This window comes from Echeneis naucrates, chromosome 6 (genome assembly GCF_900963305.1).
Source record: "Echeneis naucrates chromosome 6, fEcheNa1.1, whole genome shotgun sequence".
NCBI classification, from domain to species: domain Eukaryota; kingdom Metazoa; phylum Chordata; class Actinopteri; order Carangiformes; family Echeneidae; genus Echeneis; species Echeneis naucrates.
In genome coordinates, this window is record NC_042516.1 from 22254776 (window position 1) to 22543133 (window position 288358).

The 288358-nt window shown below is 42.9% G+C and overlaps 10 protein-coding genes across 25 annotated transcripts; 2 read left to right on the forward strand and 8 right to left on the reverse strand.

Moving 5' to 3' along the window:
- Nucleotides 1–17364: 17364 nt before the first annotated feature.
- etv1 (ETS variant transcription factor 1) lies at nt 17365–35407 on the reverse strand. 8 transcript variants are annotated; one of them, XM_029504614.1, is made up of 13 exons: nt 35355–35407; nt 34981–35198; nt 34569–34659; nt 34180–34227; nt 29706–29759; nt 24180–24309; nt 23831–24019; nt 22775–23022; nt 20652–20720; nt 20497–20565; nt 20227–20396; nt 18940–19041; nt 17365–17660 (listed from the first exon to the last, which is right to left on the reverse strand). In XM_029504614.1, exons 2-13 carry the CDS (start codon nt 35023–35025, stop codon nt 17439–17441), a joined length of 1437 nt encoding a protein of 478 aa, XP_029360474.1. In that variant the 5' UTR covers nt 35026–35198; nt 35355–35407; the 3' UTR covers nt 17365–17438. The 8 variants fall into 8 exon arrangements, with proteins under 8 accessions (XP_029360474.1, XP_029360473.1, XP_029360480.1 ...); XM_029504613.1 differs by having other exon boundaries at nt 20652–20723; XM_029504620.1 differs by having other exon boundaries at nt 24180–24312.
- Nucleotides 35408–38801: 3394 nt separating this feature from the next.
- dgkb (diacylglycerol kinase, beta) lies at nt 38802–89665 on the reverse strand. 6 transcript variants are annotated; one of them, XM_029504252.1, is made up of 24 exons: nt 89596–89665; nt 83107–83183; nt 82494–82514; nt 81741–81888; nt 79144–79281; nt 76850–76899; nt 75742–75816; nt 75056–75175; nt 73914–74031; nt 73315–73403; nt 72866–72982; nt 72477–72575; nt 72021–72122; nt 69456–69529; nt 68752–68826; nt 66698–66783; nt 65991–66080; nt 65106–65266; nt 59447–59511; nt 48751–48841; nt 47333–47528; nt 42534–42654; nt 42352–42412; nt 38802–38937 (listed from the first exon to the last, which is right to left on the reverse strand). In XM_029504252.1, exons 1-24 carry the CDS (start codon nt 89663–89665, stop codon nt 38830–38832), a joined length of 2352 nt encoding a protein of 783 aa, XP_029360112.1. In that variant the 3' UTR covers nt 38802–38829. The 6 variants fall into 6 exon arrangements, with proteins under 6 accessions (XP_029360112.1, XP_029360110.1, XP_029360108.1 ...); XM_029504250.1 differs by having other exon boundaries at nt 72450–72575; XM_029504248.1 differs by having other exon boundaries at nt 72441–72575.
- Nucleotides 89666–100419: 10754 nt separating this feature from the next.
- Nucleotides 100420–142592, reverse strand: agmo (alkylglycerol monooxygenase). Its single transcript, XM_029505085.1, has 13 exons — nt 142473–142592; nt 138081–138211; nt 137106–137257; nt 126823–126926; nt 126100–126195; nt 123906–123972; nt 123535–123600; nt 121742–121821; nt 121286–121420; nt 119686–119802; nt 116852–116934; nt 115366–115471; nt 100420–100791 (listed from the first exon to the last, which is right to left on the reverse strand). Exons 1-13 carry the CDS (start codon nt 142590–142592, stop codon nt 100711–100713), a joined length of 1338 nt encoding a protein of 445 aa, XP_029360945.1. The 3' UTR covers nt 100420–100710.
- A 2125-nt stretch (nt 142593–144717) lies between these two features.
- On the reverse strand, nt 144718–153244 carry meox2a (mesenchyme homeobox 2a). The gene is made up of 3 exons (XM_029504447.1): nt 152244–153244; nt 147864–148036; nt 144718–145234 (listed from the first exon to the last, which is right to left on the reverse strand). The coding sequence occupies exons 1-3, from the start codon at nt 152794–152796 to the stop codon at nt 145016–145018; spliced, it is 945 nt and encodes a 314-aa protein (XP_029360307.1). The 5' UTR covers nt 152797–153244; the 3' UTR covers nt 144718–145015.
- Nucleotides 153245–182006: 28762 nt separating this feature from the next.
- crppa (CDP-L-ribitol pyrophosphorylase A) lies at nt 182007–223237 on the reverse strand. Of its 2 annotated transcripts, XM_029504487.1 has the most exons (10): nt 222865–223237; nt 220824–221103; nt 218396–218545; nt 212771–212875; nt 211847–211892; nt 210395–210492; nt 205258–205335; nt 205070–205162; nt 200654–200785; nt 182007–183071 (listed from the first exon to the last, which is right to left on the reverse strand). In XM_029504487.1, exons 1-10 carry the CDS (start codon nt 223092–223094, stop codon nt 182967–182969), a joined length of 1317 nt encoding a protein of 438 aa, XP_029360347.1. In that variant the 5' UTR covers nt 223095–223237; the 3' UTR covers nt 182007–182966. The 2 variants fall into 2 exon arrangements, with proteins under 2 accessions (XP_029360347.1, XP_029360348.1); XM_029504488.1 differs by lacking the exon at nt 200654–200785.
- An 849-nt stretch (nt 223238–224086) lies between these two features.
- On the reverse strand, nt 224087–226764 carry sostdc1a (sclerostin domain containing 1a). The gene is made up of 2 exons (XM_029504941.1): nt 226502–226764; nt 224087–225123 (listed from the first exon to the last, which is right to left on the reverse strand). Exons 1-2 carry the CDS (start codon nt 226704–226706, stop codon nt 224678–224680), a joined length of 651 nt encoding a protein of 216 aa, XP_029360801.1. The 5' UTR covers nt 226707–226764; the 3' UTR covers nt 224087–224677.
- A 5879-nt stretch (nt 226765–232643) lies between these two features.
- ankmy2a (ankyrin repeat and MYND domain containing 2a) lies at nt 232644–238550 on the reverse strand. 2 transcript variants are annotated; one of them, XM_029504929.1, is made up of 10 exons: nt 238370–238550; nt 237837–237901; nt 236761–236899; nt 236570–236668; nt 236154–236314; nt 235421–235635; nt 234830–234965; nt 234507–234635; nt 234079–234202; nt 232644–233626 (listed from the first exon to the last, which is right to left on the reverse strand). In XM_029504929.1, exons 1-10 carry the CDS (start codon nt 238434–238436, stop codon nt 233505–233507), a joined length of 1257 nt encoding a protein of 418 aa, XP_029360789.1. In that variant the 5' UTR covers nt 238437–238550; the 3' UTR covers nt 232644–233504. The 2 variants fall into 2 exon arrangements, with proteins under 2 accessions (XP_029360789.1, XP_029360788.1); XM_029504928.1 differs by having other exon boundaries at nt 234073–234202.
- Nucleotides 238551–239964: 1414 nt separating this feature from the next.
- pkdc (protein kinase-like domain containing) lies at nt 239965–241727 on the forward strand. Of its 2 annotated transcripts, none has more exons than XM_029505199.1 (3): nt 239965–240096; nt 240262–240690; nt 240984–241727. In XM_029505199.1, the coding sequence occupies exons 2-3, from the start codon at nt 240296–240298 to the stop codon at nt 241657–241659; spliced, it is 1071 nt and encodes a 356-aa protein (XP_029361059.1). In that variant the 5' UTR covers nt 239965–240096; nt 240262–240295; the 3' UTR covers nt 241660–241727. The 2 variants fall into 2 exon arrangements, with proteins under 2 accessions (XP_029361059.1, XP_029361060.1); XM_029505200.1 differs by having other exon boundaries at nt 239982–240096; nt 240306–240690.
- Nucleotides 241728–242380: 653 nt separating this feature from the next.
- Nucleotides 242381–249185, forward strand: herpud2 (HERPUD family member 2). The gene is made up of 9 exons (XM_029504367.1): nt 242381–242457; nt 243135–243539; nt 245726–245803; nt 246455–246568; nt 246923–247086; nt 247564–247689; nt 247790–248125; nt 248265–248373; nt 248901–249185. Exons 2-9 carry the CDS (start codon nt 243393–243395, stop codon nt 249087–249089), a joined length of 1263 nt encoding a protein of 420 aa, XP_029360227.1. The 5' UTR covers nt 242381–242457; nt 243135–243392; the 3' UTR covers nt 249090–249185.
- A 9660-nt stretch (nt 249186–258845) lies between these two features.
- tbx20 (T-box transcription factor 20) lies at nt 258846–267849 on the reverse strand. Its single transcript, XM_029504996.1, has 8 exons — nt 267720–267849; nt 266688–266925; nt 265809–265973; nt 264911–265019; nt 262229–262387; nt 261161–261237; nt 259431–259543; nt 258846–259174 (listed from the first exon to the last, which is right to left on the reverse strand). Exons 1-8 carry the CDS (start codon nt 267847–267849, stop codon nt 258846–258848), a joined length of 1320 nt encoding a protein of 439 aa, XP_029360856.1.
- Between the last annotated feature and the right edge of the window lie 20509 nt (nt 267850–288358).

The window sequence follows — 288358 nt, forward strand, 5'->3', positions numbered from 1 at the left end:
AAAGGCTGTGACTCAGCTGTTTGCATGCAACACGGGAGAATAATGGATGTGAAGGCACACCAAACACGCCCTTTAAAAATGCATGAGCGCCCCCCAAAAACCTCTCTCTCCCTTTGCAGAATAGAGCTATCACTGGTGCCTGTTATCTCCCTGAACCCCCAGGTAGAAAATGGTAATGATACCACTTAACATCGCTGCACATATGGAGGGAAAATGGAAATGCCAACAGCACCTCAACTATAAAGCAAATCAAATTGAAATATTAATCCGCTGATTAATATAACATTATGAGAGCCCATTCTCTTTGTTGTTAAACAACAAAGGGTTGCAAAATAAGCAACTGCCTAAGAGGTAAGGGGTTTAAAAGAGTCCCACAGAGGTGCTAAAGCCCCTTTCAAACATCATTACTCTGCATAATGTATTCCCTTCCACAGTGCTGAGATTTGATATTGATGTTTACTCATTTATTTTTTAATTAACGTTGGTTGTTAATGAATTCTTTGATGAGAGGCATTTTGTAAATCATTATCCTTGGAAGAGGAAAAAAGGGACGCATCGCTGTTGCCCCTTATACTCGTGACAGAAGGAAAAAATGCTCGGTGTAAGGGGAAAAAGTTGCAGATGAGAAGCGGGGTCATTGTTTAAAGTTTGTTTTTTGATGCGTTGATTTTTTTTTTGTTTTTTTTTACCCCTCCTCCCTCCCCGCCCTCGCCTCCCATGTTGCTGTTTTTCTGATTGCATCTTGCATCTTCGGGGATGAGCCGACAGGGACTCTCACAGGAGCTCCGAGTGCGAGGAGAGTCGGTGTGGATACTTAGCTAATTACAGGAATATATCTGAAGGCTCCGTTGGTGAGGGGGGGGGGGGGGGGGGCGGTGCAGCTTCATCCACGGAGCCCTTGGTGGAACTCTGTCCTTCCCCTCTTTAATATTGATTGCTGGGGATCTCTTGGAGGACACAGAGTCGGCCTTCGGGGGACCGCCAAAGTTTGTTGGATCAACAGTTTACTCTTTCTCACAAATGTTTGAAAGATGAGCTGCATTTGATCTGTCCAACCGTGTGCTTCACATCCAGTTCGTCTCCTTCCACCGATCGTCTTGTTATTTTGTCCACACAAAAATAAAGTTGGAATCATGACCAGAAAATCTGATCTTCTAAGTCTGATACAGGCAGGTTCCATTTTTGTCTGCGAACAATTACAATTCCTTTGACTCGGGCCAATGTACACGAAGGCACTAAATGTGTATTAATCCGCTGCTGAAAATAGTCCAGAATAAATTCCTGTTTCCACGTTAACCGGTGAGAGATGAGAAAAAGACCTGCTGATGTAATTTTCTTTTCATATTTCTGTGTTGAGGATGAATCTGATATAAGATGGACATGTAAAAATATAAAACATTTCTAATGTGGTGGGTTTTTTTTATTTTCTTTCAAACACCCAAAAAATGTTTGCAGCAGATCAGACACAGGGAACACACACGTTCAGCTCTTCAGCTGCTAAATGCTAACGTGTTGCTAATTCTGATGGTCCACCACTTTCATGTTGTTTTGTCATTGGATACGTTATGAAACTCCCATTTATTATTACGATAGTTGCTTCAATGGGGAACGCTCTCGTCTTGTTTGTCAGACCTCCAGGATAAAGGGAATATAAACAAGACTGTTTGTTTACTAAGAAATTCCACAGGGCACCTTTCAAGCCCAGAGAGGAAAGAGGTCAGCTGGGAAATGCGTCAGTAAATAATGATTTTCCAATATTGACAAGAAGATGAGTATTGTTTGGGGAACGGCGGTGTGTGATACTGTAGGCTAGTCTCAGTGTGAGGTTTGGACCAGTTGGCCGCAGATGAGTCTCGAGCCCCCAACCCATCTGGAGCCATCTTGGAGATGAAGAGAAAATCTGGAGCTTGTCCATCTCTTGGCAGGGCCGGTTTTTTCTCTACACTTACAAGGCTGTTTGTCTCTAATCCTACCAAAGAATTAATCGCTTAATTGGATCAATTAGACGTCCCAATAGATCCCAAAGACGTTGCGGTAGATGCGTCAAAAAATTTGGATGTAATTCTGAGTCAACTTCTGAAAGTACGGTGTGGTTGTTGGGTCCAGGTTGTCGAGAGCCGAGAGCTGTTTGTGTCTATTGGGACAATTTAAAGTTGTGTTTCGACTCTTACTCAATACCTCTTTGCTCATGTCACAGTCTCATTTCAATCACGCAGGCACTTTTTTTCCTGAGTTTGCGTCACTTGCCGGCATTATGCAGTGCTTGTTTTTAGAGACAGAAGAACTATTTTCATGACTTATGGCGTTTGCTGTATCTCAAAGATCGCACTGCTGTTTTTCTCCCTTCAAGCCAGTTTTAAATGGAGCCAAACTGCACAGCTTTAAAGGCACATTTATCAAAAAGCGAGCGCAAGTGCACTGCAGATGCTGCCACTTTTTCTTAAAAAAAAAAAAGAAAAAGAAAAGAGTAAAAAAAAAAAAAAAAAGAGGTGAAAAAAGATTGCAAGTAGAATTATGGCTTTTCATCAGCCGATAAATTTCACTTGTGATTAATTGCAACACTCACTTTTGGGATCACTTCTACACAAAAGAGCATTTCTGCTTTGTAAAATTCATATAAAAGAAATGCAAATCAATGGTGTTCTTGGCACCAAACATATGCTGCCACAATGCCAACAAGCCTGCCCCTGACAACCCCAGCTGGGGGCTTGTAAGACTTGCTCTTGGCAAAAGACGTTTTTTCCACCCGCTTTGCAAATGATCACCAATTAATACGAACAGCATCCAATTCTAATTTTGCACCTGGTAAGATTGTGAGTATCTTGTAAAGCTCTTCGAAGCTATGGATCCAAATTACTGGATGTTTTTTTTTTTTTTTTCTTTTTCTCCTCCCCTTTTTAGGATCACGGCAGAAATAAAAACAAGATGGCAAAAGTCCACAACCCCTCGAGACCCACATCAGTGAGAACTAAATGAAAACGGCTTTTGGGCTCAAAAGGTGTCGTGCTTCAGGTGACGAAAAGGGGATTTATCTGAGGGGGGCGGTTTCAGAAGCCACAAAATAAAAACACAAAGTGTGTTCATTCTCATGCGACAACAGAAAAATGCTTCCATTCTTATGAAAATAAAAGATTTTATTTTATTATTATTTTGTTTTCTTGGAACTGCACAAGTTGTCCAAAAAAAAAAAAAAAAAACATTTAAAGAAAGAGAAATAAAACTGTCTTTTTGCTTTCGAACTTCCAGAGGTGGAAAGAGAGAGAAATTAGGGTTGTGTTTATCACTCGGGAAACACAGCAGCATCCATCCATTTGATGAATTCTACATATTTCCCAAAGAAAATAAAACTATAACAATTCAAAGGCGTTTCATGCCAGTAATTGCTCATCAGACTTCTTAGCATCTCTCTCTGTCTCTCCCTCCATCTCTCAGTCTGAAATTGATACTCGCCATACGACTTATGATGGATAGGAAGCTTTAATGAGCTCTTACAAGCAATTAAGTAATCAGGGAACCCTGCCGCTCAGTGCTGGAGCTAGCAAGAGCAGTGACAAACGGAGGCCCATCAGCGCTGTAATCAGCACAGGACACAGTCACCGCTGCTCGCCACTCCCTAACCGAGGGCAGCGACGGGCCGAGCAGCAGGCGTCCATTTCAGGATATTGTTGTCTGCAAATATCAGTGAAGTTTGTTCTGATTAGCGTTTTTTTTTTTTTTTTTTTTCCCTTCCCTGGAAAACTCCAGCGAACAGCTTTGACGTGAAAGAAAAACAGAAAGGAGAAGTTCTGGTTCACTCAGGGAACAGATTGTGGCCACATGCTGGTCACGCTGCTCACTTCTCAGGTCTTCCTGCTAAACAGAGCTGCAGCAGAGCCTCACTGCCGTTAGCTGGAGGAGCAGTGATCGGCCTCAGGTGATCCTCGTCAGGCCGATTAACACACCTGAGACAAGCAGAGACAAGACACAAAGTGGGGAAAAAAAGACAAGGATACAGTGGACATTAAATATAATCACACATACAATAAATGACAATTTAACACAAATTTGTCACCAGGGGTTCCTGGAACTTGAGACGTTACAGGAGTGAACTTAAGTCTCTTGGTTATCAGGGTTCGGGCCCTAACCCTGTGAAGGAGGTGTCTGGACAGGAAACAGCACCTTCCACTGTTAAACACGGGAACACAGGAGATACATTTCCAATTAAGACGTATTTTATTCTATCATTTATTATATCATTGAGATGGAATTGCAAAACGTAAAAAAACTAAAAACACCACTGAAGATTACCACTCAGACTGATTTAGATAATATTTTGGTTGCTGTGCAACAGATAAATGAGATTGTTCAGATTTTGCAGAATCTGGTTTTTGGGTGACTGGAGGACACACGTTAGATTTAAAGGACCTATTTGGAAGTTTTGGTCATGTAGCCAATGTTAGCATTGACAGCCGATTACTTGCCAATCCAGTCCAGAAGAAATGTTAGAAGTTCAAGACAGAGGCCTGGAGGATCTCCAACAGTTCAGTTAGCATGCTAAAAAGCTAGCCACAGCACGGTGGCAATGTCTCTTTATTTTTCGATGTGAAGTAGCTCGAGGGACGTCGTACGACAAAAAGTTAAAAGAAAGCATAAATCAAATGATCCGTAACAGCAGTGAAAATTAAATTTCGCTAACTAGCAGCGTTTGTCGCTGCAAAAGGTTTTGCTAACTTTTTCCAGGTGTGTCTCATTGTCGCCAATCTGAGTGGAAGCAGACGGATGAATGAAGGAAGAACTGAATTGAAAATGGACAGTTTCAGCTTCTTTTGCGTTAAACAATCTGTTTTGTGACACGAAAAAAAGAAAGCTGACCGTGCAGGGGTTTGGCGTTCTCAGCTCCCGGCTCACCCGACGGCGTCTCAGCCGGCGAGCTCCATGTTGTCACCCGCCCAGAGCGCGTAGGCCGCCCGTCCCCCCCGGGGGTGACACGACACCTCTCCCACTCTCTTCGACTCCTCTGAATAATTCTGCCCCCCCTCCCCACCCAACCGTACGTTTTGCATCTCGTTGCCGTTTTCGGGAGGCCTGAGACGATGCGTTTCACATTGAAAATCAAATATGTTGCTTATTAATAGGCGACTTTGGCGAATGCTACCTGGAGAAATGCCGCGGGGGCGGGGGGGCTCGGAGAGAGGGATGCCTACAGAGGGGTGGTGTACTTTCTCTCTTTTCTGTGCAAAGGGGGTAAAAAAAACAGCTGAGGGTGCAGATTTTTCATTGCTAAACTGGCACAGTTGATGTCGTTGCTTGCACACACACACACACACACACACTATGGAAATGAGAGAGCCAGGGTGTGTTAGCCAGTCATACATGAAAAGCTCAGAGCTCTATGTGTTTACCGGGGAGGTTCAGAACAAGAGAAAATTAAAGACTGACAGACAACATGGCCCACGATTTCCTTGGTTTCAGGTCAGTTAAAAAAAAAAAAACAAAACAACAGATAAATACCAACACACATGTAACGCCAGTCACAACAACGGCCGATGTTTGGGTGGGAGCTCAGCCATTATCTTCATCAGCAACCATCTGCTTGGTTATAACCCTCCTCGTTCGGACTGAAAACGGCAGCTTTTAAAAAACACAACACGTGCCTCTCTAAACGGAGAGAGCGAGCTTCGCCTCGCCTCGCCTCGCCACGCCACGCCGCTAACTTGGCGTCATTTCCTCAGATTCCGTACAGATTGCACCAGCTAATTATGATCTAATAACTGGCAGACTGTCTGGTTCAATATTATTACAGGAAGAGTAGGTTAAATGAATAGCTCATCATCTGCCCCCTGTATCAGTCATGTTGTTTTAATGATCATAATTCCACCATTAAATCTTAATAATATGTCAAGATCATAAGGGAGACATGTCAATTTGGTGCTTCAATGAAAATTAAGCCAAGGATCGCTGAAGTTTTTTTTTTTTTCCTTCTCTCTTCTTTTCTTTTCCTGGGACGGCTTGATTTTGTTAGCTGCGTCCACACACACACACACACACACACACACACACACACACACAGCAGAACAGACACAGAGCTGTTTCTGAGTCAATCTGATATTCAAGAAATTAATTTCTAATCCCTGATTGATGCGTTGACGTTGAACAGGAAAGGAGCCGAGGTAAATGTTTTCTAGCTTTGCTATTCCAGAGAGGCAAACAAGGTCATTTGTGTTCCGTCGTGACGTTTTGTTTATGTTTCACGTTCTGAAAGCTTATTGGAAAATTTCATGTTGACATAACTCATGTTGTCTCATCTCAGGATCCTTTTGTGATCAAATCTCAGCCAACCTGAAAATTGAGTTTATGTTCAGGATTTTTCATGCACAGTAGCATAAAAGTTGAAAGCAGACAAAGTCTCACCTCAAAGTTCATTTTGGTGGTTCTCACAGAGGAGGCCAATTAAATTACATAATTAGATTGTATTTTTGGAGATTGATTGGGTTTGTAATCAGCTTTTTGATTTGTATGCCTGGCGACAGTATTTTAGCTGATAAGTGGTGCTAATTTGTGAAAGTTATCTCTAAGTATCCTAATTTTATTTGCCGTCGATCTTTTTTTTCCTTTAATAATTCAACAAACTATAAAAAAACAAAACAAAAAAAAAAACAGGGTGATGCAAATTTTTGGGTCAGTGTAAAATCTGACGCTGGACTCTCTGATCTGTGTGTCCTGTTGTCTTTGAAGCAAAATCTGCAATAAATGCAATAAGCTTTCAACGGAAATTCAAAAAAGATACTTCAGGTTTTTAAAAAGGGAAACATCTGAAGAAAATGTCCCGTTATGTCCAGACTAGGTTTGATGCAGCAGCATTGTTTCTTGGAAGACTCTAAATTAGAGTGCATTAAACTTTGAAAGACGTCCAAGGATCCAGAGGACAGGCACTTTTTTGAGTCTCCAAAAAGCAAAAAATAAATGAATAAATAAAAAAATCACAGCTTTGAGGTATAAACCCGTATTCTAATCACTCTTCCCTGAAGGTTTTTTATTTGGGAGGTAGAGACAGTGACTGCACACAGCTCCCAGCTAAGAATAGCTGCAAGGAGAAGGCAGCAAAGTGAGGAAAGTGAGGCAACACGAAAGAGAGAAGAGAGGGGAGATAAAAAAAAAAAGAGAATAAGAAAAAGGAGGAAGTGGGCGACAGAGAAAAAAATAACTCGGGAGGGAGTGTGAATGAGACAATGGCTCTGTCAGGGAGTCAAACGAAGTAAACATCATCAGCGCGATCCGCCGGTGACTCCAGACTAAACACGACACGGGAACGATCAATATAAATCAATCTGGCGTCTGAGAGGGGGCAGTGTATGTGTGTGGACGGGGGTGGGTGGCGTCCGAGTGGTGACGGGGCGTACCCTGCCCCGAGGTCACCGGCGTGGTGGAAATATACATATATGTCTGTGTGAATGCGTCTATTGAAGGAGAGGATGCTGCAGAGTTCACAGGGGGCCAGTGTGGGAAGAGGACAGGGACAGACACAGTCTATTGTGCGGCTAACGGCCGTGCTCAGGGTTTGTAATCTGTATACTGAACGTGAGCTGATGGGGGAGAGGAAGCTCACACAGGAAGTCCACTCATTGTCAGCGATGTCAGCCCGTTCTCAGTGTCCCTCAGTTCGTTGTCCCCAAGAATTATGTCCACATCGGACGACTGAGCACCTTCGCGGGTTGTGTCTGCTGTCTACGTTCAGCAGCAGCAGCAGCAGCACACGAAGGCAGATGTAACGCCGTACATCGAACCGGAGTTGCTCTTTTCCCAAAATCCAAAATCCAAAAACTAAACTAATTTTCCATTTGCAATTCAAACTTGGGAAGAGCGTCGCCTGCTGGCGCAGCTCTGCTTCCTGGTGGCCGGTTAGCATGCTAACTTTAACGCAGCAGCAGGAGTGGTTGGAATACAAGCAGAAGGAGGTCCAACTCCTGAAGACAGGAATGAAGTTTACAGAACTTGCATTTAAATTGGTTCTGTAGCAAAAGCGACATCTACAGATTCCTCCCTGGAATAGGGGAGTGTTGTGTTACTTCTGCTTTGTGCCTTGAAGTAGCTGGGCAGAATTCAAACACAACATCTGTTCCCCATGTTTGAATTTTCTGCTTTGTTTGCAGTCACATTTTTCTTTTATTTAAATATCTATCTCTGTTTCTATCCGACCGTCAGCTACCAAGCAACCCACCGTTGAAGTGGACACCTAAAATAGAGCGCTGGTAAAGATAACACTGTTGTTTCACAGACTCTAATGCCGGTTGATCAATAGTAATTACCAACCTGTGGCCCTGACGAGTGGAGCCCTTTAGGCCCCTGGGGGTTTCACTACAGACAGCTCACAACTCAGTCCCAGGTAACTCCATAGGACAGACCTTTTAATTGCTTTGTTCACTGTGAGTAATTGAGGATTGGAGCATGTTTGCCACGAGGAGTGTGACTTCACTTGGCCTCCGTCTAATTAATCCCGTCACACAAGCCTTCTGCCTTTAATTTTCACTTTGCGCGCGACACGGTGAGGTGTGAATACAACTGGAAATATAGGTTGGTAACTGTATACGGCGTGCTGAGCCAGATGCACTACAAATGCAGCCATATGGATAGTCAGAGAAGTGTTTGTGTGTGTGTGTGTGTGTGTGTGTGTGTTTCCTCCCCCCTCAGTATGGTGAAACATATTGCCAGACCTTCGTTGCATCTTTTTAGCACAGCAACTGTCCCGCTGCTGTGATCTGATCTCATTCCTCGCTAGGCCCCAAACCAGATACATGGAACTGTATCAATATGGTTTCATTAGCATTCTGATTAATCAGCTGGTTAATTAGACAAATTTCCTATAGGCTGATTATGCTTCCCGGGCCTCGTGGTGTGAAGACATATAGAGTTCATCAGTTATTTAATTATTCTGACTGTCTGACGAGGCGAGGTAGCATTTTTCTTCGAACACAAAGGCAGTCCTGGTGCTCGAGATAAAACATGAAAATACATCAAAATAACATTTTAAAAGAAAGGAAGGGATGCTGGAACCGAACAACAACGATCCAGCGGTGATGGTGATCAGTGTTGTTGCTGCTGTTGTTGAATGAGAAAAATTAAATGATCCTTTTGCTCAAATTAAAAAAATCGATCAAGCAGCAGGAGGAGGGGGGTCTGTTACTGTCCACCCTTCAGGTTTTATTTGAATGAATGGCTTCCAGTGTGTGTTACTCTGAGGGAAGTTGTGTACACGATGTCAGGGTGGGCTGTTGGGTGCACAAAGTGCCTGATAGCAACAACAGACGACTGTTTGCATCCCGTCTCCCGGCAACACACGGCGTTGGACTGATTAATCCACGACCTTTCACCAACCCCGACCGCGGGGGTTTTAGCTGTATCACAAAATGCTCAGAGGAAACACTACAAGCCTGTTGTCTTTTGACAGCAAAGCTTTCAAGACTTTCTGCAGCAGTGAGGATGCAGTCGACACGGGTAAATACTTTCAGTCTCTATGGATCATGGGAAGAAATCCTATTTGCGTCGTATTATGTGAATCGAGAAACACAAGCTCAAAATCAAGCATATTTTTTTTTACTGCTAAGTGTATTATTCAGGTCCCTAACCTGTAAGATCACCTGTGACCCCCCCCGCCACGCCCCCCTCACATGTGCTGTTGGCCTCTGTTTGTCCTGTGACCCGGCCTTACAGCAGAGAGGGCACCGCCGCCGCCGCCGCCACCATCATCAGGGTGCGGTGGGTGCCGGCTCTGGCACCGCCAGGCTTGGGTGGTCGTGCAACAGTATCTGCAGGCTGCCATCCTTCTGTTCGCAGAGCATCTGAAGAAACCAAACTGCACTGTTGCTCACACTCCCCGATCCCGTTGTTGTCATTGGACGGCAGCCACCAGTAGTGAGCCAACTGAGTTAACAGACACTTCCGCTCGGCACATAAGGAACCATCTGTTTTAAAAGCTAGAAAGAAATAAATAAAGAGCCCTCTCTCCCTCTTTTGTGTTTCCTCTCTCCCCCACTTTCTCTTCTTGCTGCTTTCCTGCACCTCAGTTTTCACCATTTCCAAACTGCAGCTCTCTTCAGAAATTGCTGCTGTGACAGCATTGACTCTTTGCTGCCCCGTCCTGGCCTTTCAAATGGAGCCAGAATGAGAAAATGTTTTCATTCCCTTCTTTTTCCTGGTAAATCACTAAATCATCTACTTTTGCTCATGATGCTTCATCGGAGGTGGCATCGCTGCAGAATCATTTGTAATTCACTGGACATCAGCAAGGTCGGAGTCACATTGAAGCCTGATGTTGGTAACATCTTGAAAATCACGGTTGTGTGCCCGTCCTGGCTGCTCCGAGCTCCTCAGACGTGCCAGCTTGTAGCTAAATAAATATTGGCCGAGGGGCATTTGAAAAAACATATTGTCCTGGCTCAGCACTTGGTCCCCCTGCCCTCTGTTGCCAAAACAAGACGACGGGGGTCCGGAGCAGAATCTCTTCTCACATGAGCGGTTTCAGTAATGGTCAGCTCGCTGCTGTGGGCCCCGCTCCTGCAGCCTTTGTGTCTGTGCATACAGGTCCTCCAGAGCGTCGTATTTACTCGGCTCTTGGCGGCGCCGCTTTGCGGAGGGGATCCTGGACACGTGCCACTCACGCTACCACACTACGCCTTTGTTTCTAATGTGGCTTATGAGAAGAAGGGCGTGCTTGTCCCCGTGTGTTTTGCAGGTTTTGTGATACCCAGAGATATCTTTGTCACTCCTATTTATGACATGCGTATTGAGATAGCGCCTTAAATATAACTGTTTACCAGCCAGGGTTTGCTTTTCTGGCAGTTCAAGCGTCTGAACGGCTTCTGTGTGTCGTCAATTGTTTGCACCTTTTGCACAATTTAAGGTCCAGATGGAGTCCAGCTTTTCAGAATGACCTCATTCAATATCAGGCAGTGGAACAGTTGTCAAACTGTATCTGTGGTTGTGTTTACCATCTTCGATTGACCCCTGAAATCCCCTCGAATCTCTTCTGCGAATTCACAGATCCTCAATAAGAAAGAGCCCCATTTACTTTCTGAATACTCACGTGCGCACATTTCATTTTCACCGCCTATCCCCAGCCTCCCCTCACATTAGTCATCACGGCTCGACTTGTGCGGGAGAAACAGAATAACTTTAAGAAAAATATTACTAAAACATAACTGCCTGCATTCAGTTTAATTGGCGAATACCCCATGAATTCTTCTCTCCAAGAAATTAAGGTGTATCGTAACAAGTGCATTATTTAGTAGATTTGACATGGCTGCCACATATTCACAGAGAAAGAATTAATACGCCTGTGGAAACGAAAGCAAGGAGAAGAACTCTACAGAAAATAATTAATCAGAGCCTATTTCTAGTCCTCCTCTTAAGCCTATTTAAAGGGCATTAGGTATTATGAATGTGAGGTGGTCTAAATTTACCCGTGTAATATCTATCTTCATCTGACTACATTAGTATACTTTTCCAGACTCTGCAGGCTCCTCGCTTGCTATTTAAGTCACATTGCATGACTCTGAGATCCAGATTCATCTGCCCTTCTTCTCTAATTCTTTCCTTTATTTGTGCTCGTCTGTGTTTCGCTCACAGATATTTTTTTTTTCTTCACGCCGAGATTAATCTCTCCAGAAGGTTTGCCTCATCTGCCATCAGATTTACACACCTGAAAGATAAACCTGATGCAAGTATTTGCTTAACGGGTGAAAGGCGCGACCGCGAGTGACTTCGAGAAATTAATTATGTATATACTGAAGAGGACTCATTTGGGAATTAAGGAGGATAAGTAGCAGTCCGTTTTGTGCCAGTTAGGGGCCTCTGCGAGCTACATTAGGGACAGAACCCAGCGAGGGGGGCGGGGGGGTGGGACGGAGAGGTGGAAGCGGGGGCAGGGAAGGGGGGAGAAAAGGGAGGTTGGGCCCTTTGCCGCCCAAGGTCTCTGGGCCCCAGTGACAGATGGTTAGCCACCTCGCTGGGTGGTTGCGGCTACAAGGTCTGTCGTGAGGCTGATCCGCAGCGTTGACAGCGCTGCGGAGATCAAACGACATTGTGGAAGGTGAAGAGACGGGTGGCGTGCCAGAGGCAGCACCGGAGACACGGGGTTAAGGCGCCACCAATTTGGGAGTTTGGGGATGGAAGTTGCCAATACTGATATTTATAGACCAAACTGGCTCATGGCTGTTATTGTGTCTTAATAATAAAACAATAATTTAATAAAGGAGACAAAAAAAAACAAAACAAAACACCTCTTCAAAAGAACAGAGAGCATCATGGGAAACTGAAATTCCCCAAACTGTTGTTGGAGTGAATATTTATTAACGTAAAAAGTTTATATCCTTTATTTCCTCATCAATGATGTTTCTGCTGATTAATTTGTGATTTGACATCAGTGATGTAAATGCTCATCAATCTGCGATAAAGTTACAAGATCTGGTTGCCATAAAGCGTTTTTAATGTGTTGCGTTGATCTGAATGTGTGAAAAGACAAATTTAGAAGCATATAATAATGAATCTTTAGCTTTATTGAGGAAGGAAATGTGTAGAAGCTAACGATATCACGGCCTAATGAACATAAAAATCGAGAAAAAGAAATCTAAATCTTTAGTGGCTCGGAGTAAATGTGATCTGTAAAACGTGGCGTGGATTGATTTGGGCTCAGGACGTGTATGGAGAACCGAGCTCAGCTCTCTGACGGTGGGCTGAGAGTTAGCAGGTAGTTCGCACCGTGTGATGGTGTGAGAGTCAGTCTGCCATGAGGTTTTGTTAAATCCCCTTTCACTAATGAAGGAAGGGAGTTCAAAATACCTCCACATTAAGGATCCATGTTGCTTTACTGACGCAGTTGTATCTATTTTAGCTCATGAAGTTCTTTAATGGACCTTCTGAGGAGTTGTGTCGATGTTTTATAAAATTCTGTTCAACAGGATTACATCTCCGTTGACGTTTGGACAAGCCGGAGACGAAAGTGTTTTTTACGAGCGTCTGTGAAACTGAAGACTTGATAAATCCCTTTTCAAAACGAGCTCGGCATCAATTCCCCGCCACCGCTGCCCCGTGGGTAACGGAGACCGGGACCCATTAGGCGATTAGCCCATCTTACGTTGCCGGTGATCGGATTAGACGATTCCCACAGTCTAGTCTGAAGCTACTCCCGACCCGCAGCTCCAAAGAGCATCTCAATATCCAATTTCACAGCTTCCTAAACCTGGATCACAGAGGCTATTTATTACTGTCACAGGCTTTTGTGTTGGGGGGGGCGGGTAATCTTTTGTGTTTCATCTGCTCCGGAGAAGGAATATAATCAACAAGAGAGTTAAAAGTGTAATGAGTGGGGAACCAGTGGCGTCGCCTGAAACCGCCTAAAAAAAAACAAAAACCAAAACGGAGCAGGTCTGTTCAATTAGACCACGACGACGCCGCAGTCAGCAGCTTCTCTGAGACCTTTGATCCGCTCTCGGGAGGGACTGCCAGAAAACAATTATGACCCCGGTCGGGCCCTACAGCAAGCGCATGGCAGAGAAATGAAAAACAAAAATGAAAACAGGGGTTTGGAGAATCAGAACTTGGGAGGAAAATGGGGATGTTTCAGGACCTTTTTGATTACAGCTCAGAATTGTGTTCAGGAGTACAATAAAATACAGTTCACTAAGTGATTTTGGACAGATGTAGGCTTAGTGCTGGTTGGCTGGCCAAAATAGAGCCTCCTGGATAATAAAAGCATTTATAAGGCCGTCTTAGACCGGACCAGCAGCTGTAATGGGGCCCTCCATTATAGAGGCTTTATAATTTCCCTGCTTTTTCCTCCTTAGAGCCTCTGTTGTTCCTCTGAATTACCCCTGAATGATTTATGCTCACTGGTCTGGCCACTGATAGACCCTGGCAACATAGATAGAAACACACTTAGAGCTTTTCGGTGTGTAAACACACTGTATTAAAAGCCAACTTGTTTCAAACAGCCAAACACATTTGCCACGGCCGGGGCCCGCTCGGTGTCATTTCGCTCATCAAACACCGCCGTGTCACAGCCAATCAGGGGACTCCACGGGCAACGCAAGCCATTTAACCTGAGCAAACACAGAGTGTCACGAAGCCTGAGGATGACTTAAGAGCCTGAGCAAACACTGGCGAGAGCCATCGGGCACGAATCAAGGCGGCCCGGCCTGAGAACAAGTCACTCTTGTAATGGGTTTGTGATGACTCAAGATCGCACGGCCATCTGTTTCATTGCAGTGGGGGAGGACCACAATTCACAGTTCAGATACACAGAATATTAGCCGGCAGTGCAGCAGAGGAGGGGAGGATTTGGCCGGCGGCACAGGATGTAAAGCATATGTCCATAAATGGTAAATATGTTGATGGCTGAGGCCCGATTCCCTGAACTGGGGCCAGATAACAGGATTTGCATGGTGATTTTTCAGCCTCGGTGACACGAGGCCCCCGAAAGGTGTAAGACAAGTAATCCTGCGAGTGACCTTAAGAGTGTTTGTGGTGCACATGTGTGAAGACACTGCAGGGCTGCAGCCGCAGCAGCTGCAGCAGCAGCAGCAGCGCTGACATGAAGAGCTCACCGCGTATTTAAAACGCCAGCGAGCGTTTGCATGGGATTTCAATGATGTGAGTTTGAATGGACCGCAGTCATTTGTGTCCGATCTGTAACCGTGAAGTTCATTTGAACTGCAAAAGTCAAAACCACAGTCAGCAACTGGTTCTGCTCCCATCGGACATCAGCGAGACAAACACAACCTTTAGCTCCGACACACACAGGAATTAAAGTAGGAAAGCTTGTTACGCAGATAAACACTGTGATTTAATCTCATCTGGAAAAGGTTGGAACATTTTTGGAAGTTTTCATGTCATTCTGTCTACAATTCCTTTAATGTCATTCAGGTCCGACTGCTGAAATCGAAAACATATAAACTATATTTCTGTCCCGAAAGGTAAAAAAAAACACACCAACCCTATCCACAATGTTTAAGATCAAACTCGTCAAATTTCCCCAAAACACAGCTGACCTCAGCAAAGTTTCGTCAGAAAGCAGCACCGGAATCTGAGATTTTAAAAATTATAATGCAATTGTTCTTTTGGCAAACTACACAAACATAGCAGAGCTTTGAATGCAGAATGTTGCAGGCAGAGTAATACTGTGAACAAACAGGTGATTACTCCAGATTGTCATTTTAAAAAGGGGGAAAACCCAAATGAGAAGTGCCATCCATCACATTAAAAGCCTCACTGCTGCTGCTGGCTTCGTACACGTCGGATTAGAGGTTGTTAAATATCCTCAGGGAAGCAATCAGGTGTTTAAAGTTAACACCAATTCCCCGCTCTACAGACAATCAATAAAAAAATCCAGGAGTGGGGACTGTAATGGGGCTGGCTTGTAACCTGTGCTGACAAATTAAGGCAAGTAGTGTTTTTTCATTACTTACACATCCGTTTTCATTTTTCCCATCAGTGGAACCAATTAAACAATGCTTCCTTAAATTAGTCATTGATTTTTTTTTTTTTTTTGTTTGTTTTTTTGAAGCAATAGTGACAATTTACAGAAGGAAATAATAACTTTAAGGGAGTGTTAGCATGTTTGTTTGTTTTTTTCCATTAACTGCCAGTCTTGTGAGAGAACCAGAAACAAAAAGGACAGAAACAATTCACCTACATGAAAAAGTGGTGTCTTAAATTAGCCATTGATTTTTCCTCAGGTGTCACTTTAGTTAAATGCTTTGGTGTTGGGAGTTTTCTCTCCAACCTGGAAATTGACAAGACTCCATAATCTATTAGTCTTTACACACACATTTGCTTTTTTTTTTCCATTTATGACCTAAAACAATTTTTTGTGATAAATGTTGTGATTTTTTTTTTTTTTATAGGATCGTAGATTCTGTCACATGGAAGCAAAAGATAACATTTCCTGAAGAGGTTTAATGACACAAAAGTTTTATGTGGAGATTAATAACGTAAAACATCATCTGTTATCAGTTTTATTAAAGTTCCTGTTCCTGTTGTTCCGACCCGAACAGACCGGAGTCTTATTTTAATCCTCAGACTGAACAAAAACCAATTAAAGTAAAAAAATGAAAGAAAATGGTCAGAGATGACACACTGTTGGTTTTTTTTTAGACTAGAAAATACACTTACACTTTAGCTGATTATACAATGGAACTGTTTTTTTTTAAATCACATTATAAAACTCTAGATATTTCTAGATATAGCTTTTTTAATTATTTTTATACAGAAAAAAAAACAAAAACAAATCAATAGCACTGCAACACTTAAGCAAAAATATAAACCTCATGTGTAACTGTAACTAAAAGAAAAAGAAAAAGAAAAATTTGGGGTTTTTTCACGTTTGATTTTTTAAAATCTTTTTATTAACGTCTGAACCAACGAAATCACTTGTTGCTTTTTATTTGGCGATGCAAACGTCATCCTGAATGTGTTGATTGCTGTTTCCATTTTGACTGTACATACACTTTCAGCAGTTATTCATTTTAAAAACCCAACACCTGAATGACAAAATGAGCTTTTGATGCATTTTGGAATACAAAGGAAACTGTCGTTTACAGTTGATGAGTTATTTTACAGCGGCGGTGCGGCTGCACTGATTCTCTCCACACGCAGGCCGTTCACGTGTGATGCAATCAAAAAGAAGAAAAAGAAAAAGATACTCTCGAACACACAGTTCAGTACAATTTGATCCACATCCCGTCCCTCGTGTGCCTGCGTCTCGTCGCTAACCCGCGAGGTTTCCGGTCGTGGAGTTTACAGCAAAAAACACCTACATGAGCTCTACAGCTGGACTGGAGGAGGGGCAGAGATGATTGACAGACAGAGGCGCCATGTTGGAACTGGTGCCGAGGCAGTTCTCAGTGACGGGAGCTAAATGTCTCTTATCATCACATTACTTTTTTCAAGTCTATGATCATGTTAACTTCACCGTAAAAGTATCGTTACAATACGTCGCCAGTATTCGATTTTAAATGAGCGTAAAAGTACAGGATGGCAAACTGAAGGACGACAGCGATCGTCCTTCCGTTCGCTGAGGAGCACGCCGTTTCTTCTGCAGGAAGTCAGAGTCTCAGGTGGCCCCAAATCAGCCGCTGAGTCCCATCTCAGCAGAGAGCCACGTGCTCGAAATCATGATAATATTTATTTATATATATAAAAAAAAGAGACAGACAGAATGATTCCCACATTAATGTACAAACATAAGACAGTAAAAAGCCGACCACATCGCTGCAGGTCAACACCGCGGCCTCCCTGTCCGTAAAGTGCACTCTCCATCCTGCTGTGCAGCTTGGACGTCAGAAAGAACAAGAGCTAACCTAAAAAAAAAAAATGTGAGGGGTGGGGGTGTGTTCTGTCTTATTCCTGGAGCGGCGGTGGACAGTCTCAGGGGTGGGTGGGGTGGTCTGGGATTGGGGGGGCAGCTGTTAATAAACGTAGCCCTCGCTGTATGGGTGCGGCTGGCAGTAGGGCCCCTCCTGTACGTAGGCCATGTTTTCGTCAAAGTGCGACAGCGGCACCGTGTCCTCCTCGTTGATCTGCCGCTCCACGTCCGTCTTCAGCACCGGCCGCTGATTGTCGGGGAACGCCATGGAGAACAAGGCCTCGGGGTCGCACACGAACTTGTACACGTATCTCTCGCCGGCCACCTGGATGAAACACACACACACACACACACAGTATTTAAGATCATTACGATGAACTTCTCTCCCAAAATCAACCAAACCCCTCCACCTTTTATCAGTTTATTCATTATTTTCCATCTTCAAGCTCTAATTTCAACAAAATCCACCTCAAGTCCAGCTTAAGTCAAACAGGTCTGACTGACTTTCAAAAAAGTTAAGATGGAGGACAGAGAAAATCAGAAAATCATTTGCTATGATGCATCTTTATATTTTTGTCTTCAGTTCAGACATATGCAGGTTAACATCAAGAACACAGGATGAAATAAAATATTCTAATATATATTAATATAATATATAAATCCTATAAATCCTAATATATAAATCCGTTTGGTATTAGATGCCAAAATTCAGCGTCAGACCAACACTTTTTTTTTAAGTTCAACATCAAAATCAATATGCAAATGCTTCATGTTGAATGAAAAATATTGGCATTCTTGTTCTGTTAACCATCAGTGAAACATTTGGTTTTAATAAAGTCTGAAGTCTGTGACATTACGTGGAAGGATTGATAGATAGCTCCGCCCACTCCGGTTCAGACGACCTGAGCCGCAGAACAAACGGCGTCTAATGTGTCCAAAAAGTGGAAATTTATATCGAGATTTGTCGATTTAAACGGCTTTCCTGATGTAGATTCTGATTCATCTCACACTGTTTTACTGTTTACAGTTGCACTGCTCTCATTTTCCCAGCCTGCCAGTCACATTCAGAGCACTTTCAGTGTGTCTGAAAGGTGCTGTACTAATAAAGTTTCACAGAGAATCTGAGAAGAAGTTCCTTCCAGCTCCCAGCTGGAAGGAACTAACAATGATGGTGGTGACACATGGAAGTGAAACTTCAACTTATTTCCTCTTGGAGTTGAAGAGTTGAGTTAATTTTGCGTCCACCAACTTCAGAAATCAACCAAGAAAGAGATGTTTTGATCCTTCCCACCAAAAAACAAAAACAAAAAAAGCCCCTGAATAAATACACTTTTTACGTGATGAAGGTTTCAGCTCCTTATATAAGCTACCTCGGGAGGCGGTGGAGGTGAACACAGGTGGTGTCAATCAGTTATCAGTAAGCCTCCATTTCACCAAATCTTTGAATCATCAGTGTTGCAGACTGAAAATAAAGTTTAAAATAAAGTGCCTTCCACGTAAAATGCCTTGAGATCTTGATTTTGTTCAGTCCAAATGAAATGTAATCAAATCGAACTGTGTTGTGTTTATTTTCTTTGTAGGTATAAATTTCTCCGCCTTTTTACCTTTTGCATGATTCCCTTCTCATAGTAGTAGCGCAACGACCGGCTGAGCTTGTCGTAATTCATCGCCGGTCGATTCTTCTGTATCCCCCACCGACGTGCCACCTATGCAACAACACAAGAGACAAGAGTCCGTCAACACAAAGAGAAAGCGCACAACAGCACCTCAAACACAGATGCGAAGGCCGGACTCCGAGTCTCCTCGACGAGAGCGACGCGGCAGCTGAAACGCTAAACAAACTTATAAATCCATATTTTCCTAATAAGCGTAATTAGAGTGCGTCCAGCTTGAGCGGACCTGAGCAGGGATGTGTTCATTAGGAGCTTGTCACACACCCAGCAGAGGAGGCAGCAGATGTTACAGCACCTGTCTACCAGACCACCCACCACAGCCCCACGGCGCTCGCTCCAGCTTCTCCTCTCCACTTCCATTTTTTTATTTATTTTCCTCTCTCTCTCCTTTCCCTCCATCTGAAATCGGCTAAAAAAAAAAACAAAAACAAAAACAAGCAACAACAACCAAAAAAAAAAAAAAAAAAAAAAAAAGAACTACAACTGGCGAAGAGGCAGGAGCCTCTGCGCCCTAACACCGGTCACCTGATGGCATGAATGGGCCCCCCTGTTCGCTGCAGCTGGCCCCGTCTCCAGACACCGTTGGGGCCCCGTGTGGACTGCTGCCAGGTACCCCCTCTTTCCTTCTCCTCCTTTCTGCAGCCCCCCCCCCCCCCGCTGCCAGCATCCTCAACCATCCTCCGACAGCGAGAAACAGCGTGTGTGTGTGTGTGTGTGTGTGCGGCTCACACAGACTCGGCCTCTGTTTCCCTTTCAAAAGGCCCAACCGTCGACACGAGTTATATTTTTAGGAATCTGTCCTGTGAAATATTTAGCAGGGTCAGCCGGCTGGATGTGGCCGAGGACACGACAAATAAAGAGAAACTCTTCCACATGAAGAGCAGAGGACATTATTCGGACCTTTGGAACTCATCTCACCTGTTTTTTTACCTCTTTACTGTCATTAAGTGACATTTAAAAACCAAACTGAAGATTAGATCAGTCTTCTTTTAGTCTGTTGATTATTTCTACATTGATTTGTGTTTTCGTTGACGCCTTTTTGTGACGTCTCTGAGCGCAAAGTCAAGACAGCCACGACATTTGAGCTGCAAGTTTTCGTTACAACGAGTCATCCCTGATCAGTTAATCAGTCAATGAACTCATCATTTATGTGCAGTGACATTCTGTGGCAAGACATCCATGTGAGAAACAACCAAAAAAATCTGGTTATGCGCTCACCTCCTCGGGCTCGATGAGTTTGAACTCCATGCCGCGGCCGGTCCAGGCGATGAAGTGGGAGTTGGACGGGTCGTCGAGCAGAGCCACCAGGAACTGCCAGAGCTGCAGGGAGCCTCTGCGCTGGTACGACGGGCCCTCGCGGTAAAGGCCCGACTCCTGCTTAATGTCACCTGGAGGACACGAGGTGCATATCACTGCGTGGCGTTCAAACGTAACCGCACACGGTGGTCGTGGTTTATTTCGGGGGTCGAACTTTAGACCCAGACTCACCTTCGACCTTTTCGGGCACCACGCAGGTGTCGTCGTAGAAATGTCTCGCCACTTTGTCAAACATACAACCTGCAAAATGAAAAGGAAGAAAGCGTTGGAGGTAAAGACGCCCCACAATGCACCAGCACAACAGTCACTCGTGTCGTCGTTTGTACCTTCAGTCCTGTTAGTGTGAGCCAGATAGCCGTCTTGCCGTAAGTAGACAGAATGGCAGCTAGGCACTTCTGCTGAAAGCCAGGCAAGAAAGGGAGAGTGAGTGTTAAAGGGCCCGAAGGCAGCATTAAGAACACCATCTCAGTTATCTGAGAGCAGTCAAAGCCTGTTCACTCAATGCACCACTGGCTCTGATTAAAGAATATGCCCTCCGGCGTCTCCACCGCAACGGCCCCCAGCCACCGGCGAGCTTCGCTGCAGCAGAGCGTTAACACATCCTGCGAGCGGGATTTACTAACGCAGCGCTTGTGAGAAAACACAAGCTGACGTGATGTAAGTTTTTCCTCTTCGTCGTGCGACGTGACGCTTTTGCACGCCGTCCCGGATCAAAACTGAAACGCACCTGCAGGTGTTGGTTTTATTCTGTGAATATTGTGCAACTGCAGCAGGTTAGCTAAACACAGATGCATGTTTTTGATGGTGTTTTGTTCAGTCGGCTTCTCACCACCAAGACGTCTCGTCTGCACAAACAAGCACGTAAAAGTTCAAGCGAGCTGTTCTTCGGCGCGGGACTTGGCTGGGAAACGAGGGGGGGGTTATGTGTTCCTGTTTCCAGGCAACCACCGATCAAATCTGATTAAAACGCCCACACTCAGCCCCGATCGGGTTTCGAATGTTTTAATGTTTTCTCGAAAACTTTTCACCCATTTTAAAATAAAATGTGCAAATCTCTTGGTTTCATTTTCTAACTCCTTCCACATATTTCAGATTTATTTCCTTCTTTCACATCTCGGAGATCAAACTTTGTCCTGGATTTTTTCTGCCGTTTAAAACAACGGTCATCGTTTTTAAACCAACTCCATCCAAATTTAACGACAGATTTTGGGATTAAATAATTGAACTACACGCATCTGACAGCATAATTCTATAAACTGACTTTTAGTTTTGCACAGAGGCCTGTTCATGTTTTACAACGCTGTTCAGATTCAATTGTCCATTTTACTGCATTTGTCAGAACCTCCCACAAACACAGACATCCTTGACGTGGCTCGCGATCAGAAAGCAAACGGGTTACAAAGTGAATGTTCAATAAACAGACTGAGGCCCTTCATTTAGGCCCATAAACATTTCTCTGAACTTCATCAAAGTAATGGGCTTGTAGAGGAAATTGCTGCTAATGAAATTACCAGCTCCCCTCCCATCCTTTCCAACAGGCCTGCTCCAGTCAACATGCTCCACTGTGACTGCTAATAAATTCACCCCCCCCCGCTCCATCCTGGATACACAGTGCTGCACAGCAGTGGACACAACACTGCTTCATCCAACATTCACCTCCGCTCTCCTTCCTTCAAGTCTTTTACCATTTACAGCATGAACTCCTGTTTCATCTGGTTAAAATGAACATATAACATACAGAGGAGTGCTGAACCAACTTAGCTCACGGACGAAAATTCAACTTTGGCAATTTTGAATCGGAGATTCATTTATGAAGCCAATATTCAAACGTGACACAGAGCTACAGAGGTGATGGGAGCACATCAACAGCAGAGTAAATCTGTTTCCTGGCTGCTCCGTGACAAAAACTGCAGAGCAGCGACGCAACAAAGAGAGGAGGGAGCCCAGAGAGGCTCATCACCGTGGGAAGAGGTTACTTTTCTCCCTGACTGGTCACACAGACTCTCCTCCAGCAGCCGGCCTCTCCTGGGTCCTCTCTGTCCGCCTTGTGAATGAACCCAGAAGCCCGGCGTATGTTCATTCATGTCCTGATGTAGCCTCGGGCTCCACAGAGGCCCCGGGCTGATGATTAGGTCCCTTTGCTCTCCCACTAAAGGGAGCGGACAAGTGTGGGAAGGCGGATTTTGGATTGTGACCAGGCACATCCCCGCCCTCCTCCCCCTTTTCTATTAGAGCACCACAGGAAATGGCGACTGGTGCAGACACCCGGCAAAACCAGATCCCCTGGCCTAATAATGGGCAAACTCAATAAACGCCACCTCCTCCTCCCATGTCTTCTCTCATTCCTGAAATGATAATGCTCTGGCAGCAAAAAAAAAGGACTCTTCATTTTCCAGAGTAGCTCTACATAACACACAAACACACACCAGTATTTTTTAAAGCGTCTCACCTGAGTCGTAGGTGAAGTCCCTGGGCTCCTGCTTGATCATAATGCTGGCGGGGTAGGCGTGGGGCAGCGGCGCCCCCATCATGGCCGGGTGTTCGAAGAGGGGGTCCGGGTACTCCTGCTTGAAGCCTTGAGGAGGGAAGGGGATGTTGGGCTCCGACATCTGCCTGTGGTAGATGGGCCGGCTGTCCCGAGCCATCGTCGGCGGGGAGGGGAACGAGTGGCACGGCTCCGAGAGCTGACGTCGAAATCTGAGAGGGGGGCGATCAGAGCGGTGGTTTCATTTTGATCAGACGCACAAAAGAGTCACAGAAGTCACGTTTAGTTTGTAAATTCAAACAGACGACAAGGTGTCCTTTAAGTTGAACCTCCTGAAAGTCACATTATTTACTATTTGACCAACGTAAGATTGAATTGAGAACCTAAAATATATCAGATTAAATTCAGACAGCCCATTTTTATTTAGAATTTTTTGTTTTTTACAAAACATAATATGAGTCTGTTTTCTCATTTCTCTAAGCTGCACTTGGTACACAAAACTCAACAAACAACAATAAATGGAGGCTGCATCGCTCTCAACGCATATTGTGGACGTAAATCTCAAAGATTTATACTATTGATACGACCCAAATGTGCAAAGCTGGTCTGACAACAGAAATAATCTAACTGGTTGGCTTCAGTGGGCATGGCCATAATGCTAAGATGCTAAATTAGGTAGCTAGCCTGCTGACCCTTCAAAACTGCCAATCTAACAGGCCAGGGAAGCAGAAAAAGCTTTTCCTTGTGAACTTTATCTGAAGCGACCGAAAAAAAAAACAATTACAATAATTCAGCAAATGCAACTGAAGCGAAAGTGAAAGCAGCAAAGGTTCATGAATTGTACATCACTGCGTTCAGCGGTTTGTTTGCGCCTTGACGCTGCGGCTCCAGCAGGCCCCGCCCACTGTGCCTTCCGCTGTAACTAAGGCTCTGATGTGCGTGCGCTGCCGTGACCTTATTGTGATGTGCGGTAAAGTGTAAATGTGAATGCAAATGGAAACGGCTGCGGTGCGGCCGTACCTGTGGTCCATGGAGTAGGCGTTGTCAGGGAGCGGCTGCGACGGCGGTATGTGAGCGTAGGTCCTGTCCGGTTTGGGCGTCGGGGCCGCCGTGGGCGAGGCATGGTGGAGGGGGGACACGGGGGTGCTACAGGGGGGCGTCACTGGGCTGGAGGGCTTCATTCCTGCAGGCTGCTTCTGCTCATAGGCACTGTGGTGAAACGACCAGAGTCAGAGTCCTTTCAAAGTTATTTCAACATCAACGAGTCGTCATTAAATCATGTAAAAAAAAAAAAAAGACAGAACCATAATTTGTTTTTCTGGATTTGTGGGCATTGTGGGTGTTTTAACAGAGCGTGGAGTCGGCCCACCTGACGCTGTACGAGCACTTCTCTCCATACTGGAGCTTGAAGGGCCGCTCTTGGCTGCAGTTGGAGCTCAGCTCTGAACACGGGCTGTGCAGCTCTCTCTTGATCTTCAGCTGCAGTCCGTGGAACGCCACTGCTCCGGGAGAGACGGAGACAAACCAAAGACGATGAGCCGCCACGGCATTTGATGAGGCATTTGATTTTTTTTTGCTTAAAATATAGTGAGTGAATAATCATTTGAAATGAAGTTGGACAGCAAAACAGGTGAAATTCACACTAATTCAGTCATTTGCTGCAGATCGAGCCATCGTCATCACGTCGGCACCTCCGAATTCATTTGTTCAGAAGAGGCCAGGATAAATGCATTTATGTTAAAAGACTTCCTCTCCTAAACATCCGTCCACCGACAGGATTTCAGGCCATCACTTATGTAAAACAACTCACTTCCCGTCTCATTTGTCCGTCCCTTTTTTCCCCTGACAGGAACTTGTGTTTGTGAAATATGACAAAACATAAAACTGGGTGTGTGGCGAGCTCCTATAAATACTTTATCTGCTTTCAGCTGGCTGTCAATACGTTCCAGACGACAAGAACAGGGATCATTGATCTGAAGGGGGAGGGGGACGGATGGGTGAAGGAAGGTGGGGGGGGTCTGCCCCGTCTACCTATGGCCCCACAGTGAGCCCGCTGCATCTGAGAGGCTGTTAAGTGCCTGATCGGTCCTGATTAACATCCCATCATCTCGAGTCATGATCAACGCTAATCCAATTGGCTGAGCTTCTGCCGAAAAACCCAGGCAGTCAGAATGAAGTCAGGCTCGGGCTGCCTCGCCGTTCGCCAGCGGCGGCGAGGCCATCGAACATGCTGAAGGGCATGATTTCTGTCGGCTGCTCCGGGCTGAGACAATTAGGCTGATTGTTGAGTTCAAACAGAGAAATTATAGATGGAAAAAAAAAAAGGAAATCCATCAACCGCCTGGTTCAACCAGTACAAACACTCGGCTATTTGATGAGCACAGAAACCCAAATCTGCGGTCTGGGAGTTTGTCTTTTCATTCCACACACAGTCAGGAAGGTCTCTGGGACTACCAGGAGCTGAGAGACGACGATGTTTTGGGGATTTTTTTCTCACGGCTGACTGACAGCTGCCGAACGAGCGGGGGTCGATCTGCCAACACCCCATCTGATGCACAGTCGGGGCCCCTGGGGGACAGGCCACGCGGCCACGGCACGACAACGCTCAGGGGTTGTTCGCAGCCCTCGCTGGGGGCCTGACCTTTCTGGGTCATCGATCGTAGGTCAAAGAGACACTTCCTGAGGGGAGACCTTTGACGACGTTGACATGGAAGAGTCTCGTTAAAAGCTTACGGAGCGAAAACAACACACAACCACCGTTACTGTAATTACCTACAACAATACAAAAACTTTAAAATTTGTTTTTTCTGAGTTTAGGAAGACCCCCCCCCCCCCCCAACCACCCCGCCCCTCTTGGTATTCTTCCTTACAGCTCAACCCATCTTACATTTCTGAGTCAACGTCAGCGTGACATAGGAAAATGTACGTCTGTAAAAAAAAAATAAATCTTTTGTTCGATGTTCAGCTCCAGGTGTCACATCAGCTATGAGCGGGAGCTTCACGTGTGCCGCAGCTCAGGGCCTTAAATTAGAAATGGAAATGTCACAATAGATTTCGTCAGTGGGGTGCCAAGGTACACAAATCGATAGCAAGGGCATAGCCTCCGACTAAAACAGACTTCCTTTTTAGTCCAGAATGTCATGCCCATCACTGCTTGATTGCTCTCATTATCTACATATTGATTAACTGAGATGGTGGGTGTTTAAAAGAAGCAGCAGTTAGAACAATTACTGGCTCCATTTTGAATGCAAATGTTTTGTTTAACTTTATTTATTTTTTTTTTTTTTTGCCGTCTGTGCCATCAACTCAAATATTCTGTAATTTTCTTTGGTTTTCAGGACAAATTTAATGGAAATCATTAATTTAAAGGTCATAAACATCGTGGCCACGTTTTGGGTTTCAGCTTTTTTTTTTTTTTGCAAAATCCATCTCAGAAAATTTCTGACTATTATTATCATCATTACTATTATTATTTCTGATTATTGTGTTGTTTCTTTACCAAAACATGATTCTTACAAATTTCATTCAGCTGCCAGTCCTTTTTGGTCATTTATCAAAGACGTTGTGTACTCTCATGTACAAATGGTGTGCTTTTGGCAGAACCAGAGCCAGACCACATTTGGCAGGTACTTCTCCCGTCCATTCATAAAAAAACGCAGGTCTTTTGGCAACAGCGAAAAACCTTCCATTCCATTTTCACCTACTGTAGGTGCTCGCCTTTGCTGTTAAATGATGGAGGCTCCGATCTGCCGGTAACGTGTGGCCTCATTTTACACCTCCGCTACTCCTTCGTTTCCTGCTAAGTTATGCTAATGGTAAGCATCTGTGTTGGAGTTGGAGACAAAGGAAATTCTATTTCTCCTCCTTCAGCCCGAGGACACTTTAGCTCCGAGGCCGCTCACATGCTGCTTCCATGTTGTGCGGATGGAGGGTGTAAAGTCGACATTGAAGGGGAAACTGCTGCAGCTTCTCGAGAGGCGATAAACCCACGAAGGCCACGAAAATAATAAATAAATAACGCTAACAAGAAAAGACAGCAGAAACAACGTGGATCTGCAACACTCTCTTTCCTCTGATTTATTTCTTTTATTCGGAGAGCAGCCAATGAGGAAAAATACCAAAATGAATAGAAGAGAGAAATAGAAATACTGTTGCTTTCCTATAACTTCAAGGAAATGTGAAACTGCCAGGCTGAAAATTCAACTTTGGATGTAAAAAGAAGCTGATTCAAAATACTAATGTTTTGTTTTTTGTGTTAATATGATTCACACTGTTAATTTACTTAACTTATGCTAGCACACATAGCTAACTGTCTAAGCTGTCACATATGCTAGCAGTGCTAATTACTTTTTGGCTAATGCCAAAGACATTTTCAGCACTTTAAGTGTAAAACAAGTTTCCTGCATGTTTGGTTCGAATGAAATTTGATGCAGACCAAATTATTAATGTAGGATTTGGTCTGCTTGACCAAATGGCTCGAGTCAAACTGCTCTGAAGTAAAAGCAAAAGTAAAAAAAAAAAAAAGACGAACACCAATCAGTTCACCGGTTTATCAGAAAGATACTGCTTTAAAAGACAATACAGCTGCCAGCGTATTGATTTGAGAAAGTACAGTAAACCTTCAAAACGTGGCCATAAAAATAAAACGTACATTATGTTTTGAGGCTGCGTAGCGGCCAAAAACAGCAGCTATTAGCAAACATGACTCAGAGAGAAAATGATGCGTTTGTGTGGGACTATTTTCAGCCGTGGCTTTGGGACGGACTCAAAATAAACGACATTGATCCCTGGACACCGTTGTTTTTAACAAACAGTGCACTATTTTTAGTGCACTAATGAGCATTTATGGCGTACGTGGGACTGACTGATAATGAACTACGCTCATAAAGGAACATGTCATCCGCTGCAGAGGCGTGACTCATTTTTAGGCTTTCAATAGTTTTTTTGGACGACGGTGCACGAGGAAAAGTCGACAAGTACGAATGCGAGGGACGATGCTATTTGCCTCTGCTTTTGGATCTGATGCAGAGTATTCAAAGTCAAAGCTGCTTTTGTTTTCTGGCCTGTCATTGCTGCTTCGTCCTCTCTTCTCTTCAGGTACAACATCTAGCTACACGTCCCTCCGCCTCCATCTCTGGGCTCGGTGAAACCCATATGGGAGAGCTGCCGGCTGGGATGCCTGCTCGTGCGCCCAACCACGGTGCCCTCACCCTCCCGCCATCTGTTAGTGCCTCTCCAGTCTGCTGCAGGTTTGCCAACAGGACAATTCAGATGGTCAGCAGTCTCCTGCCACCGTGGCCACCCACCCCGGCTACCTCTGAAGGACAACGGGACAGTCTCGGTGACCTCTGGTTCTCTACTGTACACCGCCACGCTCTTCCATCCTGGATTTTAGGAATTCACAGGCTAGCATAATCAAGTCAGAAGAATGGAAAAACATTAAAGATTTGAATATATTTCCACAAGGATGAATACGGTCTATTTAAAATTCACCTTACTGAGTCAACGTGGATTATTTTAAGTAAAAAAAAAAAACGAATGACAATAAAAATGCTAAAAAAAAGTTTGTTTCATGGCTTAAAAAAAATTACGTTTTCCAGTTTTTAAGAGGTGTAGGAGAACTGAAGGCAAAAAAAAAAAAAAGGAAGCAACATGCACCCCTTGGTTTTTAATCTAGACGACCACCAGGAACCTGATTGAGGATCTTAGGATGTAATCTATCTCACATGGGGCTAAAAGGTCTGTGATCCAGCTCGCTGCCAGATCTTTCCCTGCTCAATCTCACCCAAACGTAATCTGTGACCGCTAAAAGATCCCCACCAAATCTGAAACTCTCTGATCTGAGAGTCCTCACGTCTTCATTTTGCTCAGCTCTGTCCCCGGCTTTGAGGACACGGAGAAGACGCAGGGCGTGGACGCTCGCTTTTGTGTCTTTTCTCACAGTTTCATGGGCATTTTGGCTCATCCGAAAGACATGTGCTCACTCCGGGTCCCACTGAGCTCCACTCTCTCCATTTCTGTCCCCAACTTGGCACTTCTTCCCCCAGAAGTGGACCGTGCCAAGTCACCAGTCACCGTGTGCAACCAGCGTGCACAACCAGGTGAAGTCCGGCTAACTACCTCAGCCCTATTTCTGCCAGTAAGCCCAGCTCAGGTCCAAATTTTAGCAAACTCTTACTGATTATTCTTAGAAGCAGAATTCGTTCCACTGCAGGAAAAAAAAAAAAATGCTGTAAAATCTCCAGTGAAGGTTGGGCAGCGTGTGACAAGGCCAACAAACCTCCAACTGAACAGGATAAATGTAGTAATAACTAATATTACACTGCCTGATTTAGAAAATCTAACCGCACTGTCTGGTTTTCATAAAAGAGCACTAAGAGGAAAAGCTTCTCTCTTTTTTTTAAGATTTTATAAAAAAAAAAGAAAAAAGAAAAAATTCAAAACAGCCTTCAATTGACAGCAGTTTTGTCTACTTGGAGTTAAAAATATCGCCCCAACTCCTTAAAAAACATCAGCCACAATATTTTGATGTTCCTTTATGCAAATAAGTCACAGTGCAATAATATCTGGATGGTGGAAAGAGAGCAAAAGAGGGAAGGGAGAGACAGATAGAGAGACACAGAGAAAGAAAGAGAGAGAGAGGTAGCCCCCCCACCTCCACCCATGCACCTGTCTGCAGACCTGCAAAACTGCTGCAGCTCTCCAGAGAGCTCTTGGGTAAGCAAAGGTGAGGCGAAAGAGAGAGACGTGGAAAAACACACACAAGCTGCCACGTGCACTCTCCCCGAGCACAAACACACCAGTCGAGATAAGTGGGGGAGAAAAAAAAAAGAAAAAAAAGAACACACACATACAAACACAAACAGAAAGAAAAGCGACGTGGTCTCTTACTCACAGTTTTCAGTCTGGAAGTCTGGGACGAACTGCTCGTCATTGTCGGGAACTTGAGCTAAAAACACAAGCGGAGGAAAAGAAAGAGTGATTGTTTGTGATGTTGATGGACAACGCAGCATTGATCAGAACTCCCCACAGTACAACGCTGCTCCTCCACCCTCCTCCTGAGACATCAGACCGGCCTATCCCGGCACGGCGTTAAAGAAATACAGCTGTGAAAAATATGTTTTACAGGAAAACCACAGCGCCGATTGGCGGCTTTCACCAGTGGGGTTTTTAAAGCGCTCAACAACCGAAGGAAAGAAGGAAAATCTCAGTTATTTGGTGTTCTTCTGAAAACAAAACATCTCAGTTGGCCTTAAAGTCCATTTAGTTGCTGCTCTGGAGCTTTCAACCTTCCCCAGCCCAGGTGAACAACATCTAATCCGTGTTGGCCTGAAATTCGACTGAAATTAAATAAAATCTCGACATTGTTTTTATCTGGCTGTCTGTATTGACACACACACAGAAAAGGTGAATATTTTTATGATTTGTATTTGCAGAATTAGACTTTCACGAGTTCAATGTTGATCAGAACTGTACAAAAATTACCTCGCAATAATTTGACCAGTGCGGTTTCAACGATTTAGCAAAAAAAAAAAAAAAAAAAAAGGAGTGGGTTTTCCAACAAAAGGCAGCCTGCGAGGGAGCTTCAGGTGACCTCCTAATTCCACTTCCTGAGGTCGCCTTGTCCATTGACTGCTCTGCAGCCGCGGCTCTCGCTCCTTGCCAGCAGCCAAACACCCATTGTTAACGGTATCTAATTGGCTTCTTCCCTACTGGTGGATCCACCTGTACCTACCGAGCCAGGTCTGTTCCAAACCTTCCAACGCTTCACCTGTGCCTCGAACGCCCCTGCACCCGGGCTAATGCTAAAATAATGAAGCCCGCCTCTGCTCCGGCTCCAATTAGACACATAAATATTTATAATCATATTTATAATATTTATAATCAGGCGTATCGACACTCATCCGTGTCCCTCAGGTTTGACTCTTGCTGGCGAAAGTCAAGCAAGCGAGGCTTAAAATGTGTCATTAGCACGTCTATTTATACCGCACAATGAAGTGGATCCTCATTATCACAGGTTCAGCATCATGTCCCCACATGTCTCGAGATCAAGAAAAAATAAAAAATAAAAAATATCACAGATTTTCCATTTTTTGCCACTCCTGATATGATCAGGGATGTGGGGTTGTTTTGTTTTTTTAATTTTACTTTTTAATTTTTTTTTTTTTGCCAGAGGTGTGAATTGAGGAGAGCAAACAATCAACAGATCAAGAGGACAAATTGCTCCATATTTTGAAGTGGGCGAAGGGAGAGCAGCAAAGATGAAGGAGAAATTATTTCACTCCAGATTTGTGCTGCAGTTAAAAGCCATCAAGCCTCCATTGTAAATACAATTAGCATTTTAGCCCGGCTGAATTACTGCTGATCTGGAGAACAACTAGGGCGAGTTGGAGGCTTTCTTAAAGGGACATGGCAGGAAAAGTTCCATCATTTGATCTAAAGGAGGAAATCACATTCAGACATTGAAGCTCAATCCTTTTTGTTGTGATCAGGCCTGTTTAAAAAAAAAAAAAAAACACGACGGGCGATTCTGCCAAAGCAACACAATTAAAAATAGAGATCATGCCTCATGATTGGAACACAAACAAAGTCAGTGGAACTTCTGAAAATCGAACTTGGAAGGGGACAAAGAGAAAGGCGACCCCCCCCCCCAAAAAAAAAAAAAAAAAAAAAGCAGAAGGCAGCAGTGTCTGTGTCCAAAACGAAGTACAGGATGTGTGAGTCACCGGCCTCAGTCTGTGAATGAGCCAGCGAATCCCTGCAACAAACTCCTGGGGAGGACGGCAGAGCTGGAACTCTGCCGCCATTCACAAAACAAAAAAAAAAAAAAAAAAAAAAAGAGAGCGAGAGAGAGAGAGAGAGAGAGGAGCAGAAGGAAGGCTGTAAAGTCGAGGCCTGAGACAATCCGGCTGCAGCTCTGAGTGCAGTTTTAAACTAATTTAACAGCAGAACTTCACTCAGACGTCAACTAAAGCAATCACAGGAAGAAATCTTTTTTTTTTTTTCTCTTTCTTGGACATTGAAGTCACTTAAAAAAAAAAAAAGTGGAGGAGCAGGGCAGCTGTGGTTTTTCTCATTTTGAGGGGGGTCAAATAGACTCATGTCAGCTCATCAGAGTTGGAAATTCAGTCCGTCTCTCATAATTCCTCCCTCTTGTTCCAATTACCTGAACTAATAAATCTCAGAAATGGGAAGGTATTCCTTTTCATCTTAATGGACAGGAAGTCATTCATTAAATTTACGATCTCGACGCGCACATCATCACATTGATCCATGACAGGCAGAACTGTAATCCTTAACAGTAATACTTCTTATCAGCCGGCTTCGCCTTCGTCTCCTCTCACTTTGGATACTGAAATATTAAAATCGTGTCTTATTCCTTTACACGCCCTGCGGTGTGTGTGTGTGTGTGTGTGTGTCACCTCATAATCTAACTGCTGCTTGCGGTCGGCTCAAACTCTCCAATATCTGTTTTAAAGCAGACTTTTCATTTTTAAAAAGCTTTGGACGGCTCTCTGAGCATTTTCCATCGCATGAAAGAAAAGATGGAGCCTGGAAATGATGAAGAGTCATTTCCACCTGTGTGAACGGAGCGGGCTCAGATTTTTTCTCAACGTTTTTCCAGGGTAAGTATTATAACTCACTGTTTTTTTTCCCCTTTCTTCCTTACAGTACTATCAGTTAAATTACGCACTTGAGAGCTCTACTTAACGATAAGAATTATGTTTTTACAACCAGAGCACGGACTCTTATGTCGAAGTAGACGTTTCACATTTAATGCTTCAATTCTACCACTGGAAAATGTAATAAAAAACAAATTTGCAAATCATTATTAGCTTGTTTTCCCAGAATGAAATACAATATTCATAAAAAGATCATGATTTCTGATTTATCACGATCGATGTCAGCCTGTTGTAATAATTTCTAAGTTCCTCCAAAGTTCCATTAAAGAACTAAAAAACAACATATTTAACATAATTTTCAAAAGCATGACATTTTTCCATTTAACATACTAATATATTTTTTTAAATTAAGTCAAACTTTAAGTCTTAGATTTTTTTTCATTTCTGATAACACTGTATGTGTTTAACAGTGAACAGAAATCTAATATTTTCTACAAACTTCATTTTTACAGTTCTTTTGCACATATGCAAAAAAATTGTTTTTTTTTTGTTTTTGTTTTTTTACCTTCAGATTTAAATGCATGCAACAAAAATGACCCTTTAACAAACTCACTTACTGCCACTTACAGACGCTAAAAATAACCAGATAACTGCTCTGAAAAACTCAAAAACACATTTCAACTCCAAACCTACTCACATAGAAACAGGATTCAGAATAAGCTGAAGCTGAGAAAGAGTCAAATTACAAAAGTCAAGACACGAGAACAAGTCAAGCATGAAGCATGCACATTGAAACCAAGGTCAAGTCAAAAAATAAAATTAAATTAAATTAAATAAAAAGAGGAAGTAGAAGAAAGAGGAAAATGAAAGAGATAAGCAATATTCACCACGAACCAAAACTTCGGTGCTGCAGACACGGTGGAAAGAGGACACTCGCACTTAAATCCTGAAGCATCACGTCTCAGTTAGACCACCATGAGCAAGTCTTGCCATTAGTGGGGGGAAAAAATAAAAATAAAAAACTACCAAAAAAAAAAAAAAAAAAAATCTGTCGTCACTTTGAGAGGCCAACTCTGCTTTTTAGAAAGTCTGCGGTGGAAAAAAATATCAAATAATCCATTCTCTCTTTCTTTTTCTTTTCTGTCTTTCTTTTTCCTATTTTGAAGGGGTGGTGGTGGCGGTGGTAGCAGTGGTGGTGGTGGGGGGTCGTGGGGGGGACGCCGCCAAGAAAAGAAATTGAAGAAGACAAGGTGATGGTACAGCTGGAGAAGGTAAGAGAGGTGTGTTGAGAGGAGGAAGAGGAAGAGAGAGAGAGGGCGAGTGGATGAGAGAGTGAGGCAGAAAGACAGAGAGAGAGAGGAGGTGGAGAGGTGGAGGTGGTGGAGGCGGCTGGCGTGCAGTGCGTTAGCTCCTGCCAAAAGCAGAGGAGACAGTGAGCGTCGGAGAGCCTTCTCCTGGTAATTTGTGATGACACTCTCTGGGTAGAGCCTCCTCTGTCTCCCTCAAGACGGCTCGCTCACAGTCTCTAATGTATGCATGACACACAAGGTGCCTCTTCCACACGGGCTTTTAATTGGACTGCGACGCTAGGCATGTAACTCCAGGCAGCTCTGTACCCCCCAACACACACACACACACCCTCCTCTCTCTCTCTCTCTCTTACCTCACAACCTATCCATTTATACCCATCCATGTTCTCTCTCTCTCTCTTTTTTTTTTTTTTATCCACAATTTTAAAACACTCACCTTCCACCAGCCAAGTCTCCTGCAGCTGACTGAGGTCCTGGAAGAGCTCTGAAAGCAGAGAACAAGGCTTGAAGGCAGTTTTTAAACCCAACCATTTCCCCCCCCAAAAAAAAAAAAAAAAAAAAAAAAAGCACAAGAGCCCTGGAGGAGCATCAGAAACGAGCTGCTTCATTACTGCAGGGCTCGGTATGCTCGTCGGCGCCTTCGGAGCCACCTGAGCGGCTAATAACAAGTCAATGTGTGTCTCTGACCGCTGACCGAGGCTCTTGAGGATCATCACAGGCCGATGTGTTGTAATTGAGATTGTGTAGTTGGCGGCGCAGGTGGCAACAGCCCAATTGAATTTTGCTAAATGTCCAGGAGCCGTGAAATGAACTCCTCTGACTTACCTTCGCTGTCCTGAGCCAGGTTGGACTTAATGAATTTTCTCTTTCTGTCATTTGCTGGCCTCTCGCAGCTCGCAGTCTTCTCCTGCAGCTTCTGCACAACAAAAACAGACACACAAGTCAATTGTTTTCTTCCCCCTCCTCACTGGAGCACTGACCTCCTGGCACATGCAAACAGACTTGAGCTTCAGGTGCAGAACCAGAACTACTGTGCCAGGTGGTGGGCACCTGTTTAGCTGCTCATCTCTGATAATTACACCAAACTTAAATGAAAAAGAGTGCCGGCACAGAGGAGATGGGGAAATGAATTCAGGAGAAAAGATGAAGGGTTAAAGGAAGACGAGGAGGAGAGAGAGAGAGAGAGAGAAGTGCTGGTGTGATTTGGTTGGAACTTTTTCAGTCGGTACTCACTCACTTTGGAGTTACAGAGAGGAACCTGCTGGTCAGGAAATCCATCCATTGTGTCCGGCTGCGGCTCTAATCGGTCTTCAGTCCGGTCACAGACAGCTGGCCCTTCTGGACCTCAGTAAAGGAGAGGAGCTGACTTTCACACAGTCGGGTTCAGCTCAGGAGTCTCTTTCTGCAGCCTCACACCGAAATTACCGGCGATGTTTTTGGAGCAAAGTTCCGAATCTGCGAAAAAACATTCCCCCCCCCCAAAAAAAAGGGAGTCGCGCGTAAAGGGAAAGGTTGGAGCGCACGGAGAAACGCTGTCCTGCTCATTTTCTGTCTCTGTCAGTTTTCCCAGCAGGAGAAGACAAAGTGGTGTTAAAGAAGCTGAGCTCTTACCTCTCGGCCCGGCTGCTCGGTGCCTCGGAGCGGCTGCTGCCTGCGCTCGTCCCCGCTCGCTCGGCTGCCTTCTGGCGGCTCGGCGTCGCCTCCCGGGGCCTCCCATGGAAACGAGCCGCGCTCCGCTTCCTATTGGCTGTCAATGTCTTTCACCGGATCAGATTGCTGGCAGTCAATCACGGGAAGAAAAAGCCCCCCCCCCCCCTCCTCTCCCTCCTCCTCCGTGCTTCACCCCTTTTTGGATGAAGTTTGGTGCGCATTTAGCTGCCGCTCCAAATCAGTTCAATCAATTAAAGTTTAAACTGAAAACTTACATGCTAACTGCACCTGCAACAACCCCCCAACACACACAGACACACACACAAAGAGCTGTCGTTACCCTCTCCCAGTCAAGTGTGTGTCCATGGAGACTGTTTTTGAGGAGGCGCTCCTGTAAGGGGAGACATTGTGGACCTGCAGAAGGCAGTGACCTGGAAGTAAAGCTCAGGTCACCAGGCAGAACTGAACACACACACACACACACACACACACACAAACCCTGTCAACAAGAGTCTGAGGAGCTGAAGCTGGCAGAGTTGGAAAGGTTTGCAGCTTCGTGCACTGAAATAATGCAGCTTAGCACATAAAGGCACCGAAGTTCTGTTACATTTTCAGCAGCTCCTCCAAAGATAAAACAAATGTTTGGGTCCCAACCCAACAACAAGTGTTAGCTCTACCATTTAAAGTCTAATTTAATCTACAGGAAGGAATCTTGATTTTGTTTCGAAACTTGCATTTTGCAAAATTGTGTTTCTACAAAAAACACAATTTCCCTGCTCTGGTAAAAGATACAGGCCCGAGAGAGCTTCGCCGCTGCATTAGGCACCTGAGTGAAAGACGGACATATCGGGAGTCAGTAGTGGTCACGCTGATGCCATCTTGGATCCAGGCAGGGGTCCATTACCAGGCAGCTGAAGTGGATGTGAAGTGAAGTCCTGTGTCAGTCCTGCTGAACCACCAGCAAGGACGGAGAGACGCAGGTCAAGTGCAGGCGTCCACCCATCTGACAGCGCAGACACACAAAACCAAAAGCCACTCCAGGCAAAAAAAAAAGGGTGGAAAGAAAATCCTGAAGGTGTTGAAACTGAACCTGAACATGCTGTGCAGCACACAGTTCAATGTAGTTTGAGGTCACTGTGAATTCTTCTTCTTATTATTATTCTGTATTAAAACACACACTCTCAGTCATAAATGGAGGTAGCATGCTAAACATGCTAGCTAGTCCCAGTGCAGCAAGTGACTGTGGCATCAAGTCAGCCCTGAAGATGCAGATCTCCTCGGCAGATCCCAAAAATGATTTTAAGCACTTCTCTTATAAGTCTTGTAAAAGCAAAACCAGCAGCACCTTTAAAGGTGAGATTAACACCATTAAAATGCTCAAATCAGGGAAGCTGACTCTTTCATCTAAAACAGGGCGTCAGGACTGCGGTGATTTTATGATGTCACAAATGTGCAGCCAACCCCATCCAAGCTGTTTGTGTTTTTCTTGTTCTCACTTTATTAACGGACATTAAATATCTGGTAAGCGTTCAGCTTCATGTGCTCACAGAAAAATGCTCTAAAGGGTAAATGAGATATGTAAAAAAATCTGGAGATTGAACTTGAAATGCTGTCACAAAAAATTGGGAAAACATTATTTTGTACCTTCACAAAGGGAATAAAATATTCGCACAATCTCATGAGTTTATTTCCTTCAATGGAAAGTGAAGAGAAGGTCGATTCACAAAGGACACACAAACGCGTTATCAAACAACAAAAGCTTTTTTTTAATTACCATTTCACTTTTCCCAGTCAACATTGGCAAGCATAATTTGTTTTAGGCGGAACGACATGGTGTGAGTTCTATTTTGAAGCAGTGAGCAGAAAAATAAATAATAGTGTGTACAAAAATACAACCTCACTGTACAAACGCTGCACCGTACGAAGCAAAGAGACGGCGGGCTCATCAGAAGCCGGGCTCCGCTGACGTTTATGGCACTTTGAGAGACGGCAACAGTCGAGCCAGAAATCATTCTCAGGAAACATGCAGGTGTGTGATTCTGTTAAAAACAACACATTAATCAGCTGTGTGGTGTTGGCGTTCGTCTTTGGTTAGACTAAATGACATAAATAACAATAATAATTCAAAGGTAGAAATGTACTGAATCACACCATTTTCCATCCGGGACACTTTCACTTTAAGTTGTACGACTAAACTGAAAAGATCATTGGATGGGAGTGATTTTCAGTATTGATGCTTTAAATCAACTTTGTGCCATATATTAAATGTCGATAGTTGTTTTGTGTGACTTTGTGTGAAATTGGTGAAATGCAGTTTGTATGTGCAGTGGACCACAAACACTGAAGTGTCGACATCAGAGGTCAGGCTGCTTCTTGTCAATAAACAGTGGACCGTTTTTTTTTTTTTCTCTTTGTTGCTTTTTCACTGTTCTTAACATTAAAAGTACCTGAGTACCTGTTCACAAAAAATACAGGCTCTCATTAAAAATGCAGCCATCTCATAGATCAAGCTTGATATGGTTAAAACGAGCAGAACTGTAAATGCAGATTCATAATAAAAAGAAAATATAAAACAAAGTCTATCAATTTCCACAAGTGTCAAAACAGACCTTGGTCACTCATGCAACAGAGAGTGTGCACACAATCGGTCAAAACTGTCTGGAAATCCTTCGTGCGACGTAAAACAAAGAGTGTCATGCTTTTTTTTTTTTTCCCTATGAGCGGTCGATAATAATAATTCCCAGTCTTTCCACCGACGGAGCAGCTACAAGGCAAGATCAGAACGTGACAAAGATGACTTGCAGGACACGTTAAAAGAAAGCAGAGCAGCTCTTCTTGAAGCAAACCACGAGTGAAGCCGAATAAACGCTTCACTTCTTGCTAAACACGCTTTGCACAAGATTCAATGGCAGAATTCCAGATATGTCAGTTCCAACGGCAGCATCTTCTTTCACTGTCCATCATGCATCAGGGGTATGCAAATGCAAATGCAAAAAAAAAAAAAAACCTTATAAAACATCAATATCAGCAAAAAAAACTGGAATAAATAAATACATCATGTCACAAAAACACATTCATGTGTGGAGCGACTCCACATGGCACAGATCACAACAGGAGAAATAAAAAACATCTTTTTTTTTTTTTTTAAAGACTTCCAGAAATAGCTTCAGTGTTTTTGGAGATAAACTACGCTACGCACAGTCCACCCAAAGCGTCAGCCATAAACATGCCTCGTTCTGGATTTAACAAGGATTCCTGCTGAGGTCTCGATGCTGAAGGCGACAAATACTGAACCTACAGCTTGCTACTGAACGCTGGGCGGCTATCAAACAGGCATCAGAGACCTCCTTCGCCCGCCAACCGAGCGACGGCTGACGCTTGACCGCCGTTCTGCAAGTGCTTGTGAGGACTGGAAAAGGTCTGGAGGCGTCACCCATCAGTCTTTGCTCTCGGTGCGTGTTCGTCTGATGACCGAAGAGAAGAAGCTTCGGCCCTGCGGCGGCCCCATCAGCATGGGCGCCTGGTTCTTGTGGACGATCTCGATCTGGTGTGGGTGAGAAAGAAGAGGTGGAGGTTTAGTTTGGCAACGTGGAAGGAAAATCTTAACTTTGTCTGCGTCTGTTAGCTTCCTGTTTCAGAAATCTGAGCATCCGCCGAATCGATGATGCTTTCTGTTGATCACCTCCATCCTGAGAGCAACAATTGTTAGCTGAGCGGATCTTATTTCAACATTAAAAAGAAATATATATCATATTAATTTCTCAAAGTCAGTTTGGTTCTGATTTTTTTGAGCACTCATGCTACCTTATAAACAGATTTTTCTTTTCACGGATGCAAACGAGAGACATTTCTTGAGCTAAATAATGAAACCTGTAACTTTTTGACAATGCTAACATGCTAACTAATTTTTGTAACGTGAAAATGAAACCAGTCAGTATGCTCATACTCTGTTAGATATGGCGGCTAAGATCACGTTAAAGTGGGAAGGTTTGTGGGATCCGTCAGTCAGTACGTTTACATGCACCGTAAAGTCGAGCTATCGTTATAGCTCGATCGGACTTCTGTTGTTGTCCCAGCACACACACGGACGTGAAGTTGATTTATTTGATGAAATCATGTCACCTCCGCTACGATAGGTGGCGATATGCACTCTTTCGTCTTGTTGGTAACAGGCCACTAACGACTGATCTGCGACATCACAGACCACAACAGAGGTGGAAAGAAAAAAAAAAAAAAGACCGGTGAGCTACCAAGTTAGCCTTCTGTATCCAAAAATGAACTTTTGCTGCAGATTCTGTCATGTTTGACGCATTAGCAGTTAGCGGGTTAGGGGCTAAGGCTTCTTTTATCTGACCTCCAATGTTTACATTTTTAGATCACCTCCTCCAGCTCCAGTCCGACTGGCCGTATGGCTGCAGCAGTAGATCGCATTCAATCGCGTTATCTGGGTGTGTTAGTCCAAATATTTTACATTCGATTTCAGTCAAGCTAACATGTTTACGTGTACTTAACAGTCCAGTTTTAGTCGGAATAACGCAATATTTTTTTTTTTTTTAGGTGTCATGTAAACATAGTAAGTGTAGTATTAAAAAAAAGTTTCCTCAAGAAGAACAAACGGTTCCACCTTATTTGGCTTCTTCCAAAAAGGACCCTTCTATATAAAACATCAACAGGATTATTCATCGTGTGTCTAGATCTACAGCAAGGCAACATTTGTGCTCAACCCTAACCCTAACCCTAACCCTAATTCTGGATTAATTAACCCTGACCTTAATCCTAATTCTGGAAAAGATAATCCTAACCCTAATTCTGGATTAATTAACCCTGACCTTAATCCTAATTCTGGAAAAGCTAATCCTAACCCTAACCCTAATTCTGGAAGGGCTAACCCTAATTCTGGAAAAACTAACCCTAATTCTAACCCTGACCCTAACCCTAATTCTGGATTAATTAACCCTGACCTTAATCCTAATTCTGGAAAAGCTAACCCTAACCCTAATTCTGGAAAAGGTAATCCTAACCCTAACCCTAATTCTGGATTAATTAACCCTGACCTTAATCCTAATTCTGGAAAAGCTAACCCTAACCCTAACCCTAATTCTGGAAAAGGTAATCCTAACCCTAACCCTAATTCTGGATTAATTAACCCTGACCCTAACCCTAATTCTGGAAGGGCTAACCCTAACCCTAACCCTAATTCTGGAAAAGGTAATCCTAACCCTAACCCTAATTCTGGATTAATTAACCCTGACCCTAACCCTAATTCTGGAAGGGCTAACCCTAACCCTAATCCTAATTCTGGAAAAACTAACCCTGACCCTAACCCTAATTCTGGAAAAGCTAACCCTAACCCCCCCCAACCTATTACTGTTATTATTACTGATACCTAAAACTAACCCGATAAAACCCATGCGCTAAAAGCGCTAACCCTAACACAAGTTCCCAGCTCCAGTTTGATCTAGCCACCGCTCTCTCTTTAAAATCCGCCTGGGTTCTTGTCAGATGTGCTCTGTTGGCGTATGATTGTATATCTGAGGATCCCCCCGTGAGGTTCATGGCTCTGATAGTATTCTGTTTCCCAACAATGATGCCGTTTCTTTTGAAGGTTGTAGATCAATGGAACAACATGTATCAGCTATCAAGCGCTGTCATATTAAGCACACAATTCATTATAATGTTAACACCGAAAGTCTAAAAGCAGCAATGGGGAGAACAAAAAGCTACCATCTGCATTAAAGGGACCACCGTTGCTTCAAAGGCAAGCTGCCTTTTATTGAACTTGCACTCTGACTCTTTAGCAATTACCAGCTTTTCTGAGCCTTTTTCCATCATTAAATCTGATTGAACTTAATGTTCCTGATGTACTTTACAAGAGCATGATAACCTTTTGGGGAAAGACAGTGATCACGAAAGGAAGAAGAATATCTGAGATTTGGAGGATAGCTGAGCGCAATAAATGCAACACGAGACATTCATGTGTATCAAGATCGAATTAATCACGTGTGTATCGTGCGCAGCAAAAATCATTATTTCAGAAAAAGCGTGAGTTGCGTGGAAATACAGCAGCATTTCAGGGGGTGGCGGTTGTTCCAGACCTGGATATCAAAGACAGTGATACCTGTCATATGCCACTTAAAAATGCAAATGGTTTGATGGTGTTAAATATGTCATGCATGCAGAGGAACCGAGGCGCATTTGCATACTTGTTGTTAATAATTAGTCAGTTAACATCCCATTTCATCTGTCATGTTTTTTAGAAGCATTTAACAGGTCAACTGATTCAAATTCAGCCCCGACATACAGTATGAAAAACACGGCGTGGAAACCACTGCAGCACATTTATGTATTGTCAGATCCAAACTTTTTTCTGCCAGCAGATACAAGAGCACTTGCGGGCTCCTCATTTTGTCATGCACTGGGTTTTTCTAGCTTCGCCAGGACGATCCATATGTAAATCTCAGCAGCTCTTCATCTGCAATGGTGTCGTAATTAAAGCTAAACACAACAGTAATCAACATAAACTGAGGAGTTTCATTTTGGAAAAAAAAAAAGAAAAAGATGAACTTGGATCGCATCAAACACTCGTTGAGACCCACGTCAGAGATGGAGCCGGTGAGCAAATTAGGAGAAGTAAGACTTGCATCATTAAGTATTAGTTATCATAAATTACAGCAAAAAAGAAAACCACAGAAAAACAACCACGTCTGGAAGGAATGCAAAGAATGAACGCAGAATTTTTACAGTCTAATGCTCTTTTTACTTCACTGTAATCCTGAATATCAGCCTTTAGCTACATTATGTGATGCAGGCGCAGAAGATGAGTGGAGTATGATGCATCGATCTCACTGAGATGTTCTCTGTGTTTATGTTCATTTGTACTGCAGTGGTATGTACAGTAAGTTGTGCGATTATGTGTGGCTGTGTGCGATACAAAAGGAGGAGACACTTGACGACTCACAGTGCAGGGAGTCTGCATCCAAGGCTCGCCATCAATCTGCATCGGGAGGGATTTACTGGTTCTGCAGGTAACACATCAGGCATCATCCCGTTAAAGTGTCGCTCAATGAAATGAAACATTGGCATCAAAACAAACTCCAACTGAAGCTCAAACTCTTTTAGTCACACAGAAGTAACACCGACCTGATGGTCACGGAGGAGCACTGGGCCAGACGCCTTCCAGCGCTCTTCAGGCCGGTGTAGATCTGACCCATCTCCATGGCTCCTTCCAGTCCCACAACCTCCAGCAGCTGATCAGACAGGTCTGAAACACCAAAGAACAAAAGGCATCAGTAAACAGGCCCAGGTGGAAATTTAAAAAACAAGTCAGCGAGGAGATCATTACAGGAGGAGACGTTAAATTAATGTCATTTCTTATTCAAAAAGTTTCCAGTGTCTTAAAAAAAGCACAGAACTTTAGCAAGAAAGTGAGGAAGGAAAGAAAAAGTGTGAAGAAAAGTGAAGAGGAATAAAATAACGTGACGTGATGTTCCTCACTTCTGACTCTGAAGCATTTAACATTCACTGTTAAAAAAAAGGAAAAACAAAAAGCAACAAGAAAAACAAAGCAGCAATTAATTAGATTGTGCCGGCAATGCAAAGCAATCTTGTGGTATTATAATTATTAATTTCTCTTCTGTTTTGCAGTTATGAACATTGATTTTGCCCCTGCTGGAAGCCCAGTGTCACGCAGGGCCCATCTGTTTCAGCGGCCCGCTCTGCCTCCGACTCTCCATCGACTCGTCCCTCCACAAATTAAGAAGCTGCTGCCTCGCTGTCGGGGGGAACGCAGACACTAATTGAAACTAAGACCCATTTTTAGGTTCTGGGTACGTGTGAGAGAGTTAGCTTGCTGTCACCGGTGCCGCTCTGCCTCCGTTTGGTTTCCTGAAGGAGTGTCGTAGGTAAGGCTGCCGCGGCCGCGAGGTGTTGTTGTGGCTGCCTGAGCTGCGGTGTCCAGCTGTCACCATGGTGATGGACATGCGTCCATCCCTATCTCGTTGCTTTCCAGGGTCGGGGTGGAGGAGTCTGTGTACACACACAGCGGACCTCTTGACACCGGGCTTTAAATCTACCCCCCCACCCCCACCAACCCCTTCAACCCTTCATGACTTCTCACATTAACGCAAACAGCTCCCACGGACCCGCGCTGACACGTATGATGCACAGCGTCACCACGGCGACAGGGCCTCCTTGTTGCCCGGGGCTACAGAGACACAGTATACTCTCGGGTGCTGAGTGTGGGAAAGACCAAATACAACAAGGTCAGGGAGAGTCTGCAGAGAGATTCACATTTCTACGCCAAACCAAACCGAGATTACAGAATATTAGAAGAGTTTAAGGGGAAAAGGAAATAAAGAAGTGGTTTGAGGGGACTGTCGAGACAAAGATTGTGTTGTGCTTCTGCTTTCACAAAGTCACTTGCCATAAAATTAAATTACAGTTATTGTTGGAGAGTCCGTAAGCACCTTTGGATGAGAAGATCGATGACACAATCATATCTGTCTTAGCTTCACACAACCGGCCTGCCTTTAATCTGTACAAACAAACCTAGTTTTAGACATTTTCTTGTTATATTTATATTCTCTCTGAGGTTATGTACTGTCTTGATAAAGACATTTTTGGGTTGGAAAGTTATTTAATAAATAAAATAAACTTAATGAATTAGCACTTGCTCTGAGTCATATTTTTCCCTTTTGACGGAAAGTGTGAGCGTCACATTTCATCCGGTATGATTTACCGCTTTTCTTTTTTTTCTTTCAGAAATTTCTTTCTAAATGACCTGCTATTATTCCTCATATTACAGGTGAAAATGAAATACCTTGAACAAGAATCAGAATAGACTCTGCCAAATACAGAGGCAAAGCTGAGGTGTTTACTGTCCAAAGATGAACTGGGGGAAGGACTGTTTATGTCACAAGGAAGTTGAGTTCTGAACAGACGAAGTAAGCAGCCGGTGGCCAAATATAAACCCAAACGGGCTTTTACTTAACCAACATCAGCCTCATGTTCCTCACTTGGTGGCAGAAGCGATAAACACGCAACATGATCTTGGCTTTATTCTCAGCCACGCCTTCCCCTCTGAGCGCAGGATTGGGAGCGGCGTCCGTGTCGCTGTCAGACACCGACCTGTCGAAGGCCTGGCCATGACACATGTGGAGCGACAGGAAGAAAGAGTGAGGGAATAAAGGAGGAGCGGCGAGGCGGCCGAGCGGCAGATCAGCTCAAAGTAAAACTGGGAGGACGGCGTGGAGGCCGATCCTCCAATGAAAGCTTCATGGGGCTTGTCATGGGGCATCAGTCCCCTTCATCAACCCCCCCCCCACCACACCCCCACTCCACCCAACACCTCCCCACCCCCCGCCCCTGTAAAAACCTCAGTCCCATTCTAAATAATTCACTCCGCAGCCATTCCCTTCCACCTGAGGGGCTTGTCTCCTGGTGTCACCAGCGGGACATTTTAACAGCTCCCGAAAGGTCAGAGTTTTTTTCACATCCCAGCCACCCTCCACCCACCCACACACACACACACACACACACACACACACACACAGAATAATCCCTGCCAACAGTTTGATCCAGGAGTCGTGCTCGGCGGTGCCCCCTCTGGACTAATGCACTCCCGTGTTTACCTCTAAATACGCCGTTCTCTTGATCTGACAACTTAGGCCGCTCACCTCGAGGGCACCTTCAGCAAGGACATGCACACACACACACACACAAATAAACACAGACAGAGCACACACTCCCCACTCACACTAAGTGCCTTCCCAGCTTCAGACTGTGACCTTTTTTTTTCCAACCAAAAACACCAAACTGATTGATTTTTATTCAGGGATTAATGGAGCGTTTGTCGTAACAATATTGGGCTTTAAATTGATCAACTGGACCCCCCCGCCCCCGGTCTGCCCTCCTCGATAGTCACATCATCACATCAGGGAAGTTCTAACCACCTATACATGCGTCTGACTTCAGTTTTCTTTTGTTTGGGTTGGTTATTTTACAGATGAAGCGTTTTTCCTACTTTCTTCCCCTCCTTTACTGTCCCTGCTGTGATTTACAATAGTTCCTTCTGTTCCCTGAGCGTTCCCAAAAATCACTAAACATGCGTTCTCTTTTTGATAGTACAGTAAACGCTGCTACAGATTTTAAAAGGCACACCAGTTCCTGAAATTCAAAGGAAACAAACAAACAAACAAACAAACAAACAAACAAAAAAAAAAAACAAACCTGAATGACATCAGGAACAAAGAAAAGAATGAATAGAATAATAAAACGGGCAGCTTCACAGAGCTCTGTTTTTATACCAGCTGTGTCCTGAGCAGGAAAGGCTCATCAGGGATCGCTGGCAGCCACGTCTGGAGATCTTCACTGACTCATCATGTTTCAAACCCGACACTGAAAGCTACAGCCACTTGATCCTCCAGCACAAACAGCCAGTCACTGCAGGAAACCTAAAAACGTACTGCGCAACACCTGAACGGGCCCGAGAGAGTTTATGGGAAATAATAAACCGTAACCAGTCACAGCAAAGGAGGAAAAAAAAAATGGTAATCATCGTTGAATTAGGGTGAGTCATGTCTCATCTTAACCTCAAAGTGAGAAAAACATTATTCAAATATTCAAAATGTTCACTTTTTAAGAACTGGACATCCGTGTTTCAGCTCAAAAACAAATAATGGAAGAAAGTCTTCCACGATCATTCAGATCATGTGAAAGCAGTCAGGTGACCTTTGACCTTTAAACGTTAGAGTTGGAGTCATTTCATGCTCTCAGTGCTCGATGCCGCCTGTTAATGGAGCCTTTCTTTCTGCTGTTGCTGTATAGCTGCTTTCTACGCGTTTTGAAATTTACAGGTTACGCTTTGGCTTCTGACCGGCATCACTTCTTCTGCGCAGCCGAGACGCCACGGTGACGGAATCGGTATCAGAAAGTGACGAGACTGAGCTAATGGCGGTGGACAGAAAGTTAAAAGTGACCATCTATCCAATCCGATAGACAGATTGTCTTGGTTTCCGATCAACTGACATTTCAATTTCCAGAAGTTGTGTTGCTAGCGTGGCTACAGAAAACATAGGAGGTCTGAAAAATATCGAAGATGAGAAGAAGAAAAAAGTGTGGACGTCTCCAACTTTCTTTTCAGAGTAGCTCCTTTAAGTGTTTCAACGGTTACCGCCGAGCAGCTGACTCATTCTGCTTCATTCATTCATTTTCTCCCATTGACGGGCTTCCATTTGACGTAAATGGATTCGGGGGGGATACCCAACACCCCCCTCAGTCCGCTCCTATTAACTGAGCCTGTCCACCGGCGCCTACACAGACCATTAATACACAAGTGACAGTGCCAAACAGTGACATGATTGCACCTCTTCTTTGCAAACAAAACCTGCTGGCTGTGATTCATCTTGTCATCAGTGAAATATTCATGCACTCGGGAAAAGTTTGGCCAAAAGTTTAGTCTTGGTTCCATCAGATAGGAGCACGGACGCAGACAGTCCGTCTGATTTAATTTACAGAGTTGTTGCTCCGGAGCACAAATCAACACCCGTCAACGGTATTCGCAGGGCGGCACAGGTCCTGTTGGTGACTCGCCAATTACTTCAACTTTTCTGACGGCAAGTTTGGGAGGATACAAAAATGGGAACATGAAGCACCATGTTCTTGTCATCATATCGATCCATTTTAGACTCAGGTGAGTCATCAGGATTCATCTGAGCAAAGTTTCTTCCTTTTCAGCCTCACAGCTGTTGAGATATTTCAGCGGTCGTTGCTGTTTGATGAAACAACACTGTATCCATCCAGCTGACATTTCCATCGCACGATGTTGAGCACGAGACTCTCTTTGAGACCAAACGGTTTGTGTTTTTGCTGCAGAGATTCAAAATCCGCAGGATCGATGGCACCGACCACAACAATCTGAATCACAGTAATGTCGCTGTTACCTTGGACTGCAAACGTGAGCTCTTTGGGGTCGAGCACCGGCGTCCTCTTGTCTTGGCCTTTTTTGCCACCTTTTCTGTTTCCCCTCCTCTTCTTGCTCTCGCCCCAGAGGTTAGAACCGCCGTGCATGCTGGGAATGTTGAGAATGGCGATGCCTTCCAGGGAGATGGTGGTGAGGTCCAGAGTGACTCCATCACACTTTAAGAAAGGAGGAAATTAAGATTTAAAATTTGGACAACAAAATAGTTTCTATTGCAATTTCACCCACTGCAGTTTTTCTCTTACTCATTTACTGATTATCTGTGAAGTAATTCAGGTAGAAATATTTTTATCAGGTGAGTGAAACTTCAATTATTAGAGAACCCATCATGTCTTTCACTTAGATTTCCTGAATAGTGATATGATTAATAATAACAATAATAATAATTAATGCACCCGACCGTTGAAAATGATTGTACTGAATAGACCACCTGAAAATTTGCACTGAAAACTTGAAAAGAACATCAGCTTGTCTGGTTAGAAACACTAATTCAAATTGTACCTGGTCCAAATGATCCACCTGAGCTTTGAACCAATCAGAAGCCTCTAAAACCTTTTAGGAACTGCAGCTGAGCTACAGTGATGGCGGCCTCCTGTTTCAGTCCAGAGTCCCTCTTCCTTTGTCAGTCTGGATTTGTGTCTGGACCTGTCTTTCTGTCTAAGCCGGGATCCGTCCCTCCATCTGAGCCCGAGCCGGAAGACGTCTCTCCAGCTTAGCCTTGGCCTCAGATTGTCTTTCCGGGTGGAAGGTGTGACCCTCAGCCTAAACATTTCCTTTTGTCTGAGCCTCGCTGTGTGAGCTTGTGTTGCTGTAACAGTCTCAGCCCGTCTGTGTCAACCTGAGTCTGCTTTTAAACCGCCGTTATTGCCAATTTGATCCAATTATGCTGATACGAGTCCACCAGAGCGGTCAGGCCAGTAATAACAGAGGTCCATACCTGCTCTACTCCATTAGGTACTCATCCGACACGAATTAATAAAGACCTCTGAGAAGGGAGGCGAAGATGAAATTGTATGGACACCATCTTCATTATCACTTAATATCACACACAGCAGGGTCATGTCGGGCTAATTACCTGTGTGTTGAACTGAGGTCCAGTGGGAGGCGGGTGGTCAGATGCACAGATAGCCTTCAGATCTCAACACTTTATCCAGATGGATTTGAAAATAGAACAAATTTGGCCTATTTATGGACTGACGGCTGACCAGAATATTTGTAAGAGGCACCATTGATCAAACATTCAATCCGAAATTCTAAATTCAAATTCAAAAATCCAAAATTAATAAGCTGTAATAGAGTTGATTTAAGGATAATGCTGCACAAAGGCTGCGACTTTCCGTCTTTCCTCTCAACAAACTGAAAACACATAGTTTGATTTACCTCCACCTCCAGAAAGTCGTGGAGCTTCTTACATGTGGCCGAAAAGGTCTCCGAAGTGCCGAACTCAAAGTACCACAGCTTATTCTTTGTTCTGAAAGAGACAAGACAACAGGAACTGCAGTGGGACTGAGAAAAGAGTGTTTTCCCCAACATCAAACTCTGCAGCTCGCACAGCCGCACCGTCTCGTCTTCTTTTTACGACAGAGAGAGAGAGAGACACGACAAAACGTTCTGCAAAGGTCTATTTGTGTCCGATAAGAGACCTTCTAAACTACTCAGGAGATTCAGCCTAGAATATTTACCGCTGACCGAAACCCCAGAGTCATTCATCTCCAAAGAACGCATAATGTGCATCATTAATCAAATATGGGAGCAGATGATGACTCTAAAGTAAGTTAAGGAGGTACCTGAGGGAGTACGCGGGGTGACTATGGGGTACCTGTGCCCAGCATCAAGGCCCTGTGGGGGGGTGTAAAAGGGTAATCTACCTGCCCCTGCAATTAACAGAGGACTAGGGTGCTGCTCTCTGGGCTTCCTACTGCTCACATTCCCATTATTAAGGCTGATGATCAATGACCTCGCAGGAATGAGTCACCATCTGTCCTCAGGCTGCTTACACTCTCAAGGCTACGAGAATAAAATGTCATTTTTGTTCTATATTGGAACATTGATTATTTAATGTACTGCTTTCTGTTGTACTTATTTATTTTTTATTTGTGAAGCTCGATATAACACAGCGGCATCGGGTAGGCTCTGCGGCTGGGCTAATCACGCAAATACACGTCTTAAAGAGGAACGCAGACCTTCAAAATTGAAATGAAATCAGGTGAAATTGAAGAGGGAATATCACATTTCGTTCAGCATGAGGTTGTTATTTATTTTCCAGGGAGCGAGAAAAATGCAGCAGAGTTGCTTCAAACGTGAGAGGAAGTCGAATGGGAGCAATTTAAATTCGGTCAACTGGCCGGCTGCGGCGGGTCAGGGTGGAAACACACTTCCTGTTTTAACACCTTTTGTTTTTGAGCTAATTTGACAGCTCCTTCTCTCTTTTTAATCAAACCCCAGTTTGATTCATCAGGAGTTAGAACTTCCCTTCCTCCTTGCAGCCAAGATATGAGGCAGCCGAAGAAAATCTGCGTCTCAGTGTATCAGCTCTTTTAAACAGGCAGCAGATATTTTATATTTCGCTTCATCATCCTGCACCGACATGGAAATCAGCTTTACAGTCGAACAGTCACGGCCTTTTCCAACTCATGGCCAACATAAAGATAATCACCACAAGACAGGAAGTTTGTCTACCTTCACATCACTCACAAATATAGACTGTCTATAGAAATGAACAGGGGGCGATGCCACTGGTTCCAAAAAGAAATCAAATACTGTTGAATACTATTGGAAAATGGTCCTTCTTATTTGTGGGCAATTCCATATATTATGTTCTCAGTCTGTAGTCTTCTTGGATATAATTTGATGTAAATTTTTTTTAAATGATGGCCACATTTAGATAAAAAGCGGGGAATGGATTAGTGGGTGTGGCTGCTGTTTGTCTGACAGACTGCGCCGCACGTGGCGACCTGCCAGAGAAAGTACAGAGCAGGTCAGATCTGGCCCTCAGTCCTCTCCAGTTTCAAAAAACCAAGATGGCGACAGCCCATTTACCAACTTCAAAGTGGCAGCTCACAAATCAACGGGTGACATCATGGTGGGGTGACACAATACGTTGTGTATGATGTGATGCCAACATGAAACACACAGTCACATACCAACACCTCAACATCTAAGCAGGCTTTAAAAATTGCTTATGCTGACTATTAAATTATATCCCGTGTCACAGTGTGATTTATTTCTCAGGGGCCGTGTTCATTGCACATTGTACAGCAACACTGCAGCTACAGACCTCTGCAAGAAGTCAGGACTAAGTTTTTCCACTTGGTCCTGGTCTGAGGTGAATTACTCAATGGAACATGTTTCCTCTCGACTCTCTGTGGCAAACGTCCAAACCTCCTCTCAGTGAAAACAGACTGCAGTAAACTTCCCTGAAGGTGGGAAAGAAGTTATGTTTACTTGGAAATTATTAAGTGATGATAAACTGTATGTTCATTTCAAAGGGAAAAAAAAAAAAAAAAGGTTACTCGGGTTAATTCTACACAGATGTGCGGATCCCAGATGGCTTTGGGAGGAAAAAAAAAGAAAACAAGCAACAACACACAATTCATCTCAAAGCTTGAAGCGTAGAAAAAAAAAAAAAACCTCGAACAGTGCTGACATGCAGAACTGAAAACGGTAAAAAATGGCCTTCCCTTAGCTGGAATCAAAGCACTACAAGAAGGACGTATTAGTATAAGCAGAGTAACAATCACTGAATTATTGATTTCCTCATTAGGACTTTTGTCAGGACCATTTAGCCACTTTATGAATGAGCTTTCATTAGGGTACTTGCAAGGTAGCTCAAATCGCAGTTGATTTATTATGTGCAACATGGTCAATAGCAGAGGGAGGTGGGAAGGAGGGCAGGAGGGCGACAGGGCCACGCTGAGAGGCTTTTCCACAGCTACACACACCCACAGCTCCCGAGGATCAGCAGTCCGGAGGGAAAACCCAGGAGAGCGCACAAACTTAGACCTGGGCAATTTTGCAAACAAACAAATGATGGTGGCTACTTTGAAAGGCACATTCAAAACTGGTGGTTGGTGACGGACGGAGAGGACGGAGGCACATACAGGGAAGGTTTTAGATCCTTTCACTCTTTGTTGTTGCTTTGTTAAAGCCGGTTTCGGTGCGTTCAACAGCCTTTGATGTCTGAGGCTGTGTTTAGACTGAACACAGGGACTTTTAGAGGAAACAAAGCGCCATACAAAGTCAAAGTGAAGACATGAGTGGATGTGAAAAGTTTTCATTTTGACTGAGGTGAAGGTCTGTGTTCACTAAACATAATTCCTCTTAATGGCTGCACGACTTCACTTTGTGAATGGGCAGAGAAAATGTCAGTGGCCGGATAAGAAGTTTACAGCAAACCCAGGCGGTGTAGCCAAATTTCTACAGGTCCTACCAGACGGAGCTGTTGTGATGTGAAGACTACCACCTGAGAAATAATAATAGTGGGGTTGTGTGGACCGTGAAGGTGGAAGGTTCACTAGGCCCCTGTAGACCACTTCTCACCTGCTGAGGACGAGCTGCTATGAGCGCAACAAACCAGAATCCCCAGCAGAACCCGCCGGTGGCCCAGGTGCATTTTGGGTAAAATCAAAAAGAGAATATCTCCAGTGCTGTCGTCTGAATTTCTGACCTGTGCCTCTCTGCGTGGAGTTCTCTCCGGCTTCCCCCCAAAGTCCAAAGACGTGGACATTATGTTGAGTCTAAATTGCCCATCGCCTGTGGCTACTCATCAATGTCAGCTGCCGATTAGGTCCAGCCCCCCACCCCGCCGTCCTAACGGATAAATGGTGCAGATAATGAATGGGTAGATGTCCAACAAAATCAAATTTTATTCATGCTGTGCCAAATCATAACAAAATTACCTCAACGTACTCAACACATGGAGCAGGCATGGACCAAATTGTTGCGTTAAAGGAACGCAACCATTCCCGTTTGCTACATCCTCGTCAGGTTAACCCTAACCCTTGTCAGTCAGGAGAAATCTTATCCTCCAGATACTCATCAAGTTTTACAGCATGACTGGAGGAGCGTCTTAAATATGTATACCGTCCTGAGAATGATGCACCTTTAAGAGCAGATACAGGAAGAGACAACATCTGACCGTCCTGTCGATTCCCACCACTTAACCTAACAAGCACATCCCGGCAACAAATCACCTTTGTCCCCCTTCATTAGGTAATTAGGAGCATCTCGTTGGCTGGATTGGATTGTCGTTTGTTATCTGCCAACTGACTAAACGCTGGGCTCATCCGGACGGACGGACGGGCCGCGAGCAACGTCTTCAACAGAGTCAAGCTCATCCCAGGATTAATAGGGAGTCCATTTGGGTAAGATGATACTTTCAAGGTAGATTAGGAGGGCCTTACTTTATGGTAAGTGCAATAAAAGTGAACATAAAGTGTCCATTTCCTGAAACTGTCGGCTGGCTCCTGAATCCTTTCAAGGCATGCTCAAAGTTCAGTCATTTTATTTCCTGTTGGAACGATTTGTGTTTTCTGAGAAAAAAAAAACCTACACACACACACACACACACACACACACACACACACACACACACACACCAGGGTCATGGACACAGCAGCTTGTTAAGGAGGCACAAGCGCTCAGCTGTGATTTTAGCTGCAGTGTATCAATGCAAAGCGAACTGCAATAATAACTTTAGCGGTGAGCCTGTGAGATCAGCTGTCAGTAGTCACAGCTGGCGGGCCAAAAGAAAACAGCGGCTCAGGTTTCCAGAGTTGCTGAGGTGTTGTTTTATTTGCACAAACAAATAACGATACAAAACTGAATGAAGAGGACAAATACAAATTGTGTGGCCAAAAGAAGGGAAACCAAAAAAAAAAAAAAAACCCCAGAAAGCTCTAGAAAAACAACACAAGCTGAGAGACAAGTAAGGAAGGAAGACAGATGTAGCTCGAACGGTAAACTCATGTTCATCAGGCCGTCGCTGCCTCCGTCACCATATTAAAGGATGTCGGAGGCGATAAGCTTCAGCGTAACGCCGCTGTCCCGAGGCCACAGCACCTTTCGATGCACTTTCCACTGGCCACACTGAACGGGAGGCACAGCGGCCATTGATTTTTGTCCCCCTCCCCCTCTGACACTTAATCTAACCCACAATGATCTACGACCTTATTTTCACACTAATTTCTTCTTGATCAGAGGTGATAAATATCGCATTGACATAACCAACTCTTTGTGCATTGCATCAATGCACTGTTTTGTTTAACATGACACCGCCTGGAGCGCTCCGACTCCGACTGGCAGCTTGAGAAATGACCCGAGTTGCGTCGCCTTGCCTTCAGAGACGCAGCGAGCAGTATGAAAAATGTATTTCTTTCTGTCTCACTGCAGTGAGTCTAATCTGTTTCTTTCTGAAGTACTGATGCCCCTATAGAATATCCTCCATCTCTGGGAACAAACTGCTGCAGTGACAGAAGTCAAAGAATAAATTTGACTCCTTTAACACATTTTAACTTGATAAACTAAGTTGATTTAAATGTCCACGTTTGTTTTCAGGAAGTAGCGTTCGATGAAGGACCGGTCCATGGCGGACCAGGACCGGGACCGGGACCCGGATCATTCTGTGATCTCTGCAAAGTCACTGCAAATAAAATATTGCACTTTTGAAACAGTGCTTGTGCGGCGACTTCTTGTCTCCAGAGGTTTGTGAGTAACTTAATAAATCAGTCAAAGAAAAGGATTCCTTTCATCAGATTGACTCTCATAAAACGTAATTTTTCACAAAGTAAAACAACAGAAACATACACAAGGTCTGTTCCTTTGTCTCTCAATAAACAACATGTTTTTAAAACATCTTCTTTTATGCAGCTCCACCTACAGCCTGGAGGAGCAGAACACCAACGAACACCCGGCCCCTTTTTAAACCTTAATCGTGAATCTCCAAACTTTTTAAGTTTAACTCGACTGGTTTGCACGATTTTATCCAAAAAGGGATGTGACTGTCCAGCAGGAAACTTTTAGAAAAGACCATTTTTACTTTTAAGTCCAAAGAGACAAAGTAAAGAAGTGCATCAAAAGCTTCTGTGATTAATATCGAGGATCTAACTATTCACACGTGACCATCTAAATGTGACGGGAACTCGTCAGTGGTGTGTGGTCGCTGAATATTCTGTTGGAAGATTTGACATAAAGGACGTGACGTGTTTTAACCCTTTAACGCAGAAGATTCCCGCTGTCCATCTGGACTCTTTGCTTATTTTAACCACAAAAGGCCAGCAAGCGTCCTGTTAGTGAGTTCTTCTTCCCATTTTTCATTCGCCGACTTGGGACTCAGCCAGTCGCCTCTCTTCATTACCTCCTGATATTTGTCAGCCTGGGTCATCACGGTGACCTCAAGTGGCCGTCTCTTTATGGCGGAACAACAGAGGAATTCAGCTGACCCGGTGAAAAAAAACCAAGCAAAACACATAACTCGCCGAAAAGTTTAACCAAGCGTTTGCTCTTGTAACCATGACAACAGATTTCCTCCAACCATGATGACAGACATGCAACCAGAATCTTTACCTAACCCTAACCAGGCGGTTTCCCCCGATGGCCTTTTCTGCTCGATCCACCTCCGCTGTGATTAACATAACATTTGTTATGGTTTTCAAAATAAGAAAAATGAAAACTGGGGCTGGAGACACACCAACACTGATATCCTCAGAGTTCAGTGTAAAACAGGTGAAGACGTTTCACTGTGCAAAGTGGAGTTATTTGTTTGTCAGCTTGTGGCTGTGCTAATGCTAACTCTGACTGTCTGAATCAGCTTTGATCAGACCTGAGACATTCATTCTTCGCAGGTTCCTAATGTGGTCATAAAATGTCTTGAATTATCACACACACACGACAATTTGTCTCTAAAGGGAGTCCTGATCATAACGTTTTTATATCAGTGGCATTGATCCCCATTTTAAAGTTTATTATCACTGTGAAATAATTCATTAAATCTTTTTTTAATGTATATATATAAATATCGTCATCAGAACGCGCTTCTTGTGTTCACTTTAGATTGTGTGTGTGTGTGTTAATAGGGACAGGGCCACAGGTGAGATCCCTCTAAATTACACACAAGTGGTCATTAATTATAGATGACACTTTGGTGATATAAACGATTTCATCCTCAAATGAGGGCTGAGAGCGGCCGCTACAGAGGTCCTCCCTGTTTGTGTGTGTGTGTGTGTGTAATTTAGAGCACCATCACCTGTGGCCCCATTCCCAGCGCAGCAGGAAACGCACACACACATTCGCCAGCGCACACATTAGCATGTGTGTGTTGATGGGAGCGTGTGTTGGTGAATCCGGCGGCCCCATCCAGCACTTCGCGGCGCTTTGATGAACACACTCATTATGCTAAAGAGAGCGCCATGCCCGGGCTTCCCTGTGCCTCCAGGAAAGGTTAACTCAGGATGGTTACACAGCACAGCCGGAGCCTGTGGGCGCACGGGGGGCAAGGCGGCTCTGGAGGAGCGCTCTGACGGTGTTAGATGTCGCAGGACCAAAAATAGATCCGGGTATGCAGAGCAAATATCACGGGAGCATCAAGGTGCTGTGATTGATGCTGCAGAATAAACAAACATGGCAGGTGAAGCCACGGCGGCGTTCACGCCACAGCTGAAAGGCCCCAAATCAGACCGTTACCATGATGTCTAACTTCCACAGACATCAATAATCTGCATTGAATCCAGTTTGGATATTAAATGAAATCTATTAAGTTTTTGAGAGGTGGAATAAAAAGTTCAAATTTGCTGAGTTGGTTTTGTTTTAGTAACAACAGCTACAACTTCCTCTTCCTCTGCCAAGTTAATTCTAAAATGTACAATATCAGTTGTGATTTAGTGACAAATTATCGGCCGCAGGCTGCAGGCCTGTCACCGTGTCTGAGGCAGCTCCAGCCCGTCCCGGCGAAGGAGCAGCTGAAAAGGTTTAGGGTCAAACATCAGCTAAACCAACTCAGAGCCAACGTCCTTCACGAAGGCTTTCACATTATTACACATTATACACTTTGACATGCAGAAATATCAGCAATTATCCTGAGTTTGTTTACCTCCTCAGCTTTTTATTCTTATTTTGCTGGAGCCAGAAATATAAAGAGGATTGCGTCATATCTGCGGATTTTTCATGCAACAGCCACATTTTGTCCACAACGCGATAAATTGGACAACAGAGATAAGCAGAAGTTGAAACTTGTTAACATTTTAATTTCATGTGTATTTTGTTGATTAAGAAAGCAGAAATTCAAAGTAGCGCTGTCAGCAGGACAGGAGACAAAAAAACTGCTTTTATGCCTCACAGTTATATACGAAAGGTAACTGGACCAACAAATGGGAAAGAAAGTGAAATGGCAATAAGACTTCATTAATTATGTCTTCTATTGTTCATTACTAAGAACTGCTGTCACTGTATTTATAGATAGAATATCTCAGAATGTCTTTGAGGGTTTAGGCTGCAGACTCGTGTCAAAGATTTAACAAGATTAAAAAGAGAGCAATGAAAATATAAAGATTTTAAAAGAATGAAGCAGCACTAAATTCTTACTTTTGCAAACCCACTCTCTTTCTATTCCGCTGCTTCTTTCCTCGTTTTTTATCTTTGAATCAGAGATTAGCGTGTAATTACATGAGAGATCAGCAAAAAAAAAAAAAAAAAAAGAGGGGGGATAAAGGGAGTAGTATATTTTAACAAGGCGGTCGAGGAGGAGTGGCGATGGGGGAGGAGGTGGCGCAGCCCTCGTCACGGGCCGACTGATTGTCTGCTTTTAATCCTCGACCTCATTATCACCTCCAGGTCCGGCAGTGGCAGTAAATGAATCTATCTGCCGAGTGTCAAATCTTCACACCTTCACCCTGGTAATCACCCCAAGGTGCAAATACAGAAGATGGATAGAACGAGGGAGTGGAGGGGAAGCAAACCAAGAGAGAGAGAGAGAGAGAGAGAGAGAGCGAGAGAGTGTACGGGCCTGGATTTCACCAACAATATCCCCTCATCTCATAATGAAGAAAAGCCTCATGGTGTTGTTTGGACGGTAATTAACGCTGATTATTCAGTTATTTTAAGGTCAAACTCAGACAAAATGTACAGATTCTAAAGAGGCGTTACTGCCAGCAGACTAAAATCCAACAATTCAATATCTGACATTTCATCCACGTTCATTTATTTTGACCTTGGAACTTTTAAAACGGCAGAACGAGGTTTGAAAATATATTGGTGGACGAGTACAATAAAAGTTATAGCATACAAGTAGTAGTTAAAAGATCTGATTTAAGTTTAATATTATACTGATCAGACAATCAGTTGTGTCTGTAAAGAAAAGAAATTGTAGCTACTTGAGCCTTAAAAAACCAAAATAGTATATGACATTTTTTATCACGTTGTGGTGTATACACACACACACACACACACACACACACACACATAGATGACAGGTAAGCTAGTAATTAGTTGTTTCACCTTTGGAAGAGGTCGTATGGTAACTAATGAGGGCTGTTAATTAAATGGTGCGGTGTAATATGATGTGAAGTTTGAAAGGTGATTCATGGATAACGTCATGATTGGACAGATCGACATAAGAGCATGTTAATGAAAGCTTCTGTCAAATTCATTAATATTTACTCCGTAGTCACAGAAAATAAGTAAAAATTACAGCAGAGCGTTTTCTTGTTTTGTTGTACTTAATACCTGATGTGTAGTTCTCTGTTCACAGCCCTCGTTACCGCGACTTGACTTTTGTGATGTTTCTAGAAACCCATCAAAAACACTCCAGCTGCTCCAGATCCTCGTCTTTCATACATATTGCAGACTTGTTAGGAGTGAAATAAAATATTTCCTCCAGACGAGTCGCACTTTGCTTCCCTTGTCACTGAAATTTCGAAGAAAAGAGCTTCCGGCTGCAGGAAAATGACTCTGTGTTAAGCTGCAATATACTTCCAATGGACACAAGCCCTTTGGACAAATCTAACAAAATCTATGCTACCTTGAAAAACTATAATCATGCATTATTGAATTGGCAAGGATAGTGTGTAATAGAGAGATCCTAAACCCATTCCCCCTCCTGAATTATTAATTGAATTCAAATAACAGACAGAATAATTTTCTTAAAATATCTCAATCATTTTTCACAAAGGCTTAAAAAGGGGTAAAACAACAGAGATGCCCGTCAGCGTGTCCTGCATGTGTCGGAGAAAGCGGCTACATGTGAGTCGAGCCAACTACGTGGAAAGATGGAAATTTACACGAGGGAGACGCGCCGCCATTGTGGAGGAGGTCGAGGGCCGAGAACGACCCCAACGCTCTCTCTTTGTTGAAACGGGGAGTTCGGACATGATGACGTTACAGTCGTTCCGACGTGGCGGCAACAGCAACCGCGACACAAAAGGCTGCTTCTGTTCATTTAAAATCGCCGTCGCCTCCACCGTGCAACATGGTGGAGCAGTGAGCAGCAGGAGGATGGCGGACTAAGAACGCTGTAAAATATGATAATGAGTACAAATGGGATTATTAGGAGGCCGCATGTCATCAGTCTGACTGATCCACGACGTCAAACTAGCCAAGCAAATTCAATTAGGCCTGCAATTACTCCCTGGCGCTAGTGGAGACGTATTGGAGATGTTAAATATTGATGGAAACATAGATGCCACATTTGTTCTTCTCCAAAGGTGAACGCATCTCCTCGAGGTAATCACCAACGAAAGCCCGGCCATTTGTCACGCTGCGCTCCGGCCAAACGTTTTTAAACACGCCTCTATTTTCCCTGCCGTCCTCTCAATTTACATAGATTAATGTCTCAAAGCGTTAAACAAATAAAGTGGAGATTTTAACCACAAAGAACTCACACTGCTGACGTTTGAGCGGAAATTAAAATCGGTTTGGAAAGTTTGTCCCGCACACGCTTGTTCACTTCATCTTAAAGCAGCTCCACGTGGTCTACGTCTGCAGACCTGGTCTTCGACATGTAAAACAGAAACACCGCTTTGTCTCCACACCAAATCACTGCTCATCTTTTACTTTAACCAGGAAAAAAAAGCAAAAAGACACAAACCTGCTGTTAAACTTCTCCGGATGTTTCTCCCTCATGATGTGGAAGCGATGTGCGATGGAGGCGTCCTGAAAGAGAAAAATCAAACAACTTTTTTTAGGATCTCATCTCTTCTTCTCAAACTTAAAGCCAGATATCTGGACCAAGGTGCTTGGTTCAGATGTCTGTTCGTCCTGCAGCCAGCATGCATCCTTTTCCACAAACGTAAGGAAGTCATGGCTGTGTGATTTAAAACATATATAACAGGAACAATCCACCATTCCATTCTGCATATGACATGTATGAAATGAAGCAGTGTGCCCTGGGGGGGGGGACACCAGCGGGGCTGAACCCGGCGTGGAGCGATATCGACAGAAACTCTGATGAACAGCATGCCGTCTCCACGCCGGCTAATTAATTAAACACACATCATGAGTAATCACAGCTCCCAACTAACCTACAGGATGCCGCCGACACCCCCGTCAACCAAGTTGTTTTCTCTCTCTCTCTCTTTCATTCCCGACCTTTCTCTCACCCTTTCTGATCACCACCACACCCTGACCCCCCCCCGCTCTCTGTGACCTGGGGCAAAAAGAGAAGCCACGTCGGTGCTCTTGGTGTGAAGGCGATACAGTTGATGTTAGATATGTGAGTGTGGTGCGACTGATGGAGACGCTTCAAGTATATTAACACCATCTCAGCTTGGAAAGACTGTTATCGAGGACTCAAGCGAGAACTTATAGAATCAGAAGTATTTATAGTGAACTCCACACGATACAGTTTGCTAACAGGCGGAGAAATTCCTCTCAAATGAGACGGAGGATTATTCACGATGATTGAGTGTAAATTGGGCCTGGAGGTGGTCCGGCTCTGGGCTGCGGTTCGTCTTAATTCAGATTTGTCATAATTTGCGGTTTGTGGGTTAAGAGAAAATAAATAAATGTGAGGTTTTCTGTTTTTCCCCTGATGGAGGTGTTACAGCAGCTCTGCCCTGCGTTCAGATCATGTGTCGCTGTACCTGTTTGTGCTGTTAACATCATGATTGTGATCATTTATTTTTTTCCCAGATGCCGCTCTGCAGTTTAACACAGCTGCTCAGTTTCTGCAGTGTGAAAAAAATCTGAATTTGTGGAAAATTCGTGGTTGGGCAGATTTAATTGCAGTTTACTGAAGAGCGACCCGACACCAGGCTCATTTCAACCCTCCTTCATCCATCAGTTTCTGAAGCCTCCCGTTTGTAGACCAGAAGAAACCAGATCTGAGCCGAGCTGAGCTGGAGCTGACCTGCTCCTGATTGTGTAACCACGCCCCCTAATCCATCCTCTGCTTTACTCAGTTCATTTAACCCTTCATCCATCTTCTACTGATTATCCTGCTAGAGCCAATCCCAGCTCACGTTGGGCGAGGGGCGGGGTCACCCTGGACAGGTCACCAGTCCATCACAGAGACAGGCAGAGACCGACAACCACTCGGACCTTCGGACAATTTAGAGTCACCAATGTGGGAAGAAACCTACGCAGATACAGAAAGGCCCCGGGACGGGAACCAAACCTGTGACCTTCTTATTGTGGGCCAACAGCGCTAAACTCTCAGCCTGACAAACAGCAAAGTTGTGCGTCCCCAGAAGGAGTCAGAAAAAAAGTTGGTGTAAACTTTTCGTTCTTGTTCGTCTCCTCCCATCTGTTTTGACCCGCTCCATTTTTGAGTGGCGCTATTGAAACGGCACCTACGGGGGAAGACCCCCTGCTAGTGCTCTGGACAGAAATTTTAGGAGAAGCTGGAAGAGAAAAAAGAAAGAAAAAATCAATGGAGCTTCACTTGATGTCTCATCAAGACGCTGTAAGCAGAAGACCAAAAGAATCCTTTAAGATCCCCGCAGACTCGCCTCTCGCTTCCAACACGAGCCAGAAAGGTGAGATGATGGATATATCTAAGAGACTGTAACTTGATTTTCTTACAAAAAGGACAAGAGCTGCAAGCAAGAGAGCAAAAGCAAGGAAAGTTGTCTCCCCTTTGGTTTGGGGTCTATTATCTGAGCTCTGAACAAGTGCAGCTGTGGCTTTGCAACAGTAAACAGAAATTTCAAGGAACTTAAAGTGAATGCAGCATTTTGTTCTCCTACATTGATGCAGCGTTTTTTTGTAAAAAAACGTGATGAAAGCTTTCATTTATAAGAAAAATGAATAGCCTAAAACTGCTGTATAGCTGAAATCAATAAAAGAAATATATAATATATTCATGTATGATTGTTCAGCAAGAGGAGTGAGGGGATGGCTCTCTATCCTGATTAATGGTACAGTCTGTCAATCATACAGTAGCCACGCCCTCTAATCCATCGCCTGCTTCCTGGTCTGTTTTCCTCTAAATGACTTCATCATTTAAAAAAATGTATATGTTGATTTGAAGGCCTTAAACTAAAGACCGAGACCATAAACATTTACCGAGGTGAAAAGTGCGGTCATTTTCCTATAGACTTCAATACAATCTGACTTTAAGAGACTTTAGCACTGGCTTCACTTTACAGCCCCTTTATAGAATAATAATAATAATAATGATGATTGAAAACACAGCAGGAAATTAAATCAAAAAACGAAATAAACAAAACTTCATGTAAAAAAATTATTTTGTGATCAGCTCCGTGTTGGGAAACACAGAAGATGAGATTTAACGGCTCGCTGTGACATCACTGATGGGTGTGGCTACAGTTGTAAGCATCAGGCTGATTTTTAACCTGATCAGCTCATCCTCAGAAAGACGTTTTAGGATTTCCTGATTTTATCTATACGTGCAATCAAAACTTTTTTGTAGGGCTATTTTTTTTGGTTGTTTTTTTTTTTTTCCTCAGAGACACCCAGTTCTCCTCAATAAATAAAATAAACAAACTGACGATGAAGTCTTGTTGACAACATCTTAACTGAACTTGAGATTTTAGAGGTTGCCGTTCAAATAGAGCTCAAGAGAGTTCACTGTCATTAAATAAAGTCTGTAAAGTACAATGCTAGGCGTGTTAGGTTCAATGTTCATCCTTAACCTCGGAAACATCAAACCATCTATATGCAGTCGCTGTGTTGGATCTTTCAACAGAATGACATGTTCTTCAGCTGCAGAAGCTCAAACTTCCGTAGAATATTCCTCTTTGTGAAGTTTCCGAGGTTAAAATTTAATACAAAAAAAAAAAAGAAAAGAAAATATCAGTTTCAAAGTGAACACAGTCCTCAAATTCCTCAGGAAATATTTAAAGTCTTATCTTTATACATTTACTGCATGTCCTAGCTCTTTTTTTTTTTTTTTTTTGATTGTGTTTTAAAACCCGACTAATTCCGGACGGCGCAGTGACACCATCGCCACGTGACGAACAGATCTGCGTCTCGGAGGCCCGACCTCCTTGCGGCGGTGGGACGTCTTCAGCTCTCTCTCTCTCTCTCTCTCTCTCTCTCTCCCCCTAGCTGCCCTCAAATAATTACCAATGTAAAAATCTGGCACCCAAATTAATACAGGACATGTGTAATGTCCTCTCATAGCTCAAAGTTTAGTCCAATTATGAGTGGGCCCCAGCGGTTTGATGTGCCTTTCACGACGGGGGAGAGTAATGGCTTTGACAGGAGCGCCAGGGTCATTAGGGCGACTGACTTGCATTATGGTAGTGGAGCGTGCTCAGTGATTAGTTCTGTCTCTCACCCCTGGCCCTGATTGAGATCATTACACTTCACGTCACTTCCACATCCTCCCAAAGGGATGGCACCATTAATTCTCAGTCCAAATGGGCCGTGGCAGATGATGCTTAGGTTAGAAGAATTTACTTTTTTTTCCTTTGTGGGAAGAATTACCTGAGCTGTGGGATTAAAAATTTGTTAGAAAATGAAGTTCAGCTGAGTTGTGAGAAATAAATAGATGTTTGAAAATAACTTTTATCTTTAAAAGACTTGAGGTGGCGGCTGCTACTGCTGATCTTTTGATTTTGACGGCGTCATTACAGAAACAATCTTCTCTCCATCTGCATAATCTCTGAGGTAATTATTAGGTTGACTTGTCGTGTAATCTTTATTGTATTTTTTTTTTTTTATTCAACGGAAAGCAAAAAAAAAAAAAAAAAAAAAAAAATTGATGTGAATAAAAATATTATATCACACTCAAATCCATAGAGAGCTCAAAGTCGTCTTAATCCCCCCACGAACAACTTCATTTGTCATCATCACGCCTGCTGGTTACTAATCCCACTAACAGCACAAACAAAGGGGTTCAGTATGACTTCATGAAGCAGTCGGGCCAAAGATGTCTGCTTGTTTTCTTTATTCAACTTTACAGAAACGGGTCCCATTAAAGCGCCAAACATCACCGTTACCTCTGACGGAAACGTACGCCGAGCAACGCTTGAGCTGTAACATTTATTTTTGTCACACACCAGACTGGATTTTAAGCATCTTTGCATGCCCTCCTGATCTGCTTGACTCATTTATGAAACAAACATTGTGCTGTTTTGAATACAACTATAAACTTATCAGGAAAATGTTCACTGAAAAAAGGAGGAGCATTTTCCCATAGACTTCAATACAATCCGACATGTTTTCAGGTATCGAACCAGGAACCTCCAGCTCGAGGATGTTGTGTGTGTCTGGTGTCCGTCCATCCATCATCTGTGTGATAGTCTGTGCTGGAAACGTGACACATCTTAATTATTCTCACTCGCAGTTTTGTCTCAAAAGTTTTTAACTCGGGCGCAGAGTTCAACGAAAGGATTAGATAAATGTGTCTTTTTTATGACATTTACACTGAGAGATCGGACGGATTGCGGCTATTGTTACCCGTGACAATGTTAACAAGAGCTTTCCTCTAATGTCCTCTAACATCATCATCAGGGGCCCGCCGGGCTGGAGGTGTTATTCAACTAACATTTGGAAGGCCATGCATCACTTGCGTCGCCGCCGCAGTCTCACAACAAGCGAGTGGCTCCCTCCTCTGCCACCTGCAAATGTCAATTACCGTATTTCCCCCTGACATTTATCAGTAATGTCTAACATGAGCTACGTAAAATCAGTGTCATTATGGCGGAGATGGACGTGGGGCTCTGTGGGGGGGCGCGTAACACCATGCAGATACAAAACGAGGCTTGTTTATGCATCCGCTCATCTCGGCGTCCACTGCGGCGGCTTCCGGCTTCGTTCTGTGTGTGTTTGTGTTTGAGTTGCGTCGACAGCTCACGCACTTCGGCTCTTGGTGGTTAACATAAAGTATCAAGTATAGTTTTCATTTTATTAGTTTGTTGTTGAACTTCTTTGTGATCTTTATGTCAGAGGGGTTTTTTTTTTTTTTTCTTTCATCATATTGTACTCACTCATTAGTGACAACAGTTACTTGTTATTGTCACACATTATGAAAAAACATTCAGAAAACAATGTTGGGTGCAGGAACCAAACAGTTAGTTTTCACTTTTGTCACTAAAAAATTGAGACTCACACCGAGCTGTTTTTGTGCTCAGAGGTGTTTCGCTTTTGTTAGCCAACATACGACTGGCTGTCAGCTGCTGGTGTGGAGCTGCAGCAGGCAGCCAGCGGATATTTTACCAAACACAGAGAGACAAACAAACACTTTCTACGAGGCTTCCTTTGCACGTGTTGTGTTGTGTTTTGCTTCTGACTCTCTCTCTCTGCCTGTTAACCCGTCGCCCGCCTGACATCCCACTCACCACCCCAATGGAGAAGTAGTTGTTGATGATGCTGTACGGCACCGGGTCCCCTCGCTCGTCCTTGTCGGTGGCCGTGACGTCGATCTTCCAGCGATCCAGCATCACCTCCGAGCTGTTCTCCACGTCCCGCAGGATCTTCAGGATGCTCTCGCCCTCGTAGCCTCGAGAGGAAGAAACGCCAAAAGAGTTCATCACAGTTAAGAGACTTCCAGCTGACGTAATAATTACTGGGTCAGTATTGGATATTGAAAATATATAAGATGATTTTCTTTTCATATTTTATGTTAGTTTTGTTTTCATTCTTTAAGATTTGGATTCTTTCCAAATGCTCAAAAAAAAAAAGATGCATTAATCTTTAATGTTCCTGTTTTGAAAAAAAATGTGCTCATCTGTATGTTAAATATATTTACAGACTTTGGATGAAAATAAAAATAAACCTGCCTATCAAACTATGTGGATGACCCCAAACCCTAAAACCTCATTTTCTGAGCAACAATAAAATGATTAGTTGATAAATCCTTCGGTTCACAATGGACAAAATTAACATCCAGCACTGCTGGTCATTTTTTGCTTTTTCTATCAATTGCAACTGAAAATATTTGAGTTTTTCTTGTTTGTAAAAAAAAAGAAAGAAAGAAAGAAAGAAAAGAAGACCTCACTTTTCACGATTTTCCATTACTTTAAATACAATAATCAGATAATGCAGAAAACAATCACCATCATGGTTATTTAGTTACTTCCTGAGCTTTGTCTCCTTAAAACAATTTAAGAGATTCATGATAACATTATAGCATTATGAATGTTGTATCTATATATAACTCACAGTGTAATAAGGTAAATTGAGGCCATGCATTTCACTGTTATGTGTCTATTTTCTGTCGGTACCTCCTCCCCATCGCAGACATCTTGCCAGATCGTTGCCCGTGCCAAGAGGAAGTATGCACACGGGGGGGTTCCTGTCCAGGTTGGCCTTATCTGGAGCAGCAGGACGAATGTGAAACACGGCCAAAGCAAACAAAACAAACAAACAAACAAACAAACAAACAAACAAACAAAAAAAAGACGGAAGCGTTAAACCCATTTTTCAGCTGCGCTCGTATGACGACAAGTCAACAGGAACGACCAGTTGTACAGTCTATTTCAAGAGACACATTTTGCCCAACGGTTATTACCTCTCTTTGTTTTGATTGATAAAAAATTGAGGCAATTTTTGAGAACCCAAACAAGTAACACGTCCTCAAGCCCAAATAGAGGATGCCAGGTGATTTCCCCCCCCTCCAATGATGACTAATATGTTGTTTTCCAGCACACGTAATCATCCCATTTTACCACCCCTGAATACGCAGGCTCGGACGTAATGAAAGTGATTATATACAAACCATACAGTACGCTTTACCTTTTCAGACTCAACAACAAGAGTGCAGCTGCTTGAAAACTAATAAACACAAACGCAATCTTTACCAAAAAAAAAAAAAAAATGAAGTGTTTAAGTTGGAGTGAAGACAGTATGAGTACATGATCCATGGCTCCTGCCCCGAGCCCCCATAATGGAACAACACCAAATATTCTGAAATGTACAAAGTTTTGTGTACCGATGAAGTCCAGGATCCAGCCCACGGTGCCGTCCCCGCCGCAGGCCAGCACTCTGAAATCAGGGACGTCCCTGAAGAAGTTCAACCTGCAACACAAACACATGCAGAAATGTTCAAATGCGTCGCGCTGATAAAAGAACACGCTGCTTCACTGCAAAGCCCCCTTTAATCCCACAAAGTAACACATGTGGCATCGACAATTATTCATTCACGGAGCTAGCTTGCCTGGTGGAGGGTTAATTGGATCATGACAGGCAATGTTCAGTCCAACTTCTTCCGTTCCTTCAGAATAACAAAGCCCTAACTGAATGAGCCAGCCTCCGAGCCTCGTATGGCGGGTAAATGATTCGCTCAATTACTCTCCAACTGGGAGTACAAACCACATTAGACGCAAAACAGACAGCCGCAAACATGAAAGGCAACTTTGGGGATATTTAAATACCAAGAAACAAACACTTAATTTGCTGTAATCGCATTAGCCGGGCAGCTAATTGAGAGCAGTGCGTGCGGCTGCCTCGGCCTGCAGCGGCCGGCGGTGACCGTTCACCTCGGTAATGTGTGCTGCAGTGTGTACACTTCACCAAATATTAACAAGGTTACAGCAGGAGAGGTCATCTGGAATGTTCTCAGCTCTCAGGAGAAGCTCTGGGGGGGTTCGGCTCCAGGGTTAGGGTTAGGGGGGAGGCAGGCGATGCTCCGGGCCGCATGCGAATGAGGCGGACATGAGGTCAAGCTCCCAAAAAACTGCGTCGGCACAATCTGCATCGAGGTGGCAGCTCCTCATCCAGACAGCCCAAACCTTCTGGAAGTTTGTTGTTGTTTTGTTTTATTTTTGTATCCTGCGTGTGCTGCTCTGTATTCATTTTTTATAAAGGCCGAAAGATTGTGTTTTCACATCTAATCAGAGCCAAACAACGTGACAGCACGGCGGCGAGGCATTGCTGTGTATGTAAAGTGAAGGAACCCGATGCATGTAAACGATCCGTTCATTCTCTTAATCACGCAGCATGAACCGGAGCAAACCTGACGCCGCCCACACCTACAGTGCAGCGCCGCGGCGAGCTGCTCGTCTGTATGCGTGATCACATGTGCCATGGCGGGAGTTTCACCTCTCAGCACATGGAGCCGCCGCTGCTCGTCCGAGGCCGCAGCCTGAGACCGCCGTCTCCAGGATGTGTTAGATGTGAACTCACTCACTCATTTGTGTCTGAGGCTTTAATGCTGCAGGCCTCTCATGCATGTGATGCTGCTTATTAAAGACAGAAAACAGCAGTATGTCTGCAAAAAAGAAACCCGAACTGGGACTTTGCTTTCTTTTACTTTCTTGAATCAAAGAAAATTGATTTGAAATACAACTTGGGAATAAAATTAACTGGATCCAATCCATTTTTGGTGATAATTTTTCATCTTTGACACATAAAAATTTGATATATTTTTTATTTTTTATTTTTTAACTGTGGTAAAAAAAGTACATCAAAGAAAATGTGGCCGTTAACATCAGATTAATTTTCAGGAAAACCTAAATCTGCCAATTAAAGCTCTTCGAACTCCTGAGAGGCTAAATAGTTTTATTCCAGAATGTACTTTTCTCTGCTGATGTTATTTGTCACTAAGCAGCATGTAATTTGATATCCTGCATATATGTTTGTATTTAATTAAACAGCAAAAGTATTTCACTGCCTGTATTTATCAGACTTTAAACAATTACACTTAAAAATGCTTGAAAACGAGACAATTATCAAGCAATTTATCTAATCTGCCAAGTTGTTCATCCTCTTTATGTTAATGTTGTTTTGGTGTGAAATTCTGGAGTTCCTTTATATTAATTTTCTAGATGAAATAATCAGAAATTGCCTGAAATAGAAAGTAAATTCAAAACAAAATGTGGCTGCAAATAAAATCAAAGTCAGCTCCACTCATGTTGTTAAACGCATCAATAACACGATTCTGAACTTCAGCTGATGTACTTTTGGACAACTGGACAATCAGGATCTAATTCCAGCTAACGTTCTGACTTTTAATCTGGAGTTTTGTAAAAAGGGTGGCCAACATACCCCGGCATGGGCCCGTTTTTGGCCAGGTTGTACACTTGTCTCGGGTTCAGAAGGTACTGGAACTTTCTGTAGATCCTTCAGAGGTGAAAGAGAGCACATCAGAAAAACAGCGAGATAACAACAGCAGAAAGAGCTAACAGTATAAATATCTGACTCGGACATGAAACCTTCGCTGTCAGATTTTGGCCCCCCCAAAAAAAACCAGTGTCCAATCGGACTGTGACAATGTGGTGGACTGGGCAGCAGGGTGGGACATACCCCAAGTCCCCTTGAGGAGAAACCATTAGAAAGACTAATTCATTTTAATTTCAATTTCATTATATCAACTGGCTGAAGTCATATTTTGATCTCATAATTTAAACAAATGAGAGCCGGCGTAATAAGGAGTGAATGAATATGTTTCAGTAATAACCCAATTAGCCCTGGGTTAAAGAAGGGGGACCAGCCAGGGACGTGACAGCGAGGAGGGGGTGGGTGGTGGATGGGTCTGGGCGGGTGTCGAGGAGCTGTATGGGCTGACGGCAGAGGCGGCTGGTGTGTTAGGTAAATGTTATTGTGTTTTTATTTGACTAAGTAAGCCTAAAGCACTCGGCAGCCAGAGGCCACGCCGCCGCCGCCGCCACCGCCGCCGCCACCGCCTTCCCTCGGCTGCAGAAGAGCTTCTGAGGCCTCTTGTAGCGTGTTGAGACAGACTGTGTGCTTACCTCTCTCCCTGCTTCCCCCCGCTCTTCGGATTGACAAACACTAGCAGAGGATGAGTGCCCTCTATTGTTGTGATCTGAATGGGAAGATGTCAAAACAAACCGTTGGTGTTGGGAGACGGCAGGATGCTTCACAGGAATTCACTTTCAAGCCATATCCGTCAGACAGTACGAGCAGCACTTACAAGCAGTGCCAGTCATCTGGTGCACTTCACACTGCCGTTCTCCTGTTACCTGCCCCAGAGGTGAAGGGGCTCACCCGTCCTCTGAGCCCAGAAATACGCTGCTTAAGAGATGATTTCACAAAGCCGCCAACAGATAATCGAATTTCAGCTACGCAACCATTAAAAAAAAAAAAAATGTACACATTTGATTGTGAGGAAGAAAAAAGCTGCACGGCTGTGTTTGTTTGTCTGTTCGTCACATCTCAGACAGACAGAAGTCGCACAGGTTAGCAACGAAATGTAGGTCAAACTCAAACAAACAAATAATTCAACAACAACCAGAGCGTTCACAACAATGGAGGAAAATACTCTTTGATGTGTCACTAACTGATGAGCTGCAATATAATGAAAGCAATAAAATCCACAGTTAGCTTAGCTTAGCATTCCAGTGCGAGCTACCTCTTCAGTATTAAGTTGCATGCAAGCCCTGTAAGTTAAAGTTAGCCTAGCTTAGCATTCTTCACAGCCCAAAGAAAAAATTGTATGTTAGCAGTGTGAGGTAGAGCTATCTTATCCCGGCATAGCAATCCTAATGCCACAACAGCTGAACTTCAGAATAAAGTGTAAGTCTTGTAAGATACAGTTAGCTTAACTTAGCATTCAACCTGATGGCACATCATGAAACTATGCATCAAAAGTTAGTTATGTCTTCTGTGTGCGCGTTTTTGTTTTGTTTTTCTTGGTTGTTGTTTGCTATGCTTTGTTTTGTTTGATTTTGCAGCAAATAATCAAATGTCATTTTTGTCCAATTTTTGTCTGATAGAACGAGTTCACCAGAGTCTTCTAATATTTTCCATCATTCCTTCAACCTACAACTCATTCAGTCTTACTTTAAGAACAGGAAACAAATATGTAGTTTCATTTTTTTTTTCTTTTCTTTTAACAGCTCAACATCTGGGTAGTTTTTAGCTTAAATGGTGCCAAATTGGGAGTGAGTAGCACATTACTCTGGGACTAATTTCATTGGTGGATGAGTACACAAACAATACTTTTTTCAGGAATTAAAGTAATTGACGCTAATTTTGGCTTCAGTTTTCTCCCATAATTCGGCATGTTTTTGTAAAGATGTAACCACAGATGATGGTTGATAGAAGAAAAATGGAGGCCATTCTTCAGTATTTCAGTAACCAGACAGCCGGGGATCTACAGTACAGTAAAACAACCCATCCGTCTCCCAGCCAATCAATACTCTCAGCCTGCTAACTCACGATTCATAATTCAGTCCAAATCATTATTTGTCACTCTTCTCTAAATGGCAGGGTTTGTCTCCAGTGACATGACAAAGGGTTTTCCAGTTTCCCTGAGCTGCTGGTGACACCGTGGACAGACAGAGCCTGTGGCGCCGGAGGCCGGACTCCCAACACACCGCATAAACAAGCTCTAATCCGTTGGCGCCCTGTTTGAATTGCCCTTCCTGCAGTTAGTCTGCAACAACTCGCCCCGTGCTCTCCCTGACACAGATGAAGCGCTTAACTCCCCCTGTCTGCTATCCCAGCAGGCTGAGGGTGAATTAATGAGCTCCCTGTCCAGTCCAGAGTGATCCATTACTTCCTGTAATTATAAATAATAATCTTGATTATTACGCTGGTTAGCCAGCAAGAGGCATAGATGGATGTGCCCGGGATATGATTCATCATATTTCTCTCCCAGCCACACGTAGACGAGCAGTCGACGCAGACTGAGGCAGGTTTCCATTGCTGGCATGTTGGCTGACAAATATTACATCGGGCTCTGCTGCACGCCGCCGGTTACAGGCAGCAGTGCCTTGCAAAACTCCCATCATGCACCACAACATTTAGAGAATAGCACTCAGCTAATACACAAACAGGTTTGGTGCATGGATGCTTCCGCAAAACTTCTCTTTTTCTGTCCGAATCTTTATTTATCGTTATTTTAGAATTAAATTTTAAATTCGGTCCGACTCTTTGAATGCCAGAAGCCTTTCAGGTTTTGTAGCCCCTTTGTTCTCTCACCTGAGGACCAGATGTTTAAAAAGCTGACTGTATCGTTCACTTGAGTCATTTTATAACATCCAGTGAGGTGATGCTGCTGTATTTACATTTTGTTTTATTTCTATATGTGAACACTGGATTTTGTGTACGCTCACAAAACTTTTCTGCCTAAATTGAATTTGTGACTCATTTGACAGTAAATGTTTCTGCACTGAGAGATGCTGGCTCAGTAAAAGCTTAATGAAGTGTGTCTCTTTTATAAACTGATTTTGGATCAAATTAAAACAACTGAATCCAGTTTAGCAAATTCTGCCTCGTAAACGTAGTTAAAAAAAAAACATCATCACGTCCCGTTTCTGAGCTGTTAGAAATAGGAGCGGCTGATGGGTTACCTGCAGGCCTTGGCCGTCCACTGTGACCGAATTGGCTCTCTGCATCTTCCCCCGGCTCGACTGGCTGGACCGTGAGTCCTTCCTCAGTGTCGACTGCCTTTCCTGGGGTCGAAGGTCAAAACAGTCGTGTCGGTTGCAGAACCACAAATGGAGTTTCATTCCAAAGAAAGCACTTCGCAGATTATTGCTCTTCATTTCGAGTCGGCACCATATAAGTTACCGGTTTACTGATAAAATAATTTTCAGTTCATCAATAAATTAACATTGTGCTCATTACAGAAAATGTCATTCAATTTGATGAGAAAATTCAAGATTATAAAACTAACTAACTAGAAAATAACTGAAGAAAGCTTCTCTTTCTGGAGCCAGTGTTTTATTTCTAAAGTCCTGCCTACAAGTGGCCTTTTTTCTTTGCCACGCCTGACCAACTTTCACCACAGAAGTTTGAAAGATTACCAGAACAATGGGGCAGATTGAGTTGGGGGGCAGGATGTGATCCTTCAGGGGTCCGCAGTCACACTCAGGTTTCATGTGGGAGGCACACTTGTTATGGAGCTGGAGGAAGGTGGCAGCCGTTATTAACAGCCAAACTCGCGTTAACCACATGTACATGTTGGAAGTGCACATTTTCAGGATTACGTGCTCGGGATTTATCTGCATTGCACGTGTCGCCGTCTCTGTTTTATTTTCTATTAACTTCCAAATACAAAAACAACTGTTCGCTGTCTGTAAATTGGCGGGACAACTTGTGAGGTATCAGAGGTGCCAAAACGAAAACCCTAAACAAGGAGAAGCAGTGGGAATATAATGAGGAGGTGGCTGTCTCTCCTCGGGTGGCGGCTTACCGTGATTTGACACCACACACAGTGGAGCCCAGTGAGGCCTTGGTAACACTTAATGGTTTTGTGACACTTGTCACACTTGGTGGGGCAGTTGCCTTCCACCCAGAAATGATGCATTACCTGCGGAGAGAGGCAGAGGTGGTGTACAGGGAGGGAGAGAAGTGAGAAAAGAAACACGGTGCAGAAAAACAAGGTACAATACATACAGAGACACAGGTGACACAACAATTAAAGACAGCAAGAGAGGGCGAGAAAACAAGAGGAAGAGAAGAAAGAGACCAAAGAAGATGATGTCTGTGTCTTTAAACCGGGCTGATCCTGGTAATTAGAAATGCTTAGCAGCAGATTGGGTTGTTTTAATTCCATTAGAAGAAGAGAAACTCTCCTCCTAAGCTCCGTGGAGCATCGCTGATCCAAGCGTGCCAACTGGTAAACACTTCAATTGGACGCACCTCCGTGTTTTTCTTGGACTTGACATAGGTTTTGATGCACGACAGCGGAGCGCGAGCCACGCAGCGCTCGTGGACTGTGTACTTGCAGACTGGGAAAAGGGAAACACAGAGGAAAGAGGAAAATAATCAGACTTTTCATACGATTATAAGTGGCGTACCCAAGGGTTTGCGTAATGTGTTTGTGAAAGCTGCACTGAAGGTGCTTGTTGCCAATGTTTTTGTGAAAAGCAGCTTCTGTATTAGGTGTAGAGCCGGGTGTTCTATGGGAAAAAGGGAAAGTGGTAATTGGGACAGAAACCACACACACACAAAATAAAGGTTTTTTTTTTTGGTTTTTTTTGCTCCATTTCACTTTGGCCATTCACATTTCTGAAAACTGCATTGACTCCTGAATTACACGTCTATTTTAGGTGTCAGGTGAGCCACAAGTCTCCGGTGTTTTTATTTGAATTTGATCACACACACACAAACATCCATCACACCCTCGCTGTGGCGCACAAACAGACAACGCTTCCACGGTACGTTGTGTTACATTATCGTGTCTTTCGGCACAAATCAATGTATCTGTGGAACACTTAACAAGCCGGAGAATGACTCACATGAGCAGCAGAGTCCCTGCTTCCCAAGTCCAATTAGCATGTTGAGACACAGGTTACAGTAGGCCGGCTTGTTGAAATGCTTCAGCCTCCACACGTGTTGGCCGTCGTCTTTTACATTCTGCAGACAGAGAATCAGATGAACTGACTGAATCAATACTGAGGACCTGATTGGCTGATCATAAGCGATTCATTCATTATTTATCTTGTTGGAGTCCAACACGTTGTTTTTAATTTGACTTTTTAAACTTCCCCATGCGGCAAAGACACAGGACAGGTCTCTGCTTCTTCATTTAGCAGTAATATTCATTCATAAAAAATGACATTTGGAGGAAATTCTTGTTGAACTTTGGTCCAATGCCTCCACCTAGTGGGTAAATAATAAACCGTAGCTAGAAACAAAGATGGTTTGGGGGTCAGAGGTCAGCAGGAGAGCTCCGGATGCTCTCTGGAAATCCACTGAAGAACATAATTCACAACGTCATTCATGAAAGCCATAACAGGTTTAATAACGAAGTGCTGTGGTGAGACTTCTGGCTTTTGGCTGGTGGAATAAAAGCAGCATTGTTTTGAATAGCAGCGACATGATTTTCAGTATTTCACGGTAAATATCACGGACATGTTTCATTTATTCTGAGAGGTTCATCCAAACTGAGAAAACAACAGGAGCTGATATCTTTGGTTCCCTGAGGATGAATCCTACCGTCTTTGGTGATACCGTGGTGAGAATTTATCACCATCACAAGGTTCACATTTGTGTTTTTGAGTCTTAATAATGGATTCAGGGGAGCACAGCCTGGATTTTACTCCAAACAAACATGTTCCCTTCAGGCTGAACTGAAAAAACTGCAGTGATTGGAGCTCCGTTGTCACAAACCAGAAGGTGTGATTTGATTGTGTTGTGAGTTTTGCACCACAGTTGGCTATTTGGTTGTATTGTTGTGCTGGTGGTTGTTTTTTGCAGCAAACTTGTGAAAGTTCTTCTCTGTTTTGTGTGCTTGCATGTGTGTTGGGGAAATGTGTTTAGCATTTAGCTCAGGTCAGAACTCGGCTAACAACCTTCAATCCATTGTTGTGTTTCACTGTCCTCCATCTTGTGTTGCTGCCTCTGCACACACTCGGACCTGGTCTCCCTGCGGACTCACCGTCTCCAGGCCCAGCAGGACCAGCAGTGGGATGGTGGTCATCCCCCCCTGGATCCACTCCTCCAGGGACACGGTGCCATCGCGATCATAGTCGATCTCCTGCATCATTTCCTGGAGGATCTATTAACCAAAAAAACACACACACACACACAAAAAAACAAAAACAAAAAGTTCAGGAGCTTTTCAGTCTTTAGATTTTTTTTTATTTTTTTTACCAAAATAAATAAATAAACTAATAAATAAAGAATCTGAAATGAAAATAAAGGAATTACTTTCGCAAAATCTTTTTCCAATTTCAACAACAAAACTTTGGTCGGTTCAAAGGAGGCCCAAATACAACTAAATATATTAATGTGTGAATAATAATCCAAAATTTGAAATAAATACATTTGTACATCTAAATAAAGATATGAATTAATAAAAACATGTATTTTTAAAAATCTTTTTTCAATCATAGATGACAATAAATAAAGGAATGCATTAATAAACGTGTTGATGAAAAAATAAAGAAAACTGTTTCCTTGACTATGAATTTATGAAATAATTCCGAATATTAATATATTTTCTGGGCTGTTTTATGCTAAATGTACATCCACCCAGCTCTCCGTCTGGTTTGTCTTCAGAATATATTCAGTTCAGACTCACAGTCCTCTGGATTTTCTCAGTTTGTAAGGTCTGGTTCTTACTGGTTTCAGCTCCGTCACGTCCCACTCCAGGTATTCGGCCACGTGCATCATCTGGGAGATAATGTGCTCCAGCTCCTGCAGTGAGACCGCAGACAGTCATTACACAGGCAGGAAAACACTGTATTTACCTTGCCTTTGTGCTGCAGCCTTCCAAGTGGATGCCACTAATTGTCTCTGCTGTGAATAGACGGATTAAAAGCGCGTAATAGCAGGTTGGCTAATGTCGTTCTCCTGCACAGAAGTGTTGCACGGAGGAAAACAAAAGCAGTGTGGGAAGATCTCTGAAGCTGATGGTTTAATTACAGTGGTTTTTTTTTTCCTTCGGCGGGGGGCTGACATTATTATCAAGTGGCAGACTAAATCACTATCAGGCACTCTAGGTTTGTGCTGAGTATCAGTGGGAGTGTAAGTCCTCATATTTTTTTAAAACATCGCTTGCCAAATTTTAGTCACGCTGAATTCATTTCTCTGCCGTTTTTGTGAGCAGTCCGTCTTCTCTTTATGACTCCGCCTCTGTCAGCCAATAGCAGGTGGGTGATGACTAATAACTGGATGCATTTAAACCCCCACACATGGTCATGGTTGACCTAAAACTGGGATTTATAGGTCAACAGTGGTTGTTGGTCTCTGTGTGTCCCTGTGTGTTGGCCCTGTGATGGACTGGCGACCGATATGAGCTGGGATTGGCTCCAGCAGGAGGTAGAAGATGAATGAATGAATGAATGAATGAATCTATAATAATGTAAAATATATGGATGGATTATATGTCATATGTGTAAATATATAAATATGTTACCATAAACTCTGATCAGCACTTCTAAATGTAGTTCAAGTACAATATTTCACTCTCACTTGCAGTTGAGGGAATTAAAGTAAAAGATCATCAGGCAAGACGAGCAGTTGATTGAATAAATGACTGAATGAAATGAATTTTGATGACTGATTTATCATTTAAAAACATTTTGAAGAAAGAGGATTAAGCTTTTGTTCATCTTAGAATAAACTGAATGTTTTTGGTTCTGTAGTTTCTTGTTTTCTGGTGTTTTACAGTCCAAATGATTACTGATCTTAAAAATAACGGCTGGATGCTGAGCAGAGGAATATTTACCGAGCTGTCCAAGGACCCGTTCCCGTCCGTGTCATAGAGACGAAACATAACTGTGGAGACGAGAAAGAACAACGTCAGCCTGCAGCGTGACACTTCGACCTCTGAGGCCCAACATTTCAACCTTTATTCTTTTTCTGTGTACATGTCACTGCGCACTTCACCGCACGCAGATACAACCTCCCCCCCCCAAAAAAAAAAAAAACAAAAAAACAACCCAGTGTTAAGGTCGGCGTGCTCATCCACTGCAAGGCGTTGCCATGGAAACAGGCCACAGCCAATGCAGGAGCATCCTGCTTCATGTCGCGGTGAAACAACATGCAACAACAGATCATTTCAGCACCGAAGCCCATACTTAGCCGTGCTCTAACCCTCCAGGGCCCCCGCCCCTCACCCAACCACCCTGTTGGGGGGCAGCAGAGGGCGGATGCTGATGTCATCAGGAGCTGAAGTCAGATGGCGGTTCGTCAGGCCACTGACTGCGCTCACCAAAAAGGTAATAAAGTATAAAGAGATGATGACGGTCGTCGTTAACCTCCAAGCTGCAGAATCTCCCTCTGAAACACTCTGAATCACTTTAATTTCCTCTTTAAACGTGTTCAGTGTCGATGCATCACACTCAGCTGTCAGATAAATAAAGTTGCACCCGGCTGAACTGACACGTTTTAATGCCTTTAAATAAGTCTGACAATAGTTCAGGTCAGAAAAAGATTTGTGTCCGTCCATTCTGCATTCAATAAATTTTATTATATTACCTGACAAACATGTTGATTTAAGCTTTAGTTTCTTAACACTAACTAACTCTTTTCATTTTTTTCTTTTTAAGTGAGATTGCTGTAAAATAAAAATATTTGGCAGTAGGTGTGACTTTAAAATGGTATTTTCAGATTTATTTTGAATTCGGAATTTGTTTTTGATTTAATTTGGTGTTTTTAGAGCCTCATTTCAGGGAAAATTCTTCACAGGATTTCATCCCTTTGTCGCTATTTTCCTCTTTTTAAGATGAATAACTATCGCAGGCTGAATCCTCAAACTAAATAACTTGATGAGAATATTTTTTTTTTCTTTTCTTACAGTGCAGCTGGTTGTCAGAATTGATTTCTGTCAGCCTGCAAAAAAGACCCAAAAGGTTGAAACAAGCTGAACTGAAATCTTTTCAGTGTGTCTGAAAAACACCAGCAGGTGGCGCCATCGGCTGCAGAGACAACATCAGTGTTGACCACAGAGAGGCAGGAAGTGTGTGTGTTCAGGGTGACATGCTCCAACACACACACACACACACACTCTTAGGCACCATCATCTGAATTATTTAGCCATCCTTCACTTAATGAGTGCAACTCTATTCAATAATTCAGCAGCTGGATGAGAAGTACAACATCAGAGAAGAAAAAAAACTCATATGTACAAATTAAGCAGTGAAACCTTGTGAATAAATGATGCAGTAAATGTGATTAAGAGATGTGGGAAGATGCGTCAGTAAACTGAAAACACGAGGCAGTAAACATCCCACCAGAGATCAGATGAGTCAGAAGGACACGGAGAGGAAAGTGTCAAATAAACCGAATTTCATTTTGATAAGAAATTAAAAATCTTGAGTTTAATGTTTGGATTATAAAGGTTTTGTTTTGTTTCAATGAGCATTTAGGAGCAACAGAATTCTTCAGAGTTTGATGTCAGGAGAGGAACTGAGGTCAACGACACAGACAAGAAATTAATCAGATTAAATGACTTCACATGCCTTTTCCTCTTTGTCACAGGAGGGCGGAGAGGAAAAACTGGAGATTTGGGAGATATAATATATTTCACAGACGCTGTTTTCTGCACCTGGAAAAATACTTTTGTGGTTTTTCTTTTTTTTTTTTGTTGTTGTTTTGATTCAAATGCAGCGACAGCTAAATATTCAAAGGCTTTCACAAGAAATCATGAAAATAGCCCGTAAAAGTAGTCGGAGCGTTTTGTGCTCCAACTGCAGCTTTTTAAAGCTGAACTTTGTTCGTACGCTACGACACACTCGGGGAAAATACTTCTTTCTGATTTGCAGCCAGTTTCAGGTGTCTGTTAAAATAAATAACAAGCACGCAGAGCTGACACTGAGGTTTGTGTGCTGTGTGGCATTTTCCCACAATGCAACAGGGCAAGAAGCCACAGCTTTAGCTTGGTCCCCCACTGAGTTTTGACTCGTTCTGTGGCGTTCCTTCTGCTCCTCGTGGCTCCCGGCGGTCTGGACAGACTCGCCGTCAGCCCGTACGCTGCGCGTCAACAGAAGAACAAATTGACAGTCACGGGACGACACTCACACTCCAGCTTGTCCTCGGGACGCCCGCCCTCCAGCAGCGACAGGTAGCACACAATGTCCTTCAGCTGCACCGTGTCCAGAGGCCTGGGCAGCGCCGGCGTCTTCAGAGGGGTCGAGCTGCTTTTGATCAGCTTCAGGCCTGCGGGGGGAAAAGAAAGGTCAACACATCCCCCACAATGCATCTGACACTGGCCCAATAACCTGCTGGGTTAGGACGCCTGACATGAGTCACAGACGGACGGATCGATGGCGAGTGGCGCCCAGTTCAGCTTTAGCCTCATCAAAGGATTTGGCTGCAGGGGAAAGAATGTATTCTTCTCTTTTTTATGAGCTTTGGTGGCATTTTACTTTTTCAGAAGGGAAAACGAGGAGAGAGAGAGACGCGATGGCAGCTTATCTCACTGGGTGTCATCGTTGGACAGTAACAGCAGTGGAAATATTTAAAACAAAGTTCCCAGTTAAAGCCCCTTCAGGAGGATGGCTCAGCTTCCTCTGACTGCTTCAGAGAAACCCACAATCACCACTCTGCTCTGGTCAGCTGATAAAACCAGTTTGTTGTCCAGACTTGAGGTTTTTTCAACATGAAGACAAGGACTCGTTGGCCTTCATTTCAGTGGAGAGCACTCTAAAGCCAGCTGGATACGCTGTACAGATAACGGATGGACCGCAGGCAAAAAAAATGAATTGCGTGTTTGTGCTCATTCAGTTGCGTTGTTGGAGTGTATCTCTAAAGTCAGGTAAAGGTCAACACGGCTGAAGCCGCGGCGCCGTTATGTGCAGAGCAGTCGCAGAGAAAAGGGATTTGAAGCCGAAGCCACAACCCCCCCGTTCATGAGTCAGTCTGTTTTCTTTCACATATGGTCATGAGCTTTAGGTAATGACCGAAATGAAATTACAGATACAGGCCTTCAGAATGAGTTTCCCTGGCCGGGGCGGCCGAGACGAGCCATAGTGATGGGTTTGGACGGCTCGGGTGTCCAGAGGGAGCTCGGAGAGCCGCTCCTTCGCTTTGATAGAAGCTGGTGGAAGAAGCTCAGGCGCCCGACTCAGATGCCTCTTGAAAGCTTCCCTGTGGAGACGTACCGAGTGTGTCAGCACGGGGCGGGGAATCTTGGCTGACCCAGAACGCTCTGAACGGATTAGATATATATATGTGTCCAACCTGGCCAAGACGCACCTCACAATCTCTTAAGAGCTGGAAGATGTAATTTAGACTTGTGGAAAGTTCGTGGATGGATGGATGATCAAGATTGGCCCAACATCTGGGATAATGACACAGTGAAACTATTTCAGAAACAGAGCGGTTAGACGCCTAAACCCTCAGACCAGATACCGACGGCCTATTAATGAATCGGCTATTATTCTTCCTCTGCCCGCTCACCAGAGAGCTATTTATTGATAAAGTCGGCACATACATCCAGCTGCATCGGCCATAAAGTCAAAGTAATTATGCTGTTTGCCTTAAAAAGCACTTACACTGGAAACTAAAGCCCTCTAATAATATTATGATAAATCTGGTGTTTGCAGACAGTGACAGTTAATGGACTCATTTGGCTCCCTTATCTGCACTTAGAGAGTCTGCCGAGAGCTCGTAGTCCTCAGAGCTGGATCAATGAGGGCCGATCAACCAGCTCACCTACTACAGGCTGCACGTGATCTGTGAGGAACCCTGAATAGGGAACATGGACAGAGAAGTGAAACTGCTTCCTGTGATGCTGTTAGTTTTTACTTCCGGGATCGGCTCAGGGTCAGGGTCCGCAGCACGACAGGAACGTCAGTTAAAACAAGAATGAAGAGGCAGTTTCATTGTTTCAACCGTCAACATCTACTCATAAATGCAGTTTGTTTACAGTCTGCAGCAGCTAACAGCATTCATGATGTATCATTTTCTTAAAGAGGAGCAGACCTGGTCTTGGAATTTGATAAAGTGTCTGAGAACGTCTCACAGTTGATGTTAGTTCATCTCCTCTGTAGCTGTGCAATGCGCTCGCTTGTGTCCTATTTTTGAAATCATCTGCATTTTAATTTGGGACATTTCTAACATGAAAACAGACCGTCTGAAGTCACGTCAGAAAGATGAAGCTGCACAGAGTGTTGGGGGAGTCTGAGGTTCGTTTCCGCTTCATAAACGTTCAAAATTTCAGACCAGAGGTCAGTGACATGTTTGGAATGAGGCGGACAGGAAGCTGAGGTCAGATTTCAGGGGAATCCCGGCTGAACCAATAATGTCCTGATGTGCGTTTGGCGTCATTTCAACATCGGCGGCTTGTCATTGCCACATGAGAACGAGACATTACCATGAATCCTGTAAACAAACAAGACTGTTGCCAAGACGGTTGGCAGCTTCTCCACCACAATTTTCGTATTTTTTCCACTGAGTTGGACTTGGCGGGAAATCCAGTAGACTGTTTGATGGCGCAAAACAGGAAGATAATGCTGTGTGTTTTTTTTTTTTGTTTTTTTTAACTGCGATAAAAGTGAAGCTCTAAAAGCCTCTATGGAGGAAAAACAGGCTCATCTTCAAATCAACAAATAGGTGAGGCGAATCAGCAAAAAAGAGACAAGAAAAGCTGCATGAAATGGTTTCTCTCCGCTCACCGGTCACTTTGGGTTGGGTCTGGACCGACGGACTGGGCTTGAGCCCCTTGTTCTTGAACGACATGAAGAGGTGTTGACAGAACTCTTCAGCGAGTTCGCTCTCCAGGAACGTCTGCATGAAGACCTTGAAGCCCTCGAAGTCAATCTCCTGAAAAAATAAACAAAATAAAACAAATGAATTAATAAATAAAAGAAAGGCCATGATCGCCTGAAAGACTTTGAGGAGGAACAGATGATTCTGAATATGAAGCGAGAGCTTCGGCCAAATACAGCTGCAGATTTCTGCACTCGGTTTCTGCAACACCTTCCTGTCTGTTCTACCCCCAAAAATATTATTGAGCTTACATCGTTCACCCCTGAGAGTTTGTGTTGACGTTAAGATTCTTTTGGTTGTTTTTAAAGCAGTTCCTGGCCTTGCACCAGTTCATCCTCTGAGGTCCTCAGGCATCTGTTACACAACACATCTCTTCAGAGCTGAACATAGTTTTCAGGCAGGAATTTCTTTTACTCACCCATCCTGACACAATTATGCCATTTTTGAATAAAATGAATAATAGATTGAATAATCGATTTTTATAACAATATAAATCACCTCTAAAACTACACTAAATTGGACTAAAGTGCTTTTCAAATTAAATTTGATCGATAGTACTTTTTTTTTTCTTGATTCTATAAAGTTTTAATTTGTCATCTGCAGCTTGAGCTCAGCTGACACACCAGCCATAAATGAGAGAGGAAAATGACAGCAGTTACCTGCGTGAGGATTTCCTGTTTCTATAACCAGCAGCAGTTTAGAAGGAAAGACACAAAACATGTTCAAAAGATGCAACATCCAGTTTTGGCATTCACAATGTTCTCAACACAGCAAAGACACGGCGAGCAAACACATGTTTCTGGTGTCACTCTGAATAAAAATGTGTGTTAAATTACATCAGCTTCCTTTCCTGAAAAAAAACCAAACAAATCCTCATTATTAGTGTGTGTGTGTGTGTGTGTGTGTGTGTGTGTGTTATATTTGTGTGCCACAATTTTAACCCAGCAACTCTAATAACTTAACAACTTTGAAAAACTTTTATTGCGCTGACATACCTGGATAAACTTTTCAGCTCCAGGTATGTCGGCACTGCAATTATTTTCTGTGCAAAGTTGGCACCTCACAGTTCAGCAACGTGTCAAAAATACATTGAAATAATGAACAATAATAATGAAACTGCACTGCGACACTTCACGATCAGTTCATGCTTATTTGCCTTCAATTCTGAGCTCAAAAAAACGGATTTATGATTGTCTTTGTCAGAGAAAAAGTGGAAAATAAAAGCAAAGCAACGAAGACACGAGACAGCTGAGTTTTCCAAACCCAACGTACCTCCTCTGGGTTGTATTTAGCCAACACACCATCTCCATGGAACTCCTGCAGGACGTCCTTCAGCTTCTTGGTTGAGTCTGAGCAAAAACATTGAGGACACGTTAGCTACTGTATCGGTGTGTTGTGTTCGACTGTTTACGTTAAAATCTGGCTTCCTGCTCCAGTCGGCGTTGATATTACACAGTCGCTCAGTGAGCAGCGACATGTGGCGTGGAAAATACAGTTTATGCCTCATTTATGAGTCAGAGCTGCCAAAGCCATGTCAGCATCTCATTTGGGATCGATCTGCATTACACAGAAGTAACTGACTAACTTCCAGTGAAATCTGGAGACTACATAACCTGAACAAACCGCATCCTAATTCAGGTTAAAGCGTCATGAATGTGATTAATAACGAATTAATCTGAACTGAACTACATCCTGTAGCAGGAGAACACGTGTTCGAAATAAATAATTTCTACATTATTTTTGGTCTGTGCTCGACATGAAATGTGGAGCTCTGTAACTGAAGACAGGATGTGGCTCGCCTTGCTTTATGTAAACGGAGGAAAATAAACAACAACACGACTCCTCATCAATTAACTGGACGGATTTCACACTTTATTCAACTCACACACAAACAAATGAACGTGCCTTTGGTGATTTATTGTGGAGATCCCTGCTGGATGATTACTGTTGGTGTTGGTGAATCACAGTTGGGCCTATATGTGCTTATCGACGCAGCGAAGTTACCAGGTTTGTTATTTTTGTGCCTCTATAGAAACCAAAACCAGACTCCAAGTCTGGAACCCTGCACTGAAGCTGGAGACGTAAATACGGGGCAGATGGAAACTGTCAAGAAACTGTTCCAGGAAAGAAATTCCCCCTAAAATCTGACATTTTTCGATTTTTTGTTTATGCACAGGTTAAATGAAAGCAATATTTGTTTGTGTGGAGATCGACGTATTTCTTAGAGTCTGGACAGAGAAAAGCTGCTGTGTCAAATTTATCCCTGATAAGTCCAGACGGCAGATTTAAACCTGTGTTAAATATTTAAATTTCCCTTTTGACCACACCGGAAACAAAACAATGAAATATTATCACACTTTCAGTTAAAGGCTGAACTCATCTGCTCATAAGAGCACCATATTCAAAGCTTTCCATTTTGTAGTGCATCAGGAAAATAAGTGAACGACCAAAAGTCACCAACCAAACGGATAAACCACGACGCGTTACGCTCACCAGGACACGGAAAAAATGATGTGTCACAGCTGTACTTCTTCACATATGTTTCTATTTCTATCCAGGATCACCTGAAATGAGCTGCGTGTCTCCTGCAGATTCATTACGTATTCTGATTAATGAGTGAAGCGTGTTTAGCTGGGTGTATAAACATATAACATGCAGAAAATGTTAAACGGGTTAAAGCGCCGTGTTGTGCTTCAGTCGCATGTTCCACAAGTGTGATGCGTCTCACAGACGTCAACACACCACGCTGACACCTTTCACTGTAACTATCTCCTGTTATCTGAGCTGAACAGATATTTTCTGTCAGAAATGAATCAGAAACTCATCTACAAAGGAAGAGAAATGCAACATTTGAGTAAGCTGCGGACTCTATCAACACAACATATCCAAAAATCAAGACGTTCGTCATCCATGTGTAAAAGTGTTGTTTTAATTAGGACCATCTCCGTGAAACTGAGAAACAGGAATCCAAATCTGATTTCACTGGTTCTTCAGTTTTTTTTCTTTCCAGAGAAGAAGGGGGTGTTTTAGCGCAGACAAAAATAACTGGAACTGAGTTGCTGTGATAATTAGTGCGTGCTGCATAGCGTTTATGAGCCCTACTGCTAAATCAATTTGCTGCGCCACAGATAGCAGGTTCTAATGTTACCGAAGTTAATTAGAAGCAGCACTTTATCACTGGAGGGCCCGCGTCATCTCCAAGTTTGAGCTGAGTCCCGCTCGTTCAAGTCAGCTCACAAAAGAAAAGCTGGAAGTTTGATTTGCTCGGTTTATAAAACGACGTCGACGTTTCTCCGGCAGTTAGGATAAAACTGCCCGGAGGGAAAGCTGCCGTCCGTACAGGCGCCATGGCACGACGCTGATTGAGAACCAGCAGGTGTGTCGGGAGTTCAGCCTCCAAGGTAAGAGCTGAAAGTGTCACATTCTGTGAAACCTTGGAAAAGGCGCATGACGAACTCTCAGTCTGTTTGAGTTCTGCTTAGAAAAAAAGACGACACACTTTCCTCTGAAACGTCACAGTAAACTTAGAAACAAAAGCTGACGTTCTTCGGTGACACACACCAGTTGGCTCTGACATTTTGTCGCCTCTTGGACTGATGGCTTTGTGTCTTTGATTTAGTCAGGACGCACTTTGCCAGAAAAAAAAAAATTCCTCACTGAGTTGTTCGTCTTTATCGGCACGCAATCGACACCCAAAAAACATTACGGAGGGCTGTGATGTCTCGCTGCACGTCACATCCAGCAGAAACACAATCAGGTAATGATTTAGCCGTTGTGTGGGACATAATAATCAGAGGACAGGTCTCATTTCTTTTCATGTCTTTTAGGTCCATTTTTTTTAAAGCAGATCTCTGCTGCACAACACACACCAGCTATTATATCACATACAGAGAATCTGATTGTTGTGAGTCATATCTCAGGTGCCTGGCTTGGCGCACGGCTATTAAAATGTTATGAAAGTTTGCGTGCATCTCACTTTAATGAGAAGGAAGGGAAAAATGAAGCGGGGACGGGAGAAGGAGGGGAGAGAAGGCGAGGCGGCGTGATGCCCATTGTGGCGGCTCGAAGAAGAGGATATTTTATAACCTGCAACTGAACGCCACACAAAGAGTCGCCCAGAGCTCACTGAAACATGATTATCCAAATCTGCCTGGCACTCATCCACACACAAACATTCAGACGTTAGTTTTATCTTTTAGTTTTGTTTTTTTTTTTATTATTTTTTTTATTTATTTGGTTACTGAAACACGTTCTCGCTCGGCCACCCACAAAGCTAATATTTGCAAACTGACGAAACCTCACTGACTCTTGAGTGCAGCATCTGCCAAGAAAAGAGTCAGGAAGGGTGGTGGGGGGGGTCCGGCAGAGTAAGGAGCCACGCTGGCACCAGTTACAGAGCAATTAAAGGGAGAAATGGCAGCACCAAGTGAAACACTGCTACAAGAGATCCTGGGTGACAAGCATTAATTATTAAGATTCATACCCTGCACTCTGGATAGCAAATAAAAGAGCCCATCGCTGAAATGGCTTCATGTCATGTTGGGGGACTAAAAATAGTTTAAATATATTCAACAGCGTGTTTATCCACCTATCACCAAGTTGGATCACAAATTATGCCATTTTTTTTTATCTGCAGTTATTTTTATTGTTTGTCTTCCTCCAAAAAAACGATTTATTGGGACCGGAGTCCAAACCGGGTCCAGGACTATGTGTGGGTGGTACACAACATCCTGCGGAGCGCCTGCCAGGTTATCGTCACATTTTCCGTCCCTGGTGCCGTTACAAATGATGAAATGTGCCAACGTTTCGGAGCGTAAGATAAACTCTGAGCATCCCCAGGCACAGTCTGGTGCGCAGAGGAGCCATTCGTTGGGTTTCGCCGATGAATCCGAAGCCGAAGCGGCACCACGCAGATCAAATGCTCACCATTCGGACGAGGGATGTTTGAGACGAAGAGCGCGGTGAGAGCAGAAGCAGGAACGCTCTTGTTGTGAGTTGATGCTATCAGAGAGAGTTACTGTTTGTGTGTCTTGGTGTGTGGGAGACTTGACTGATTTACACGTGTTTTCATGATGAGAAAACACACAAACTTTTCCAACAAGTCGACATAAATACTTCTGTCAGCGAGGGGCAGACTGTGAAGACACAACACAGACACACATTCTGGGGAAAACTCTGTTGTTTGGATTTTTTGGGTTTTATGAAGATTTGAATTTCATATTATGTAGAGAAACTGTTTGGCATCTTAGCTTGGCACAGCGGTTTCCAATTCCCCATCTGTTCAGATGTGAACTATAAGGTGGCCAAGTAAGTCTGTGTGTGCGCACAAATGTGCTGATCCAATGTCTGGTATGACTTGGGTAGAAATAAATGATTTCATTTAAGCTGGGAAAAAACGAACGAGGAGAGGTTTGTCCCTTCTCTGTCCAAAGAACTGTCATTAATATGATGAGCTGCCACATCAAGTACGTAGAACAACATGGAGAGAGGGAAACCTGACAGAAGCTTCTGGGTGAGAACATGGAGAGATGGCAAGTTACCGTTTGGTGACGAAACAGGAACCTTTCGGTTTCAGAGCTACCGACAGTTGCTCAAGTATTTCTAGAGATTAATAATGTAATTTACACAAAGAACAACTCCAAACCAAAAACATCCTGCAGCATCGCAGAGCTGGCAGAGGCTTTGGGAAACCGAAAGAAGATGATGAATCTGCAACAAAACTCACAACTGGCAAAGAAAGACAAGAAAATATGATGACGCCAGTCCTGTCCTCAGCTTCACGAGCACAACTGTGGCTTTTCAGTCCGTGCGTAAATTATTATGGACTTAAGATAAATACATTTTACAGGAGTTTGCAGTCAAAGGATGTGCCAGAGAGTGTGTTTATGCAGGTTGATGTTGGAGAAAATGTCTTTAATTTCCAAAGAACAGAACAAATTTGGGAACCGACGTTTGAGCAACCTTCACCAAAATTAACCTCCCAAATTGTTTTATTTCGTTGTTGTAGCTCGTAACCACCAATACATCCAAACATCCGAAGATGGAAACTTCAGTGTGACCTGCTCGACTTAAACTAAACACAAGAAACCATTTACAAAAACAAAATATAACAGCCGGAGTGCTGAACGATACCTTTGATGTTGTTATGCTTCTATTTCTTCACTGTTTCCAGTTTGTTATGAATCATAGTAAACATGTCACGAATCCACAGAATGCCAACACTCAGCTCGGAAATGAAAGTGCACTTTTTCTTATTATCTTAATATCTAATTTCACTAAATGGCAGATGTTTGGGTTTTTTTTTTTTTATACGAACCCAACTAGCTGTTTATTTGTCACAGTGAGAACAGAAATTGTTAACATAATAACTAAACACCTCGATAAATGGAACGAGGACAAGAGGAACCAAGTGGAAGAAATCTATAACCCTGCATGTCTTTATCCGCCTGAGCTCAGAGAGTAGAGGCCAAAGTCAAACAGCACAGACCAGAAAAAAAAAATCAATAAATAAAACACAAATGCTAATTCTGCCCACAAATTTAATTGGTTGGTCTCCGAGTTGGACACAAATTGGTTCATTACTTTTTGTACAATCCTGCTGACAAATATAAACCTTATTTTTATTTATCCTTTGGGTGTAAGTGATAAATATCTTCATTCCTTACCCAAAAACAAAACTTGTAAACAGCAATTAAAAACAGCAGCAGAGTCTCTGATGCCAAAGCCAGTTTGTTTATGAGGAAGATTTGAACATTAACATAATTGTTTTCTCCAAATTGGGGCTATTTTGTTCCACCTGAACGTTGTGATTCCGAAATCAGTAACTCAATAACATTTCAATTGCTCAACAGACGACTGTGTTAGCAGCCCTGAACACATCAGCACAGTCTCAGAGTCGTTCCCACGGGGCGGGATGAAGAGAATAAAGACAAACAAACCAGCAACACATTTTAACTCCAAATTTATGCCCATTTTCTATCATAGAATTGCTAAATCAAAATGTTTTTTATCGCCTTGTGGAGATTATAAGTAGATGGAGCCGACACAGATCTGTCAAACCTTTTCACTGTTCCTCTCACACAAAGTAAGAAGTTAATTGATCGACAAAAACTGGAGTTAAACCTCCAGTCATTATTTATATATATATATAAATAGTTATATTTAGGGACAACACAACAGGCCTGATGTCTCAGGATACAGTCAAACAGCTGCCGACGTGTACAGAACATATTCCTTCACTTGTGCAGCTCTGTTTGGTTTCCAATGACTCCTCCGGGAAATATCTGGCTGCTAATTGACCACTTTATTCATCAGCTAACTAGCTGGGCAGGTTGGATCAGTTTCGAGTTTGAAAACAGAAAGATACTAAATGTATGGGAGGAAACTCACACATAAAGGAGCTATTATTACACAGCCAGCGTTAGCGCTAATTAATTAGCATTCATTTAATCAAACTTTTTTTTTTTTTTTTAAGCTAGAATGCTAACCAGCTACCTCTTGTCACTTTCTGAACTTAAAAATAAGTTTGTTAATGTAAAAATATGAGCCCAGAAACTGTTGGCGTTGTCACACTATAGCAAAGCCAAAATGATGCCAAATAAATGTCTGAAGATTTGGAAAATTACACGTTTTGCAGCGTTATCAACGGCTGCTAACGGGACAAAGGGCACCTTTAATGGCCTGTTTGACGTATCACTTGAAAAATGGCCGTTCACGCAGAATCTCTGTCGGACCCGGATGTGGAGTCCATGTTGTACTCACACTGGGTGTACTCCTGCAGCAGGGCGAACTCCGCCGGGGTCAGGGTGACCCATTTGTCCTGGACGCTCATTGTGTTCAGGCCTGGCCTCCTTGTCCTCCGAGCGTTCCCCGGGCGGCGGCACACGGTGGGAGCACCGCGCTGCAAAACAACAACAGGCATCAGCGCACCTGACCCATCCATCCCCACACCCAGCCCAGTCGTCCCTTTGAGTTTAATGGCAGTCAAACAGCCGAGCGGGCGGAGCTGCGTGGTCGTAATGACGGCTGAAGCTGATAACTGAACTGCAAAAGGTCAGAAATTGATTTATCAATACATGCTGATATAAAGAAACGTCATTCTGTTGCTGTCTTCCCACGGTCCTCACTGTTTTCCTCCACACACGGCGTGACAGGAAAATGAATCCCTTATCTGCCTCTTTTGTGAAACTATGTTTGACCATTTGACATTTTAGACCTTCGTCGGCCAGCGTGGGATGGAGAGTTCTTCAATACGAGCCAGAGTCCATCATTAATGATGTGCATGGCGATAATTCACAAATAGAGACATTACTATCAAATGTTTCCTGTTCAGATTTCTTTCCAACATTCTTAATTTACTGAAAACTACATTTCCAGAATCATTTACTCAATTTTCTTTAGTAAAAACAGTCACAGGTCGACAGTTAAACCCATAAAGCTCTATTAAGCTACTGCGATCCATAAGGATATTTCAGCGGGATACAAAATACAAAAGTGTTTCTTTGCCTCACACTGGAGCATCATTTAATATTCACAACAAGTGAGTCCTTGTATGAAAAGAAAATGTCCAATTGTGGCGTTAAAAGCCTTCGAATTAGCATCAGAGCTGCTTTCCTAACGATCCTGCATCATCATGGTCATAACCAACATGATCATGTTGAGGCGGTTTATTTCAGCTGGGACTTTTATTCTTGAAACAAGCCACAGTTTTATTGGCCCTCAGTGTTTCCACTAAAATTGCCAAAAGCTATTAAATCAGTATTTAGACCAGTGTGGCACCTTTACAGCCCTTTTTTTTTTTTTAAAGAGGCAGTGAAGCTCTCTGAGGAGAGCCAGGCCAGCAAACATATCAATAAAACATTTCAGCATTTTAATTTCAGGTCTGATATGTTAATGTCATCACAGCTGCCTCACTGAGAGTTCAGCACGTGTGTGACATTGTTAACCTGCACTGGATGATAAAACACCAAGCCTCTGCTCTTCACATGAATACGGATTGCTTTTGCAGAATGAATGTGCCTTTAATTGCACGTTTGTGTAGATGTCGCACAGGCAGCTGTGTGTAGGTGTGTGTGTGTGTGTGTGTGTGTGTATCGCTGCTGGGAACTTAAGCCCTGGATCAACAAGTGGACAGGCTCATTGATGCGGAGGATGGGTGTGTAACTAGCAAAAATGGAAGTGCTTTTCTTTGTCTTTGTGTGTTTGCTTTCATGCGGATGTGCGTGCAGAAAATTCCCCCGTCACATCACATTTCTACCTCCGAGAAGCCGAGCAAGAGGCGGGTTTGTGAACTGAAGCCGTTTAAAATAACGAACAGAGCATCATTATTGTTGTTCTGTAAAATCAGCTTCTCCTGCACAAACTTTTATCTGCCCCCGGAGATGAAACTACAGCAGCGAGAATCTCATCAGTCTCCACAGCGATGCGCTTCCGCAGAACCAATGAGAGCTGCAGCATCTCCTGCCTGTCTGACCGCAGACCAGAATCCACTTCAGCCTCACCGTCTTCCGGTGGTGCAGCCAGACCGGATCCCTCTGTGGGGGGGGGGGGGGGGGGGGGCAGGGGGGGGATGCGGCACCTCAGTGCGACACAATGAGATGAGATACCAACATGCCTCTCACCTGCTGCAGCGCTGGAGTTCAGATCTGTTCAGATGAAGCTGCCGCGTCCTCTTCCTCTGAGCTGAGTGTGAGTCTGTGTTGCGTTTGGAGCAGCAGCCTCGTCCCCTGCATGGCGTTGTGTGCGTGAGAGTGTGTGGATGTTGTGTTTGTGTTTCAGAGCAGCATCACCGCGGATGAGAGAGAGAGAGAGAGAGAGAGAGAGAGAGAGAGCATTACCCAACACTGCGCTGCCTGCAATGATCAGTTTCCATACTCCCGCTCGCTGACGTCACATCCCTCCATCCCTCCTCCCTGCCCCCCCCCCCACCCTCCTCTGAAAACCCCCCCAGGTGTCAGCCGGCCACATCAGCATTCAACACGACAGGCGGTAAGTGCAGCAACCTGTGGGAGATCTTCTCTCTGAGTGAGCACAGACAAAAACAGGAGAAATGCACACAATCAAATGACAACTGATGACTGTGATGAAGGTGGAGCTGACAGAACTCTGCTTTGTGATTGGCTTGTGGTCGTCCAATCAGATTCAGGTTTGTGACCTGCTGTTTTTGTAGCCTCAAGTTTGTCATTTTGTCGTCGCCATCTTGTTGTTGTTTTTTTCTTAACAGGAAGAAACCATATTTGAATGAGAAGGCGCGGATTGAGGATCTAACCTCCCGATTGGGTGGCACAGTCGGCCGATGCCCCGCCTCCCCTGTTTTATGCTACGTTTTCCTTCAAACATCACGCTGTATTTAAGATTTGAAACTAACGACTGAGACCATAAAGTTTTTCGCTGAAAGCTAATAAATCAGGGGAGAAGAAGGGTCATTTTCCCATAGAATTCAACACGGGATTGCAATGAAAGCATACGGTCTCAGATCAAACACACCTGGTGTTGAGGGGCCAACAGGCGAGTTCGGCGTCAAGGCTAAAGGCTAACAGCTAAAACAGGGGTGTTCCCTGTTTGAATAACGGAGGCCGAGTGGATCTTTTTATTCAGGCAACCTAATATTTCAAAATAAAAGCTGTTGTCCTGGACAATCGCACTCACTACATCACCACACCTACAGGAAGGACACGCTGCACCTTCCCGAGGCGTGGACTCGTCTGATGTCCCCGTGATACCGAAGAAAATGTGTGCCTTTTCAAAAAGTGGGTTTTACTCTGTTGGATCTACGTTAGCTCAAGAAAAAAAAAAAAAAAACAGACTGTATTCCTGAATCGTCACATCTCAGAGGATAAAATAACCTTTTCTTCATGCTCATTCTGTTCATAAAGCACAAACTCTTCATTAATATTCCAAACAGCGTCATTGACATTTTAGACGTTTAGCTGGCACTCGAGAGAGACAGATACACGGCGAGCGTGCACGTCCAAACGAACTCAGCGGTGACGGAGCTGCAGCAGCAGCACATTTTGCAGTTTGTGTAGAGCGGTCAGAAAAAGTTTGGACAAAACAGGAAGGAGGGAGAACTGAGAATACATGAACCAGATCAAAAAGGCGCGAAACAAATCGACGGAAGCGCAATCAAACACACATGCCAACAATACAAACACAACGAGCTGGACACACAATATTAATCCGGCCAGAGGATATTCACTGATTTAACATGTCTGAATACCTAAATGTCACCGTGTTTGACCCTTTCAACGCCGTTCAAACACAGGAAATATTCGTTTTAACGGATTATTTTAAGAACACCTTTGAGTGTTTTTAATTTCAGACAAAAACGACCAACAATTTCACTTTCAAATAAAAGTGTCTGCTGTGATGTTCTCGTTTCAGAGGAGGGGATCACCGATCATCAGAGTTTGGTCTCTTGAAGCGAATGTGTGACTTTGTGCTATTTGAGCTCAAAGATCACCGGCTAGACTTTTTTACCTCCAGATATTCCAAAATCAAACTCTTCAGCAGGAAACTTTAAAGTGGCCCAAAAACACTTTCTGCCCTGCTGCTCTCGTATGGCTGTCAGTGTGCATCTTCCAGAAACAAACCTGACGCCACCAGCTCACCTTCAGCCACCTTCTACGTATCCTCCCACGCTGGACACACCGTAGAAGCTGACCTACCAGCCTCAACATGGCTCTCTGAATAATGACCCAGATATGGACAGTGTGTGTGTGTGTGTGTGTGCGCGCTGACCGTTGTGCCAATAACTGGCCTCCAGGCTGTCTGTTCAGGTCGTGTGGGTGTTTGCATTTGTGTCAGCGAGGCAGAGCCAGTTTGGGTATCGACAGCAGGTAACGACGGGCCATCTGCACAGGAACACGCTGTGAAATATTGAGATTGTTGTAAGTCTTTAAATAAATCAGAGAATTAGTCGGTGGGCTGTTATCGAGCTTAACCTTGATTTGATTTCGCTCAAACCGTGAGAGTTAAATGAGTTTGTAACTTTCTACAGCTTAGCAGCAGCAGCACAACAAAGACACAATGTGGGCCAGGACATAAAGCAGATATTCAGAGAGACATTAGCATTCATCTGAAGTTGTGCTCCCGTCCACCTGATGGATGGGAGTCCAGTATTCCCTCATGTCTTCGCTCAGGCCGCTGTGTGAATGCTGCTGTTCGCTGGCTGCTGCAGTTTACAGTGAGTTCAAATCAATGAGCTGAACGTAGAGTGACCCATTTATGTTAGACAGCCGTTTGATCTATTGTTGACATAAGATATTGATTAACGCAGCTTTAAAGTGTAGAAATCATCAGTATTCAGTGTGATCACTATCAAGCGCAGACGCTCAGTCTAAAAGTATTTCACAAAACAATGTTGGCGTATTACATCTGAGCAAACTCCGTCTTCTGAGATGATGTTCGAAGACGTTGGTGGAGCTTTGCATTTTTTCCACACAATAAGTTTTAGCACTAGTTTTTGGAATTTTTATTTAATTTTGTAATACAATTATTTTATATTTATTTATTTATTTCATATTTTAATAATATTATTATTAATATTTAATAATAATAATTATTATATTATTATTATTATTATTATTATTATTATTATTATTAATAATAATAATAATAATACTAATTTAATATTTTTAATATTTTAATAATATTAACCCTGTCTGATGGTTTTCTTTTGTTTTTCCTTCAGACAAAACACACAGTTGTGTTTCACATGCAGGTGACAGAAACGATGCTCGTCATAAGTTGTCGTCATCGCCAACTTGTGTGTTGTGTGTCGGAGCTTCATTACTCAGAGATGTCATGGGGTCATTATGCATGTGGGTCAGGCACACGGGAGGACGGTTACAGTAGCTGGCCCAGCTGGCGACGCTCTCTGCATCAGTAAAAAAATTTTATCTAACCCTGTTTTGTCCTGGAGGCAGTTTTTGTCTCTGATCTGTCAAAAAAAAAAAAAAAACTCACTAAGTTAAAGTCGTTTCATTAAAAGATTTGTTTTCTGCCGAAGCATCAGTAGACTCAAGCTGAGTAATGAGATTGTAATGAACGTCGCTGTGATTTGCTAAATGCTAATGAGGCTAATGAAATTTACGATGGCCCAGCTGACCTTAAATCCAATCCGCTAATATCTATTACAGCCGTGTTTGTATTCAGAATTCATCTTAAAGGCCAAAGGCCCATTAACTGCAAATGAAGCTTTGCTTTAGAATGTGGAATAATTTAGGCGTCACAGTTTTCAGCTGCTTCTGCAAAACAACGTAAGAAAAGAGCGCACGTTTGCGTGCACGCGGCTCACGGCAGACAAAAGGTCGTCTCGAAGTGCAGCATCTCCGCAGCAACTTTTTCATTCGTGCAATTTGAATGTAGGTTTTCGTTCAGCTGTGGTCGTTGATTGAACAAAGATCTGTGCATACGATGGTGTCACTGTGACGCTCTCATGATTATCATAACTCTCCGCACCACACTGCTGCAGCACATCAACACAACAACGCAATCGGCCTGCCCCTTCATTGAGAAAGGAGCTGGGCACACACATCAAGTCCACCTCACTTCTCGCCTTCTGTGCTATAAATAGCCGCCTGTGAGCACGGCGTCTGGTGCAGAACACCGTGTGTCAGAATGGGACCGTTATGTAAGGGCCTGTCCTGCACATCTACACAGACGGGGTCGGGCTGGATGGATGCTGGCGAGCTGACACAGCTGGGTGCCCCCTCCATGAGTGTCCGTCCCCGGGCTGAAGAGAAAGAGCAGTAAGAGTGAAGGGAGGCTGACGTTAATGTGCAAATGCTTCATAATGGCCTGCAGGCATCTGCGAGACACTGAACGACAGCGCTTAGAAAGGAAACATAACACTTCCTGTGTGGCCACGATCAGGCTGCTGAGCTCTTTGTTAAGGTTATGAAGATAAACGATGCTTTATATATAAATATTTCAGTATTTCAGTCCAGTCTGATTTGTTATCACTGTCAGAGCTCTTTCCAATAAAGCTCCGAAAACCAAAAGAGCTACTACTTTTTTTTTTTAAGTGGATTTAACAGCAAACTGAAACAACAAGCTGCAGTTTACTTTGATTTACTTTTAATTTCGAGTTCAAACCGGTTAAACTGAGAACTTATGTTGTGTGTTTTGTTTTGTGTTTTTAACACTCTGATTCGTCGGGCCTCCTTTAGACTCAGCTGTCATTACAAGAAACACAGAAAGTTATCACAACCACAACATGAACTTACAACACTTTTAGCATTTTAACAGGATAATACTAATAATAATAAAAAACACAACTAAAATTGTAATTCTGCAACTGTATCCTTAGGGTGCATTTACTGAGTTTTATTGCAGTGTATAAAATAATATTTCTGAACTGAACATTTATTCGTTCACATATTATAGATGATCATTTTTGTTTCTGTTCTTATGCCTGTACAATATCTACTTTTTTCCTTCCTTAGGTTGTATATAGCGTATTAAATATTCCAATTAAAGCTACCGGATGCAGAATTTAAAAAATGATTAGCGTCAGAGCCTCCCAGTGTTTGCACATGCGCTTGCTTCAGTAATGTAATAAATCAGATTTATTTCATTTTAGTCTGGATTAAAGTTTGTTTGAGCCTTGTGGTGCAGAGAAAGCCCACAGGACTGTAGTCCAGGAGGTGACAGCGAATAAACAGACGTCGTCTACGCGTGTGACTCCTCTCTGTCCCTCTGCAGACAGTTGATGCAACTCACTGAACAATGTTATCGTGGCACGAATCACTGGAGCGATCTGCAGCTCTGAGGGAGCTGCTCCCATTTGTTCGCTCTTCCCATCTGCCACCGAGCTAAAAAAAAAAAAAAAGGAGGGAAAGATGTTTGAGCTGATGAGTCAATTTAACGGCTTTAACAAAGATACAAAACAAAAAAAAAATACACGATAAAAGGTCAGCTCATCGCTGTTTTAAGTTTCAGTAGCTGTGTGCTATTCCTGCCAGCAAGAGGTCAGATTGTATTGAAGTCAATGGGAAAACGGCTCTTCTTCTTACTGGATTTGTTAGATCAGTAAAAAACAATGATCACATTTTAGATAGCAGGTTGTAATGTACAAATGTCCATTTTTTGAATGATGGTCCCCTTTAGATGAAAATAGGCCATAAGGCACGCCGGGCACATCCAAACTACAAACTCAAACCTTCAAAGCAAGTCGCAAGTCACAAGCAAATGGACGACATCACTGCGGGCTTCCACATGAAACATGCAGACGACAGAGTGTGCTTCGGAGTCACGTCAACACGAACTCGCATGGCAGTTTCCACGTTTGAAAATGTTGCTGGAGAAGTGACGAAGAACTGCACAGTCATTACGCGGCACATCAGAGCGGCCAGACATGGACTTGTCCGATGCATTCAGCCGTTCCCGGGTTTTCCCTGATGTGATTTGTCCTCGACTCAGTGGGCAGAACACATTCCTGTGCGAAGTGCCGTGAAGATGTGGAGCTGTGATGCGAGCGTTGTTCCTCACGTCTTCCTCCGGTGGTGTAGAAAAGGGGGATAAGATGAGAATATTTTCTGGTCAGATAACTGTTTTGTTTCTTTGCATTCAAACTAATCATCCAGCTTGTGTAGCTGCAGCCTGACACATGTTCCACGGTGCCACTGAACGCATTGATAAGGTCTTTCCCTCCATGAATCAACCATCAGCTTCCTCCACTTTGATTTGAGCTGTTCGACAGCTTTAATGGTGTGTTCATTATTCCAACCAAAGAAGAAGTACGTATCTTAACTCTGAGCTATGAGCCTGACCGACCCGTGTCCCAGTTCAGGATCTGGTCCTTCATAGCCACGAAGGCTAAACTGAAGCGAGACGATACTTTTGGACTTTAAATCACGACTGTTTTCACGTGCGTATGAAGGAGCCGTCGAATTGGCCTTCAAACCAAATTTGGACACAGTTAAAGAAATGTTAGCTGGACTTGCTGCGCTGAATGTGTTTTTCTCTTTACAGTCAAGAGAATTATGAATAAAGCTCCATAAGCTGTTGAATTTACTGGGAGATAAAACAAAAAAAAAAACTAATATGATGATGTAATATAAAAGAAGGCGGGGCTCTGCTGGTATCTGAGGTCAGGGACCAAACACTGAAATAGCCATCGAACTTTGGAGGACTGTAAATTTTCCATAGAGCTCCAAATATGTATCAGTCCACAGCTGAAAATAGTCCCAAATGAATTCCTGTGAGAAACTTCTGCTCAGTGTGACTCAAACTTTTTTATGCAAATTTGGACACTTTGGGGACGAGAGCCAAGAAAATTATAATGTGCCGAGGAACCGGTTTTGGTCTTTTCATTGGATTTGTCAATAAATAAGAAAAATATTGAAGATTGCCAGCCTGGTGCTGTAACAGCTATAATTAGGGGAAATAAACTCAGTAATGTTACCGACTTTCAGTGGATAAATACGCACTAAATGAATATCTCAGTAAAACTCAGACAAATTCTAATTAGCTGCAAATACTTTCTGTTGGAACAGATCATTAGACATCCATAACGTCTGTGTTTTCCATCTCAGATGTTTATGGGCTTCACTTACATGGTGTCTGGTTATTAATGAAATACCAGCTTTGATTTATCACTCCGATGATTCAGAGGTGGATAAAAGAGCTGCCATTCGACGGCAGAAGAAGAGATGACTGCTGGTTTGTTTTGGCTCCCGTCTTACAGGCGAGATCTAATTCTCATTGACGCTTTCATTGATCGTCTTTCTTTGGCGACATTTCCTCGTTCCATTAAGCGGGACCCCGGGCAGAATTCCCTCACCGCTTATTAGTCAGATTTCATGTAAAAAGGTGAAGGCCATATCCTTCCACGCTGCGATCAATATGTCAGCCTCTCGTCTCGTTGGTGGATCGCTTCAATAACCCAACAGATCATTAAAGAGGAGAGAATACGAAAAGACCGTTCATAAACTGGAGCAGGTCCCAGTTATCATATTGTCACGGAGCGTTTAATGGAGAGTGGATAATGTCCTCCATTCAGGAGTTAATGCGATTAGCCGGCTGTTATTTCCCTCTCTCAGTAACTTTAAACTCAAAATGACAGGAACTCAAGTCTGATGTGTGCAGGCGAAACACAAAACCTCCACAGGGGCTGGTTAAAGAAAACAACAACACACACACCCACACACAAAAAACAAACACAACACTTCTTCCACTCTGATTTTTCTGACAATCATTCGGAGATTGGACGAAAACAGAATCACATAATCAGTCATATCTCACTCAGAAGCTTCTCAGTTCGAGCCCTCAGCTGTTGAATTTCACAGATTTCAAAACATATGGAGTTACCCCCCTTAAATAATAATTAGTCTCTCAAGAATAAGAAAATGTTTTAATTCCAGGAGTTTCCGTGTCACACTCGTGTTAATTGCTGGTTTGGATGTCAGAAAAATCAGCTCACACAATTTTAGACCGGGATTTAAGCGGCCAAGTGTCAAACTGATCAAACGTTCAAGTTCAGAAACAACCTGTGAACATTTTTCAGTGGAAGGACTTAAAAGGTGACGTCAGGACGGACACACTGCTCGTGCTGCCAAGCAGCCTCAGAGAAAGGCCCTGCACCCGCTCCACCTCCAAATCCACGCCGGCCTTCACAATGATTATGCAGCTAACAGGGAGCTTTCAGGCTGTCGGCGAGTTCATTAGCTATTCAAAGGCCTAATGATTCCCTCAAACACCGATTTGAGCCTCCAAGAGTGAATTCACACAGAGCAGGAGCATGACGAGGGGAACAAGGCTGGAAGCATCTTTGTACCATCACCAGGCAACGAGGCCGACTCAGCCTGAACTGAATGACATTTAACAAAGAAACAAACCCGCTCACCTTTCATTTCAGGTTTCAGAACCCCCCCGACCTTTTCCTCCGTCAGCGGAGCCGTGTTGTCATTTCGATGGGTAAAAAAATAAAGAAAACCTTGGCCATGTTGACTGTCAGTGACATCGCAGCAGGTTTTTGGCGTTAACAGCTGATTGAGCTGCTTCACCTGCAGATTTCAGGCGTCCTGTGAAGGTTTGATGATGAACTTCACGTTCCTCACAAGGGACTCCTCGTGAACATCAACCATGTTTTCATCATTAATATCACACACATGTTAACATCGGTACACACTGCTGAACAACGGCACACAACTGGCTGTCATAAAAAAAAACGACATGCGTGGATTTTCCTTTTCTGTCTTTCTTTTTACATGTAATTCCTGCAGCTGCTTCCGTGGTGGATTCTCTTTATGTCTCCCAGATACAGTGACGTGCAGGTTTGACCAACACAGACGGGATCAGCTGGGAATCACGGCAGAGAGATAACAGCACCATCTGCTGTGGACTGTTTGTCACTCCCACACACGCTCCGGAGGCTGGAAGATGAAACTCAGGAATAATCCGCCAGTAAAACCTGCACATTTATGGGCCTGCACGCATTTTTTTTTATAAAGCTTACAGGGACCAGAAGAGTAAAATTACAAATGTTTTATTGCAATGAGATGCAAAAAAAAGCAACAGTACAATAATTTGTACAGTACAAGTTGTGCAAAGTAAAATTAGCATCAGCATTTCCTTCAGGAGAGGTATGTGTTTTATACAGTATGGCTCTATCACAGACAGACAGATGGATCGATTTTCATTTTATCAGCAGTATTTAACCTGTTTAATATGAAAAGTAAAAAAAAAAAGGATCATTTTCTCAAATTTATACATGAAAACCAACAGCAGGAACTGATGGATGCACCGTACAAATGAGACTGTACAGAGCGTTTATGCTGATTGAAGAATTGCTACAGAGGAATTATTTCTACAATTACGACTTCAAACGATAAAATCCCACCCGGCCATCAGTCAGCGGCGCCTGGTGTTGACTCAGTCGGGCTTCTGCTTGATGCTGAGCAGCTGAGTGAAGCTCTGCAGAGCCCAGAACACCAGAGAGAGGGAGACAAAGGCCTGGACAAGACAGGAAGAGAGCGAGAGGAGGAGAGGAAAAAGGGTCAGAGGCTCCACATGAATGTGTCTAATTCACAGACATAACTGTGAGCGCTTTAACCAGCTGTCTTTAGGCCGACGTGGGATTCATGTGTTCACGTTCTGTATGAGTGAAGACTTCTTCAGTTTGTTTTCAGACATTGGACTGCAAATAAATGTGCAAATCTGACAACTACTTTCTCAAACTCAAGTGATCGATTATTTGGTTCATAGAATGTCTGAAAACAGCCAACGTTCATTTCTCAGACCTGACTGGAGACATTTCGTTTGTCAGACCGCATTTATACTGAAAAAACTGGAGCCAGCGATCGATTAACAGAATTATTTCTGAATAATTTTCTGTCACACCTTCAGTGCACATTAAGTTTTTTTATGATTTGTAGTTTCACAGTTAAGGGCCACTTCAGGGATCTCATTCTGCCTTTGGGGGACGCTGCTCCTGTTTTAGCAACATCACCAGCATTTATGGAGACTCATCTGAGGTCCTCCATGTCGATATTGCACCTCAGGCCACGATAATGTGAATGTGAACATTTTTTCATCCAAAGCTTGGAGACGTGTTTTAATAAAGCGTGAAAAACGCATCATGCTGAGCAAAAGAAATCTGGGATGTCAACAACAACAACAACAACATTATAACACAACAAGTTTCCTTTACGACCACTCAGGAAAACACTGAGAAGGAATCTGTGATTGAAAGAAAACGGCGAGACCTTTCAGATGCTGTCGGTCTCAGGATGATGTAAAAGGGGACTCGGAGGTTAAGGAGCAGGTCTTCTCCCCAGAAGCTCTCACGACGGGGTCAAAGGGGTCACCGCCGTGGGGGACCTCGCTATTTGGAGGGAGGGGAACAGAAACAGCCCTCGGCTCCACTCCTTGCTGCGTTCTGGCCCATAAACTACATCCTACATCACAAATCAAGCCAAAACCAGACCGCTGTCCATCACAGGTGAAAAGGCCTGATGGGAAAAAAAAAAAAAAAAGGATGTTTCCTCCTGGACACAACAGCTGTTTTCCTCTGAGAGAGAGAGAACACAACTCCTCTCTGCTTTTCTACCTGAACCCCCCCGACAGAATTCACAGAGACTAAAAACCCATCGATGGATGGAACAGGGGAAAAGAAAGTAAAAAAATGTCCGCCCACTTTTTTTTTTTTTCCCCTTTTCTCTCCATTTACTTCTCATTGTTGGCACGGACAGAAGGTCCCGGTACAAACTCCAAACCAACCAGCACAGAGATAAATCATATTACAAACTTGTATTCAGAGCTGTGGTGGACTCAAGGCCAGATTTGAGCTATTCATACTTCCCTGCATGTCTGTGTCATTTTTACTCCGTTATATTTCCCTTTATGGATTTAGATTCAACACGATCTCAGAAATTATAGTATATTCATATCATTTAAAATACCTTGTATACACAACTCATTCAACTAGCTGCAACACTGAAAGAACAGCTTTTCTTTACAACCACTGGGCCTTTAACAACAACAACAACAACAACAATAATAATAATAAAACAATGCATTTGCCTCCATCAGTGTCACCAGAATTTTGAAACTTTTAAATCTCTTTCCCATAGCAGATCTGAAACTGCCTGTTTGCCCCGCAGTGGGGTATTATAGCTGGAAGCTCGCTTGTCGTTTCGGTCATTTGTGTGTTTTTTTTTTTTTTTTGTGATGTTTGTTTATTGTGTACAATCCTGCTGTGTTTGTGCAGCAATAACTAGCTATAGACAAATGCATGCATGTGGAAAGTAAAACTATTCCTATTCCAAAATTACTTCCATTGTCCGTCCTTCTTAAATTTCAAGAGGCAAGACGTTGTAAAATGTAAACAAGCAGATTAAACTGTGATTTATTATCTATTTATTCTCTGCAGATTTGAAACGGGCAGGAAAACGGAGGATTCCCTGTGATGGACACAGAGACAAAGATTATATTGTTCAAAATAACCCATGAAGGGCAATTTTAGATATTTAAATATGTTTACTGTCAGTTCAGAAAAGTGAAGAATTCACTTTCAGCACCAAATCATGAGTGCGGGCAGGCCGGCGATCGAAGAGGGAGCTGTGTTTGTGTTTGCTGAGCTGCACGTTGATGGTGGTTTGTCGGCCGCGGCAGCGTGTGTGCGTGACGCACATTAATTATATCAACAAGTGTTGGTTAATCTGCACTGTTAAAAACTGAGGGAAGGTCAACACGGGCAAATTTAAAGAGCTCACTCAAATGAGAGTGATAGTAAAATATATAAACTGATGCTCTGGGGGACTTTTCCATTTTCACTTAAGTGCTTTCATTTGTGCTTTTCCTTGAGATTGTGGGAAACTGATTTACCTCAGAGGGAAACCAGGAGTAAAACCCCAACATTTAAAACTGTATTGACATTTGGCTTCCACTAAAACCGACTGGATGAAGCCGCATCACAAGCTGCTAGTCCCGGTAAATCCACTTAAAACAGTTTAAACCTGGTGGCTGGAGGTCTGAATTCCCTGAAGGAAAAACAGATGGAAGATTACAAATACGTGAAGTTGCTTCGTGTCTATTTTGGAGACGGATTGGGATCGAGAGCGGACGCGCAGGTTTGGCAGGACCTCACAAATCACTTTGACTGAAACATGACAGAGGTTTTTCTATCAAAGCCGCATGTCGAGGGCACCTATTTTTCACTCTTTCCATTTCTCCTCATTTGCCCCACTATACGCTACATTTTAATGGACTCTGTAGGAAATCCATGTGGGACAGATTACACGGTGGAAGGAAGCGGGTTTGATCGTCTACAAATAAGCACTACAGCCAGACAGCACCGCTCCCAAAGTGGAGATCTCAGCGAATCAGCTCACACTCACTTGGCTTTGGGCAGAAAGTACTTTGTTAAGCGGAGTAATACAAAAAGCCACAAAGACTCTCCCTCTGTTTTAAGAAGGACACGGAGGCCCCAAATCGTTTCAAAATGGCGGCGCTGAGAGCTCAAACCAGACAGGAAGGGAGTGGAGAACACTTGGGGATGTTTCAGGTGAGTAAGACGTTGGGATGGAATAAAACAAAGTGAATCTATTGACCAAACTGACAAACACGCACAGTTTGGTTAGTCAGCTGATGTATCCCAAAAACTATTAGATGGTACTGACATTCCAGGTCCTCAGAGGATGAATCCTAACGGCTCTGGTCATACTCTCACGTTTCATGTACTGACAATCTTCCCCTCGTCTCACTCGTCCTTCAGCTTTCTCTGGAGGTGAAGTTGTTTCCGTTTAAGCCGTCTATGAAGCTTTCAGGTGCTTTTTAAATGGAGGCCGGATCCAGATGGAGGGTTGGTGAACGGGAAGCAAAACAAACACGAAAAGTGAATTAAAGATTGAGAGAAGACAGACATTTTAGAAGCAGCTCAAATTTGGCTGTCGCCATCTTTGTTTCTCAAAGCAGGGAACAGCATATCTGGAGGAGAAGGCGGCATGGATCTGGGTCTGACCTGCTCTGTCCTTTATCCTGATTGGATAGCACACAGTGGCCACACCCCTGATGCATCTCCTGCTTTATGGTCTATTCTCCCTCCAAATGAGACCAACATTTAAAGGAAGAATATTATATTGTGTTGCAGAAGACTTAGAACTAGAGTCTGAGACCATAAACTCCTTAGGAAAACATTTACTGAGTTAAAAAAATAAATAAATAAATAAAGTAGTAGTAGTACGGCCATTTTCCCATAAACTTCAACACAGCCCAATTTATTTTCATTAGTCTTTAGACAGGATTCAGATTTAAGTCTATGTGCATTTCTATAAATAGTCAACGCTTCAGATCCACAAACTTCCATTTCTTGTGAAACTTCCTTCTTCGGTGTCCCCGGAGTCTCTTCACCGAGTAAATTATTGGAATACTTCTGCAGCCAGACATGAATTTCTCAATACTCTCAAAACATGTTTGAAAATAATAAAAGAAGGACACGTCGGCCATCTGCAGCCCGGTGCAGAACACATCTCCAGAACGACAACAGTAGAGTCGTTCTGGCTGCCGTTGACGGATACGTGAAACGCCCCGCGGTGCGTTTTGTGCCCCGGCGACTGTCTCCCTGCCTTCAGCGGGTTAACGTGGCCGAGCCTCGCTGCTCTCCAGCGCAGCTGCACTCGTGATTGAAATGAAAACAAGGCAGAATGGCTGCTGTCAGACATGTGATATATGACCTGTAATGGGATGTTTCCAGAGCTCGCTCCCCATATGGCTGCCTACAGTCCACCAGACCTGGACCCGACTGTATCGGAAAATAACTCTCGAGCTTTTTTGTTTTAACCACCTGACAGCGGCGAGGAGGAGCGGAGTGGGCGGAGTCCGCTACATCTGGACGCTGCTGGGATGATGAGAATAAACTGCAGAAAATATTTGTTGTTTGATCCAAAGCAAAACTCTCACACGGCTCAATTACAGTATCTGTGTGTGAGTGACGCACACACAAACACACACAAAGTGCTGAAAAGCTCAACCTGCAGTTTCACAGTTTGGATTTGTTTTTTACTCGATAAAGTAAGACAGAAAAGATTTGTCTTCAAATCAGTTCAACTGATTTTTCCTTTTAAACAAATCAATCTGTAACATCCTCCCTGAAATGGATCCTTATTTACAGGAACTTACGTGTCAACGTGTCATTATGAAACGTGTTGTTTCTAACGATTAACTGGCTCCATTCAGGTTTCAGCTCATTCTTCAAATGTCCTGACAAAAACCGTTTTCAGAGTTAACAACACTGCGGAGCAACGACCAGAAATTTCAACCCCACAAACCAAAAGAGAAAGCAAACCTTTGACCTTTGACACATTTGTAAGTTGCTCCACAACTGCTGAATGTCCAAAAGATGGAAAACAACTTTGGTCTAATAAATTAAAAAGTTAGTGTTGCAGTCATGCCTTGTTTCCACTGCTCCCCAATGAGCAATAAAAAAAAGGCACTGAAGGTTTAAAGGAATAAAAAAAATTTACAGGTGAAGGATCAAAGAACACATGACATGACATGCACTGACTCACACATGCAAAGTCGCACAATCACAGATACTACACGGGAAATATAAGCTGCATTAAATCCTCTCTTGGTTACACAACATCACACAAAATCTACAAACACACACAGATAATCTTAGCACGGACCTTCACCTGCACGTACGCACAGGAACTTTCAGCCTCGCACACACACAAACACACACAAAGAGGACTTCCTGTCTGTTCGTAATGAGCAGATATACAGTCTCGGCGCTGGGCTCGTTGGAGCAGACTCAGGAAGGATACGCTGGGCAGGTTAACGTCCCACAAGAGAGTCCGTTTAGTGCCTGTGTTCTCCGGCACAGCCATGAGAAATATCCCCATCACACTCCCACGCACGCACGCACGCGCACACACACACACACACACACACACACACACACACACACACACACACACACACACACACACACACACACACACTGCTGCCAGACAAAACACGTGAAGCTGCTGCACAGCGAAAGTGTAGCAAAGCTTGGAAGTGGTCTGATTATATGCCAATTTAGAATGATACAGGTGTTTAGAGGTTTTCCTCTCTCACATCTGGTATTTGTACTCATTTACCATGTGTCTGCTGCGGGGTCACATGTGAGGCCCGCAACGACTCATCCAGACCCTCCGCCTCATTGAAAACATGAGACAAATCCCTGAGAGTAACCACTCTCATATCTGTTCGATGCACTTCAGACCACAGCAGCTTGGCGCCCCTTCAGCCCTCAATAAGAGAAGTCCTCACCTCATCATTAACCACATATCCCCGGGCGGCTGCACTGGCGGACCTGTTGCTAAAGAGCGCACAATTCGACGGAAATTTGGACGGCAGGGAGGTGGGCACGAGTCCAGAATACAAAGAGGGTGGAGAGGACAGGAAGTTACATTTACTTTTACAAAATCAAGCCCCTGTTTGTGTTTTCATGAAGCAAAGAGAAGACGTCCGAATGCACGGTGGATGAGTTCAGAGGGATTTTCTCGGTGCAGCAGCGGAGATGGATGAGTCTCAGAGGGCCTGTAAGAGGTGTATCTTTACCCCGACTCCTTTCATCCAACAGGGATATTTATAAAAACATTCCTACTGTAGAGTTTGAAGCCAAATGATCTTGAAGCCATTCTGTCTTCCTACCACATGTGTGGCATTCTGGGTAGGAAAAGACGGCTCAAAGAGGCAGTAATCACCGTTGCCAATTTGGGTTAATGCAACACAAATGGTACAGATGTAATCAGCCCGACAAAAGAGGAAAAATGTCCCATCTTTGCCAGTTCGGTCCAAGGTGTTAGCACAACAAACACACTAAATGAAGATCTACTGCCCAATTTAAGTTTATTTAACTTAAAAGAAAAATAAATGCCTCAAAGATAATAATTCAACCTGCAAGGCTGGCTGAGAATGCTGAGAAGAGGAGGAGGGCAGCTCAAACAAAAAAAAAAATAAATAAAAAATACTTCTGTTCCTGGAGCCAGGTCAGGATCTCAGTGTGGCCTTAAAGAGCAGCTCAGCACAAAGTGAGTGGATGCCTTTGCAGCTTATTCTGTTTCCAGCAAAGCAGAAAGGGCTGAATGAGGATCATTACTCAGGAGCTCATAATATTGCTCCTAAAATAAAACTATTTCTCAGGCTGGGAACAGTAGAGGGGCGCCAACATGCAGAGAAGCCTCTGGAGAGAAAAATGTCCTTTAGAATAAAAGGGTCCTATTGCAGTTTTCAGACATAAAGCATTCCTTATCAGTCGTGTCAATCGAACGTAAGGAAACTGAAAGGTTGCTGCTGAAGAGGAGAGCAGGAGGAACGGCTTCACACTCTCGGACCGTCAGTGTGTTTTGAGAAGGAGGTGGAAGAGACGCAGCAAATAATCGTCGACGCAGAGCCGCATGAACTCTGCAAGATCACAGAGATGTTTCCGATTTTAAGAGGCACGCGGCGACTCCGCACGCCGGCCAAGATTACGTCATTGTGAGGTTTTACAGATGCACAGCGGAGTTCGAGGAGCCTGGCACGAGAACACAGGCAGCGGGCCTTAAACTATATCTCAGGGTATCTTTGGAAAGGCGAATATGAACAAAGTAGAGTCTTCAGCAGCTCAACATCAACTTCCAAAAAACAGAAAGCCTCAGCGGTTTCTTGTTGCCCTCATGAAATCCTCTTCCTTCTTTTAAATGAGCAGCATTGACATAATGTGGAGTTATTCAATTCCACGAGCCAGCGGCTGGAGTCGGACAAGACACTTGGCCTCAGTTTTGGAGCTCAGAATGTTCTGATCCTCTGTTGGCATCTTGTCGGTCCATCTAAGTCCCAGATAATCCAAAGACAGGGAAAGACGGGGTGCGGCGGTGGAGGTCTTGGCTCCGCCGCGTCTCACTTCAAGTGCGAGCTGGTCTGTGGTCATTATACGCTCATCCGCTGTCACTCAAAGTGGTCCCACCCTCAATTATACATGAACTTTACGATGAAATAAAATGTAAACAGGATTTATACAAAAAATCCCCCCAAGCGACCGTCAAGAATGAGGGAATTAGCTGAACGGAGCGAACCCAGGCTGTAAACATGAATATTCCTGCTGTAAAGTTGGACCTTTTTTTTTTTTTTTTTTTTTAAGGAACTGAAGCTCTCTGTGCTTCATTTTTCAAACCTGGAGGTTGATGCAGGCTTGATATTCAGAGAGGAGGTGGACAATCCCTGGCTGGGAGAGTTAACATATCAGATCCAGGGATCAAAATCCTGATCCATGCCCCTCCTCCTTCTCCTCTTCCTCCCGCTGCACCTTTTCAACTGATTCCTTGCAGAAAATATGAAGTGGAGGAACTTTAATGCACGTGTTACCTCTGTAGTTGGAGAGCAGGGAATAAGATTACCGCTCAGTGTTTGTGTGACGGTGGCAGTCTGCCCCCCCCCCTCCTTACAGCTCACAAACTCTGGCAGATGGAGACATTTTCCAGCTCACTTCTGGCAAGATAATGTAACTTTAGCTATTGTGAAAAAAGGGGACCATGAAGAATTTCATTTTACTACAAAAATCAGACGTGTGATTATTAGCCAGCGAGCCAATGAGCGTGTTGGAGGGAGAGAGATTACTGAACTGAGTGGAGAGTGATGAAGGCACGAACTGGAATAAAGACTGCAAAATAAATATGCTTTGACTTTAGTCGGCGCTCCGCTGATAGATTTTACAGTAAAAATCTTTGACTTATTTATATATGAACTTAATGAAAGCCTTTAATCATTACCAATGATTTCAATTTGTGAGCAGTCGTCTTTGGAAATTGGGGTTGTAGTTCTGTGAAATCAGCTCTTTAGTTTTGTGTTTTGTTTTTGTTTTTTGAAGAATGGAGAAACGATACTGTGACAAAAAGAGAAAGTAGCAGATTTGAATTGTCAGGTTCAATCCAGTTCACTTGTTGGCTCGGACTCTGTATCATAAACTGGACGACTGTTGCGTTTCACCCATGAATTAAGGTACAAATAGGAAGACAAATTCAAAAGAAAGTCAGCGCTGGCCACAGAAACGATCTCCACAAAATGCCAAACTAAATAGAGCTCGAAAACCCCCAAAGGCCAGTTGCTGTTAGATTTCCATAACTTTACCTGGCAAGTGGTTTGACAACATAAACCAAGCGGTTACTCTTTGACGGGCACGATCCCCTGCACATTGAGTGATAATATTTCACACTGTGTACGGCCGACCACCCCGCTGTTTACTCCAACGGAACAGTCCTACCCAGCGTTTCTCTCTCAAATCCCTCCACTTTCTAACTGGGAGGAGATTTCCTTTCCTTTCCATTCCTGCGAGCTCTCGGATGATGTCATGCTCGCAGAGTTTCCATGGCTCCAAACAGTCCTGTTAACCTCAGCCTCGGCTCCTCGCTGCCACACATTCCTGTTTCAGTAAAGAAAGAAAGGCTGCTGAGCCACCTCGCACCTGAGGTCTGCTCGGGTGGAAGCGACACCCTCTGATAACGGCGACCTCTCGCTGATTGCCGTCTTATCTGTCCCGCTCATGGCCGGCATGGCGGGGGAAAAAGGGAGGGTGGGAATTATTTGCCACTATTGCAGAGAAGCGAGGTGACGTGCTGAAGATAAAAGCCGCTCTGCGGCGAGATACGGCCTTTGTGTTTGACATGAACTTCAAAATATTGTTCTGACCTCTTCGTTTAGGGCCGGCACATTTGTCTTTCCCCTCAAGAGTCTGACAGGCCTCCTGTGAGATGGAAAAGATGGAGAATCCAATGGGGTTTGAATTCAAAGGGATTACATACATTTAGGATTTTATTTTATTTCCATGAAGCATCTCAGAATGTAGATGCCGAATGCTAAAGAACTACTTTGGACTTTTATTCTTCTGTTTGGGTTATTTTTTGATTTATAGCTGCAGAAAAAAAAAAAAAAAAAGGAAAACCAACTCAGAGTCTTGGAAAAAAAAACAACAGGATGCCAAATACGGCTTTTTTTTTTTCCTGCTGGATTCAAACCCAGTAAGTTAAATTTAAAAATGCTTTCCACAACAGGAATCCCTGAGAAACTTTCTTTCTCAACAAGGCAGGTGTATTTTTATGAGCTCTCCTCTTAAATTACTGTGACTTCACCACCGAGCTCGATTCTTTTGCTTAATTACTCTCAGATACACGACGTCTCAGCGTGTTTCCCTGAGCCTGCAGGCAAAACCAGGGGCCCACACACTAATACCACCGTGTGTTACATCATCATAAGCCCAACTCCGCGAGTGCTGCCCCCCCCACCCCCTTCTTCCTGAATACACAAAGCACACAAAAACACACTACACATGTGGACGCACAAACAGACTGGGGCTGGGCCGACCGGCACCAGACGCTATAATGCAATCAAGTGCAATGCCATGAAAACAACCGTTGTGAAGCTTCTGAGGTAAAACGCCATCAGAGAACGTGCTGATTTCAGTCATTTCTGCTAAAAGCTAATCCCGTTGTTGTGTCGGCACCAAAAACAGAGAGAAACAAAAAAAAAAAAAGATGAACATCTCATTGGGATGTTAACATAATGTCATCATCCCCGTCAAAAGATCGACAGAATCGACAGTCAGGAAGTTCTTTTCTAAGATTTAGGTTTCTAACCCAAATCTGTTTGGACAAAACTGATGATGTCACTTTAAAATGCAAATGGAGTTTTTTTTTTTTTTATCCCCACCTCCCATGTTCAGGTCATCCAAACACAATATTTCTGAGAACCTTGAGGGAATTTTCTTTAAATCTGGCATAAACACAACGAACAATAATAATCATTTTGTTTATACAGCAGCTTCAAACTGTCTTTGAGTTTACAAAATGCTTTGACACACAAATGAGCTGGATTTACAGAAGGACAGAAATACAGTGCAACACAAGAAGACACAAAAAAGGGTGATACTGAGAAGGCTTAAACAAAATATAAAACATACAACAAAAATTTACCAAAAGAAAAATAATAAAAAGAGTAAGAATCCAACACATAAAGGCAACTCTGTAAAAATAAGATTGAAAAAGTTGTTTTATTTGAAACTGTCACTCATTCTGACGCGCCTCATTATGAACTGATTACATTTGAGGGGGTGAAGGGTCAAAGGTCAAGGTTACTCTGACCTCACAAAGCATCTTTACGGCCACACAACAATGGCACAACTTCACTCAAATGTCTATAAGGATAAAATGAAGAGAAGATTTGATTTCCACAAGGTCAAAGGTCAACTTCACTGTGACATCATGACATTTGGCAAAAACTTCCCGAGGTCATTACTCAGCAGTGTCATTCAATATTGGGACCACATTTCTTGCAAATTGGCCGGTTGGCAACTTTCATTCTTAATTTTGTGACATTTAAGGGACCGACTGATTTATGGAGAAAATGATTTCCAGAAATATCGACAGCGAAAATAATAATTAGCTGCAGCCATAATCAGGTCTGCTGAAGTTTAGCATCACGGCTAAACGGGAGCATATTAGTACAGTCTGCAGGCTGGAGGCTGAAACTGGAACCAAGTTCTGGTTCTGGTTAAATGAGCAGATCTGTCTGAAGTCAAAATTACTCTGAGACACAAACTATGTCTCCATCAGAGGCCAGCAGCACTGGAGGCTGCCAAACACCATCACACTGATGAGCGTTGTGTATTTACTGCAGTGTGTGGCCTCAGTGCTGCACTTTATATCATTCACTATCAATATCAGCGCAGCTAAATCCACGTCCAACTTTGTGGAACTTATCGCTCCGCTGAAAGTAAAGACAACTCTAATAACACAACAGCGATGCGCCGGCTCGCACACTCACAGCTGATCCAACAAAAGCAGAGCAAAAACAACCTTTACACACTTCTTTATTTATGTTTGTTCATGGAGTTATTTGTCTTGCTTTTATTTATTTAGATTGAATTAAATTCTTTGTGCAGCGCTCAAAGTTTCAAAGATAAAAAGCTGACCTGACTTTTCTTTTGGCATGAATGAAAGAGCAACAAAAAAGCTACACATCTGTGATATTATGATCGTAGGTGTATATTATATAATCAGCTACTTTTCCTGATCGTGAAAGTATTCCAACCCAGAAATGCAGTAATTTAGGAAAACTGGCAGAATTACACGAAAAATTGTGCCTTGTGTTTTCAGGATTGCCCGAACTCAGCTCAGTCTTTGTTACAATAAAAAAAGAATAAAATAACTCTGAGGAAATAATAAATAATTGAAAATATTTTCTCATCTATTTATGTTACAGTGTCTTCTTTTTTTATTTATATATGACTGATGCATCAGATTCAATCCGCGGTGTTCGATCTCGACAGACACACCGATGCTACAGATTCGCACACAAACATGAACTCTTCTTGGAAAAACAGTTCTAAAGGGGGGGGGTCTGGTCCGCTCTGCAGCAGCGAGGTGCTCATATGAGCCGCGCCGTCGTGGGTTTTTTTGGAGGGTGAGTGGGCGGCTGGGAGCGAGAGGCGGCCCTGGTTTACAGGTCAAGCCTGCAGCTTTACAAGGGAAATCTCCAGAGCCACTATAAATACCACTGTGAGCTTTAAGGGTGCAGTATATCACACCACTGGGTTTGAAGGACCACAAACCAACCTAGTTTTTGTAGTTTTTTTTTTTTTTTTTTGGGGTGCCCCCCCACACACACACACACCACCACCACCTTCTCTCCTTTTCCCAACTGTACAGTTGCATGAGCCTGAATACAATTAAATGTGAATTTCCCCCTCGTCCATTTCAAGTGACTGTTAATTGTTTGGCCCGACTTCAAAACACGCCCCCCCGCCCGGCCCCCCTCCTGCAACCAAGACCTGGCCGTTCACCTCACGCGTCAGGGCCATATATCATTAAAGTACCTTTAAGTTTGGGAGGTGGTTTCACTTTTTCTTTTTTTTTTTTTTTCTGGTGCTCTGGCTCTGAACAAAGGGCACAAATATGTCAGGAACCATTTCAAGTCACTTGTGAGGATTTTGACTGAGCCCCACCTGCAGCCGCGACATTTATTCAGCTCAGCCTGATGTACTGCGACTTCAAATGAGGCCTAATGATTCGCTCAAGGAAACGGCTGCATGAACGTTACAGCGCTGTCGAAGTGACACAGCCGCGCAGCATATGCTGCATAAATCAAGATTTTTCCTTTTCTTTTTTTTTTTTTTTTTTAATTTTCACTTCTCCAAAGCTGATTGGATATGCACTTCGTTTCAGACACGGGCTTTGAAAAATTATAATTCATTTAGTTTTATTTGATTTTACGATGAGAAAAAAAAGAAAAGAAAAAGAAAGCGGGGAGGAAAAGCCTCGACTTGTCTTTTGAACACCTGAGCAGCACAGATGTGGAGTCGCAGGACAATAAAAGCAGCAACCCAGCACTCACGTGCAAATCTCATCAGCCGGTGCTAGTTAGCAGCAGACGGCACTAATTGGTTCCAGAAGTGCTGCTCTCGTTCACGCTGGCTGAAATGGTGAGCAGCGAGGGCGGGCGCGGGAGGGGGGGGGGGTGTTTGTAGAAAAAAAAAAAAGAAAGAAGAGGTAGGGAACTTAATGAGAGGTCAGCCGCCATCTATGGTCGGGCTGCCAGAGCCAGAAAAGCAGGCCAATTTTATGGTCAATTGGGCAACGCATCTGGACTCATAGATCACAGCGCTGCAGGCTGGACTTAGCACCCAGCTCGCACGTATTTCACACACCCAAAGCAGACCACACAACACACACACATTTGGGAAACAGGATGCTGTCAAGGAAGCATGTGATGATTTATATAAACACGCTTTTTCACATTTTCCCGCAGACAAATTTTTTTTTAATGTGAAGACGTCGGCCTGTTTCTCTGTACACCGTCCTCACACTCATTTCATCACGACTTGTCGCCACTTATATGAAAATTATTCTTCCTCTGCTGTTCCCGGTGTTTGTTTAATTAACTTTCCACAGCTACTAAGATGTGGAACTATTTGTTCAATAAGTTCCCAGAGTATAATATGACAAGAAAAAAAAAAAAAGGCCCAAGCCTTTATTTAGTAACCAACACGTGCTTTCACACAGATTTGGCTGTTCTAAAATTTCAACCATCAACCAGCCAACGTACAGAGAAGTAATCTGGACTGATTCATGCGCCACAATGTCCTGATGGACAGTCTTGAAAACAAAATTTAAAATAAAAACTGTTTCCACAATATGTCATTATTTCAGCGTAAAAAAAATAAATAAATAAAAAAGAAGGAAAATAAGTCGTATTGGAAACTATTTAAACAGGAAATTCAAAAGTTTTCATGCTCAGTTTAGATTCACGGGTTGGTGCAAGAACATCGCATTAGAATCCAGTGAAAGAGATTCTGTCAGTGCATTTGTGTTTGTTGGACAGCAGAGAGAAATCAGACAATGCTAAATAAAGTTAATTTAATAGCAGTGAAAGCACTGACAGACTAAAATGGACTAAATGGTGAAAGAATATTTTCTTAACCAGGATCTCCGCGGTGCAGAATAAGCTCTGAAGTTAAGCCAAAAGGGGGAAAGAAAACAGCTAAAACCTGATGAAGACGGTGCACTCTGATCACCAGATGCTAAATGGCATTCCTCTAATGTTAAATCCTCATTTCTGTGTTATTGGGCCTTTAAAGTGGGTCATACCGTTTTCATGTTGCTGAAGCGCCACCTGGAGGAAAAGTTCCACCACATTTATCTGAAATCTGGACCCAATGACGACACGAGGAGCTCTGCTCTTTGTTTCTGCTGGCGACCGTCAGCATCTGCAGCTGAATCAACAGCCCCGCTGTCGCTAATTAACTCCATCAGCTGGCAAAAATACAAAAATTCTACTTTAGCTGTTGTCTGGTTAAGTGTAGTCTCAGTTGGCCGCCATCTACAGTATTCATACTGAGCCAAAGACAGTTTTCCTTGAGAAGAGACACCACTGTGGAGCATTTTCTGGCTCAGTCGTCCACCTGATCGGGTCATGTGACGTTCATGCCGAGCGGTACGGCGGCTAAGTGGGCCGCTGTCAGATGTTGTCATCTCGCTCAGGCTAAAACCTCCGCCATTGTCGTCTTACCTCAGTGGGGACGGCCAGCCAAGGCAGCAGGGGCTTCACGGCGCCGTACCTCTGCAGTGTCACCATGGCGACGCAGCGCAGCATCTCCAGGGCAGCCGCCGCTGGCCTAAACATGAGGAACACATCAAGGGTTGACACAACAGCGAACCTGACATCCTCACCGTGCGCTCACCTCGTGGCCTTCACCTGGAATTTTATGCCGTCCTGATTTCACAGGGACAATCAAAGATTTCAATGGGAGAAGATTCCAGAGCTGATTGAGTTTAAATAGACTTGACCCCCCCCCCAAGGAGAGTCATGGTCTATTAGGTCAGTTACTGTGCTACATGGTAGATACAGCACACGACTGAAGCTCCAATCTGATGGAGACAGAGTCTTCTTCTACATGCAAAGTATTTGTCACAGTTGTCCCACAGTGGAGGCCTTTAAACCAAAGCGAGGCAGTTCAACCACAGACCGATGCTTCCCTCAGATCTTTTCAACAAATGGTTTCTGGAACCATGAGCAGGTGAAGGTATTTAACTAAATAAAATTCAATTATTAGATCAGAAAAAATCTGAAAAAAATACATTTATGTGCTTCAGAGAGGACTGCAGGTTCATAATGTCACACAAATGTGAGATAACATGAAAGTTATTGGTTTTAATTCAAAGTTTAATGCAGTTTCAACCCTTCAAATTCCAACCTCAAGTTTGGAATTTGTCCATCTGCCATTTTGGTTTTCAGATCTGACCTGCTTTGCACTCCATCCTGACTGGGTGGTACAATCTGTCAATCAAAACAGCAGCCCTGGCCCCTAACACATCCCCAACTTAACGGTCCATTTTCTTCTAAGCGGGATCATCATTTAAAAAATAATCATGTTGCACTGTTGACTTGAAAGTAGAGACTGAGACCATGAACTCATCAGGAAAATTTTTACTGAGCTAAAAGAAACAACTGGGAATTACGGACTTTTTCCCATAGACTTCAATACAATCTGACATCATGAGATAAAATGCAGGTTTAAGGCTCATCTTGACTCCACTAGACCTCTGACTGTGAGCTGCGGTATCTGGCACCAAGATGTTAGCAGCAAAGCCTTTAATTCCTGGAAGCTGGAAGCCTCCAAAGATCCGACTTGTTTATTCAGCACTTCCCTGATTGCTGGATCGGATTAAGATGGCGGCCTTGATCCTGTCACCGGTTCCAACACATCAGCATCAAGGACTAAATGATTCCCTTGGTGCCTGATAAATCCCACCCACCGATAGAAGCCATTTTAGGAAATAATCAATGTTGATTACAGAGAAAACATTAAATTTTACTTATTTATTCAACCAAACTTAACTAAAAGAGAGAAAGATATTCCATTTTCAATATTATTAGGCAGCAAATCCTCACATTTGAGAAGCCGGTGCCAGTTCAGTGATCCATTATCAAATGTAGCTGAGGATTGCAAACACTTCTCCAGAAATGGGGAGATGAGGAAGGGTCAGTTTCTTACCTCTGGTCCATGATGAAGCCCAGCGAGGTGAGGGTGAGCAGGACGTAGAGGGTCATCCCCAAAATGGTTAACTGGGACAGCATCTAGGAGGGAGATACGTTTGCGCGCCATGAAAAATGTGGTTGGGAAAAAATACATTAGAATTTAAACTTTAAATCAATATCATGGCTGGTTAAGTTACCATCACAAGAGACCTTACTGGGAGAGCAGTCATAAACCGCACGGCTGTTCGGCTGTTTACTCGACAATGCCAACCAAAACATGTCTGACCTTCAGAATAAGTGTACTGGCACAAACTGTATCCTGCAGCAAATGCACGCTGCCTCTTACTTTGCACTGACATGCCTAGTTTACATAGTCGCTCTAATCATCCCAGATGGTTCTTGACGGGGGACTTGACCACAGTGGCAGAGACTTCGGTTTGAATCCCGACAGCCCCCAAAGACGGAGCCAAAACAACCAACATCGGAGCAAAAATCCCATACAGATTCTTGCTGGCCTTTTTTTTTTTTTTTTTTTTTTTTTCCGAGCTATGCTGGGGACGCACGCGCGCAAACATGCAGAGTACAGAACGTGATGTACGGTCTAATTCGTGTTCTCTAACCTACGGCCTTGGACGAGGGCAGCAGCTGGAAGCCCGGTGTCTCCTGAGGACGCAGCGGGCTGTCAGCTTTGGTTTATATTTCTCCGACACTCAATCCAGAACCTAACAGCCAAAATCTCTCTGACTGCTCCCATACCACACAGACCCGGAGGGCCGTACGTAGTAAACACAATTATCAACCCATCAACAGGATCCAATATAGCAGCATTTCTTTATGTTCACCCAGAATTCACAATCCATAAGTTTCCATAAGAAGTATAACATCCGAACCCTCACATGGGAACACAGACGGATGATGTGATTAAGTTTTCCGTGAATCAAATGGGGAGGGTTTGCAGCGGGGGGATTCTGGGCCCGATCCATGTATCAGACCAGAGGAACTAAACTCACTCCAGACTGTCAAAGCTTATTAAAGCAGAGTGATCGCTGCATCGGAGTTCAGAGGCTACAGATACAGTTATTTTTAGTAAGAGGTGTAATCAGCGGAGAATTATTTTGGTATCAAAGGTTATGTGAACTTATCTGAGTTTAATAACCCGAGGGGGCTCAAGCAAGACCAGAAACGCTCGGCCACATGATCTTTTTTTTTTTTTTTTTTGTCGTGTTGTGTTTTGTTTTGTTTCGAACGACTATTGATCTCGCAGCGAGCAGGAAACGCTGCGCTCGAGGGAAAATCCCAGTGTGGTCAGGTGCAGTCGTGTTTTTTTTTTTTTTTTTTGTCCCCCCCCCCCGCCCTTATCCTGTTAATTTTCAACGTGATCGAGTGTCAAAGCTGCGGCAACAGCAGCCGAGGACACGAGTGAAAGTTAACATCTGGTGGCAGCGCTGTGCCGTGAGCGGCCGCCTGATTGTGTTATTCTGCCGTCCCATGGGGCCGAGCAGATTAACTCATTACTCAGGCCGTTATTATGACGAAGACCACGAAAGCCTCGCAGAGAAAACACTGTCCAAGTGGCACCTCAGCAAACTACAGAGATAATACAGTATACTTCAGATTGTGAGCCCAAAAACCTGAATAAGTCAACTGATACCAATATTTGCGTTAGTCTCTTCCCTGACCTGCAGTCGCTGCACTTCTGCAGAGCTGCTTTGAGATGGCGAGGCCTTTACTTGGTCAATTTCCCACTCTGCCTCTAATAGTAACTGGTTAGGAAACCTATAATAAAACATACACACTGGCTCGCTGATGATGTAATTGAAAAGTAGCTCCACTTGTTTGAAATGACCATGTTTTCATGGCTTCGAATTAACGCAAAGCCCATAAATTGTCCGGCAGTGTATCATCAATTGTCAAGCTAAATAAGTGGCTAGCGAACATGTGGGTATAAATATATAACAGTGACATGATTTATTGTTGGGGCAGAGTGCTCACTTTGTTATTTTCCCTCCAAGTCCTGATTGCTGCATCCTGAAGGCTATTTGGGTTGGGAAATGGTTGACTCGACAATTAAGGCGTTTGTGTTCACTGCTGGACCACCAGCTGGTGTTTCATTCGCCGAGAGGGAGGGGAGCCCTCGACCCAGGAGGGGAAGTGTGTGTGATTGCATGTGTGTGTGTGTGTGTGTGTGTGAGCGAGAGGGTGGAGGAGGAGGGGAGCAGGGGGGCGAGGGGGACCACAACTGAAGGCGCTCCATGAAGGTAGCGATCACAAAAAGACAGGCCGTTTTATTTGGGAGTTTGAAGGGGCTGGGCGTGACAGCACTTTTTGGCTAACCAAAACTATGCCGAGGGAAAAACGCCTTCCAAAGATAACTGCTGAGGAGACCTGCTTTTTTTTTTTCTTCCTGGAGGAGGAGGAAGGGGGTCCTTTGGCTCGTCGAGTGGAAAATAATAGACAAAGGTTGTTCTAAAGGGGAATGCCGATCAGTCATCCTGTCATGATGTTAGACTCAGCTAGTCTTTTCCTGCTGGCTAAGTAGAGGACTCTGCCCGACTGTGGACCAGCCACAACAAACTGCATAATTGGGTGAAATAATGTTGGCAAACAAACATGCATGCGCTGAGTCTTAAATTAAGAACCACGGACCACCTTGTCATACTTTATATGAGGGATTACAGTAGCCTAAACAAACCGGCGGCCGGTGTGTGACCACCAGAGTTCGGTCAGCAACTTCATTCCTGCAGGAAAGAAAATTCTGTCTGAACGGACCAGAGGTCAAAGTGCTTTTTCGACCGAGCCCTTTAAGAAACCCAAAGCGTCTCACATTTCCTAATGCGACAAATTACGTACCATCTTATTTTCTAACAGGTCGTGGTAAGTCTGGAGCACCAGTAGGAAATGCAGGACCACGTAGACTTGTAAAAGTGGAGACCAGCTGGGATTGTGAGGCACTTCCTTTCCTGTAACCTGCACAAGGAAAATAAAGCACGTTTAATTCCCCAAATCTCACCTTTTCCTGGATGAGATGTCTTGCTCAAACACCAAACGGAGCTTCAAATGTTACATGTGTAGAGGTTTTACAGAATTAATCCACCCATGAAAAGCTCAGAACCTGAACTAATTACATACGAAGAGCAGACAATATGTTTTGTGTATCACAGCGGCATTAAAAGGACAATTACATTTCAAATTCAAATTCAAATTCATATTCCAAATCTGCATTTCTTTATTAAACGTGCAGTGAGTCCATAAAATATTTTTGGAGCATTGATATGTCACCGTGTAGTAACGGCAGACAGATAAAGCCAGTAACAAAAACAACACAGGCTCAGTGTGAACGTCGGGGCTTTAAAAAGGAGAAAGTAATAAAAACCTCCTCAGCCAAAACAGGCTCCAAATGACCTTTTTCAATTCTCAAGTCCTTTCTACCTCCTGTGTGTTTATTTCCTTTTGCGCCCAAAAAACAAAAAAAAAAACAAACCTTGTGTTACTTCAGTGTCCTGCATGCTGAAAATTAGCTCGTTGTGCTCCATCTATAAAATTGTGCAGGATTTATTGGGTGTAGCGGTTTCCCCCAAACACTGAGGAACATATGAGTCCGTCTGTAAGAATTCCCTGAGTCACTTGACCTGCTTTTGTCTGCGTTTGCATCCAAACGATAAGTGATTAGGCCTTAGGGCTTTATGTTGAAACTGTTTTGGCGAACAAAAAAAAAAACAACAACCTGGCCAATCACAGATGGCTGCCTCTCATTCGGGGGGTTTTCCCAGGATCCCGAGGAACCAAAACCACCACATGTGGGTTCCCCCAACCCCATCTCCAACCCTCTATGTATTCCAGCTCGCTGCTCTGCTTTGTCTCAAAGAGCCGAGACACGTCCAACCCCTCTGTCCTCATTCACTGCCCTCTCCTTCCTTCCCTTCACCGAGCAGACATCCACACAAAGCCTTTCAAGATATTTCAAGTTCAAGTCCAGCTCGGTCCATGTTTAGAATCACCCCGCTGGGTTTAAAGGGCCAATTTAATCGTAAAGGCAAAGGGGAGGTTTTTTTTTTTTTTAGTGTGAAGCATAAGGGACTAAATATGTGACACCATCAGCGTTATTTCAAAGCTAACCGCTGGAGCATTCAACTGGAGCCTGTATTTCTTTCACACACACACACACACTTACACTAAACTGCATGCGGTTTCAATCCTGCAGACTGCATTTTAAGACGGTGAAAATGAACTTATTTTGTTCCCTCTACAAAGGCTTTACAGCTTTTTATTTGATGTGGCAGTTCCTTGTAAAACGCGCAGAATATGCGAATCCTTCAAATGAGGAATGCTCGGAGTCATTGGCCTGTGTTTTCACTGCGTCAAAATGATGGGTGATGAGGCCTGAGGGCTGTGTTGTGAAAGGTTTGCCATCTTTTTAAGAACCAAGGAAACAAAGGATAGTTTTACAAACCTTGGGATTGTTGAGGTGGTCGCCCAGCCGTGGTTTGCCGGGGCTCCAGCTCGGGCCCTTGATGAACGCTGACAATTTGTCGCTGATAGTTTTGTAAGTGTTGGACTTGTCCCACAAATACAAATAGTAGTGAAACTAAAAAAAGAGAGATAGAGAGGAAAAAAAAAACAAAACATCAATATGCAATCAAACGCTACATTTAACTGGCGAGTGTTAGCTAAGCAATAGCTGCAGCAATTAATCAGCTTTCACCGGGCAGAACGTAGCTCATTCTCTGATCTGCCAGTTTGTGAGGGCAGCAAAAATAATCCTAACGTCCACCTCCTTGGAATCTTGTTTCATTGGCCTCCTTTACCTCAGCTGGCCCGTTTGTTTGGAGTGGAGTAATATTGTTATGGTTACAAAATGGCTGCTCAGCCAACAAGGAAGACACGAGCTGGCTTGTCATCTACCAACCTGGACAGAGAGGATTTCAAATGTCTTGATGGGATACACCAGGCCATACACCACTTTGTCTGCCTCCAGGGCGAAGGTACCTGTTGGGGGGGAGGAAGACATTTAGAATATCTTATTTGCAGAAGAAACAAAATATCTTAAGGTTAAACTTTTCTGGAGCATTGGAGGAGCCAGTTGGGTGTAACGTTCACCCAGATGAATGTTATGACTCAAACTTTGACTGAAGCATAACTGTAGATGTAAAGAGGAAAGTCAGATGAGTATCCTTTGTAGCAATAAGAGGGAAAATATTGATTACACATCAGCACGTCTTGTTTACAGAATAAAGAGTGAGCCGTGATCGAACAAACCACTCAGTGTTGATTTCTTTGTGTGTGTTTGAAGGAGGAAGTTACAGTGATGTATGGTACTTAGAAACAATCATCAATTTTCACGTATTTACATCATCAGAGCAGCTGCAGCTACGACAGATTGTTAGCTGCTGTTGGACGTAGCTCAGGCTGCTAAAACGGGATTGGGGATATTAATATACCTGGGCCAACATCAAGAGCGAGACAGTAATTTGGTCATTTCAGTGTGCGGCAACAGCGACGATGACTAACAGGTCCAGTCTGTTCCTGTAGGTGGCGCAAAAAGTCACTTTCTGGCCACCCATCATCGTGAGCACAATGCCCACTCTTCTTCCAGCTTTGTTTTGGCCTCCACCAACTCCCAAGGTTGAACAACTTCTGGGACCGACCTCTAAAAATAGTCTGTCGCCAAATAATAGAAAAAAAGCCAACAGTCACAGTTTACCTTCATTTTGTTGCAATAAACTGTGATATCATGATTTTTGGTTTCCATTCAAGAACAAGTTATGACAAGAAAGGACTCATAGACACTATATGAAAACCAAAAACATTAAACCAATAACTTGACTAAACATTTAATAGTTCACAGGAGATGGTTCTAGAAATCTGGACGTGATATTAAAACTTAAGAGCGGTTTTACATCACACGCTGCTAATATTTATTTATGAGCCATAAATGTTAAACACTGAGCACTTCATGCACAAAGTAGTATGTAAAAGTAATTCAACTCACAAGAAAGAATAGGAATTAAAACAAATGTAAATTTCACAATGCAAAACTTAAAATATATAACTTATATACACATCTGCTTTAGTACTTCAAGCTGTACAATCCATGCTCTTTTTTCTTCAGCAGCATATGATTTAGCAATTAAAGGTCCCATAACGTATAAAGGTAGATGTCCAAGTCCCCTTTGCTATAAGTCCGGTCTAGATACTAAAGTATCAAAGGTCTGAGCCTGGATGCGTAAACCTTAAAACCAGCCATCAGGACATCTGTAACTTTGTTGTCACACCAAAACCGCAAGAAGCAGTAAGAGCCAATCACAAGACAGAATAAGAGCCTACAAACTACAAACTGATCTCCTTCTGGATAAAAAAGCTTGAAATAAACCAAAAGCGGCCGTACGGCGGCGTAGTGGTTAGCACTGTTGCCTCACATTAAGAAGGTCACAGGTTTGGTTGCTGGCCCGGGGCTTTTCTGTGCGGAGTCTCCACGTTGTCCCTGTGCCTGCCTGTTTCCTTCCACCATCCAAAGACATCATGTTTGGGTTAATAAAGTTTGAGTGTGTGTCTCTGTGACCCCGCCTTCACCCACTGTGAGCTGGGATTGGCTCCAGCTACCCCCGCAACCCAGAAACAGATAAACAAAATTAAACTGCGCTTTTATGTAATAATAAACAAAATTTGGAGCCTGAAAAGCAAAGATGATTTTTTTCTTACCGAACAATCTGTCCCATATGATCAGAATTCCTCCGTAGTTCTTGTCAATACAGTAAAGATTCCTCCCTGTGGAGATAATTATACAGTCAAGTTACCACAGAAATTATTCAAATACCAACAAAAAATAAAAAAAGCCACCTTGGACTCCACTGCTGCTTTTCATTCCAATATTTCAGTGGATTGTTTTCCCAAAGCTGGGTGGAAACTGGACTGGACTAATTCGAACATATCCGTGATCAGACATGACCAATTATCGACCTCTCATTCCTGATTAGAAGCTCGCCAGTGTTAAACGGCACATCTCTCAGTAAAACACTGAAAGACAGCAATATAGGTTTGTGACGTACATATAAAACCTTCTAGTGTCTCACCGTGATGAACTCTGTGATGCTTTGGGGTGTTGAAGATCCACTCCAGAGGTCCGAGGTCTCGGATCAGCTGAAGGGGATAATAAAGAGGAAAACCAGTCAGAAGGTTTTCAGGTTTAAAAATAAATAAAAGCTCATTCTTTTCATTCTTTACACAAACATTTTGAAATTATAAAACAGACTGGGACCATGAATACAAAAAAAAAATCTCCTTCTCTGTTTCTCTAATCCCAGCAGACATTTTGTTTGAGCCTAACTCAACTCTACTATTCCGTTATCATCCATGTTTGTAATCAGCCGATGCCATAAAAATCCTTAAAAAAAAAAACTAAAAAGCCCAAAAAGATCGCACAGTGTCCAAAATAGAAAAAGGTTCATCCTCTGGGGAGTGTTGATAAATGTTGGGACTCGTAGTGGTCACAATAAACCGATCAGGTGATCACCAGAACTTCAGACGCGGCCTCTGAGGAACTCCAAAGTCAACATGGTGCCTATTTATAACTTTTCCAAGAAAAAATAGAAATCAGCTGCTTCTGTAAAAACTCCCTTTGTGTCACTCTAGACATGAAGACCAAATCTTTGGCTGATGGCCAAAAAAAAAAAAAAAAATAAAAGAACTCTTGGAGTGATGCATTGTGGGATATCATATCAATATCTAAAATCCTATTTATTTGATGATGGTTAAATTTTTGAATTAGCAGTGGTATCCGCTGACTGGCGGTGCGATGGCTGCAGGAAAAGAGCTGCCGGAGCTGCTGACAATGTTCGAACACATTAACACACATTGAGGAAACGTGTATCGGCATAAACAACATGCAGCTGAACGAACACGAGCTCGTTCTGCGCATGAAAAGCAGCATGAATCACTTCTCTTCTTTTAGATATCAAACAGATGCACCAGTGAGTCATTACAGATTACAGAGGTCACACTGAGCAGATTTCACACAGTTCAAGCTCCCCCCCCCCCCCCCCAACTCAGATGTTTCCGATGTTTCTCATCAATACCGCCGACCTCTTAATCTGGAGAAACGTACACGCCTGGACAGAATTTCTCAGTGATTCATTATTTCCATGTAATGGCTGCGTCTGGCAGCCGAGCGTGAGAGTTTTATCTTGAATAAAAAAGGGGGTCTCCACCACTTCACTACAGCTCTGAGGCTGCACCCAAATGGTGTGCCAATAAATTACGTGACATCAAAAAAAAAAAGCCCATAAAGGAGGCATAAATTACATCCCCTCAGAAAATTGTGACTATTATGACTGCTTTCACTAATAGCGCACTAAAAGATGGAAGGCGTTCCAAATCCATTCATTCCCTCTAACGATCGCGGGGATTGTAAAAGTGATACTCCCAGTCACTTTAAAGGCAGACAGAGTGGTCATGCTTCTGTTTGGAATATTTCATAAAATCTCATTATTTTTTATTGAACACAGGTTTCACTGCAACACTCGGCCTACAAAGACTCGACTTAGCGGGCGGATTAGTTTTAGCACGGGCAGAAAGATAACTTTACAGACTGTTTTTTGTTTTTTTGTTTAAAGTCGGATTAACTCTGCACAGCAGCGTTAAATGATTATCGAGTTGCTCAAAAATACTCTCTGGTTAAAATGTTTTAATCATAAACCTGAAAAACACTTGCCCTTTAAAAGTTTAAATATTTGAACTTACGTACAAATGAAATCTGAATTAATTCATTGTCCATTAAATAACTAATTGAACTATAACACTAGTTGCTCCATAAATATCTTATATGACCATAAAGTCACATTTCTTTATTTTTTTTTTACTGTTTTATTTTCAAGCCACTAAAACTCATTTTCAGGTTTTGATACATGTGTGAAATCAACTGTATTATTATTGTATGCATAATGTATTTCATATTCTATATTTTTTTAGTTTTAATACAAACAAATAAAGAGTAATTCTATGAATCTAATAAACATTAAATGAGCAGATAAAGCTGAAGCAATCTGCAGCAGTTAAAAGATATAAAAACAGGACAGTGTGTCTGCATCCCTTCATCTGGTAAATGTTTTAGCAGCTGCGTCATCTTTTAGTTTATACACCACCACGTCTCTCATCACCACACATCACTGTGTGAGACGTTCCGCCAAATTCAAGTAATTAAATAGATTTCTGCTTCAGAGTCAGACTGATGACAGAAGGTATGACCACTGCTTCGTTTCTTATTTTTACCTCCGTGTGGATCCAGAACTGGTAGAGCAGATTTAGCTGTATGTGAACAGCGAAGATGGAGGGAGGCACAGCCAGCGCCATGGGCAGGTAGAAGATCTGAGGAGAGGAGGGAAATGAGTGCAGAACACACCTGACAGCCTGACGGGGGCCTCACACTGAGGCCGAGCCGCTCTGTTTTATGTTTCAATTCCTCTATTATTAACATATTGCGTAATGAAAGGACACGTCAGGAGCTTTTATGTGCAACAGATGGGACGTGCCCAGCCCTAAAAATGATGTGAACTTTGATATACCAACTTAGTAACATCACGAGCACAGAGTGGGAGGAAACGACACACGTTTTCTATTTTATGAGGTTGTTTTAAATCTGTCAAATATAAAAGGATGTAAAATATGACTGTGCCACACTTTGGAGTCAGACTAAATGATTAAATATTGGAAAAGCTGACACAAACATTATTTATTCATTATCCATTTAAACATTCAAAGGATACGGCAACTGGTGTAAAAAGGCTGAATGACTTCCTTAAATATGAGCAGAAAAGAGGAGCAAAGAGAGCTTTTGATGGAGACTACTTTCAGCCATGGATTAAGACACACCTGGTGCTGGATAGTCCAGATAGAGGGCTCAGATTTATCCTCATGAGGGGAACATGTCATCGAGTGCAGAAATTGGTTTTCCATCATTAAACAAAAACAGGAAGTGGAGGAATAGGATCTTACCCATGATGCAAACTGCTGGGTGAGGGACTGTCTGAGGGCCGTGGAGAGGTTGTAGTACTCTGAACTGTGGTGAACTTGGTGAGCCGCCCACAGAAAGGCCACCTCTGGACACACACACACACAAGAGACTTAAGACTGTTACGGCCATGTTTCATTTCCACACGATTCATGGGCAGGTCTTCAACGCTAACACACATCTCCTTTACATCACGCACACACACACACACACATCCGCATCACTGTCCACATCACTGGGACAAGTGATTTATGTCAACAATCAACCCTGCTTCTTCCCCAGATGCGTAACTAGACACTTTCATCCCACTGACGGAGCCACTCCTGGCCAATTTAAAATGAAAAGGCGAGACTTGAGTCTATAGCTGTCCACTTGTGGGGGGGGCTACTATAGCGGTGGAGGTATTCGGGTGCAGCTGGTAAGCGTCCAGACTGATGTCCCAGTGCTCCAGTTTACATTCCTCCGCTGTGTTGTGATACTTGCTACATTAATATCTGTGTTACACTTCATTTTAACATCCAACGGGAACATGCTTGTTAAGTTTCACTGGATCTCCGGGCCGTTTCCGGACCACCCCGTCTGGTCTGTGCTTTTTGGCACCTTCGGTCCACTTTGGCTTCTGCAGCCATACAAGAGAGAACAGTAACCTTTAAATATTGCAGAACCACAAAGGCCCATATAGACTGTGTACGGTTGTGTATTCACTATAATAAAACCAGCCCAGGTTATTAAAAAGTTTAATGCAGCAGCCTCAATGTGGGATTTTTGGTTTTGTGATTAAAAGATCATCGAACAATCCAATAAACTTATGAATGAAAAAACAATAAATTGTGTATTTTTTGGTGATTTTCTTGTTTATCTAAATTTTCTTCAGAGCTTTTATTTCCCCAACTCCCCAAGAGTTTTGTTTCCTTTAAGGGGGGCAGTTTGTGCCTGGATGCTAAAAATAAAGCTAGAGTGGTTGGTTAGTTTAATTTAGAATAAAGACTGGAAACAGGAAGAATCGGCTGACCTTCGTAGCTGCTTCACGCTAAACAACCAAAGTAAAAGTGAGAAGTAGCTGTGTTTTGAAGGAGGTGTACTTCATGGCCCGTGGATGTTTGTCTTCATGAAGGATTGTGTGCTCTGCTGTTTCCGAGGGTTTTATTGCTAACAGCTAAGAAATGATCTGGTACGTAACATTGTGTGAAATGGTGGCGGCTATGTGTGGACTATTCAAAACGGGTGTGACACGTTGAGATAATGAGCTTCAGGCTAGCAGTTTGCACCTGTTCCCAATCTTTGTGCTAAGCTAAGCTAGCCAGAAAAGTCTTCCAACTATTCTGAACTTTAAGTTGTGATGCTAAAAGTTCATTGCCGCTTGTGGGATTTCTCCGTTCTATTTTGAGAAATCATTCAGGAGCCACATCTCCGTCTCCTCCTCCTCTTGCTGTTTAATAAACTTGTAAGATGCATCGTGGTTGGCAGTCCTAAAACCCAACAGGTCGAGGGTTCACCGCACCTGAACAAACAGGCTGCTGAGCGGCGAAAGGTGAGTGTTGTGTGAGCGGAGGGGAGCGCCGCGATCCGCCCGAAGACATTTCCAATCGAGGAATTCCACAAGTGTTTGGGGAAAAACCCCCGAAGAGCTTCAGTTGAAAACTACCACTTCCGAGCAATACTCCACACCTCGCTTATTTAACGGGGTTATTGCTGGATTTCAGCAGGTGTGAGAGAATAAATGTCACAGGGAATGTTTTTGGAAGTGTCATATTCAGTGTTAAATGGTGTATTTTGGATGGAGTCAAAATGGCAGCAACAGGGTCGGGTTTTATTTCAAACTTTATTTGCCCTCTCAACGCAACTGACAGAAAGTCAGGAGACGAGAGAAGGAGGGGTGGGGGGAAGACTGAGTGCAGCAGTCGAGAGCAGAAATGATGACGTTTCTTCCGCTCTGAACCGTGGGGGGATTCGGAGATGAACTGTCTCGCAAAGAGTCATATTCAGAGGATAATCCAGCCTTTGTTTGAGTCCAACAGCCTGAGTCTTTTTCTTTCTCTCGTCTCACTGGAGTCGTGCTTGGCAGGGTCCAGGACTAAGGGCGGTTAAGATTGATGCTTGTTGTCATTGATAGGAAGTAGGAACCGCTAGGCTTCACTGCAAGCCCATGTCCTCATCTCTGGACTCGGCGGGACACTGCATAGTTTGGCAGGGCCTATTCAGGAGGGAAGCCCCGTTAATGGTGAGAACCAATGCCACAGAGTCTGCGTTCCCAGCAAGAGCAGAGAAACGCTGAGGACGGCACTTCCATCTGGCCTCCAGCGAGCCGCAACTCATCATTTCTCAGGAATAACAAGGAGATGATGGACAGCTCACGACACTGAACATCAGACTGTTGTGAGAAAGTGAGAAAGGGCAGCAGGAGTCGTTTACTCACGTCCTCAAAATAATCCATATTGGAATGTATCTGATAAGGAAAAAGAAAAAGTTACAGGAATGGAAAATCTTTGAAGCAGCCATCAACATCGGCTTCTTTTTGCAGTTTTTGTGTAAACGTACGACCCGTTTTATTCTTCATTCAGGACGGGTTGTTGCTTTTACCGCCGCTACAGAGGATACTGCCTGTCGCAGCGCCATTAAAATCAGAATACCTCAAACTTAGTTCACCCATATCGCAGCTCAAGGAGAGTGGAACTGCAGGAATTCGTAGCCCGCCGTTAGCTACAGCCGCTTGTAGCTACCAATGAAACGCCATAACGGCGGAATAGCTGACCATGCAGATAGTTTTGGTCTGGTCATGGTTTTGATTTATCCACTGGCATCACAGTACACTGGAAACAATTTCCTTCGTGCCGTCGTCGTGCCAAGGAAACGGTAGCGGGTGACGTGTCCGTGCTGCTAAGGTCATTTTGACTGGAAACAGAAGCTACGCTAGCAGCTGCCAGGAGCACTAATCACGAAGGAAACAAAGAGTAAAGAATATAGATGATATATGATGAGGTTATTGTAGCTGGTCAGGTATTTGTCCACTCAGAGGAAACGGCTGTAAACAGTTCATTGTCGGGTAATTTAAACAATCCAATGTTTACCTGTATTGTTTAAAGATGGTGGCAGAAGTCTTACAACAGAAAATTGTTATGGCTCATCGATTTAATAGATAGATTCATTCATTCATCCAATTTATAATTTTTTAATTGTGTAAGGGGGCGGGGCCTACCTGTCCATCACAGGCCCGACGGAAAGAGGCTAACAACCGTTCACACCTTCGTTCACACCCAAACTGAACATGGGGGTGATTAGATTGCAGGAGGAACACAAAACGAAAATACAAAAACTCCCGTCACCAAAAAGTTCAAACGCAGATCTTTCTTGTGATGAAGTGACAGTCCAAACCGCTGCTGTGCCAAAGTCTCACCGTCCTGGTTCTCAGTGAAGAACAACACAGAGGCTGGCAGCGGGGTGACGTAACATTCACCATTTTCAAACTGAGATGTTGAATTGCACCGTGGCACATAATCAAGGCCTATAAGTCATAATCAGTCATGTTAACATGACTGAGTTAGACTTTAACAGAGTCTGTTTACGTCCAGCAGAGCCCTGTCAGGGCGGCTGCTTACACAACCAGAGTCATATAAACGCAAGAACCAAAGTCCAATTGAGCCCCATAAATTCAGCTCCAGTTCGCAGTAAGTGCCAATAATTAATAATTAAGTGCGTCTTGAATAATGCTACTATGAAAAAAAAACAAAAAAACGCATGACCAGACAAAAAGAAATATAATCAGCGCAGGAGGAGATCCAAATCACCTTTTTCTAACCACTCGAAGCTTATGAAAGGCTTTTACAGGCACATCAATCAGCTGCCTAAATCATCACCCTCAGCGACAAACTGCTGGCACTAACAAGCGACGTCCTTCATGTGAGTGGTGGGCCGCCCCGTCAGTCACGGAGCTAATGGGCTGTGAACGGCCCTCCAGTGTTTGGATTGGAGCGCTCTTGGATGGGGTGCCAACCCAAACAGGGAGCGTTGGACTCAGTGGGACGGTCAGCCAACTCGCCCCCCCCAACCCCCAACCTCCTCTGCCGCCATACTTCATGCTGTCCGCACAGCTCAGTCACACACACTAAACTAAACACACTAACCCTGGTCAGGGCCACTTACAGCTCTCACAAAGAGGGTGTAAAAAGTATGTGCAGAAAAGTGGCCGGTGGGATAAAACGGCTTTTCTCTTTTATTTTATTATATTTTAAATCTATTTCAATCGCTGACACAGAGGTCACCTGACTGTCATGGCTGCAGATGGTAAAAAAAAACAACCCACACACACACATCTGAGTCATCAGCGCTGATATTCATCCTTCACATTCACACTTCAGCCCTCTCATCAGCGGCGGTTTTGTCCTCTGAGGCGGGAACATCGTCTGTCAGCGCTGTCAGCGGAAGGAAATGTGTCCGTACGGCCAGCAGAGCACACGAGGGCAGCAGACGGCCAGACCGCGGCCTCTGCTGAGCTCAGCGGCCTTCTCCACCACCATAACACACTCCTCTTTTCTACGCCCTCGACACTTTTTTCCACTTTCAGACCAGTCTGCCCCCCCACCTCGCTCTCAGAGGACAGAGAGTGAGAACACAGTGACCTACAGATCACTGTTGATGTTATCTCTGCCTCCCACGAGGCCTTTCACTTGCTCTTTTCTGCCGCCGTGAGCGAGACCCCCCCACATCCTGACCAAAACCGCACCGACAGAACCAGCAAACCGAGCGGGGGCCCGGATTCTTCTGTCAGCCCCGCAACCTGCACTGAGCCAGGAACTCGCCGTCAGAGTGAAGATTTATGGAGCCCCCGGATTCCCCCCAGCCTTCCCCACCCCCCGACCGGCCTCCACTCTGCCACACAGCCAGGAGAAACTCCTCTTTTAACAATAACATCCACATCGGCTGCATCTCCCCCGGGGGGGGGGCATCAGGTAACAGCTGATCTGACAGAAAATGATCAGCGAGCGTGAAATCAAATAAAACAGATTTCATAAATTAGAAGCTTTTTTTCTTTAAGTTGACTGATAGTTTTCATTCAAACTGCTGCTGAAGAACTTGATGGTTTTATTTGGATTTTTTTTTTTTTTTGGGGGGGCGGTGAGTTAGACTGAAATATGAGAGAAGGGAGGTGGAGAGTCGGTGTGTAGCTGTTCATCCGTTATCTATATGGCCAGGATCAGGGTACAACTGTATAACAACAACAATTACACAAAGTACATCGCACAGATAAACTGATATTGTCATATGTGTGTTATTAAAAATTTTATCATTAAACATTTCATCATAACATTCACCACAATTATCAACATTGAATGTTTAAAACATTTATCTGCATTGCAGTCTAATTGTGTAATTAGTGTTGGAGGCTCCTTATCTCATCAATAAAATGATTTCACTTCCTGATGGGCGTAGCTTTAAAAAAAAAAAAAAAAAAAAGAGCCATCATCATCACAACTTTGTTAATGAAGAGTCTTTTTCTTTGACTGACAGTCGAGCAGTTTACGCTTCGAATCCACTTCTGCTTCAACGGGAAACGCGTCACATTAAAGAAGCGTCTCTTGATTCACAGATTTTTATTCTGAGCTATAAGTGTAACACAACAACAACAACAACAACAACAAAAACAACATCAGCAGCGGTGGCGGCGGCTGCGGCAGCAACACTTGGTGTGGTGAGACAACTGCGACGCAGCTCCATTACCTCACATATAATCAGCGCACGGACAGCTGACTTGCTGATTAATGGCCTCGGCCTGACTGGCACGCCTGGATATAGATGCTGCCCCGGAGCAGAGCTGCTATTAGTGGTGCTCGCCATATGAGGTTAGAATAAACAGAATCGACAGGCCTGTCAACAACATGGCCGCATCTGAACCGAGTCGGCCTCCTGCTCACCCAAAACCCATCTGGATCCTGCTCGTTCAGAATAGAAGGGTTTGGAGTAAATATAGTCTGTGTGATGGTGAAGGAGGACCCGAGGGGGAAAACAGCAGGAAATAATATGGGGCAAATTGGAATTTGGATTTCTATTCTTGTCAGTCAGGTTATTGAATTAATGCTGTCATAAGAGATGGTGGTTACATATTTAGTCAGGCCGTGAAGGAGATATGTTCTTTGGAGCAAATCTGTCATTGACAGAAATTTTAAGTCTTTGCTTCATGAAAAGGAAAACATTTTTAAAAAAACTTTAAAAACTTGAAGATCATCTAAGAAAGGCACCAATTTAAAGGGGTTTGAGTACATACTGATATCAGGAGCGAAGATAAAGGCTCGCTTCATTTCAGCCAATGTTGGACCAAGGGCCATTCAAATGTTTGGCATTCCACATTGGCCTCAACTTCAACCGCAACTGGTGTTTGTCTTGTCTGCTCTGATTCAGACCAAATGGCAGACGAAGGCCACAAACACGGTCTGGTTGGGCTGGATGTTGCTAATATTTCTGTCAATGCCGAGTCCCGAGTTCCACCCTGGCCTAGACGTCTGCAGGCTGGCGTGCAGCTCGGTTTCCTTTTCAATCGGCTGCTATCTCCAAGATCACAGCGTCTGGCCCGAGCAGAGCCAAGCAGCAACGTCTCCTCGGCGAGGGAAGCGTCGGCACAGACGACGCCGCCGCCTTTCAAACTACTTTCCACTTAATTATCTTTGAGCAGCACTTTCATGTGGAAGTCAAGAGAGAGGAAAGAATGAAAAAAAAGAAAGGAGCCATAAAACCGGTCAAGCTGAAATTGATATTTTACACCGAGACTAATAAGGGTTTGTATTTCTGAGCAGAGGATGTCACGTTTGCCTCTTTTTGCAGTTTTCTATTGTAATTTTTTTTTCATTATGCAACAATGAGATTTATAGCTCATATGTCCCGACGCAGTTGGATTATAGATGCAAGAAAAACAAAAAGAAAAACACCCAACAACAATGGGATTGTAAAGCTGCTCAAAGATACGAGTGCAATAAAACAAGACAGACCCCCTGAAGCTTTGTGACACCACAGCATAACAGTCATTAAACCGCTGTGGAGTCACGTCCTACATATGTCTCATTCTTTAGTGGCAGACTTCCATCCCACACACTGGAATATTTTGGTTGAACCTTGATTCGGAAACAGCCGGAGGTCAAAATCTGGTTGACCGAGATGACCTCGGAGCATAGCGGAGCGAGGAGCGAGGACCGTGGCCGGCCCTGTCCCGCGGTCAGAGCGAGTCGGGTCCCTTTGGTAAGAAGAGGAAAAAAAAAAAAAAAAAAAAAAGCCACGCAGCACCAGACAATTATCTGCGACCCCACAATGTTCCATCATAACAACCCCAACTGGCTGGAAGAGGAGGAAATGAAAGTAAGTGGAAAGTTTTTTTTTTTTTCTCTCTCTCTCTCTTTTTGAGATGTAAAAAAAAAAAAAAGAAGAAAAGAATATAATAATAAAAAGATTCTGCAGTTTAAAACGAAAAAATTCCAACCAAACAGATATTCGATCCCGTGAGCGTCACCCCTCTGCATCGTCAGACAATGAGGGAAACTGCGGGAACACACACACACATCATTAAATCCCCTTTCAGGTTTCACTGAATATTACTCAGCACACACGTCACCACAGCAGGTCTAAAAATAAGTCGCACACACGGACCGTTAACCCTCGAAACATCAGCGGCTGCCGCTCTGCCTCATTTCCTGGATGTCAAAACACAACGGTGGGATTTTGTTGACACTGTTGATGGTGCTGGTTGAGGAGGAAACATTACAAAAGCTGATCCACATCGATCTGATGCCAAGATAAGATGTCCAACTATTTTCCAACTGAGGTTCAGTTGGTTCAGTTTTGGTTTGGTTGGGTTTAGTTTAGTCTGAGTCGGTCTAATCTGATCTCAGTAAACTCAATAAAGTTCAACAAAAAATGGTTTTAAAAAGAATTACTTTCCCTTTTTTTTTTTTTTAAATCCCAATTTCCATTTTCCAATTAAAATCTAAGACTTGCACGCAGAATTCCCACCAATAACAAAGAGAAACCAGAGCTCGTGGCTCTAATTTGATCTGTATGTGGAAAAGGGAAAAACACACATTAATGTCGTGGTGTGAACACACTCGTCCCAAACTGTGACCAGAAACAGATTAGACTGGCCCGTCCCCATCTGGAAGCCGCCATCACAAAAACAGGAAGACGTGGTATCACTTAAAAATGGTGATAACTGAACACATTTACAGACTCTCCTGGAAGAAGTGCCAGAAATGGTTGTGTAACAAATGAAAAAGAAAAAAAAAACAAAGCAAAAACCCAAACATTACACAGAAAGAGGCTAAAGGCAGACTTTACTCAGTGTGGGTTCAAGGGCGGCCTGGCAGGTGTTGTGAAAGAGAGTGTGGTCAACAAATCAACAGGTGATGATCTTTAACAGCGTTTATGGAGGCCGACCAACGGTCAGCAGAGGAGAGTCAGGAAATGAACCCAAAGGAACTTTAGCACAAATAAGTCACGGAGTTCAGGAGGGTGGAGACGCTCGGGATGACGAGGGAATTGACTGCGAGGCAAATGAACCGAAACCAGCCTGTGAGAAGCCCGGTGAGACTCCCAGACCGTTACAACATGTACTTTCTGAACATCTAAGAGTTTTCCTTGGAGACTCATAAGACACACAAAAAGCCAACAGGCAACATTCTGGATACAATGATTCTCCCTCTCAAGACATTTCTGTCAAACTAACGTTCACAGTGATGAGACACGATCTGTGAAATAATACTGAATGTAATCATTAGATGGCATCTCTGTTGGTTATTCTGGCGATAGTTAGCATATTGTTGACATGTACGTTATGGGTCACGTTGCCGGCACGAAGAGCTAAATCCACTTATATCACCCTGTGCAGATGGCAACAATAATGTGTGACATGTCGGTGGGGAAGCAGCTCCAGTGCAGATAAAGAGCGGCGGGGCGGAGGCGGCCAACCGTCCTCGGCGTCCTGGTGAGGTTCTCGGTCACATTAAAATCATGTCGGGCACTTGATGGCAAGACACTTAAAAAGAAAAACACGGCTTCTGTTGAGCCAGATCCTACTGTCAACACAGCGGCGGTGGACTTTCATCCAAAACTATGCGGACGAGACGCCGGGAAAGCCTGATGCGCCACTGACACAAATAAACACGAGTGCAGGCCACAAATAAATACCTCTTTTCCGGCGTGCCGTGTTGCAGCTGGGCATCTGGCACGAGTATCAACCAACACACAAAGAAAGAGCCGCCTTTTTTTTTTTTTTTTTAAGAGATGTGGAGCCAAACTGTATCCGGTAAATATCTTTCTTTTCTTTCTTTCTTTTTTTTTTTTGGTCAGCTGTGATGCTGCAAGATGTTAGCAGCCTTAGAGCTGTGACTATATACGGCCCATCGCTGTGACAGCTCCGGGTTAAGACCACAGTCCTCCGGAGACCTCGGCCTCTCACATCTGCACGGCTCTAAAGCAGCTGGACGTAAGTCAAAAATAATTACTTCCTCTGCAACGTCCAGGAAAGCATGATGTGTGTGCTATCTTCACGACTCCTTCCTGCAGGGATGGCAACTAAATCAATATTTTTACAACCATTTATCATCAGCTGGCTTTGTAGTTTGCCTTCTTTTTTTTTTGGAGGGGGGTTAGTGTTATCTGAGAGACACATGACGGAGGAAGGTAGTAAGTTTGTTGCTGGCAGGAGGTGAACTTACATTGGCAGAGTATTTCCTTCTTTGGGCCGAGAACACAAACACAACACAAGCTGCTCCACCTTCATTTTTATAGTTTGAACGCGGAGGAGTGTATCTTTGAAGCATGAATGAGACCGAGGCGGCTTAAATATAACACACTGAGCGTGTGTCTGGTCAGCGGAGAGGAGGATTATGCTGTAGGAATGGTTTTGGAAAGTTTCTACTGACATTTTGATTCTTTTTCCACCAGGAAAAGTGGTCACAATTCAAATCCGTAGTAACCACCGTGAGTCTCGGCTGACCACAGCCGCCATGCTCCATGAAGGAGCAAACTTCAAAAGCTCTAACATCCACCTTTTAAGTCTGCAGAGAGGTGAGCGGCCCCTCGGCCGCCCCTCTATGTGTTTTCATGTCAACAAACACTCAGGAGGTGTGTACTTTATTTCTATTTAATGTGCACAAACCGCACAGCGCTGACAACTTAGCAGCGACAGTCATGCCAAAAGAAAAAAAGGAGAAGAAGAAAAAAAAGTTTCTGTAAGAAGAAACTCCCACATCCCATCAACCCCCGTCTTATCCGTGTGTGGTGTCGGTACCGTGAGCGAAGCGGTGCACCCAGTAGTAGCAGAAGTCGACCCCCAGGAGGCAGAACCACCAGGTCCAGGCCGAGTCCCAGGGCAGCTCCAGCAGCCGATACCGCTCCCAAACCAGCATGTAGGCCGACAGCTCGCAGCCTCTCACCAGCAACCTGAAAACATCAGAGGAAGTTCAGCGTTCACGTCCACGGACCAGCTGCCGGCTCTGGTGTGCGACGCTCTGGAGCTTTTTTCCATCTGTGCAAGTCGCGTTTCAAGACAGAGGACATAACAGTGTGGGAACAGGGCTGTCCCATCGCTGCTGCTCAGATACTCTGGCTCCTTCTGAACGGTTTTCAGGACAGAAAGTCTTTCATGGCGTTTGTGTGCATCTGTGCATGATTTTATAAAACTGACAGCGATGCCACAGCTCTTCCTTCGTGGACGATTGTGGCTAATAGACAAAGTTCAGAAGGACTTCAGGCAGAAACAAATCTTAAATGAGCATCAATGGTTGTTTACTTTTTAAATTTTCTACCCTGACTGTGAATCAGAAATGGGCCTAGCTGGTTAGTAAGCTAACACGAGAAAAACTAAATAAAAACAGTGAAGACACACTGGAGCGTCTGCAACGCCTCAACTTGTTGGTATGAAGTCAACATGACTGTCAGCAGGCGAGACAACGAATCTCTGTATCACAAAGACCTTTTGGACACGTTGCATTCAGGTCCTCTCCGGTATTACGTAAACAGATAAATGTTTACAGATGAATGGCTACACAGCAAAGGGCTTGTTTAAATCAGGTGAGAGCAACTCCAAATATTAAAATTACTGGGTTCAATAGGACACAGCTCTTCACCTTCAGCTCCTTCCGGTGGACATCATGGATCCTCGTTCGGCCCCACAAACAACATTTACAGTGAGCCTGACTCTACCAAACTACAGGAGCCAGAATCTGTGCTGCTGAAAACAGCAGAAATGTGTCTGAACACTCACATCGGGAGTCTGGAGATCATTCCCGCAGATATGGAGGTGAGTCCATCACTGATGGTGACCCCGGGGGCCCCCGTCTTCAGCACACCCACCACCAGCTCCAGAAACATCAGCCCCAGAAACACAGGAGTGGCCTGCGAGCACACACACACACACACACAGGGGAATCATGATTCAGCACTGTTACATACTGTCAAAACAAGACAGTTTCAAGCCCACTGTTGCTTTTCCCAGTTGTGTTGAGCTTGAATATTTGTTTTGGCCGACGAGCTAAAAGCTCGCAGGACTTTCATGTCCGCTGATCCATGATGTTTGTTTCGCCGTGCCGGAGGCCGGAGCAGCGGGTCTAAAGCCACAGCGAACTGGCAGATCAAGGATCACAAACATTTGTCTGAGCAGAAATCATCACACTGGTCGAGTTAAACATCGGGGCTAACAAAACACACATTTTCATTTTAGAGCACCGTCGCGTAGATGTGAAGAAAAACAAAACAAGGAGTAAGAAATGGTGGAACTGCAGAAATGAATGTCCTGCCCAACAAACGGCCGCGCCCTCGGCCATTCAACTCTTCTGCATTTCCCCCTAAAAAAAAAAAAAAAAAAAAAAAAAAGACAAAGGTTTTTACTAATTTATGAATCTGCTCATCCCACACCAGAGAGGTCAGGCAGGTAAAACTGAATTTATTGAACTTTTTGCCCAGCATGTGTTTTTGTCCTTGGACCAAGGCCATCAGAGTCCATATCTGGGCAGATTTTGGCAGCTTTCCTCCACTATCGACAGATGGAAGATTTCCTGTGTGCACCAGAATTGGTGCAAAAAAATAATCTGATAGTTGCACTTCATATGGGCCAGATTCAGGCCAGAGGAAAACAAGCATGTGGCCTAAATATGGCTTGGATTTATTTTGCTATGTGGAAAAGTAAAAACAATCCATACTGATGTGAAGCTGACAGGTACAGGCCTCTCATGAAAAATGAAGCCCACAAAAACAATAATTAACTCAATATTTTTGAGAATTTAACCAGAAATCCTTCTCCTCTGCAGAAGTTCAGTTCCCAAAGTGCAGATCTCTTTGTCTCTACACAGTTTTTAAAGCATCTGTGCTGTAAATTTCCACTTGAAACAAACGTTACAGCCCGAACATTAAACACAGTTTCGATCTGAGCCGATTTCTGAACATCTCATCGTTGAGTTTGTGAAGACAACACACGGCTGAACACAAAGGAAGGGTTGTTTCTCACAGAAAGGTACCATGGGAGGCTCCATACAGATTTTTATATACCCAGACTTGTATCTCTGACTTCATGTGAAAGCAAAAGACATTTTCTAGAGAATCTGAACTGAGAGTTTCATGTCCATCCAAGTGCTGGAAGGCTCGATGTAAGAGGAAACTTTTACTTCTGGACTCACGTCCTCCCGACATAAATCAGCCCATTTCATCCAAGTCTATGTGAAAATGTGAAAATTAGGGGTGCAAATCTGCACTTCTTCAAAATTGTTGAATGAAAAAGAAATCACAACTTAACTTTTTATTTCACCCCCTCACTTTAACCGGGCACATTAAACAAAGCGTGACTTTTTCCAAAATGAACTTTAAACAACAATAAATATGATACATGAGAATGAACACAGAAGAGTTGCACTCTCTGAAGGTCACCAAGAATGGACGACCTGCAGTAACCGGCTGTGACAAAACAAATGGTGAGCGCTAACCAAACAGTCAGTGACGGGCCTCGATTCCTAAGCGTGCTGGAAACATGTAATAACGTCTTAATGGGTCTGTCAAACATGGAACAAATTAGTGAGGGACGGGGTTAGAAAACTGCAGCTTTAGCTCGGAGGTGCTCATCGACCAAGTCGCTGGGACACATGGCCAAGACCGAAGGCGTGACGGAGACCGCAGAGGAGCACATCTGCAGGTGGACAGGGAGGAAGTGCTTGTGTGTACATCCACATGTGAATGCTTCCCCTTTAGCTTGCAGGTGTGTGTGTGTGTGTGTGTGTGTGTGTGCATGCATGCAGAGCCCCAACAGGGACGTGCAATCACACGCAACGCTCCAACATCTGGCAGCCGACTGCAGAGCTGCAGCTAACAAATGGGCTGGCAGCGCAGGCAGTCCTCCTCCGGACCCGCTGAGACGCAGATTATCTTTCTGGACGGCGGCCTAAGACCTTCCCTCCTCTTTTCTGTCCAGCAGATTTTTACCTCAGCAGCTCTGAAACGATTCAACAGTGTCAGTTCATTCTCACGAATAATAATAAAAAAATAAAAAAAAAGTCAACGGGGGGAAGCTTGTCTTTTCTATTGTTGTTTGTAACTGACCCATGTCATCATTGTTTCCTTTTCTGATATTTAAATGCTTTTTTTTTTCCTTTTTGATCTTTCATGCAATGAAATGTCTTTTTTTGCTTTTATTTTACAAATAAACTTAAAAAAAAAAAAACAAAAAAAAAAAACACAATACTTTCCACTGAAGAGAACTTGAGTCTGTGCAGACTGTTTGTTGTGGCATCTAATAATTGTATTTTATTTTCCTCTGGACTCGACCTTACACTGAGCATGACATTTGCAGAGCAGATGTCTGCATTTCCCCAAACAGCCTCTTTATACGGCCGCGGATGACTGATGCTGGCCGAAGACACGCAGACTGACAATAGCCTTTTATCACTGCTGTCTGAGTGTCACGGTGTTTGCTTTCAAGCACGCAGAAAAGGCCGAGGAAACCTGGCAGCAACCCCGCAAACTCACAACTCCCAACAACTTCCAAAATTAGAAGATTGGTTTGTTTGTTTTTTTTTTGTTTGTTTTTTTCCTGATTCGTTTGGCCAGTTGGGATCAGAGAACAACAGTCGTGCAGAATAATTTACAACACGTCGCGATCTGTAAACGGTGCTGAGTCACACAACTCCTTGCGCACACACCCATGCAAACTTTTATTAGCGCCAAGCCCTGCAGCAATAACAAATTTGTTTAATCATGCTTGGTAGTGGATTATAAGGACTCCCGCTGTGAGGGTAATTGTTCTCCTCCTCCTGATGTGAGCCATAAAACCTCATAACAAACATGTGCTGTTAAACCTGCACCAGGCATTTGCTGTAATAAAACGGCAAATGAGACACCACAAACTGACATAAAGATGCAGAAGAAACTCGACTTTCTTTAATTTAGCAGATTAAGTAGATTTACTGAGCTGCCGGATTCCAAAACAGTCCTGAGCCCCCCCACTTTCTTCTTCATGTCTCTCAAGCATGATTTATAGGTGGAGCTGGGTGCAGAGCATCTGGTCAGATTTAGCTTGACAGCTAACTATCACTTCCATCATTTCATAATCTGCTAATTATTTTTTTCATGTGATCTGATTGAGCGTTGGTTGTGTGAAAGTGGACGGGACTAAAGCGCGTTGACGTTCACTCTACTGCAATCTGACAAATCTGCACCCTTCGGATGTTTCACCTGAAACGAACGACCAACAGCAGTCACGAAGGAAACGTCCAGCTGGTTATCGTGTCAGTCTCCCGGCTTCGGCTCAACATCTGGACAGATGCTGCCAGCTTTCCTCCAGCATGTGACCGACAGATCGGCAGCGTCATCGGGCAAATAGAAGACTTCAGTCATTGTAATCTATATTTTCAGTCCATATATACACCCAACTAACCAATGAAGATTCTTAAACGATGACACTGACATGCTGACAGAACAACATTTGGGCGTTCACCTTCGTAAAAGGGGAATTAACTGTAAAATAACTCGGATTAATGACTTCATATTCTGTTCTGGTTTCTCTCTCAGGAGATGATTTTAATCTGGACGTTAGACTGTTTATAAAAGAAAAGTGAAGCCAGCGTTTAAGCCGCATTCTGTCTAACAACCATCAGGGCTGACTCCACTGTGAAAACAAGTCAGACGGAATTGAAGTCTATGGGAAAACAGCCCTACCTCTGCACTTGATTTACTGATGAGGTGTCAGTCTGTAGTTCAGATTCTCGCCCACATGTGCGTTCAAAAGAGACTTAAAACAGCAGCTCACAAACCAACTAGTGACGTCCCATCATAAAGAAACTAATTTTACAGGTTAGCAATAAATAAAATCATAAAAGCCGTCTGTTCCTGGGTATGTAATTCTGGAAAACAAACCTGTTTTTGATTTCATCACTTTTTAAAGAATCTCTGCTTATATTCTGATTTATCTACCAGAGCTGATGTGGCTTTAAAAACAAATTGCATCCAGTATCAACTTTTCACAGAGCAGAAAAACAAAACGGTGAATTTAGGAGGAATAACAGCTATTAATCTTTGGCTTGGTTCGGTTTTACGAGGCAACACGTTAGTTGTGTTAAAAAGTGACACATCTCTGCAGTAAATCACAACAAGCTGCTGAAGTTCACAAACCGACCTGCTGGACATACTGAGGAACATCTTCCACCTTCTGGAAGGAGGACTCGGAGGGACCCAGCAGCAGGAACATGGCCCGGGCCGAGCGGGACGCCGAGCCGGGCTCCGCAGCTCCAGCCATCCTCCTGCAGGTGAGCCGGCCTTACCTGAGCTGGACTCCGGTGCTGGTTTCTGTCCCGAGCAGTCACCGAAGCGGACAGCCCGGATCCGGATCCCGGGCCGGGGCCGCGTCGTGTGTTTTTATAGGCGGAGGACGGCCTCACCTTTGATACGGCCCCACGTGACGCTGCTGCCAAGGGAGTGACCAAGAATCGCGAGAGTTTGAGGTTAAAGGTGTGGGGAGGAACTGCGTTGCCATGGTGATAAAAATGTCGACCAGGGTCAGGTTTAAGGAGTTTGGGTCCAAGATGGAGACTGTATGTGAAGGAAAGTATTAATAATCAGCAGGGCCGTAACAAGGAGACACAAACTCCAGTTGTATTGAAGTCTATGGGGAAATGGCTGTACTTCTCACTTTACTTATGACCTCGGTTGCTGTTTTCCGGAGCAGCTTCAGTTTGAAGTCTTCTTCAGTACCACGTGGCGTCGTATGCAGGTCCTAAACTAAGATAATCTTATACTACCTAATATTCAGACAGATGAAAGTTGTAATAGCATTTCTATCTACTCGCCACCAGAAAGGAAAAAAAATGTAGAAAATGTCGACAGGACGTTGGTTCTCTGTCCTCTATGGAAGCCACAGTCCTGGTAGTTTAGAGGAACCCATAATCAGATCAGATGGAAAAATCAACTGAAGGGAGATGGAAAGATGAATAACAATAAGGGAGGTTTCACTCTTTAGACGCAGGAATAACTCAAACTTGGGTTGTTAAACTGAATTAACATGAATGTTGTGCTCTGATATCAGTGGTACATTTAAGCACAGACTGGAATCATAATATCCAAAGTGTGGATTAAATAAAGGCCGACAGATGCTGCATGCTGTTAGCTCTTGACGTTAGCCTTCGGTGGACAGTCAGAGAAATGACAAAGACCACGATGGCTGGAAGGTGGGATGCTTTCTTTCCTGTTCATTCTTTGATAAAGTGTTTTGAAGAAGTTGTGCGTTAACACGAGAGGCAGAGATAGCTGACAACTGACGAGCAAACGCAAACGTCTGGGGAAAGTCCTGCTGCCTTCGAGTCCAGATGACCTTCAGGACTGAGAGTCTGCACAGACAGAGACAGCTCAAGACCACAGACAGGTAGAAACTATCCCTGCATGGGAACAAACGTCTAACTGTAACTTTGTGTCACTTAGAAGGAGCTTCATTTATTTGTTTGAACTTTCAGGACTCAGGAGTTTGACGTTGAGGTCCATCTTTTGAGGTGAACCGGCTGCCATTTGTTTTTCTGAGTACATTCGGGTTGCCTGGAAGAGCTGAGTGTCCTTCACCCTTCGTGCTGAAATAAAGTTTGGAGTGTTTCAAAATAGGGAACTGGTTCATCCTGTGAGTTGCTTTGGGAGGAAATGGAGGAGAAAAAAAAAACCCAAACCCCAGCATGAGGTGCCTCCTCAGAAATATTAAAATGCACCATCATAACGCGGCGAAAGATGAGATCAGGTCATGAAATTGTTTTCAACTGGATTCTGTAACAGAACACGATCCTTTGCGGGTTCCCTCTCTCTCCCGGTCTTGGCAGGAGTCTGGCCTTCACCCCGAAGCAAAGGTGGATTTAAAATGCACCCCCACCCCTCGTCACCAGCTTTCTACACTCTCCGTGATGTTTTATTCATGTCAGCTTCAAAACACGACAGCCGGCATTCGTCTGGACGGATGGACGCGCAGACGGGAAGATATTTACCACTGGTTAAATTTTATTCAATTTGCAACCGTCCCTGAAAAGATTTCATAAAATGCTTATTTCAGGTTTCAGATTTGTTTACAAAACGTCATCATCACCAGGCAGAAGAATAATGAACTGTCAGTGTTTATTACTGCGTGAGCTGAATAGTGTGGGTATAAAATTAATGTTAAGGTTAAGACAATACTGAGGAATATTTACACATCATTTATATTAGCTAGGCACAAATTTGACCTCCTGGCACTCGATTTGATCAATAACTCAATTACATTGTAATTTACATTTTATACAGTAGAAACTGATTGACTGTACGCTCAACAGTGCAAATGAAAGGCGCAGGCTGCACAGGACATGGAATGTTTACAACAGTTTGATTAAATGTGATTTTGTTAATAATCAGTGAATTTCTGTTTCATAATTGTCACATTTCAATATTTATAGTATCTTTTTTTTTTTTTTTTAACCAATGGCATTTTTTGAAATGTCTCACCGTCTTGCTTTGTGTGCGCAGTTTTGAAATATACACTTAGCCTGCATGATGACCGTATTCTCTAACACACACCGATCCGCTGTACATTTGTACACTTATTTAGCATCGTTGTATGACGATGGCAAATCAGCAAACAGCAGTCCATCTAAGGACAGTCCTGAGGCAGAGGCGGGGCTTGTACTCGGAGGGAGGGGTTTGGGGGTGTGTCCATCATAAGTGAGCGTGCTCGGAGCTCTGGTCGCTGTCGTGACTGTCCTCGTTGGCTAAGGAGTCCGTGGAGTGGTGGAGCGCCGAGATGCCGGAGAACTCCGACGGCAGCAGCGTCCCCTTTTTCACGTTCACCAGTTCTTTCTCTCGAGCCGCCGCCCCCTGCTGGCCGCCCTTCACTCTTTTCCACTTCATCCTCCGGTTCTGGAACCACACCTTCACCTACACGGCGGAGCAGACAGGAAATGTCAGAGCAGGCACCAAAAAAGGGAGCTTCTGCAGCTTTTGTCAGTAACTTTCTCCAAAAGTTTGGCAGCTGTTTGGACTGTTCCATCTGCCACTTGGCGTCTACCTGTTTTTCCCTGACTCAACAGCCTCAACTGTATTTACGTCTCTCAGATTGATGATTAAGCTGTTGCTTAAAACGGTTTGCACGTCAAGTAGCAGCAGCAGAGGCTCCCTGAGTGTCGACGTGCGGCTGGAAGGAGGGTGGGGGGAGGAAGGGGGAGACGGAGGGTTTATTTTTGGGGAGTGTCATTCCGAGGGGACCGTGCGGTCACATGGTGAGGAAGTTAGTTGACAGCACAAACGTTTGTGTTACACGTCAGGGGCGTCCGCCGCGCTAAGTATCGCTTTGGATTCTTTACAAGCCTCTGGGCCTTTTCTAAGAGCAGGAGGGGGTGGGGGAGGGAAAGGCAGGGAGGAGGGGGGGACTCCAACAGGGGATCGCTTACTTATGCCAGGCTCTAATGTCAAACCAAACATGTGATCCTCCAGGCACACACGCGCTCTCACGCTCTCAACACATCACATCATAGACTCCTGACCTCCGTGACCTTTTTAACTCCCGACAGGTCCTTTAAACATCCAGGCAGCATTAATACGCCGCTTAATCCTCAAGAAACACACGGCTGATAATGACAGACATGATGAAAACACAGAGAAGACCGGGCCGCTGTGATTTGGACTGCGAGTCAAAAACAGCTAACTTTAAACTGGGCTAAATTTAGCCTGAAGGTGACGTGCTGCTTAGCCTCTGTGGTTTTATTAGCATTTCCCCGACTCTATCTGTGGGGTATTACTCTCCACTTCACATGGACTTAAATATTATTGAAACAATAAGTCCAAGTCAAACGTTTGAACCAAGTTTGGTGGTTTTGGTCTGCTTATTTCCACATCTAAAAATATATATCAACTGCAGATAGCGCAGCTCGCAACGTTCTCCTTCCCATGCCGGATTTAAACTCAGAGGACCCTGCGGCTCCACCTCGACCATCTTTGAAAATATTTCAACACAAAAAAACATCCATCATATTTCCCCAAACAGCTCGCGCAGCATAAATCAGGCGCTGTGGCCAAATGATTGTAATGCCAATATTTACCTCACTATCTCCTGCTGTATAATCTCCCCCACCCCTCCAATCCCACCTCCTCAAAAAACCTGAGGTCACACACAGCTCGCACCGCCTGAGCTGCAGAAATGTCATGCACATTTAATGCCCCTTCGAGCCACAGAAAGATTCATGGCAACAGTCTGGGAGGAGGCTGAAGTGGAATTATGGTGGCAATCTCTGAGCTCGGTGGCCCCGTGGAGTTAAATGAAGCTTTGCTTGACGCGCTGGTGTTTGGAAGTATTGCCTTTTTTTTTTTTGCTCAGTTTTCTAATATTAAGCAAAAGCAGATGGATCGCTTACACAGTCTGATATCACTTTTCATGTCAGTTTCCAGTCGCTTTTTCATTTTAAATGTGACTGAGCAGCTTTGCAACTCATTTTACTTTGACAGGCCGCTCATGTAGAAATCACACCTGCAGATAATTTCATCCCCCCCCCCCCCGCCTCCCCGCCACACAGAGCCACCAGTTCATCCTGTATATTTTTAACAGGAGCAGCCTCCCGACCCAGACGACCCTGCTGATGATTCCAGGCCCAGAAAACGGATCTATGTTCTGCATGCAGGTCAGAGCAGTTCAGAAGGTTCTGTGACAGAGAGACGATTTATTTTTAAATCTATCTTTAATCTATAAACTTTGTTTTGCTCCAATTTGGGTCATTTAAACGAAGATCTGACTGATTAGTTGTTCATATCTTCTTTTATCTTTCTATTATCTTGCGTTCCTTGCAGACCTTTAGCGTCAGTTACGGGCTGTTTGAACTAACGGATAACGTCGTAGTGGCTCGGTTCCCTTTAGCTGCGGCAGTGATGCAGCATGTTGGGTCCTGATGTTAAACGACTGCACCGATGCTGGTGCTAGTTAAACAGGGCCAGAGAGATTAGATATAAGATCCATGACTCTTTATAGAGGTTTTTGAGCTCTGACGCTCCAGTCTGTTACTACACGCTGCAAAACATCACCAGCAAGGTGTCGACAAAGTGCGACCTACAGCTTCCAATCGGGTGTCAGAGAACAACAGGCTGACCGCCGTTTCCTTCCACCAACCGTTTGTCTCCTGTTATTTAGTCCATGTGCTGGCTGTTTTTTTTGTTTTTTTTTTTCAGCAGCACGGCCCACGCTCTGAGACTGATCTGGACGTGCAGGGGCAGTGGGAGAGAGGAAGTGGCTTGCTAGACAGCATTTCCTTCAACCCGTCTCCCCGTCTTGACTGTGGCCAGCCTGAAAGAATAGACAGGAACATCTGGAATATGATAGTCCCGTCACACAGCCACATCTGGAGCACAATAGCCCCTCACACCAGAGTTACAAAAACACAGTAGCGGGCTGAAGAAAGCTTGGTCGCTGTCCCGAGGCCACCTCTGTTGTCACAACATGGCATTAATGTGCTAATAGAAGGGATTGTGGATGGGGGGGGGTCAATAATGTCTGAACAAGCAGCTGTGGGTAGGCACATACTTGTCTCTCGGTGAGGTCGAGGTTGACGGCGATCTCGTAGCGCCTTAGTCTGGTTAGGTAGTTGTGGTGAGCGAACTCGGCCTCGAGCTCTCGGATCTGCTCCTTGGTGAACGCCGTCCTCTCCTTCCTGGGCTTGCTGCTCACGTCTGACTTGTAATTCCCGTCCTGGGACTCTGAAACCAAACACCACACAGGTTTCTATTCCACTCGGGGAAGATTTACATGCAACAAAAATAAAAATAAAGGCGAATCTTATGTGGCAGGTGCGAGTCAGCAGGGGGAAGAAAAGAGGCAAGGTAAGAGAAAACAATGGGAGCTGTCAATCACACTTTATTGTTCAGTCATTGTTTATGAAGACTTTAAGTGGCTGGAAGGACTCACGGGCGGCTGCACATATGTGCCTGACTGTGGCAGCTGTGCACTTACAATAAGCTGGCTTTTACACTCTCAACATGGATTTAATTTGTCTGAAAGGAATCTGCTCGTACAGCCCCAGTTTTTCAAACATAAAACAAAGCAGCTATGCAGGGTACGTATTTCTTTTTTATATTATAAAATATAAGCGCCTCATTCGCTGTTAAAACCTGCCAATGTATCACGCTGACTTTTTTCCTTCCTTTTTCAGCTTTGTATCTTTCAGTGCCTCTAAAACAGTAATTCCTTTTATACGTTTATATTCCTTTAATATCACACGTTACCGTATTATATCATAGAAGGACCACCGTGAAAATTGAATGTGTTTGTGTTTAATGAAATAAGCATGTGTGACTGAGAGGTGACCTGAGGAAAAATAATAATAATATATATATATATAACTAAATCTCCGGCACTCCTCTACACTTCAGCTCATCACCCCGGAAAATATTTTTTGTCTTGGCTTTCCTGAGGAAAACTTTCCAACGAAAACACGTACGGTTAATTTGCCCTCCAAAACTTTCCTATTGTGAGGAGCCTTAGTGGCTTCGCTGTTGGGCACGCTTCAGTTGCACGTTGCACTCGGAGGCAGCAGCGATCGCATGCAGATTCATCTGTGGTTCTGTTCTGCAGTGTGTGTTAATGCAGCAGGCTAAACTGTAAATAGTCCTGCAGCGTAAAGCCACGTCGGAGGAGGAGAAACCATCTCTTCACCTAAGCTCGGACCCCTGTTGGCTCAGATTTTCCTGCCAGAAGGAGGATCTTCCTTCTAATTAAGTGTTTTTTTGTGTATTTGTTTTTTTCCAGAGCAAAATATATCTTTTGAGAGGCTGAAGAGAAAATGAGTGTAAACTGAAACTGCTCTACAAAAGTTATATTTGTGTGACACGGTTTTCGAGCCAAGGACAAACAAAACAGATATATAAACTGCAAGAAGTCCCACACAGCTTTTATGAAATGAAACAGATCATCGGTTGACCCGCGGCCTGTGTCCGGCTCCCCCCTTGACCTTGCCTCTCCCTCCCTGTAATTTCAAACCGAACGCTCCAAACAGCGTGTGGCGGATTGAAGCGGGGCCCTCGGACATATTTACCCGGCTCTCTCTCTCTCTCACTGTCTGTCTCTGGTAAACACAGACACTGTGTAAAGAGAAATAAAAGAATAACACAACCAGCTGCGTCAGACCAGCAGCCCTGGAGTTAAAATGAGCGGCGGGCTTTTATGACACAGCCACTACACCACAGCAATTAGGTCCCCGCTGTAACTTTCATCTCTCCACAAAAAAGCAGGAATAATATGAGTCAAAATACCCAGACGGGGCACGTCGTTTAGGGCTCCCAGATGAACTGGGCTCAGTTCAGGACGGCCAGAATTGTTCATTTGCTGATTGTTGTGTTTTCCTTACATGTGAGAATGAAGTCAAACGCATCAACGCATCTGCAGCTACAAAAAAAAAATAAAAAAATAATAATAATAATAATAAAAATCTAAAACTTAAATCAAAGGAAATTTTGCTGCCAGCAAGAATCTTTCAGCACCTCACACCTCCTTTTCAAACACAGCCCCGACAAAATAAGACCTCAAGCACCTTTTATTGTTCTACACAGAGAACCTAGTAACTTTTTAAAGGACCACTCCCTTGACAGCGCTGCTCCATGCAAATATAACCCAAGAGCTCATCGGACCGACGCTCTGCAGGGCTTAAAAACTGCCCAGCTCGCCCACAAGAAAATTAACAGGTTCCCCCCTAAGAAACTAGACACCCAAAATACCAAGGAGGGGGCTCATCTCATAAGCCCACCCTGAGGCCTTCCCCGAGGAAACAATCACAACTGAGTATTACACACCGAAAGTTTAGATGTCTCAAAAAAAAAAAAAAAAACTATGCATGGAAATGAGCTCTCAGGTTTTGTTATTGTTTCTGTATCTAAATTCAGGTTTCACTTCAGTTTCAGGTCCAGATGGTGAAACCTGATCAGGGCTCTATCTCATGCAACTGGCAGCGATGTAATATTTAGACAGCTGATCGAGTCAGCAACCTAGCTACCCCCCCCCCCACAATAATCAGCGTGATTGGTGTTAGCGTGGGGAGAATGTACAGCGCATGTAATGAGTATGCAGTAACTATTGTTACAGGGTCCGAGGGATTTGGCAGCTGAGGTCTCCAAATAATTTGACAGAGGAGGAAAGGAAATGGGAGGTGGTGTGTTGAATTTGTGGATTAGATATACTATTGCAACATTTTGCCTGTGCATCATGAGACATTTAGCACAAGCAGGACTGGAGAATTGAAAATTAAGCCTTTGAGCCTCTAGATATTGCTGGAATATTTTACATTGCAGGACTCTTTTCTAATTTTGCGGTGTATAACATCTGGAGTTTCTGTTAAATTAATGAGTAAGGAGGATTTTACCTGCTCTTTCCAGGACTTGCTATTACAAATATATGAATCCAGTGCTGTTACGCTGTCCAGAAATTGCAGTCAATCCTGACATTATTTTGTGAATTTGAATTGTGCACCAGCTGAGGTGATCATCATCAAAAAAAACTATCCACAGGCAGTTATATCAGTCCTGCGGTTTACAATGCGAGAGCTTCGCTGTGCGTACGAATAGGCCTTTAAAAGGCTGCAGGATCAGCGCCGAGGGTCCAGCAATCCTCAAATGGACAGAGAGAACGCCGAGCACACTTTCCCTGGAAAACTAAGAACTCTCACTAATATCACGTTCCCTGTGAGAACTCCGGCGACCCGGCCCCGGCAGTTTGTCATGCCGTGATTGATTATTGTGGTGACTGCAGGTTGGAAATGTTCTGCAGGTCATCAGGGAGGTGTTACCTATTTGAGTACAGTCATACAGAGGGATTTTTGTTTACCTGTTCCTCTCATTTGTGTGTGATACATCAGCGTTAACATATGGAAGATTATCATAAAACATCAAATCCAGCTCCATTATTGCAGGTTAAAAACTAGCCTTTGATTATGCAGACTAATGTCAGGACAGCTGCAGCTGACAAATTACAAAATCACAGGCCCTGAAGTTCACACTGCAGATGAAGGTCCACTGCACATTGTCTGCTGAATATATCTGTGACAGCAAAACTGTCATAAATCTTTTCAGAAGAATGTGCTGGAATATTTACTTGGAATCATTCACATCCCTCGAAAAGGAGGGTCATTAAATATCTGATTTATGTATTGTTCCTTCACTTTGAATTAAAACACATGAATTCATGAAGTGCTCTGTCAAGGCAGACAGGCTGTGCTTTAAAATTACTTTTGACTCGTTTGGTGGCACAAAAGTGGCACAATTATTTCGTTTAACTTGACTAAAGCTGGCGTGATTTATTTTAAGTGTAAGATTTAGACGAGAAAAAAGCCTAAAAGTCCTCAGTCTGTCGGGGCGTTTAGTGCGACACGAGGCGCCGGTGTAGCCTTTTACAATCCGTGACATTAATACTTTACTATGTGCCTCATTTTCTGCCCTCTGAAGAGTGTCGCAACAAACCAGATGTGATTTTTAAACAAAACATGGCAGCAGTCAGATGTGCCCACACAGTTATGATGTGGCCTTTGCTCCACGCTTCAGTCTGCCTGCTGCAACACCCTCGCTGCCTGTCAGCCAACACCTACAAACTGCTTTTCAGACACTTTTTTGTTTTCCTATAAGAGCTGCAGAATCTCTGCAGTTATGTGCTGTTGAAAGATTTAGAATGACAAGTGCAGATGTTTGTGTTATTCTTCAGCTCTCCTTGGAATTTCTCGAAGCGGCTGATATTTATGTGATAAAGTTTATCTTACAAAAAGACCAAACTGAACCATGCTGGGAACGTCTGAGAAGAATTTCACATCGCGCACTCGATTGTGGTGTCTGTCAGCGGCAGATTATTTGTTAATAATATTTGAAGGGGAAACGTCTGAGGAATAAAATCGTTGCGGTTAAACACTGCAGTGAAAGTTCCTCTTACCTGAGCTGTCACTTTTCCTCTTGCCGTTCCTCTTCTCAGCCTCAGCAGGTGACAGAGTCTGCCTGCCAAAGTCTGCAGGCACACAGGAGGCCCCCGTTGGGGTGCTGCCGCTGCCCAGACTGGGGGTGCTGGCACACATACTGGGCGCACCGGGATGGCCCAGGTCTGGGGGGTTGGGCCCGCTGTCATGGGACGAGTGGGAGTGCGGGTGGCAGAGGTTGTGGCGTGCGGCGCCACCAGGCGAAGACATCTGTGGGATATGCCAAGACGCATGGTGCTGAGGCGGGTGGTGATGCTGCTGGGAGGTCAGGTGGCCGCGGTGGGGGTGGTGGTGGTGCTGCCCGGGAAACAGGCCGTCGTCAGCCGGGTAGCTGGAGATGATACACGGCGCCGGTGAGGAGGTGGAGGAGGAGGAGGAGGAGGAGGCCAAGTCAGGGTAGGAGACGTGGTCCGAGCGTCCGTGCAGAGTCAGGGGGGACTGGGTGAAGGCGGGATGCAGGGCCTGCGCCGGGGCGTGGGGGCTCCGTAGGCAGCCAAACAGTGTGTGATCCATCGCGTGCAAACACACACACCACCCTCCGGGAAAGGTGAGAAGGGCAAGTGAAAAAAGGGTAAACTTACTAAATCAGCCAAAAAAATAAAAAATAAAAAAACAAAAAACAAAAAGAGATCACAAGCACATATCCAAGATGCTTCTCCTCTTCCCCTTCACAAACCCCAAAACTCTTTTCCTTCAATTCAGATAGTCAGAGCAGAAAGTAAAGTGTTTTGAAACGGGTGTCCTGTGGTAATCCGGAGCGTGCGGCCAGTTGCCAGGCTGTACAGGATAAACAGTTAGCCCAGGATAAGCTTCAGCAGAGCCTCTCAGATGTCAGGAGGAACTGGGGACTGGAGCTCGAGGCTGGGAGCAGAAGGAGGTTCCTAGGAACTGCAGAACGAGGGGAGCCGGTGGAGGGGATGTTATAAATAGGGTGTAACGTGAGAGGGAGGCTGGGTCACAGACTGCATACGCGCTACTGACCACATACATATGATCGCCCTCCAAAAAGCACAGCACAATAAATCTGTACTATTAAAATGGCTGAGCCTCAGGAAAGACGGCAATTTATTTTGGACTTGGATCTGACCTCCGGTGGCCATCTTTTTTCCCCTGCAAGAAAACAGCCTTAATGGTTCATGGGTGTGGCCAACGGGGAGAGGGGAGAGAGTGGGAAGGGAGGTGAGGGTGTGCGGAGTGATGGGGGGGGCGGGGGGGGGCGAGGTGTCAGGGGTTAACTCAGCATGTCACCCTGTCTTTGTCAGTTTTGAACCCTTTAAACACAGTTAGTTTTGTGGCGGCCGGCGAGGAAACTCGTTGCTTCAAAGTTTCCTTTGCTCGTGGTGTCGTCAGCCATGATGGTGACAGCTCCAGTCGATCACCGCACTTCTGTCCTCCTCATACTTTAGGAGGAACACGAGAAGTTTCATTTCAAAAGTATAATTAGAAAATGAAAACATATATATATATATATATATATATATATATATATATATATATATATATATATATATATATATAAATTGGCACAAAAGGATGAAGTCTAAAATTTGAAATTTATTGTCAAAGAAAGGTTCTTTAAGAATTATCCACAGTTCATTTTAATTTAGTGCAACCAATGATTGTGTCTCTTATTCTAAAAACAAAACATCAATAAAAGGTACAAAGGTGCCTTTAATATGAGGTCAGCAGCTTTAACTCAGCAGAAGTGACTTCAAACTCAAGTGTGGGCCACGTTAAAATGACTTTATAAAGTTAAAGAAAAACTAAATATTTTAGATGTCAAATTAAATTTTGAACAGTTTATATCATTGTTGGTTTCATTCAGAGAGAAAATCTGAGTTTTGATTTTATGCCACACAAAATATTTCACACAGAAAATCCATGAAACACTTGATCTTATTGTCGGCCATAAAAGTGTCATTTCCTGAAAGCTTCACTGAATTATTTTATTCCTGTCTTGTTATTATTGTTTTTATTTTTTATTTCTATATTATTGCCATTTTTCTATGGAAAGATACCAAGACTCAGACCTTTGCTTCCCCCCAAACTCAGTGACAGAATTTCTGATGCAAAAACAATGAATGTGTAAAACAAAATAAAACAGATAAAAATTGGTTTCAGTCTCTGCAATTAAAATTTCCCTGTTGTATAATTTATACAGATAAGACTGGAAATAAATATTTTAAATGTCTTTATGACAGCTAATGATGAATAATCACCTGGCAAACACGTTCCCTTCCTTTCCAAATCCTTGAATCTGTCTCTAACATAGAGAACTGACAGTTAAGTAAGTAAGTAAGATTAAAATCAGACACTAATCAACACGAAATGAACGTCTGTTTGAGAGTTTCCAAGGCTCAGACGGGTCACAATAACTCCCCTCTCTGGGGATCTGGGCGGACGACACAGGCCGTGCCACACCGCCTGAGAAAGGAAATTAATTCCTCTTTGAGAGAAAATTACTTTAACAGATAGCACGGCGGAGGCAGGCTGAAACTTTTGCAGTCTATGCCCCCCCCCCACCACCATTCCCTCTAAACCGCTAAAGGAAGGCAGCAGCAGAGGCAGAGCAGCAGAGGAAAAGCACCTTAGGTGAGTGAGTGTCAAACTCTTCTACTGTTTACCTTACAAATTAAGGCTATTAGCAGGTTAGCCCAGGCCAAATATATATATTTGCTCAGGGCCGTGAGCAGGTATTAATGTGCACGTGTTTCCAATCCTGTTGCTGGTCTCACAGCGGTGCTGGCCTGTGGCATGGGTGTTTTCAGTCAGTGCTATGCTTCTCCCCTTTTGAGGCTGAATATCCCAGTGAACCAGTCTGAGTGTGTAATAGGATTACACTTTGGGCCAATGCTGGACTTTTATTATGAAAATATGAGATGTCACTCATTCATCCTGTCCACTTCCGATAACATTCAGATTCTACACAGATGATTTTTATTTTCACACCAGATTTATTCTTTCAGTTTTTAAAATGAGCCTTTAAGACGCTCTAAGGCTCAAATAAAAGCCATTAGTTTGGATTCCGTGAAGAATTTTTGTGTCCCGTGATGGTGTAAATGTTGTTCCAGAATCTTTTCCAGTCTGAACTGAAGAAATCCAACTGGAAACTTTTCTATTTGGACTTGGAAATACCAGCATGTGAAGATATGTGAATATTGGCCTCCACCATCGGTGCCATAAATCTTAAAGTACCTGTGTTGGCCTCTGAGCGAACACACTGGTCGAGCTCTATGATGTGATGACATGAGAAATGAAAAGGGAGAATAAAAAGAGGAGAGGAGGTTATGAAGGTGAGTCGGTGTAACTCATAAAAAGGCAGTCGGCGGGAAGGCAGGGCCACCGATGCCGCCGCCTGCTGCTGTCGTTGTTGACGTGTTGTGTGATGATTGTGCGTTTTCTCTGCAGTGCACAGAGACTCAAGGTAGACCTGCTGGCCCCAACCTGTGGCTGTCAGTCACGCAAGCAGGAAGGATTACAGCAAACACAGCTCGGTGCCACTGTCGCCAAAACAAACAGGCAACTGCCACTTTGGTCCCGTCTCTGGAGTGAGTTTTAGAGCTGAACGTGCGTCTTCATTGGAAAATAAGCAACCTTCACCCCTGAATGGAAGAAAAGCTTTCAGCCAAAAGATAACGCAGTAGAAAGTTCATGCGGCATCAGAGTCCTAAAAAGGGATGCTTTACTTTAAACTTCCCTGTTTATCACTCCTGGATATTAACATTAATAAAAGGCTTATAACACACAATACTGATATAAGATATACGTTTTGATTTATAGAAAATCATCCTAATATTAAATACACATTCAAACGGGACGTGTGCACAAATTAAAATGTGTCTGCAGTAAAGTGTGTTATGAAATGAGGATGTGTTTGGCAAAAGCATTAATAAGAAAACATATAAAAAAAAAAACAGAGAATTTACAGGCGTATGATGGAGTAGTATTGTCAGTCAGGGAATAATTGCAGGAAATAATCAGATAAAGTTTTATCCTTTTAGCCATTTGGCTTCCACGCTTTAACAGCCCCGGATGTGTAATATGCTTTACAGCAGGCTGCTTTCATGTCGCTCTCGGCCTCACGGGTACAATATGAGTATTTAAGAAGACTCAGATCATTATTAGACTTTTTTCTTTAATTCTCCAGATAATATGGAAACATTTCAGAGCGTGCGACACTCACCGAGCCTCTCCTTCTCCTTCTCTCTCTCTAACACACAGCCAAGTGCAGTAAGATTAGCACTGACGTGTTCTGTTGCAGCTGTAAACTTAATATATCCAAAGTGCCATAACAAATGTCATCCTTGTAAATAAAAGAGAAACCTGCAGGAGTTTGGCCTTTGAAAGAGATTTCTGGCGACACGTTTGCATTTAAAGGAAAAGCTTTAATCCTTTCCCGGTGATTTCCACTTTTTGAAAACCCAAAGAGTTAAATTATTATTATTATTATTATTATTATTATTATTATTATCATCTCTGGAGTTTTGTCAAAGTACGTTGTGTTGTAACTCAAGAAAATTCTCTCAAATATTTGCCATTAATTTGGATAAATCAGAAAAAAAAAAGATTAAAAACAATCAAAAAATTAGGAATTGTTGATTAGGTGACACTAGTGGAATATCCACTTCAGAGATAATTTACTCCTCGGTTTGACGCTGGGACGAATCACAGAGTGGGGACAGTGACAGCCCCGAGGCGCACATCTGCAGGCGGCGTGGAAACTGTCGTCACCGCTCGCTTCCTTTTCAAACTTTCAGCCGCAGATTTACGGCCGGTGTCAGGAATATTGTCCATGTGGACGATAGCAGGATGTCAGTGATATATGACAAAGTGAGACAGAAAATGTTGTCTCCATTTACGGCTGCGTTATATGAGGAGAACAGCAGCCTTGTCGGGGAGTGACAGCACCAAAGCATTAAGGGGGAAATGTTGACAACTCTCAATGCATTTGTTATTTTTAATCTAATTTCCTCTGCCTTGAAACAGCCCCAACCATCTGTGTGTTCACTGTCCTGCTGCCTGAATGATACGGAATTATTCAATTATTAAACACAAAGCTGTCAAAATTACAGTAAAGGTAAAATTATATTTTTTATAACATAAAAAGTTCTTTTCATTCCTGTGGGAATATAATTCATAATAAATAGTTCTCAGATAAATTTAAGGATTATCTGGCTGCTTTTGGTAAGAATAAAAAATGACTCGTAATTGTTTACGTCATTTATCTAATAAGTTCCAAACTAACGTGGACAGGCTGATTTTCGTCTAAAAGCTGACATTTCAGGCATATGGAGGCTCTAATCTGATGTCTTTATTAAAACGGGGCTGTGGAGTCTGTTTTTCTGCCCTAATGGAGTCATTTGACACACTTGCTGCTCTTAGGTGGCCATTTTCTGTGTCTGTAATGGCAGCGGACAGCCGGGGGTGAGATCATCATCTATAATGGGGGGCGGTTGGAGCCGCCTGGTGTGATGGTTCTCCTCCACCTCCAGCTTGAAGGCACTGGAGCCTGGGGAGACGTGTGTGATGCTGTGCAGGGCCTCGCACCGAGTCTGACCACACCTCAAACAGCCCGGGGTCGCCGCACTCAAACCTCCATTTAGATCTGGACTTGGTTCAACCGCCAAAAAAACCAGCCAGCCACAGTGCTAGGCCCGTTCGTTTCCTCCAAGACTACGTTTGTTAAACGCCCTCCTTTCATTTCACCCCCTTCACACTCTTCGCCGTCTTCAGACGGGTGGGAACGGGTGCCAGGCAGGGAACAACTCCAGACTTCCCGATTTGTGAACGGAGCCATTAGTGACTTTTATATGTTCGATTGAATCGCCTTCCCGCCCACCTAACGACCGCTCAACCAAACCCGCCCAGCACGCTACACTTCCTGCTGCACATACAAAACACAGGTTTGGTCCAACGGCTGTGGAGGAGCTCTGGCCCTGTTGCATCACTCCAGTGTTCCTCTGATGGTCCAGCTTCGACATGCTGTTCCAATAAGGCGAATCATTCGGAGGAGTGAAGTCAACCTTTTATGATTTAACGGCTTCCTTCTCTCTTTAGGTTCTCGGGGGTTTCTGGATGGTTCCCAGAGAAGTGGTTCTGTTAAGTTACTGTACCGGGGGACCAGCCCGCTGTCTGACTAATGTTAAGTCAATGTGTTGGGGCTGGTCATTCTCAATAACATTTCATTCAGACTCAAAGCCATCGGCTTGCGGTGTCATCTTGCAGTTATGACGACTTAGTGACGAGGTTTGATTTGCAGCTTTGTCTCCAGGACGCGACGCTCGTCGAAAACTGCAAACGCGTTTTAAAAGGAAAAATAAAGATTCCTTTTTTCTGCCAACGCTGAAGAAATGTTGTCTATTAATGCTTCTGGCAAGCAGCAAAAATAATAATGAACATATATTTCAATGATCAGACAATTTATTTCATTGATTTTCTGCCAGAATATCTGATCAAAGCGACTGCAGCATTATTAAACTTTAGCTAAAGATCGTCTTGGTTTAATACAGAAAATGTCGGCAGTGATTTGAGACACTATGTGTTTATTAACATTTAACTGGAACCAGAGTCTTCCTCTAAACTTTACCATGGTGCTTTTGTTGCCCAAAAGCAAATGGGAGTCGGGATGCAGACCCAGACTTTTGGTGTGGCAGTCGTCCCTTAAGCTCCAGTGTGTATCGTGACCAAAACGGAAATTATGTTTTCAACACACCACAACTTGGAAGCCAAAGTAAACACAACGTTGAGGTGACATGGTTGTGTTTCTGTCTGAACTAAGTACACATCACATTATACATTTCCAGATATGAATCCCTTCGCTTACCTCTCACAGCACGAAGGCTAGCGCTGGTTCGAACCGACCTGTGGCTGTGTGATCCCGTCTCTCCAGGTCCAACCCTCAGTCCTCCATAGCTCCACCTCCTCCTCCAAATATGCTTTCTTCTGGTGAAAAAAACCAAACAAAAAACAAAACCAAGTTGGTGACAGCAAAATTACAAACTTTAGGCTTCAAACCGACTGGTGACATCAAGATGGATTATCTTTTCGAACAGCCTCATCTACTACATTTCAGCTGGTCACTCTTTCTATTTGTAATCGGGTCGTCTTCCTCCTCTCCACCTCGACTATCGCTGGTCTTTAAAAGTCATTACACATATTAATAGTTGCTGTTTATTCTCCTCAGATTGCTTTGGTGCTCCTCCGAGCAGACAAAGTTACAGGTCCACCTGGATTTTCATTCTCTTATTACTACTGCCACTACTACCTCTATAAATAATCTTACAAAATGAAATGCTGCATCATGCAAAGCTGCTCGCACAGATGTCGATAAGCTTGTGTTTGGAGGCACATTGTCGTCGAATGACTGCGGCGGTAACACGTGACTTCAGCCTGCTGCTGCAGCTGTAGACTCTAATGACGGTCTTCGTGCTATTTGAGAGGTTTTTTCCACCATTCCAAGCAGAAACTCGACAGGCTGACCAGATATGACGACGACTTGGGGCCTGGCTCAATCCATTCATAATTTTGGTCTAAAAATGTTGAGCCGTGAAGTTGCCTTGACTAAACTGATGAGGAGGAAATGTCATGCTCAGGCTGAAGGTGAGGTCATGTGACCTGAGGACCTAAAGGTGCTGCAGCCGGCCGTTTGGGGTCATAGGAGGTGTTGTGTGCAATACAGAGGAACAACGCCCTCTACTGGTTGGGGAGGAGCGAGGTGCATGCACAGGGGTGTAAATAGTGTTTTAATATCTCCTATAGGTGCCTCATAGCTGACCTGCTGGAGCTGAATCATTTAATGCCGAAATATTTACACAAAGGTAGCTGCTGAGCCTTTAAAACGATTATTCATCACAAAAAAAGAGATTTCAAAGGTTACTTTAAAAGTTACGCTTACATCATCTTTTCATTATAGCTGATCATTCGTGACATGATCCTACAACTTTGGAGAATATTCAGGAACTTCAGGGGATGAGATGGGGTCTCATGAAACGTGAGATGCAGCAGAGGATCACCACCAATAAAAAGAGACGAAGCCCTGAAGGCCACGTTTCATAAAAACGCAGGATATTCTGCAGGTCCAATGTTCATGAATAATAATACTAAACATTAATGTAACAAAGTCTGACAATAGGTGCAAACATTCATAAAATATCATCTACATTTCACCATGAACATTCAGGAACAGGAGTTTCCTATGGGGGGGTCGACTGTAAAAATTTAGTTTTAAGCATTCAAGTATTTTTATTTATCCAGCTTTCTTATTGTGTGTTGAAAACTAGCTGTCACGGTAATTATTGTGTCACATTAGTGTGTCAAATTGGGAAAATGATGAAACTGTCAGGTGTGTACTTGTTTTTGGTGGTGCACTAAATCAACTGTGAAACATTCCGGGTCCAATAAGAATCATTATCGTTGATGTATTACTATTACTGTCTGCTGGATTATATGTTCAATTAACAATGCATCATATTTTATTATCAAATTTTTTCTTCTTACATCAAATCTTTACTAAAACACTACTTCCCCTCTGAAACATGGACTGCAATAATAAAGAAGACTAAATATGTTGAAGTTTCCTCCCGACTGGAACTCTTCAACGTCTTTTCTTGTTTGTGTGTACTTGTTTTATTTTTTTTCCCCCGCTGCTCTGATTGAGCTGAAAATTCAGTTTACTTCATGGATTGTTTTCTACTGAAGGCATGTTTGAAATTCAGAGCTGTTTGCTTGACATTCAATTGCAGGCAAATAAATAACGTGTCTCCCTGAGCAGCTCTGGAGTCAAGGGTTATTGCTGCGCCGTGTCAGTCAGATTTAGCTCTTGCCCAATAGAAACCCGGTGACCTCTGCATATTTTGCACTCAGCGGGGTCATTGGCTTCGCCTCCGGGGAGCCGTTCTGCTCTCCCGTCTCCTCTCATGCTGGGAAGTGGAGTTCCCAAGCATTTCCCCCAACTGTGATTCAGAACAATCCCATGTTGTCGCCCAATCAGGAGAGCAGAGCGACTGGCTTCAGCCGTGTAGACATGACGCAGGGCCGGGACAATAGGAGGATGCGGAGGCCCGCTGTATGGATGATATGACGACATGCTGAGATTGCTTGTTGTATGGTGCAGTCTGGATATCCTGAATTTTATATTTTGACACCTCAACCCAGATGAAGTTTCCTAACATGATTTGCCTTGTAAAAAAAAGCCCCCCAAAAAAAAAAAAAAAAAAAATCAGCCACATGACAGAAACCCCAGAAACACGGAGCTCTGAGGTTGATAATATAGAAAATGTGTTGCCTGTGGATCAGCTCCATACAGAGTCACGCTATAAACTGACCAGAATTTTTTATTTTATTTTTTTCTTCCTTTTCTTTTTCTGTTGCCTGTGTGTCGTGACATCTGTTGAAATCATAGCCCCGTTTTCAGCAGGACCCCGTCCCGTCCTGTTTCCAGTTGCTGTGGCGACGGGGCAGTGTGCAGGAGGCAGAGCAGGGTTTGGTCCAAGCTGAGCTGGGACTGAAGAGGAGGCGGCGGTTTGGACGGGATGGACTGCATTCAGTTCCAGGGCTTTCCAGAACCTCCCAGGGGTTTCATTAAAACAAAAGGAGGAGGAGGGACTTCCTGTTGGACTGCACCAGACCAACCACGACCCCATAGGAGCTGCAGCTTTTATGTGGACAGAAGGTCCGCAGTCACACTGCAGTAAAGTTACGTTACAGTTGTCGAGCGTGCAACACAAACAGCTTCCATCACAGTGACCCCTCCTGGTGACCAGCAGATGCTGTGGTAACATCAATCAAGCTCATCTTGTCTAAAGGCACAGTCATGTTGTGCTTCTGCTGTCTGAATGTTTCACTTCTAAATTATAACCAACACTATTGTGTTATCGTGTCATATTGGCTACCTCCCCAGACAACAATATAGATCCACGGATGGAAGTTTGAGAAATGAGAAATGTTTCTGTGGTACCAAGCACTGCCTTTTCCTCTGAAACTGCATATTAACAACAGAAGAATAAAGAGCTCAACGGCAGGTTCTGCATGCAGGTGAATTTTTCTTTATGTTTATATAGAATTCATCCGTGTGTCAAACCAGGATGGAGTTAATCATCCAGTCAACTTCCCTGAGCGATAGATTTACAGGAGATTAGCGTCTAATTGAGTGTCAAATTATTAATTTGCACTTTGGTTGATGTTTGGGAAAGATTGAATGTTTAACTGCTGTTGAAACATAAACATTAAAAGGCCTAATTATGCTTCAGTACTGAATGGAAAAACAAATAACACATGTTGTGAGGAAAAGGCTCTGGAGATATGTTTAATCCCGTGACCTTGACGGATAATAAGAAAATGAGAAAGATATGTTTATTTCTTTTGCTGTTTCAATAAATAAATATAACCTGTATGGTCCATATATAAAAACAATGAACTGAAAAACATTAAAAAGTCTCAGCAGAGCTGAAGACGATCGGAGCGCAGTGATAATAGTATCAGTATTTAACTCCAATTCATGAGACTCTGGTCCCAATCGTTGTTATCAGAATCATTAAAATACAATAGAAATAAACATCAGACACATTTCTGTGCTGGCTGCTTCAGCACCTCAAAGCTTAGCAGCCAAAGATGCTCTTTACTGAGGTTGTCTGTGTTTTCACATCTTTATCGACACAACAAGAGCAAAACCTGAACCGACACGAAACAATGACTCCACGTTCAGATGTAAAGGGTGAGAGGAGTTGAAGACGCAGAGAGAGCAGCACCTGGGGCTCAACGGTTACACGACTGCTGTTCATCATCCAACAGGAAACAATAGAGATGTTGTCAGTCCACTCAGGAATCAAGGGGTGGGACCACAGCCACTTGGATCCAAGATTGTTTTCCATAAAACTGATCTACAGTCCAATTTTTAGGATTTCAGACAACACATCTATCTTGTGCAAACTCAGAGGAAGTGTAACAAGAACAATATATGTATATATACCAAAAAATAAATAAATAAAAGATTCCCAGGTCACCAAAATTAAAAGCAGCAAGTGTCCGAGTTTCATCCATTGTGACCAGAGAACATTTATGTAACGGAAAAACATGACAGAGGAATAATTCAAACAAGAGCATAAGAAACAGATAAAGGACCTTTTGTTTTCGCTGACATGAAGGGGTCATTGTGGAAATCATAATGGTTCATTTACGATATTGAGTTTTTCCAATAAAACTGTCAGAATATGGAGTCATTTTGATGTTTAAAAAATAAAATCTTCAGCAAGCATAAAGTATTAATTTCACAAAAAGAGTCCATATGTATATAAAATGCATTATCTGTTCATAAGATTTAGTGAGCTGTAAAATAATATTTTTCTTTCCTTTTAAGAAAATATTGCACCTTTGGACAAAGAGTTGAATAAAAACGTGTGTTGCTGCGATCTTGGCTTCAATATCAATGGCCCTGTGAGCTGAATAAATAAACTCAGAGTAAATAAACTCTCTGCTTTGAGTTTCTTTTTGTGATTTTGACACATATTTCGCAGTTATTTGCCAAGTACACAAACAACAGCTGCGGCTGTTGTTGATCAACCAAAGAGCTTTCATGGCAAAACTCCACCACACTGTACAAACACTTAATAACTACAAGCAAAAAACCGAGAAAAGTCGCACACTATATACAGTGTGAGATGTAAGAGCTCACAAATTGTCCCTATAACTTATTCATGACACTTTCTGAATATTTATAATGACTGTCGGCCTCCCCACATGTCCAGCAAATGTTAAAAACTAAGAACATATTTACCATTAACTTCTTTTTTCCTTCCTTTTTTGTTTTGAACTTGGATTTTTCCCCTTACAAGTGTCTTTAGGTTTACTGGCGAGGATAAAAAAAAAAAAAAAAAAAAGATTTTTCAGACAGAGTTCAGTCCAGCTATTAAACTCTGACACTTTGGAAACTCTGAATTTGATGTAGTGGCTCATAACATAAATCACACGGAGTAGAAGCAGCTGAAGTTTGACAGACTGACAGAACAGCAGTGAAATTTTCCTCCCATCTTGACTTCTTGACATTTTATTCAAAGTCTTGTCTCCATCCACGTTACAAAGAGCCTGGTACTCTACATGCAATAAATATTAAAACAGCTTTTGTTTAGATTTCACCTTTCCCAACTTATACAATGTTTTTTTTTTTCCTTTAGACTTTCCAAAGTAGACAATGGAACAATGACTCTCTTTACTGTCCCATCATTTACTGTTATTCAGAGCAAAATGAAGATCACATTTGATTTGAAATATTTTGACTTTACTGGGGTCAACTTTCTTTTTTACTCCTTCATATGACCCTTCAACGTGACTCAATTTGTATTATTTAAAAGATTTATAAGCATTTTTTACAAGATTTGTAATTATTAATTTATTAGGGATCACAATTTTTGTAGTTTGTCCATCACCTGTTAATAATTAGATGAGCACTCAGAAAGTACAGACTTCCACTGAAACAAATATCAGACAACATATTAAAAAAATGTGTGCTGCCCCAAAATGCAGCGGTTTCTTTCCTGTCCCATGTCCCATCCGGTGGTTTGGTGTTAATCAGTTCTGCAAATCTGAGTAATCTTTCTCACACATAAACAGACGTGGGTGAAAACACAAGCTTCCTGGCTGAAGTTACCAATATCATGACTAAGAGGAAATCAGACGAGGTAATAAACATCAGCAGACTGCTTGTTGATATTAGGAAAAAGCCAAATTGTAAAGTCCACACTCAAATTCAAATTGTCCAGTACACAAATCCGTCACTGCTCCTAATTCAGTAATGAGTGCGTACTGATGCACACACAGTTTTCCTGGACGATAAGACATTTTTGCTTATTACTTGTGCCTCAACATCTCACTTTATTTCCACGTCTGGTCAAAGTCCCGGCTTCTTTATGAGGTGTTTGTTTCCTTTTCATACACATTATTCTGCCAAAACTGTGAGAATAACCCAATTTGTAGTAAGCCAAAGTCATTCTTTAAAACAGTTCAAATGGAAAATTACTTCAAATTTGCTGCCCTAAATCGGAGTGTAAAAGCAGGATTATTTTTAATTCCTAAACCGCCAGCGTTAGAGGTATTAAAAAGTGCAGCCATTGGTGTAAATACTGTAACGATGTTCTGTGATCACACGGATCCATTTTCCCTCTTAATGAAGTGTGTTACACATGCAGGCCATGTTTATCTTCCACCTGATTGATCCTTTATAAGGGCGCTGATTACAACAACAGACTAATTACACAATGCTGAACACACACAAACTTGCAGGAACCCACAGCGAGTTAAAAGGCGCACACAATTACCAAGAACAGGAGGACACACAAGGGCATGTTAATGAGCAAACACAAATGTCCAAGAAAAACGAAACAAAAAAAAAACCAAACAAAACAAACGTTGCTACACAATATCGACACCCACGCACAGACACACACATACAGTACACACCCAGGTGTGGGTATAAATACACAGAAACTCCCTGCCTCATTCTCACGCACGCACAAATACTAACACACACATTCTTGGACTCCAGCTCACGTCGGGTGTGTTTACATGCCGCCATCACTTCATGGTCTGGCGTGAGGCATCGAAAGTGATCAGAAACTGGACCAAGAAAAGGCCGGGCCAAGCCGGAGAGTAAATAAGTAATAAATCTATCCCACATCAGCGGAACGTTTCACTGTAAACACACTCTTAAAAACCGAGTGTGTTGTGGCGTCCCGTGCTGATGGGAAGATGGCTGACATTCCTGCTGCTCTCCACAAGAAAGAGCTGCAACAGAAAAAGAGTCTGTGTGAGTTTACGGGGTTTTGGCCGCTTTCTCCGGCGCATCTGGTGGCTTTAATCACAACAAAGCACAATTAGTCAACGTCAGAGAGACAGAGAGGAGGCAAGATGAAGGGCTCTGTCCAGGACGTGTGAGGAGGACTGGGAGAGGAAGAGCCGTGTGTTGTGCCAGAATTTGTAACACGTTAAAAATTTGTTCCCCCTGGGCCGTGTATAATGATATAATAATGAGGGAAATCAGCTCTGTAAATGCCTGGTACATTATTATCCAGTGCACCGTAGACTGACAAATCACAAACAGAATAGACGGATGTGTGTGGTTTACAAAACAACTTCTAATTCATTCAAAGTTTGTTCTGTGTTTAAAGGACCAAACATTTGTTTTTTGGCATCCTTCTCTTGAAATTTTCTGTTTTAGAAGGCAAACCCGTTTCCTAAATCCACATTAAAGCGGCATCATTTATTTGTTTTAGCTGGTCAGCTTAAAGGGAAAACAAGTTGTGTTTACACATCCTGCAGACATGGAACAACCTTGTTGGTCTCTTGCAGTCACGGTTCCGTCCAGTCGCTCGATCGCAGTCTGAGATTTACACTTTCTTTGGCTCTGTTTTGGTCCCCACCATCTACATGCCGACATTAACGTTTGTAACACTGTGCGTTTGCAGTTTGATGCTCAGAATTGTTAATATTCTCGGCGGTCCCGCTCACCCACGGCCCTTCTTTGTGTTGTCGAGCGGGGCAGGTTTTCCAGGTGGCTTCCTGGATTCTGCGCAGCATCCTGTTTCAATTTGTCTGCAGGCCTGTTGCTCTGTTGTGTCAGACAGTTTGGATCAAATTCAGAGAGACTCGGCAATGTGGATAAAACACAGTTGAACTGCAGCTTTAATCCAAAAGCAGCACTTAAAAGTGATTTTTTTTTTTTCACGACTGACGCCTGTGCTCTAGCAGCGGTGCTATCTTGATTCCTTCCTGACTGCCGTTTTTATTGTCCTATTGTTTTACTGACGTGACATCAAGATGCTGTCAAGATGTGATTTACAGTCCTGCATGGCCATTTTAAAGGTTTTTGCATAAAAATTTTATGCTTGTAGCTTTATTATGATTATAATGTATGTACGAGTTTGGCATGAAAATCATATTAGAAAATCAAACTCTTGAGTTTAGAGAAAATGAGATAAGCTATTTGAGGGGCTAATGACGGATGGCAGCTATTTACAGCATCATTATATTAGCAATTGTAAACAGAGATCTCGTCTAACCAGCTCAAAATTTAAATGTGTAACCACAACTTTTGTTTTTGTTGTCTGTCTTAGTCTGCAGTTGCTGTTGACTTGTGTAAAAAAGTTATTTTTATCTTACATATTTGTTATATTATGTATTTGTTGTTGATCATTGCACTTCATATGTACTAAAATTCAAAGTAGTAAAATTGAGTGGCCATATTGAATGATCTAGTCACGAATCTTCAAATTGTGAATTTCAAGACAGTTTAATCTGAACATTCATCCATCTTCTACCAATAATCTGTTTCCGGGTCACAGGGGGTGCTGGAGCCAATCCCAGCTCACCCTGGGTGAGGGCGGGGTCACCGTGGACAGGTCTCCAGTCCATCAAAGGGCCAACACACAGAGACAGACAGAGACCAACAACCACTCACACTCACTCAGACCTACAGTTTAGAGCCACCAAAAAACCCAAACATGAGGTCTTTGGACGGAGGAAGCCTGGAGACTCCACACAGAAAGGCCCCAGGCTGGGACGTGACTTTCTTGGGTGGAGCAACAGCGCTAACCACTCTGCCGCCATGCTGCCTAATCTGTACAATTACCCCAAACTGATGCATTGAATATTTCATTGTTTTTACTTTACACTCACTTCAAATAATAAAATAAAGAGAAAAATCTACTGAAGAAAAAACAAACAAACAAGAAAACTTAAAATCACCTCCAAGTATTGAGTGCTAACTGTAAAAAGCAACATAACAGGTTTTTATTGTTGTTGTTAAACAGTTTGGATGCACCCCCCCCCCCCCAACCACGCCCCACGCCAGCAGATTGAAGAGGTCAGACGTATGCATAGCGATCATTTTACTGGTCAACATCAGGTCCATTTAATAGAGATGGGAAGAAGCTGGGATTTCTGGGGGAGTTTGAAACTGATCCCTCGCTCACTTGTAAAAGCTGCATACTTAACTGGACGCATGCAAGGAGGTGAAATTGATCGTAGCGTGGTGGGTGTGAAATATAGGCCCAGCTCTCGGCCACCTGGAGGTGCATGAGTGCGTCTGTGTGTGTGTGTGTAAGAAAAATGTGTGTGACATCCAAGACACCATGCAGGTTCGGCGCCCAAGGTAAAGCAAGGAGCAATAACCCCAATAACTTCTATGGCTCAAATTAGTGGTGCTTTTTTAAAGAGGCCTCCCACAAAGCTATCACCACGTTCACCGACGAAGAGCCTAATTATCAGCTGCAAGAGCGCCGAGTTCACTCCAAAGACTGAAGCTCATATGTCATCGACAGGCAGATGGCCACGCCTCCCTCTTAAGAGTGGGAACGATATCATAAAAGGGCCTTGATGACATAAAACAAAGCGATTGGCTTTGACATGGGAGGAGATTTTTGCTCATTTGGGGTTTTTCAAAAAAGGGAACCGGTTCAGAATTGATCCTATGCTTTATGGCCTGCTTCCCCCTCTGTGCTAGGCCACCGGATTTATTTCTGCGTCTGCACAGCAGGACATAAATCATCCTCGGACTCTCTTTCTTCTGCTACCTCTTTCTTCTTTGCCCTCTCTTTCTCTCCCTCTGAAGCGAGGGATGTGGCTGTCTGCCGCTCTGAATCCAGCTCTCTCCCCTCCGGAAGAATTAGACCCGCAGACATTACCACATTGTATTTTGCGGTGCATAGTTTTTCAAAAAGGGGGAACCAGTCCTGGCTCCACCACAGTCCCAGTCCTGCGGGCCCCTTGGGCCTCTTTCCTTCACTCTTTAATTAGATTAGTCAGGTCCCCAATCTGGCAACCCAGATCTCCAATCTGGCAATCCGGCTACCTTTGCGGCAGCACAATATCTGGTCTTAAGAGGAGGAAATGACCTAAATGCGTACGACCTAAATGTTGGTCAGCACGGTATTCTGTTACACCCAATGATGTGCTGACAAAAATCCTCGGGTAATGAAGACGTTAGAGGCGGAGGAGAGAGAAGGGAGAAGAAAAAGGATTTACGGCGGGGCTCCATGAAAAGTGCTTGTGGGCTTGTGGTCGGGGTAGCCATTTTGAGAGGGAAGCTGGCAGCAGAGAGAGCCATCGCAAGTCGGGTCAGATCCAAAACAGCCAATTAGGCGCTCTGGGGCTGTTGCATATCAATAAATATCACCCGAGCATGTCGCTACTTGGAAGCGGACGGTTAATATGCAACGAAAAGCAAAAGTGGACTTTTCAGTCAGGACGATTGCTGAAGTCACTGAAATACTACCAGACGTGTTCTGTGTCTCTCTTCTGTCTACTTTTGTGCAAGTGTTTCAGCATCCTCAAGTGTCTGAGCAGAAGGCTGTAAAATATCACCGCGGTATCGGAAAGGAAGTTGTCAGGCCAACTGATGACGCCAAAGCCAAAGAGTTTTGAGCAATTTGGGGGCCTGAGAATCTTCCAGGATACTGTATTTCTGTCAGTATAGATGTTTAACTCGCTGCCAAGTACACGATTAAGAAATATAAAGAAAACACAAAGTGAGTTTGTGTGTATAAAGAGGGAAAGAAGGCCGTTAAAACCGAATGAGGGCAGTCTAATGGTACAGAGCTTCCCGCAGCGAAACACATGTGCGGACAAGACTAATCCAGCCGTGCACTAAATTCCACTGGCGGCCATCTAGATGGGACATGACAGTATAAAACAGAGGAGAACGTCTGGAGAGTTCACCGACAGGAAGTGAAAACTGTGAATGATTCGGCTTTATAAATCATTTTCGGGGGGGATAGATGGAGGGAGCTTCCAAAAACTAGGAGTCTTTTTCATGCACAACTGATGAGCCGTTTACTCTAAGAGTGCTGCTGGTATGTGTGTGTGTGTGTGTGTTTCACAGCTCCCACGCTATTACACAAATCAAGATGTTATGGCATTTCATGATGAGTAAGATGCTGTTGTTGTGTTTGAGGTTGCGCTGCGGAGAAAATAGTTACAGTCCTCAGTCCTTTGCGCTGGCCCAGAGGGAGTCGAGGCTTGGAGCTCGAGCCTGGTGAGGCGGGAGGAGAGGGGGTGGGGGTCCTGAGTCAGGGAGACATGTTCATGGGAAAGATCAACCGGGGATTTGTCTCTGCGGTGCAGTTAGACTCTGAATGTGTGTGTGAAAGACAGCAGAGACAGAGAAAGAGGCAGCAGAGTTTGAGGCCATTCACAGTTGTTCAGATCGATGTGGAAACTAGGTACTTTTTTCTTTGTTTTGGCCTCTCCTTCACTCCGAGCTTCTGTTCTACAGCCGCGGAAATAGATCCTCTCTCTGAGAAAGTTGTTCTCTTGTTGTAGAGTGGACAGAAAAAAAAGAGGAAGTTAGGAAATTGTACAACATCATGACTCCGGTGGGAGGCTGGATTACTGACAGGCAAGAAATTTCTGGGGGGCATTTTCAAACTTAGTCCCTTAAATCCTGACAGAAAATAAATGTCAATATTTCAGTGTTAACCAAACACACCTGACTCTCCTGCTTTACACCCATGAACCAACATTTTACACAACAGCTGCAAATGTGGCTTGAAAGCATTCAGTGAAATAACAGTTTGAATTGGAAAGACAAAGTTGTGTCCAACAGGAAGCCTGGGACTGTTTTTCTTTTTGAACAGGCTGCAGCAAAAACACAGAAACTTTTCCCTTTGAACCCGAGTAAACAGATCACAATTTAAAATACACCGAAAACTCAGAATGGTTGGATGCACACTTGTGCACATGTAGGACGGTCTCTGAGACGCAGTCCTCCCAAAAACAACAAAAGAATCAACCCTTTCAGGAAGTCCGACCAAAACATGTTGACACTGAGGTGAGAAAGCCCTCTAGTGGCTGTAGGAATTATAACAAGCTAAGTGAACACAAGAAACTATTTGTGTCCCAATTTTAAACGTTTAATTCAACCGTGGGCTTTAACCAAGTTGTTATTATATCCATAATGACGACGCTAAATTTAAAGGAGCTATTATAAATGTGGCTACTGAGCCAACCAACCATAAACTGTTTGGGGCTGAAAGTAAAGCCAAAGCTGAAGCGCTTTAAATCTCCTCTCTATCTAATGACCATCAGCGGGCGACTCCAATGGTTGTAAAAAGAACACAGACTGCATTGAAATGTATGGGAAAATGGCCCTACTTATTGCTTGATATATAAGCGCAATAAACATTATGCTAACATGCTTATGGTCTCAGTCTCTGGCTTGAAGTCTTCTTCAATACACCATCAGGGAAATGGAGCAATAAAAAGATGGAAATGGAAGGTAAAGTAGGGAATGTATTAAGGTGTGGCAGCATTACTGACAACAGTCTGTTGGAGAAAGTTCAGAGCAGGTCAGATCAACCCCTCACTCCTTCTCAGCTCCAAAAGGCTTTCTTTCATTCCTTCACTGAAGAACAGCTGTCTTCATTGATGGCTAGCATGCTAACCAGCTAGTCCCGGCCTGTCACGCTAATCTTTTGTTGAAGACGCAGCACTGCAATGTGTTAATTACGCGTTGAAGCCAACTGCTATCAGCAACAATCTATTCAGTAAGTCAGATAAGGCTTCTTTGTCCTTCTACAGAACATGAGCAAAGAATTCCTTTGGTATTTCATTTGGACAAGTTCTTAATATCTCATTTTTATCGTAGGTGGAACATCCTGTGTAACATTATGTGAAAGTTGTAAATGCTTTAATCACTCAAGGGTTTATGTTGGATCACGACTGTGTAATATATATATATCAGGCACAATAGATTATCAGACGTTTATTGATATGGAAAAGTTGTAAATCGTTACTTTAGAGAATGATTAAAGGTCAGTCTGGTCAGTGTGTAACGTCCTCAGAGGCGTGTGTGTTTTCACATGTGCGTATCTGTGTTGAAACCCCATCGCTGTTTGTGTGGGCGTGAGCTGTAATGGATGGACGTCCTGTCTCGCCCGCTGGAGGTGGGCTTGATTGAATGGCGCCGGAGGAGTTGAGGAGCAAAGAAAGCAGCCAGGATGGATGCAGAGAGGAGACGCTGCACTGAGCCCTGCTGATATTTCATCGTCTGAATCACGAACAGAGCTGCAACATGGCTGTCAACATGATGGAGCTCCTATCCAGGAGGGGGGTGGACACAAGGGTCCAGCAGCCAAATCCACAGCTGCTTCCAACTAACTCTCAGTTTCAGCTTGATTCAATGAACTTTATTGGCATCTAGGCGAAAAGAAATATTTACCCATTCAAGACATCCGTCTTTTTTATTTTTAATGAAATCTCTTTCTATTCATCAGCTTCTATCAGCAAGTTGTTCGGTAGCCCAGCAGTTCAGGTTCTGCTCTTTCTTTGTTCCTCGTGTTTACATCCTTCCTTCCATCTGTTTTAATCATTTTTCTTTCTTTTTCCTTTGTTTTTATTTTACTCTTCCTTTCTTCCTTGTTTGTTTGTTTCCTGTCCCCCTCCCACTTTTATGCAGTCGTCACATCCACCTACCTTCGGTCCAGTTTTTTCTCCAAAAGGATTAAAAATCACTTCAGCTTGATGTGAACCCTTCATGTCTGCTGCACTTTCCCATCTGACCTGATTCATTTATAAAGACCATTAATGTCAGAAACACAAGAAAACTCACAGACTCACACATTCACACCCACAGAGGATGAGTCATTCCTCCTGCTCCTCCTCTCCACCCCTGATGGGACACCCATTAACCCCCAGCACCCAGCCACCTCCAAACGCAAATAAGCAGAGCTGATGTGCGATCCCCTCTTCCCACCGCCGTAATTGTGGATAATTGTCGGCCCTAATTTGGACCAATTCCGCCATTACAAAACTCTCTGGTACATGGAAGCCAGCACTTTGGCTCACGTAATGTAGACAAGGTTTGGATCTCAGACCTGCTGAGCAATGAAGTCCGCAGAGTTCCTGAGCAAACCTCAGATTTAAGAGGTTAGCTTGTGATGATGGAAACAGAGAAGTGTTGAAATTAGGAATATTATTCAGGCACTACATTAAAAAGCTGCATGTTTAAACCTAAAGGATTATCCCCAAACTCTGCAACTTTAAGGGCCTTGCCCCTATTAACAAAAAAAAACCAAAAAACATTTGTTTGTTTTGGTTGGACTCGATCAATGACGTTATAGTCTGTGAAAAGCCGGTGGAGACCAAAATAGAGATTAAGGGTCATATTGGAGTTTGCTGTGGTCAGAAACATGACTCCACAGGGCTGACCTGCTAGCCAGAGTTATGGTGGATCAGCGCTGAGCAGGCAACCGGGTTTGATTCCCAGCTGTTGCGACTCTTTCCTGCATGTCATTCTCCATTTCCCGTCTCTCTCTATTGCACAACATCGAATAAAGGCATCAAGTGCCCAAATAAATAACTTTTTAAATAACTCCATGTTACTTTATGTCTGCTGACTGTGTGCATTACAGCCACAGCAGCTTCACATGGTGATAATGTGTCAGGGCTGTGTTTCTGTTGGCTTGTAAAAAGAGTAGAGTAATTAAATACATTTATTCAAGAACTATATAATTTTTATACAACTTTTACTTTGGTGTTTTCAAAGAAGGCTTCTATTTTTACAGATGTATTATTGCAGTCTTCCACCGCTGCATTCGGTGGGCCAGAACTAATCAGTGCAGTTTGAAATTGACCTCAGGTGTTGCTGCTTAACGTTAATGTAAATTGTTGTACATCATAAATTCAAATGTAATTTTTTTAATAGATTTTATAATTACTAATTTAACTTTTTATAGCTCTTCTCTGATCCCAACAAGCCAAATTATAAATAATAATATTTAGTATTAATAATAACAATAATAATAATCATAATAATAAACTACATAATCTATCTTCTAACGTTAAAATTGAAGACTTGGATTTTTGGATCTTTGTTATTCCTTCACAGATTTAAGGATTAAAAGGAGTTTATACTTTCTCCACCACTGATAGGAGGACATTATCAGGGTGCTAAAATCACTCTGGCTCTTTCTTTTCTGAATTGGATCTGCGTTTCGCATCTGCTCGCAGGCATCTCCTCTGCAGTCAAGAGAAACTTCCCTTTAAACCTGCTGAGTAAAACTCTGACTTCATCTGCCGCGAGCTGCGGCAGAACGCCACATCATTGCCACTCAACACCAGGTTGCTCGCCACACAGTTGTGGTTGACCACCTGGGCCCCGGAGCCCGTCCACATTTACACACCATGAGGGTCAGATGAAGCTTCACACAAGCTGACTGGATCTCCATTTCCAGCAGGTTGTTTCAGACGTAGCTGTCAGCGAGAGATCCCACGCTCCTGCTGAGTCTCATTTATAAGGCGAGTCTCCGCTGTGTGTGGACCAGTGACAGCTCGGAGGGGGAGAAATGTGGAATTCATTTGGCCCTTAGGAGCGGTCAGCTTGCGAGGATGGAGGAAATATGTAGGAGTGGGTGCGTGGGCAGAAAACAGAACAAAAAATAAATAAATAAATAAAACAACCAAAAAAACAATAGAGAACTATCTGCCAGCTTCTACTGTTTTATGGTAATTGAACACCAACACGCAAGACTGAATGAAGTCTGCTCCAGCACAGTGTTCATCTCTGCCATCTTTTCTTCAGTTTATCCAGGCACAACCTGATTTCCTCTCCCAGCCTTTTTTGTTACGTTTGGAAAAACAAAAATTAGGCAGTAAAAGCAAACTAAAATGATCGGTACTGTATTAATTGTGAAGAGTTACCAAGAGTGCATATAAAAATGAGCTTTTACTAACTGAGTTGGTAATTTCACATGAATCAGAACTGAAATAGTATTATTTGGCATTTCTAAAGAATTTGTAATAGATTATCCAATTTTGTTTCTCATTGTTGACTTGTATCTTTACTAATTATTGTAATTAAATCATAGTAAAACATAATTTTTTTATTCATTCTGTTTCCAAATCACAAGCCACTACAGTATGTGATGATGATAGATGAGCCACATTCAATTATTGTTTGAATGCAATTCATCTGTTAATGTGTCACAATCAATAATTACTCATCAACCAAACACAGTTTGTTTAAACAAAATAATGCTAAAAAGCTGTTTAAATGTGAGGGAGCATCAGTTTCAATGCAATACAAAAAGAATTCACTCCAAACAGGCTAAATCATCTGTCATCAATCTGTAGGTGAATCATCTCAACAGGCTGAATTAATCAGGGCTGGCTGAAACCACAAGATCTGGTTCTGTTCTAATATGATGTAAGAAAAGACCCACAATGACCAATATTGATACAAAACATAAAAAAACTCATGATTGTGTGCCTTCTTTGAACAACGTGATGACATTGTCCATGCAACAGCACAAAATATTTTTGTCGACTCTGTTGATACAGCAGATCTAGTGTTGGTGGCATGAATTCCTTTGGAAATCGCTCCACCTCGCCCACCCAGAGAAAAGATCCTTGAACAAGAGCAACTGTGGACACCAGTTCATTTTAATGAGACAGGGAAAGCCACACATTTATAACGCAATAATTATATTTAATGTATTTTAAAGTTCCAGCACAGAGGTCAGTCTGGGGGAAACCTGCCTTCACTTTAGTACAGACCAGAAAAGTACAAAAAAAAAAAAAAAAAAAAAAAAAAAAAGAGTCACAAAAGCAAACACCTTAAATCTAATTGTTTTTGTTTCATAGATAATGAATTGAATTTTTTACTGGTTAATATTCACCAGATGGGATATGAGAGACACAAAAATTACATAGGGATTTGCAGAAATACTGTTAATTTGCCAGGAGCACTTGAATGCAGCATGAAACTCCATGTGAACAGTAAAATCAGCCACCTATCACAGACCACTAAGGACCACTGATGCAATCTCCAGAAATTTGGGTGCTTTTTCTCCCCAAAGCACAGCCTAGTGTTGGATGGAGGAGAGAAAATTATGTAAGAGGGGTATGTGTTATTAAATTTCCTCCTCTTGGATTTTCCCAGGCTGACTGTACCTAAACCTCCTCCAAACCACCGAAATCACAGCTTGGTGTGATTTTTTTTTTGGAGGAAATATGTAGGAGTGAGTCTGTGTAAACTAATTTTTCTACACACTGACATCACTCCCTGTGTGTTTACTCAGCGGCTTCTTTGCATTGTGATCTCGGTTTTACAGCCATCACTTTTCTGCTTTTTGATTAGCCTTATGTGAAAGAGTAATCTGCGTTTCACATCACCTTCCACTGCTTTAATTGCAGCTTCACATGTGAACGTGCATACGGTGGCTTAGACCTGGTGGTTTTTCTCTGTTGAGTACTTGTTTCAAATCCACCATAAAATTCTGAAATAATCTCCAGCAGATGGCACTCTTCTCCACAGATGTGTCCCTCTGTGCTCAGGTGACATATTTAGGACTTACATTGGTGGGAATATATATAAGTTAAACACTGAAAGCATCTTCTATGGTTTTAAGTACAGAAACACAAACAGATGGTGAATCCTACTGATACTTCACAAGTCAGGGTGAACTGTTTTCACTCCAGGATACCAGAAGATGTGGGTTTGCAGTGACCTCACGGGGTGAAATTCCTGAACACCTTCCCTCCTGTATTCATGGCTGCATTATTGTACTTGGCATCCCACCTTACGGAGCTTCCTGACCCATCCAAACTCCTCATATTCTTAGTCTGCTCTTTTGACCCCCTCTCTGTTTGTTTTTAGTTTCCAGGAAGAAGAAGTTTCTTGTGGTTTCTCTCCCTGTGCCCTGTGTTAGACGTTGGATGCTACACTTGTATTGTGATCCGGATTTGGCAATCCCTCTGCCAGGATGAACTCGGACACAGGAGTAAATTTAGGGTTGTCACATTCATTCTGCATGATTTAAAAACAACAAAAAAAAAAAAAAAACACACACACACACACACCCTACAGGGAACGTGCTTATATTAAAAGGGACACACACCGAGCTGTGAGCGCAGGCTCTATTATAAAACCAAGGCCGTAATCAGAGCTGTGGTTGGCTGGTCGGGGTGACCACGTGCTGTCTGAGCCTGGCAGGCCTACAGACAGCCAGACTGTGGGGATCTGGCTTTGGTCTTTCTGTCCACAGCACCAGAAGTGGCACTATCTAAACAGGACCTGGTCTGAGGTATCAGCTAACCAACAGCTCTGGTTAGCATTAAGATAGCTGGAATCAGACAGGACCAAACCATCTGCCAACACCTACAAACCACAGCATTAGGGGTTATTAAAATGGATGTTGGTTTTTTTTTCTCTGCAATAATAAAACTACAGTATAATATTACAAGATAGATAGTTGGTGACCAACTTCATTTAGGAAGGATAACAGTACCATTTGTCAGGAAAGTGATGATAGGAAATGAGAGCGGAGACACAGAGACATGCAGCAGACACCCTTATCCAGACCAGGGTAACGGATGTTCTGGTTTCTGCCATTCATCGTTTTCCCTGTTTAGACTTTTAATACAAGACAGATTTTTTCAGCCCCTTTAGGAAAACATCTATGGGAAGTTTGACATCATCATCATCATCATCAACCTTCAACATAAAAGATCACAAAACTACCAGATAGGAGAGGCAAACACAACTGCAGTCAATGAAAACTTATTTATGTTCCTTCTCTTTGTCTTTTTAATAAACAGAATAAATCTATTATGATCTGTTAATCGTTGCCTGCTCCTCTCTATCAAGGAAGCAATTAAAGAATATATTAAATAATGTGAATGTACAAATACCATTATCACCGTACTTACACCAAACTGTAGGCCAGCATATTTAAATTTCCTATCGCAGCAGTATAAAGGTTTGTATAAAATTCATCAAAAATATCCAAATATTGCCAAACCTGAAAGTTAATTCCTTGTGTTGACGGAAAACTAAGTCCAATGTGGCCCCCTAGTGGTGAATGAATGTGTAACAACAGCACTGCAGCAGCCTTGTTACGGTTTCTGTCCACCAGGTGCTGCTACACTCAAACATATACAGTGAAAAACATCTTCAAGCATTCATCCCAACGGACTCTCCACTGAAAACGGTCATCTAAAACTGGCTTTCCTTCCCATCAGTTGGTTGCTAAAGTTTCTATTTAGCCAAAACAACCTGAAACCTTCTTGACTTTCCTGCCTCGTCTGAGTCACTTGACTGTTTCACCCCCACCCATATCCCATCTGCTCAAAGGAAAAAAGTGAAAACATCCACTTTCACTGATCTGTTACCACCTCACGCTGAACTTTTGTCATGTACGAGGAAGTTGTATGATAAGATCATACTGAGTCCCAAAAGGTGGAAGACACCACAACTTTACTGTCAGTTGCTGGGGAGATTCAGCAGCGCCGAATTGGACTACTTTAAGACATGTAGCCCAAGAAAAGTTGTCAGCAATCATTAGCATCACCTAAAACATGAATAACTTTGCATCTATGTGCTCTTATAATAGCATGATGAAAGAGTAAATCAGCATTCAGCGCAAGGTTTGGAAAGAGAAACTCTCATGGTTTAAGAAATCGGATCTGCTCCGTTTAACATCACACTGTGATATGAAGTCAACACAGACAAGTTCAAGGACCCTAAAAACATTCTATATTTTCCTTTATGTCAACAAATCCCATTCAAAAGACCAAAACCAACAGTGAACTGCTGTATCTTATACCTGCTGTCATCCCAAAATGTATTGAAAAGACATCAACATCCCACGCTGTTACTCTGTGTGACATGTTTGCTTTGACTCAGTCCCACACCCACCAGTAAGTTGCCAGAAATACTCTACAGAGCAAGAAGACGTGTATTAATCTGCAAATGGCCTGTTTCTTTGTATTTAAGTGGTTTTTACTTAAAAAATAAATAAAAACAGGGCACAACTGCAGGACAAGATCAATTTCTTCACACCATAAACAGAAGACAGGCACAACCATGGCATGATGACCATCCTGCAAACAGGCCTTGTGTAATCTACATAACAAAAGTCAACTTCAGGAACTCCAATTTAATAACCTGTCATTTATACAAACCACAGAAACTCCACCAGCTTTAGCCAACCAATGCTAACATACACACAACACAATGACTGTTTGCTGCCTGATCACTATTATATCATTTTAACAAGACGCTTTTATACTATTTAAACACAGGAACACAGTATCTAACATAAAAACCAACAGGAGACGTATAGTGGCGTTACTATAAATTTAAATCCGCGGTTTAACGCCATTAAAAACAGAAATCAGGACTCACCCGGAAGAAGTTCATCCATGCTGCACTCGATGTAGCAATTCCGCTAATGTTAGCCTTAAAGCTAGTAACGCTAACATAAATAACAGAATTAAAAACCTAATTCTAAATCTAGTTTCAACTGTTTAGCGCTACAAATAATCAAACTTCTGTTCTTTTACAGACTTCATCTTTTAAAAGCACCGTTTATTTATCTGCTTATTTATTTACTTTAGCTTGCTAACTGCTAACCGGCTAACGAAGCATTAGCATACCTCTATAACGGTCGAGTAAAAAAAAAAAAAGACGTCAGTTGTGGAGGGAAGTAGCTGATTGGTCAGTACAGGATTTCCCAGAATGCATTACTTCGTGTAGATTTCATGTTTTCCCAAACTTTTATTTTTTATTTTCTTTATTTGTTTATTTTTCCCCACACTGCTGTCCAATAGATGGTGATAATTCATCTTAAGGCTGGTTTGCCAACTCCCAATAAATACCAAAGAAGAAGAAGTTAATTAGGTTTTTAATTCTCCAGATGATCAGCCAATCACACGATGAATAAAAACATTTATTTTGTGATGATTTACTGAATCTACAGAGGACACCTTTAACACAGTTAACCCAGCGGTAAAAAAAAATCTAGTAGAACATAAGAGTGGACTAAAACACACAGAGGGGAAACAAAAACCTGAATGAATGAATGAACGTTCAGCGAACACAGATGCTCGCGTTGCTTGCAGCGGTGGTCACATGTCACTTTGGGTTACAGTCTCCAGCGAAATCCCTGAAACATAAGCATATGTAGTGAGGAGTTCATTACAGGAATCTCAGGGTGAAGACGGAGATCCTCTCGCCCGAGGCGTCGCTCTATCAACAGCTGGAATTCCACTGAGCTGCGAGAAGTCGAGGCCTTGCAGGAAACCGGAGACGCCCTGGAAGTGAGAGAGGTGTACACAAAACGACAGGGCCTTTGTTGTGATCTCAGGAATGTTCCGGCATCAACGGCCATTAAAGGCTATTTGATGTCCGGGGCTGCTTTTCCCACCTCCTGTGACAAATACATGAACCTGAGCACGGCTGCATTCACACATTCACGTTTTGTTGTGTTTCATCTCCAGTGATGGAACAATTTAATACAATAATACTCTCATCCTATCCTATTTTATTTGTATTTTAGTTTTCTATTTAATCTACAGATTTACTTCACTCCTATTTTTGTGATGATTGCAATTAAAATATAGTTTTATCATGATCTAAATCCACCTGGCCTTGATCAGGGAATTTACCTTTGAACGCACCACAATAAAGGCCCTGTCAGTTGACCCGGGCGTGGAACATCACTTCCTCTCCCCACCATCACCCTCTGAAAGGGCAAGTTGCTGCAGGTCTGGTCATATTGGCGTCGGTTCACTGCAGGAAACAGGAGCCTCCTCCGCACTGAGCTGCTTCATTAAAGAGCTCAGTGAAGCGTGAGATCGCAGATGGACAACCAGTACTGAATTTCTGGCTCCTCCCAGCACACCTGAACGTACGTTATAACGGATTATATACAACATAAAAGGGCATTTCCTGAAAAGAGCACACGTAGAATATGAAAAAACATATTTATTGCTTTCAAGGAGTCATTTCAACAGAGTACAAAAAATAGAAGCAGTTATTTTATTTCACACTGCTGGTTCAGTCAGCAGTAGCTCTTTCCAGTGGTTATGACACCATACATTAATTTATTCATTTGTTACCGTCACATCTTCTACTCCATCTGTCACTTTGTGTGTTCTTTAGGACAGGGACGGATTGTTAAGTTCATGGTTTGAGGTGGAAAGAGTCTCTAAGTAATCATGCACAACAAGGTCACCTGCCTTCCAGGACGAGGCTCATCTTCTAAGCTCTTCCTGCAACATTTAAGTGTGACACCCAGTAATAAGAGGCATCTTCCCATGGTTCTGCCACCATGTCCTTCTGGACCTGCTCGATAGTGAAGTAGCATGAATCTGCATAAATCACTCAGAGTTGAGCTGCACATGCATGTAACCGGAGCTGTTTAACTCATCTCATCCACCTCGGGCCAACAACGTATCAATCACCCCTGTATGTCGTACCTCACTTCACTGATGAATCACTCGCCATCTTTTTGTTATTTCAACATTCTCACCATGAGTTGGGAGGGTGTGAGCTGTCCCTAAGGACACTGTTGTCCTTTAATTCAGGTCCAGTTTGTGTTTACTGGATCATTTCAAATGGTCCAGAGTCCACATGAAGGTGACACTGAAGGGTTCTCCAAATGGTGATCATTTGAAATCAGTGCTGCACCCATCTGAGTGGGAAAAATTACAGCCCACCTTCTCCTATCTGTGTATTTAACTTCCTACAAAAAGCTGCTGAATAAATACCAGAAAAAAACAACAATAACAAAACCTTGATCAACAATCTACTGGGCATACAAAAAAAACCCTACACAAACCAGGTTTACTCAACAGCTTTCACACCAGCCCAAACAAACCAAAGAGACAAATGAACCAGAGCCAGTTGTTTTAGTTGTGACACAAAGTTAAAAGTCAGAGCAGTTCATTTTGCTGCAGGCCTGGCCAATGTTTTTTTTTTTTTTAATTATCCATACATGCTTTTAAAGCATAAATATGAGTACAACGTAAAACAATTTCTACGTTTGGAGAACAAGATGAGACTGAAGCCTTTGAACTAAAGTGTTCCCGTTCCTCTGTGCTTTACTGGAGTGGACAAAATACTTGACCCTCTTCCCTTCTGATGTGTATAGCTGTTTCTACTGATGCTGCCAGTAGGTGTCTCCAAAGATTCAAAGTTTAAAATCTGATATAAGGGACCTTTAATTCCTGGGAAATGTGGAATGAAAACAAACCAAAAATTATGTTGTGCCAACACGTGACAAAGATATGTGAATTTCTAACACCCCCAAAAAACAACCTCTTCAACAAGTGATTGTTTACTTTGTGGGCTGAGGATGTGACTGTTGTGCCCCAAAATAAAACATTGACCAATTTACCACTCGACCACATTCACAATAGACTGCCACCTCTATTGACGCTACAGATGGTTATGAAGGGGACACTTGACTCATTGTGCTTGTCAAAGTCAATTTAGAAATCCTGGTTTGTTGTTTTCGGCCTATGAAAGTAATTATATAATGTCTTCTGCTCCTGCAGCTTTTGAGACTGGAGTTTCAGCAGCATGATTGTGCACCAGAAAAGCAGCATTAAAGTGAAACTATGGGCTTGAATTGCATTCTTGGTATCTGAAGCTTGAAACAAACTTGAAACTGAAAGTTTCAATATGTAGGGCTCTGCTGCTTCAGTCTTAGCTTTTCTATTTTTTACACCGTTTACTCAAAAGTCCCTAAAATTTACGCAAGTGCAACAGTTAATCTTGGGAGTATCACTTCTTCTCGGCAACTTCTCGGCAGTAAACAAAGAAAGAGACGTAGAGCAGAAAGAATTGTGTTTGTCTCATCTGTGCAGCATTCTGGTGTCATGTTGAGGGGATTTTCTGTTGGCGCTGCTTCCCTTCATGCCTGCAGAAGTTGTCCCACCAGGGCGGGGCTCCTCTCCCGGATCAGGGCCGATGTGATCTCAGTGACCCTCATCACTGACCTCTCCCAACGCTCAGCGTCCTGAAAGATGGACAGAGAGAGAGAGAGAGAGAGAGGAGGGGGAGGTCATGGACTGAAAAACATAAAATTACAGAGGCACGACAGCAACACGCCGCCTGTAGTACGATCCTGCAGGAACAGACTGACACTTCCCCACAGAGATTCGCATTTGTTCACATTTATCTTTTTCCTCCCGAGTCACGATTTCGTTGGAGTCGTCCAAACGTTTGTTCAAGGACTTCACTTTATGGGCCTGCCAGCAGCATCCAGTTAGCATTAGCAGCTGGTTCAAACCAGCGATAAACAAAGTTAAACCATGTTGTTCCACTTGTGGTGATGGCAAAAGTAAGTGACAGACTTACAGTGCCATTTGGTTTGCTCCCACCCTCAGCTGCAAAAACATCATGGAGAAACGGGCGGGGGGGGAAATAATAAAAATAAAAGTGAAGTTGATGATTTTGTAAATTATCTTAAGCTGCTACTTTCTTTAAAAACAAGTGCCAGCACTCTAAAAGATGCTGAGCCCGCCAAGAGGATGTTCCTGACGAGAGAAGGCCTCTTTTCATGTTTTCATGTCCTGACTCCTCCAGTGAGGTCAAACAAACACAACAGCAATCTGAACTTCCTACATTTCATTTGAGTGTGGGAATCACAAAATTCAGGTTGGAGGATTTTCGTGACTCCCATGTTATGTTACAGCTTATTCAATCAACAGACTGAAGCAATTTTCCAGAGGAGGAGAACGGAAAATGCACGAGGCACTTAAAGTTTTTCTTTTTTCACAAATTTGCGCTAATGTTAAATTCTCTGAAGTCTATGAACCCACGAGGCCCGGCTTTGAGATTTATAGTGCATGATATTAGACAGATCTACGCTAAACCACAGGTTAAAACAAAAAGGGGGGGGCATACACTCTCTCATTCGCTCCGTCACTGTTGTGGTTGTTTTGCTGTCATGATTCCTCTCCTCTGTATCTCTTTCTTCTTCTTTTTTTTCTTACTCCAAAAGCCGCCTGCAGAATGCACTTTTAATGGTTTTCACTTCCCTGACTCCACTCCTCAGGCTGCAGATTCCCTACTTTGATTTAGTTTCTTGATGAGGCCTGAGATCGACCTGTTTTCCATCTTTCCAAAGCCCTGCAGTTCAAGCAGCTTTCACTTTGTCTTAACCACCAGCTTGTCACACACAGATTTATGCTTCATGCTCTACCTGGACTTTTTCATAAATGGATCGCGGACTTCATTATGGCATCTGACAAAGCTTTTGATGTGGTACTGTGCATAAGGCGGGACATATATGAAATATTTTCCTTTCTTATACAGTGTATGTAACTGAAAACACAAAAAGGGTGTGACAGAGAAGTCAAAGACCCACAATGAACTTCAGTTCACGCACACAAAACTATAAATACAGCACTTATTCTTCAAAATGAAATTGGAGGATAATGTGGCCTTCTCTTACTCATTCTTCCTTCTGATACACCTGCAGATTGCTGCCAAAACTCACTGTAACTTTGAAACAACAAGCCCTTGACTTGAGACTCAGGTAGATAAAATTGGTGACCATCAATGCTGCCGTCTCCAACTGGCTCCTTGAGTTTTATTTAAAATCAGGACCTTAAAACAGACTTGATCTCTAAGTGAATGATATCACGAGGTTAAAAGTAGCAGATCCCAGGCAAAAAGTCAACATCCGTACCTGTTCATGATCAATCTAGTAGAAAAGGAGAGAAAATAAAAAGCACTGCTCGTTATTTTGATGGAAAATGTAAGATCTGGGTTCTTATTTTGTCCAAACATGAACTTGTTCAGCTACTTACTGAAGTAACACATTTATTTTAAGAGCGTTCATATGTAATGCTGCTTTAACACATTTAGGATGAACTACGGATCTGATGTGTTTGGTGGACCTGATATTTATACACCATGTGTGATCGTGGTTCAGACTGCTGGAGCGGAAACTTAAATTCAATTAAGAGCTGCTAGCTTTGAAACTGACACCGTCCTTAATACTACAATACTACACAGTGAATGAACCAGTCAGCAGCCAAAAGCTGCAGCTCCTCAAACTAATGTAGTTGGTTCCTGCTGCGCTGCGAGGACCCAGAAGTAACTGTAAATCACTATGGACAACAGGAAGATAGTTAAAGTTCTATAATTCCTAAAACTGAATGACTGCCTTTTCCAAGATATTTCTGGGAATGTGACAGGATTCCTAAAAGTTCAATAAACAAAACGGGTCAGAAAAAATTCAGAAGTCTGTCAGATTATCCGCTGCTATAGAGAGAGAACAGTAAGTGAGGTTAACCAGCATACGGCTGTTTATAAAGTTGTCACCAAGTTGCGCATTCAGAATCAACATAACCTCAGCTAATGCCACTCAATAAAGACGAGACAGTAACGCTCATAAAAGTAGGAAAAGGAAAAAATTAGACATTGAGTTTTCCAAATTTTCCAGATAAAAACACTCAAAGCCTCTGATGCTCTAAATATCTGATTGTCCATGTCTCTCGGTCTTTATTCTGCCAACACAATAAACTCATGCAGGACTGATCCAGAGACTTTGACAGCGAGGCCTCTGAATGAGACGCTCTGATTGGCTCCCACCAATAGGAGCTACTTCACTTACAAGTTTATCACTGAAGTAAATGTCACACACACAGAGAAGGTCAAAGTTCAGGCAGGGCGCTGCCGAGCTCTCAGACCATTTCAGCCAAAAATCCCAGGTGTGACCGGTGACATCAACGATGGCTCGGTTCCATTTGGGTGTTCAGGAGTACGTCTTCATAGTGAGCTGTGGCACCTAATTGGTTTGCAGCCTTTCTTTGACATTATTGGCTCCACTGGTGCTTTTCCTGGTACGAGATGTCAAAACTTCTGCTGTTAAACAGGCCTTTGACTTTGCCAAGTACAATGTCATCAAACAACAGACAAAAAAAGGTTCCAGGACCTATAACAATTAGATCCAAGTTGTAATAAAGTGTAATTATCCTTTACAGCAGGATTGGATCTGGCTTGTATAATTTCACCAGAAAAAAAGGCCATCCAGTGTGACACCCTCTTTTTTGGGTCTGGGACCAGTTTTACCAGCCAGCTTCCAAAAGGCAGGTTTTGTCAGAGTGATATAAAACTACTTAAGGTGGCTTAAGAAGGGTTTTCACAAAGCTTTTAATTTCCTTACATTCACAAAAATGATTCAAACTATATCCCACTGAAATATCTACGGTTTGAGAACTTCAATATGCACTTTGCTTGTAAACTACGTGTCAGCAGTTTAACACATTTTGAGGGTGTGCAGGATGGACAGGAGGGAAAAGAAGAAAAAACAACTCCACTGACCACCTTCAAACAGCACAGTCTGTGTGCGACTGGACTGTTAGATGACGAGGTGCGAGAGCGATGTGCATGGAATCAGGCCTGACCGTGGTTAATGGGAGTGGGGGACCTGGGATCCAGAACTCCCAGAGCACTCGTCCCTAATCAGAACCAGCGGGAGGGGGAGTCGGATGACATGGAGTTTCCACACCAGCCGAATGTAGAAGGGGGGCGGGGGGCACTGAAGCACAGATCAGCCACTCCAGCGGCTCATTGATTAAAGCAACAAAAAAATAAATTAAAAGTAAAAAAAAAAAAAAAAAATCTGAATATGATACTTTGAATATTTTCCAGAAACAACTACAATCCTTCTTTAATACGTTTTTATATTCTACATATTTATATACAACTGGAAAAAGCTTTGAAGAATCAAAGGAAGTGGATTTAACGGAGGGCGAGGGGGGGGGGTGAGGCTTTCCTGTTTTATTTTACAATGTACTCAAGTCATTCTTCTGTGGTTTAATCACGATGACGAGGCATGAGGAGGTGGGCCGGTACATCTGTAACCAGTCAGCAGAATAATGCTGATAGCACAACATCGTACACATGCCCCGAGGAACAACACACAGGCTCATCAGTGATCAGTCAGTCAGAGACTTCTGACTGCATCTTCTCGTTGTTTATCAGATGAAAGCATTCCTCTGATTGTTATCTAAAAGCAATTCCATCTTCACACGGAAACCATTTGAGACGTTACATGTGTTTGGGGGGAGGCCGTTGGGGATGATAAATGTGATGATGGCGATCATCGCCTGATTACCACCCAGGCGCACGGACCGGGACGATGGGAAAGTCACGAGAAGTTGCGGGTGTCTCGGGCATATTGAAGACAGCTACAGCGATCAAACCGCAGCTAATGTCCCTATTATAGAGGTCTGTTTTCCTATAGGCAGAGCAAAAAAAAAGTGAAGTTTGCACACAAGAAAATAAGAAAAGCAAAAGGCACATCGAGATCACCAAGGAGGATCAAAGTTTTGAGCCTGTTGAAGCCCAAATTCTGAATTATTTCCATTCCAGATACGCAGCCTTTGAAATATGACGGGTTCATAAAACAGCATCATTAAATCAAGTAGTTGCTTGCACAGTGGAACACAAATACGATTTGAGCTCTTCATCGACTCGTGGTTTTGTCGCAACTGCCACAAATGTGGTAGGGAGAAACAAGCACGACAAAAGGGTGGAATTACTGAGCGGCAACGAGCTCCGAGGCTGCGGACACATTTGCATATCTCTGCTTTCAGACTGAAATCCTCGTGACTTCAATGAGCGGAACTTGCAGACCGACTGCTCGGCTGCTCGGGGATGAGACTCAGGAAGTGACATGTCGTCGCATGTACGTCTCCTGACCCCGGGCTCAGTGTACTGTTGGTGGTTGATGGCGCTCTGTTCGGTTTGCGCCTCCTCGTTCCGCTGAGAGCCATCCAGGACGAATCAAGGCGGCTCGCTAATGAGCAGCACGCTGGCTCATTGTTGAGGACACGCAAACATTTGTGAAACAGAATACATGTGTTGGGACACACACATCCAAAAGATGTAACACATGGACAAACTGAAGGGACACTTCATTGTGCGCACACAGAGACAGACAGAAAGAGAGAGAGAGAGGTGGAATGTGATCCGGGGGGGGGATTTGCATGTCTCCAGATCTTCATCATCCTCACCATAGCCCGTGTCCTCCGACAGGGTTTTCCACTGTCTCTGTCCCAGCGTGGAGATGGAGAAACCAGTCAGCGAACGCTGGTGGGTGACATGAATCGATGGCGTAACTGAGCCTGTGTCATGAAAACCACAAGCGAATTAGTCTGATGGATGGAGCTATTGGAGCTAGCACGTGCTCCTCACCTGTTTACAATGTGAGATTAATCTTCACAGACTCCAAAGATAGAAAAGTCTTTGTGTGCCAGAGTCTAAGTGCAGTCAGTAGGAAGATATTTTATTTGACTTTAAAAGGGCCCGTTTTTATGAGATTCACTTTACTATTATTAGACGTGAGGGAACCTGACTTTCCACTAATAATCATTACCTGCCACAAATCCTCACTTAGAGGATATCCAAGCCAATCATTTCACCATCTATCCACATTAGTGGAGGGACTATCACCAATAATTCGGACCGCATTTTAACTACAGAAGCGACACATTTACATTTTTTTCTGAAATGCAACACTTTTTCGGTCTTTTTTAATTTCCACTGACAGCAGAGCTCCTGCTACATCGATTACTGACGCATCTAATCCTTCGGTGGCCTAGATGGCATTTATATAGTTTCTCCTGACAGATTTTACATTTCAAAAATGGAGAGTGTCAGCTAACAATAAATGAACTGGTATCAGGGGGAAAATACCACTGGATTTGAGTCATAGATGGAGAGACTTCTGGGGGCTTTATACTACTACTTTTTATTTTTACTTCATGAAGTAAGGGCCCAGATTCAGGTCCAAGAGACAAGTTGTATTACAGCACTTAATGACAGCGCTGCTTTAATACATAAACAATTCAATATATAACCGTATGACCAGGCAGTAACCGAAAGCAAAATGTTTCCAATCACTCCCATGTGTACGAACGCACAAACACATGCAACAGCCTTGTTATTCAAAACTGTAACCACAGGTTTATAGAATGGAACTTCAATCATTAGCTTCTATTTTTTGCTTACTGTTTTAAAAGGGAGGATTTTGACAAGCCATGAGGTGACAGGTCTTTGAAACACTGAGTGGAGGGGGTGAGGGGGCAAAACATTGACAGACCACACAATAAGCAATCCTCGAGCACTCTCTGCTCTTAAATGCCACAGATGCAATCAACCTTTCCATCTGAGAGCAGAGCACGGCGGCACTCGTGCCACACAAGAAGGACCTGCTTTGAAGCTCAAAGGTTTCGAGCAATTAGGACCTCTAATAGTGACAATTTGCACGTCTCTGTCAAACTCCTGAGATCTCGAGATCCCCAGCCCTGAGGACTGCTGCTGCTCAGGTCTTCTACTTCTGTTCCCTTTACGAAACGCCAAGAGCTCTGGGTCCTAATTGAGAAACAGCCTATGGAGCTGTGGCCCTTAGCCCGAGCAAAAAAAGGCTGGCAAGAGTCACACCAGCGACAATTACCAAAGAAGCCAAAGGACATTTTAAATGATTTTTAATTAAATTTTTTTTTTTTTTTTTTTTTAATCTCCTCTCTTCATCATTTTACCGCTTCCATGCAAAACGACGGTGCTCGAGTTCTAGCTGCAGAATCCACTTGAGGGCAGTATCATTGCTAGCATCGAGATCCAGACAGCAAATCTTCACTATGGGAGTCTTTAAAGCTTCAGCCCACCACCTCAGATGAACTTCAGTGAGCATTACTCTTAACTTCTGCTCTTAAATAGATGAAGTAATTTCTTGGAAGAAAAAAAAAAAAAAAAAAAACTCTCCCCAAATGACCCATGCGTTGAATCCCAGCGACACAATTCTGCTAAAAACACCCGGTGCTTTGGTCTGGGGGAGGATAGAGTTTCAGGACTTCTGACAGCTTGTCCCTGGGTGGGTATTGTGGTCCTGCTACCCCCCCGCCCCCCTTTTCCCTTCGTGTATCATTGAAGACAGGCAGTAGCTGGAGGCTAAACTGAGAGGAGAGAAGGGGGTAACAGGTCCAATTACCCCTGAGTCCCAAAATCTGATTAAAACCCCAAATTTTACAGCACTGAAGCCCTGAAGAGACTCATTATGATATCATGAACTGTGTCTGTAGCGACACAACAGAGAGGAAAAATCATAATTACAAGTAAAAGTCCTGCATTAAAGTAATCACTTAATACGCTCCTTTTTCCTTTATTGCTCATGAAGTTTCCTTAAATTTGTAACATCCTGTTATTTCATTGTCTTATATCATAAATATATATATATATATAATGTGTTGTTGTTGTGTTGGTTTATACTCATGAAAATCTGGAAATATTGCAGAGATCTCGTGCATCGTTTTATATTCTCCCCCCTTCGCCCCCCCCAGAATTCAGTCTGACATGTTTGGTATCTTTGGAAACTTTGGGTTCTCCACTAAAAGCCAAAATAAAGATCTGTGGGTTTGAATAATGTAGCGTGAGTTTGTGATGACTAAACCACAGAGCCGGTGAATGGGATTACCAAAGTAGAAGTAAACAAGTATAAGTAGAAAAATATCCTCAAATACCTCATTGAAAATCACCAGCTGAAAAGAAGAGCATTGGATGTCTCCAGAGCTCAGTGTTTCTGTGACATGAAAACCTTTATTCATCTGTAGCTCTGATGATTTTCATGCCTTTGGATCAGTTTGAGAGGAAAAGAGTTACACAAGAATATAAAGGGAAAACCAAAAAAACCTAAAGATTGTTAAACTTGAATCGCTGCTCATTTTCAGTTTTAAAGACTTGTATACTTTATACATTTCTTAATGTGTATGAGCTTCATCGAGGCCAACAAAAAAATGTTCACATTGTATAAATCTCAAAAGTAGAAAATTAGCACCAGTAAGTGCAATTTTAGTGCATTATATCAACAACTAATCACACTTTAAGGATTCTTTTTGAAAGAATATTAATAATGTCATGTGAGTTTGTGACATAACCTTAATCCACATTAATCTTTTTATTAACGTGGCGGTTCATCAGTGTCTGTGCTTTTATTCCCGTCAGTTGTTCTAATGGAAAATCCACAACAAAGCTAAGAGCCAACATGTGGAGGGAAGGGAGGAAACTATTGTACATCAACTCCTGAACTCAGTTCTGTCGCCAGGTGAAAACCTGTAGCTCTTGTTCATGATATCGTCTTGCTTTAACACAAGGGAAAGGAAGGAAACAAGGACAGAGGAAAGGATATGAAGGAGTGTACTTCAAAATTGTCCTGAGGTTCATTATCATTGTTACTTTTCACTCGTGATAATGAGCTTGACGCCGACTGGAGAACAGTAAAAGATCAGATGATGCACCAACGACCTGCTGAGATTAAATGAATCAAAGACGACCATCAATCTCGCTTAACTTCACTCAGGAGCTTTTGCTGCTCTGAAGTCCACAGAGAAGCCCCCACGCACTGAGACCCAGCCAGCTTTAATATTTACTGCTGATCTCTGGGTCTAAATAATCTTCAGGGTATACATCATGCTTACACCAAAAGTTCAGCCGTAAATATTAAAATCAGTTTGGATCCAAAATGACAGACTAAGAGCTCAGGATGACAGAGATGACAAAGATATAAGCTTTATTTCGTACTTCTTACAGATGAAGCGTTTCCAGGGGAATGTGTTTTATTGAGTTTCACTGAGGTATTTAGTGTCGCTGCCTGGATGTCTGTATTTTAGATACCAGTGTCGTTCCCACTCTGCCTCACTTCATCTGAAAGGGATCGTAATGTAGGAAAATGAACAAGTCGCTATCCCTCCCTACTTTTGTGCGACTGTGAGTTCCCCAAAACTTTCCAGCCATAGTAAAGGCAGACTTTTGTGCTGGTAACCGCTTTTCAGAGCACATTGAGAGGACAATAAGTGCTGCACAGTCTTTTCATGGTACACTAGTAAAGCTCTTTCAACGCAGGTTTCCAAAATATCCTGTCTAGGGGCGTCTATTGGGCAAACACAGCAATTTGTTAGTCCCGTCTAATGAACGACTTCTCTTTCTGTGCACCCTCTTCAGAGAGGGCAAACCCTGCTGACAGTGGGACACCCAGGGGGTCTGGATTTCCACTGGATCCCCCCAGTAGGAACTTTTTCAACAAGCTCTGTTGAGAGAGGACTTTGTTTGGATTCAACTCACCGAAAGACATACCTCAAAACAGTAAGCAGAACAATGGATTCTTAGTTTGGGAGGTATGAAAGCATGAAAGCAAGGGTGGGATTTGTGAACTGGGACATAGCAAATCCCACATGTGGTGAGAGAGAGCCCCACAAGCGCGCGCACACACACTCCACGGATGCCTCATTTACTTATCACACTGTATCGCTAACAGAAAGGCAGAGAAGCCAAATCCAGTCTATATCCCAGGCCATCTGAGGGCAGCTACAGGTGCAGGAACATTTCACAGAACAAGGCTTTTCAGCAGCGCACATCCTGGCCAAGGCCGAGCGTCCTCGCCATTTTCATTAATACAAGCGTGAGATTGTAATCGTAGTCGGCCGTAGGTCAAACATATAAACAAAGGTGCGACGTGGAGTTTTTGCACTGCTGTCAAAATAGCGGTGCACCACAGACTAAACACGGAAAAGACATCAGCGGCCGTGAGGCTTGACGGATGAGAACAAGAAGGGCTCACTAGGGAAAGCGGGTGAGAAAAGTCTTTGTGAGAAAACTCCAACACCGTACGATTCATTTGACGACATTAAATTCAAGACCAACTTTAATTTGTTTTAATCCTACCATGAAATTCCACCAAATCAGGAAATTTGACTTTAGAGCTGAAGCATAATACAATGCCCACTGTCCATTTTGACTTCTAACAGCCGACCAAAGGAAGACTTCCAAAAAGCTTGGTTGGTCATAACCTGGAAATGACTTAGATCGATGAATAAAATTTAAGGCTGCGCCTTAAGGAGTTTTGTCTTTAGCTGCAGTGGCTGTATGTGCAGCATCTAAAACTAAGGCCTGCTGCAGATGATATTCACCTTTTCAACTCCTGCAGAGATACAAGAAGAGGTCCCCTAGAAGTGGAAATGGGTACTAGGGGTGTGCCAAAAATCGATTCACATAAGAATCGTGATTCTCATTTACTATGATTCAGAATTGATTTAAAATGTCAAACACTCGATTAAAAAAAATTTATAAAAACAAATCCTCAGGCTGTCTGCCTCCATTTTGGATGCAGGACATCCTGACGTCACCACTGAGCCAGTTTGGGAACATACACATGTGCAGTAAGCACCAACACAAGGAGTTTTAATTTTCTCCCAAACAATGTTTACATTTTTCCCATATTCGATTTTTTCGTCTCTGGTCTAGTCTGGTCTAGTCTGGTCTGGTCTGGTCCGGTCTAGGAGCTGGGGAGGTCACGGTTCCTTGCTGTAGCCCAGTGCACTACTCGTCACCAATTAAACAATTAACATGTTCTTGTTCCCCTACCGGGAATCGAACCGCGCCCACTACGCTCAAGTCACCTCATTCATTCATTCATTCATTCATTCATTCTCTATTTGTCATTCTGTCAAACTGGAGTAGATCATGAGGATCCTTTGTACACCTATAGAATGAAGCACAAATCTTTATGAATCAAATTATTTTGAAATGAATTGTAGTCGAGTTGAATGGTGAGATAGCAAAAGAAATCAGACAATATTCACTGGCTCTCTGTTCAACTGAACATCTCAACCACGAGCCCACTGGGATTTTTGCTTGTGACCTTTTACAGACCGCCTGTAATGAAAAGGAAGTTTTTATCCATGTTAACACCTCAATATGACGTCTCTACACAATACAACAAAAATACAGAGTCAACTCCATCAATGTTTATGTCCTCCTTAGAAATTCAGCCAAAGATTCATACATCCACCTACAGAAACAATGCAGAGACAGAAAGGGGGTCAAAATGAACCGTAAACCTTGTGAGAGGGGGTTTTACAAAAACTGCTAACACTGCAGTTACAAGCTAACTAACTACAAGCTAACAACTTAAACTCGCTCCACAAACTGTTACTTTCTGGTTACAGCAGGCTCCTGGTCTGACTCTGACTGAGTCTCAAACATTTGAATTTACAACAATTGTTTCATATCCAACTATAATAAAAGTCGAAGCCACATGCACTGATCAAGTGTGACATAATTTTACAAATCTGATGTAATTTTGCTTTTAGATGGAGCAACAGTAAAAACGAATGACCTCAACTCTGGTCATCACTCTGAATCAGTTAAGATTTTGTACAAGATGCTGTTGTTGAGAGCTCTAATGTTCTCGTAAAGAACTTAGGCATTTTCCAAGAGTCATGTCCATAACCAGGCAATCAGCAGATCATCTTTAAAAAAGTTATGAATCCAGACAAAAATTCCATGTTTTGAGCCATTTGCTCTTAAATTTTCAATTTTAGACTTCAGTCTTGACAATGGTAAACATCATGTTCCGAGTACTTTCCATTTTGACCAATTTAATGGAAAAATCAGAAATTTACCAGCATTTTGGAGAATCGGGTCATCAACCACACCCAAGTAGAAGAAATAAAAGCACTGGCAGAGCAGGAAGGTGAGCACCACAAAAACAAACTTTGATGAGGCCTGTTAAATGAAAGCACAATCTCTGCAGAGATGTGCTCTCTGTAGACCTGACCGAAAACTCAAACCAGGACTACTGTGGGTGGTCAGAAACGGCTCACAACCAAGTGGCAAAACAATCAAACACGTATGTTTTGACCTTACTCAGTTTGATTGAATGTTTACAAACTAATTGTGAAGAGATGGTTGACATTAATCCTCCCTAAGAACATACCATCTGTTTCTAACACTAATTCTCTCTTGGAATGTCATCTCTAAATCGTCTGCCAGAGTCGGAGTCAAGTCACATCAGCACGAACAGTGTGCTCGCTGGTCTTTTTAATCTAAGAAATCAAAGCTGAGTAAACACTGCTTTGGTATGTCTAATTCCTTGAGCCAAACTCCAGCGGTCAAGTTTCACACATGCCGACACACATCTGGAGCACTCTCGGCATGGAAGATCAGGGTTGATATCCTGCACATGTTGCAGCGGTGGGAGTCTCTCCCTGGGCTCTGACCCTCACACTCTTCAAATACATCACGGCGGAGGGGAGCCGTCCTCGGGCTTCTGTCTGTATGGAGATGTCAGGATTCCACGCAGGGAGCCAAGTGCTCTCTTCCACATTTCCAGGGGATCTTAGATAAAGTTTAAAGACATAGTCATTTGAACAAAAGACAAGTACTCAGGATAAACAGCGGGGGGAAAAACCGTGCGGAGGGCCAGGGTGGATTTTTGACGTTTATTCTGATGCTAAGCGCTGCAGGATCAAGGACAAGAACAAGTCGGCTCGCCAAATCCATCAGTGCTCCCAGAGACGCTGTTTGGGTAACCAGAAACAGTTTCATGAGAGGCCACATCATTTATTATCGATGCCGTTTTCTGCACTATTTTGATTAGCTTATCTAATGGTTCATTTAAAGATAAATTATGTGTGTTTCAAATATTTTTGTTTTTGTTGAAATAACATTTCTGGTGCCAAAGTCGTCTCACTTCTAGATTTATTGAACTGGCTGGTAGCAGCGCACAAATATTAGCCTCACCAGTGAATGAGGGCCAAGATCAGGGGAGGGTGCTCACGTCTGTCAGTCGATACGCGTCGTAAACAAGCTGCTGGTCTATAACTTCTCATGCACTGAGGACTCAAACTTGTATTAGCTGCTGAAAGATGTCGCTACGCGCCTTTTGTTTCTCATCTTAGTTGAGACAGAAAACGTGATGAAGACTCAGGGAAAGGAAAGATAACTCTTCATCTTTATAAAAATGGAATGACGGCTGGCTCTCAGGGTACATTACAGCTGCCGCTGTCACAGAAAATATAACACCAGTCACCAGCCGCTCATTCATGGGAGGACAATTGTTGGATTTGCCAGGAGAAAGGTCGGGAGTGTGCTGAGGCAGCAGAGACGGCGGTCGTGCCTGATCTGCTTTGACCCCGCCGGGGTGCAAAGACGCAGGTGTCACAGCAAGAGCTTCAGTTGCTTGTGTTGGGTTTCATTTGTCGGCTTTGTGGCACCTAAACAGGATAAGCTGCGTATGTCGCCTGATAGATGTAGTGTGAGACTTAGTGCGGACAAAGACCTCTGGAGAAACCATTTGCCCGTGGCGCCTTATTGAGCAAATTCTCCAGGAGTGTGTAATTCCTTTAGAAAGCACTAACTGAAGGAACAGGTTTTCGTTATGGAAATGCAGTGCAGTGAAACCTGACTGTTAATGATTTTATTAACTTTGGCTGACTTTAAATCTCCAGCAACGGCAACATCAGACGGTCCCATGAACCACTTTGGTCGGGACCAAATATCTCAACAATTATCAAGTGCCTCGCAGTAAAACCTTGTACAATGATTCAAGGTTCCCACATGGTGAAGCTTCATGACTCTGGTGGTCTGGACTATTTCTCTAGTGTGACCACAACGTTTTGTGTGAAAATTCCCTGACAACTAAGAAATTCAGCACAGGACATAAACCCCATTTTACCAGCTAAACATCTGCACGTTAGAATCGTCAATGAGAGGATGTTAGCATGGTAGCATTTGCGTAGCTCAAGCACCGCCTCGCAAAACGGTGAGCAGAGACATAAACTTTAATTTGTTGTTAAAATTATTACCTAATGGATCGGGCAACCAATTAAAAAATGCAATTATTTTTTACAGAGAAGTTGGAAAAGATAAGCATGTGCCAAAGCCTTTGTGAAAATCAACCAACTTTGTTTCTTTTCGTGCAGCCGTTCGTTTATTTAGCCAACAGGACAACTGTGAGATTTAGCCTGTGAAACGTTTGCGGCGTGCCGAAGCCACAGAGACTGCAGTTGGCCCCGATCCCCTTTGACCCCAGTGAGGGTACAACTCCACCAGTGTCACAGCAAGAGCTCGGATGGGCCGTGTATGGTTTCACCTGTCGGCCTTTCAGAGCTGGATCTGAACAGGCAGAGGAGAATACACCTATAGACTCCTCTCCTTTTCTTCCTCCATCCCCTCCCTCCTCTCCTTTCTCCTTTCTCTCATTCTCTTTTCTTCCCGGCCGGCTAATCTCTTCTCAGGTTTAGGATTCCCGGTCCGGGCTCTTTGAGGAGGAGGAAATATGGGGTTGGGTAAACATCAGGGCTCTCACTGCAGGGATTACAACACCCATATATCACTGTGACAACTCCCTTTTCAGCGGATGACAAGTCGGCAGGACCCTGTACGCAGAGGGATCCGATGACACTTCCTATCGCCACGGCAGACACTGATAGTGTATACCGTCACCGTTTTCACAACATCTTGTCAGTTTATGAGGCTCCGGTGTCTGGATATTTCTAAGTCAACATCCTTAGACCAGTCTGAGCTTTTCACACACTGTTGCACCTGATGTTTGGCTTGTGGGCATCTTCAGAGAAGCAGCAGCACAAACGGAAAAGGACACTAAAGACGCGCTTTGATCACACATCCCTTCAGAGAGACTGCCGTTCATTGTCCATGACGCCGTTTCACTCTCTCCTGTTGACGCAGCCAAGTGGCAGTAATGGCAACGCGCCGCTGGATGCTCTGGGCCTCATCGACCGGGTGTTCGAATGATGGGAAACCGTGGAAACCCCACTTTCTTTTTAATTTTATTCCAAAAAAACATTATTAAAAGTCTGCGAGGTAAATCATTTCCCCAGCCTGTCTGGGATGAACACAATTCCATGCGCTCATGCATTTTAGCTGTCAAAGGTTAAAATTCAATTAGCCAAATGGCCGTTCTTTTCCAAAGAGGTGGGTGCGTCCAACAGTTCCTCGCTGCGATACATAATAAGAGGCGAGGGACGCCTGAATGTTTGCCCCAGCAGTTCTTCTGGGGTCTAAATGACGACAAACACTGCTTTCTAAAGATGAACTCATTCAGGGAGGAAGAAAAGGTGATCACAGTTTGTGGTGGATCATCGTTCATCGAGTTTCGCTTTTATAAAAGAGGAAGCTACAAATAACATTGACATCATTTTTTCATTGTGTCAAATGTAAGGATTCATACATTTCTATGTAAGTTTGTATTACCTTATATAGATATATAGAGAATATGGGAGATTTGTTTTGTAAAATGTAAAATACTGTCTATTCTTTGGGTGTGGTGGTCAGAACACAACCTGCAATAGATCACCAGTTTGTTTGTTTGTTTGTTTTTTTTACATTGTGACCACGTTATGATCCTTTACTAAACGTGACCACATGCCTTCAGGGGGAAGTTTGACATTTTAAAAGGAATCAGAAGAAAAGATTGACACCACTCTTGTAACGGAAGAGCTGGAACTCAGGCCACCTTGAATCACGAGTGTGTGCTTTTACGTTTCTGACCGAACATACAAGATATGTTGTGTTAATTAGTGGACTTTGGGGGAGTGTATTATGAAACTGTCAGGCCATTGTTCCTCCCTGTTTCCACAGCAGCTCCACTCCAGCAGCTGGGAGTGATGCATCTTCCTCAGCGTTGGTGATGAGGGAGAACATCCAGTCATTCTTTAAAAACAGTAACAGTCACAGTTTATGGCTCTGCTATGGCTATTGTGCTTTGTCTCACCAACACACGCTGCTGCCAATGAACAGGGCGAAAAAAAAAAAAAACACAAAACAACAAACTATTTCCACAGAGAAGAAACAACAAAGTAAACGAACTACACTCTTTTTTTAGCCTAAATTTGGTCAGCATTTAAGATGTTATCTATGTTAAATGTGGTGAGTGCAGATGCCTTGTTCTATGTTTAACAACATAATAAACCAGGCCAGAAACCAGAAGAGCGTATTTTAGGTCTCATCAAGATGTTGTGGACCTGTGTTATTTTGTGTTGTGGTGATACACACACAAACACACAAAGCCACGAATATTAAAAAAAAAAAAAAAAGAAAAGAAAATCTATAGACTCATACTTAGTGTATGTATGTGAAAACAACAAAACACTAAACAATGAAAACTTCACTTTAGGAGAAAATGTAATCCAGACTGTTGTGTTGAGGTAAAAGCACAACGTGTCAGCCTTCATGTGACCAAAAGTGAAAATGAGCTCACCCTCTGGACGTTTCACGGCAAAGATTCCTGTCTGGTTTCCTGTTTCATCAGGTGATCTCGTAATGATAACACCGAACATCATCTCTGGTGTTTTCCATCTACAGATAATTTTTTTAGCTTTCATGTTTTCTTTAAGGTAACACTGATTGTCTGCTTGCTGTGTAGATTATTGTATGCTATTATTGTTTTTGTTTTTTTTTTTTTTTTGTGTAATTCAAACCAAAGAAAAAAGACAAACTTTATGAGCAACTCATGCATATATTGTACATCAAGCGTCTGAAGCCATCTGGGGAGAGTTATCCTCATTATAACAAAATGGTAACAGTGAAAAATACAAGGTTGTGTTCAGCTGTTCCACTATCTCATAACAATAAGCATTTTATCATTGTGAAACGCACAATTTCACCGCCCACTCTTTTCCCTGGTCTCTGCTCTTTGAGAGGAGCTAGAGCACAATTTCTAATTAACAACATTAGTCTCCAGAACTCAGAAGGAAACCAGTTATGTCCAACATCCGATAGCAGAATCAAACTCACATGTGGGCCGGCAGCGTATCGTACGCCTCGCTATCACGGACAGGGAGCATCTTGTTTTAGTTAGAAAAGCGCTGTGACGTCAAGGACCTGACGGTACAACGCCGACTCTCTGACCGCAGACAGGACCGGGCCTCCTTTGGCTTGTCATTCACATTTCCTTATGCAGGATCGAGTAAACCTGCTCGAACATTCGCGCCAAGGTTTTAACCACTGGTTCAAAAAGTGATCCAGTTCCCGAGGAGCCTCATCTGCCACACTGCTGCAGTCAGTCCTGAACATAAATCATGCCGGATGTTTAAGTTGAGGCCAATAATGCCATGAATATTAAACATTTGTCTTTCAGTTTGCCCCTGCACATCTGGCCCAGAACTTCTGATTTGACTTGACGGCTTTGGTAGCATGAATCCTGACACTTCTCGCTGTGCAAAATGAATAATTCAACCTTATATAATCCTGTAATTACTAAGCAGTCAGTTATGGATTTCAGGTCAACCGCATCCAGGCTGATGACTCCAGTGAGGGCTTGGCAAGCCTCATGGAGGGTTCCCATGACACAGCTTAACTGCGGAGGTTTGGCCTGCACGTGGCCACACGGCGCTTTAAACCTAAACCACCTCTGCATCCTTTTCATCCCTCTGGCTTCCAGTTCAAACAATACTGCACAACACAGATGGGAGGAAGGTGAAAAGTTGATATCCTGCCCTCTTAATGACACATATATTCCTGAACACAAAGACACACATCCAAGCGTGCACACACAAACACGCACGCACGCACACACACACACCAACGAAGACAGATGGGTGATAAAAGGCAGAAACTTCGCCTGGAGCAGAAAGGCATGACAAGATATTGGAGCAAGACACTTAAAGATGTTTTCCACTTTGTTTAGTTTGGCCTCACTAAAATATGCAGCACAGGAACTCTGCGTTCATGTTAAGAAGAAATTAAAGAAAACAACAGAGAGGATGAGGGGAAACCCAGAGAGCTCACCTTTGACTGATAAAGCTGGATGCCATATAGGAGAATATTTCGGAGCTTGGCTGCTGCGGCTGCGTCAGCAATCGCCGCAAACTCCGGCGTCTTCCCGCTGACAGACAGTTCCTCCGGATCGCTCAAACACACCTATCAAAACAAAGGCCACCAAGCGCTCATCAGAAAACACCTGCCAAATGTGAGGATGTCTTACCAGTACTGCAATTATTCCCCTTTCTAGAGCAATTACTGCTCATTGTTGGAGCAGCAGTTTAAACATGTTGTGGCTCCACGGGCCTGTTTGTTTAAGGCTGTGTTCGGGAAGCTGGAGCTCTGCTGCGCTGTGCTGAAAGTAAACAGAGGTCGGCCGATGCACAGTCCTGTCTGAGGATCTAACGACTCTCTAATTCAGCTGTAAATCTTTAAGGCCTGTGGGGTTCATTTGCTCCAATTAGAGCGGCATAATCCAGACTCATCTGCTCACGTTACCGTGTCATCTCCACCATGATCCAGAGCATTGCTTATTTCCACAACTATCCCACTGACAGGAACTTCACTCATGATTTATTTCACTGCAATTATTTTGTCATATATCCTTAAAAAGCCGCGGCAGCGAGATGTTACACTCGCGAGAATGATCTAAAACGTGTCAAGACATCTGCTTAAAAGCATCAATTATAGCCCTTCGGCCTGAACATCATCCAGACGTTTGCTGAGGTGAAGTTTGAAGACTGATTATTCAGTAAATTAGCAGGCGTTAAACTTCCAAACTACCAGCTGGTCTGAGGCTGTGAAACACACGTCTCAGTCATGTTTGGTGCAACAACATGAATTCCAAGATAAATCATTAAAAATGTGCCACAAGATGGTTGTTCTCATTAAGTCACACTAAGAATAATACTCACACCTTTTAGCATATTGGACTCCACAGTTACTGAGAGATGAAGTGGATAATGCCAATCGACCTCTAAGAAAACATGCTGGCAGGACGAAGAAACAGCTACAGCCTCAGCCAACATCTGTCAGGAATCGGCTCAAGAACTGGATTCATTTCATTATTATCGACCGTTATCATCACTATAAATGACCTGTAGGTCAGGAAGTGAATAATGGAGTATATCTCGCTCCATCTCTTTGGGCCATTTGTCAGATTTAATGTGAAGGTTTGCTGCTGCCAGCTCTACTAGTCTACATAGAATCAGCAGGATGTCTGAAATTAAATAGAAATTTATTTGAATTTTGACAGTTAATGTTTTTAAAATGGCACCATTTCCATTACAACTGCTGGAATGGTTAAAAAATACATTAATATTTTTTCATGACCATCTATTTATGTTTCTACACAATCAGGCCGCAAATACTCTCTAGACACAAAATCCATCTAATCCGTTAACATGGGTGCTGAAATGAAAACCAGGACTTTCCACAGCTGCCACACATGCAACATATCAAGTGTGTCTCCTCCATTAAACAGTTAACCAATTAGTCAATTCGCACACAGCTATGACATTTGATAATCCCAGTTTCTCTGACGTTTTTAGTCTTACCTGAGGCTCTTTCAAAACACAACTTTGGTAAATTATTGACTACATTGTTCCCTGTTTCCTAATGAAATCCAACTGTTCATGAAAAAATTATCCAAGAAAGTTTACCAAGTACTTTATAAAAGTAACTATCAGGTGTTTCCCACAATTTCAACAACAGCATTGTTGAGTTATTACCGATTCCTCTATATTCTAGGAAGCACGTATGTGGGATGATAAATGAATCAATCAGTCAGGCACAGAAATGAATAACCAGCCAGATATGAAAACAAAGACACACCCAGAATTATCCTGTTCCTTTACTGTTTATCCCGTCTGTGAAATTTTTTAAATACTATTTACTATTTAATGGTGTTGGTGTCTCCATTGCTTTAAGCTATTCACAGCTAAAGCATGAAGTGTTAGGTCTGAAGGTTGTAAACCTTCAAACTCAAATTCACCGGCTAATTACATGCTAACGTTGTATGAAACAGAATGATTGTTGCTATGGTTAGGAAAAAATGGGCGCAGTGACAGAGAACAAAGGTTAAACTGTTGAGAAGAAACATGTTCGAGGTGTCCTGACACCATTTAAACCCGTCAGCCCCTCATAATCGAGGCGTTTTGTTACCATAAATATAAAATCCGAGAGCACCCGGAACAAACATAAGTCACAGATTTATTGTAAAACATGAAGTGATAAGATCAACAACATGGCTGTCTTTGAATAATTCGCTTGGGGATTGGGGAGTGTTTGAATCAGTGACCTTCTACACTTCAAACTCAATAATACCTCTGCTGATCGTTACACTGTGATCACACCTGTGACATAACAAAAAAAAAAAAGAAGAAGAAGAAGAAAGAAAACAAGCAGAAAAACACTTTGGTCCTGATTTGAGCCATAATGCTTAGAACCGTGAAAGTTGGGGGCTGCTTCGTGTTTCTCGAAGTCACCGCTTCCCACACGGAGCTAATGCACATTCAGACGTAACCATGAAATCAGGAAAGACTGAGGGAAAACTAAACTGTTTGATCTTTTTATAGAAGTGAACTCTCCTCTTTTAAAAGGCCTCATACTCTGCAGCCATTTATACATATACACAGTCTTATCTCGTATATAATCCAGGTCCAGATTGTTTTGGCTTATTTTTGTTATGAACTAATTTACTGCCTTTGTTTGCTCAACCATTCTTCTGCTTTAGACTGTGTTAACATGTGCAAATCAGTCTTCCTTTGTCAACCTTCAGCCTCTCCTGGTTTATTTTTTTCTCATTAACTCTGTTGTTTTGGCTTTCGCTCTGTGTGTTGGTTGAAAAGGTCAATTTACCAAATCAGAAAATCGTCAACAGCCCTTTCAAAAATATTTAAATGTTAACAGGAGCAGATTCGATCTGTTTGTTTTGTTTCTTTCTGTCTGCGAGCTCTCTGGTCAGTGCGGTGGATGTTTGAATCTAACTAACAGTAAGGGGCCTGAGAGGCAGCGGCAGCAGTGGGACGTGTCCAGTTTCCAAACAGCAACAGTGCTGCTCGATGGGCCTGACTATGGATGACATTTTTACAAGGAGAGAAAAAGGAAAGGTGAATCCGTCCTGCACCAGACGTCTGCATTCACAAACATATGAAGTGTGGAAAAGGAGATGTGCTGAACGTTGACAGCAAGCACTGGCTGCTGAAGGAGAAACAAGGTTTGACAGCTTTACACCAAGATGTGACATTAGATTTCAATTTTAAGAAAGAAATTTGTGTCTTTGGGCTTCAAAAAAATCTAAAATAAAAATGTACAATATTATCTGCCTCTGATTATGATGGATGGAAGTTTTGATATGAATGTATTTATTGATAACAGTTGTTTACTTATTGGTCTGAAAGATAAGCTGCAGGTCTCCAGCAGTGCCATTGATGTCTCATGTTTTGTCCATTTATATCACTTCTTTTTTCTATTTAAGTTAACATCCTAACTAGCAAGCCCGCATGGTAATGCAGACCAATTCATGTCGGACCAATCACATCCAGGATCACAGCTTGTCGGGGAAAGATTTTACTTTAGCTTGAAAACAACACACCGAGCCAACACTTTGTTCTGGTGTTAGGGTTAGAGCTGAAAAGTCAGCTTTACAAAAATTCAGTGTACCGAACTCAAATCAATTCACTTCGGTGACATTTGAACTTATTGAATTGGAGTTGTGGAGTGAAAGCTCTCCAGATTTTGTTGGACTCATCATTGAGTTTTCTTTTGGCGTTCGTTCTTGGTGAGCAAAGTTTGAGTTAGAGACCTCAAAACGTTGAGAAACGGCTTTCACAGATTCAAGAAATAACATTATTTTCTCACAGTAACTTTGTGGTGCAGTTGATACTGAACAGCATCTGTGGCTTCTTTCTTCTTCACAGCTTGACAAGCCAACTCACAGCCGGGTCTAACAGGCCTGAGTGAAACATCTCCACAAACATTGCACTGACATTCAGGTTCCTAAGAGGATGAATCCTAAATACTTCGATGAGGTCATAATTTTTCCTCACGCACCAACTTGGGGGGGGTCCAGCAGCATTTGGATGGACAGTCATGATATTTGCTGTATTTTGTTACCTTAGCCTGTTTCACAATCTGTTCAAATCTGAGCATATAGTTTACTTTCAGGAAAGATTCAGGAAAGATTTTTCATTTTTTGTTTACATCTAAAGGTTGCTGTTTCGGGAAAGTTTTTTGTATGGACAGCTTAAACAGATGTAAAATATTTCTAAATATTTTTGGCAGTTTTGCCCTTGATATTTGGTTTGGGTTGTGTGGAGATATTCCATTTTGGAGGTCAGCCAAGCCTAAAGACTAGTGAGCAGTAAATACTGTATAGAATTAGTCTGTAGCTTCAGCTTCATTCTCTTTTATAAAGCTCCATCTCAGTATGTGTGAACTCACCCAAATAATGACCAGCGGGTGAAGAGGAGCCCGATTTGTTGCTTCCACATCTGCCAACATGGACTCTAGTTCCAACAAGCCAGAGGGATTGACCTGGAGACCAAGAGAGCCAAGAAGTGTATCAGATCCTTTACAGAACAGATTCAGTTTTAGAAGTATTTTTTATTTTTTTGTCTCTCAGAACTCACAGAAACTTGGATGAAGTTGCACTCCTTTAAGAGATACCTGCTGTGGTCTCCCAGCAGATCTGGGATGACGTCCAGCTCCTGTAACACAGATAAAGTGACGTTAAAAATTCAGCTGATGTTATGCTTGTCACAGATAACATTTAAAGCAGGAGCTGCAGCAGCGGAGCCCCAACACATCTGATGTAGAGTGACTGATCGATTCAGCGCTCAAAGGTCGCCAGGCTTCTGGTTTTTGTTTCAGCCACTTCGTCAGTCGTTTAGTGAGTGAACACTCACCTGTTTTTCCTGCCATGAATCTTTTTATGGTTAGAGAAGAAAAATATAAATACACTCAGGGACCACGCAACTGAGTGGCTTATTTCCATCTGCTGTAATCAGACGTTTATTAGAAGAAATGGAAGCAGTTAAAAAAAAAAAAGAAAGAAAACAAAAAAATAAAAAAAGAAAGAAATTTGTGGGCTCTTTTTTTACTTTTGAACTGGCAGGAAAAATCTGTCAGATGCAAAAGCCGGGCAGAGCAATCATACACAAGCCAACTTAAATTTCATTACGCTGCAAATTGAGTCAAAGCTCTGACGCACGGCCAAGAATCGTAAAAGCTTTTTTGCTAAAAGAACCAGGACATTTAGGTCCTGATCGTTCCATTTGGTTTCAGTCCTGGCAAATGAGCAACACGAGGCAACCAGATAGCTCCCGGTGTCCACCGTGTCCACTTGATGTGCGACAAATTACAGCCTGGCACTTCAATTTCACACAAGCAAGAAATGGACACAGAATGAAACGCTCAAAGTCTGATTTTGCCGTCTAGATACACTTGTTCTACCTATTACAATTACAGAAAGTATAATGAAAATGAAATCGCTATGGAAAACATATGTCAGAGGGTTAATTGGTCTCCAACGATCACTGCCCAGGAAAATCATTTCAGTCCGAAATGTAGATTCGCAGGGTATTTAAAAAAATAAATAAATTTAAAAAAAAATTAAAAAAAACGTGATCCAAACCAGGTTGGTCATGAAATACTCAAGTAGGAATGTTTATTTATATTTAGGCACAGACTGGAGAGCCAAGAGGCCACAGAGACTCGACAGCTGAAGAGGGACAGAAGGAAAAGCAAACCTCAGCAGTCAACTACTCCTTGAATTTCAAATGTGTTTTAGTCATAGTATCAATTAAAGATGGGCACAATGTAAAACATTAATGAGTACAAATGCATTAAATTTATACTTTGAGGGATAATGTATGGATGTTTTTATTCTATCAATTTGACGAACATCGTTATAAATAGCATTTCTGGTCATATAAGTGCATGTTTACTTTATTTAATTAAAATGGCAGCTCACAGAACAGTTGGTGAGGTCACAGTGCGTTATGGTTCGATACGGACTCAGATTCGTTACTCTGAAAAAAGCATTTGACTTCTAAACTTTGTAAATGGATATGAAAACCTTGAGTTCATAACTTCACAGACAGAAGTCCTGGTCCCTGTCCTGGCCCCTGTACGGGGTCGGCCCCTAACCGCCCCTCGCTCCAACATATATATAGGTTTGGGTTAACCACAAGTTGATCCATGAGTCTGAGGTTTTGTCTTGATGTGGACTGAATACGAGAATATTGTCATACATAAAGATAAAAAGGAGCAGTGATGAGGGAGGAAAAGTGAAATACATCTCTGTCCTGGTTTATGTTCTTCAGTGTCCATAAAACTTTCAGTTTCTTCTGCCTTTGTTCCAAATGCACTGCATCCAAATGTCTGAATAATTCATGCACCCAAATGATGTAACATGAGGAGAAAGTAAGATGTTGAAAACTAGTTCAACACGGAGGAACCTGAATAAAAGTTCAGGGTTTTGAACTCTGCAGTAAAGGCTGCAGCAAAACACAATGCAAAATTAGGACTATTTCAATAACACTAACTATTAATATGAGCACTTCTTCCTCTCACATATTACTTAAGCAAAGTTTTCATGCCAAGTGCTGCATATTTAGCTCCATCACAGGGTTAAATTTAACATGATGTAAACGCTCTACACTATGGAACATGACTTCCACACTTGAAAACACACACTTACATGATCCTTCACATACACCGCATATGTGCGAGCTGATGTTACCAGGAAGCAGATTGTTTATTCTCACTTACAATAAACTGATAAGTTGCAGAGTGCAAAGAAACAAACAGGTATGGAATTAAAATGCAGAACTTAACTGCAAAACAGCTGCTAGGAAAGACATCAAGGTCAGTAATACGTGTAATCAGGGCTCTATAATTATATTACAATTAAACTCATAATTTTGTCAATCAAATCAGATTTGCCTGTTTAAGATGAAGATTATATTCAGTCTATATTTGACGATTCGTTCCTTTTTAATATAGACTGTGGAAATCATAATAAATAAAGTGATGACTTTGACCACATTAACATCATCAAATGTAACAGAGTCATGGGAACATATTTTTGAGTATTTAAAAAACAATACAAGACTGTTACATATGATGCAAGATTTGAATTACGGCCCACCATATGGATCTGTGGGAATAATGAGAATATAATGCAAACCCTGGAGTTTTCAAACTAAAATGAAGTTGGCAGTCAGTTAACTCAAAAGAAATGCATTGTGAAAGGAAACTGTAACACCGTGGACAGCGCTTGAGGCCTTTAACTCCCCTCTACACCAGGGAAAAACCTCAGCAGCTTTCAGGTGTTCAAGTGTATAACTGAGTGAAAGAAGAGGTCAATCTGAGGGAAATTTCGTGCATTAATCAAAAAAATATATGACAGATTAATATTGGTATGAATATCATCAACTGACAACTTTTGCTTTTTCTGGATTTAAACTGGATCAAATAATATCTCTCATGTAACATCCTGCTGAGAGAAATCTTAATCATAATTCTTCCCCTGAATGTCTTTCTCTTTGTCTGCCAAATCCTCCACCTGCACACACACGAGACTACACTGTCGGTTTTCAGCTGAGCTTAGGCGTCCCAGCAGCGCTTATCGCTGTTATTAGAGTCACATAATGGTACCGGGACAAAGGTAGTTCTTCATCTTCTGCTTGTTCCACTCGCCTTTCATCCGCCCCCCACCCCCCCAATGAAAAGGACGTATCTGGTTCCGAACACGCGCACCGGAAAGACACGCAGCCTCACCGGCCACCTGAGCGGAGGCAGGAATCGCTCCAATCGGCCGGGACAAAGAGGCCGACACCGAGCCATCGAGCCGCCTCTGGGGCCCGGGTCCAGCACCGGACGGCGAGATCTGATGGAGGACTTGGAGCGAGTTTTAAAGGAGGATGGGCTGTATGAATCACAGTGGAAAGACGTGATGTGGCAAACATACATATATGCAGGTCAGAACAATCCAGGGAACACATTCACAACCTGTGCAGCCTCCTGTGAAGCTTTTATTGTTGTTAAATCTGTCCTCATTTAATCTGACTTGGGAAAGTTTGTGAAACTGTCACTGAAACGGTCGTTAATTTCCTATTGTTTCATGTCATATTGGTTGCATTAAATGGAAAGTACATTAATGTCACAGCTTTGGGGTCATGTAAAAATGTATTGTTTTAATTATGCATTCTCACTCTGTGAGAATCTCATTCATATACATAGAAAACTGGTACTGGTACTTTGTTTTTTTTTTTTTGAATATTCATCAGAACTAAAAAATACCTGAAAATCTTATACTAACCTCCAAGAGTGAAAACAGGGAGACCTGCAGAGCTTTATGGTGTAGACCAAACCCAGGGCAAAAACCACAAATCACTCAATGCTGCTTGTGTAATTTCTGTGAGCTCACAATATAACTCAAGGCGACAATTACCGTGAAACACAGTAAATGTGGGGGAGGGGGAGGGTATGATTTTCTCACCTGTCTCACCTGTCCTCAAACAGAAGCCTCTCATACTCCTCTTTCAACTCCTGCTGAGCTGGAGGTGAGAGGAAGTGATGGTGTGACAGTGAAATTGTGTATTTAACACATCTAGAGGCAGATTGCACAAGTGCACAAACGTTTTTGCTGTTGTTACTGTGGACCTTTTAAACCTACCATCTTCAAAACACAAGTTTTCTTTTGCCAAAAACTGAGCTCTGCATAGGCAGGGGCTTGTTTTTGTATTATTGTCCATCTTCTCCTCGAGACACACCGCACCATCTGCCATCAATACGCCTGCACGGCAGGATTAATACATCACAAAACCATTTTACAACTGATAAACAGATGACCTACATAGTCAAGTCAATTTTTACTTGTGTAGCAACAATTCACAACACAAGTTCTCATCTCAAGCAAGCCCAGACCGTCTGTTTGTAATATTATTTGAAAAATGCCAACGCTTTTCTCTGTCAGATGCCAGAGACTTAAATTCACCAGCAGACTGACCAAAAAGGCTCATTCTTCATCCCTCATACATCAGAAGAAAGATGAAAGTTTGTACACGTTCCTGGTTACATGGTTTGCTCAAATGAAACCCAACAGCTGTTGAGGTAAAGACGAGCTTTTCACATGTGGAACCTCCGTGTGGTCTGTCTGTCACATTGAATATCTTAAGACTGTCTCTCTTTGCTTTTTTGCATATGGATGTTGTTTTCCATTGTCTATTAGGAACAATTTCACAAATTAAACGGAGGATGTTTGTAACATATGCCGAAGACAACATGGGAGATTTGATGCGACCGAAAAAAGATTAGGAGTGAAAGGACGGGATGTGAACCGGGTGGAAACTGTGAGATTGTCAAGTCTGACTGATCTGAGGTGGTAGGACGATGATGAGGGGAAGGCAAGGACTCATCACCAAACACTCCATTAATCAAGCAGACTCCCACGATACAGGAAATGTAACTACCATCTGCTCTCCTGCATGCAGAGGAGTAAGAGGTGGAAGTCGGAGATGAGGGGGAGAGATAAAAACGAAGAGGAGGGAAAGTTGCAGTGCGGCCGTCCCGGACAGACTCCATTAGAGGCCTGACCGCAGATGGCAAGTATCCCCGTGAGGCCACCCAAGTGAAGCTCACACTGAGTGTGACGGGGGAGATCAGAGTTATGGGACTAGAGACGGGGACACGAAAAGCGAGGGAAAGAAAACATTAATGTCAGCAACACGTTTGAATCAGCTGTGACTGTCACACTCTTACCATGTCCAGAGCTCCAGCGCTCTTCTGCAGGGCGTCAGCCAACGTTACAGCTTGAGCTGATCCACCTGTGATAACGCAGCCCGAGGAACAGAGAGACTCTGCAAGAGAAATGAGTCACCGTTTGGATGAACACAAATCTTTTCACAGTTATAACGGTGCCATCAGCAGAGATCTACTGCAGGAACTGCACATAAATACTGAAAATATAACCACCAGCCAAGAACAGCAGATACTTAAAGGGGTTTATATGAGTAAATCCTGTCATAAATAACGGGAAATAGTCCGAGATGTACTCTTTACAAATGTAGTCTAATGTACCAGCTCTATACTACCTGCTCTATTTTATTTGTATCTGATGATAAATATTGCTTGTTTGTTTTACCCTGCAGCTTCACAGTTAGAACACTATCACAGACAAATTCAGAAACAAACTGAAAAAGCTCAACAATGAAAATTATGTATTTCACACCTAAAATTTGTTTTCTCTCTGCCCTGTAGAAGGAGTGGATGGTGATAACATGCCAGATCTCTAAATACAGTAAGGAGACTCATAATTCAAGTGTTTAAGATATTAATGCAGGAGTAAAAGAATAACCATTTTACTGTCTGTTATTATTAACCAGTGCTCATTAGCTATCTGGATAAAATCTGTAAAAGGAAAAGGTCGCTCATGGCCAACAAGCACGAGGACTCATCGCAGCAAGTGGTGCTACAGTTTTAAATATTAAGTAATCACCTAACTCCCAATGTTAATGTTGCTAGAACTCATGAAATCTTCAAAATAAAAATCTGTCTGATGCTGCAGCTGATTTCACAGAGAGAAAAGAAAAAAAGAAAGAAAAGTCTAGTTTAAACCCTGAGCTCATTCCAGTCCTGAGAACAAGACGCACACAGGACACACACAGTCACATGTAGGCCTTTGCAGACACATGCTCACACACAGCGGGATTTGCAACTACATGCGAGCACACAGAAACACAAAGTGAAACACTCGACAGTTTCTCACACTGACAGATGTGAGAACCCGTCTCTAAAGAACACACAATGAATTCATTCAGCTCGGCAGCTCTGGGAATAATCAGTGTGCACCTTATGTCACCATCAAACAGGTGATTGTTGGTCCAGGTGCTGGTGGACCGAAGCGAAGGGCTATGTTTATTTCCATTTCTCTGATTGTGATTGTCTTTCTTGTCCCGACTTGCTCGCCGTAGTATTCACAGCCTGCTTCCCCCCACCGCCGCCCTGACTGGGTCCAACAAAGAATTCCTCCCTCTGAATACAGCGAGGAGCCATTTTGGTTCAATGTCACCTATTCAGCTCTAATTCAAAAACACTCTTGTGACGCTCCTGTCGGACCATTTAACCTGCCATTCATGTCCCTTCTCTATGTCTACATACGTTATGTGTGCAGTAAACACAGGAAGTCATGTGTTCATAAAGAGGGCCACTCACCTTTGATAATCGATTCCGCAGCAGCTAAGTCCCTTTTGTAGGTTACCTGCAAGGCAAAATGATGTTCCGCATCAGCTCGCCCTGATTATAGGAAAATAACTGCAAACAAAAATATCATCTGTACCTAGAGATTCTTTGGTATCTGAAATTATAAAGAGGGGGTTATTTGTGTTTTCCTGTAGTGACAAATTCATTTTGGAAAGCTGCACATTATATTAAACTTATGTTCATTCTGAAAACATTTCTCTTTCCTCTTTTTAGCTTCTAGAAAAATATTATTAAAGACATTTTCAATACAAGAACGTATCAAAAACCTTTGATTAGAGGTCCCAAACTCTCAGGCAGCACTTTCCTGTGGCTGCAAGCTACTCTGTATAATTGGAAATCCAGAAAAAACACAAAATGACTTTTGATACAGCTTCCCATCTAAAGTCCAAGCAAAAGTTTGGCAACCAGCAGTCAGGTAGATCTGGTAGATCAGGTAGTAACTGGGGCACACTTTATAGAAAAACAAGTTGCTCTGTTGTTAAAGCTTTTAGTACTAAAAACTAAATTCAGACAAAGGTGGAGACAGACATCTTAAAAGATCAGCACATAAAACCAAAACTATCTCCTCAGTTAGATAGCACAAAGTGGAACTAAGAAAAATATGTCTTATGTGATTGAATCTTTTAAAGTCTGAGTTACATGATCCCTAAGAGAGTTCAAAACAAAACATTTGCATTTCCCCTAATCTCGACACGCTAATCCTGGACGTCACATTCAATATTCTGCTGTTTCCTCTTCTGCCAGGAGCCCTCACTTCTAATTCATGAGCTCTCAGTGTGACAATGTGATAAATAGGTAGCGGGCACACGGCTGGACCAGCCAAAGTGTTACCAGACCCACAGTCCCCATCGCAAAGCAGCCGTCTGGCAAGCTCACCTTCCACAGCGTTGGCGGGCCCTCGATGAGCTTGGCATTGGTGCCACAGTACTGCAGAGCCAGATGGAGACACTCTGTGCCAAAGTCAAAGTCGGACTCGGTGCACTGCAGAGGGGGACAGGACAGAGGGCGGTCGGTGGACAATGTCTTTTCATCGCACACAGTGCAACTGCTTCAACCAGCTGGGCACCATGTAACAGAAAAATGTACGGGGGATAGTTTATTGATTATCAGATTCAAAAATCTGAATCAGAAATGCTTTCATAATTCCTGCTGTTTGTTATCTTTATCTTCTAAAAGTTAAGTTGTCAGGTGAAGTTTTTTCTGTATCTTTTCCATCCTGCACCGTGCTGTGGTTTCTCTGATTCACTGGTTTGTTGTGAAGTGGATGGTTCGAGTATTTGAAGACAGTTTCTGCCTTCCTGTGTGCATCGCTCCACCACAGCCCCACGGTGAGCCTAATCTGGTTCCAATGAGAGACCCAGCTCTTTCCCCCAGTGTGTCTGGCCGCCTAGCATCCCTTCGTTTTATGCTGGCAGACCGCAGCACAGAACAGTATAGTTGCCACCACAGACTGGTAAAACAGCTGCATGGAGCTTTTACCAACACAAGTCCACTGCTTTTCAAAATAAATGATGAATTTATTGAATTCTTTATCCTCCCTTTGAGTCATCTACTCTCTCTAATGGTCCTTATTTATAATAAAGTACAGTGGCTGCAGCAGATTCATATTTCATAGTACCACATGTCTAATTCATATGTCTGCTAAACAGTCTACATTTCAAAGACCAACCAAAGGGCCTGAAAGAAAACCACCAGCTAAATAACAGACGACAATGTATTATTTTGTACTCTATGGGAAATCCCAGAAAAGTCCGCATTTCACCTAAATAAACAGAAAAATATATAAAAAAAAATCTGTAAGCAGGTTCACACTTTCTTAAATTGTAGTTAGAAGTGCTACACAAATAAAGTTATTATTATTATCATTAGTTTAGAATAGGGTTAGGGTTAGGGTTTAGGGAATCGCAATTCCCATTTACTATGATTCAGAATCAGTTTAAAATGTCCCAAAATCAATAAATGATGAAAAAAAATAAATAAATAAAACAAATCCACAGGCTGTCTGCCTCCATTTTGTATGCGGGATGTTCTGACGTCACCACAGAGCTAGCAATATGTGATATTGCTTTGATGCAACAATTCCATCTAAGCATGGATAAATGTGAAAAGACACTTTAATGTCTCCTTTTGTCATTCTGTCAGACTGGAGTAGATCACGAGGATCCTTTGCACACCTACAGAATGAAGCAGAAATCATTATGAATCAAATCGTAGAATTAGAATATTTCATACAACTTTATTTTGAAAATATACATCCAATTATTTTCTTGCAGTGATTTTAACTAAAGAGGATGACTTGCAAATTTCTCATGAATCTGCAGTTCAGATTTAAATGATCTGTGTATGAGCAGACTCGGATTAACGCCTCACAGTTCTAAAACTCCACAGACCAGTCAAAGAAAATATCTTGGATGGATTTTGTGAGGTCACACTAAGTTCTGCCAGTCCTGAGACATCACATTCACAAGGCCAGAACTGTAAAACTATGACCTTGCCCTTTGACCTTTGACTACCAAAATCTAATCACTTCATCCTGGAGTTCTGGTGAGTGTCTTTGGCAAATTTAGTGAAGGTGTTACTGAGATATCGCACACAAAAGAATAAAAACAACCCAAAAACCTGGTTGTGATTGTCGCCAGCGTGGCGGTATAGAAACTGATGACTGATGACGTTGGGTGTAGATATACGAGTATTCATGGTTGGTCTGAACAACTAAAAAAAATTTTAAAAAAGAATTTTTTTTATGAAAACCTTTGCAGTAATGTCAGTATGAAGCGAGTTTGAAAAGGTGCATTCAAGAACGGCCTCACGTTGCTACTGTCAGAAGAGTCTGAGGCCACCTGCTCCGCTCTCTCTGACACAGCACTCGTTCTTCATCCAGCCATTCCTCAGATACTCTGGCTCTTTCTACGCCCATATTTCATAGATCACATAGATCTCACTATCTGGAGCCCTTTTACAGCCACTCATAACATGAAGCTGCCATCACCACATTTTTCAGGCGATGCTTCAGAGGAAGCTGTTTTCTTTGGCTGACGGATTGTTGGCGCTGCAGCGCTCTTATCTCTCTGAATTAAGATTTAAAGTGTGTGTGTTCAGTTTTATCAGGTCAGAAGATTTCTTTCCCACATTTTCTGAAAGAGCTGATACGTTTTCCTGTGGAACTGCGGAAATCACCAATTGGCTTCTCCAGCATGGGCATGAAATTGCAAAATCCTTATCTCATCTGGTGCCAGCAGAGGAGCATGGTTGTTCCATGTTTGCTGGAGCGGTATGATCTATTTTGGGATCCTGCTGTGTTTCCATTCTTCTTCTGAACTGGACTTATTCATATTCTGAAGCTTTAGGAACACACTTTAAGAATTTATCCGTGTTACTCAACTTTGCAAGAGTTAAGTCAGAGTTCAGCGGAATCACCTGTTATCTTCAAACCAAATATGCTTTTCGCAATGTTTATCAAAACTGTTTTAAGCAGCTGCATTTCTGCATTTCAGAAACAGATCCAAGGGGCTCATTAGTAGGTTAAAAACATGTGGCTTTGGTATATTTTACCGAAGGAAAATGCTACACGTGCAAATTTGATGCTTAAAAAGAAAAAAAGAAAAAATAAGACTCACATAACATAAACAAGTGTGACAACTGCTGCCCATGCTATGACAAGGAAAATGTGCAGGTCTGTCATAATCAGCTGAATGTCACATTTTAAGGGAAGAAAATAAATAGTCACGTGTGGAAAATCTGCTTTGACGGAGCGCTCAAATAAATTTACTGCAGAGCAAGCGATGACTGCTGAATGTTTCACTGCTGACTGTCGGTCTGCTCGTTGGTGCTCTGGTGGTCTGGAGTGTATATCAGGACCAACCTTCGCCATCACAACTGCCTTAACTCTTCGTGGCGCAGATTTAAATAAGAGCTGGAAACTTAGATTTTGGTCCAATGTAACATAATAGTGTCACATTGTTTCTGCAGATCCAAGATGCCAATCTCCTGTTCCTGCTCCGTTTGATTAAGATCTGGTGACTGTGGAGGTCATACAACGTGTTGCATTTAAAGTCGCCTTTTACCCCACTCTGATGCTCAGTTTGTACTTCAGCAGACCATATTGACATGTATAAATTCATGGGGCAGCTGCCATGTGACTGGCTAAAAAAGAGTCAGGTGTACCAGGTGTACCTAACAAAGTGGCAGGTGAGCGTAGATCCTCAGCCTGCCTGAAACTTGTGTTTCACAGGGCGGTGATAAGATCATGCAGCCCCAGTTCTGGTGTTGATTAAGACTCATGTTTCAGTCATCGTCTCATGTGTGGCTTCAAATTCATACAATTTTTACTTGTATCTGGAAAAGATGCTGCAGAAGCAGGCCAAACAAAAAAGCGAGTGGAAAACAGGAAAAATAGGGAAAAGCTCTGCAGGGTGAAACACTTTGACCAGTCCAGGTTCTGCACAGGTGCCAACAATGGCTGAACATTTCCTGCTCTGTTTGCAGAAATCTAGGAAATGAAGGTAGAAAACACTCTGACGATGCTAAAAGCTTTCATGGCTTCAGGCCGAGAAAATTAAACAAAATGAGCGACGACTTTGACTTTCACAGAGTCCATTGATCCAATGTAAATATCAAATATTGATTATAGCAGCGTTTAACTCAGGTATCGAGAAAGTTTGAGCACTAAAACCCTATTAACGTCATATTTTCTCAGTGCGCCCTCATTTCCTGAACTAATCTTCATGAATCTTCTTGTGAACATTTATTTGTGTCCTGACTGAATGCTGGGAAAAGTCACTTTGTGAAGATCACATGGAAGTTTGGACTGAGGCAATGAGCTCATTTGGTTTTAAATACAGTCCGGACTACAAAGACGAGTTCTTCCTACCTGACATTACACCCGGGTAATATTTTATCAAGCTATAAAGGAGAGGGGTCTTTTATTCCAGGGACCCTGGAACTGAGGAGAGGAATTGCAGGAGAAATATGCTCTTGGTCCTGAGGTAATTTAACCTTTAGCGTTTTCTCTCAGCACAAAAGCTGTCAGTGGGGGCTGGATAAAGTGTCTGCTCCTTTGTCTTTCCAACTATAAGTTCCTCTACGCCCGATAGACGTGGAGCTACAACCGTGCAGCTCTGCAGATTTTTCATGCACATGTCCTACAGTCCTAACCTGACACTTTCCCTTCCTTTGAAAGATTGAGGAGAAACACAGGAGGAGCGAGTCAATCCCAACCTGCTCCCTCCCCAGTGACCTCCCCAGTTTGTCTTAATTTTTGCAACTTGACTGGCCCTGACACTGCAGCGAAAAGGCCAAAGCCAATAAGGCTCTTAAAGCCATCTGAAGATCCATGTGTGCCAGGAATAAAAATAACTGCATACAAATGGGGCTCCAATTGGAGGCACAGTTCAGCTCATAGCTCAAAGACCATGGCGTCCTTCAAAAAAAAAAAAAAAAAAAAAAGAAAACGAGGCTATCGGACGAACCCATCTAATGGAGTCAAGGCTGAAAAAGCAAAATGAAAGTGTCTGAAAAATAAATATGGCCAACTTCTGCATCTCCAGTTTCATATGAAGTTTTGCTGCCAATTCTTTGCAGCAAACCGCCGCCTTCGGAAAAGAATCAACACATTTACACTTTATGTCAGCTGGTGAATTCTTTCCATTTTCTTCCAGGTACACGTATTAAAGTGCACTTGACTCCTGAGACCATTAATCCGAATCCACCTAAATGTGCCATGTAATTTCACTGTCGTTCCGCTGTTTTTTCCCCAGCTCAGCGTTCATTCCCTTTTGTTCCACAGACTAATCTGCGGCACGTTGGCAGAATATATTAACATGTCATTTCTTTCCCAGATGCAGTGAAAATGATAGCAGTGGTAAAGCCTGCAGGTTCTGGCACATCAGCCGAACAATGAGGGACTGTAAAGGTCTGATGTGATGTATGAGAACCATAAAGTCCCTTTGTCATCTAAGTGGTGTAATTTTTACAGCATAAATCTCATTTGGTAATTATTTCACCCCAGGACTGAACAGCACATGTCTATAGGAATAAAGCAGAACGATGAGATACATACACAAGGGTGTATTCTATAATCAATTATACATCTACTGGGTAACTACAGAGTTTAAAACATTAATTAAACATCCATAGTTAATTGGAAACTATGCAGAAATATTGACATAATATATATTTATATATGCATATAATGATATCACGCATAATTGCGCTGATTATAAAATCAACACATCCTGACCGACATTTGGATGATTTATTTATGTAACGTGTCAACAATATAAACGTTCATGCTGCATTCAAGTGTCAAAACAAACATGCATATTTGTGCTTTTTGATCACAGTGACATATCTTCCTGCTATGGGAACATTTTTTGGAAAATAGTAGGCAATAGATTTTAGCCACAAAATGTTTGTTTAATGTCCTGGCACTTAAACGCACCGCAGGCATGACGTTAGGTCATCATTGTGTCTGTAGGTCATAATTCCTTGGACGGGTCCTACCCTTTGATAGGCTTGACGGATGACGTCGTATGTGAACCCCTGAGGCATCTCGCTGGCTCTGTATCTAGCTCGCTCCAGAGAGTGATCCAGGAAGCCCTCTGACGTGGTGGCGATCACCGTGGAAACAAGAGGTCGGATGGCTCCTGCTGCCTGAGTGAAGAAAGGATTCAGATGTTTATGATCAGCTTTTAACAGATACGCTAAATCATACAACTAAACAGGCCCAACGTCTCAAAGCTGCTCTCAAACATTCAATATTTTGGTGAAACGAAAAGGCCTTGATTTTGGAATATGTCACATCATACGAGTTCTGTTCTGTAGCAACAAAGATCAGCAGCCAGTGTGAACACACGTTTTAACAAAAGTAACAACACACGGCGCACATCCCACGAGCCTCCAGCGTTACTTGTGTGTAAAGTTGACTCACTGATTACAATATTCAAACTCAAATTCAACTAAAACACCTGCATTTGTTCCACGGTGGAAAAATTCTAATGAAAAATACAGACTAAAGATATTAAAAGGGAATGGGAAAGGTAAAAATGAAATAAATGATAAACTATTTACATGAAAGGGCATGTATGTGTTCAAACGGGAACAAAACAACAAAGAAAAGAAATGCTTGCAGATAAAACAAGCAATATGTGATGGACAGGCAACATGCATAATATATACATTAAAAAATTATGATAACAAAAGGTCAAAGGGCAGCAATCATTTTAAACCACCTTCCTGGTGAAGCAGCTGTTTTTGGACACACACTGCATGCAACTCTTCTTCAGAAAAGGCCAACTGTATTGAGCCTTCAGTCTTCACACAGAACCTTTCGCCAGGCGAGAGCTCGCCGCCCTTGGAAAGTAAGAATAATCAAGATTTCTAAAGAAATATTTTCATGTTCTCGCCGTAGCGTGATTAAAGACAGCTTCGGCGGTGGGATGTCAGTGAGCGTGTGCGAGAGAAACTCTTCGCCATTGGAGGGTAAGAAGATGTGTTCTGCGTGTTACACATGCTGTTAGAATCTAAATGAATCTCCTGTTCCTCAGCACAGATGCGGCTTTCTGTCATGAGGGAGGAATGAAGACCAGACAGCCTGCTGAGAAAGTTCATCACAAAACGTCACGCAGACCATAAACGCTGGTCCTGTATCAAGCAGCTCTCGCTTTTCATTCACAACCTGTGTGACCTGCATTCAATAAAGTCTTTCCTCAGCTGCTGAGCTTCACACCAGAATCATTAACAAAGTAATCTGCGGGTTTCTCCACCGCCGTCTGCCCTGTGTTTTCCATCTGTCTGTGATGAAATAAACACTGTCACCAGGAGTGATGGACGTGTCAATCTGATAAATATTTTATGAGAGTGCGGAGAGGCCAATCAGAGGGACTATTTGGCGTCTCTGGTCCGAACCCGACTTGAGAAAACACAACCTTGTTAGATTTTTAGCGTTTGGTTTGTTTTATGTTCACACTGTGCTGTGAAAAATCCACAGTGAGCACAAACAACAGCTTCGTGTCCACACACCAGGTGAAGGCACTGTGTCCAGGTCCCAGAGCTGCTGTTCAGCATGATGAATTTGTTTATAGTCACAGCCCGAACTGACCCGCTCTGGTTTTCAGCTAAAAGCACAAGGAGCAATGAACTATGAGCTACAGCTAAATTAGATGTAATGTGCTCTCCAAGTGTGAGGAAATACTGGCATTTTGATTTTATTACCTCTATTTGTAGAGGGATTACAATCTTTGTGAACTGCTTCTGGAAACAGACACATCCTGCCTTCCTCAGCTACAGGAAAAATTAATATCCATAAATGTGAGCTTTAGAGATAATTATTTAAATTTTCCAATATTTTGCAGAGTTTTGAAGGCCTGATCAAGGCTGAGTCACGGCACAGATGAGTATAAAATGTTAAAAACGTCTCTCTCTATCTTCTTAATGTCTGCAGTGTGTATCAACTTTGGCACACAATCAAAACCAGAAAACCCAAACTTCTTTAGTTGATTGATTGTTTTTGAATTAATGAATTTATAATTTTGTCTCAATGTTCCAGACACACGAACAAAATCCCATTTACTCAGGATTTATTGAAGGGCTGTAAGTGAATATTACTTTTTCTTAATATGAGATCATTTTCTCAATTGATTTGTCTAAAAATATGTCAGAACATCAGTCAATTAATGGATTAGTCAGAGGAAAAATAATAATCTTTAACTTCCAAAATCCCAAAGAGTGATATGAAAGTTTGAGCTTCTCTAAGTGAAAGACTTGATACTTTCACTGCTCTTCTTAGATCCATAATAAGACTTTTGTGTTTTGGTGAGGATAAGCATCAATGGGTTCAAAGTATATCCAAGAAACTTGCAATACTTGCTGTTGATTTAATTGATTAAAGGATCACAGCGTACTGGAGGTTGTTAGCTTTTACCACACTGACCCCTTGCTCCTTAGCAGCCATGGCGATCTTGAACAAGAAGTCCTCCTCCACAAAAGGCCGCACCGCATCGTGGATGATGACCACCTTCGGCTCCCCCTCCGCTGCCTCCTGCTCCTCCTGCTCCCCCAGAGCCAAGACTCCATTGCATATGGACCTGTGTCGAGTGGAGCCGCCTTGTACCACCCGAACCTTCCTGTGTTGGAAGCGCTGGATGATTTCTTTCATCAGGTCCATGTTTTCTTTGGCAACAGCAACCACTATACTCTTGATCCATGACACCCTGCAAGAGCACAGAGGCCACTCAACGTTGTCTGGTTTATAGCTTTTTACCATCAGGAATTTGGGCTGCAACCAATCTAGCTATTTCTTTCTTTTTTTTGCATTAAAAGTTCCCACTGATATTCTGATATAAAATATCAGTGATATAAAAAGACAAAAGCAGAAAATAATCACTGGTTGATTGAAGTAAAAGTTTGAGATTACAGAAAATGTGCTTTCTTGTTCAGAAATAGACAATAAGATGACCCTTGGTGAAACTAGAGCCAGTCCACGGTTAGCTTAGCTTGAGCTTGGAAATCTGGATATATGGGCTTTTAAAGATTGCTAGTTAAAACACTATATTCCATTTTTAAACTCTAAATAAAAACGACAAGCTGTGCCATGCGAGCTACTTCCCTGTTTCCAGTCTAAGCTGACAACTGACAACTAATTTGGCACATTTTCCAAATGTTCTTTGGCCAAATGCTTTTTGAATTAACTGCTCTCAAAATATGTTACTGATTTTAGCCCTGATTCCAAAATATACAGTAACACATCTGCACAAATGCCAATGAAACGTACATCCCCGAAGTTTTGAAAGACCAGATCTGGGCCCAAATCAGTCCTAACGACCTCTGACCCCCCTCTGCTGGGCCCTTCTCGTCTGTAATCACGGGGGCCACACAGGCAGCGCCCAGTCCTGGGACACTGTTGCCTTCATTTCCTGACAGCACGTAAACACTGACAATAAGCTCAGAGGAGACGCTGGTGATTATAAACACCGGTTGTTATTGTATTCGTATGATGAATGTCAGGCAGAGCGTAAACATCCACCGACTCATCACAGATATGAAGCTTGAAGTCAGCAGAAAGGATCTGAGAAACACTCCTGTAGTTCAGTGTGATCAGTAGAAAACCTGCAGGGAACATATGTGAGTTAACTTAGTTTACACACAAAGGTGCATGTCGCTGCAAACAGACACTGACTAGTGTTAACAGATCACTTCACTCGCATTACAAAAAAATTATTTCTTTGATACTAGTCCTGTTATATGTAAATAATTGATTTTATATGATTTGTACACTTAGTTTAATTTCCAAGATGGTTAATTTATCCATAAATAGCTTATAATTTGATTTGTTTTTAAATATTTCAAATATTTCCACTGTTTTTTTCTGTGTTTATATGTATTTATTTACGGTTTAAAGTTCCACCATTTATGTAGTTTTTATGTTCTACCAAAGGAAGTTCTTCTAATGGTTGTTTACTGGGTGAGTTTTTTCCAACAGCAACTTTTCCTTCGACACAAAATAAACAAAAGCCCTGATCTTTCATCAACATCAGCTGTTTTATCAGTGAGATGCTCTTACATCCACTTAGTTGTCATGGAGATGATGATCATGATGATAATGGCTCCCAATCTCCATGACAACTGGAGATGGATCAGGATGAAGCCAAAGTGAAGTGAAGTGAGTAAAATTAACATTAAAACCAAAAGTTCTGCCTCGATGTGACATTAAACTGTTAGAAGCCAGTGAAGCATTAAGTTTAATTAAATCTGCCTCTTCATGCTGTAAAATAATTATAATAATGCACCAAAATTTTAAGTTTTAAGTTGATCTGCGCCATTAAAACTGATTAGTTTCTGATTTATTTCGGTATTTTTGAACAGAAATGGAGAACCTTCCTCGCAGTCTTGTCTGTCTCGTCATCCATCGGCTCGGACTCCGGCGGACCGATGGAGACTCATCTCCACCAAAAGTCACTAAAACCCGCCTTTACCTCTCGAAGGCCTGGACGGTGTAGCTGATGAGCGGCCGGCCGAAGACGGGGCAGAACTGCTTCGGTGTTTGCAGGCCGGTTCTCTCTCCGGTGCCTCCCGCAGGTAGAACCACGGACACCGGGAAGTCCACGCTGCGCTGCCCGGGCCGGTGGAGGCTTTCGCCGCGTTTGCCGGTTGGGAAAATCCCAGGATGAGCGGGCCTGTCCGGTTGGCGGCTTTCGCCGTCCATGTTGTTGTGATTTTTCTCAGCCGGTTCACGTTGGGGGGTGAAGGAAGATCACCCCCCCAAAAAAAATAAAAATAAAAATAAATAAATAAATAATTAACGGTGTGGGAATATCACCGGGAAACCGGATCTGGATTTGGGAACAACCGCCATCAAGTTAGACGATGTAATGGCTTCACTTCCGGCCTGCACTTTCAAAATAAAGACCCTCTTATTCCGATTAAACAATAAATAAATAAATGACCAAATCTATTTTTATTTTGACTGTAAAGTAGTAGATTTTGTTATTAAAAGAATTATTCCTGTGTATCTGTGTTTGTGGTGACTTTGTCTTTTTGTTTGTTTGTTGGTTTTATTTTTTGTTGGGTTTTTTTTTTTTTTTTTTTGCTCCAATCTGAACACGATGAATGTTTGCATTTTTCTGCTGACTGTGGTTGAAAAGGATTCCTCTAACGTTCAGGAAATCCAACATGAATTTCTCCAGGACACACAAACTGACTCGCTGTAAGTTGTATTGAACCCTGATGTCAGGTGTTTCAGATGTCACCATGAAAAATATGATCTGAACTCAAAAACAAGAAAAAAAAAGTTTTAAAATTAGTATGACACAAATACTTAATGTTCAATAAAACCCAACGAGCCCCCTCCTGCTTACTTTGCACCCATTCATGTTTTAATCTTTCCACTTTACTTTTAAAGAATAAATTGCTTCATTTCCGGTCAAGTTGACGTAAAGTCTTCAAACTTGACGAATCGTCAATTCAAGATTCCCGCGTGATTTCAGAGTCTCACGCTGCGGAAAAATGGAAATGATTGCAAGTCTCGCGGGAGTCTGGTTTTAGACTAGAACATTTTAACTTGTTAAACAGCTAAAAATTACTCTGAAATGTGTTTCTGTGTCATTTTCAATTAATAACTAAAAAACCACCGATCTTGTGCTTCAACGTGAGTCCTCCTGCAGATGAAACTTTTGCCATTCTCCACTGACAACAGCATGTGATAAACAGTTGTATTTATTTCGTATAAAATTACTACAGGAATGAACGATGGAAGAAGCTTCTCCAGATTTCGCCCACAAACTGACGCCACCGAAGCCAAACTCGATCATGTTAAATGCTGCCACAGAAAATATATTACATCATACATCATAAATCTTACATAATAAAATTTTATACACATGGCCATACTTCAAAAGGCAAGTAAGAATTTCATATATGTACAAGTATTTACACAAGATCTGTTGAGATGTTTGGTTGATTACTGGTGTTGGTGCCTGAACGGGCAGATCTCCGTCTGTGTATAAAATGAATAAAGTGAGGAAAGCATGCACTTGGCTACATCTGGGACAATGTGGGTTTGATCTCAGGGATCCACAAAGCTCTGCAGGCTGTACACCCCAGGTCTGTTCACATTATCTTTAACCTCATGGATTAAAATGTCAAGAAAAAAGTCTTTAGCACGCCCCTTCAGAGGCCCCATTATAGTGAGGAACCAGCTTCACATGGATCAAGTCCCGGTCTCATTGAGAGATAATTCCACAGCTCTGGACGTCGTGTCTCGGAGCGAGTCTATAAGTGTGGTGGCTCTCAGGGTTCGGGTTCATGCCAGTTCTCGCTCAGCCGGTTCTTCCCCAGCCTCCTCTTGCTCTTGGCCTTGTGCTTGTGCAGCAGCCGCGGCGGCGACACAGCCGGCTCCTCGAACTTGTTGCCCGACTCGTTGTGCTGCCTCGAGTACCTCTTGCACTTGCAGGAGGTGACCACGGTGATCTTGTAGGTTCTGGTGCTGCCGTCCTGGCACTGCAGCTGGATTCGCTGGGTGCGGGTCTTGTCGTTGACGCACCTCCAGTCTTGGTTGCCGCTCCGGCGACCCCAGAACTTCCTGCCATAGGCGCCGCCGATCCAGTTCTGCAGCATCTGAGCCGGGAGACACTCGCCGGCACAGACCAGCTCCTTGATGGGGTTGATGCTGGTGCAGTGGCCGTCAGAGATGTACTTAGTGGATCTCAGCTCGCGGCATCCGATTTGGCTTCGTTCTGTGGAAAAACACAAATTTTATCAATTTCATCTTCAACACCCAAAAGGACCCAAAAAAAAAAAAAAAAGGATACAAACGTAATGAGGGTCTTTATTTCATCATGAGAGAAAGATAATCCGTGATAATAGCGGATTGCTGCCTGTATGTTATGTAGAACTGCCTCTTTGCAGCCTGTGGCAGAGAGACGGAGCACAAAGGCCGCTGACCTTTCCATTCAGCGGAGGAACTACCGGTCCTTTCTTTATTCCAGGGATTATTTCTGTGCATCAACCAGAAGTGTCTGCAGGCTACAAACGTCTCCCCCTCCCTCTTTCCGTCCCCTCCACCACTGTAACCCAAGCTCAGGTCCATTCATACAGCTGCATACACCTCAGTGGACCCCCCCCCCCCCCACGGCCCCTTTTCTCTTTGACAGTATTTGATGAATGAACAAAGTTGGGGCTCCATCTCTTTCTCTTTCTTCATGGCTGCTGGGAGAGCTCAGAGCCGCAATCCCAGGTTTCCTGTGTTTGGGAGAACACCAGGTCGGCTGCCAAAACCTGTCGGAGCCTCCCCCCCCCCCCACCCCCCGGACGCCAGCCAGCCAGGAGAAGCAGCGTCTCTGCTGGGAGTCATGATTACAGGAGCAGAGACACCGTCTGATCACACAGAGGGGATTATGCTCTGAAATGTGCCGTGTTTTATCACGTTCCAGCTCCGTAATGTCTCTGCAAGACTCTGTGGCAGGTTTACAGTCTCTCTGCTGCAGTTTATGGGATTTTACGGCTGAGTTTCTGCAGTTTAGGCTAAACAGAAGTGGATTTTTTTTTGGAGGGGGGGTAATTTTGTGTGTAAATGAGCGGAAATGATGACAGGATTAAGTGCCCTGATGAAAAGGTGCAACATCAGATCTCTGACGCGAAGATGGAAAAGATCAGAAGAGGAAATTTGTTGCCTAAAAGTGAACTTTACCAAGAGCTCGGTGCTGCTGAGTAAAGCCGACGTCGCTTTAGACGACATGCATCATGCCAACACCCCCCAAAGAAACTGATCTCCCATCAGCTGAGCATCCTGCACCCCTTCATCCTCTCATCCTCTCATTCTCTCACCCACTCACAACTTCATCCTCTCATTTTCTCACCCTCTCACCCCTTCATCCTCTCCCCCTCTCATCCTCTCCTCCTCTCCCCCACTCACCCCTTCATCCTCTCCCCCTCTCCCCCTCTCACCCCTTCATCCTCTCCCCCTCTCCCCCTCTCATCCTCTCCCCCTCTCCCCCACTCACCCCTTCACCCACTCACCCTTTCATCCTCTCCCCCTCTCCCCCACTCACCCCTTCATCCTCTCACCCTCTCCCCCACTCACCCCTTCATCCTCTCACCCTCTCCCCCACTCACCGTCTCTCTGTTGCGCGGAGCTGGCCGCTCCTCTCCCGCCGGTGCGTGCGCGGTTCAGGGACACGTTGCTCTGCAGCTCGGGCGCCGGCGCGCTGGCGTGCGTGAAGAGCAGCTCGGTGGCGTCGTTCTTGAAGGCTTGGCAGCTCCGCAGCAGCACGCAGAGTAAGACCAGAGAGCGGCAGGACGCCTGCGCGCTCAGGTGCATGGTGGCCGGGGGGGGGCGGGGTGAGCTGAGCTGTCGGTCCGGCTCAGGTGGGGGTCGATGCGGGGTGCGCTGTGCCGGACGGGCCGACGTTCCGCTCCTTTATAGCCGCTCCGGCCGCTCCGCCTTCCCGCTCTGGCAGCCGCTCAGGTGCGTCTCTGCTGGGACGCTCTGATTGGTGCACCATCATCTTTAGGACCCGCCCACTGCTTTTATTTTGAAACGCCAACTTCACCCTGGATGCTGAAGAGGATGCCTCCATCCATGATGATGATGATGAAGATGGTGATGATGATGATGATGATGGTGATGATGATGATGATGAAAATGAAGATGATGATGATGATGATGATGATGATGATGAAAATGAAGATGATGGTGATGAAGATGATGGTGATGATGATGATGATGATGATGGTGATGATGATGATGAAGATGATGATGATGATGATGGTGATGATGATGATGATGATGGTGATGATGATGATGAAGATGATGATGATGATGATGATGATGATGAAGATGATGATGAAAATGAAGATGATGGTGATGATGATGATGATGATGGTGATGATGATGATGAAGATGATGATGATGATGATGGTGATGATGATGATGATGAAGATGATGATGATGAAGATGATGGTGATGATGATGATGATGATGATGATGGTGATGATGATGATGAAGATGATGATGATGATGATGGTGATGATGATGATGATGATGATGGTGATGATGATGATGAAGATGAAGATGATGATGATGATGATGATGATGATGAAGATGATGATGAAAATGAAGATGATGGTGATGATGATGATGATGATGGTGATGATGATGATGATGATGGTGATGATGATGATGATGAAGATGATGATGATGAAGATGATGATGATGATGGTGATGATGATGAAGATGAAGATGATGATGATGATGATGATGATGATGAAGATGATGATGAAAATGAAGATGATGGTGATGATGATGATGATGATGGTGATGATGATGATGATGATGGTGATGATGATGATGATGAAGATGATGATGATGATGATGATGATGATGATGGTGATGATGATGATGATGATGATGGTGATGATGATGGTGATGATGAAGATGATGATGATGGTGATGATGATGATGATGAAAATGAAGATGATGATGATGATGATGATGATGAAAATGAAGATGATGGTGATGAAGATGATGGTGATGATGATGATGATGATGATGATGGTGATGATGATGATGAAGATGATGATGATGATGATGGTGATGATGATGATGATGATGGTGATGATGATGATGATGATGAAGATGATGATGAAAATGAAGATGATGGTGATGATGATGATGATGATGGTGATGATGATGATGAAGATGATGATGATGATGATGGTGATGATGATGATGATGAAGATGATGATGATGAAGATGATGATGATGATGGTGATGATGATGGGATTAAGTGGTTGAGTAATCGGCTTCATTAGCGCCTGTTTTTTTTAGGTTGGTTGGTTTTTTTTTTCTGGTTGGTTTTAGTTTATTAACATCATGAACATGTAAAAAAACAACATATAACTCTGTCAAGACTTATTTCAGCCACTAACTGTCATCAAGATGCAGAAATTCAGTGTCTGACTTCAAGATGAATAGGAACACAGTAACTAAAAAACAGAAATCAAATAACAGCAACGGCCGCATGTTTTTTATTTCATATAACTCAATCAGCACTTTAATCTGTAGATTGATTCGATTTAAACCTTTTTATTAGTGTTAACTCGGAATCAGTTGTCTGACTTGAAGCAGGACAGAGGAAATGTGATTTAAAAATTATTTTAGAAAGGAAATAAGTGGAAAAAAGGCAACTTTCCAAGATTAAGAAGTGCAGATAAGATCTTGCGTTTTGGACCTGGTCTATATTAGGGTTTGTTAAACACAGCAGTTTCATTTTAAATGAGACAGAAAGGATTGTGTCACAGACTATTTCATCCAGGATTCATAAAACCAACAAAAAAACAAAACATTAAAGCTAATATTTTTTCCAGCATATGAAAACAGCTTATTTTAGAAAAACACATTTTTTTCAGGGCTTAGTAAAAACAACAAAATCTAAATGTTACCAGATTGTTTTCATGCAGCTGTGGAGAGTAAATACGGAGTGTCACGTAAATTTGTTCTTGTGTTCTTGGATGGTGAGTTAAAGCGAAGCTGATGGAAATAAAGGCTGAGTTTAACCTGCATTCTATATAAAGACCATTGTAAAGTGTACTGTACTGAAGTCTATGGAAAAATGGGCCTACTTCTCCCTTGAATTATTACCTCAGTAAATGTAAATAAACCAGTAAACGGGGAATGCATCAAGGGGTGTGGCTACTACATGACTGACAGGCTGTACCACCCAATCAGGATAGAGTACAGAGCAGGTTCACTCCACCTGTAAATCAGATTTTTTTTTTTTTTTTAATCAAGATGGCTGACGGATAAATTAACTGGTAATTTATCTGAAGCCAATTGACTGTCAGCAAACAAAGGTGATGTGATCGACACTTGGAGCTACACAATCCTGCTGGGGAACCCTCGTAGGAGGTTCAGGAAACAAAGGTGGGGCCAACAAGGTGGCCTTGGGGGGCCTCCCTGTTTAGCGTTTTGTTCTGAAGGTTATGGGATGTTAAACCAACACCGGGCCGTTTTGGCTTATCAGCAAAGTCAAAGTTCTGTGTAATTTTCTAAAAGTAAATATCACCAGGTAAAGAGTTTGTTTATTCTGAATGATTATTATAATTAACATGGAGCCGTAATCTGACTTTTTTACTATCCAACATATTTAAATGTGGCAGCTGGCTCCGAGTCTGTGCTGCAGATTTTCTACAGGATGGGACGAAACATGGGAGGCCAGAGGATGAACATTTGGCCTGATAACTGAGGGGATATATATCATAACTAGGCTTCATCATGGTGTTGATCTGATTAAACAACACAAACGTGAGGCCGATGGAGGTGCCACACGAAAAAGAGGGCCGCAGAAGTCAGAGCACAAATGCTGGAGGAAGGTAAATCACTTAATGGGATATTTCAGCCTGTGGAGCATTAGGGTCACTGAGAAGAAGGGATGTTTAAACACGTGAATGAAATCCAATCTGTGTCTTAAGAATATCGCACATCAAAACGATCAGAGGATGAAAAAATGATGCAGTCCTCTCTTACAAACACATTTTCGGCTGAACTCTTTGACATCTGCTGTCTTGTCCGGTGTGTTGGAGCCTGATTCGGTCTGCAGCTGCTCATTTCTCTCTACCTTCCTGCAGTAGCATTAATCACACGTGCACACAGCTGATGATTTAAGACACACACTCATATTTTACCTCCTGCTTAGTTCCTCGCCTCAGATGTTCTCCACGTTGGAACTTGCCCTTCTCGGCCGCACGATTAATTCGGGAGTGAAAGCTGATATCGTCTGTGTGTAATTTGCTGTCTGTCCTTGTCTTCCTCCGTCTGCCTGCCTCTCAATCCCTGTCAGTTACACATCTGAAGATTCAAGGGCCCAGACTAACTGGAGTCTTTGTGCGGCGAACGCACAAAACAAGGAGAGGTGTAATTACTTTTGTGGGGAACATTCAGGCCGGGCTTGTCTTACTGATTTGAAAAGAGGCGTCGTGCAGAGACACTAATTGTTGCTCATGTGAGTGAAAGCTGATACGTGGATCACTTGTCTGTTTTATTATCACACCAGCAGTTTTTCAGGATGGAGAGAGGAATGAAAGCCAGAGGTCGAGTCTTTTGAGTGGAAGGTTATCAGCCAAATCATCAGTGGAGGAAAAAAATGCAACAGGCTGACGAAACCCCCACTGAGCCCGTTAGCTTAGATACCTGTTTGTATTTTCAGACTTCTACATGATAAATCTTTTTTTATGCTACAGGAGGGAGTTTTTAGACTGAAGCCATGGTCGAGTCCTTGGCCTGAATCCGGCTCGTATACTTCCAGGTCTGGGGCTGCTGTTGTGTGCCAGAGGTGGTCCAGATGTGAAGGTACCTGAAGAAAAGATGCATGGGGGACAGGGGGACTCATCTGTGAGGGAACACAGCACAGCGTAAACTGATATAAAGGTGAATAAACGGAAAAAAAAAAGCAGACAAACAAACCTGCCGACTCTTTCAGCTCTGCAGAGTGACAGATCTTTTGTTTTTCCTCAAACAGCAACACCTCGGCCTCATTCAGTTCACTTCCGAGAGAGAATAAAGGACTATCCCACTTTTTTCAGGAAGCTATTTACACTCCGACGCCCCTCTGAGCTTCTTATGAGAGCCGGTTAAATGGATGCTGAGAGGTGAATATGATAGCTGACCCACCCGCCCTCCCCCTCCTGGCTTTTGTGCCCTCACTGCCCAAAAACCTCATGGGAAATGAAAGGTGGCCGGGTTAATGGCTCTGTCACAGGGAAACAAAGTCCCAGTCAGTTCAGTGACAATCATTGATACTCCATTGAAACACACGGCCTGATTGAGCCGCTGTAGGCCTGCTGACCTTCACCGTCCACAGCAGCTCCTCCGAGGACACAAAGCAACAGGAACTCAAAGTTTATTCAATCTCTAGAATTTAGATAAATTACACAGGATTTTCCTGCAACAATGATAGAAACTCACTGGCAGCCTGTAAAATGGAAACATCTGCTTCTTTTTCCAGATTCTAAATTCACCATCTCTTTTATTTAATTTTGTTTGTTTTGTTAGACAACAAAAGAAGCTTTCATTCCTTCCATACACATACACAGCCGATTATTAATGAGGAGAATTAGTCCGAGCTAATGATGATGAAAATAACTTCTGCTTGCAGCCTCACAGTTCCCCTGAGGGAATAATGATAAGACGGTAATAACAAACAATAAATGGAACATATTTGATTAAATGATAAAGGTTTTAAAACTAGACTCAGAAAAAGAAATCTAATTATATAGAGAGCTAACGTAACGTAGAAAGAAACCTTTGGGTTTTAATGAAGACAACTTTTACCTCCTGACCTGGTTTCCTGCTGAAATGTGGTGAAACACCCCCCTCTGCTGGTCTTCCACCTGCCCTGCAGACCAACAGTCAAACATTACATCTAATCTCTGACAAACTCAGAGATGAGAACGCCCAACCTATCCAACAATCAAAAAAAAAAAAAAAAAAAAAAAAAATTTGGTGAATTATTATTTGATTTCAATCACAAAAGCAGTTTCCTGACACCAGGCTGGAGATCCAGACAGTGATGGAGGAGGGGAAGATGAGAAGGGACACTGATGTTTACCAACTCAGCATCACCAGGATGTACTTTTTCATTCTTCCTATCGCAGCAGCTGCTGTGAAATACAACATCATCTGCTATTTGTTGGCTTCATGTTGAAACTTTGGTTTCACAGAAAACTCACCTGTGTCCCCGACTTATCATGATTTCACTTTCTGAGGAAGCTGTGACTGAACAACAACAACAACAACAAGGTGAAGCTGGTTTCTTTTCATGTTTAAAAGTCTCAGCTGTCGTTCCCTGAACTGCTGTTTGACCGCACAACATCAGATCTGTTACAGGTGTTTGTGGCTAAGAGGAAGTGGAAGTGTCAAAAATGTCAGTGTCACTGGTCATGATGTTACAACTGGACGATGCATTATTTTGCACAAATGTAAAGTTGCCTGTAAAGACGAGCTGCTCAGTCGAGGGCAGACTCTGATGGTCATTCACAACAAAAAGATCTGTAAAGGATGAACACCTGGGTTTCCTCTCCAGCCAGTCAGAAAGGAAGAAGCCTCTTAGGTTAGACGTGAATCAAGAATCCACAACCAGACAAGTCCACAGTTCTGGGGTTTGGACCCAGAAACGTCTTCATCTCATGGAGGATCAACAAGATGTTTCCCCACAGTTAGACTTAGATTAACAGAAAAAAATCAGAATCTACTGGAAGGAATAGTTAAGATTTTTTTTATTTAACACGATTAAGATCAAGTTTTTAGATAATTGGGGGAAAACAAAACCTCATCAGACATGTTGTTTACCTTCAGGCTCTCTGTCCATTCAGACTGCTTTACGAATGAAAAGATTTCTTTTGCTTTCTTTACCCCAACATGATGGCTCTTGTGCTGCGTACAACAAAAACTTGGTCGGCAAACAATGTAGCGTTTTGTGGTGAGGAAAGAAAACACAAGAAAACAAAACAACTTTCATTCCGTTACAGTTCGGAAATCCTGAGCGTTAACATCAACACGAAAAAAATGTTTATGTCGTTTATATTTTAAAAACATACATTTTTGGTCATTATTGTGCAGCCCGGCAATCCACTCCGACTACATTGAGGTTTTCAGTACAAAACCACACTTACGTCTCAATAACAAATGAAGTAGAACGCAAACAAACAATGACACCGTTTGGTTACAGTCACTTCTTTGCCACGCAGGTTGCTACGGGTTCTTAAGGCAGATCACATCCATGGTGGATGTGAACCATTAGCTCTTCACATATCAGCCCTAAGTTCTTCAGATGTCATCTACCACAAACACAGCAGTCTACACAGCGCTCACATTAACAATCGACAATCTCAACAAGAAAAAAAAACAAAAAACAAAAAACAAAACGGAGAACAAGATGGCTGCTGTTGCACAAACCTTCTTCTGATGCGTTTGTGTTGTCCCGCCTTAGTGACAGTCTCAGATCTGTAATAAATACCAGCTCCTCTCTCTGTAGTCCTTGCCTGGCTTTCAGTCTCGTGTCCCGTTTGCTCTCTGTGTCAGTGGAGTATGGATGTGGTGTGCAGAAGGCGCCATGCTTCCTTAGTTGTCGGCAGCTGGGATGGGAGGTGCGTTTGTGGTTTCTGACGGAGCCGCTTGGCTGCTGGTCTCCACTGAGAGCTCCTGTAGGGAGTCTGAGGCCTCCTGCACTGCTTCACTCTCCTCTGAAATCAATACAAGCATAATATTTTGTTGAGAGCTTTTATATTGAGAGTAATGTGCTCAGCAAGATACTTTAGGTCGTGGTTAGCGATCATCATGTTCAAATTCTGCAAATGTTGTATTTAAAGAAAGGCGTCTGTACTGATCCAATACGAGTCCAGATGAGTTTGATCTGTTATGGGGAAACTTAAAACATAAGATTAAATAGAAAAACCAGAATCTGCTTATCCTGTTTGTTTAAATCCTGCCACACAAATGAAGAGGTTTGTAATGTTAAAACCAGACAACTCTGATACAGACCTTCATCCATTAGGAGCCAATTAGATCAACTGATTCAATTTGTGTGCTTCTTATGTTTCTAAGTTATACTAATATGCAGTAATTGTGTCAGATTGTGTAACTTCTGCAGACTAAGCTGCTCTTCAGTGACCTCCCTGTTTGTCTTTACCGTTACTCTGCTGCATCCTCAGCCTGGCCGATTCTGCCTCCTGCTGCTCTCTCTGCTCTTGGAGCTTCTTACAGACTTTCTTGTGGGTGAACCAGTGCATCTTCTGGCAGGCTTGGTCACAGTAGATCACCTGGTGAACAAAACAAAGTTCACTTTATTCAAACACACAAGAAGTGATAAACAGGTGAGGCCAGAATGGGATTTTATTCGTCATAAAAAAGTTTAATCGTGAGAAATCAATTCAGCCCAGACATTATATTACAGTTTTTTTATGTCTGTTTATAATATGGAAATACAATCCTGTATCTAGTATATAAAGGTTAAAAACTGCAGGTTGACAATTTTTTATAAGGAAAAGTCTTTTTTCTGCTAAAGGATCAAAACCCAAGAACAATATAGAGTCAAATTTGGAGTTGCACATGGACACGACTCACCATCTTACAGATGGAACATCTCTTCTCGGCTCCTTTCTCTCCACAGGAGGTGCAAAACTCTGCGTCCATGAATCCGACCTGACCTGTGACGGCCTGAGTCAGGACTGACAACGCCGTGGGGTCGTTGCCCTGTGATGAATGAGAATAAAAAAAAAAAAAACCTGAACCAATCACATCAATATAGCACAACACCGATAAAACCTTAAATCTTCATCTGAAGGGCTGCAATTCTATTTTTATTCCAAAAAACCTTTGCTGTAATAAATAAAAACAAAACAAAACACAACACAGTGGGACATTAATAATCAGTCATCCAGACTCACAATCTCAACGGGAGCGATACTCCGCACCAGCTGCTGCAGCAGGGTGGCGTCGCAGTAAGGGAACTTGCGGATGCACTCTCTGATGAACTTCTCCTGAAAAACAGGGAAACCGTCGCTGTCCCGACCCTTCAGCAAACTGCAGGAGACAGGAAGGCCATTTTAGGGAACATTTCCTGGTGGAAATACACATCACTTTACACATATCAGAATAAAAAACTACGCAGCAGATACAGCTACGATAAGAAATTAGAGAAAAAAGGAGCATAAAGCAGGAGATGAATGAATGAATGAATTAACTGTCTCCCTCTCACACATTAACTATGAGCTGTCAGTCTGACTAAAACATTAGTACATAAATGTAGTAGCAATAAAACATTTAGTGTGGGTTGAAGTGAGCGTGAATCACAAGGGATCAATCAAGTGGCTTTTTAAAACCAGATAAGCGTCACAAGTGTAGAGCTGAAGGCTCACGTTAATAAGAAAACCTTTAAAACTACCCATTCTACTTCCTACTGACATAAAATCTGTTCAGACTGTTCACTTTCTCCAACAGTGTCTCTCTGTCACTAATCTGGAAACTACTTTCTTCACCTCTTGATGAGTCCCTCCAGTTTGTCTTCACGGTCCTTGAGAAAGGAAGCACACTTTCCCAGCAAGCAGCTGATGTAGTGCATCTTCATGGCCAGCACTTCGTTCATGTCCTGCTGCTTGATGCACTTCTCACAGATGAGCTCCATCACCCGGCGGCATTTTCCCAGAGCCTCCACCTCTGCCAGGAGGGGGTTCTCGTTCACCAGCATCACCATCTGGAGAGCACAGCGAAGTTTAAAACTCCAGCTTTAAACATGTCACATTTTCATAGTAAACACTGATGTAGATGTAGATTGACTCTCGTTTGACTCGGGGGGGGGGGGGGGGGGCAGTCTAGTCTCTAGTCTAGTCTGAACTGATCCGACCTTTTGGAGGTTCTACTCCGGTCTAATCTTTGGGGGGTCCGGTCTCCAAAGGGGTCTCTGGTCTGGTCCGGTCCAAGTCTAAGTTGGGGGTCGCTATACCGTATATATACTGTAGCCCAGCCCATCACTTATCACCAATTAACCACCTAACCATGATCAGCCCACACCTGGAATCAAACCTGCGACCTTCTTGTTGTGGGGTGACAGCACTAACCACTACTCCACCGTTATAATATTATTTCCGATAAAAGAGAAGGGGGAAATGAGAGATTGAAGGATAAATATTAGAGAATGGTTGCAAGAGGGTTGTACAGAGTTGAGAACTTGAACTTTAATGTGAAAACACAGTCCCTATCCAGCAGTCCCACCTTGACAGGGTTCAGGTTGGTGCTCATGATGACCTTGTGAAGGGGTCCAGCTAGTTTTGGTGGCAGCTTGGGCTCCTTCTCCAGGCCCTGGGGCTTGGTGTAGTAGTCCAGTCTGGCACGTGAGAAGAAGTTGTTGATCACTGTGACACAGTCGTGTTGCCCTGAGGAGGAAAAAATGAAAGTACGATCCGTCACATGTTTGTGTTTAGACTGAGCTATTTTACTGTAACAGCAGACCAACAGTGTGTGTCACTGTGAACTCAAGCTTCAAGATGCCAGCTGGCTTAGTGGAAGAGCACAAAATAAGTTTTTGAAGGATCTAAATGAAGTCAAGTTTAAAGACCATGAACAGGAAGTTTAAAAACATGTTTCCAAAAAAGAAAGAAAAGGTCAGGACACATCACATGCAAACTTACCAACAAAGGCAGCCATTTGTGCGGCTGTCCTTCCGACAGAGTTCACCACATCTGTTTCCGCCCCGGCGTCCAACATCATCCATGTGATATCAGTCTTCCCTGTAGGCACAGAGGAAGACAAGTTACAGACAGGGAGGGAGAGACTTCCCAGGACGAAAGAGATGACACTTTTTTTTAATCTGACAACACACCTGACAGACCAGCAAACATCAGCGCCGTGTATCCGTGCTCATGTTCGTTGCAGTTCACATCCGCTCCATGCTGCAGCAGCAACTTGCACATGTCGGCCTTACCTTTATAAGCAGCGTGCATGAGAGGAGTCATCCCGTACTGTGGACAAAGCAAGAACACTTACAGATGCTGTGTACTTTACGTGGACCTTCACTTTTTTACTTCTTCCTTCAGAACACAGTGATTACTACAAAAATAAAGTCCAAATACACTTAAATAATGAACACAAGACCACAAATATATGATGCTTTTAATGTGGTTTTCTTCTCTGTCAAATATATTCAGTCGCCTTAACAAAAATTAATTCAGCAAATAAAAGGCTTATAAAACAGAAAATAACAACAACTTCCCATTATTATTTCCCGAAGCTCAAGGCAGCTTCTTTAACTGTACAGTTTGACTAACAGTTAAAAAAAAATCTTTTTTTCCAGGTTCTATGGCTTAACAGGAATAAATTAAAGTCAGTGGAAAGAAGCAATTAAATAATTTCTACAATTATTTAATGCTCCATAGATTTAAAGGTCATTTAACTTGTTCTTAATTATCTTAATGATTTAGGTCTGTCATATTATAGCCCTTCACAGACGCTCAGCACTTATACCAGTACATTTTATATAATCTTGCACATTGAGAAAGGACTGAAAGGACTAACAATGCTTCCTTTATTTAGTATTATGTCTGTCTAAAGCAGCTGATTTTGACAGCTGGACACAACATTGACAGAAAGATGGAAGGACATGAAGGACGTCCTTCAAAGCCCCTCAGTGAGGAGACTCTGGAGTCCTCTTGTCCAGCACATATGTCACTGAACAATGGAAGAGGATCTGCTGAAACATCTTTTCATGTCTTGTCTTTCACAAAAGCTGTCATCTGTCAGGACATGCATTGAAGTATCTGGAGTGAAAGAAGCTCCAGTGTGTCCGCAATGTGTTCATGACACTCTCTTTATTTTTTAAGACATTTGTGACCTTCGCAAATACAATTTTTAGCCAGATAAAGTTTGAAGACAGATAAGCAGTCAGAAATGTTCAGTTACCTCATCCAGACAGTTGACACGCACATCCTTACAGCCCAGGAGCCTTGAAGCCTCTTGAACATTTCCTAAAAGCACAAAACTGAATATGAACAAAGCATAAACAACACCAACCTTAACCAGCAGTCAGTGAAACTCTCAACAGTACAACCATCTCTTTGCACTGAGATTTTGTATGTAATGACTGTGTTTGCTTTACCTCTTATAAAGCACCTGTTAAATTATGCATACTTTTACAAATCTACAAATCAAACAGTTGTGCAGGTTCATTTCATCCTGGAAGTTCAGGTGGGAACATGAAAACAGTTAGCTATCAGAGCTAAGCTGTTAGATGACGTTAGCTGCTACCAAACCTCTCCATCCGACCAACCGATAAAAACTCGTGATATATACTTTAACAAAGCAGTTGAATGGCAGCAAATATATGACACTGACATTGTTCTGTGTTATCTGTGTCGTTAACTTATCCTGGAAGCTCCCACAAGCTAACTGCTGCATGGTTTCCACGGGGATTAGCGTTAGCCGAGGAGGCTTACCTGCTGTTATAACCTCAAACAACTCCTTTTCGCTTGAGGACAAGTCTCCCTTCTTCGGAGCAGACATGTTGGTGGTTAAAAGTTTAAAATTGGAGTATAAGCGCGGGAATAAAAGGTGGAATTGTTGACTAAAAGGCTCCTTTCTGAAGCTCTGACAGGCAGCTTGTGCTCCGCTAAACGAGCTCCCACAGGAGGACCTATCATCTGGACCGTACCATCACGGCCTGTTAGCGGAGGGGGGGTAGTTCAGGTTTTGAAACAAGAAAATTATTGAAAATATACACAAATTGTTCGGATTTCTTTTTAAAAGTTATATTATTCAATAAATAATCAAAAAGAATAAAATAATAACTTTTTATGAAACACTTTCATTTTAATTCGAAAAGATACACCACTTAATTACCCCCCTTATGCTTCACTTGAATGCACCCGACTTGCTGTAGTCGATAAAGGTTATTCAAAATGCTGCAGACTTTGTTTACCTTCTCTGTTTTGTGACTCTGGAATAAAAAAAAAACATGCTGCACACCTCAAAGCAGCTAAATGTATATATCAATAATAAGAACTCAAAGAACAAAATTTTAACCCCCAAAAAAATTTTTCTTTCTCCCTCCTCCACCTCATATTCATTCCCACCCTGAGCTGGATCTCCATTAAAGACAGTAAAGAAGGTAAAGAGGGACATTTGAGGCAGCTTTTCAATTTACAGTTTTGAGAGGTCTGTTTATATTTTGTTTTCTATTATTAATTTTGATACTGTTGACCGGAATCTGTATAGATTCTAAAATGTTTCCCTTTTGGTGAAAAGATAGCATTTTCTCCTCATTTACAATTACATTCACTCATCTGTCAGCTTCTTTTATTCAAAGTAACTCACAGAAGGTCTTGGTGTAATTAAAAGGACAGTGTCTGAACATTAGATGTGCTACATAGACATGTTAGAGTTTTTAACAGAGGAGATGTTTTGGGGAGTGATGAGTTTTCAGTAGCCTCTTGAAGACAGAGAGGTAAGTCTCTGCTCTGTCAGGATTCAAGATCTTATTCCACCATCTGGAAATTAAAGGCCAAAGGAGTCTGGACTGGGATTGAGAGTATGAGACATAGTTCGTTTCTGGTGCCCATTGCTCAGTGTTACTATTTGCCTCTAGAGAAATATATATGAAGCTATATCTGTGTGCTGTTTTTAATTCCATGCTGTCAGGTTATTAAAATTTACATCATACAATAATAAAGCAGTACAATCAGCTTTTTTTTATATTGTTGCCAAGCCAGATTAAATTTTTGAAGTTTATATTTACACACTTCCCATTACTGTTCAGAGAGCTATCTCTGATCTACCCTTTTCTATTATTTCTAAGTGGATTAATGGGCAGCTCTTTAGAATTTAAATTTAAATGTCACTAAAACACCGCCCCTCCTAAATAAATAAATAAATAAATAAATAAATAAATGGAACGAACTTGAGCAGTGAATATTTAATAAAGGTTGCTTGTGCACTCCGGTCCAACAGGATGCAGTGGTGAGTATGTGACTTACTTTATTTCATGTCTGCCTCTTTAAACACCACACAGCAGAGAACATTTCCTGTTTTGTCATTTTGAGACTGAACGAAGCGAATGGTAACATGCTGCACTTTCAGTCATTGTCGACGTGTTTGAATGGATTTCATACTGTTTATTAGACATAAATACATCTTATGTGTGGATGAGAGAGAAAGGAGCTTAAACGTAAGTGACTAAAAATAGTGAGAGCAAGGTTATCTACAATAAGACTGAGCCAGTGAATTAGATTTTACCTGAGTTACCTGATTATTTGAATTGTTCCTCTCACACCAAAGAACTTATTTTGATTTCTATATGAATAAAGTTGCTATAATTTAAACTTGCTTGTAGGGAGGAAGTCACTCTCAGCCTTTTCTCCAACTTCATGATCCCAGCACTGGCTTGTGAAATGAACCAGGACTATGAGGATTTGGTCTTGCAGGCATGTGGTGCCTCATCCCTGCGTGTTGGTGCAAAGATCCAGACCCTGTGGAGCGGCTATGGTGAGATAGTCAGGCTGCACCTGGAGGGCGGCGACAGACCCTCTGTGGTCGCCAAGCACATCAAGTTTCCAGGAGAGGCTGAGCACCCGGGAGGCTGGAACACAGATCGGTCCCACAAACGTAAAGTGAAGTCTTATCAGGTGGAGACACACTGGTACCAAAACTACTCCACCAATCCGAGCTGTCGCATCCCTGCCTGCCTGGCTGCCTGTTCCCATGGAGACGAGATGCTGATCCTGCTGGAGGATCTGGATGTGGCAGGTTATGATCAGAGGAGGTATGAGCTTTTTAGAAATTTAACCTGAACTCTGGTTTGGTGGTGGAGAAATACTAAATCTCCTTTGGTTCATAAAGAGTAAAATTTAAAGATAGTTTTGAATAATTATGAGCAATTTCAACTGTCAAATCTGAAAATTGTTTGTATTTACAGAAGGTAAAATCTTCCTCTAGTTGTCAAAACAAAAAAATAATACTGCACACTCGGTTTTTCATGATTTTGATGACAGAGAGTGAGAAATGAAGAATGAGAGACCAAAAAGTTTTTTTTTCCTTTTTTTTCATCCTCTGTAGAACCAGTGTGAACGACAGGGAGATAAGAGCCTGCCTCCGCTGGCTTGCCCACTTCCACGCTCTTTTCCTGGGCGTTGAACCAGACGGGCTGTGGCCTGTGGGAACCTACTGGCACCTGGAGACCCGGCCAGATGAGCTGGAAGCCATGGACGACGCCAAGCTGAGAGCAGCAGCCGGCGACATTGACCGGATGCTAAACGAATGTCACTTCAAGACCATCGTTCACGGAGATGCCAAGTTGGCCAACTTCTGTTTTTCTCAGGAGGGACAGGATGTGGCAGCTGTAGACTTTCAGTATGTCGGGGGCGGCTGTGGGATGAAGGATGTGGTGTATTTTTTAGGAAGCTGCATGGAGGAAAAGGAGTGTGAAAAGAGGGTGCCTGGCTTGTTGGACTTGTACTTCACAGAATTAAAGCTCGCTGTGAAAAAAGATGTGGACTTAGCTGCCCTTGAGAAAGAGTGGAGGGAGATGTTTGCATTTGCCTGGACAGATTTTCACCGTTTCCTGTTGGGATGGATGCCTGGACACTGGAAGATCAACCGGTACAGTAAACAACTGACCAAGGACGTGCTGCACAAACTGAAACTGGCCCAAAAACCTCAAGTGTCACACAAACAGAGAAGTAAGAATGGGGCTGAAACATCGGAAACTGTAAATCTGCATACTGAAAAATGAATAACTCACAAAGAACAGTTTGAAATCCTTTCCTTCCTATGTACACCAAAACAATATATCAAACCCTTTCTGGATAAATAAAAGGTTTAAAAAATGTTTGGGCTTCTTTCCTTTTCTATACTGCAGATCTTTACTTGTAAGAAACTTATATTATTTCTTGCAGAGTTGTATAAACTTCCTAAACTTCCCTGCAATAACCAAATATCTCATAACAATGTGAAAGACCATTTAAGTCTGAGTCAATTTATTACTAAGAACCAGAATCAGTGTATTGGCAGAAAATATTCCACTTATCTACTATCAGCTATTTAAACAAACAGTTACTCCTGCATATACATGCTATTGTTTTGGAAAGGTTTCAATAAATTACCGTTTATCTCATTACAATAAGGTTGTCCTAAATAAAAGTAACGTTTCCCTGACGGTTACCTATTTTCTGAATGTACGTTCATAGTTTTTAATGTTTAATTGATTAATTAATCAAAAGTAAATAACATTAGCTTGTTAGGTGGTAGCTTGTTAGCAACCACATCGCCTTAAAACGTTAAAACTAGCAGAAAATGTGATAATCATATTAATTTTGATTTATTTTTCCTTTTAACATCGACAGCTGTTTTCAAATAAACTCGGACTAGAAAAGAAAACCATCTTTCCTGTTGTTTACCGGGTTGTTTATTTATTTATCTCCCGATCAGCTGTTCCGAGGAGGGTGATGACGTATTTCCGCTCTCACGCCCGACATTACAACAACAAGGCAGGAGGATCGGAGAGCAGCGACGGCAGCGGAGCAGCAGAAAGGTAAAAAAGGAGGGAAGGAAAGCGGTCCTGGAGCGACTGTGCCGGTTTACTTCGCACTTTTAAGCCCCCTAAACGCGCTGTCACCGCCGGGGAGCGGTTCGTTGGTCCGGCCTGCTTTTCTGTCAGACCTCAGCGGGGTTAGCTGGCGTTAGCCGCCGAGCTAACTCCGCTAGCTTCGGGACAGGGGTCGGAAAGCAAACCGCAGCCGGAGCCAGCTGCCCTCCAAGCTGCCCTCCGAAGCCCGTCTGCCCGCCTGGGGCGACGCCGAGGCCCCGCTGGGCAACAGGATAGCAGGCTAAGTTAGCTCGGGTTTAACTGGACTGGAGCTGGTTTACAGTAAATTAGTTTACAGTGACAGTTCACTGGAAAACTGATGCAACAGGGCAGGTGTCTGGAAGTGTGACCCCCCCCAACACACACACACACACACACACACACACACACACACACACACCACCTGTTTAAATCAGAGCCAAAGTTAATGCTTTAAAATATCTTTTTGTAAAACACAGGGATCTTAAGTATAGAAGTGATGAAATGTTCATCTAAATAACTGATCTGTAGCTATCTTTAAGGTCCCGGTGACTGATGAATCATTTGATCAACTAATCTTTTCAGCTGAAAACTAAAGTTTGAGAGCGGATATGGACAGAAATTCTTCCTCTTTTCCTCCTCAGAAATCCAGAAACTGCCACTGCACAAGAAGCGGCTTGATACACTATATTGGAACCCACCAACAGATCTACAGATGCAGCAGATGTTGTAGAGGGGGGAAACCTGTCCCCCAGCTGAGGGAGGGACTGTTTTAGGTGTTTTGCTGAATACAGAATGGAGAGGATTTGAGGAAGTTTTCTGCTCAGGTAAGACCTGAGTTGTGGCACTTAGCTCTCCTGAGCTCCGGTTCTTCAGAGCCCACCCTGCTAGTAATATGAGCCATGGATCCTGGGCCAATTGATAGTCCTGTAACCCTGGTCATCAAGGCCCCCAACCAGAAGTATGAGGACCAGACCATCAACTGCTTCCTTAACTGGACCGTGGAGAGGCTGAAGAGTCACATCTCCAACGTGTACCCCAGCAAGCCGGTAAGCTGCTCTGTGTTTTCTGTCTCTAATTATGGTTTCAGTAAATTACAGTTCACTTCAGTTTAAAATTGTTGGTGGACCAGGATGGATTCCTGCTCATTTAGAGAAAGACTTATTTCAATATCAGTTTGTTCTAATTTCTCACATTTAAGAAGCAGGATAATTTGAAAAACTGAAGAAACAAAGTTTAGAAATGTATATCTAACACAATGGAGAGACAAATGTTGAAAAATGTTTTAATTGCTATTAAACTACTTGCAGTATAATCCAAAGTAAGTTTAGACAGTTCCAAACAGTCATATGACCAAATAAAGCACATGGTTGTATCCTGTGTAATGACTTTATGGCTGACAACAGGTGTATTGTGTTGCTTTGTACACAATAGAGCCCCTGCCTCCTCCTCCCACATTGCGTAAAAAAAATCCCTTGGAAAGTTTTGTATTTAGAAGGTAGAAGAAAGGGAACTTTCTGATGATGAAGCAACAAAACATACCAGGAGGAGGAAAAATGGGCAGTAATTTTTGTGTTTTTTTAGTTTTTTTTTCATTTCCCTGTAGTTTGAACTTTAAGCTTAATAGACAAGCACATGAGAGTTCACTGCTTGGTGTACCTGGGTTTATATGAGAATATCTCTGCCCCATTCAAATGTGTCTATGTGACAGCTTTACCACAACCCAGATGTTTCAGTTAAAGTTTGAAAAGTAATGCAAATGGAAGGTAAATGTGACACTGATGCATTTCTTTCATAGCTGCATGATAAGGTAGTCTCACATAGGGCTAGCCACCACGTTGTCCCACGGCATGTCTGCTGTGACCCTAAACAGACAAACCAAACACTGTTCAGAGGGCTTTTTGTGTTTTATGATGCCTCCAGGCTGCCTCATGTTCTTCTACACACTTTGCACGGAAGGGGTGAGGACATGCCATTAAATGCTACACACTGAGGCTTTAAAACAGGTTTGGTCGTAGGAGGAATTACAGTCCAGCAGGAGAGGGAAGTAAATGTTTTGAGCAGAACAAACAAACAAGCAGCATGTTATCTTGTATCTTAGCAAGAACATTCATAAAATGTCTGGCAACTAGCAAGTACAACGCAAACTGAAAGCTAAGTTTCCTTTGTGGTCAGGTGTTGCTCCTACAATGACAGTCAGTGGCGCCACTGAGGAGAAGTGAAAGCTTTGTGATGCACAGAGATTAAAGATTCTGATTGTACGTGCAATGAATGCTTTTAGTAAGTTTTAAAGGTCCCGTTCAGTCAAAAGGTAGACACCCAGCCTCTGTTTTGATTGGGACACTAAAGTCCGAGGCCTGAGAGAGGAGATATAAATATAAATAATGAGATTGTTTCTACCAACAAATCACAAATTTGTACTTTCTCGGGGAAATCAACACTTTAAACTAAAACATAGTAAAAATATATTTCAGAATTCTCTAATTCCTTCACACACATTGAAGATATGTGTCATTAGATTTTCCACAAAAGCTTGGCCTTATCCCTGTCGTAGCTGGAAGTCAAACATTCATGTTTGTCTGTTTGTCTGCTCTTAATGTGGGCCAGTCACGCTGGGGGTGTATCCTCAAAATAGGACGTTGAGGTTGAATTTTTGACCTTGAAAACAGCAGGTGACAATCTAGTCTCACAAAGTAGTTTGTTTGGTAGCTGTTACTTTTCAAAGAATTGCAAATGTTTATTCACTAATTCACCTTCCACCGATTCTACCACTGGAGCCAATCCCAGCTCACACGGGGTGAGGGCAGGGTCACCCAGGACAGGTCATCAGTCCATCACAGGGCCAGCACACAGGGACAGACAGAGACCAACAACCACTCACACTCACACCCAGACCAACCCAAACATGATGGCTTTGGACGGTGATATGTACATATATATAAGTAAAAATTTCAGTTTTAAAGTTTGACCTGTCCATTCTTGACCAAGGAAACACTTCCAAGCATACTTTGGAGTTAATTTTAGCTCTGAGGCCCAGATATGCTCCTGAGCCCTTTTAGCAGTATCACTTCCACTGAGTGTCACAGTTTATATCCAAGGAAGAGCCTCGCAATTTCAGGTCAGGTCAAATAGAGACGACACATGATGCTGTAAAGAAAAGACTGAGATCCTCACTTTGCTGTTTCTACATGAGGCCTTTGGTCTTCCTCAGACTGTGTTGCTGTTTGTGTTGTAGTTGTCCAAAGACCAGCGGCTGGTGTACTCAGGACGGCTCCTTCAGGACCACCTGCAGCTCAGAGATGTGTTGAGAAAGGTGAGGACCATCAATACTAATTTCCTGGATTCATTTGATTCTGATTCACAAGATCCACATTTGATTTGAGCCCTGATTTTTGTTTTCCCGATTTCAATTCAGTTAGAGATATTTCAGCTGTGCACACATTTTCTGTGGATACGAAAGATTCTCAGCTGTTCAACTTGGCTGTTTTGTGTGTTTTCTTCTTTTCTAGTTAACAATTTCTCTCACTAAGAGGTATCAATATTTTAAGGTGGAATGTTTTCTTGCCTGTCACTCAATGCCTGACTGATATTTGAACATCAATGTCAAAATCTTTATCGTTCTGTTTTCAGTGGTAAAAGAGAAGAAACAGAAGTGTGCTTTATGCAGCTTCTCTGTGACTCTAATGACTTCTGAAGCTTCAGTTATTTGCACCATGCTGTTTGTGTATGTGCATGTGTGTGTCTGTGCTCACATCTTTGAAACAGAAACAGGCTGTTGGGGAAACAATAGGCGATCTGATGTGTTTATACCAACAAAGGCCGAGCTTTGTGTCATTCTGGTCAATTCCACAGTAATCCTGTTCTTTCTTTCTCCATTTCTTTGTGTCTCTGTTCTGTTGCTGCCTTCACCTCCTCCTCTTCCTCGCACATCGCCGCCTTTTGTCCTGAACCAATCGACCCACAGCAGGATGAATACCACATGATGCACCTTGTGTGTGCCTCTCACAGTCCCCCGGGCTCACCTGTGCCTCGGAGCCCCTCCATGGCCACCTCCAGCTCTTCTGCTTCTGACTCCAGTGTGAGTAGACCCATGCAGGGCTGCCATGTAGCTCTGAGCCCTCAACGTTTGAAGACGAGGTTCATTACAGATCACACACTGAAATGGCAAATTGTTATCCTGCCTCAAACATTCATCAGACTGAGTCACAACTTCAGTTGTTTGTAGTTCTTCATATTTAGTCCTAGCAGGCCAAGACAGGATGAGCTTGATACACAAACCTACAGAAGCTCAGCGTCTGTTGCCTCTCACTCATGTCCTCCCTGTGACTTTTCATGAAATGACGCAACCTGTAAAATTGGACACGGCAGGGTTATAAAGTTTTGTGAAGTTTTCCTGATTGATGGTGTTTGCTGTTTTTATTTTGTCACTCAGAGTCCAGGTGTGTCCAGCTCTGCCTCTCCCGCCACCACACCAAATCAGGACAGCCAGTCAGCCTCTTCCTCCTCCTCTTCTATCCCAGAAAGCTACGATGGGCTGAGGTATCGTGGCGGCCTCCCCCAGTACGACCCTCAGAGCCCCCCCGGTGTTCCTCAGTGGTAAGCAGAACGTGACAGCGACAGGATTCCTTGTCTTCCCTGAACCAAACCAGATTCTCATTTATATCATGTGTATATTTTGTTATTATATTGACTGAGATTTGTCCTTCATATGGAAAACTTCATTTTTGACACACACACTGCAGAGTCTTTATGTTGTGACTCTTTAATGTGCATGAAATAAAATGTAATGTAATCCACTGCAACCTTCATTATTCGCATCACTGAACCTTATGGAGTAAATCCCAGCTGACATTGAGGGAGGGAGGGGTGCACCCTGGAGAGGTCACCAAACAAACTGAGAGATAAGCAAACACCTACATACACTCCAAAGCAGCAGTGGTGCAGTAACTCAGACCTTTGATGGCACTGATTACATTTTTTAGGGGGCTGAAGCGGTTTGCTCTGTTTTTTTTTTTTTTCTGAAATCAGAGAAAACATACATCAGTAGTCTGTATTTGTGGCATTCTTCTGCAGGCCTGGTGAAGCCCAGGTCCCTTTACAAGGCGGCCTCCCACCCAACGTACCCCCCCACCCTATGTACATGCCCATGCAGATGCTGTGGTGGCAGCAGATGTATGCACGTCATTACTACATGCAATAGTAAGTGAAGGAAATATAACTGACTACGACGCTGAATTGCAAAATCTGGATTTTGAATAAAATTTACAGCTTGCTTTATTTGTTGGCCTCCTCTTCTCAGCCAAGCAGCAGTAGCAGCCTCTCAGCCTCCAGGTACCCCCCCTCCCTCCAGTCCCTCGCCGGCCCCCCATCAGCCCGCTCAGGCCAATGAAGCTGGACAGCCACCGCTGGGGCCCAACCCGGCACCCAACCCTCTACCAGAAAACCCGCCGGCCAACCCCAACATCCAGATGAACGCGCAGGGCGGGGCTGTGCTGAACGACGACGAGCTGAACCGCGATTGGCTGGACTGGTTGTACACAGTTTCTCGTGCTGGCGTCCTGCTCAGCATCGTCTACTTCTACTCCTCCTTCAGCCGCTTCATCATGGTGATCGGCGCCATGCTCCTCGTCTACCTGTGAGTCGGCGCAGACAGTAACCTCTGTTCATAGCACTGTTAGCAAAGTAACACTTTTGAAATGTGTCTAAATGCATCTGATTATTAAAGAGGAAACTTTGAACTCGGGAATAATGTTCATGTTTGTTTGTTTTTTAAGGCACCAGGCCGGTTGGTTTCCCTTCAGGCTGGAGCAGCAGAATCTCAGAGGAGAAAGGGCTGAAGCTCGTCAGGAGGAAGGGGAGAGACATCAGGACATTCAGGAAATGGTGAGTTGGAGATGATTTCCTAAATGCGTGTCACTGTTAAAGCTGAAGCTTCTCTGGTGTTTCCCTGTAGTGCTACAGTCTGATATTGTTACTACAGTGAAGTTATTGGAATTATTAATTTACATAACATACATATGAATTTACAACAGAATTTATCTGTTTAGAAAGAAACCAGCTGCAGCACGACAAACGGGTGCTTGCTTTTTTTTTCCAAGTGTCTGAATATGCAAAAGGCTTCGCAGTAATTTCTATGTTCTGAGTAAGAATGGGCAGACAGGACTTGATACCTGGAGACTCGATGCTCTGAGGGTTTGCACCATCTTTACCTCCAAAAGTCAGAGAGAATATCAATGCGATCTCTGACATTCTGCACACAGGATTATAAAATTTAGATAACATAAAATAAGAAACCCTGGAAGTTCTCTTGTGAATCTTTAAATTCATAATAATTTTATCTTAAAATCAAAAGTAGAGAAAGAGATTTACTGGTGAAAAATCTTGCATTGCGTCTTCTCCCTGTGTCCCAGGAACGACTGATGGATGAGGGGATGGAGGACGATGACAGCGGTGAGGAAGGGGGTGGGGGCCCCGAGGACCAGGCCCAGGCTGCAGCTGCTGCTCTCCCTGAGCCGAGCTTCCTCACCACCGCCTGGTCCTTCATCAGCACCTTCTTCACCTCGCTCATCCCCGAGGGACGGCCCCATCCTGCCAACTAGGTAGACCCTTATCTCACAAAACCTCTCTTCCCCTCTCTATGGCCACGCCCCCCTCCAAAAAAAAAAAAAAAAAAAAAATCCACCACAACCATCCACTGAAAACCAGCCCAGGACTCCGGGCCTCCAACCGAGCAGAGGCAGTGCAAGTCCAGCAGGGCTTAAGGGGAATAAGTGAACATTTAGAAAAGAAATATAACGCTGTGTCGATGGAGTAAATGCTTCAGCAGTGAAAGTTTTTTTTTTTTTTTTCTTCTTCTTCTTCTTCTTTTTAATTTCATTGATCGTGTATTTGTTGCCTTGTGGTGGTGAGAGACACCAGACGGAGCTGTCTTCCATTTTAAGCAGTGATAACGGTCATGAGGAATGTGACGCAGATGAGAAGTAAAAAAAGGAGAATCTCCCTGAAAGGACAGGGAGACGTGTGTCCTCTGTAGATCATGAAAACATCCCTAAAGACATTTTCATGTATGCACCTGATGTGCATAGCGACATTGCAGCTACTGAAGCACATTGTTTTCCCACTTTGTGTATTTACACATGTAAGTATATGCATCTTTAATTCCTGAATATGCTTTTTTGAATAAAAACCTTGCTGCAGTTTGACAGTTTCAGTGTCTGATGGTTTTACTTCTGTAGTCCTGCAGGAGGCGACATTCACTCAGCTGAACTCCATCGCTGTCCTTTAAAGTTTCTAAACTTATTTGTAATGTTTTCTTATTTCATTCATGCTCAGATTTAGATTTAACTTCAGTGTAACTGAATAGTTCAAATGAAGACTTACTGAGCGTCATTCTTCCAGAATATTTTATTAGTCACAATCTGCTCAGACTGGTGGTTGGAGAGATTATTTTCTCTTCAATGAAGCTGACAGGACTTCCATTTAGTTCATTTATGTTTCCCTCAACTCTGTTTTCTTCTGGAATCTCATCAAATTAAGGCAAAAATAAATAAAAATTTACAAAGAATCAAGTAGTTCAAGTGGTTGACTTGAACTTCTTTTTCACTGAAATGTATTAAAATGATGACGGCTTTTATTCCACACACACATTCCTTCAGCTGTCTGTCTTTGTACATTTCACCTATATCAAAAACTCGATGGCTCGACCATATATTTAATTTATGTTTTCATTAATTTCACAACTGTGAAAGTTAACATTCAAAAGTTATGGAAATGTGAAATGTAAACCAAAGAACTGCTATAACAAAATGTAATCATTTACAATTACTAAGTTTGAGATCTGTTTATTTAGAGAAACATTATTGATTATAAACGTATCAACAGTAAAATCAATAAAACAGGAAAATAAAACATAAACATTCAAATCAAGTATATAACACCACTGCTAAAAACATCTGTTTTACTTTCTGACTTTGAACTCGGCCCACGTTCATGTCTGGACCCTGAACCCTTCAGGAGACAACAAACCCTCCATGTTTTGTTATTTCTGCAAACTTAATGAGTCATCTTCTCATTTCAAAAAAGCTTTTTTTCCCCTCAAACACTTGAATGTCACACAATTGAGTTATTAATGATAATGAAAAACAGGCAAAATGAAAACTGGACCAGATTGAATTGTAGAATGAAGGTTGAGGAAATGTGTCTGAGAAGTCTCACAGTTTGTGTCGGTGTGTCTGTCCTTTCATTTTTGCCCAATCCAGCTCCAAACAAAAGAAGCTGCACTCTTCAGGAGTGAAAGTGCACTTTGGGGTTTTGACGGGGAACTCAGTGAAAGGCTTGCTGGATGTTCCAGGTTTGTGGTGGGGCTGACACTCTCCTCAGATAGAGAGGTGAGCGGGGAAGCAGCTCAGACAGCGATGCACTTTAGAGAGTCCTCCAAAACCCCCTAATCGAATGACCATGGATTTTTGTGTAGTTGGTCGTAGAAGGTCCAATTAATTATGCATGACAGCAGCTTGACGGCCATTTGATTTTGTTACGTGTGCCCCTTCTGAGCCGTCGAGCCAATCAGGTTAGGACCCCCCCCCCCACCCCCACTCCTGGGGAGGCCTAGACTCCGCTTATCGGAGGGAGAGATTTCTCTGAGAGGGTGTTTGGGGCTTTGTAGGACATTTCATCATCGTAATAAGTTGTTGTTATGCGGCTCGGTCTCGTTTCCCCGCTATCAGGCCTCGTTGTCTTTGGAGAGGCAGCAGTTGGGCTGGACATCTGCCACGGGAGCCGAGGAGGGACGCTGTGGGACACCTGTGGGACACCTGGGAGGACTGTAGCATCAGCTTCCGTTAAAAGGAGCAGGGGAAGTCTCATGTGGAGCGGGCCGCATACAAGAGCCGACCCAACGCCGCCTAAACCTGCCCTCAAGAAAAGTCACTGAAGTTACTGAAGTCAATGGGAAAATCTCTCTACTTGTCACTTGATTTATTCACTCAGAGTTGATGGTCTCAGTCTCTTCGATACAAAATGAAGCCAGTTGATTAAACGCTCCTCCAAATATCATTGCATTTACTGTGTAACAGGTGTAACGAGACCTCAACTTTGTTTTAAACACTGAAGTCCAGTTCAGGCAGGCAAAGCAACTCAACACGCAGCTCAATGACTCAGGTTCATTCTGCCCTTCCAACACCTGAAATGATTTGTGTCGGTGGGTCAAAGATCTGCTGAGCAGTGAGACAGCAGGAGAGACTTGTGTTTTGGTTTAATAGGTGACGAGCTGCAGCTGGGAGCTCAGGTGAGCCGGGTTTGGCCGATGAGCTGGAAAATAACTGGCAGGTGAAACCAGGAATGGACCGTGACACGTTAGATCCAATCCTGATTTATGATTCCTTCACAAACAAAGGCCCAACTTCCACATCTCAGGTGGGCGTCTTAACGTTTGTGTCGGTGTCCAAAGCTTTGCACAGATCAGGCAGCAGGATGGACCAAGACGTGTGTCGGAGGTAATGTTGGAAATAACTCGGTAAACGGATTTCCTTTGGCTGCGTCTGACACTGAAAGCAAACTAATGCTCCAACTGTGCTGTCAAAACGACGGCACATCCAACTCTAACATGGTTATCCTGGAATTGAACTGATCCGTAAACGTAAATGCATCCATTGAATTTTACATTTAGTGCTTTAGCGATCAGTATGAGCTCTTTGTAACAAATGAAGCTGCTGTAAGAAACATTTTTATTTCATATTTATTTATATATTTTTTTAATTGACAAAAAATTAAATCCCAAACTTTCTTGTTTTTCCTCTGATCAACCGAATTTTCAGATTAGCGTCTACTTTGAAATGCATCTCTGAACTCCACCTGCCAAACTGCAGACGAACTGCAGCCGGTGGAGACCCAAATGGAGCAAATACTGGACCAACAGATACAAACACGTCTGTAAAGGAATTATTTTGTGGCCTGTAGACGAAGCCAAAACAGTAGAGCCTTAAAGTTGACTTAGCTGTAAAAAGTGAGATTGTATTGATTTCTATGGGAAAATGGCACCACTTATTTGTTTTCCTGATTCAGGTTTTGATTACAGCATGATGCTCTTTTTTTTTTTTAATGATGATCCCATTTAGAAGGGAATAGATCATAAAGTAGAGTTTGGCTTAATGGGCGTGGCCACAGTGTAACTGACAGGCTGTACCACCCAATCAGGATAGCGAACAGAGTGGGCCATCTCCACTTCCTCCTCTTAAGATGTTTTTTTTTTTTTTCGTTTCAAAAAAACAAAATGGCGGACAGCTGAATTACAAAGTCAGGCTTAAACTGGTAGTTTACAAACCAACGGGTGATGTGAGTGAATAAAACAGCTCATACTGTTAAAAGTCAAAGCAATTACAGTGAAACAACATCCCATAATGTCCCATTTACATCAGAAGAGACCTGGGGATCGTTTAAACTTTGGCTTCAGAAACTTTTTGGCCAAATCATTTGTACTTTGAGCAGAAATGCACACATTTGTGGGCAGGAAGTAAAGTGAGTCTGAGCTCCGTCAGGAAGTCCCGTCATCTCTGTCTATCTTCGGGAAACTTTGCTTTCAAGGTGTATTTCCTCTAAAAGGATTTCCTTTGTTTGCCAACATGTTTCACATTTCACCACACACTCCTCCGTGCGTTTGTGTCCTTTGTCCTCCCCGGAGCACTTTGTGGCCTGTTTGTTAAAAGCGCTTTATCGCTAAATTTGACTTGGCACGTCTTGTCAGGGCAGATTGCAGCTGATGAGACTCTCGACCTGCAGATAAAACATCCATTAAGTGGCGTGTCTGGGCCGATTCTGTGCTCTTACCCCATTAGCATATTCTTGTCCATTTGCAAGATGGTGCAGCAGCGGATGCTGGGCGGTCACCACGCCGTAAAGACCCACCTCTCACTCTGCTGCCGTGCTAAATGTCGTCCCCGACATTGTAATGCTCGCCGGCTGTCCTCTGCCAGACGATTCAAATGACCGCTAAAAGCCTGAGGGAAGGAAAAAAGGGCCAAAATGCAAAATTGATGGAAATGACATTAGATTCAGCTCATGCTCCTCACCGTGTAAATTATGCCCCAAAATGGACTCTCTGGCCCGACTGTTAGCTCCAATTTGTTGGGCCATACCTCATGGTGGCTTGTCTTGCCCTTCCCCTCTCCCTTTAATCCAATCAGAGCCACAGTGGATGTTATTTATTTGTTTATTTATTTATTTTCAAAGGATGTAACCGATTCTTATCAGGGCAGAAGTGGGGCCTTCTTCCTGGTGAAACGGTGACTAACGTCCAGCCATCGATCCGTCAGTTCGTCTTGCGGTGGCGGCCGATGGTTCTGGTGATAGACTGTGTGTGTGTGTGTGTGTGTGTGTGTGTACTTTATGTTAGTGGAGTCAATAATGGAGATCCAGCTGCGTCTCTCAGTCCTTCAGCTGGAAGGGTGACAACGCTAACAGGCTCATGTGAAGATCAGTCTGAACTGATTCTGACGTCATGGCTGGTTTTCTAAATTATTATATTTTAATAAAGATTCTTTTTCCCTTCCTGCTCGTCCACATGTTCATATTCTGTTTGACTCATAAGTGCCTGAAATGGAAATGTAAAGCATTACGCTGCTCCCATTTCTATGCACATCAATTACAGCGCTATTGGCTTCAAGAATATTTTGATACATGACGGATTTTAATGCAGAGCAGCGTCCCTGAAGGAATTTGGTTTTAATAATTGAACAACTCTTAAGGGTCCCTGAGCAGAATTACGTTTTTGGTCCAATCTGTCTGGTTCGGTCCATCAGTCTTAAACTTAATCTTACTTCAAACGACTTCAGTTAAAGCACAAGCTTTTGTCTTAATGTCAACAAATGAGGACAAAACCAACCACAGCCAAACGACTACGGATGCTTTCATTTTATTTTGACATCAGCAGTTGTATATGAGATAGTATTGAAATAATTCATGTGTTGGGAACCATTTCCAGGATTCATCTCCATCTGAGAATCACAGGAAGTTCTTTTTTGCTTTCCTGTTGAACAACGGAAACAAGAGAAGCTGAGAATCTTTTAAAGCCATTATTTAGTGGTTTTTGATGTACTTTCTTGTGATCCCTCGACTAAAGGAAGGGGGTTCAAATCAAAGATAGACCATCAGGATGTACAGAAAGGACGAATCATGACACCTTCATCTTCTGACAAAAGTTCATTCTGAGGAAATGAACTGTGTGTAAACACGGAGGGGAATAAAAACACACGATGAATCTGAAAAGAAACAAATAGAAAATAAAGATTACTAAGATTATTAAAGATTATTAAAGATTAGAAATTAAGATAAACTCATTTAAATGTTCATCGGCTGATTAATGTTCTGATCATTTTCCTTTTGTCTCTACATCGTCCTGTCATGTAATAAAAAATCTGTCCTGCTGAATTTTGACCAGTCTGGAATATAAGTGATGCTTTAAAACTGAATATAATGACAGTTTTGGCTTTTATAGAATCTCAACTATAAAACTTAGCAGTAAGAAGTCCGGCTGAGTGGTTCTCCTTCCTCCTTCCTTCCTTCCTTCCTTCCTTCCTTCCCTCCTTCCCTCCTTCCTTCTGTCCTGCTCACTTGTTTGACCTGTTAAGAGCATCAGTGCCGTTTTCCTCTTTCCTCAGTCATCTGGCTCATTTTCTGTTTGTGGTTCTTGGTTCACTTCCATAAACTTTATTAATTGTCTCCTCAAGTTTGAGTAATTATCGTGATATGTATTATGAATTATTAGAATTTCAGAGAGTCGTGGCAGTTTTTCCTCCTGATGACTCTGAAGGTGCTGCTGATGTTTTGAAGTTGATTCTCGTTCCGCTTTATCGATACAAACCAGGTCAGATCCCAAACTGATAAAATTTATAACTTTCCAGGAATTCGATCACAACAATCAAAGCTGATTCAGCCAGTCACCCGCCATATTTGCGCGCCCTCGCAATTTTACCACAAATTTGACCAATCGGGTCAGTCCGCAGGAGAATGAGCAGCCAATGAGAAGTTTCAAACCAAGTCAGAGCTCCAACCTTTCAAGGTGACTTCTGGCTCCAATAGACAAACAAACGAAGACACACTGTGGTCTGTAGCGCAGCAGCCAACAGGAAACATTTCTGATTGATTCTGCGTACAACTTCATTTTTCTCCCCCATTCAAATCAGGGACACCTTCAAGGTCGCCCTATTTTCTTTTGTCTGTGACTCAAATGGTGTGTGTTTATGTTTGTGTTTGTGCACAGGAGTTAATGAGTGGAAGAGGGAAATTGAAATTATTATGTCGAGAGTAGACCAAAGTTGGGAATGTCAGCAGATAAAAGGAAAATTGCTGCCAGTGTTCCAAAATGTTCTCAGTGCCTGATTTTAATACGCAAATAAATCATGTTCTGGTGAGAACTGTTGACACATTTAGAACTAACTCGTGCAGCTGGTCTCTCAGATGACCACTAGATGGCGTCATGTGTTGGTTTTAAGATCTGGACGGTTGGAAATAGAACAGCAGTTTGTTTTAATCGTCTGGATTTTGTCTTGCTTCACGTTCACAGGACTGATTTCTGCACCGGCCTCGTAGGATTTCATTACATTTGAGCCGGCAAACTGTAAGATACAGAGTTCAGACATCAGCAGGATCAAACATCTGAATATCAGCTGTGTGTGTGTTTAATCATTTCATGATTTCATTTATTTCTGACAGTCTGTGATTCACTGCGGAGGAGAGAAACATGTACAAGATGTCAGTGAGTGGGAAAAAAAAAAAAAAAACTCAGTGTTTGGGTGGTGATATATATTTCTCAAGGTTTACAAATAACTTTTTAAATGTGGCAATAATACATTACACATTATTTCCAGAGAGCAAAATAAATATATTGCACTTAAAAAAAAAAAAAAAAATCAAAACACAATCTCTTCGGTGTCAGATTATGGCATAGAAAACATCAAAATGACAAAAACAGATTCTTTTGTGTACATCTGGTTCGAAGGGAAGAAAGGCGGAAATCAACTCTCAGTTCAGGCTGTACATCAGAACATTTTGATTAAAATTCCTCCATAAACGTGAAATATAAAGAACTACGAAGTCCGAACGTTTGGACTTAAAATGAAAACAAATCAAACCAGGACGTTTACAGTGTGTCGTGTATCCAGTTCATTTGTCAGTTTTATACATTTGTTTGTATTTCTGCCTCCCAGGACGGCCAATAAAAGCATCATACACGTCTCACATTGACAAAACCGCTGCAGCTTTCATGATATGACAACATTTTGTGCACAAATACAACAAAACTCAAAACTACTGAACCAGGAATTTTGTTATTCATCATAAAAAAAAAACATCTGAACAGTTGGCTTCAAATTTTCAAGGAATTATCATCTGACTCAAACCAACAGGAGACGACAGTCGAGGAAATTCAATCAGTACGAGACACAAATAGTTGTGTTGGAAACAGCTTGAACAAATCCATTTAAAAATCCAGAACAAACATCAGCCAATGCTGACTTTTCACAGATTTGATGAGCATCATTAACTCTCATGGCTTCAATGAAATGAAACAAAGTCAGTAAATCAGCTAACTGATCTATTGATCCTTTTAATCAAAATGAGTTCACTGGTGTCAGCTTCTTAAATGTGAGTGCAGTTTACAGACATCCATGACAGTAAATATTGTTATTGTTTTACATGATCACACTGAGCTGTGGGAAGTTCTGATGGCAAATCACAGAACGAATTCAACTGATCAATATTAATATTTATTTCAGCTGGAAAATGTAGTATAGTCTGACACGGTCATAAATTCTGCTGTGGAAAAATGGTTTTACATTATTTTGGCCATAAGGTGATATTCTGGGTTCTTGTCGAAATGAGCTTCTGAACTGAAAACAAATCTTCATCATAAAATGAAGCACAAAAACAGCAGCAGGTACTTTCACCTGTGCTGCTTGTGTGTGAGCTTCCAGCGTTTTAAATGAAGCAGCAGGGAGCCATTATTTCCAGGTGTGGACGTCCTGTCGGCAGGCGCCATGAATCACACCGCCGACATGGACGCTGCTGCCGTCTGAGATTAAAGTGAAACAAAAAAAGATCTGACATAGAAGAGATTATAATCCAAACTGCCTGACTGGGGGACATTTATTGCCACACTCCAACAATGAATGAAAATAAGATTATTTTTGCTCATAAAGTGATAAAGTGAAGGCGGCTCTGTGGATTACTTGGATGTTGTTAGCAGGGACGACTCACAGCTACTATCTGGTCTGTCACATGTTGAACACACGTTTCACTTGAGACAGTATCATCTAAACTTGTGGCTAATATGCTAACTGTGGGTTAGCCACAGGGGAGGTAAAATGAAGGTTTCTGGATTCACGCTGCCGTTTAAGCTTTAATTCCTTCTGAAGTGTCAGGACTGTCTAGACGGTTTGCTGCCGGATTTTCATGACTTCCACAACGTTGGACCTCAGACAGACAAACGGTGAAATTATTCTGACCCCGTGTGTAAATCCACAGACTCCGTTCAGATTGATCCTTCTGCAGATGTTTGCTGGTTTGACAGAGCCTTTGCAGGTGATCGTACTCATCCCATAAATATTCTGTAGAAAGTTTACCCAGTGTGTTCGTCTACTGCCGTCAGCATGCGTCCTATGATTAACTTTTCTTTTTTTTGTACTCTACAGTGAGAAATTTCCTAGGAGTAAATGTAGCGTTTTCATCTTTGTACAATGCATTTCAACGTTATGTTGTCGACATTATTTTCGTGGAGTTGTAACGCTGTACTGTACATATGGCTGGTTTTCTAGAAAACACAGAAAAGCTGAGATGGCCGTTCCGCCTCTCTGATATGCTGAAATGTTCACAGACTCACAGTCAGCCTCGCTGTCCATCAGATGAGTCTGTTTAGGCTGCACTGCTGAAGGATCACACAAAAACCTGCCATCTTTAAAGCTTCGGTGGAGACCAGGAGAGACTGTTGGATCTTTAGAGGAAGACAATGTCTTCTAAATATTGTGAAAATGAGTTTAAGTTGAGGATCCTCTGTTCTTCAAGGGCCAAGATCAGACATGCTCCCTTTATCGTCTTGCATTAGTCTTTGTAGTTTCTACAATGTCACAAAACAGCCTGTAGACTGCACGGCGTTTCCGCAGGTCCAGGGTCTTTCAGCCTGTCTTTTTTTATCCTCTTCATGTTGTCACGACCACCTCGACCGCAGAGGGGAATATTTACAAAGACCAGAGGGAACGATACAAACTGGATGAGGAGTGATGAGCCGGCGTGGACGGATAACTTGTCGCACTGAATCGAGAGGGAGCGTTTAGGTGAGGCTCGGCTGTCTCCTCCGCAGGACGGAGTCATACGAAGGGCGTCATGACCGTGGAGGAGTGGCGCAGTCCCTGGATGGCGGCGTAGGGCCCCTGCTGGAAGTAGTGGTGGTAGCGGGGCATGTGGAAGGACGGGAATGACGGCCCGCTGCCCTGCATGGTTCCAGCCAGAGCGGTGGGCGTCAGCGGCATGCCCAGCCGGCTGTAGGGGGGCAGGGAGCCCTGGATTGGGTGGGGGAGGGAGGCGGTGCCGGTACCCATGGCGGACAGGGACTGTGGGTGTTGGAAGCCAGAGAAACCCGAGGTGGTGGAGACCCAGGAGCTCAGAGAGAGGTTGTCTGAGGCGGTGAACGCTGAGCCTGCAGGAGACACGAGGGAGATGTGAATATTAGGAGATAATATAAATAATCCTCCTGAGGACACTTAGCTAAAAACTGCAGTGTCCAGCTGTTTGAATTAACTTTTTATTTGTAAGAAAAATGTACATTATATATGAATGTTTTTATGAATTTTTCAGTTTATGTTGGTCTTTTTGTGGGATGTTTTATGTCCTGCGTCTGTGCTGACAGCATCTGTTCTGCTCTGTGTGTGTCTGTGCGTACATGGCTCGCTCACCTCTGCTGTGTGTGGAGTGTCCGTCCTCGCCCAGGTTCTCCTCATCGCCCGTGTAGGTCCGGATGGGCGACCGGGCATACGAGTGCTTGTGGATCAGATTCTCAACACTTTCCCTGCAGCAAAAGCCGAAGAGAGAGCCCCAAAATAAATCTCTATTTTCACCACCACGTCAAATGAGCTCAAACTAAATCCAAACAACACAACACTCTTTCTTGTGAAGGTTTTCTAAATCATTGTATGATTTTTTTTCTCTCTGAGGTCCGTCATAGATACATTTTTCTGCTATTTAAATTTTTTTTCCTTAAATTTTATATATTTATACTTTGATAGCGTTGAAAACAGATCAGTCTGATCAGACAGATTTCAGTGTTGCACCAAAGTCATGATCTGTAGGGTACATTCATGTAGTATTCATGTGTGTCCACTCTGTGTGTTATTCTGCTGATGTTTGTGTTGACTGTAAATGTAGATTTTGCTGTGTTTGTGTGTGTCCGCTATCCCACAAAGTGCATTAGCTCATTTGAGTCTTGTCAGACAGCACTTCTCAAACACAGTGACACAAATTGTTGGGGTGGGATGGCAGGGGGGTCGGTGTGTGTTTGTGTGGGCGGGTGGTTAGACAGGCAAGTGGTCTGCATCATGATGGCCATGCGTCCACATTAGCAGCCCTCCCTCCGCAGCCCCCACCCCTCCAATTAGGTTAGGAAAGTGCAATATCTGTCAGCAGAGGAGTACAAATGTGTGTGTTTTTATCAGCGTCGGGCCCCTCCGGCACAGAGGCCATAGCGAACTCCCACAATGCACAGCAGGGCAGGAGGGAGGTGCGGGAGATGGGGGGGGGGGGCGGAGCAAGCTGGTTTCAATCAGTCACTGCAGCCAATTGAATTACAGTGTGTTTTAGTGCAGTGGCCGACTCCAGACTAATGTGATTTCTGCAGCTCCCCGAAGATCAATTGATCAGGTCTAATTCACAGCCCTCAAAAAGAGAAAGACAGAGAAGAAGAAGGAGGGTGTGTGTGGCGTGGGGGGTGGTTGTCTGGATGTTTTTCGGCGGTCTCTGGGATGTTTGATCGAGTGAAATGGGCAGATGGTTTGATTTTGTCAGCTGATTTTGGCCGTTGTGCCGGAATCAGGAATTAAGAGAAGTGTGTGTTTTGGCAGCATCCATAAAAATCCATCAGAGGAGGACATGTAACTGTTGCTGTGTGTGTGAGAACATGCACTGATTTTCCTCCTACACACTGACATGAAGTCGAAAACATAACTAGAGCAAGAGAGAAGAAAAGACGATGATAAAAAAAAGTACAGAGAAAAGTCGAAATGGGAACGAGTAAACGACAAGAAAAAAAAAAGTCAGATGATGACTCTTGTTCGATGGAACTTTATCTGTTTAACACTGACAACGACAGACAGAAATAAACACTGAGGCTTCTGTATTTACTAATGAGCACACGCGCACACACACACACAGGTTTCAGTTTTCAATTGCCTGATGGATGATAAAAGTGTGTAACGCCTGCGAACAGCACTTCCTGTGACAAACCTGCCGAAGGAGAAGACCTGCGGTTTATCTCACTGATAGGCCAGACTCCAGGAAACAAGTGTTGAGAACATCAGTGTCTTATTCTGTGCTTTAACACACACTCACACTCCCCCCTTTTTGTTTATCTTATTGGCGGGGGGGGGGGGCAGAGGTAAACAAACAGTGCAGGACCCAGAATCCCCTGTACCTCTCCATGTCTGTCAGCCGTGAGGAATCCCGGAAACCTTTAGCAAACGGGTTGCTGTCAATCTTCAGTTTGGTTATCTGGGGAAACAGCAGGGGAGCGAAAACGGTCAGTTTGTGTCCTCTTCGTATTTATCCTTCTCTTATTTTCTTATTAGTGAATGATGATCATTTTATGTCTCAACAGAGGTAAAATTTAACTTGTGTCACTTCTCAGTTTCCTCTTTGTACTGCTGTATAACTGTCATTTCATTTATTTGTTTAAATTAAGCAGGTTCGAACTAAATTGGTGACCAAAGGTGTCACTCAATGTGAATTGTGTTGTTTTGACCCACTGTTGTGTTATCTTTTCTTGTTACTATGAGATAATTTCATAAATAGTCATTTGTTTGTTAAAATGTTGCATAATAATATGTAAAAATTATATAAAATCCTGTCACTAATGAATTAGAGCAGCTTGTAACCTCAACATGTTTTACTTTGAAAAAACAACTCAACACTAGTGACAATGAAAACAACACAAACACAGAGCTAAAACAATCCTTTGTCTTGTGTAGTTTTTGTGGACACTGTGTAAAGCTGATTCAATTATTGTGTTGGTGTTTCATTCACCCAACCTGACCTTGCGATATTTAATTAGCTTTTTCAGAAAGAGTCCTTTCTCTCTGCAGAGGATCCTGATTGAGTGGAACTGAGTTTTTAAGGAGAGATCAGTCATGTATTCACAGATAATCTGGTTTTATTCTATTGAATTATAGTTTGTGTTTTGTGCTGTTTAGTAATAAATGTAATTTTCTTTTTGGTTGTAGGAGCTTTCGCCCTGTATCAGCTGATCTTTTCTGAGGTCAAGGATTAACAGGAAGTCCTTAAATTGCTAAGAAAGAGAAGCATAAATTTGAACATCTACAAACCCACATCGACTGGACAAGCTCCATCTGCTAATGAAGACAGTCAAACCTCCAGAGTAGCTACATAATGGAGCTTTTAGCTGTTTTATTGTTTTAAAATTACATGAGAGAGAATCAGCAGCAAATCAAACATCCTGAGGAGAACCGAGCTGTCAGTGACTCACCAGCTGATTCTGATAGGCTGTGACGGCGGTGAAGACGGTCTCTACGAAGACGAAGGTGCGAAACTCCTCAGACTTGAGGTTGAGCAGCGAGGCGGTGTGGTCTTTTTTCTTGATGATGTGGACCCGAGGCTGGTACTTGTGCATGGAGTTGAGGATAATCTGCAGAGCATAAAATCACAATGAGTGAGGCAGGAAGACAAGAAAGGTCAATTTAAATGGTGTCTGGTGAAACCAGGGTCAACACATAATAATCCGAGTCTGTTCTGATGAAATGATTTGAAATCTTCTAGATTTTTGTCATTGCGAAAAAAAATAAAAGAAGACCTAAACTCACTGAACCAAACGCATTATCTTTGTATCCAAAAAGTAACCGAGGCCAGCTGTTTCAGGTAATCAAAGTCTATTTAAAAATGAAAATAAATCCTTCTGACCAATTTTAAAGATTTATGTCTTGAGCAGGTACCAGCAGGCTGAGGAGCCACAGGAGTTGGAAAATGGTGCCAGACGAACACAAACATCGAAACAGCTTGAATTAGGTCTTTTCATGGGAGTTACTGGCAGCGACACAAATACAGAACCAGCTTCCTTTTAAATGCACACTGTCAGTATATAAACTACTGACGTCAAACATTAAATAGAGAGGATGAAAAGAAAAGTGTTTTGTCTGAAATGTGACACAATGTAATAGAACTGAGGTCTGCATGTAAAAAATATTATTCCAACACTCCCAAAATAATATAAGAATAAACTTTTAATCTTATATTTAATATCACATTGATGTAAAATCCTTAAAGCGCCTGTAAAATAAAAAAACATTATAAAAAAAATTGAAATTTAAGGCAAATTCCATCTGCTGATGATGATATGATTGAAAGGTCTTTCCTAGCTACTAAAGAAAGATGTGGTGTTATGCTTTTTCAATAAATGAAGCATGTGCGCTATAAAAAATACAAATAAATAAATCTGTGATAAATTTCTAGATAAATCCACAAGAAAAAAAACATATCTAAATTTTAAATTTGAGCTCTTCTACACTCAGTGTGAGACAATAAGCTTTTTTTTTTTTTCAGTGCTTCCAGCTGTGATGTGAAATTCCCTCCATGCTAAAAGGTCAGACTGAATGAGAAAGTAAAGACGACAAATAGAAGGGAAAAAAACATAAAAAATATAGATAAACAATATGAAAGAGATGAAGGACAAAAAAAAAGAACTGTGGTAGGATGAAGGGAAACACAAGGTGACCGGAGAATTCAGCTGCTGTCACTGAAGGACACTGTTGGTTCAATAAAATTTTGAAGAGTAAACATTTTCATTTTGAGTCAGCTAATGTTGACACCTTCTCACCTTCATGAATTAATTCATCCACATAGCTGCTTGTTTTTAACAATAAGTTTCAAATAAATTCCGAAGCACCAATCCTGTACTTTTGTGAATTCATGGAACTGATTTCAGTATCTTTCATTAAAATTGGAAAATTTTATTTAATTTCCAGATAGATTATAATTTCACCAAAATATGATCAAAAAATGCCCCAAAACCCCTCCATCAATTAATAAAAAAAATAAAATCAAATTAAAATCAAATAAATTAAAGACAATGCACTTTTTTGTATATGTTTTGTTACCTCTTTGTAAATAATTTTAAGAAAATATTTTTTCAGACAAATCCATTGAAATAATAATGACCTTATTTCTCAGGCTGTGTGCTGCAGTTATCTAATTCTTGGATAAGAATAAATGTTTGTTTATTTCTGTTTCCTGTGTGCTTGTCACTGAAGGGAGGATTAAAAGAGCAATTTACTCCCCACAATAAGTTCCTTCCATTAAATCCTGACCGAGGAAAATCTTCCTGTCACTGAAACTTTTGAAATTTTACACTCAACCAGCACTTTTAAAAGCAGTTTGGTCAACATATCCAGACTTCACTTTGTTAAATCTTAACATTAAACTAGTCTAACTAGTCAAAAGTCATGCACACATTGTCATTTCAAACGCAGATTTAACTCAGGATTGTTTAAAAATGTTGAACTCCAGCGAAGAAAAGAAACATGTATTTATTTAGCTGCTGCTTTGAGTCAATTCATGGAGCTTAGCTTAAAGTTTCATTAAATTTAGCTTTGTGTGTTTTTTTGTTAGAAATTCTGCAGGAAGAAGAAGAAGAAGATGGAGGAGAAGAAGAAGAAGAAGAAGATGGAGGTGGAGAAGAAGAAGGAGAAGAAGAAGATGGAGGAGGAGAAGAAGAAGTAGAAGAAGAAGAAGAAGAAGAAGAAGAAGAAGATGATGATGGAGGAGAAGAAGAAGGAGAAGAGGAAGATGGAGGAGGAGAAGAAGAAGAAGAAGATGGAGGAGGAGAAGAAGATCGAGGAGAAAAAGAAGAAGAAGAAGAAGAAGAAGAAGAAAGAGAAGAGGAAGATGGAGGAGGGGAAGAAAAAGGAGAAGAAGAAGATGGAGGAGGAGAAGAAGAAGGAGAAGAAGAAGATGGAGGAGGAGAAGAAGAAGTAGAAGAAGAAGAAGAAGAAGAAGAAGAAGATGATGATGGAGGAGAAGAAGAAGGAGAAGAGGAAGATGGAGGAGGAGAAGAAGAAGAAGAAGATGGAGGAGGAGAAGAAGATCGAGGAGAAAAAGAAGAAGAAGAAGAAGAAGAAGAAGAAGAAAGAGAAGAGGAAGATGGAGGAGTGCTCACATGTCCGTGTTGGTCCAGTTCGTTGTTGGTCAGTTTGACTTTCTCGAAGGAAACCATTTGTTTCATCAGCTGCTCTCCGGTGAACGGTGAGTCCGGGTGGACGTACAGCCTGCCGGGGAGAGGAGGAGAGGGGAGAACCGGAGAGGTCAGCAGGCCGAGGCCGGTTAGTTTAGCTGCAGTGTGGGGGGGTCTCAAACGGACCGGTTAAAAATAAAGACAATTAAATTACAGAAGAAAGACACAACGGAGTCTGGAAACTGGGAGACACACAACTGCCTACTTCCGTGTCGTGGGGGGCAACAGGTGACATCCAGCTCTGATTGGCTGACAGGCCTTGGACACCAACGCTCCACGTCCAATCAACGCGCACGTTAAATAAACTCACTAACGGCTAACGTAGTCGCTTAGCAACGTTATTTTTAATTTAAAATTGTATTTATTTCGTTTTTTTTCTTTTTGAAACGCAGTTTTGTAAACAAAGACAAAGAGAGTCAATTATTATTTTCTTATTTTTAATTCTTTTTTTTTTTTTGGACTATCAAACTACACGGGATAATCTTTAGTCAATGTGCGGTAACAGACATCTAATAAAATTGAAATAAAACACGAAGAATTCCTCAAATTGTTCATATGTAAAGAGATTTCAATCATTTATTATTATCCTTGAGATTTATGTGTCTTACTCTAAAAAACAAATGAAAACAAACCAATTAAAGTAGCCTATATATGTGAATATATATATATATATATATATAACACCAGCTTGAACTTGCTGCGAAAGAAATTTCCATTAAAATTATAAATCACCATAAGTTATTTTTTATTTTACTCTAACGTGTTGGGAAAAAAAACCTATTTTCATATAATTAATTTATTTCCTGTTTCCTATTTGCTGTACCTGGCGGGCAGAGGAGGGTCGGCCTTCCCGGCCACCAGCCAGGAGGAGCGGTGGTAGGCGTACCGGTACCGCTTGTTGTCCACCGGGACGATGTCCATCAACACGATGTACTTGGAGTCCTGATCCACCCCGGAGAAGGAGACACGGATGGTGGGGAACATCCTCCTGATTAAAAGGGACCAGGGCAAATTATTATTATTATTATTATTATTATTACAGACATTATTTTTGCACGTGTGTTATAATTAGTTATCGTTAATAGATTCATATAAAACGAAGTAATCATGAAATTGCGTATAAAAGTAAATAAATAAATAAATAAAAAATCAGTGAGGACAGAAAAAAAAAAACCCCGAAAAATAAAGCAAACACAAATCTGAACAGAAACCACAAGGAAAAACTCTAAGTTGAATTTCTTATAGTATTATTGTTATTATGGTTAATTCTAATCAGTAAATATATTGGAAAGATTTCTGCAGGATTTTTCATTCAGCCTGTTCTTGACTCCCTCCATGTTGTTAAAACTGCACGACCTTTAATTTACACGTTGTGCAGGAGGAATACTTCATTTACAGGACCTGCAAATGCTTACAAATATTAAACATGCATCTCTCTGCGCACTTTTATTTCTGTGGCCTGTTTTGTTTTGTGTCCGTTATGTCTAATTTCCAATTCACATCATCAATTACAGCGCTGTGATTTTCCAGATCCTTCAGGAAGCTTTCAAAGTCTGGGTCTGTGTGGATGCAGCTCAGCTTTGAGCCTGTTATCAAACCTTCGACTAACAGAATAATAAAGATCAGAGTGGCTCACTGGAAGCTTATTTCTAAATAACATCCATTGAAATCAATCAGAAAATGGGGCAGTGGTGCCGTTTACCTCCCGGACTTGGTGATGATCATCTCGGTGCCCAGCTCGTGGAATTTGTCCCACAGCTCTTTGGTCTCCAGGCTGCAGGAGATCTTCGCCATCTCCTCGCTGGGGATGCCGGGATTGGTGGGGATGAGCGGCTCCGTGCACACGGCGGGCGCGCTCCCGGTGAAGTCCCCGTGGCCGTCCAGGGAGGACAGATCAGCCAGAGCCTGCTGGTTACAGGAGGACTTCTCCACAAACTGCTCTGTGGTCGGTGGACACGGAGACAGAGAAGGACAGACAGACAAGTGAGAAGGTGAGACTCATTTAGTTTTTTTTTCCCTGTTTTGTAAAGAGAACAGGACAAAAAAATTAAAGGAAAAAATTAAAACTTCAATCTGTGAAACATTTCGATTCTTGAATGTCTCACATTATTTCAATTCAGTTTCGTGTGTCTCGCAATTCTTCTTCTTCTTCTTAATAATAATAATAATAATAATAATAATAATAATAATGATTAATGATAAAAAGAAGAACACATTTAATTAATTATAATTTGTCTTATTTATTTACTTTTAAATAAAAACAGTTCGCTAAAAAAAAAAAAACGTTTGAAAACGACACAACTTTCCCAAAAGGAAAAATATAAATGACAAGAGTGAGATTTATAAAATTAAAATTATCCAGGATGAAAAAAAAAAAAGACAGCAGATTACATGATTTTGTTGATGTTAGAAATAATTTAACAGCCAGCTGCAGCTGTAAACATTAACAAACATTTTATTATAAACAGTTTGACAGTAACGTGTCACATTCTGAGGATGTGAGTCTTTTCTCTTTCTTTATTTATTTATAGATATTATAAAGCCTTGGATATTCACTTTTTAAAATTCAAAATAGCTCTGTTTCATTTTATTTACATTTTCTTGTTAAATCCTTCCTGCACTATCAGGATTTTTAATTTTATTGTTGTTGTTGTTGTTTTTTTTTTTTTACCAAATCTTTATCACAAACCAAGCACAGAGGAAACCTGGCTGAAGTCCTCTCCTCCATCCTTACCGAGGGGTTTGATGGTGTTCTCCTCGGACTCCTTGTCCTTATTGGGCTTCCCGCTGGACATCAGGGCGGCGATGGAGAAAGCGTTTGCCCGGGATGAGAGCTGCGGTTTCGGGGATGATGTGTACTCCATGTCGGTGTCTTCTTTTTTTTTTTTTTTTTTAAAGGCTTTAACCAAATATATTCCCCTTTAAATAACAATAAAAATAATATTGATGATAATAAGAAAATCCTCCAGAAAGCCTCAACTCCGCCCTCTTTTAGCTCCACACGGAGGGAAAGGAGAAAAAGGACGCGGTTCCTTCTCCGGTCCGGTTTTTGCGCACAAACCGGTGAAAGTGTCCGAGGAGGAGAAGCGTGTCACTGCCGAGCTGAGAGTCTCTTTGGACGCATGTTGAAGGGAGGAGGAGGAGGAGGAGGAGGAGGAGGACCGACTCCACGGACTTCTGCGCGTCCTGCAGTGCCAGATCTGAGGCCGGCGGCTCCGGTTCAGCCTCCCCCTTATAATCCCGGTCTGCCCTCCAATCACTGCCTCTGCTTCCACGTCACACTCCCAGAGTCCCACAGCAGCTCTGATACCGAGCAGCCAATTACACCGAAGACTGTTAGGGGGCTTTTTTTTTTTAATCCCCCCCAAAATAAATAAATAAATAAAGTCAGAGAGTGTGTTTGGAATCAAATATGAGTTTCACATAACTTCGTATTGAACCTCTGGTGGGTTGACAACAATAAGAAGAGGTGAGCATGGTTGGAAAATGGATATGAAGTCGAGAAATAAGAAGGTGAATTTACTTTTATATGTGGCGCTCCTCAGGGATCCCTGCTGGGCCCCCAGGCCCCATGTTGAGGGCCACAAACCAGCATGTCAACAAGAGAGGGAAGACATTCTCCTGGAGATGTTTGCCCAAGATGGTGTCACTGATAATGATGATGATGATGATGATGATGATGATGATGATGATGGCAGCTTTGGGAACAAACACACACACACACACACACACACATCATAAACCCACTGCTGTCAGGATGTCACATAAAGTGTGTCTGTGATAAATAAACCAACTTCAGATTCCTGATGCTGCGGCTCTTTGTGTTGGTTGTTTATACATGAAAGTTTTTGTTTTTGTTTTTGTTTTTTTTTTTTGGTTTCCTGCACACGGCAGCATTAGTGTTGTTCTGCTGAAGGCCATGGACAGTCCTTTATTTATTCAGAAGATGCAGCGGTTAAGGCCCCTTTTTCACAAAGTAAAATTAGCAAAATTATAATTCGATTCACAATAAGGCTCCTCCAAATCTTGTGATTGGCAGGTGAGATTAAATGAACATCATCTGTTTGGATGCTACAAAGGAAAGCATCACTGTATGTAAAAATACTTTACCAATTTAAAGTTGAAATAACAGTACAAGGAAATTATGCAACAATGAACTATTTCATATTATATCAGAATATTAATAATGATTTATTTCATATTCACGCTAATTTTTTTCAGCTCCAGTACAAAACATAACAATTGTGCCAAATAAATGCAGAGAGCAGAAAAGTGATACTTAAAAAGAGAATGAATAAAAAAATGGTGGCACAGTGGAGAAACCTCACAGCAAAAATGTTTTTGGGTTCAAACCCCTGACTGCACCTTCTCCAGGTTGTATTCTGCAGTCGAAGTAACGCAAAACCAGATTGGCTCTGCCCCGGCTGGCTTGAAATGTCATTAATCAAACTAAATCTGTGAAAAATTACATTTATACTTCCACACCTCAGAGTGACGTCTCTGAAGAGCTCAGTGTGAGAGCGAACTAAATAAATACTAAACTAAATCTGATCAACAGACAGCACAATATTCATGGTTTGAAATCACTCAACCAAGGCTTCATCATTTCTGGAGCAGAAACACACAACTGCCAGCTTCTCTGTGGACAAAAGCACAAACTTCAACCTCCATTAGTTTTAATGTGTCGGAGGAAAAAAAAAAAAGTGTGTATGATGTGTTGGAAACAACAAAGATGAGATTAACCAGACGGGCTGATATTTACATCAGGGTTCATGACGTGAGATGTTTCAGCAACTGTGAGAACTGTGACAACACACACACACACACAGGAACCCTATTGAGTGCAGGAGCAGCAGTCTTGGGTTAATCTGTTCTATGACACACACCAGTGAGCCCCTAATCTTCTGCACACACACACACACACACAGTTTCACATGACAACAGGAAATGCACATTGTTTTTATGAGGCCTGCTGGCAGCAGCAGCAGCAGCAGTTGGTCTTACTGGTGACAACAGACCAGTCTGCAGTCTATTACATTTATTCAGTCCTGACTGCAGGTTTCCAGGCTCAGACTCTCCGCTGTTATCATCATATTACTGCCCTGAGCCACTCATTCAGTTTAATATCAAAGAAGAAAGACTGATAACTAAGGAAATCCTTTTTTTTTTTAAATTTCCCATGCTTTTAACTTGATAGGGACTGAATCCGGTCTAGACGTCACTTAAGACTGAGGCTTTATCAAGACGAAATGTTCTTTTCTTCCGGGAGACGGCTGATGTGCTGCCTGGTCCTACGGCAGCCAATCAGCCAGCACAGGAGAAATGCCATCTCTTTTTCTAGCTCCTGTCAGTATCTGTGAGACAAACACAGGCTGCTTTGTGCAGGAAATGTTTTTAGGCTGTATGAAATGTTTAATGCTGAGAAAGTCACGTCTGACGCTTGCAAGGAGTCCCTGGAAGGATCACGCTTCCAAAATGCTGACTTGAGATATTTCCCAAAGGCGTCTCTCTCTCTCTCTCTCTCTCTCTCTCTGTGTGTGTGTGTGTGTGTGTGTATGTGTGTGAGAGAGAGAGAGAATGGGATCACCTCTCATTCTCAATGTCAGTCTCTCTCTCCTCTCTCAGAGATGGAGGACTCACTCACACAAACGTTGTGCAGCCAGAGACTCATGGAGCAGCTAAACCCATTAGAAGACTCCTGGATGCAAATCCTGCTGCTGCAGATATTTAATAAGAGACCTGCACCGGCAAATTAGATTACCTCGCAATTGCCAGTGGATAATGTGCTAAAAGCTTTCCCACTTAAGCGTTTACTCCTTACTGAATATTATTCACACTTTGAGGGGCCGGTGCAGCCTTAAAGAAACACACAGTCTGGACGCAAGGTGGGAAAAAACCCAACAAAAAAAAACAAAACAAAAAAACAGATGTTTTGTGTTGGTGCCTTTCACAGCCAAATACACGATGAGTCACTCATGGAAATAAAGGAAATGAAGGAGTAATAGCTTTTTTATTTTCCCTGACTAATCCTTGAAGGTTCAAAGCCAACTGAGTCAGACACTTTTGGGTGAGACTGCACATTTACACGCCAGAAAAAAAGAAAGAATGTCTGGATATAATTTGACCCTTTTCTTTATCTTTGCTTTTATAAATATATAGTTTCCAAAAAATGAACCATCTGCAATCCACACAGTCCAGAATCATTTCATTCATTCACAGAACCGGCTCCACATGTATGCTGTTTTTCTTCATATTCAATTTAAGTATGAAATTGCCAGTAGCCAAAAAGAAAAAGAAGAAAAATTACTCCAATTTTTATAAAATAAAAAAAAAAAAACAAATGCAGTTTTTCAGCGATAAACGCAATAAATTTCTGTTGTAGAATAAATCAATGCTAAAATAAAAAAAAATAATTAGGAAAAAAAATGCAGCAAAATGTTAATGATGATACAGTTTCTTTACATGTTATCACAACTTCTCTTTTTGGCTTTTACATTCAAAGTCTAAAAATAAAATATCAATTCAACTGGTCAGATATTAATAATATATATCTACCATGAATATCAACCTTTATGTAGATTTTACTGAACTTTTCATATTTCTCTATTTTATTAATGTTTTATAAATATCTATTGTATAATAGATTAATTCACAGAACAAAATAAAAACGAATGTGAGGCTTAATTTCTTAAAGTGGAGTGGTCAGTTTGACCTTGAGATCATTTAATGTGGCATAAAGCTTCACTCATTCAGACAGACTTGTCTTCGTTTTGTTGAATTAGCTCAATTTTCTGCCCACACTGTAAAAACATGTCACTAACAAAGGTCACTCAGTCTTAGAATGTGTAAAAAAAAAAAAATCCAAAGTTTTTTAAGAAATAAACTGCAATTCTTCCCCCTTTTCACCACGATTCTTCTCATGCTCAAAGAAAAAGACGGTTTCCTCTCTGAGCGTGACAAACGACTTGTTCCAACAGTCGTGTTTTGCAGTGCACGGCGTGCTTCCCTTCCCGCCTCACATCAGGGCTTAAATGGATAGGCGACGGCTCGCCGCGCTCGGGGCCTACGAGCTGCAGCACTCAGGGATATGACGGCGAAAGCATCTGAACAATTATTCCTGCAGATAAATGGCCTCGGCGTGAAAAGGTCAGCAACAAACGACAGCCCGTTCCCCGCCAGAGTGGAATCCGAGGAAAAATAATCGCCCCCTGATTGAATTGCATCCTGGAACATTTGAGCCAGAGTAATGAAATGGCTGTTGTTGTGACCCGACCCCTTCACCTCCCCGGCGATTTTTTACCAGATTACAGAGCAGGCGGCGGGGGCGACTATTTGCCTACAGGAATACATTTAATAAATGTGCATAGGTTTGTTTTGTCAATGTAAATCCCCCATTATCACAGATACTTCTGCATATTACATGTCAGCGTTCACCTGCAGGGCCGAGGGGGCTGCGAGGGGTGTCTGGTTATTTAACCCTGCCTGCAAACCAGCTGGAACAAACACACAAACATCAATTCTCAACTAAACTGGTCAAAGGACACAAAATATTAGAGAATAATTTGGAATAATTTTAGCCATGTGAAGTAATCCCATCTCTGAAACAGATCAAAAACCAGTCGATGGATTGGGTTGATTTTTTGCATAATGTTCTTCGATTCAAGAAGAAGAATTGAAAGACTTTGATGATCCCCTACGTCTCCTTTAGCGCCACCTCCAGGTCAAAGTTCTGCTGCCGTTCTCTGCATTTTTAGATCAATAAAAGCCGCAGCTAACTGAGTTCACAGATCAGCGCTAAAAACTGGCATGTGATGGCTGTTAGCATCCAAAATGAGCTGACAGACAGCCGAACAAAAATTATATCTGACAATGTCTGACCATTAATCGTGGAAATGATTTGGTGCAGATCTGGGTCTGGATATCTGGAAAACAGGGATTGGCCAGATTGGAACAAAGAGAAAGATGGTACATTTAAATAAGGTGTGAAAAATGTTTCACGGTTAAATTGTCTATAAAACATTAGCTGTTGTCCATCATGGCACCTTTTCGATAGTAACGACTTTTCCTCATTACTCAAATGAATCTGAATAAATCCAGTTTAAGGCGTCTCCCTCCCAACAGTGTTACTGTCTTTCCACCTTAAAAATCTTATTTATTATTAAGACTCCTGCTGAAAATATGCAGAATCGTTGTGTGAGTCCGTTGTTGTCAGTTCTTTAAACAAAAGTCAATCAGTTTATTTCGTTGAAAGTTAGAGACATGATGACACAGAGGGGATGTGTCCTTTTATTTCAGAAACAGAAATCACATCACACGTTCTCTGACGTAACAGAGCTTTGATCCGAAGCATCTCTTCACTGCGGTGAACACACACACACACACACACACACACACACACTGCCCCTCGCCCCGCAGCCTGAGGCATGCAGTGGTCGGTCTGTTGCCTCTGTTCATATGACTAATTAGACCAGCTTCACACTGGGCCGTTCCTTTTGAAGCTGATCTCTGGTGCTAATTGCTGCGTCAGTGCCAGGCCACAGTCAGGTTAAGTTCAAAGGCAGGACTAACCCCCCCCCACCACCACCGCCCCACCACCGCCCCACCACCGCCCCTCAGATCTGCATTCATTCTCTCATTCTCAAACTTATTCATGTTTTTGGTTATTGGACAAACACAGAAACTTCCATCCATCCAGTGCGATGCTGTCTGGATTAGTAAATGATCCAACATCAGTGTCAGACCGTTGTCTTCATATATATCCAATAATTAATAGAACATTGTCTAAATATGGATTTTTTGCAGGTTCAAATATTTGACATTTGGATTACGACGGTTTCTTTAACTCCCCCTTTCCACCTGGTTAAACTCTGTTTTGCCCAAACTCAGTGGGATTACACTGGATCTTGGTGAAGGATAGGTCAAATTAAAAGAAAGGTTTGGGGGGGGTGATGGATCAGGAGGCCGGTGAGCTGAAAAACACTGTGATACTGTGTGACGAAGGTTTGTGAAAGAGTGAAACCAACCGAGGCATCCTTTAACTCTCAGGGACGACATCATCCCAACACTTTAACTATCAAAACGTCAAAACGCACAACACGTCAGGCCAGTTTCCGTCCTTCAGTGTAGTCTGTGATCTCACAAAGACTCAAAACCTGCCTGAAAAAGATGTGCAGCATTAAGACCATCAACTCATCAGGAAAACGTTTACTGAGCTGGTAAATCAGGGAGGAGGAGGAACAGTTTCCCATAGACTTCAATACAATCTGCCACTTTTAACAACCAAGGGGCCGTTAAGTTAGGAGGCTAATTTGGATGACTATGTAAAGTAAAACACAGTCAGCAACGAAAGTTTGGAGCAGCGTCGATGAAAATACGACGTTTAAAAAGGAGACGGCGTTAACGTGAAAACTACACGATATCAGTAAACGACGGCCGTGTTTTTTCCAGACCCAGTTTTTCCAGAGTAAACTTTCATTGTGCTGGAAAATAGTTTTTAGCAAACGACCTTCAGCGGTTTTCTTGACAAGTTTGAAACGACGCAGGGACGTCGTGTCCGTGGTCCTTTCGTCGCGCCTCGCCAGCAATCTGCCGCCTGTCTCTACACGACTATCGGACATTCAGCTGGTCAAACAAGTGTTGGATCCTTAAATGGGGATGTTTGACTCGGCCGTGCTGCTGAATAATTGAGGAGCACATCTGCAGGCTGTTTGTCCTCAGAGTGCGAGGGAGCTCGCCAGACGCTCGACACGCTCACCGCGACACCTGAAACCTTTTTGCAGCATAGCACGGACAAGTGGGAGATTTTAGCGGGCAGGGGCGTGGTGCTAAAAGCTGCATTTTTAAGAGATGCACTCCTCCGGCCTGCGCTCCAGCCGCCTGGTACATCTCTTTAAGGAGGAGTGCTGTAATTGTGTTGTGATTCTGCAGACCGGATCGACCTCACTGACCCCCCTCGGCCGCCCCTGGGAGGGAGGGAGGCTGTTTCTGTGATGTGCCAAGAGTCGTATCTCTAAATATGGGGCCAGGGCGAGTCACTGTTAGACTGTGGACTTCACCTCCGAGTCCTTTTATTAGTTTGACCTCAACTCCAGAGCTCCACACTTCGGCTCCACAGATTTTCACTTGATAGGAGGAGAGGAGGAGATCTGCTCACAGGACGTTTCACATCCAGGGTGAAAAACCAAAGTCAAGGTTAGAAAGTAGACGCTTTTATCACTTCCTATGCAGTTCCCAGATCCAGACGCTGTCGGTCAGATGGTGACCTTCACATTCACGTGCATCTAATTAGTCAAGATGTTGATTTAAAAAAAAAGAAAAATCATATGAAATTCAGTGAGAATTAGTCTCTTTGGGACTTTTTTTCTACCGATGGTTTTTTTGTTTTCAGTCACATTCAGTCTTTAAATTCATCCTTCTCTTTCCCGCCGTCATCAGCTGATGATGTCATCTGTGATGTTTTTGGACACTTCCTGAAACAAGTGTTGTGTTATTTTAAGGTGGTTTTGACTGGACTGATGATGAAATCTTCATTTTCTGTTTGAGTTAGTTTAAATTTTTGTTGTTTTCTTTCCAGTTTTGAATCTTGATTCCTGTGAGTTCAAATATTTACTGCACAAGATTCAGTCCTGCAACATAAATATACGTTGTTGGATTTGTGTCACTAAAGCTGTGTGGTTGTTTTGTGTTTGTGTGTGTTTGTGGTGATCCCCGGGAGACTGCAGGCTGGAGCCGGAGAGCAAAGGGATTCAGGGTGCTAACAGCGAAGGCGCCGCATGTGCAAAGAGCCGCTGTTGGTCGAACTGACTTTAACCTTTATTCACCGAAAACCTCCAGGCCCCGCCCGTCCCCTTCCCTCCGGCTTCACCGACCGGGATGATTACACTTCTGTTCAGGTTCAGCGTGAGTTTACTGAATTTCATCTCCTAAAACCAGAACAAAGCGACACTGTGCCTTTGTCTTTGCCGGATATGTGATGGATATGATCAGAATTTTGTTTAAAGTATTAATAATAATAATGATAACAATAATGGAAACGTAATAGCTTAGACAGATAGATAGATAGTCCGACCATTTGTAGCTTTGGAAGAAACAAATGTAAAAATACTCCAAAAGCAGCTTTAGATAATCAGGAAAATATTAACTGAAGTCCGAAAATGTATCCGTAGCAGGCTGGAACCAAAAGAAACAGAGAGAGCGAGTCAAGAGCGAAACTGGGTCAATATTTATTCTTTCTACAACACACACGTGCACATCCCGCACAGATCGACAAACTCAGACTTGTGTTTGACTATTTTACACTTTCTCACATGAACTAAATGTGGGCCATGGAAAAAAAAAAAAAAAACCTATAAGCCTTAATCTCACAGTCTCATGGCCTGCATTCAGCTCGGCCGCTCGGCAGCCTGATCGCCGATAGGAGCGGGATTAGCATCAATGCTAAAACAACACAGAAGGAAACTGGAGGGCGGCCAAACGGCCCCAAGAAAAGGCCTTTTGTTGTCCAAGTGTTGTTATTGCCTGGAATTATCTGTGCTTAGTTACACCATAATGCTCACTAACACACACACACACACACACAGGCTTGTGCACAAACTGATGTAAAGGCTCATGCACGTACACACACAACATTTTCAGCAGGTTTTCACACAGTTCCCATGCATTTCTTTATAATCCACACATGCAGGCAGGTGTTGCCTCCCTGAAGATCTTGATCCGGCGCTGAGTGATCTGCTCCCCCTCCGATATCGGCATTATCATTCCTCCTGAGTTCCATCAGGAACAGGTCGGGTCCACAGGCGTGTGATGGAGCCCGTCCTCACGCGTCTCCGCCTGCGGTCAGGATGTGATGTGATCCGCTTCCAGGATTTGACCCCATTAAAATGGCCGTCGGGGGTCAGAGTTCAAGAAGAGGATTATAATTTCTCGCCAACGACCCATTTGAACTCTAAAGGTTGTGTGACTGCAGTGATTAGGGGAAGAATGTGACGTTGGTGATGTTGGTCCGTCACAGATTTTAGTGATATTTGGAAAACGCATGAATCGTTGAATCGTTATAACTGCGGCGACTTTTCGTCGAACGTCAACACGTTCGGCTGAACATTAAACTTGCTACAGGTTTGTTATTTTACAGATCTGATATTTTATGAGTTTTATTTTCTTGACATTTTGGGTTAGGGATTTTGGACTTTTGGTCTCATTGCATCAGCAGATACTGCTTTCTCAGCTGTCAGGAAATTAGAAACAGCCAAATTTCCATTTTTTTGCGAGGCGGGGGACTCTTGCTTTGATTAATGGCTGAATTTCCAGTTAAAGAAATAAAGAAATAGAAACTAACAAAGACTGTGTTAACAGCCAATGGCAGTAGCTTTTACATTACTCTTCGTGAAGTGAAAGAAAACAGAAAAATCACGACACTGCGTGGAAATAAAAAAAGGTCACTCTACTTTTTGCAGTGAAAGTTCCATGAAAATCTTTCATCAGTGTCGGAGATGAACTGTTTCCAGAAGTGACACGGTGTAGTTACTGATGTCGAGATAACATCATGTGTGAAGGATTCATGGAGTCGGGGGGAGCAGAGAGGGAAAGGCTGAGAGTGTTGAGGGAGAGCTGAGGGGAGCTGATGGTCTGATGGGTGCCTGGGGGTGGGGGGGGGGGAGCAGGGGGCGGCGGGGGGCGGCGGCGGCGGCCTCTTCCTCGTGCCTCCAGTCGAGCAGAAAATCTCAGCAAATTAGTTACTGTGACGACGGCTGGTCAGGGAGCTTTCATCCAGCGTGGCAGGGGAGCCGCCATGGGATCGTGGTAAGAAGCACCCCCCCACCATCACCACCATAACAACATCTTCTCTCACCCCCCCCCACGCTCAGTCACTATCCAACCATCCATTACTGTTTTCTCGGGGCTTGTCGGCCTGTTCGGCTGTTAAACGGCTCTCCAGCATTAGCACTCTTCAAAAAGTGTCACATAAACACAGAGCAGCTGCTAAGAACTGCTGCCATCCCCGGAGGGGGGGGTGGGGGGGGGGGTCAAGTGTGTACATACAACTTCATCATATAGACAATCTGTATAAATCCTCTGTATGGTGGTCCGGAGAGACACGTAACAGAATCACGCTGAAAACAACCAAATACACAAATGTACCACAAATTGTCACCGGACCAGTCTGGTCTGGTCCGGCCTTGGTCGTGGGGGGGGGCCCTGCACCGTATCTTGCATTATCTTGTTCAGGTGCCAACACCGGGAATCGAAAACCGAGACTGAGACCAGGAAGTATTCCAAGCAGTGTTAGCTGAGCTCAAGTAGGGGCATTTTCCAATAGACTTCAATGCAACCAGACTTATTTTCACAACTTGTGGCCCCCGGGTTTATAGACACAGCGGCTCTCCAAAAGGTTCTCCAAACACACACACCGTCACACATTCGGACTCCTGACACAAAATGATTTGTGCCCATTTTCTCGGTCGATACTTCGACTGAGTCTCAGAGCTGAGGAATGAAAATCAATGAAGAGCTTAACTATCACGTTGTGTTGGCGTTTAAAACAAACACCATCGACCTCTCCACCTCCAAAGGTTTGATATCAGGCCGATGAAGAGGAGGAGTCTTACCATCATCTTAATCAATACAATAACATAAATATATAAAACAAACAGATAAGTGCTTCAGTGCAGTCGATGTGTTTGTGACTGGAACGTGTAAAAAACAACAACAACAACAACAACGCAGATTCAGGTGTCAGTGTTGATCTGACTGTCATCATTTGCTCTGCAGTGCTCAGAAATATGAGGTGTAGAATGAACGAGTGATGATATATAAATGTGACCAGGGGCTCCTGTTTCTGTGTGACCTTTGACCCCGACCTGGCCTCCCTGTCTGTGGATGTTCAGCAGCAGCTTTTGATCCGACGGCCGCCGCTGCTGTGCCGGAGCTCAGATGTGACAAACACACAACTGCAGATGGACGTGCAGATATAAACACACACGAGGCTGTTGGGCTATTTTTGGTGGAGAATCAGGGCTACGTGCGTGTGTGTGTGTGTGTGTGTGTGCGTGTGTGCGTGTGCCGGAGGATTAACTCACAGACAGACAGCCTGTCCCTGAACCCTCAGGCCTCCCACTGTGACCTGCTGACCCCACTCCTCAACAGGACCCCGGATCCTGATAAACCAGAGCTCCACTCTGCAGGATCCAGCATTCAGAACCTCATTCCCTCAGTCTTCGTGCTGGTCCGGGACCTGAACACAGCCGAGGTCCGTAGTGTCTGTGTTTCCTGTCAGTTCACAGATAAACTATCAGCAGCTCTGCAGCCCATTAGTGAGCCACAATTAGAGAACCTCTTCAATTAGTGAACAAGTGAGCACAACACTGGAGGACTTTATGACTCTTATCACACCTCCATCAAGACTGTAGATCACACTAAAAATATCACCAGGAGAAGGCTTCCCTCGACTCATTATTATCTTTTATCACACACCAGCGACATCATCACCATCGTTATAATAATTAAAGGTGTCACCTTTGTTTGTTTGTTGTCCCTGAGAAGTGGGAAGTTTTAATTATTCCTGAGGCATACAGAATGTTTTTTTCTTTTTCTTTAATAGTAAAAAAAAAGAAGAATGGGCCAAATCTGAGCAGACCTGGTCAGGATTGAGCCCTTCTGCTCCTCCAGTCATCCTGATTGGGTAAATAAATAATTCCATAAATGCACATTCACTTCATTCACTGGTATTTATTTACCACAACTTGTGTGTTAAAAATAAAAACAGCAGCTGATCACATTATGGTCAAATTACACATTATCCAATTCTCTCTTTTTTATATTACGTCTATTTTTTTCACAAACATTTTGTGATGTAAATCTCCAGGGACGGAATAAAGCGGAGACCTTTTCCCCGTGTGTGCACATTATGTTTACATTTATTGGCACAATCTGAACAAAATTAAGTTAAATGAAGTCTGATCCATCACATCCAATCACATGAATCATCGTGCTGAAGCTTTTTAGACCACGTACACAGATGATCAGAGCCACTGCAGATAAAATGTGCAGTGAGGGTGGTAAACACACCTTGAATCACAGAACATTGCAGGGTTGTCCAGAAAAAAATAACAGGATGGAGTTTATTGAGAAATTGTCGTCAGTGTCTGGTTGTGGTCCTTTTGAAGGGCCCGACTCCTCTGCGTCTTATCGGCGTGGTATGTAGCACTAACAGTGACGGCCTGTTGTCCTCTCAGCCGTTCCCAGGGAGGAGGGGTGGTGGACTGGGCGGGTCTGGATCACAGTGTGTGTGTGTGTGTGTGTGTGTGTGTGTGTGTTAACATGTATCAAAGTGAAAAAGTCTGAACATCTGGGTCAGAAGGTGTGTGCAGATGTTTTTAAAAGCTCATGGCACACAAGAAGCAGCATTGGCTATCAAAAAATGAAGTGTCTATAAGTCCTGTGTGTGTCTGTGTGTGTCTGTGTGTGGTGCTTGGCCCTTACTGGGATGACTGGGACGGTGCTGACAGAGCTTTGCTCTTTCCATATTTGTACATGGTTAGTGTGTCAAGATGCAGCCAAGGAGCCAAGAGATAAGGAGGACGTCTGGAGTGTGTGTGTGTGTGTGTGTGTGTTCACATAAGCAAGGTGTCACAGCATGTTTTAACCTTGTGGCTGTTTCTTCTGTGCCACAGCGGTAAAATCAGAGCTCTGAACCTTAAAGCCAATTTTAAAATGAGCGGTGAGGTGACAGAAGGAGACTAAATGAGATGAATATTAATCCAAATGAGCTCAGAAGAGTCTGTCGTTGACTCTGACCTCGTCAGGAGCAGACCACAGAAGACGTTTACGGTGCAGCATTTCCGTTTTATATTAAAAAAACCATTTCATTTGGATGAAAATTCACTTAATTTGACTCAAATCTCCCAAAAGAAGCCCCCCAATGTGAAAGCCTTGTTTGTGTTTTCTGTGAAAAGTTGAGAAGATTTAATTGGACCCTCACAGACACACACACACACACACACACACACACACCCTTCGGTTAGAAATGAGGAAATACGGGAACTGGTCCTAAATGGTGGAGATGGATCCTGGTTAACTTATTTACCCATCAGGCTCTGCTGTCTGAGGCCTCAACTCTTTTTTTTTTTTTTTCTTCCGTCTTTTAAAAGCTTTTCGGAGTGATAAGCCTCCATCTCCCCTTGGGATGGATGATGCTGTTGTCACGGCAACGTTACGGCAACCACCATCACCATCTCCAGACACTCCTCCCCCTTTTGGGTCCAGTGATGTCATCGGCGGCACAGAGACAGACGGGGGCCACAGCAGGACACGCTCATAAAAACACACTTATCAGAGACATGGAGGACATGGGGGGGGCTTTGGTTGTTGGTGGAGCCATGTTGGGGGGTTAGCGGTGGGGTGGGGGTGATAAGGAGGTCCAGGGATCTTAAGAGAGGGAAGGAGGGGGGTGGGGGGGTTGAGCCCGAGCTGGCAGGACAGACACACAACAGTCTTTATAAAGCAGCACAGCAGGAAGGTTCTGGGTTCGAATCCCGGGCCTGAAGCCTTTCTGTGTGGAGTCCGCTTCTCTGAGATTATAAAATATCAGAATCACAGAGGAGGTTTTACAGCAGGACTGTTGTATCAGACTGTTTCAGCAGAGTGTCACGAAAACATGAATCTTTTCCACCTTCAGGTACGCTGCTGACAGTTTGGACAGTTTCCAGCAGAGCATCAGATGATTTATTCTGTTTTTTATATGCAATAAGAAAGCTTCATTTGGCTGTAACTGTCTTCCCCTGCAACCATTTTGTCCTTTTGTCAGGTTTTATCACAGCAGGTGTCTGTTTCCCGAAATGCTGGATATCTGGCCCTCAAAATGCTAATTACTGTTAACACCCAGCCGGGGTCTGCAGGTTTCAGTTATCAGTTTCCCGATGGATGATAACAGTGAGTAACGCCTGCGGCAGCACGTCCTGTGACAAACCTGCCGAAGGAGAAGACCTGCGGTTTATCTCACTGATAGGCCAGACTCCAGGAAACAAGTGTTGAGAACATCAGTGTCTTATTCTGTGCTTTAACACACACACGTGTTCAGATGACAGATGTCACATGTGATGAACGTGGAGGCGGCACATCATCCAGGGATGAAAAAGCAATGATAACAAAAATAAAGAAATGGATTTTAAAAGGGAAAAGAGTCAAAGCCTGGTTAGTAAAAAAGCAACTTTTATTTTCATACTTTTTGAGAAATAAAATAAATAACAACAACGCAGACAGCGCTCAGTCCTCCTCAGCTCCACCTTCTCCTCCAAATGTCAAAAAGCCAAAATGGTGACAGCCAAATTAAAAACTGAAGGCTTTAAAACTAATATTTATAACATCTAAAAATGAAAACTATGTATCAGGGTTAATCACCAAGATAGGACTTTGTGAGCTCGCCTCCAGTTAAAATACAGAACCAGCACGCTTCCTCTCCCCGTCAGGAACAAGCAGGCCAGAACTACAAACATGGCGTCTCACTCCTGTAAACTGAAACCATTCGGACACTTTAATGTGGAAAAACATATTCTGCACGCTTCCTCCGACGAAAGTACTCACAATACGATAAATGACTGTTCACAGCCGACCATCAAAACACAAATAAATCTGCAGGTGTTGTTCTAACTGAAACAACACAATTTATTTCGGTGCATTGTGTTTACTAGACCGGCTAACGTGTAAACATGAACCGTGAACAATGGCAGAGTGATGAGGAGGGAAGTCAGAGGGAGGAAGGAAAGGAAGGGAAGAAGGAGACACTGTCTGGTCTGTCTGTCCTGCAGTTGGAAACAGGGTTGTGTATTTTTCCCACACTGGTGATAGAGCTATCTGCGTCGGTCCCCAGTCGTCCTGGCATTGCCCCCCCCCCAAACCTCCACCTTACAGCTTACAGGCTCTCCTCAGGAGGAGCCAGCCAATAAAAGATAAGACCTGGAGCACGTCTGTGACTTCCTCACTGATCTTCCTTCGGCAGATACGAGGCACCACGCTGATAGTGCTGGCGTCTCGCTGGCATTCACGGAGAGGCCAAACATTCGCTGCACACATCTCATTCTAACTGTTCGGGAAATAATTTACTGTCATATCATGACGACGGGGAAGGAAAAAAAAAAAAAAAGGCAAGACTTCAAATGTCTTTAATCATTTAAAGTGTTTTTGGATATCTGAGATATTCTGCTGTCTCTTTTGTGTCTCTTGGCGTTGAATGGCGTTTTCTGTCCGGTGCCTTGCTCAAAGGCACGCTAACTTAAGATGCTGCCCGTTTTTTCATCAGAAGAAAAATACATCACTGTTTACTGTGCGATTTACTTTGACACATTTAATTTTAATGCCACCAAAAGCTGGTGCGTTTCTGCAGTGCAGTGAGACGAAGATTTCATGTTTGTCCTTTAAAGGATTCATTTTCCTCACTTCTTTAGCAGACCGCTGCCTCGCCGTCCGTGGTGAGGCTCCGAGGCCAAAGGCCAGACGACGACTGGAGGCACAGTCGGCTTCACAAACAACTGGCACTTGTTAAATTCTGCTGAAATTGTTTCTGAATCCAGGACCTGCTTTGTTTCTTGCGTACATTCAGATTTTCCATTTTGCTGAATGAATAAATTCACGTCATCGCAGGTTGGACGTTGTAAATTTGGACCAACGGGCTCCTGCAGATGAGCAGGTTGGTTCTGCGCCAACAATCATCTCATTGTGTCAGAGCGTGACGCTGTTTCCACTGTGACTATTACCAATATTCTAAATATTACTTATTGATCTGTACTGTTGTATTGAAGCGACTCTGCGCTTCAAGAAGAAGAAAATTTTACAGATTCGCTTTATCTGCTCGGCCAGTCAGCATCCAGATCTGAGACATTTCCGCTCTTGTTTTCCTTGTTAATGTCTGACGCTGATCTGAGCAGGTCTCCAGGATATTCAATGATACTCAGACAAACTGCAGAGTGCTGCGTGTTTGGTTAGTTTCTTTTATTTCAGACTTTATTCACTGTGACCACATGTCCTGTCTGAGCCGGAGGCCTGCCAGAGGAATCTGCGGCACATTTGATAATCTGACAAATGTTTAATAAAGGCATTTTTCAGTGGGCTTGGCTTTTTCTTTTTTTTTTTCTAATGGCCACTAATGGGAAGTACATCGGACATTGGCACATGAAGACAGAGGAGACGTCTTTGAGCCAACAGAGATAAAGTGTAAGTCCTGCTCTGCCTCACACACACACACACACACACCTCCATCCACCCTAACAGCACCCTCGTCGAGCCCCCCTGTTCTTTAGTCGCTAATGACGGACAGCTGAAGGCACACTCCTGGGGCGCCAATCAAATTTGCAGGCCTGTAATTGGATTATGTCGGGCGGGGGGGAGGGCTTTTATCTCTCCCCCCTTCTCTCTCTCTCTCTCTCGTTGGTGCTCTCATCTGCCGGTGAATGATGGACAAAAGAGCGGCCTGTCAACGTCAACCCTGGGCTGACAGAGGATGTGTGTGTGTGCGTGTGTGTGCTGATTGTTTAGAGGTTTTGGAGTCAGCAAACTGACGGCTGCTGAGTGAATTGACATCATGACTTTCTTTGTGGGTGTTTTTGGTTCGGGCCATGTGTGATACCTTCATTCATCCTTATGTGTGTGTTTAAATCCTCTCCTGCGCTTTTGTGTGAGTGGTGTGTGTGTTTCGGTTTGAGGCAGGCAAAGAGCTAAACGTCACTTAGCTCATTGCCTCGTCTCTGCTGCCTTTCCTCCAGGCCTTAACACCAGCGCGGGCACAAAGGCTGCTGTCTGCCGGCCAAGTTTTCCTGAAGCGAAAAGAGAAGATGACAAATCGTTCCCATAAAAGAGCAAACAGAAGCTCTGCTGAGTGGAGATCCTGCTGCAGAGGAGCACGGAGGTTGGTCAGGTGTAATTTTATTTACATCTTCAAGTAAAAAAACAAAAGTCCATGCAGAGAATAATCATCTGTGGTCGGTACGAGGCCGCAGCCTTTAAGCTGTGAAAACATTCAGGAACAATAAAATCCTTACATTTTATTTTCAATTTGGTTTTCACTCAAATGAACAAAAATGAAGTTAAAGTCATGGCCAAAGGTGAGCTACACTGAGTCAGCGCACACCGTAACATACACAAATATAAATATAAATGACACACACAGTGTAGAAAAATAAAATCATTGAAGGATGAAAATGTTTGGACAGTTAAAACAATGATATGAATATTTGTATACTTCTATTTTACTCAAGGTCCCCACAACCTGGACCTCACACACACACACACACACACACACACTCCATCAAAAACAATGTTTAGGTAACAGAGAGACATAATCCAGGCAGCAGGTGATTGTGTGTCTTAGAGCGTGTGTGTCTCTGTATTCATGTATGACTTGTAAATACAGTGTGTGTGTGTGTTGCCCAGGCATCATGATTACAGTCACACTAACACTTGTGCACACACACACACACACGGTGCTGAGAGGACCAGCGCCCAAAGAGCCTCAGGGTGAGTTTGTGTGTCTTTACTCTGCGTCTTTATTGTGCAACCAGAATTGGTTCAACATTCATTACATAACAATTAACCTTATTTAGATAAAAAAAAAAAAAAAAAGTTCATGAATCCAAATTCATGAATTCCTAAACTTCAAGAAACTTACAATTTTAATTGTTTCAAGCTTATAAATAATTTTAATTAGTCATCAATAAATCATGAGAATAATCTGAGGAGATAAATCCTCAAATGAGCTTTAAATTTGAAAAATAATAACATTAAAGCTTTAAAATTAATTAAAAAAAATAGATTTATTAGATTTTTATGTGAAGGTGGAGAAAAACTTTACATCTTTATGTGTTTATTTATCTGGAGAATCACCAACATGTTTTTTTTTTTTTATTTTTTTTTAGGTATTTAGATTTTACCTGTCGTATCAATGAGCTGACTCATCATTTCAGCACCGCTGATGTGAATATGGCTGCTGGGAAACTGACAGCAGGCACGCTTGTCGGTGTTCTGGGCTCTGGAGACGTTGTGGAAAAAGCTGGACTATCATCCAGCCCCCCCCCCCACTATCAGTGCTTTCACACCGGGGCCTGTCACCTTCCTCAGGCGACACCAGAGCCGAGAGCGTCACAGTGTGAAACAGACCCGTTAACTCGTGTCGCTGGTTTGATTAAAGGGGTCTGGCCTCTGAAACATTCAGGGATCATCTCCCCATTAGGGAGCACTTAAGGCCCATTTTTCATGAAGCAAAGCAGACGTTTTTGATGCTGATCATGAAAAAGGAAAGCCACTTATCACAACAGAACGTGTGACAAACTCTGTTTGTTCCATCATCAGGGAAAAGACTAAATGAACTGTGTGTTATAATAACGGCTCTCATCAGCCGGAGTTCAGTTGTGATGCACCTAACCCAAACCCTAACCCGTTAGGACCCCTAACCCTCGTCCTCCCGGCCCAGTAATCCGCCTTTTCTCACAGAAGTGGTCTGGGCTTATGTGTTTAAGCCCGACTGAAGACGACTGCACTTAAGCGTGCTGAAGTTGCAGGTCTGGTGAGGATTTAACTGCCGTGTGGAGTTTTGGGTACAGCTCGGTGTGTAGAAACTTTAAAGTCTTCTGTTTGTGTCTAACTGGTTTTAGCCATTTCTTTAAAAAAAAGAAAAAGAAAAAGAGACACGGCAGTAAGGAGTCGGAGGATTTGGGACTTTATTGTAAATATTTTCTGCTTTATCTCTTTGACTGACGCTCCCCCATGAACTTTTTCTTTGGGGGGAGTGGTTTTGTTCACTTTTCCCACAGGTTTAGGCTGAGAGTACAAAAATCAAATGGCCTGTTAAGTTTGCTTTGTTTGAGGTTTAAGGTGATATGAAGAAGAGAACACACGAGTTATCCGGATAAAGTTTCTCCATGTTGTTATTTTATGCATGAACAGAAATGTTGGTTCATTTAGACAGCAGCAGGTTTATAGTTAAGAATTACAGTAATGACAGCGACGATTGACGCTGCTGGTCTTCGTGTTTGGGCTCTAATTTAATTCCTGCTCTAAAATGGAGAGGAAAAGGTTTTTAGAGCGATAACTAAAAAAATTAATAAATAAATAAATTACAACACATTTGTCCAGAACATGTTTTTTTTTTTTTTTTCACGTGTTTAATCACATGTAGACCTCGAGGATACAAACAGGAAACCACAAGTCCTCCTCCCACTGAACCTGGAAAAAGCTGCTTCAAAACTTTGGTTTTAGTGCCGAAGCCAAAAAACGAATCTGCCACCTTCACCTGGAGAAAATGTGACAAAAAACAAAACTCTCAATGCAAAACAAAGAGTCCGTTTCAGCTCATGGATGTGATTTTCTGTGTGTGTTGTTGCTGTGTGTGCATCGCAGACCGCAGACAGGGTGTCTGCATGTTGCTGAGAACTTCCAGAGCCCCGAAGCAGAGAGCCTGTCCCTCAACCACGCCGGCTCTGAAACACACTCAAGACAAGTTAATCCTCCAGAGCTCGGCTTTATCTGCACCCACCCACCGACTCCCTCCCTCTCCCCCATCTCCATCACTGCCTCTCGCTCACACGTTCCCTCCGTCTCCGTCCCTCCCCTCACGCTCCGTGATCGATCGCGTACTTTGCTAGCACTCCTTCGGCCCTCCATTTGTTCCCGTGCAGATTATAAACGCCTTCATTTCTCAAACTGTCCACATCCACTTCTCGCAGCAAACATCTTTATGTGGTTAACTGAGCGCAGCGTTTTCACTACCCACACCGGCCATGCTTTTTCCATCAGCTGCTCTTTGAAGAGAACTTTCATTTGACCGATTGGACTTTTATTTCTCATCTCCAGTCGTGTCATTCCTGCGTGATTACTTCAGCTTTCATTGCGTCATGTAAGGTTGGATTTTATTCCAGCAGGCTGAAATAACTGAAGATGCTTTAAGTGGTAACTTTTTTTTTTTTACTATTATTATTTATTTGAACCACAACATTGAGAGCGAGACGGAGCAAAAAGTCTCAGATTGAATATGAACCTGGAAGCGCTCCACCAACTGAACCATCCCTCACTAATGTCACTAAATATATAAACCCAAAACAATGTAAAGAGCTTTTTGAGATCAATGTTTCCTTGTTGAAATGTGGCAAACCTGAATTTCTCATCGCACTTTGAATTGTGAGAACTCGTGTCAACAGTCAGCCCTGAAGGCCCGTCGCTCGGTTCCCAGTTCCTGCCTGGCCGGTGTTTGGCTGCCAAAACAGACAAAAATGAAACGCCTGCTGACGAGTTCAGAGCGTGAGAGACAGAATATGTGAAGCTTCTGAGCATCAGACGGCTGATTATTGTGTAATGGTTGACTTGTGTGCACGTGTCAGGCAGCCATTTTGATTA

Coding starts and splice junctions, on each gene's coding strand:
- etv1 (XM_029504615.1), bottom strand. CDS start 35,025: ATGGATGGATTTCCTGACCAGCAGGTTCCTCTCTGTAACTCCAAA. Junction 24,020..24,179: donor AAGTGCTCGTACAGCGTCAG/GTGGGCCGACTC, acceptor GTTTCACCACAG/TGCCTATGAGCAGAAGCAGC. Junction 20,566..20,651: donor TCACACTAACAGGACTGAAG/GTACAAACGACG, acceptor TTCATTTTGCAG/GTTGTATGTTTGACAAAGTG.
- dgkb (XM_029504248.1), bottom strand. CDS start 89,665: ATGAGCGTCCAGGACAAATGGGTCACCCTGACCCCGGCGGAGTTCGCC. Junction 72,576..72,865: donor GTGTGTGGTGTCAAATCACG/GTAAGCCGCCAC, acceptor ACCTTCCTCCAG/CTCCATAACAAGTGTGCCTC. Junction 47,529..48,750: donor ACGACTTTCTGGAGGTGGAG/GTAAATCAAACT, acceptor CCTTTCTTAAAG/TGTGATGGAGTCACTCTGGA.
- agmo (XM_029505085.1), bottom strand. CDS start 142,592: ATGGCTGGAGCTGCGGAGCCCGGCTCGGCGTCCCGCTCGGCCCGGGCC. Junction 137,258..138,080: donor ATGATCTCCAGACTCCCGAT/GTGAGTGTTCAG, acceptor TGATGTTTTCAG/GTTGCTGGTGAGAGGCTGCG. Junction 123,973..126,099: donor AGTTCTGGATCCACACGGAG/GTAAAAATAAGA, acceptor TATCCCCTTCAG/CTGATCCGAGACCTCGGACC.
- meox2a (XM_029504447.1), bottom strand. CDS start 152,796: ATGGATCACACACTGTTTGGCTGCCTACGGAGCCCCCACGCCCCGGCG. Junction 148,037..152,243: donor GAGGAAAAGTGACAGCTCAG/GTAAGAGGAACT, acceptor GTTTGGTTTCAG/AGTCCCAGGACGGGAATTAC. Junction 145,235..147,863: donor TCGACCTCACCGAGAGACAA/GTATGTGCCTAC, acceptor TCCGCCGTGTAG/GTGAAGGTGTGGTTCCAGAA.
- crppa (XM_029504487.1), bottom strand. CDS start 223,094: ATGGACGGCGAAAGCCGCCAACCGGACAGGCCCGCTCATCCTGGGATT. Junction 211,893..212,770: donor GCCCGCCAACGCTGTGGAAG/GTGAGCTTGCCA, acceptor TTTGCCTTGCAG/GTAACCTACAAAAGGGACTT. Junction 200,786..205,069: donor ACCCGCTGGTCATTATTTGG/GTGAGTTCACAC, acceptor TTGTTTTGATAG/GTGTGTTTGAGCGATCCGGA.
- sostdc1a (XM_029504941.1), bottom strand. CDS start 226,706: ATGCACCTGAGCGCGCAGGCGTCCTGCCGCTCTCTGGTCTTACTCTGC. Junction 225,124..226,501: donor CTCCGCGCAACAGAGAGACG/GTGAGTGGGGGA, acceptor GTTTTTCCACAG/AACGAAGCCAAATCGGATGC.
- ankmy2a (XM_029504928.1), bottom strand. CDS start 238,436: ATGTCTGCTCCGAAGAAGGGAGACTTGTCCTCAAGCGAAAAGGAGTTG. Junction 234,966..235,420: donor CTGGAGGGACTCATCAAGAG/GTGAAGAAAGTA, acceptor TGTCTCCTGCAG/TTTGCTGAAGGGTCGGGACA. Junction 234,636..234,829: donor GTATCGCTCCCGTTGAGATT/GTGAGTCTGGAT, acceptor CATTCATCACAG/GGCAACGACCCCACGGCGTT.
- pkdc (XM_029505199.1), top strand. CDS start 240,296: ATGATCCCAGCACTGGCTTGTGAAATGAACCAGGACTATGAGGATTTG. Junction 240,691..240,983: donor GCAGGTTATGATCAGAGGAG/GTATGAGCTTTT, acceptor CATCCTCTGTAG/AACCAGTGTGAACGACAGGG.
- herpud2 (XM_029504367.1), top strand. CDS start 243,393: ATGGATCCTGGGCCAATTGATAGTCCTGTAACCCTGGTCATCAAGGCC. Junction 247,087..247,563: donor CCCCCCGGTGTTCCTCAGTG/GTAAGCAGAACG, acceptor ATTCTTCTGCAG/GCCTGGTGAAGCCCAGGTCC. Junction 248,126..248,264: donor GCCATGCTCCTCGTCTACCT/GTGAGTCGGCGC, acceptor TTGTTTTTTAAG/GCACCAGGCCGGTTGGTTTC.
- tbx20 (XM_029504996.1), bottom strand. CDS start 267,849: ATGGAGTACACATCATCCCCGAAACCGCAGCTCTCATCCCGGGCAAAC. Junction 265,020..265,808: donor GACCCTCCTCTGCCCGCCAG/GTACAGCAAATA, acceptor TCTCCCCGGCAG/GCTGTACGTCCACCCGGACT. Junction 261,238..262,228: donor CAGCCTATCAGAATCAGCTG/GTGAGTCACTGA, acceptor CTGTTTCCCCAG/ATAACCAAACTGAAGATTGA.